This window comes from Schistocerca cancellata, chromosome 10 (genome assembly GCF_023864275.1).
Source record: "Schistocerca cancellata isolate TAMUIC-IGC-003103 chromosome 10, iqSchCanc2.1, whole genome shotgun sequence".
NCBI lineage: Eukaryota > Metazoa > Arthropoda > Insecta > Orthoptera > Acrididae > Schistocerca > Schistocerca cancellata.
In genome coordinates this window covers 90,960,709-91,249,066 of record NC_064635.1, presented here as the reverse complement: position 1 = coordinate 91,249,066, position 288,358 = coordinate 90,960,709, and the positions used below count along the sequence as shown (strand labels likewise).

The window sequence follows — 288,358 nt, the reverse complement described above, 5'->3', positions numbered from 1 at the left end:
CGTCAATGAACGAACGTACAGATGATAACTTTGTGAAAATAAATAAAGTGAAAGTTTCGCTCGAAGCAAGATTTGAACCTAGGACCTGGGACCACGGCGCTCCTGAAGTATAGTCCTTGAAGTTGCCTATCTTGTGGATACACTACTCAGATTGTATATTTTTGCTTATTTTTTTATAGTTCCTCACAACTTCTTCCTTTTTTCTCGATTGATCTGTGTTCAGTTTTTCAAGGCCTATCCACTGTGCGATGGGGAGGTTCCCTTGTAAGACGGAATAAGCGGAACCAGTCCGCATTGGTCGAGGCAGATGGAAAACCGCCTTAAAAACCATCCACAGGCTGTCCAGCACATCGGACCTCGACAGTAATCCCCTGGGAGGATTCGTGCCAGGGACCGGCACGCCTTCCCGCTCGGGAAGCAGCGAGGTAGACCGCACGCCTAGCCGGCCGGTTCAGTAATTACTTGAACTGCTTGGAACCGCGAGATCTTTTTATTCAAAGAAATTTTAAGTTTGAATATTGAAATAAATACTGAAAGTAAATTAATAACATTTCCCATAAAATGAATGCACAGAATTGTTGAACAATGTCTTGTGAATGTACCCAAAAATTCTTATGTTAAGATTGAGGTCTTTATACCAAAAATTGGTTTTCAAAAATTTCATTAAGACGCATTGTTCAGATCTGAAAAAGCCGTGAAAGTCTGGACTTCAAAGCTTGGGTGTTGCTACATCTTTACGCAATAGACATGATTTTAAAATTCGATTTAAATCGGAAAAGTTGATGAACAGTAAAATTTTAGGGTGGAATCTGCCCTTAAATGCACTCTTTCCACGCATTTCACGCTTACATAGAAATTGTGACAGCTAAACTCTTCCGTCCGTACGTCAGTTTGATTACTTCGTCCAAAACAGTGTTCTCGCCATGCAAAATAATCCTCTCTGAATACCAAAGTTCGCCGGCCGAAGTGGCCGTGCGGTTAAAGGCGCTGCAGTCTGGAACCGCAGGACCGCTACGGTCGCAGGTTCGAATCCTGCCTCGGGCATGGATGTTTGTGATGTCCTTAGGTTAGTTAGGTTTAACTAGTTCTAAGTTCTAGGGGACTAATGACCTCAGCAGTTGAGTCCCATAGTGCTCAGAGCCATTTGAACCATTTGAATACCAAAGTTCTACGAGGGTGAGACAAATGAAAACCTTAAATATTTTTTTAAATATTATTTATTGTGCAGAAGTGGTACAAAGCTGTATCACTTTTCAACGTAATGTCCGCCACGCTCAATGCAAGTTCTCCAGCGCTTACAAAGTGCATAAATTCCTTTAGAAAAAAATTATTTGGTAGTTCGCACAACCACTCATGCACCGAGTGGCGTACCTCTTCATCAGAACGGAACTTCTTTCCTCCCACTGCGTCAAACATATGGAAATCACTTGGGGCAAGTTCTGGTGAGTATGGTGGATGCGAAAGACACTCAAAATGCAGGTCTGTGATTGTTGCAACTGTTGTATGGGGAGTGTGGGGCCTTGCATTGTCATGCTGCAAAAGGACACCAGCTGACAGCAATCCACGTCGCTTTGATTTGATTGCAGGCAGCAGATGATTTTTTAGGAGTTCTGTGTATGATGCACTGGTGACAGTGGTCCCTCTAGGCATGTAATCCTCCAAAATGACGCCTTTTTCGTCCCTAAAGAGAGTCAGTGTAACCTTCCCTGCTGATGGTTCTGTTCGAAACTTCTTTGGTTTTGGTGATGAGGAATGGCGCCATTCCTTGCTTCCAGTTGGTGGAAGTGACCCCAGGTTTCGTCCCCAGTAACGATTCTTGTAAGGAAGCCATCACCTTCTCGTTCAAAGCGGTGAGAAAATTCTTCACAAGCATCAACACGTCGTTCTCTCATTTCAGGAGTCAGCTGCCGTGGTACCCACCTTGCAGACACTTTGTGAAACTGGAGCACATCATGTGGTGTGCTGACCCATGACTAATCTGTAAACATGCTGCAATGCAATTCAGTGTCACTCGGTGGTTTTCCTTCACTATGGCTTCAACTTCTGCAATGTTTTGTGGAATCACAACTCTTTGTGCCTGAGCTGGACGAGGAGCATCTTCCACTGAAGTCACACCATTTGCGAACTTCCTACTCCATTCGTAGACTTGCTGTTATGACAAACATACATCACCGTACTGAACCTCCATTCATCGAAGAAATTCAATAGGTTTCACACCTTCATTACGCAAAAACCGAATAACAGAACGCTGTTCTTCCCTGGTGCTAGTCGCAAGTGAGGCGGCCATCTTTATGCTGATACTCCGACGGTATGTGTGCATCTGCACTATGTTGCCACCTACAGGCCATTCTGCACGCTGTTTGTGGGGCACGCTTACCATCTTACAGGATAACGGCGCGAAATTTTGATTTGTTATTACAAATTTAAAGATTTCATTTGACTCTCCCTTGTACCTCATGGCTGTGTGGAAACGCGTGCGCCGATTACAAGCGCCAAAAAGCGACATAACGAAGCGTTCGTGGGCTACGTTCGATCCTTTCCCTTATGTCTAGTGTAAACGTTTGTTCACAGATGCAGAGGAATGATATTGAGCACTGCCGAGTTGTCTGTGAATGCAGATTCGCTTGCGTTCGCTTCGCTCCGGTGTGTTAAGTCACCTACTTGTATTTTTTTTTTTTTTTTGCCGCATGATAAAAACGTCGACGTAACGGATCATAAAAACTCATTTGAGTCTAGCGCACGCATGTTCCAGGCAGCAGTTCTTACTTCATGTGTAACAAAACAACTTCAGCGTCGCGACTTGAAATCTTGTAGGCGACAAAGTGACCAAGGAAACCTTTATGTATGTTGTCGGGAATGGTGAGAATAAGAAGCTTTTTCTCTCTTGCCAGGTAGTAAATAACGTAATTTCTTACTCGTTCCTGTCGTTAAAGTAGGCATCCCATGTCGCGTGTACGCCCTGTGCTCAGATAATAAAATAGAATATAGCTCCGTAAGGTTGCCTTGTGCTGATGACGATTTCCAGTTGTGTATTAAATCACTCGCGTCTAATTAATTCGAAACACGCTTGGAAACTTAATGACAGAAGCGCATGCGAAGATTTACATTTGAGAAATCTTGCCATTCGTATCGGTGTGGGTAGTTTCTATCTGTGAAAATGCGTCAGACGGATAAATTATACACCGGAACAAATCATGTGTCAACAGTTTAACTGTTAAGTCTAAAACGTGAAACAGTGTAGGGGTAATAACGAGTATGGTATAATGACTATGTATGAAACTCTATTACTTGTACCCGAGATTACAGTGTCCTTCACCTGCAAAGGGGGAAGAGAAAATTTCAGGGAAGATGCGAGATATAATGTGAACAAGTGCTTCCATACATCTTTGCAGAAATTCTTATTAATCGCATGGCAGTTACACATTACTCTATCAGTAGAAATAAGATTTGCACACAATTTACAAACACATTATTTATGTAACTGATCACATATGACGTAACGTCCGCGAACCGCGACGGGTTCCCGGGGTACGAAATTCCTAAGGGAGCTCTTCAACAATGTTTCCGACAACCTGTCTTGTAAGACCGCAGATGCACATCTTTCCCCGACTGTATACTAGCTTCCCGCATCTCCCACGGTTAGTCCGGATCTTGTTGAAGGTATTCCATGTCCTCCGGGGCAGATCAAATTCCCATTACTTGTAGGCTTGGAGAAAGTTCCAGATCTCTGGTGGAGGACTGTTATATCATTTCTACCTCCAAACATCGTGGAGATTAAATTTATGCTCCACCAGGTCGCTGATGTCTGGAGCGGAGTTTGTTGATTCCGTTAGCATGTACGTCCTCATGACTTGGCAACTGTAGGTTGTTGCAGATTTTCTTATGTTCTCTCCGCAGAATACAGTATTCTTTCTTCTACATCTACATCTATACTCTGCTGTGAAGTGCATGGCACCGCAGAATATTCTTTCTTCTACATCTACATCTATACTCTGCTGTGAAGTGCATGGCGGAGGGTACTTCCCATTGTACCAGTTATTCCGATTCCTTCCCGTCCCATTCACGTATGGAGCGAAACAAGAATGATTGTTCTAATGTCCCTGTGCGTGCAGTAATTATTCTAGTCTTATCCTCACGATCCCCGTGTGAGCGATACGTACGGGGTTGTAGTATATCTCTAGATAATCATTTAAAGCCGATCCTTGAAACTTTGTTAACAGACGTCTGTCTTCAATAGTCGACCAGTTCAGTTCCTTCAGTATGTCTGTGACACTCTCCCCTGGGTTAAACAAACCTGTGACCGAAACTTCCTGGCAGATTAAAACTGTGTGCCCGACCGAGAGTCGAACTCGGGACACTGGACCACAACTCGGTCCCGAGTTCGAGTCTCGGTCGGGCACACAGTTTTAATCTGCCAGGAAGTTTTATATCAGCGCACACTCCGCTGCAGAGTGAAAATCTCATTCTGGAAACCTGTGACCATTCGTGCTGCCCTTTTCTGTATACGTTCAGTATCCCCTGTTATTCCTACTTGGTACAGGTCCCTGTTTTTTAACATTTTAGATGCGCATCATGCTTTTACCGTCGTTTACACTGATGGCTCCAAACAGGAGAATTTCCTTGGCTGTTCTGTAGTGTTCCCTGATCATGTTACCCGGATTCGCCTCCCTGATGAATATACCGTTTTCGCAGCGGAGCTCCAAGCGATCCTGAATGCACCGGAGCGGATGAATCGTGTTCGGGGCAATCGATTTTTCGTCTGCTCCGATTCTCTTAGTGCCTTACAATCACTGCAGAATCTGTACCCAACAGGAGATAGTCCAGCTGATATATGACCAACTGTACTTGATCCAACGGCGGGGTAAGGATGTGTCCTGGGTGCCTGGTCATGTAGGAATATGGGGCAACCAACAGGCCCATCGGGCTGCCAAGGAAGCCTGCAGAGAGCAGGATGTGGTCCAGTGTCCTATTCCCTTGCAGTCTGTCATTTCTGCACTCCACAAGAAGTGTATGGAGTTGTGGGAGGAAGAATGGCTCGCGGTGACGGCCAATAAACTGCGGCTGGTGAAGTCAACAACTCGGCCGTAGCGTTCCTCCTGCCGGTTGCTCAGGCGGGAAGAGGTGGCCCTCACGCGTCTTCGGATTGGGCACTGTCCTCTCACACATAGCTTTCTATTACGGCGGGAGGATCCCCCGTTTTGTGATGCTTGTGGTGTGGACATCTCTGTCCGCCACATTTTAACAGACTGCATTTTATACCGTGCTGCAAGGGTAGAAGCACGTGTTGATGGGAATGTGCCCTGTGTTTTAGCTAATGATGAGACGTGTGTCTCTAAGGTTTTAAAGTTTTGTGATGTGTCTGGACTCTGGCATGAACTTTTAGGCTGGAGGTTTTAGTGTATTGCACAGTGGCTCGCTCCTCCCTTTTTCCTTGCGGTCAGTCAGCCACTTCCATCTGCTATATTGTTTTAGCTCCCTCTTCCACTTTCTTTCTGTGTTTTACTGCTGGCGGCACGCTTCGTCCCACGCTTCGGTGTGGGTAGGCACATATTTTTCTAAGATTGTTACCTGTGTTTTACGTTCTCTTTTATCTTATTGTTCTGAGTCTTTTCTTGACACCCGTCTCAATCTGTTACTGAGCGGGCGCTGAAGATCTTGCCGTCGCTCGCCCATACAACCCTCTCCGTCACACCATCAGAAGGTCCCACACACTTGAGCAATATTCTAGGATGGGTCGCATGAGTGGTTTGTAAGCAATCTCTTTAATAGACCGATTGCACTTCCCCAGAATCCTACCGATATATCGACGACTGAACCTGTGTGATCACCCCATTTCATAACCTTACAAAGTCTTACACCCACGGATTTGTGTGAGTTGGCCGAATCCAAAAGTCATAGGATACTACTTTTTTTTCGTTTTGTGAAGTGTACAATTTTACAGTTCTGAACATTTGGAGAAAGTGGCCAGTATTACACCATATTGAAATCTTATCAAGATCTGACTGAATTCTTATGCAGCTTCTCTCAGATAGTACTTCATTATAGATAACTACATCATCTGCAAAAAGCCTGATTTTGCTATTAATATTATCTGCAAAGTAATTAATATACAACATGAACAGCAAGTGTCCCAACGCACTACTCTGAGACACTCCTGAAGATTCTTCTACATCTGACGATGACTCTCCATCCAAGATAACATACTGTTGTAAGTAGGCTGTTTAGGTTTTCTTATTGGTAACGCCACGTAGCGCTCTGTATGAAAAATCACTGGCTGTGCTGTGTGCAGTCTGTGGCTAGTTTGCATTGTTGTCTGCCATTGTAGTGTTGGGCAGATGGATGTGAACAGCGCGTAGCGTTGAGTAATTGGAGGTGAGCCGCCAGCAGTGGTGGATGTGGGGAGAGAGATGGCGGAGTTTTGAAATTTGTAAGACTGGATGTCATGAACTGCTATATACATTATGACTTTTGAACACTATTGAGATAAATACATTGTTTGTTCTCTATAAAAATCTTTCATTTGCTAACTATGCCTATTAGTAGTTAGTGCCTTCAGTGGTTTAAATCTTTTATTTAGCTGGCAGTAGTGGTGCTCGCTGTATTGCAGTAGTTCGAGTAACGAAGATTTTTGGTGAGGTAAGTGATTTGTGAAAGGTATAGGTTAATGTTAGTCAGGACCATTCTTTTGTAGGGATTTTTGAAAGTCAGATTGCGTTGCGCTAAAAATATTGTGTGTCAGTTTAAGCACAGTCATGTATAATTGTTCTAAGGGGACGTTACACTGTGTCCTCCCTACCAAAAAGTCCTCAATCCATTCACAAATTTCACTTGATACCACATATGATCGCACTTTTGACAGTAAGCGTAGGTGCCTTAGTGAATCAAATGCTTTTCCGAAACCAAGAATAACTGTATCCACTCGATTGCCTCGATCCGAAGCTTTCCGTATGTCATGTGAGAAGAGTGCTAGTTGGGTTTCACTTCATCGATGTTCTAAACCATGCTGGTCAGCTTTGAGAAGGTCATTCTGTTACTATGTTTGAGCTCAGAATATATTTTCTACGATTCTACAACAAAATCTATGTCAGGGATATTGGACAGTACTTTCGTGGATCAGGCTACGTGGTGGAATGCGGCGCTGGGCAGGTAGACAGACTACTGAAATCGTCTTTATTGTACCAGTAACGATGTCCATTGTTTGATTTAGATGGGTAGCTATCAGCTTCGTGTGGCATCTGCTTATGCAGACAGGACTGTAATATTCTGCCACTGCGTATACAAGGCCAAGGGTAGACGATCGTAAGTTCGAAGCTGCAGAATCCCACGTTGTACCGCACAGGTTTTCCACCATTTATTTCTTGACCTCAATTTAGCTGCAGTCTTTGTCAGGTTCTGTTTACATGACAGCGTTCTGCCAGGTATGACTCCAACGTGTCGTGGATATTTCTTATAGGAGGGACTATTAACCCCCGAAAAATATGGCCAGTTCACTAAGATGTTACTCAGATGAGTGCAAGTGAATTTAGTGTTGTCAGTATTCTGTAGAAATCTCTGAGCCGTGGCTGGCTCGTGTTATGCCTTGCATTAAACCTTGGTTGCTATTCCTTGATTAGTCTCCCACGGTTATCGCGATTACGCTGTTATCCTCTCTCTCCGCGAGTGGCAGCAGCAGCGTGTATCGATATTCGCACCCTTGTACTATCTTTGTCCTCACACTTATACTTTCCGGCTGTGCCGTTTGCGGGCAGTTGGTCGGTTGGCGTGGAGCAGCGAGGAAGTCTCCACTGCGCGTGTCTCGCCGGGGCTACTGGCGGCGTCCATGCACGGTAGGAGTGTAAGGGGCTGTTCCCATTGGTACGCGGTCCGTGGCACACCGATCCCGGACACGAAAGTTGAGTCTTCTCTTAATCTAACAGCCAGCCCCAACTGTTCACATTATGTCGTTTGAATTTCGTTGTGGGCTGTTGGGACATTCCCGTGAGCAACAACATGTGTTTTTAAGTTGGCGAAATTCTAGCCGCCCTCCTGTGGAGTTTAACTTCAGTTAATTATTTTTGAATTGAAGTGCACCAGTGGAATCTTCTACCTTGTGGTCCTCAACATTCCGGTTACCTGCCCTGGCCATTGACGTAAATTCAGGCAGTGTGTTTTCCTCATTGTGTTGTGGCTGTCCAGCACGGAGTGTAGTTTTACAGCTGAATGTGTAGTTCGTTGTGGGCGCCGATACCTTCTGCGTTGTTCCATTGAACTCTGTTTTATGTGCTGGTCAGGTGGAGCAGAAGTTATCCTGTCGCCTGGTCCGTTGACTGCCTGTTGGTTGGGTTGCTGTCGGATTGAGAATTGTTGGGCCGACTGCCTGTCCTCACCTAAGTAAGCGTTAGTGTTTGAATTCCAGGCCGACCGTTGGAAACTTCTGAGCGCCGTTTGATGTGCTGCTTTTTCTTATTTGTCCTTGTTGTTTGTTTCTGTATGGCTTCTAGCCGATTTTAAATTAAAGTTGTTTTGCCTTTAAGGCGTGAGATTGTTTGGGCCTTCAGCCTGATTTAGAGAAATGTTTTAGGATAAGGCCTTCTGCCTTTTAAAATTCGAATTCCTGTTTTGAGCCTTAAGTTATTGTCCTTCAGCCGATTTTAAGTTAAAGTTGTTTTGACCTCAAGGCATGAGATTGTTTGGGCCTTCAGCCTAATTTAGAGAAATGTTTTAGGATAAGGCCTTCTGCCTTTTAAATTCAAATTCCTGTTTTTGAGTCTTAACTGATTTGCTTTCAGCCGGTTTTAACTTAAAGTTGTTTTGCCTTGAGGCGTGAGATTTAATGGCGCATTTAGCCGGGAATTAAGTTCTAAAATTAATGTTTGGCTTGCTCTGTTTTTAATGTTTTCTTTATTCTTGTAATATTCGTCAAATGAATAAAGTAGTATTTTCGAGTGTAACTGACAGCCACTCATTTTCGCCCCTATCCACAAGTTAAACGGCTGTCCTGTCCTGCGGGTATAGCAGGGATCTCAATATCAGTTTACGAAAGTATTTTCCCATCTTACTTAGGTCTTTTGTTAACATATCTTCAGTGAGCTCGATATATTTTTGCTGTGTTGTTATTACCCAGTCATCAGGATAACCAAACTTCCTGGGCTGAGTGACTGACATATCTACAACATACAAGACAGCAAGACAAATAGTAGCCAGACTAGAACTTAGCCCAGAGGTAAGCCATTGTTAAAAGTCTTTGCAGAAATGATTTATCACCTCTAAATGTTCATATGCAAATTATATGATCACACTGCGGAGCATCTTAACGACATTAAACTAAGCAGCCCTTAGATGACACAAGAGGCGCCTTCATAAAGCAAGTTACACGTTATTATGGCAGGCTTCAAAGTGACACATATTTATGACATCATTTTTCTACGTAGTCTCACTAAGATAGTGAACTGGCATCACTTAGTTCCAGGAATATAGATGTAGAGGAATTATAGACAAAGTTTAAGCAGATTATAAATTGTGGTCTGGTGAGTTATGTGCCTAGTAAGTGGATAAAGGATGGAAAAGACCCACCATGATTTCATAACTTAATTTGGAGGATGCTCAGGAAGCAGAGGCTGTTGCACTCTCGATTCAAAATGGAACGCATAAATAACGACAAGCAAAGGTTAGTAGAGAGATTCGTGCGTCTGTGAAAAGATCAATACCAAAACGTACAATAATTACCACCATCACACCGGAAATACGTAAGCGTCCGATCCCGCCCGTCTGCTTTGACCCATGACGTCACAAATATGGCGGAAACGACCATAACCCACAATTCCAATATGGCGCATATAAAGTCGGAACGTACACATTATGAGGACGAAAATACATCGAAAAACAAACACACACACTTTCCACAAAAAGCCTAATGACACTAACGGGACAAGCGCGGGAAATGGGGTATTTTTGGGTGGGGGCAAACTAAATATAAACAAATTTAGACACCCACCCGCATACAAAACCACAAAAAACGACCAAAAAAACAGACATCACAAAACTCCCCAAATACCACTAAACACAATCTGGAATCGTACACTTCCCTTGACCTATATAGCTCAACAGCAGCTCCCGATCCCATAAATTAGAATCAAACACTTCCCTTGGCCTATATAGTTCAAAAATATCTCCCGATACCAATATCAACATACACAGCCACACATTGGGATCGAACACTTCCCTTGACCTGCGCACTGTTAATTTTATCCGTCATATCCATTCCTGAACAAAAACAACAACCGATTAAGTTTACTGAAATTACCACACGATGTACAGCGAACAACACTAAATTAACCTTCACACAAAATCGTTAGCTCACTGAAACGAATTCCACTACAAACACAGCCGACACTGGAACAATTCTGGGTAATGAGCAAAACCAAACTGAGCCCATTACACCACACAAACGAAAACCCTGAACATACCACCAGAGAGCACAACAAGCCACAACACGACGACATCTACAAACACGCCACACTCACAAACCAAACTCCGCGCTGTGATGACGTCACACACAACACCCTTACATCACGGGTCAAAGCCGACGCCTGGGATAGGACGCTTCTGTCGACCCATCACACCTTACCAAAATATATCGCAGAAAACCAGAGAATATTCTGATCTTATGTAAAATCGCTAAGCGGAGGCTTCAGTCACTGGAGTGGCAGTTGAAGATAGCAAAACGAAAGACGAAGTTTTAGATTTTACATAAGCGAAATCGTTCACACAGGAGAACCGTACGAACACACCGTCATTTGACCATCGGACAGACTCCCATATGGACAAGATAGTAATAAACATCCCTGGCGTAGAGAAAAAATTGAGAGGCTTGAAAGTAAATAAATCACCAGGACCACCGGAATCTCAGTTCCATTTTACAAAGAGTACTGTACGGTATTAACCCTAACCTAACTGGAATTTGTTCTGGCGTTTTGACAAGCGCTGGCACGAATATGAAGAACACGAGAGCAGAGAAGGCTGTAAGACGACGTCAGCCAATAGTACACCGACTAGGACCTCACCACGACGGGAGTGGTCTCTATAAGAAGAAAATACAGGCGCCACTCCTGACAGCCTCGGCCGGTCCTATGCATACTAGGCAAAGTTCTTGAACGACTAATCCTGAAGTCACTCCAAGATTTCCTCACCATGTAAGTAGGCTGTTTATGTTTTCTTATTGGCAACGTTACATAGCGCTCCGTATGAATATCACTGGCTGTGCTGTGTGCAGTCTGTGGCTAGTTTGCATTGTTGTCTGCCATTGTAGTGTTGGGCAGTTGGCTGTTAACAGCGCGTAGCATTCCGCAGTTGGAGGTGAGCTGTCAGCAGTGGTGGATGTGGGGAGAGAGATGGCGGAGTTTTGAAATTTGTAATACTGGATGGCATGAACTGCTATATATATTATTATTATTAAGGTAAATACATTGTTTGTTCTCTATTAAAATCTTTCATTTGCTAACTATGCCTATCAGTAGTTAGTGCCTTCCGTAGTTTGAATCTTTTATTTAGCTGGCAGTAGTGGCGCTCGCTGTTTGCAGTAGTTCGAGTAATGAAGATTTTTGTGAGGTAAGTCATTTGTGAAAGGTATAGGTTAATGTTAGTCAGGGCCATTCTTTTGCAGGGATTTTTGAAAGTCAGATTGCGTTGCGCTAAAAATATTGTGTGTCACTTTAGTGAATGTTTGAGTACGTTCAGTTTTGCTCAGCTGTTTGAAAAGCAAATAATGTAGGAGGTTTATCAGCACAGTAATTCATAAATTTTTCAAAGGGGACGTTTCATAACCGAAAAGAAAATCACAATCCCAGAGTAGTTTGGCACCACCTCCCAGGCCACCCGAGTGGTGGAGCAGATCTGCAAGGCTAGGGTAAACAAGCACAGCATGAGGGCAGTCTTCTAAATATTGAGACCTTCGATCGTGTCTGGGACGACGGCCTACTATACAAGCTCCACCAGTATGACTATCCTCAGCACCTGCTGAAGATCCTCCATTCATCTTTAATTATCAGGAAATTCTTTGTGTACAAGGATAGATACAAGAGTAGCATTAAGTCAATCCAGGTAGGAGTCCCCCAGGGTTCTGTTCTGGGGCCCATCCTGTATAGTTTGTATACCGATGACATTCCAAAGCGGGACAGCACCCATCTAGCTCTATTCGCCGACGACACAGCTATTTACGCCAGCCACCCGAACCCCAGTTATATCGCCCTAAACATCCAAACTTCTGGAAAACTAAAATCAACCCAACAAAGTGCAATGCAATAATGTTCACAACCAGGAGAAGGCCACCCAACAGTCACCTCTCCATTGACGGAAGGGACCTCCCCTGGTGCGACACAGTCAGGTATCTTGGCCTGAAGATCCATAGCAAACTGTTGTGGAACTCACACATAGCTGACGCATGTAATCGGGATTCAGGTAGGTTGTATCAACTATATCCATTGCTAAAAGGCAATGGACCGACCATCGAAGCAAAATGAAGAATGTGGAAGATGGTGGTCCTTCCTGCCATACTTTACAGCTGTGAGGTCTGGGGCATGGCCGCAGACACTCACCTGAGAAAAGTGCAAATAGTACAAAACAAGGCCCTTAGGACACTAACAGATACCTGATTCGTACCAAATGCACTTATACTCAGAGACACAAACATGCCTACCATAACTACAGTCATCCAGCAAAGAACCCAGTCTTTCAACACCAATGCAGAAAGTTCACCATACCAGTTCATTTCTAGCTTGGAATCGGATCAATTTCATGTTAACTACAAGCATCCCAAGAATACACTAACCAGGTACTTTAGATACTAAGTCATACTAACACACAAACAAAATACACAAGAAAAATGCATGCAAAAAAAAACAATACTTCTGCAAACCCTAGCTGAGACAGAAGGCATTAAGGCAAAAGCCACAGGACCTTCAAGAACCACATGGGCCAGATGCCCAGACATGAACAACTGCGAGGCTCGGCCAGACAGTACTAGACCCAGCCTAACAGAGAACAGTTGTTAATGATCCATATGCATTGCTCACATGGGCATTGTACATAGTGAGGGACACTTATAACACTCCTGTCTTTCTGCTACTGCTATACCATAACCTCGAAGCTGGAGGCAGGTTGTGAAATAAAACTGTCTAGTTAGTACAATTATGGTATAAAGCAACAGAGGAGTGTTACCCTCTGAGAGGAATTTTGTTATGTTGACCGTGCTGTACCTAACGGGAATGGCTTATCGGAAATGAAAGTCAGAATTACGTAAATATTCGAACAGTAACAAACAAAATTTTGCCTATCTGCACTGTTCAACGGATAAAAAAAACGGTCGCCAGCCTAACTAGGCAAGAGAATGATTAACATTCTCGTTCAAGAAAATAGCTGTTAGTAACTTTAATGGATAAACACAACCTATACTTTGTCACACGCGGGTGCAGTGAACTCTGACACATACATATGTTTACGGTTAGATTGAAACTAACAGTTAGAGCAGCAGAAAATATTTGCAAAATTATAAGAGATACCGAAACACACTATTACTTTCAGGCTTTAAAGAAATTATGGTTTTTATAATTAGTGGTCTTTCCGTTACTTGTTACCGAGCATTAACACAATAGACAAACTGTGGATCATTTTATACTATTAATATGCACTTCTGATACACAAGAGAGACAAACAGCAAACATGAGTATATAACATTTCACAACTGCAGCTTTCTACTTTTACTACAGTGAGACACAAAATTAACATATATGTAAGATACTGACTCACCTTCTGCGATTTACAACAAGCAGTAATGTGATCATTTACTAAGCAAAACTTTATAAGCCTCAGTCTTAAGAACTTTTAATTTGAAGTTGGCAACAACACATTAATAAGCAGTTTTACTAGGAAAATTATTTTCAGCAAGCATCATTAACTTTAACTCACTCTCTTGCCACATTAACTTTAACTTTCTCTTTACTACGTTCAAGGGGCATTAATTAGAAAAAAAACTGGTCTTTAATGTTCTTTCAGTAGGGACACTCGGTAATCACTTTAGTTCAAACGGAGAGGAATCTGAGAGGTGTTATGATAAGGAAAAAATCAAGGTAGGTACTTAAATTCAGATATAAATTACCTTATATTTGAGCACACTAACTCATCCATTAAGCTGATGCTTCACTGTACATCATTGTAGTATTCCGATGTAATGATTGCGCAATGTGGTGGCAACTGCATGTTGTTAGGTGGAATTGCAGGTAGAATTGCTGGACTACGTCATTTCTTGGTGGCGATGATTGATACCAATCCCAGAATATTTCCAGCTATTTATCCATTCTTCAGAAGCATTGGAAAGCGTCAGGAAAAGACTCTCTCGGAACCAGCACAATATGCATCTTTTACACGGCAGTGCACAGTTTGGTGGCTCGTCCCCGACTCGTAGCTCATCCCCGACTCGTAGCTTGTCCCCGACTGACTATCAGTTCCACCTTTTCTACGTAGGCCAACCACAATTTGCGCGCGCTACAAAGTTCCGTTCCCGAGGGGAACTACTACACCTTTTACATACAAACTAACTAAGAAACCTAAGTGAGGATCAGCAGTTTACATAACAGTAACCAAATACATTAAATAAAACAGAACATTTGCACATATTGACATTTCTACAAAAAATTATTCACACAGAAATTACAGTTATATACAGTAAGTTTTGTTCCCTCCAAATGGGACAAAGAATTTAAATAACAGATACACTAGATTGCATACAATCAAATCACGACATCAAAGTTTTTACAAAGAAAGGAGTATACAATTTTGTGTTATCGATCCAAACACATTTACAGAAGCTCAACGAAGTAACATTAAATGAAACAAAATCAAAATAAATCTGTACAGCATTAGAGCCATGGTGTTACACACTGACTTATTTGCATGTCGCCCATCGCTTGCTACAGCTCATTGTAAATCCGAAATTATTGTCAGTCTTCTTTCTTGTAATAAAAACTATTAATGTGATTTGCTTGAATTGTTGCATACCTATCCGAGCAAGCAGCATGCTTTAGGCACCCTATAAGCAACGAGTGGGTAAGACCTCACAGCATTTATTGTGAATCTCTCTCTCAGCACCATGTCCCAAGAGACCGAAAAAAAAAAGCGCAGGTAAGTCCAATATATAAGGAGGGTAAAAGAACGGACCTGAAAAATAATAAACCAATATCCTGAACTACTGTTTGCTGGAGAGTCCTTGAGCATATTCTCAGTTGCAATACAATAAAGTTTCTTGAGACTGAGAGGCTTATGTCCACGAATCAGCATAGTTTTAGAAAGCATCACTCGTGCGAAACTCAGCTTGCCCATTTAGCACGTGACATACTGACGACCACGGATGTTCAAATGTGTGTGAAATCTTATGGGACTTAACTGCTAAGGACATCAGTCCCTCAGCTTACACACTACTTAACCTAAATTATCCTAAGGACAAACACACACACTCATTCCCGAGGGAGGACTCGAACCTCCGCCGGCAGATTCCATATTTCTAGATTTCCGGAAAGAATTTGACAAGGTGCCCCAGTGTAGGCTGTTAACGAGCGTACGAGCATATGGAATAAATTGACAGATAGGTGAGTGGCTCAAATACTTTTTAAGTAATAGAGCCCAGCATGTTGTCTCCGACGGCGATTGTACATCAAAGACAAGGGTAAAGTCAGGAGTGCTCCAAAGAAATGTGATAGGATCTTCTGAACAAATAAATGATTTGCCGGACGGGTGGGCAGTAATCTGCGGTTGTTTGCTGATGATGCAGTGGTGTACTGTAAGGGTCGAAGTTGAGTGACTGTAGATAGAAACGTCGTAGACAATATTTCCAGTTGGTGTGATGAATGGCAGCTAGCCTTTAATACGGAAAAATGTTAGTTAATGCGGATGAGTAGGAATACAAAACCTGTAATTTTCGGATTCAGTGTTACTTGTGTCCTGCTTGACGCAGTCAAGTAGTTTTAATATTTGGGCGAAATGTTACAGTACGATATGAAATGGAACGAGCATGTAAGAACTGTGGTAGGGAATGCCAATGGTGGACTTCGGTTTATTGGAAAATGTTAGGAAAGAGTGGTTCACCTGTAAAGGAGATCGCATCTAGGAAGCTGGTGTGACTTATTCTTGAGTACTGCTCGAGTGTTTGGGATACATACCAGGTCGAACCGAAGCAAGAGACCCAAGCGATTCAGAGGCGGGCTGCTAGATTCGTTACCGGCAGTTTCGAACACGTAAGTGTTATGGAGATGCTTCGGGAACTCAAATGGAAATCCCTGGAGGGAAGACGACGTCCTTTTCGAGAAGCAGTGTTAAGAAAATGTAGGGAACCGGAATTTGAAGCTGACTGCCGAGAGATTCTATTGCCGCCAACATACATTACGCGCAAGGACTATGAAAATAAGATACGAGAAATTAGGCATCATACGGAGGCCTACAGACTGTCTTTTTCCATCGCTCTATTTGCTAATGGAACAGGAAACATACTGACTAGGAGTGGTACAGGGTACCCTTCGCGGACTATGTAGATGTAGAACAACGGTCGACTAGCCATTCTCAATGCACTATCATTTTTGATCAATGCATGTAATGCCTGTTGGTCGAGCTTCATCCACAGCTCATTGAATACTAGTATTCTATAAGGTTTTAGAATTCTTAAAGCAGCTTATTGAAAATGGATGTAGCAGAATACCGCGCGCCTTTCTGTCTAAGATTCAAGGAGGCGCGTTCCAAATGCAGACTGGATTTCGGTTTAGTATTGTTTAAGTGAAAGCTGATATTGATTGCAACAAATGACATCAAAGAAAATATATGTTGAGGGCCAATATGAGGTTTCTCAGACTACTGGACATGGGTCGACAACACGTTTGCAGATTTACACCACATATTGCTCTTACCTCTCGTTTCTGAGCCAAAAATTTCAATCTGTAATCACAAATAGTAGCATATGTATGAAGAAAACGGTTCCTGGAGGTTTACTATGACCGGAAAATTGTAATGAGAAAATGTTTAAAGAAAAACTGCATGAAGTAAATTAATATTGTATAAACCCCAAGAGTTCGTTTTACTTCCGGGAACTTCGAAAGAAAACCTCTACATGAGAAGTTTCCCAATTCTGATAATAAAACCCATTGATAGGAAAAAGAGTAAAATAAGGACACAATGTACTGTAATTTTCTTACCAGCATCAGTTAAACCCAGATAAATTTGCATCTAAAGATGAATGAATGGAAATATGAATGGAAATGTTTAAAGAAAAACTGCATGAAGTAAATTAATATTGTATAAACCCCAAGAGTTCGTTTTACTTCCGGGAACTTCGAAAGAAAACCTCTATATGAGAAGTTTCCCAATTCTGATAATAAAACCCATTGATAGTAAAAACAGTAAAATAAGGACACAATGTACTGTAATTTTCTTATCAGCAACAGTTAAACCCAGATAAATTTGCATCTAAAGATGAATGAATGGAAATATGACGCTAAGTGGCATGTAAACAAAGATCGTTTCCTTTGACAGCTGTTAGACTCAAAGCTCCGTCTAATACGTTAACTTCAACCAATGGCGAGTAAGCTACTACTTTGTAATTGGTCGGTATAAATAACTTTAATCGCGGATGCCGCAATTTACACATCTGGTCACATTTCACAGTACAGCACGTAAATACTACTGCTCAAACGACTGCATATACACGTCGAAGCACACCCCTCCAAAAAACACACAGAACACATGCAACGACTAGTACAAATACACTGGAAAGCAAAACAAATCAATGATGGCAATAACTACTCTTAGTGGTGGGGTCAACAATCACTGAAGGCGAACACTTTACAATACACTACTTCTATTTATGGAGAGAAAATGGTCATAACTGTGAGTTTCTCTAAGGGAGGAATTATTTTGAGACTTATACGTTCTGGGTCGGCGTGATGTGGCGACGGAGCTGGTGGAGGGATGGACCGCCCTGCTCCAAGAAACCCTTGCCAGCCTTGATGACAAACATGCTGGCACATTTCGGAGCAGACGTTCCTATCCGTGGCGATGAAACACACTATTAAGAACCGTGTACCGCCTTTTGTAATGTCAGGGACCCATCACAAATAGCAGTGATTTCAACGCACTTACTGGCATTGAATAAAAATGTCGTTCCTGTTCGTCTCACTGCGTATTTCTCTCAGCTTCTGTACTAAACTGTAACGGCTCTTTCTTCGTGTGATCCAAATTTCATTGAGCTACGTTACTTGGCAGTGATACGTCATGCCATTACTTTCGCCTTTAAGTTTCCCACCCCAGTACACTCAGATACACTACTGGCCATTAAAATTGCTACACCATAAATCGTATCACTAGCAATCGAGATGACAGGCATCTTACCCTCATGGCTGTAACGGATCGTGCAGCCACGTCTCAATCCCTGAGTCAACAGATGGGGACGTTTGCAAGACAACAACCATCTGTACGAACAGTTCGACGACGTTTGCAGCAGCATGGACTATCAGCTCGGAGACCATGGCTGCGGTTACCCTTGACGCTGCATCACAGACAGGAGCGCCTGTGATGGTGTACTCAGCGACAAACCTGGGTGCACGAATGGCAAAACGTCGTTTTTTCGGATGAATCCAGGTTCTGTTTACAGCATCATGATGGTCGCGTCCGTGTTTGGCGGCATCACGGAGAACACACATTCATAGCGTGTATTCGTCATCGGCATACTGGCGTATCACCGGCGTATGGTATGGGGTGCCATTGGTTACACGTCTCGGTCACCTCTTGTTCGGATCGACGGCACTTTGAACAGTGCACGTTACATTTCAGATGTGTTACGACCCGTGGCTCCATCCTTCATTCGATCCCTAAATTTCAGCAGGATAATGCACGACCGCATGTTGCAGGTCCTCTACGGGCGTTTCTGGATTCAGAAAATGTTCGACTGCTCCCGTGGCCAGCACATTCTCCAGATATCTCACCAACTGAAAACGTCTGGTCAATGGTGGCCGAGCAACTGGCTCGTCACAATACGCCAGTCACTACTCTTGATGAACTGTGGTACCGTGTTAAAGCTGCATGAGCAGCTGTACCTGTACCATCCAAGCTCTGTTTGACTCAATGCCCAGGCGTATCAAGGCCGTTATTACGGCCAGAGGTGGTTGTTCTGGGTACTGATTTCTCAGGATCTATGCACCCAAACTGCGTGAAAATGTTCAATGAATACCTGTTTATCATCTGCATTTCTTCTTGGTGTAGCAATTTTAATGGCCAGTAGTGTATATAGCTTTACTTGGAAGTCGTGGAAGTCTGACTATTGTTCCCAGGTACGACATTGACTCATACTGCCCCATCCTTACAGGCACCGTCCAGTGGCTCTTGTAGAAGTTTCAAAGGCCGAAATGTTTATTCAGATTTATTAGTTCTGGCTGGTACACTTTACTGCCTGGGCGCTTGCCCACGTGTGCGATTACGTAGGACCCCGGTAGTATCGCGTTCGCGGAATGGTGGCCGGCGGCGGGAGGCGACATCCATCACGCGGCCCAGTCGCCGCCACAGCGGGTGGGGTGTGTCGCCGCCGCGCTGGCCGCGCCTCCGGCCCGCCGCTTGTCCAGTCGTGCTCCCCTCCAGCGCTCCACAACAGCTGGCGTCGGGGGCCGCGGTCAGCGCTGGAGCCCGGGCGGCCTTCGCGCCGAGCCACACCTCCAGCTCCCAGAGGCCTGGAGTCCCCTATATAAGATCACTGTCCGCTCGGACTCTCCAGCATTCGCCAGCAGTCTTCACCGCAGAAGAGGCACTCACCCTCCACAAACCTTCCACCATGATGAAGTACCTGGTAAGTGCAGGCGGCTCCAGACTGTACAAGTTTGTCTTGAACAGAAACAATTTGTCGCTTCTAGGTTCTCGTAGGCTTCAATAGTAATTCCTGGCTTACCTAGCGCTCTATGAATTAGTAAACACAAAAAATTCTAAATGCTGTATTTGTGTTCCTTGAGGGTCACATTAAACATATTCATAAAAAATGCATCAGATCATATACAGGGTTATTACAAATGATTGAAGCGATTTCACAGCTCTACAATAACTTTATTATTTGAGATATTTTCACAATGCTTTGCACACACATACAAAAACTCAAAAAGTTTTTTTAGGCATTCACAAATGTTCGATATGTGCCCCTTTAGTGATTCGGCAGACATCAAGCCGATAATCACGTTCCTCCCACACTCGGCGCAGCATGAATTCGAAAGCATCGTTGATGCGAGCTCGCAGTTCTGGCACGTTTCTTGGTAGAGGAGGTTTAAACACTGAATCTTTCACATAACCCTACAGAAAGAAATCGCATGGGGTTAAGTCGGGAGAGCGTGGAGACCATGACATGAATTGCTGATTATGATCTCCACCACGACCGATCCATCGGTTTTCGAATCTCCTATTTAAGAAATGCCGAACATCATAATGGAAGTGCGGTGGGGCACCATCCTGTTGAAAGATGAAGTCGGCGCTGTCGGTCTCCAGTTGTGGCATGAGCCAATTTTCCGCGGGCTACGCGTTCAACCGTTTCTTCGCTCACTGCAGGCCGACCCGTTGATTTCCCCTCACAGAGGCATCCAGAAGCTTTAAACTGCGCATACCATCGCCGAATGGAGTTAGCAGTTGGTGCATCTTTGTTGAACTTCGTCCTGAAGTGTCGTTGCACTGTTATGACTGACTGATGTGAGTGCATTTCAAGCACGACATACGCTTTCTCTGCTCCTGTCGCCATTTTGTCTCACTGCGCTCTCGAGCGCTCTGACGGCAGAAACCTGAAGTGCGGCTTCAGTCGAACAAAACATTATGAGTTTTTCTACGTATCTGTAGTGTGTCGTGACCCTATCTCAATGAATGGAGCTACAGTGAATTTATGAAATCGCTTCAATCATTTATAATAGCCCTGTATATAGGGTGGTCCATTGATAGTGACTGGGCCAAGTATTTCAAGAAATAAGCATCAAACGAAAAAAACTACAAAGGACGAAATCGTTTAGCTTGAAGGTTCAAATGGCTTTGAGCACTTTTTTTTTTTTTGGTCATCAGTCTACTGACTGGTTTGATGCGGCCCGCCACGAATTCCTTTCCTGTGCTAACCTCTTCATCTCAGAGTAGCACTTGCAACCTACGTCCTCAATTATTTGCTTGACGTATTCCAATCTCTGTCTTCGTCTACAGTTTTTTCCCTCTACAGCTCCTTCTACTACCATGGAAGTCATTCCCTCATGTCTTAGCAGATGTCCTATCATCCTGTCCCTTCTCCTTATCAGTGTTTTCCACATATTCCTTTCCTCTCCTATTCTGCGTAGAACCTCCTCACTCCTTACCTTATCAGTCCACCTAATTTTCAACATTCGTCTATAGTACCACATCTCAAATGCTTCGATTCTCTTCTGTTCCGATTTTCCCACAGTCCATGTTTCACTACCATACAATGCTGTACTCCAGACGTACATCCTCAGAAATTTCTTCCTAAAATTAAGGCCGGTATTTGATATTGGCCAGAAATGCCTCTTTTGCCATAGCGAGTCTGCTTTTGATGTCCCCCTTGCTCCGTCCGTCATTGGTTATTTTACTGCCTAGGTAGCAGAATTCCTTAACTTCATTGACTTCGTGACCATCAATCCTGATGTTAAGTTTCTCGCTGTTCTCATTTCTACTACTTCTCATTACCTTCATCTTTCTCCGATTTACTCTCAAACCATACTGTGTACTCATTAGACTGTTCATTCCGTTCAGCAGATCATTTAATTCTTCTTCACTTTCAATCAGGATAGCAATGTCATCAGCGAATCGTATCATTGATATCCTTTCACCTTGTATTTTAATCCCACTCCTGAACCTTTCTTTTATTTCCATCATTGCTTCCTCGATGTACAGATTGAAGAGTAGGGGCGAAAGGCTACAGCCTTGTCTTACACCCTTCTTAATACGAGCACTTCGTTCTTGATCGTCCACTCTTATTACTCCCTCTTGGTTGTTGTACATATTGTATATGACCCGTCTCTCCCTACAGCTTACCCCTACTTTTTTCAGAATCTCGAACAGCTTGCACCATTTTATACTCTCGAACGCTTTTTCCAGGTCGACAAATCCTATGAAAGTGTCTTGATTTTTCTTTAGCCTTGCTTCCATTATTAGCCGTAACGTCAGAATTGCCTCTCTCGTCCCTTTACTTTTCCTAAAGCCAAACTGATCGTCACCTAACGCATTCTCAATTTTCTTTTCCATTCTTCTGTATATTATTCTTGTAAGCAGCTTCGATGCATGAGCTGTTAATCTGATTGTGCGATAATTCTCGCACTTGTCAGCTCTTGCCGTCTTCGGAATTGTGTGGATGATGCTTTTCCGAAAGTCAGATGGTATATCGCCAGACTCATGAACACTGTGGGACTTAACATATTAGGTCATCAGTCCCCTAGAACTTAGAACTACTTAAACCTAACTAACCTAAGGACATCACACACATCCATGCCCGAGGCAGGATTCGAACCTGCGACCGTAGCGGTCGTGTGGTTCCAGACTGTAGCACCTAGAACCTCTCGGTCACAGCGGCCGGCTAGCTTGAAGGAGGAAACTTCATGCCAGGTTAAATCTGTGTCAGGGGAGCAGGAGTCGTAACGAGTCCCCTGTTCTCAGAACTTGTCCAACTAAATGAGCTATCCACACACGTCAGAGGCTTTCAGGGTGTTTGCAGCGAAGCTTCAGAAAAAAAAAAGCATTTTGTCGTAAAAGGCAGGGCGGGCTCTTCTCTGTACTCATCGTTCTTCAAAAACTCTTCGTTTGCTTTAATCGTCTCTTCATGTACATCAGCGCTGACCTGATGACTATGGTTAGTGTGATAGGCAGTACCGTGCGTTGTATCGTGTTTAAGTGTCCCTCGCGTCCCCTTTATGGAGCGTGGGAAGCATTGCGTCTCTATACGAGTTATTTGCCTGGTTCCGTCTGCTCGATCACTACCGGGTAAAAAAGTAGCGGGCTAAACAGCATTACTGGTTTTTACCCGGAAACGCGGTTCTTATCGCGAACATGTTTTTTGGAGATGCGTCGCGTTTTTCTTCGAGTATTCGCAGGTAAGACTTTTCAGTGTTTGTGCTACACGTAAATAAGCATGTAACCATTCGCATCTACTTTCTTTGCACATGCTTGCTCTTTACTATTAGATCGACCTGGCAGGACCCCGCTTACGTGCCAGTGTGGCCTCTACACATGTTTAGTATAACATATGTTCAGAATACAAAGGGTTTCCCATTCCCCTATCAACGATTCGAATTTCGCCATTTGCCTTACATACAGCTCTGCAAATGAGGTAGTTCTGCTTCATACGTGTATCCACTACTTTCAGGTATTGGTCTGACGTGATTGATGATTTGTGGCTCATTAATCGTGTACTTGCTAGCATAGGAAGCCTTAAAGTTTAGCGAAGTTCACAACCTAAATAATTCCTTACACAGAACGATATTCTACGAGGCTTAATGTTTATGTAGATGAAGTAGGACTTAGTAACAATTTTTGTGGGGAGAAACTTCTTTATACACTCCTGGAAATTGAAATAAGAACACCGAGAATTCATTGTCCCAGGAAGGGGAAACTTTATTGACACATTCCTGGGGTCAGATACATCACATGATCACACTGACAGAACCACAGGCACATAGACACAGGCAACAGAGCATGCACAATGTCGGCACTAGTACAGTGTATATCCACCTTTCGCAGCAATGCAGGCTGCTATTCTCCCATGGAGACGATCGTAGAGATGCTGGATGTAGTCCTGTGGAACGGCTTGCCATGCCATTTCCACCTGGCGCCTCAGTTGGACCAGCGTTCGTGCTGGACGTGCAGACCGCGTGAGACGACGCTTCATCCAGTCCCAAACATGCTCAATGGGGGACAGATCCGGAGATCTTGCTGGCCAGGGTAGTTGACTTACACCTTCTAGAGCACGTTGGGTGGCACGGGATACATGCGGACGTGCATTGTTCTGTTGGAACAGCAAGTTCCCTTGCCGGTCTAGGAATGGTAGAACGATGGGTTCGATGACAGTTTGGATGTAGCGTGCACTATTCAGTGTCCCCTCGACGATCACCAGTGGTGTACGGCCAGTGTAGGAGATCGCTCCCCACACCATGATGCCGGGTGTTGGCCCTGTGTGCCTCGGTCGTATGCAGTCCTGATTGTGGCGCTCACCTGCACGGCGCCAAACACGCATACGACCATCATTGGCACCAAGGCAGAAGCGACTCTCACCGCTGAAGACGACACGTCTCCATTCGTCCCTCCATTCACGCCTGTCGCGACACCACTGGAGGCGGGCTGCACGATGTTGGGGCGTGAGCGGAAGACGGCCTAACGGTGTGCGGGACCGTAGCCCAGCTTCATGGAGACGGTTGCGAATGGTCCTCGCCGATACCCCAGGAGCAACAGTGTCCCTAATTTGCTTGGAAGTGGCGGTGCGGTCCCCTACGGCACTGCGTAGGATCCTACGGTCTTGGCGTGCATCCGTGCGTCGCTGCGGTCCGGTCCCAGGTCGACGGGCACGTGCACCTTCCGCCGACCACTGGCGATAACATCGATGTACTGTGGAGACCTCACGTCCCACGTGTTGAGCAATTCGGCGGTACGTCCACCCGGCCTCCCGCATGCCCACTATACGCCCTCGCTCAAAGTCCGTCAACTGCACATACGGTTCACGTCCACGCTATCGCGGCATGCTACCAGTGTTAAAGACTGCGATGGAGCTCCGTATGCCACGGCAAACTGGCTGACACTGACGGCGGCGGTGCACAAATGCTGCGCAGCTAGCGCCATTCGACGGCCAACACCGCGGTTCCTGGTGTGTCCGCTGTGCCGTGCGTGTGATCATTGCTTGTACAGCCCTCTCGCAGTGTCCGGAGCAAGTATGGTGGGTCTGACACACCGGTGTCAATGTGTTCTTTTTTCCATTTCCAGGAGTGTATATAACAGCGTAGTCTGCAGAAAATCTGAAATTTCATCTAATACTGCCCATTACGTCATTGTCCCATAACAACGCACCTACTACACTTCAATGGGATGTACGAGAAATTCTTTTTTTTTCTGTTACTCTTCAGCATTATACCTGTTAATATATCTCCACTCTGGATTAATCCTGGCTCATTTTGTTGCTTTATTTTTGTAATTAATTTCTTTTAAAAGCTTGAAATGCACTTTCACACCTAGTGTTAAAAACTTACTAGAAGAGATTATGTTATTTGCATTGCCAGCAGGTGCTAGTAACAGTGCTCTTTCAGTTATGAGTTTTCAGAGCAGAAAATCTTAAATATACAGCATTAATAGTAGACAACCTACGGCAGAACCGTGTGGGGCACAAAGCCCATTTCTGTGCTGCTTGCAAACACTTCGCTACTTACTACAGCGTTTAACCTTACTGAAAACTCACCAAAGTTATGAGCATTGGGAATTCTGATTCACCTGTTGTACTGTCCTTATGCAACAGACAACGAGGGTTAATACAGTTTTATGTGTGCATCTCGGAACTTTCCGTGTATACGAAGGTCGTGAACAGTTTTATGTCTCTGTAAGTACAATAATATTTCCTAGGGCACACCAGAGATCACTGCAATGCTCGTGATTTGCAGTCTGCACACTGTCACAGTGGTAAAGTGCCAAACTACTGATCCGGATGTCTTGGGTTCGATCCCTGCTCTGTTACAAGACTTTATGTCTCACTTACCTCTTCTTAACCATCTGGCAAATATTGGTAAAGTGAAATCTGCCGAGTCCCAGTATCGTTTGGAATCCATTTAAACTGTAGGTCCTCCTATAATTCGCGACGTCAGTCGGTTCGATGATTCGAAGAACGCAAGGCCACATTACACCACGCCTAACAAAGCACTGTTGTGTTCAAACCAACCTTCAACTTGATGACTGCTTTACCTTGTTAACTGAGTTCGTGTAATTCCAGTTATCATGGAATGACAGTAATTCTGTTACGTCAGTTACAAGTGTTAGCACAGAATGTCGTTCATAGCTATTAGGAAACTAGACCCTTATCAGACATAATACATTCTTTCCACGCCCCTTTAGTATCTCCACCAACTTGTAAAAATGTGAGTGTGAATTTAATTATCAGAAAATGACAGTAACATTGCTTCTTCAGTTACAGTACGTCGTTTGAAAATAAGTGTCACACAGAAACCAAAATGAAACCCTATGGAACATATTACACACACTTGTAATATCTCATTGCCCTGTCTAAACTTCTTACACTATGGGAAGACGTTGTGATTCGAATGATCATAAAATGACAGTAATTCTGCTTCTTCAGTTACAGAATGGTGTTCGTAGATATCAGGATTTACCCAAAACCAAATATAGAACCCAGTGAAACACAATACATAATTTCCACGCACCTGTTATATCTTGTTGCACTTTCTTCACATTTCGAGCTTTGGAAATATGTGGGTTGATTTGAATTGTCATAAAATGACAGTAATTCTTTTTGTTCAGTCACAGAGTTTCGTTCGTAGATATCAGTATTTACACAGAACACTAAATAGAACCTATCAGAATACAATACATAATTTACACACAACTGTAATGTTTTATTCCATTTTCTTCACGTTTTAAGCTTCGAAAGACGTGGATGTGATCTCAATTATCATAAAATGACAGTAATTCTCCTTGCTCGGTTCATAGTGCTGTTCGTAGATGTCAGAATTTATGCAGAACCCTAAATGGAACGCTATCGAATGAAAAAGATAATGTCCATTCGCCTGTAATATCTTGTTACACTTTCCGCAGTTTTTAAGCTTTGGAAAGATGTGGTTGCGATTTGCATTATCATAAAATGACGGTAATTCTGCTTCTTCAGTTGCAGAATGTCATTTGCAGATATCAGGAATTACACAGGACCCAAAATAGAACCATGTGGAACATAGTAAATCATTTCCACTCACCTGTGAAATCTTACTCCCCATTCTCCAATTATTGTGATTCGCAAAATTGGGAATGTGTGTATATATAATTCAGCGTGATGCATACCCCTGACTACAGCGCTATTGTCCATTTTTCAGGTCCTGGCCCTGTGCCTGTTCGCCGCCGTCTTCGCCGCTGAGGAGTCCGCCCCCAAGGAGAAGCGCGGCCTGGCCTACGCCACCGGCCTCGGCTACTCCGCCCCCCTGGCCTACTCCTCTGGACTCTACGGTGGATACGGATACGGATATGGATACCCAGGATATGCTGGCTACTACGGCCTGGGCTACCGTGGTCTGGGATACAGTGGACTTGGCTACCACGGACTTGGTTACCATGGCTACCATTACTAAACCTTGCATACTGACATCCATCCTCATTTCTTATAATCCTTTTTCTATCCTTTCAGGATCAAACATCATCCACTGATCCTATGCAGCAAGTATTTTCCAATACCTATACTTGCCGTTCAACAACTACCCCAGACTGTTGTAAATGTTCAAAGGTCGCATAATAAAACTCCATTTTCATTTTTAAAAATGTGTTTATGATATTTCATTTGATTTCGCCCAGCTTCACCTAACCAATGAACCTACTAACACTGGAAACGTTGACACATTCCAACTTTACTCTCTATTAATGCTGGCACAAGTAATTTGTTGTCATGCTGATGTACAAAAAAATGAAAAATCCGTATCGCATACGTGAGAAAACGTTGTAACAGGTTCTTTCCAAGAAGGGACTTTGCTTTTTCCAGGAATTACTTTCGGTTCCAGAAAAACAAATAGATTGACTAGACACTTTTACACTTCAGAAAATTTTTATTTTGCTATTGAATCAAAATAGTTAATCCCATTTGGAAAGCAATGAAAAGTAGTTTAACCTTTGTTGCTTTTTTCATTCTTAAATTCCAGAACCTAAGAACAGCCACCTGCACATTACAATGATAATTGCGTCTACAAAAATCATATTAATAGATGTTCGCTTGGAAACAGTAAACCACTAATATTTACAGCAGAGAACTGGTTTAAATGAAGTGACAGCTGTTTTTAATTTTATTTTATTTCTTTAATAATGTTCCATCACTACCTATCTTTAATTTTGTGGCAAAACTGCATTCACAATGCACATACACTCCTGGAAATTGAAATAAGAACACCGTGAAGTCATTGTCCCAGGAAGGGGAAACTTTATTGACACATTCCTGGGGTCAGATACATCACATGATCACACTGACAGAACCACAGGCACATAGACACAGGCAACAGAGCATGCACAATGTCGGCACTAGTACAGTGTATATCCACCTTTCGCAGCAATGCAGGCTGCTATTCTCCCATGGAGACGATCGTAGAGATGCTGGATGTGGTCCTGTGGAACGGCTTGCCATGCCATTTCCACCTGGCGCCTCAGTTGGACCAGCGTTCGTGCTGGACGTGCAGACCGCGTGAGACGACGCTTCATCCAGTCCCAAACATGCTCAATGGGGGACAGATCCGGAGATCTTGCTGGCCAGGGTAGTTGACTTACACCTTCTAGAGCACGTTGGGTGGCACGGGATACATGCGGACGTGCATTGTCCTGTTGGAACAGCAAGTTCCCTTGCCGGTCTAGGAATGGTAGAACGATGGGTTCGATGACGGTTTGGATGTACCGTGCACTATTCAGTGTCCCCTCGACGATCACCAGTGGTGTACGGCCAGTGTAGGAGATCGCTCCCCACACCATGATGCCGGGTGTTGGCCCTGTGTGCCTCGGTCGTATGCAGTCCTGATTGTGGCGCTCACTTGCACGGCGCCAAACACGCATACAACCATCATTGGCACCAAGGCAGAAGCGACTCTCATCGCTGAAGACGACACGTCTCCATTCGTCCCTCCATTCACGCCTGTCGCGACACCACTGGAGGCGGGCTGCACGATGTTGGGGCGTGAGCGGAAGACGGCCTAACGGTGTGCGGGACCGTAGCCCAGCTTCATGGAAACGGTTGCGAATGGTCCTCGCCGATACCCCAGGAGCAACAGTGTCCCTAATTTGCTGGGAAGTGGCGGTGCGGTCCCCTACGGCACTGCGTAGGATCCTACGGTCTTGGCGTGCATCCGTGCGTCGCTGCGGTCCGGTCCCAGGTCGACGGGCACGTGCACCTTCCGCCGACCACTGGCGACAACATCGATGTACTGTGGAGACCTCACGCCCCACGTGTTGAGCAATTCGGCGGTACGTCCACCCGGCCTCCCGCATGCCCACTATACGCCCTCGCTCAAAGTCCGTCAACTGCACATACGGTTCACGTCCACGCTGTCGCGGCATGCTACCAGTGTTAAAGACTGCGATGGAGCTCCGTATGCCACGGCAAACTGGCTGACACTGACGGCGGTGGTGCACAAATGCTGCGCAGCTAGCGCCATTCGACGGCCAACACCGCGGTTCCTGGTGTGTCCGCTGTGCCGTGCGTGTGATCATTGCTTGTACAGCCCTCTCGCAGTGTCCGGAGCAAGTATGGTGGGTCTGACACACCGGTGTCAATGTGTTCTTTTTTCCATTTCCAGGAGTGTATATGACCCAATCAGAGACAACGATAGTTTCTGCAAACTAAAATTGTAATATTGCATGGTAATAATTAATTTATTACCGGTTCCAAAATGTTTTATTTTGTGACGCACTAGTAGCTGCAAGACGAGTTGCAACTTATTAGCTATGATCATTAGTTTGTAAACACATGTGCCTGTGGGCAGGAAAATAAATTCACTGCAAAAGAAATAGTTCAACTTTTTAGAGGCTTCCGGTTCACTCATGATTTACTGTCACAACAGAGTATACATAGTGTGTGAAATGATCGTATTTGCAGATTAAAAGCAAAAGTGGTTCTGAGGTAACGGTACCAGGTATCATGTTGAAATACCCACGTTAGTACATGATATACCCTCCACGGGCGGCAATGCGGGTGTTGACTCTTTCATCCAGTCGATGGTACAGGTGGCGAATACTGTCCTGGGATATCTTATTCCACGCCTGCTCAACCGGTTCATATAATTTTCTGAGAGTTGTCAGTTGCTGAGTCAGTCGAGTGACTTCTCGGCCCATCAACAGCTAGTCGTGCTGATTTTAGGACATGTCCGGAGGTCTTGCTGGCCAAGGAAGTTGCTGCTCATGTTGCAGAGCACATTGAGTTTCCTGGGTAGTGTGCGTGTGAGTATTATCCTATTGGAACACCACATCACCTCCCTGTAGCGAGAACGGCACAAGAACGGCTCAAACAACATTCTGCGGGTACCGAACGCTGGTTGATATCCCTTACAGAAACACCAAAGGTGAACATGAGTTATAGCTCATCGCACCCCAGAACATAAGACTGGAGTAGGACCAGTTTGTCTCGAACGAATGCAGTCTACAAGACAGCGCTGACAAGGTCTATGTAGTTCTCGCAAACTACCATCAATTCCGTGCAAGTTAAATCTGCTTTCATTCCATCGTCCAAGTCGGGTCTGTAAGGCACTGATTAATACACCATGAACATTCATTGTTCATGGTTAATAATCAACAGCCAAATTTAATTCTGAAACACTTCAGGTGACAGGGGACATCAAGAGTCTCATTCAAGATCTTGGGAAAATGTCAGTGCAGCTCAGCGTAGTTTCATTGAAACCTGGTTGGTAGATATTCAGAGAGAGCACAGGATAATGTTACGATTGTGGATGGGGCCGCAAATAGTTACTGTGAGTTGCACAATCAAACACACAACTCTAATTTTCTAAGAACCACTTTAAAAGATCACAATTAGGCAATACGGCTGGAGGCCTGGTTAAAGACAAGTTGAGATGCTTTCTCGGCTGAAGGCCAAAACCCCCATCAATAACAAGAACGGCTGAAGGTCTGGCTTATAAATCAAAAGCAATTAAAAATAGAAGGTAGAAAAATATTTTTTAAAGAAAAACATGCAATTGAAAACAATTAGCGGCTGAAAGCCTACACTACACGTCTGAAGGACAACTATAATTGAAACACATTAATAACAATTTTTTTCTAACCATGAAATTTCTTTTTAAACTTACAACACAACGGCCGAAAGCCTAATTATTGATATATTAACTTATTGCACGGCTGAAGACCACAAACAAATTATAAAAAAAAAAAAAAACAGCTGAAGGCCTGAACACCAAGTAGGACAAACAATTTAAAATAAACCCCTTCCTCCTTATAAAAATTCTCCTTTAAAGAATACACAGGGCTGAAGGCCTTATTAAAAGGGGTACCCGTAAATCCTCGGCTGAAAGCCACACATGAAAGATCGAACAACTAACGGCTTAGGGCCTGGATTACGAACAATTTCAGACAGAACAAATTTTAAGAAAAAATTTTAAAAATCAATCTTCAAAATTTTAATTTAACACGGCTGAAGGCCTTTGTGTAAAATTTAAAAAGAACTTAATTATTACACAGCGGAAGGCCCCGCACAATACTTCAAACTAAAATGAAAATCACAATCTAAAACAAACAAGTGGTGCTCAGAAGTGTTCCAAGGGTCGGCCTGAGAAGGTAGTTCAAACCTAAGGTGAGGTGACACAGGCAGCCAAGAGCTGAAGTTAAGTAATCGGATGGCAACCCAAACTAGAAACGACCCAAGGACCGACCAACAATTTAACCAATTCCATTCCGCCCGACCTACGGCACTATGATGGAAAATATCGGCCGAGGTAGAGTATACAGCCAGCACTACGTCTTCAGAAATTGGCGTCTAAAAACAGCCAAGGGAACAGTAACCACTCTAAGCAAAATATGAACCAACCCGGAAATACTAGCGGTCACACCAAAGATAGTACGACAGTACTAGTATCGATAAGCGCTGCTGCTGCCATTCAAGGAGGCAAACCAGCAACTTCGTTACGCCAGTCAATAAGGAAGAAACAAGACGCCACTGGACGCGAAAAAATGCCAAAAAACAAATGGCATGAACGCGAGCCCCAAATGGGTTCAGGAGGGTAATACGGAACGCCGTGCTGCATCCCAACGGCCTCGTATCACTAGCAGTCGAGATGACAGGCATCTTATCCGTATGGCTGCAACGGATCGTGCAGCCACGACTCGATCCCTGAGTCTACAGATGGGGACGTTTGCAAGGCAACAACCATCTGCACGAACAGTTCGACGACGTTTCCAGCAGCTTGGACTGTCAGCTCCGAGACCGTGGCTGCGGTTACCCTTGACGCCGCATCACAGGCAGGAGCGCCTGCGATGGTGTACTCAACGACGAACCTGGGTGCACGAATGGCAATACGTCATCTTTTCGGATGAATCCAGGTTCCGTTTACAGCATCATGATGGTCGCATCCGTGTTTGGCGACATCGCGGTGAACGCACATTGGAAGCGTGTATTCGTCATCGCCATACTGGCGTATCTCCTGGCGTGATGGTATGGGGTGCCATTGGTTACACGTCTCGGCCACCTCTTTTTCGCACTGACGGCACTTTGAATAGTGGACGTTACATTTCACATGCGTTACGACCCGCGGCTCTACCATTCATTCGATCCCTGCGAAACCCTACATTTCAGCAGGATAAAGCGCGATTGCATGTTGCAGGTCCTGTACGGGCCTTTCAGTATACAGAAAATGTTCGACTGCTACCCGGGGCAGCACATTCTCCAGATCTCTCACCAATCGAAAATGTCTGGTCCATGGTGACCGAGCAACTGGCTCGTCACGGTATGCCAGTCACTACTCTTGATGAACTGTGGTATCGTGTTGAAGCTGCATGGGCAGCTGTACCTGTATACGGCATCCAAGCTCTGTTTGACTCAATGCCCAGGCATGTCAAGGCCGTTATTACGGCCAGAGGTGGTTGTTCTGGGTACTGATTTCACAGAATCTATGCACCCAAATTGCATGAAAATGTATTCACATATCAGTTCTAGTATAATATATTTGGCCAATGAATACCCGATCGTCATCTGCATTTCTTCTTGTTGTAGCAGTTTTAATAGCCAGTAGTGTATATCCACAGTGACAGTGAACAAGAATTGTAGGATCTGATGAATAGAATGAACAGTCTAACAACTATAGAATAGGGGTTGAGGGTAATCCTGAAATAGATGAAAATGATGAGATGTAGCAGAAATGAGAATAGCGAGAAATTCAGCATCAGAGAAGTTGAGGAATTCTGCTACCTTCCCATGACGGACGAGGCGAGGAGGGCCTAGAAAGCAGACCAGCACTGGCGAAGAGGCCATTCCTGGCCAAGAGCAGTCTTCTAGGGTCAGACGAAAGTCTCAATTTTAGGAACAAGACTGTACGTCTGGAGCACGACAGTATGTCAGTGAGCAATGAGTTGTGGTCTGAGTGAAAGCCAGAGCACAAGAGAAACGAAGCGTTTCAGATGTGATGCTACAGAGAAGTGTTGAAAATCAGGTGTTCAGATGAAATAAGGAACAAGGAAATTTTCCACACAATCAGCAAATGAAGGAATATGGGGAAAACACTGACAACAAAAAGGGACAAGATGACTGGAAATGTGTTAAGGCACCAGGAAATTACAGGGAGCAGTAAAGGATAAAAATATGAGGTTGGGACAGGAAAGGAAAGTGGGCTGCATCATAATAGTAAGAAGACTGAATAATAGTAAGAAGCCTGATAAAAAAATAAACGCGTTTAAACATACAAGTTGAAACTAGGAAGAAGTGGCAGGGTCCCTCTGCAGCTGAGATTTAAATGTAAATAATGCACGTGCGGAAGCAGTCAGCGTAATGTGCGAAACTATATGAATATACTGAGATGCACACCAAAGGCACTCAGTGACTGCAAGACATAAGCACATTAGGTCAGCATTCAAAGAAATATGCAGCATATGGTCGCAGGGTGCACTGCTCTTCGACTTACCTTGTGACAGACCGGTGGTGGAAGAAATGAGCTACATAGCTGCTGGGGAGGAAAGTACAGTCATATGGGGCAATATGAATACACCGCACGTTGCAGGCTTGGGCCTCTGACACACGGGCGATTTTCAGCAGGGCTGCTGAGCAGCGTGCGTCGGTCGCTAACTCTGCTTACAAGGGAACCTCCCCATCGCATCCCCCTCAGATTTAGTTATAAGTTGGTACAGTGCATAGGCCTTGAAAAACTGAACACAGATCAATCGAGGAAACAGGAAGAAGTTGTGTGGAACTATGAAAAAATAAACAAAATATACAAACCGAGTAGTCCATGGGCAAGATAGGCAACATCAAGGTAAAAAATGAACTTCAGAGCGCCGTGGTCATGTGGTTAGCGTGTGTAGCTGCGGAGCGAGAGGTCCTTGGTTCAAGTCTTCCCTCGAGTAAAAAGTTTAATTTTTTGTTTTCAGACAATTATCAAAGTTCAGGCACTCACACATAATCAACTTTGATCTCCAAAATTCCAAGACATGTTCAGATTTGCTTGGACATACGCAGGATTTGACGGTCTACACACGAAAAATTTGAAAAAGTTAAAAACTTATGTTTTGACAGAGCACAGGGAAAACTGTGCTACTGTGAAACTGTTGCATTCATTTGTTGCAGTTTATGTGACAAACTCTTATGTTTTCATCACTTTTTGGGAGTGATTATCACATCCACAAGAAAACCTAAATCGGGCAAGGTAGAAGAATCTTTTTATCCATTCGCCAAGTGTACAAGTTAGGTGGGTCGACAACATATTCCGGTCATGTGTCGCATATGCCGTCACCAGTGTCGTATAGAATATATCAGACATGTTTTCCTGTGGAGGAATCGGTTGACCTATGACCTTGCGATCAAATGTTTTCGGTTCCCATTGGAGAGGCACGATCTTTGGGCTACTAATCGCACGGTTTTGCGGTGCGGTCGCAAAACACAGACATTAAACTTATTACAGTGAACAGAGACGTCAATGAACGAACGGACAGGTCATAACTTTTCAAAAACAGAGAAAGTAAACTTTTCACTTTTTTTTTTAATCTCATTTTGTTCGCTTTCGTTCGTTGAATCTGCTCGGGGCGGACGTCGTAAGACACCCATATAAGTTCGTTGTTGATCGATTAACTCACTTTTTTTTTACAGAGGGCTATTAACCCTCTGACCGAACACGCTGAGCTGCCGTGCCGGCTGACATGTTTCCAGTCATCAACAGTCCAACGTCGGTGGTTCAAATGGCTCTGAGCACTATGGGACTCAACTGCTGTGGTCATAAGTCCCCTAGAACTTAGAACTACTTAAACCTAACTAACCTAAGGACAGCACACAACACCCAGCCATCACGAGGCAGAGAAAATCCCTGACCCCGCCGGCAATCGAACGCGGGAACCCGGGCGTGGGAAGCGAGAACGCTACCGCACGACCACGAGATGTGGGCCGCCTTGCGCATGGACTACTAAGTTTGTATATTTTGCTTATTTTTTTCATAGTTCCACGCAACTTCTTCTTGTTTTCTCGATTGATCTGTGTTGAGTTTTTCAAGGCCTATCCACTGTGCCAACTTATAACTAAATCTGGGGGGTGCGATGGGGAGGTTCCCTTGTTAGCAGCGCCGCTGCTGCGCGTAATCGCCGCTGCTCACGTCGTGTACATCCCGCTCAGTCGATAACGTGGACTCAGACGAAGTAGTATTGGCTTTGGCTTTGCTGGTCAAAAGAAAATTGAGGCGCGAACGTTGTAAACGTAAATACTGACAACACCCAATGTGCATCACTCGTATAATATACGGACACTTCTAGACTGCATACCGTAAGTTACGTGAAGACAGTGCAAGTTCTTCAACTACTTCAGGATGTCAGTACCGACCTTGGAGGAACTACTACATTTGCTGAAAATATATGTTTCACGTCAGAACACTTGCATGAGAAACAGTATTTCTGCAGAGGAAAGGTTGGCCATCACATTAAGGTAAGTACATATGATTTTAATTTAGCAGTTTCTATTACATAAGAAAATTACAATATGTGTAGACATCCTAAAACAAATCTTCGTACACTGATGTGTCAGAAAACTGAGACGGCGATTCCAACGACGCCCTTTGTGATGACTTAGCCAGCTGTTCCATGTAAGTGGCCACGGAAGCAGATGAGCCATTTTCCACAAAGTGCGTTCCACTTAACATTTTCCTGTGATACAGCCACGTTTCCATGAGCAGTATCGTTTGTAATGTATTTTTGCAGCACACTCATAAGTTCGAATTTGGCATTAAATCGTTTTTCTTCAGGTATGGCCTTGAAATGAGGTAGCATAGACAAGAGAAATAATCTATCAGGATCTTCCTCCATCAATTTTGATTTCTTTTGAACACTTTCTGCAAGTATCCTAAACAATTCCTGCTCTTCTGAAAGTCTCTTTTTGGAAACGCTAGAGCCTGAGACATTAGGGGATGGTTCTTGATAAGTGCTTGACTCTTCATTTGTCATATTGTCTGTTTCTCTCTCAACAGGAGGTTTAGTTTCACATACAGGCGCTAAAAACGAAAGTTGCTTGAAGAAAACGTACTGCTTTCTGGCATCTGCTGCTGAACCACTCTTCACCTTTTTCTGTTTTGCAGCTCTCGAGGGTACGAATCTCTTACGTTTTTCCACCTCTTTTGCAACTATATTGCTGAAATAAAAATATTTCTTTTCTGATTTCAGGTATTTGGCATCAGTAAATACATTCATACATTTACATTACACGTATAAATGTAGAGTTTCTACCATCTCAAGCATAGTAGAGGACACTTGTCAAAATATTTGCAATGTTCTGAACGAATCTATATTTCCGATGCTTACTGAACAGGACTAGTTGAATATTGCAGAAGGTTTCAAGACAAATGCAGATTTTCCAAACTGTATAGGGGCAACAGATGGTAGACACATGCGTCTGATTACGCCCCGGCATAGTGGCTCACTTTACTTTAACTACAAACACTTTTTCTCAATTCTGTTATTAGCAAAAAAATGGTTCAAATGGCTCTGAGCACTATGGGACTCAACTGCTGAGGTCATTAGTCCCCTAGAACTTAGAACTAGTTAAACCGAACTAACCTAAGGACATCACAAACATCCATGCCCGAGGCAGGATTCGAACCTGCGACCGTAGCGGGCTTGCGGTTCCAGGCTGCAGCGCCTTTAATCGCACGGCCACTTCGGCCGGCTGTTATTAGCAGTTTCTGATGCAAATTATAATTTCGTTTACATAGATGCCGGGTCATATGGCAAAAGTCCAGATTCACAAATCTTCAAAAAACAGTACGCTACTAAATAAGATAAGAGACAACAAACTGAAAATTCCTAGACCGACACCAATATGTGCTGGAGGAGAGCAACTGCCATTTACATTCGTCGGCGATGAAGCATTTGCTTTTGACAGAATATATGCAAAGGCCCAATGGTGGAAATAATTTGTCGGTCATCAAAACGATATATAATTATCGTTTATAACGAGCGAGACGTTTCATAGAGAAAACATGTGGAATACTCAGCAGCAAATGGAGAATATTCCATCGTTCAATTGATTTGGCCTTGTTGTGTACATAGTTCCACGTAGTCAGAGCGTACACAACTTTCCCAATAGAGCGCGCCCCGCTAAGCACAACAGCGCAGGTGCAGCGCTCGTCCGTCTCCGCACTACGAGATCGCGCTGTCATAGACACGGACCAAATTCTGCTCTCCGCCGATCCGCGTATTAATATGTAACGCAGCCAATGAGATTGCTGCTAACGTAGAACCTTTTCTCCTCGCGGATCACACTCGCGCAGTGATACCTGAACGCTCGAGGTATTATAACGAGTGTACAGACCTCCGATTAGTCAGTCTGCATTAGTCTGTAGTCAAGTTTCAGTCTGCGCCTAATAAGATTATCATATTCCTGTACATAGCCATAAAGATAAATAAATAGACACTTTGTCAAGTATCAGAGATATGTGAGAATAAGATTAACGTACCAAGACCAAAGGAACTTCAGATTGTCAATTGTAAATAGCATCCAGAACCAAGTTAAGTTATTTTTATGCTTGTTACTATTTTAATAAATGTGTGTGAAAATTAATCAAGTTCTGTTTAAAGTTGGTCACCGTCAATTTGCTACTCTAAGCGTGCAAGTGGCATTTCTATCGTCTGACCTAACGGCAGAAGATAAACACGCCACGATAAGACCACGAGACATATTGCTCACACTCGCATACTTCGTTAGAGCGACAAGTCAAATAATCTGATGGTGTGTGTACCGAAGGTACGCACACCACAAGCCTCAAAAATAATGAAACCATGCTGCATATTACATAATTTCGTTCGTCGTAGAGGTGGGTATACATTCGAAGACAACAATGAACATCGCTGGCCTACACGGAGTCGAGGAAGCCCAAATGCCGAGAGCAAGGAACAAATCAGCCGCTGTTATCAGAGATAAATTTGCTAAATTCTTTGCAAGTGAAGAAGGTGCAGTGAAATGGCAATTGAACAAAATTCGATCTGGCGACTTCTAAGACTTGTACATAATAATATAACGTATTGTACAGATAATTCTAAATACATACCCTTTTGGTTTTTCGAATCTGTTGTTCCGTTTGCAAATCCTGGAATAAACAGTTCACACAATTCTTCCCATGCTCTGCGTTTCACAATCCTGCTGCCGTATTCGATACATTACGAAGGCCTGGGTCAGGTTCAAGGCGGACTGCTGCGCTACAGTGCCAGCGGGCGCACTGCAAGCCCGTAGCATTGCGCTGCACAGCCCGCCGCATTGGGTGGGCAGGGCCGCCTGCCAGATATACATCCCGCGCTACGTACCGAGCTCTAAAGCCCCCGTACACCGTCAAACACTTTGTCAAACTTAACTACGCTTGCCAAATATTTCACCGTGTGCGCTGCAGTTTGCCGTGTTTGTCAAGCACAGATCCTGTTTGACGTGTTTGAGAGAAATTTTGATTGACGGACACTTTCGCAAGACGGCGGACGTGGTTTGTGTCAACGTTTCGCGTATATATTTAGTAAAAAATTGTTTTCTACATCTACATCTACATACATACTCCGCAATCCACCATACGGTGCGTGGCGGAGGGTACCTCGTACCACAATTAGCATCTTCTCTCCCTGTTCCACTCCCAAACAGAACGAGCTCTAATCTCTCTTATCTTATCTTTGTGGTCTTTCCGCGAAATATAAGTTGGCGGCAGTAAAATTGTGCTAGTTCTCTAAATTTCCTCAGTAGCGATTCACGAAAAGAACGCCTCCTTTCCTCTAGAGACTCCCACCCGAGTTCCTGAAGCATTTCCGTAACACTCGCCTGATGATCAAACCTACCAGTAACAAATCTAGCAGCCCGCCTCTGAATTGCTTCTATGTCCTCCCTCAATCCGACCTGATAGGGATCCCAAACGCTCGAACAGTACTCAAGAATAGGTCGTATTAGTGTTTTATAAGCGGTCTCCTTTACATACGAACCACATCTACCCAAAATTCTACCAATGAACCGAAGACGACTATCCGCCTTCCCCACAACTGCCATTACATGCTTGTCCCACTTCATATCGCTCTGCAATGTTACGCCCAAATATTTAATCGACGTGACTGTGTCGAGCGCTACACTACTAATGGAGTATTCATACATTACGGGATTCTTTTTCCTATTCATCCGCATTAATTTACATTTATCTATATTTAGAGTTAGCTGTCATTCTTTACACCAACCACAAATCCTGTCCAAGTCATCTTGTATCCTCCTACAGTCACTCAACGACGACACCTTCCCGCACACCACAGCATCATCAGCAAACAGCCGCACATTGATATCCACCCTATCCAAAAGATCATTTATGTAGATAGAAAACAACAGCGGACCTACCACACTTCCCAGGGGCACTCCAGATGATACCCTCACCTCCGATGAACACTCACCATCGAGGACAACGTACTGGGTTCTATCACTTAAGAACTCTTCGAGCCACTCACATATTTGGGAACCAATCCCATATGCTCGTACCTTAGTTAGGAGTCTGCAGTGGGCACCGAGTCAGACGCTTTCCGGAAGTCTACGAATATGGCATCCGTCTGATACCCTTCATCCATGGTTCGCAAGATATCATGCAAAAAAAGGGCGCGTTGCGTTTCGCAGGAGCGATGCTTTCTAAAGACGTGCTGATGCATGGACAGCAACTTCTCTGTCTCAAGGAACTTGGCATAGACTCGACTAATGTCTGAATCAGTGCTGGAGGTAACTGACATCATGAATCCTGCAGGGCTGTCCATAAATCCGTAAGAATACGAGGGGATGGAGTCCTCATCTGCACAGCGCGTTGCAAGGCATCCTAGATTTGCTCAGTAATGTTCATTTCTGGAGAGTGTGATGGCCAGAGGAAGTGTTTAAACTGAGAAGAGTGTTCCTGTAGCAATTCTGGACGTGTGGTATGCCGCATTGTGCTGCTGGAATTACCACAGGTGCGTCGGACTGCACAATGGACTTGAATGGATGCAGCTGATCAGCCAGGACGCTTGCGTACACAGCTGACAGAGTCGTATCTAGGAGTATCAGGGGTCCCATATCACTCCAACTGCACACGCCCCACACCATTATAAATCCTCCGCCAGCTTGAACAGTCTCTGCTGACATGCAGGGTCCATGGATTCCGAGGTTATCTCCATACACGTAAACGTCCATGCGCTAGATACAATTTGAAAAGAGACTCGTCCGACCAGGTAACTTTCCAGTCATCAACAGTCCAGTGTCGGTGTTGACGGGCCCAGGCGAGCTGTACAGCTTTGTGTCGTGCAGTCATAAAGTGTACATGAGTGGCCCTTCAGCTCTGAAAGCTCGTATCGATGATGTTTCGTTGAATGGTTCGCACTCTGACATTCGTTCATGGCTCAGCACTGAAATCAGCAGCAATTTGCGGAAAGTTTGCACTTTCGTCACATTGAACGATTCTCTTCGGTCCTCGTTGATCTCGTTCTTGCAGGATCTTTTTCCGGCAGCAGGGATGTCAGAGATTTAATGTTTTACTGGATTTCTGATATTCAAGGTACACTCGTGAAATGGTCGTACAGGGAAGTCCCCACTTCATCACTAAATCGGAGATGCTGTGTCCCATCGCTCTTGTGCCAACTGTAACACCAGGTTCAGATTTACTTAAATCTTGATAACCAGCCATTGTAGCAGCAGTAACCCACTGTGATGACGTGTGGGCGCTATTCTGTCATTCTGCGCAACGGATTAATCTGAGATGTACTCTTTACCCTGTGACTCCTGCAAGATGCAGTTTCCACCCCCACACTACTACAGAAGTCAGACAGACGCTCCTAACGTTCTAAAGAGAAATGCCTGAAAAACTTTCAGCATTAAATATCTTGAGTCATCTGCTGTAAGGAAATGACACAAATATTCACAAAATTTCTTACGTAACTAGTGGGATACTTGGGTACTGGAGTAGTGCTAGTTAGTGTAAGAAAAACATGAAACTAACGAAAATTGTTATTTATTTTGCAAAAATTCTGAGAAGTCACAATAGCACTTTTAGTTATGAACTTAACACCTTATTTCCGGGTTCTTTTCGGAATGTGAAGTTACCTCTCAAGGATAGGATTCGCTAATGAAATTTCTATACAAAGTTTAAGATTGTTATTGATTTGGCAGGATGGCTGAGAGCCGCGCCTACTCAATTTGAATGATTATCCATTAAAATGTTGCTAGGTACAGTCGAGGCTGTCGTGTCGAAATGCAGTGAAGTGTACTGTTGTGGAGGAAATATGGGACTCGCAAGAGCTGTAGCGCACAATATCGTAAGCTGCGATGACTGCTGTCTGCGCCGCTCGCTGCTGACAAATAAGATAACTCTCGTTCTATCTGGATTGACCTTTGCCAATCAAACTCTCCCATACGCCTTGATGAAGTCAAGGACTCCTATTCGCCCCTAGTCTAACTATTGGCGTGGTACACCAGTCAGATAACCAGTCCACCGCGATGCCACTCAAAAATTCGCTCGCACGCGTTTAACTGTGTCCATTCACACCACACAATTAGTGTGGCGGCCAACACAGTGAACAACGCTTAATCGCAAAGACTCAATATAAAATCGCACTCTGATTCGCTCTCCACAGAGGTGCTCTCCCAGTGAAGTACTGAGGAGAGACTTGTTCCTTACTCTTTGAGTCCACATACGAGCGCGCACGCTCTCGTTACGTGTTCTCGCTCCAAGAGTGACAACGGAACGGCCCCTCTCCACGCCAGACGTGAAGGGGTATATCTTCCGGTGTCTTCCATTACTCCTTCAGCTCAAGGCGTTAGAAATATCGTGTGCCAATCAGCATTGCTCTTCTAAAACGCGAGAATGACGTTTCGTTTAAGGCGACCAATCTGGAAACCTGTGGCATCAGCGTTTGGCGTTTGCTGTCTCCCTGTGAAAATCTCTGAAACTGCGTGTTATGTGTAAAGAATGCGTAGGTTGGGCGCTCCCACACAATGTAGCGGAATTTGCTTTTAAGCCGAGCATGGGGTCGTCCCCCCTTTCACTGGGCTGTCCGCTCTACAGGCGGACACCGGCCGACGTATATAGGTTGGGACCGGCCTCCTGGCGTGCGGTTGCTCTCCTGAACTAAAAGCTCCTGTGACCGTCGTGTCTCAAATGTGTGTGTGTGTGTGTGTGTGTGTGTGTGTACGCCAGCCTCGAGTATTTCAACCATGGTGCGCTTACTTGTTATTTGCATATCGTTTACTTGAATTCATACAACACTGACTTTATCTTATCGAGTTTGGGTTCGAACGAAGCATCTTGATGTGCGGAATGTGATTGTGAGGCCGGAATATGTAAGCAATGAATGTCAGGAGACCACGACGTCTTACGTACCTCCCTCCTTCTGACAAAATTTTTGCCTGGGGTTTGTCAATGCTGGGGTTTGACAAAGTCTGGCCAAAATTGTTCTTTTAGATTTTCCAATAAACTTTTCTCAACCATTCTTAACAATTTTTTCTAATGATTTCCTTATAGCTATTGTTTCTATTTTTTAATTTTACAATTTATGTTTTGTTGTTAGGCAAATATAGACTTTACAAAGGTTGTTATTCTTTGTCATTGCCAGTACGTCTCTCTGTTTTTCTTTTTCATTTCCAAAATTTTGTTTTTACAATATTAATTTTTCTAAACTCGTTAGTGTACAGTGTATCATGTTTTAGTGTGGTTATATCTTTTCTTTAGTTTAGCTTCGCGTGAATTTTCACAAAATCTCTGTTGTGTGACTTTGTTTTATTTATTTAGGTATTATTTGTGTCACTGTTTTAAGAGGTGAAGAAGTGTTTTTTTCTTTTTGCTATCCTCTTTTAACCTATTATTAACCAAAACCCAAAACCTTTTTTATATAAAAAAACTAACTAGGCTTTACAGGGAATTTTGAGATTATCTACTTATACTAATTAATTTTCTTTACATATTATTTAAGGTCTCTATCACATTATGGTCTTTACATATATGATAAAAAATTACTATTACAAAAAAATATTTTTACAAAAATATCATTTTATTTACTCTGCATTTGTATTTTATTAGTTTTTTTCGTTTTGTGCTGCGTCAGTTTCTGTGCTCGACATGCTCCACTGAAATACTGGAAGGCGTCGACTCATTTGTATGGGTGTCACAAATCATGAGAGAAGCACTCTAGCATGCGATGCTGGGTCTTATTTGTTGACATTGTCATCATGGAGTGGTACTTTTAACCGATGATGATGACTGTGGTTTACTGCATAAACAGTGATGTCTTGGCACTCCTTTGCTGTCACACCTGGGGCGGTATGGCAGTTCGATGATTGTAGTTGACTACCGACGATCGTCACCCAATATTGTGCTGTGACATCTTGGTACTTCACACCTGGTTCGGTATGGCAATTTGATGATGTGGTAGGGAGAATACTGCTCATTTTGCTGACTTTATTTCTAGATAATGTTGGTTGGTACTACTTAATATTCCGTTTGCCGTTCACTTGTACTTGTTTGACGATTCAAGGTTTATTTTTTGGAGAGGAGGTTGTGGTAGTTGCCATGCCTCAAAGTTCATGGAAAGACGTTTGTAGCAATTTGCTTTGCAGGGTAGGAGAGAAAGGTATCTTGCTGTCTTCTGCCCTTCTTCATCTTGCATCTTCTGTTCTTCTCTTCTTTCTTGCATTCTTCTCTTCTTCTTGGGTTAGGAATATGTGAACTTTAGTGTAGGAGTGACATAGGATTTGTAGGACCTGACAGCCTTTCCAAATGTTACCTGATGAGTTTGTATATCTCAGTAATTTTTTGTACCTTCATTGTCATCTCGTCGTATCATGATTCTCCCCACGCTCTTCCGTTGTGTAGCAGTGTCGTGACTTATGAAATGTCCATGCTGCGTGTCGTCCTCCTGAAGTCCAACCTAGTTGCAACTTGCATTTTCAGTATGGCGTTGGCCTTCATGCAGTTGTTATTGCCATAATTGCTTTCTCAGCATGTCTGTACCCTCTCCGTCGCTATCTCGAAGCATCTGGTGTTAAGGGAGCTGGTGATTGGTGTTGGTGGCGATGTCCCTCTGACGCATAGAAATATTTACAATTTTTGTTTTAGATATATTTGTTATTTACAAAAAAAACTCTGATTTTATATAATGCAAAGATTTTCTGATAGTGGCAAAAATTATTGTATACGTTTGATTTCTTTTTTTATTCTAATTATGTCCTACCACTTTTCATTCTTTTAATTGTTGTGCATCATTTAATGTTTGTGTGCATGTTGTAGTGTACTTGATACTACAAGAGATTTTAGTGTGTATTGTGTCTCTTTTCCTTTTAATTAATGTGTTAATTTGTTGATTCTTAATTTAACTTTCATTTAATGGTTAGTATAAGATAGGGTGGACGTTAGTTTGCCTAATCTCTTCCGCATTTTTCAATTCAATCTTTACGTTTTGCAGTATTCGGTGGCCTAACTTGTACATCTGGTTTCTCTTTGCTGTGTTGTTCTTGTCTCTGTGGACCATAATTTCTTCTGTAATTATTCGCGCACTGCTCTCGCCAGTTGCTGTTTCTAACATCGTGACCTCTTTCAAAGAACCCTTGACCGTTGGCATTTCGATTCCTAAACCCATATCCGCCACTATATGAGTATCCATTACCGTTCCTATTTCGGTGCCAATTACTCTGGTTATCAAAAATGGCTCTGAACACTATGGAACTTAACTACTGAGGTCATCAGTCCCGGAACTTAACTGCTGAGGTCATCAGTCCGCTAGAACTTAGAACTACTTAAACCTAACTAACTTAAGGACATCACACACATCCATGCCCGAGGCAGGATTCGAACCTGCGATCGTAGCGGTCGCGCGGTTCCACACTGCAGCTCCTAGAACCGCACGGCCACTCCGGCCGGCACTCTGGTTATCGTTTCTATGCCAATTGTCTCCATTGTGCCACTGTCCTTGTCAGTTAAATTGCCTGAAATTATTGGTGTTAGGATTACGATTATTATTATTGGAACATTGGTTTCTAGTCCTCTCCTTTTACTGTTCCCTTTTCTTTCTTTTTTCTTTCACCTCGTCTTCTTTAAACATAAATTCAAGTTCCCTCAAAACCTCTTTGAATTCTTCGGTATTTTCATTTTTTCCTACCGTCGCCTGTTGATACTTTACCGGTAATTTCATTCTACACAGACGTATCAGCTCTCCGTTACTGTATGGTTTGTCTAGGCATTGATTCTTTTTGTTCATTGTATCAAAGAATTTTACCACGCTTTTCTCTCCTGAGTTTTTATATGGTGTCATCTGAAGTAACTCGTATTTAATGTTGTTTTGCGCCTCCTTAGACCAATATCCTTCGAGAAATGCTGTTCTGAACTGTAGGTAAGACGTACAGGTAGCCGCGATCTTTTGCATCATCTCTGCTACTGTCCCTGACATGTGTGCACAAACGAAGTCAAGTTTGTGAGCTGCGCTCCAGTGGTTTGGTAAGCCTACCTGAAACTGATCGATGAATGTGCGTGCATGCAAACTACAGCCTTCTTTCTTGAAATGTTGAAATTTTCTAACTGTAAGGAAGTGGTCTGTATCATATCTACTCATAAATCTGGTTTGTGACTGATTCATGGACTCAAATAATCTGCCACTTCTTGTGTCGACGTGTGTATTCTCTGGTAATCTACGGCCTGTCTTCCTATTCTCAATTTCCTGACTCATATCCGCGTCATATCGTATCATTGGTGAACAAAATTGTGGTGCTATTATGTTACAGCCGACTCCCCGATTTACTTCTCACTGAATGCTACACTGGCGAGCCTTTGTCCGAAAAATACCCAGTGTAGAGATATGAAGTATGACACATCGAATAAAAACAGAGCTCACCTCACTCTCATTGAATACCAAAAATGAAGTAGAAGTCTTAAACTCATTTGTACATCGTAGTTTATTGTTTTCTTGCATTTACCGAGAGCATGTTCTTCATTGTGTGAGTCTTTATTTTCAGTTTAAACTACAGAGTGTGAAGTTTCTCTTTATTGGTAACTAGCGAACCCGGCAATACTTCGCAACTGCTTTTTATGTGTGGTAATTGCATATATATCCTGAATTCCTTGCTTCCTCTCTCTGCCTACGTTCTTATCCCCTCTCTCTCTCCCCCCATACATCTCCTCCTCCCCCCATCTCTCTGTGCATAACCTCCTCCCCCCCCCCCCCCCTCTATCTGTCCACCGTCCATCTCCTCCTACTGCTCTCTATGTCCATTTCATCTGAATTTTCAGTCGAGTGTCCTGTAAAAATTGGAAGTAAATCCGTCAAGATCTTTCCGAAGTCTTTTGGTAACATTTCCCTGTATCACAATTAATGGCCTAAACTCATACAGTTGAAAATACACAATACTAGAAGAAAAATAGGTTTCAGTAAACATTGGTTCGAAAATGCATACCTTAAGAGCTACGAGCCATTTTTCGTCTTCGATACTGTGAAACAAGTCTCTTGTACTGCAGGTTCTTTGCTTTCCATATTTTGAGATGTGATAGTATGGACCAAAAGAAGAAAAATATATGCAGTAAACATGTGCTCTAATATGCATACCTTAAAAGTTATGAACATTTGTTCATTAGAAGTGTTCTGTTTGAAATTAGAGAAGATGAAAAAGTGCTCATATTACAAAAATATACAGCCTACGTCCGTCTGAATGTTCATTAGAGTATCATGTAAAAATTGGAAGTAAATCGGTCAACAACTTTTTGAGATATGTGGTAACAACGTTTCCCCCTGAATATGTTACCTATATTTGTATATATTACATGTACTACAAAAATATGAGGTCTATCTGCCTATGCCCATCCGAATATTAGGGTGTCGCAAAAGTCGCGATTTTTTGTTTTTTTGTTTTTTTTTTTCGGGAGACTCTCAAAGTCAGTGGAAATGTATCATTACATGCCCGATGTGGAGATTTTGTTTGTTTGTTATGGAAACATGTGACAGCACAACATTCAAACTGAAAGCAACTTTTTTATTTTCATTTTCATACCGAAAAATGCCATTATCATCTACAATTATGAGCACAACACAAAAAGTCAACCAAATCGGTCGAGCCGTGCTCAAGTTATGATCTTCCACAATTGATTTTAATTTCAGAATTTTCCAAACATTTTATTTCCTGCAAACCTTATCCTGACAATTACGAACACATAAAGACAAAAATCAACCACATTTGTCGAGCTGTTCTTATGTGATGATATTTCATACATGCGCTAACTGGTGTTAATTTACGACTTTTCCGTTGGATTTCCGTAAACTTTTCTTTCATATAGATCTTGACCTGGCAATATCGAACAAAACAAAAAAAAAAGGAGAACCAAGTCGGTCAATCCGTTCTCAGGTGATGATCTTTCGTACATGAGGCAATTGATTTTTATTTATGTAGACTGCCACATGAAACTAGGTCCCTGGCTTATTTTTAGATTTGTGTCGTAGGCTTTTTTTTTATGATCTCATTTCGCAGTCAAGCATACACTACTGGCCATTAAAATTGCTACACCAAAAAGAAAAGCAGATGATAAACGGATATTCATTGGACAAATATATTATACTAGAACTCACATGTGATTACATTTTCACGCAATTTTGGTGCATAGATCCTGAGAAATCAGTACACAGCACAACCACACCTGGGCATTGAGTCAAACAGAGCTTGGATAGCGTGTACAGGTACAGCTGCCCATGCAGTTTCAACACGATACCACAGTTCATCAAGAGATGTTTTCAATTGGTGACAGATCTGGAGAATGTGCTGGCCAGGGCAGCAGTCGAACATTTTCTGTGTCCAGAAAGGACCGTACAGGACTTGCAACATGCGATCGTGCATTATCCTGCTGAAATGTAGGGTTTCGCAGGGTTCGAATTAAGGGTAGAGCCACGGGTTGTAACACATCTGAAATGTAACGTCCACTATTCAAAGTGCCGTCAATGCGGACAAGCGGTGACCGAGACGTGTAACCAATGGCACCCCATACTATCACGCCGGGTGGTACGCCAGTATGGCGATGACGAATCGCGATGTCGCCAAACACGGATGCGACCGTCAGGATCCTGTAAAGAGAACGTGGATTCATCCGAAAAAATGACGTTTTGCCATTCGTGCACCCAGGTTCGTCCCTGAGTACACAATCGCAGGCGCTTCTGTCTGTGATGCAGCGCCAAGGGTAACCACAGCCATGGTCTCCGAGCTAATAGTCCATGCTGCTGAAAACGTCGTCGAACTGTTCATGCAGATGGTTGTTTTCTTTCAAACGTCCCCATCTGTTGACTCAGGGATCGAGACGTGGCTTCACTATCCGTTACAGCCATGCGGATAAAATACCTGTCGTCTCGACTGCTAGTGATACGAGGCCGTTGGGATCCAGCACGGCTTACCGCATTACCCTCTTGAACCCACCGATTCCATATTCTGCTAACAGGTCATTGGATCTCGACCAACGCGAGCAACAATGCCGCGATACGGTAAACTGCAATCGCGATAGGCTACAATCCGACCTTTATCAAAGTCGGAAACGTGATGGTACGCATTTCTCCTCCTTACACGAGGCATCACAACAACGTTTCACCAGGCAACGCCGGTCAACTGCTGTTTGTGTATGAGAAATCGGTTGGAAACTTTCCACATGTCAGCACGTTGTAGGTGTCGCCACCGGCGCCAACCTTGTGTGAATGCTCTGAAAAGCTAATCATTTGCATATCACAGCATCTTGTTCCTGTCGGTTAAATTTCGCGTCTGTAGCACGTCGTCTTCGTGGTGTAGAAATTTTAATGGTCAGTAGTGTATATCTGAGGGTCCCTGTCATTAGTTATTATTGTCGGGGGATTTTCAAGTTATGCCTCTATTTGTGCTGGTTCACCTGAGATAAGCGTCTACATTTGACGATAGGTCACGAACTGTGGGTTGAGAATCTTCCAGTTTGCCATTTAGTACATAGTAGAACTGCCTCAGTCTCGATTTCCTTTTCCATTTCTCGGGAGACTCCCAAACTCAGTGGAAATGTATGATTACGTATTCGATCTGGAGAAGAATGCTACATCATGCAAGACAATTATCTAGACAAAACTGTTTGTCCCTTTCCGTTTCCCGCTTACGGCGGAGTCAGTCCACCTTGAACTACCTGTTCAGCGTACGCGTTCACGTGTTGCGGCCACAAGGCGTGGTGCGTGGCGGGAGGAGCTGTTACGTGGCGTGGCGTGGCGCGGCACAGGCCGAAACCTGTCCTCGCTGACCATTCCTCCCAGCTGTTACCTCCCTCCCCCCCACGCCCGCTTCACTCTTCCAAATCGCTCGCCACTGGAGTCAGTCCAGTCGACCTTCATCCACCGCCACACCTTCCGCTCTGGAACCGCCTATATAAACTCGGCGTCTGGACAGAGTCTTCACCATTCGCACGCAGTCTTCATCTCAGAAGAGGCAGATCACCCCCAACAACCTTCAACCATGATGAAATACGTGGTAAGTGTCTGGCAAACCAACAAGTATGAGACTATAATCTTTGTACATCCAACGCGTTCTTGGCAGACTGATGCTGAACTCTCATAACGATTGAGCCAAAATCTTTTCAGATTTCAGGGTCTCCCCGGAAAGTCTCACATAGATACAACGGTTTTAACTTGTTTACTATTTATTGATCCAAACGTATGAGGTTAGATCTCTGCTCAGATTGCGACAAGGCATGGAAGGTAGCAGACACTGGGAACTAAATAACACTCAGTTTTAAAAAGGACTGTGGGGGCACACGGATGTTCATGTCACATTCTTACCCTTCGGTGGGACAATTGTCCCTAAAAGTCTGCCGGCCTGTGTGGCCGAGCGGTTCTAGGCGCTTCAGTCTGGAACTGCGCTGCTGCTACGGTCGCAGGTTCGAATCCTGTCTCAGGCATGGATGTGTGTGATGTCCTTAGGTTAGTTAAGTTTAAGTAGTTCTAAGTTATAGGAGACTGATGACCTCAGATGTTAATTAAGTGCCAGTGCTCAGAGCCAGTTGAACCATTTTGAACATAAAAGTCTTAGAGTAACTAATTTTCACTGAGATGGCGATGTTGGGACCAATAGGAAGGCTGAGAGGTTAGAGCTGACGTTCCTTTGAAATCGTTACAAGTGGAACACAAGCTTAGTTGTGACAGAAATGTCGAAGGAACTAGGTCATATAATTTTTGAGGGAATCATCTTAACACTTGTCTTAAAGGAGCCACCGCGTAAATCGAATTTGATCCTATATAGGAAAAATGGTGGATCAGATCCCCATCTGGATCTCCAGATAGAAAGCGTTCAGACTACGATTGCAAAGATGAGGATGAAATATAATGATTTCCGAGGAATCAGAGCGCAAAATCTTGGAAATTACTGTAGAGGAATGGAAAAATGGGTAGTAGAAATTACTGAATCTAACCGAAAAGATAATAGAGACTGCTGGTCATGCGAATATAGTATGACAGTAACATCGTCATCAGGAAATATCCCAGCAAATGTCAGCAGTGTTACAAATGGGAAGAGAGTAGTGGAACGAGTTGCTACAAGGACACAGCAGGTGTATTATTCATATCCGTGTTTATGAAATTAGACAAAGTTAAAGTCGAACAACGTGTGTTCTAATAGATCCAGAAAAAGTCAAACTGACGCTGGGAGGAACAGTGAAAGCGAAAAATTGAAGAGCAGTCAAGATACAGAATAAATAAAATAAATAATTCGTGTTCGTATATTTAAAGCAGAAAATTTTTTGGGCAGCACACTTACTGATTAAGAACATCAGTTTGTCTTAGAACTTGGCTACAAATTCAGTCTGCCAGTGCATGTATCCACATAAGCACTCCTAAATACTATTACACTAGCACTGACCGGAATAAAGGGTGTTATGGAGCATGCTACCATCAGCTTTATTGTACTTGGTCGCAGTGAAAGCACAAATGCATGAGTTTTCGAAGGACTTATTTTGAAAAATGTAGTGCCAAATTATTAATTCCATTACAACATTGTGGTTATAAAAGTTATTGGTTGCTGTTTAAGGAAACACTTGTATGTGGGATGTCGTAGAAAATTTCTTTAGACAGTTTCTTTTCCTTTTGTTTTCTGACAAACAGTATACAATAAATATTAGTATCGTTGATAATAGGTGTACATTATATTTCTTCAGTTACAGATTAATATGGCTTCTCATATAACTTAACATGCAGTGCACTAGTTTTGATTCAGATAGGTGACCCAGATGTGGATTTGATCTGTGTGGAAAATTAACGATTGCTACTCTGGCACAATATCCAGCTTGAGTGTGGTTTTAGGCGATGTTTCAAGATATTTTAGGCCAATATTAGATTGATTCCCAATGTGTATCTCAGAATATATGATATAGAAATATTAAAATATGATAATGCACGAGACGAAGTTTACACGATTCACAGATAGATGATGCAGATCAAATTCCTCCCCTAAGTTAATTGATAGCAATGGTGACAGCCTCAGTGTTAAAACAGACACACCTTCCCCAAATCAAGAAACACAGCAGACCCTAAGCAAATGGAGAACGTTAATTTTCCTCCTGTTGTAGTCAAACAGATAATATTAAATGTAGCAGCTGTACAGGGACAAACAAAATGTAATTAGAGGGTGATAGTTATGGAACTATACGAAATAAAATCGTCAGAACTTCTGAACGGTTTGCGTTAGAAACGCACGGTTGGTTGCGGGGCTTAATGGGAATTAGTAGGTGCCGTATGGTGCGGTTTAGCGACAAAGCCCACTTTCATTTGGACCGTTTTGTCAATAAGCAAAATTGGGGCATTTGGGTGACTGAGAATAGGCATTTCGCGATCGAGAAGCCTCTTCACTCTCAATAGGTGACTGTGTGGTGTGCAATGTCTAGTCACGGAATAATCTGTGCGATATTCCTTGATGTCACAGAGACTACCGAATGGTACATGAAGGTTTTGGAAGATTATTTCATCCCTATTATCGAAAGTGACACTGATTTCGACAAGATGTGGTTCATGCAACAAGGAGCTTGAACCTATCAAAGCAGGAAAGTGTTCGATATCGTGGAGGAGTACTTTGGGGACTGCATTCTGGTTCTGGGGTACCCAGAGGCCACTGGCATAGGTCTGGATTGACCGCCATATTCTCCGGACCTGAACACATGCGACTCCTTTTTGTGGAGCTATATTAAACACAAGGTTACATCAATAACCCCAAAAACACTGCTGAGCTGAAATCAGCCATTCAGGAGGTCATCGACAGCATCGATGTTCCGACACTTCAGCGGGTCATGCAGAAATTCGCTATTCGTTTGCTTCACATCATGGTCAATGATGGCAGGCATATCGAACATGTCATTACCCTTAGCCAAATATCTGCAGTGAGGTTTGCATGTTGAATAAAGTGTGTGCACGTTGTAGTTTGTAACTAATTTAACTTTTATCATATAGTTCAATATTTGTCACCCTGTATGTGTCATCTGTTATAATATATAATAACAGCAGCTCAGTAATGATTGATAATATGAGCCCAAGTATTAAACCCTGTGGGACATTATGCGATTTTCCATGTACAGATTAAAAAATATGCTCTCTTTCATGCATAGCCAGACCAATTAAAATCCTCGTCAGTGTCATAAGGGAATGTAATTTTTCCTGAGTCTGTAGTCCTAAAAATAATGCTTTTTAGGTCCTGGCCCTGTGCCTGTTCGCCGCCGTCTTCGCCGCTGAGGAGTCCGCCCCCAAGGAGAAGCGCGGCCTGGCCTACGCCACCGGCCTCGGCTACTCCGCCCCCCTGGCCTACTCTTCTGGAGTCTACGGCGGATACGGATACGGATACCCCGGATACGCTGCCGGCTACTACGGTCTCGGCTACCGCGGTCTGGGATACAGCGGCCTCGGCTACCACGGACTCGGCTACTATGGCGGTTACCACTACTAAACCCCACAGACTGATATCAATCCACTGTCCTGACAATCCATTCACTATCTTTGCCGATCCAAGTGGCATTCAGCGAACCTAGTCCGCAAAATCACTGCCAAGTCATGTGTGTGTACTTGGCAGTCAGTTCCTTCCCCTGACTGCTGTGACAGTTAAATAGCTCAAACAATAAAAACTCTTCTTTACTTTTTAAATGTGTGTGTTTATTTTTCTTTTTTATTTCTCCTTTTTTTCTTCTTCTTCCATTACTCTATTTTTTTTATTTCTTTTCTTTCACTTTTAAATATTTTTCTATGAGACCACTTTCCTGAACTACCAGCTTCTTAAGGCAAATCAGTAAGTGATTCTGTGTTATAAGAACCTATGGATCGCATTCATTTGTTCTTAATATAATTTCTCAATGATACATACATGGTAAATGACTTGAAACTTACACATCTTTCATTCTGAGAACCTTTCAAGATATTGGAACGAGATTTTAGGTATATGATTTATGATTTTAAACATGGCTGTGGCAGCAACTGTTAAAATTCTTCACAATAAAGGATGACAGCCAAAAACAGTTGCAGGATAAAATTTATTAAAATTCTTGACCGAGGTTTCGGTACATATAAATATACCTTCATCAGAAGTAAAACTACTAAAATTACATCATGTAATGGAGAATAATAAAAACAATTATTCCAAAGGCGTCGTCAGTAATTAAAACATCATCTCCATTTGTACAACATGTGTAATGAGCACAGGGTCAAAGCGAACAGTATTAGCAGCATTACTTCACTTATGAACTGTTCATAAGTGAAGTAATCTAAATGACAAGATTGGTGTTTACGGTGGGTGGAGACGTATGAGGAGAAATGCTGACGTAGTCGGCGCTCAGCGTTACCACCAGAAACTGCAACGTTCAGCTTCAACAGGTGATTTTGAGACTACAACTGTTAGAACGCTGGCGTTGGCAGAAATGAAAAATAGGGAAGTCGACACCGAGTGTTCCGGACAAATCGATATGTGACGGAACCGAACGACCGACCCATCGGGACACCTTTTACTGTGTCACTTACATACGGTTACCTTTGTTAGCAAAGTGGTTATCGCCAAGCGTGAACGTGCATTGTTTTCCTTTCAGTTCGTGCTCTAAGGGGGATAAGCGGGCTCGTAGCTTGTTGATGTACAGAATCTCTAATAATTATGTATCACTACATGAACATACAGCTCTAAAGCTGGCAGTATATTTACAATGTACAGCCGATATTTCTAAAAGCAGGTAGATCGATACTTTTCTGTTCGATATATAGATATATCGATACATTTTTCCTTTTATATCTACAGTCCATAATGATATTTTTTTAATCATCGGTATTTCGGATTCCAGATATTTTTAAAAATTTCAACAGTTCTACTTCCCAGCTGCGCTGTGGTTCGGTACGATCGCTCACTGTCGTTCATGAAAATGAAGTCTGGACCGAAAGAACCCGCGAATATAGGCACTAGAGGAAACAGTACAGTGTCACAGTGACCTGTGGATGTACCGGGTTCAACGATTTGGAACTCAGTACGTCCATGCAATACTATGCTTCCCCACACCATAACACCTGCCGGCCGGAGTGGCCGTGCGGTTCTAGGCGCTACAGTCTGGAGCCGAGCGACCGCTGCGGTCGCAGGTTCGAATCCTGCCTCGGGCGTGGATGTGTGTGATGTCCTTAGGTTAGTTAGGTTGAAGTAGTTCTAATTTCTAGGGGACTGATGACCTCAGAAGTTAAGTCGCATAGTGCTCAGAGCCAGAGCCAAAAGACCTGGAGCACCTAAACGATTACGTTCAACAGTGCTGCTGGGTACATAACGTGTTCCCGCTTCTCGACGTATGAGAGCAGGTTCAGAGCAGCCATTCTGACTAAATTTTCTGTCATCTGAGAAGAGCAGGCGCCTTCGCTGCTCATGGGTCAGTCCCTATGCAGCATATGGAGTCGCCGATGTGAGCAAAAACAAAAAAGGTGCTGGTCGTCGTGACACGGACCAGCCCCTAGCTGTGGAGATTGAGATTGCATGCCTTGCGGTGCTGTTAAATGTGGTTGTAACTGTACCTGCTGTTTCATGTCGCCCCTTCACGCCTGTGCATCACATGCTACTACCGTTGACCGCTGTCGACCACCTCCTATCCTTCGGGCAGCAGTGCCTGTGGTTGGGAACGCTCCCCTGGTACATGGAACAGTGCCGTGAGTGCCAATGCACTCCTAGGCTACACCTGTCACATTTCGTTCTTGGAGTTTCCCGAAGTTTCTTGCCTATATGACGTCTCTGGGCCGTGATGTAATGAACAATAACACCACAGTGCACCGTAACTGCTCTCTAATTAATACACACCACACCGTCTTTTCCCGTTCCTTCATCTGCCCCGTGTTGCGAGGCCAGCTGCATATGACGCTAGTCACCCTGACCTCATCCCATTTGACGCCCAGCCGTCTGTGCACGACTTGGAGATTTCTGTCAACATGCTCCGCCACACATTCATTTCCACCGAGTATTTGTTATGTTTCGTTACTTGACCTACACTCCTGGAAATGGAAAAAAGAACACATTGACACCGGTGTGTCAGACCCACCATACTTGCTCCGGACACTGCGAGAGGGCTGTACAAGCAATGATCACACGCACGGCACAGCGGACACACCAGGAACCGCGGTGTTGGCCGTCGAATGGCGTTAGCTGCGCAGCATTTGTGCACCGCCGCCGTCAGTGTCAGCCAGTTTGCCGTGGCATACGGAGCTCCATCGCAGTCTTTAACACTGGTAGCATGCCGCGACAGCGTGGACGTGAACCGTATGTGCAGTTGACGAACTTTGAGCGAGGGCGTATAGTGGGCATGCGGGAGGCCGGGTGGACGTACCGCCGAATTGCTCAACACGTGGGGCGTGAGGTCTCCACAGTACATCGATGTTGTCGCCAGTGGTCGGCGGAAGGTGCACGTGCCCGTCGACCTGGGACCGGACCGCAGCGACGCACGGATGCACGCCAAGACCGTAGGATCCTACGCAGTGCCGTAGGGGACCGCACCGCCACTTCCCAGCAAATTAGGGACACTGTTGCTCCTGGGGTATCGGCGAGGACCATTCGCAACCGTCTCCATGAAGCTGGGCTACGGTCCCGCACACCGTTAGGCCGTCTTCCGCTCACGCCACAACATCGTGCAGCCCGCCTCCAGTGGTGTCGCGACAGGCGTGAATGGAGGGACGAATGGAGACGTGTCGTCTTCAGCGATGAGAGTCGCTTCTGCCTTGGTGCCAATGATGGTCGTATGCGTGTTTGGCGCCGTGCAGGGGAGCGCCACAATCAGGACTGCATACGACCGAGGCACACAGGGCCAACACCCGACATCATGGTGTGGGGAGCGATCTCCTACACTGGCCGTACACCACTGGTGATCGTCGAGGGAACACTGAATAGTGCACGGTACATCCAAACCGTCATCGAACCCATCGTTCTACCATTCCTAGACCGGCAAGGGAACTTGCTGTTCCAACAGGACAATGCACGTCCGCATGTATCCCGTGCCACCCAACGTGCTCTAGATGGTGTAAGTCAACTACCCTGGCCAGCAAGGTCTCCGGATCTGTCCCCCATTGAGCATGTTTGGGACTGGATGAAGCGTCGTCTCACGCGGTCTGCACGTCCAGCACGAACGCTGGTCCAACTGAGGCGCCAGGTGGAAATGGCATGGCAAGCCGTTCCACAGGACTACATCCAGCATCTCTACGATCGTCTCCAGGGGAGAATAGCAGCCTGCATTGCTGCGAAAGGTGGATATACACTGTACTAGTGCCGACATTGTGCATGCTCTGTTGCCTGTGTCTATGTACCTGTGGTTCTGTCAGTGTGATCATGTGATGTATCTGACCCCAGGAATGTGTCAATAAAGTTTCCCCTTCCTGGGACAATGAATTCACGGTGTTCTTATTTCAATTTCCAGGAGTGTATTTTCAAACTGTTTACAAAACAACCTTATTCCCTTCAAAATACTGTCCATTACAACTAATCCACTTGTCCCATGGGTGATTCCCCTGCTCGAAACATTTCTTGCAGTCATCTTTAGAAATGGCTGCTCCGTTGTTTCTTTCTTGACTTATTCAACCTCGTCAAATCGGTCTCCTTTCGTGCCTCTTTTCATGCGTGGAAATAGGAAAAAGGCACCTGGAGCCACATCAGGCGGGTATTGTGTGTAGGGCAGTGGAACGGTGACATTTTTAGCCAAAAACTAACAGAGATTGTTGTGTGCTCAACTGCGTTGTTGTAGAGGAAGAACCAGTCTCCTGTCTGCCCCCAGATCCTTTTGACGAACTCTGTTGCACAGTCTTCTTAAAACTTGCAGATAAAAGATTTGATTGACGGTCTGACCTGAGGGAAAAGTCGTGAATGGCCAATGCCCTTGGCATCAGAAAAGCAAATCAGCATTGTTTTGATGTTTGATTTGTCTTGATGACATTTTTTTGGACGTCTTCCATTAGCTTGAATGTTGCTTTGTTTATGGCTCGTAACCACAGTACCATGACTCATCGCCAGTAATCACCTTTCACAGAAGACCTGGATCAGTTTAAAACTGTTGCTTCAAAGCACGACATTTTTCAACTCGACGTTCGTTTGATTGCCACTCAGAACTGGAGGAACAAACTTGGCAGAGAGTCTTTTCATTTTGAAATCTTCCATTAAAATTCGCTGAACCGAGCACCAAGATAACCCATTAATACCCGATAGCTGATCAATTGTCTGTCGATTTTCTGTCAGCACAGCTCTTCGTGTTTTTTTTTTTTTCAATATTTTTGTCGGTTCGGGCAGTTGACGAACATTGGAACGAGGTTTGTCATCAATAAACATGTCGCCATTTTCAAATCTTGCAAACCACTCGTACTCTTGACTTTCTCCCTTAGCGTCATCTTGGTAAACTGTTTCCAACATTAAAACAGTTTCAGCAGCATTTTTACCGAGTAGAAAACCACGTTTCATAGATGCACTTTGTTCACTTCAACTTGCCATCATAAAAAACGAAACAAGAACAGAACAGTGCTAGCAAAAACAATCACTGCAGATGAACGGAACTAGCCAGGTCGACAACACAGGCAGCACTGAACTGGCAATGAGTTGCGCTGTACACCCCTCGCGGCAGAAGTGCGTACTACACAAGCTCCGGCCATGGCAACCTTATTCCGTATTTTTTTTTTTTTCGTACGTTTTTATTCAGTTACCGGTTCCAGTAACTATGACATGTCTTAACTTCATGAAGACATATTACTCAGAACATGATCATACTAATTGAAACCGCTAACTGAATAAACAAATATTTGCAGTCAGTGATCGTTGTGCTATATGCAAAATTTCGCCGTTAAGATTTGAAGAGCAGTGCAGATACGGGGTCAGCTGCGGCTGTTATGGTTCGAACTATATGTGAACACCTAGCGTTATCAGAAGGGATTTATGAAAACTATTTAGAATGTGTATACATTCTAACGTTTAAATGAACAACAAACTCAGAATCTACTATGTAGGAATCAACATGGATTCCGGAAACAGCGATCGTGTGAGACCCAACTCGCTCTATTTGTTCATGAGACCCAGAAAATATTAGATACAGGCTCCCAGGTAGATGCTATTTTTCTTGACTTCCGGAAGGCGTTCGATACAGTTCCGCACTGTCGCCTGATAAACAAACTAAGAGCCTACGGAATATCAGACCAGCTGTGTGGCTGGATTGAAGAGTTTTTAGCAAACAGAACACAGCATGTTGTTATCAACGGAGAGACGTCTACAGACGTTAAAGTAACCTCTGGCGTGCCACAGGGGAGTGTTATGGGATCATTGCTTTTCACAATATATATAAATGACCTAGTAGATAGTGCCGGAAGTTCCATGCGGCTTTTCGCGGATGATGCTGTAGTATACAGAGAAGTTTCAGCATTAGAAAATTGTAGCGAAATGCAGGAAAATCTGCAGCGGATAGGCACTTGGTGCAGGGAGTGGCAACTGACCCTTAACATAGACAAATGTAATGTATTGCGAATACATAGAAAGAAGGATCCTTTATTGTATGATTATATGATAGCGGAACAAACACTGGTAGCAGTTACTTCTGTAAAATATCTGGGAGTATGCGTGCGGAACGATTTGAAGTGGAATGATCACATAAAATTAGTTGTTGGTAAGGCGGGTACCAGGTTGAGATTCATTGGGAGAGTCCTTAGAAAATGTAGTCCATCAACAAAGGAGGTGGCTTACAAAACACTCGTTCGACCTATACTTGAGTATTGCTCATCAGTGTGGGATCCGTACCAGATCGGGTTGACGGAGGAGATAGAGAAGATCCAAAGAAGAGCGGCGCGTTTCGTCACAGGGTTATTTGGTAACCGTGATAGCGTTACGGAGATGTTTAACAAACTCAAGTGGCACATTCTGCACGAGAGGCGCTCTGCATCGCGGTGTAGCTTGCTCGCCAGGTTTCGAGAGGGTGCGTTTCTGGATGAGGTATCGAATATATTGCTTCCCCCTACTTATACCTCCCGAGGAGATCACGAATGTAAAATTAGAGAGATTAGAGCGCGCACAGAGGCTTTCAGACAGTCGTTCTTCCCGCGAACCATACGCGACTGGAACAGGAAAGGGAGGTAATGACAGTGGCACGTAAAGTGCCCTCCACCACACACCGTTGGGTGGCTTGCAGAGTATAAATGTAGATGTAGATGTAGATGTAGAACAGATTTTGTGAAGTAAATAGTCGATAGGATTGACACAACGACTGGTCTCGACATCGAAGGCACGATCGTATGGGGCATTACGTGTGTTTTGTGGCTGGGTTGAGGACTATGATGGAAGGGGAAGAAAGGAATTAAAATTTGTGCCACAGCCAGGACACAAACCGAGGTCTTCTTGCTTAGTAGGCAGAAATGCCAACCATTACACCACCTCAACATACAGCTTTGTGTGGGGAAAGTACAGCCACCTTGACAATGGCCACCATTATGGACCACTACGCCGCTGGTTATACATGTATCACCAGCTGCGCATTTGGAACAAAATGGCGGCCACTGGCAAGTTGCCAGTACTTTCCCTATGTGCTATCGACAGCTACGATGCCTCAACGTAGGTGCGCTCTGCTAGGTTGGCACTACGACACCGACGACAGCGCCCTCTAGCCGGCGCTGTGCAGCTCTACGAGCTCCGCTCCAGATTCTACCCATTTGATGCCGAGCAGACGACCAAGCAACATCGTTTCTATTTCACAGTGGGCGAGCCACTACTTGTAACTTTGTAACATGATGTACGGCTTCGCACCTACGTCCTCATCTCAAAGTTAAGTACACAGTAAAACCATTTTCATTTGCAGTACCAAGTGTTCTACCTCACCTGGTGCTCCTAGCTTCCTACATTCGGCCTACTCTCAGTTTTCAGGAGCAGACCCACGCATCGCCTTCCAGGCGGCATACAAAACCCTATACAGATCTTTATCTCACCCCTATGGTCGACATTGCTGCACGAACTACCCAAGCCGAGTTCCCTCCCCAACTTCAAATCTTCAGCTTATTTTCCCCCTATTTTTATCGCAGATAAAGATGAGACTTAAATGTCTCATGGAAAACTTTAATTATAAGGACTGAGGATTCTTGGTGAATAGGACGCAGCAATCTTGGACGGATGGACATCTATGGATGTACTAGTGACTTCAGGTTTGCCTCAGGGAAGTGTGTTCGGTCACTTACTGTTCATGTTAAATATTAAAGGCCTTGCAGACTATATTAACAGTAACCTCAGACTTTTCGTAAAGGAAGCAGGGACCATAATTAGTTACTGTCTGAAAAAAGATGCCCAAGTATTCATTCAAATCTTGATAACATTCAAAAGTGGTGCAAAGACTGGCAACTCACTTTATATGTTCATAAACCTAACACTGTGCACTTAACAAAACGGAAAAAAACCTAGTATGTTACGATTACTATATCAGTGAGTTACAGCTGAAATCAGTCAACTCATACAAATGAGGGGGTCCAACCGTTTGTAAGTGTATGGAATGGGACGATCACATGCGCTCAGTCGTATTTCCAGCAGGTTCTAAACTGTGGTTCATCACTAGAATAGTAGCAAAACGCAGTCAGTCTACAAAGGAGATTGCACACAAAACCCTCGTGCGACTTATCCTACATTAACGCTCAAGTGTATGGGACGCATACCAAATAGGGCTAACAGGCCATGATAACCGCGTACGAAGAAGAGCAACAAGAATACTCACACGTTTGTTTCACTCATGGGTGAGTATAGCGAAGATCTTGAAAGAACTAAATTGCTAGACGCTTGTGAATACACGCATAAATTTTCCGTCAAAATTCGCTCAGAAACTTTCCAGTGCCAACCTGAAGTAACGACTCCAGGAATACACCACAAGCCCTACTTATCACTCCCTTAGGATTTGCGAAGACAATATTGGAGTACTTACAGCGCGTACAGACGCGTTTAAGCAAACATTCATCCTAGGCTCCATACCTGAATGGAACGCCAAGAAGACGTATACAGCGTGTCATGCAGTTCACAGTGGTTTTCAGAGTATAGCTGTACACGTAGAATAAAAATGAAATGGAAATACAAAAACAAAAAATTAAATTTTCGTTGTTGTTATTGAGGTCTTCAGTTCGAAGACTGGTTTGATGCAAATCTCCTTGCTACTCTATCCTGTGGCAGCTTCTTCATCTCCGAATAATTACTGCAACCTACATCTTTCTGAATCTGCTTACTGTATTCACCTCTCGGTCTCCCTCTACGATTTTTACCCCCCACACTTCCCTCCACTATTATATTGGTGATCCCTCGATGTCTCAGAGTGTGTCCTATAACTCATCCCTTCTTCTAATCAGGTTGTGCCACAAATTTCTTTTATCGCAAGTTCCATCCAGTACCTCCACATTAGTTACGTGAGCTACGCATCAAATGTTCTGCATTCTTTTGTAGAATCACATTTCAAAGGCTTCTACTCTGTTCTTGTCTAAACCGTTTATCGTCCGTGTTTCACATCGATACTTCGCTCGACTCCATATAAATACTTTCAAAAAAGACTTTCTAACAGTTAAATTTAAATTCTTTGTTAACAAACCTCTCTTCTTAATAAACGCCTTTCCTCCTATAACAAAAGAAAAATTTGGAATAGGAATTAAAGACACTGTCCATTCAGTTCAGCTGCTTTTCCAAATCCTTTGCTGTCTCTGACAGAATTACAATATCATCGGGAAACCTCAAAGTTTTTATTTCTTGTCCATGGATTTTAATTCCTATTCCAAACTTTTCTTTTGTTTTCCTTACTGCTCGCTCAATGTATAGATTGGATAACATCAGGGGTATGCAACAACCCTGTCTCACTCTTTTCAATCACTCCTTCCCTTTCGTGCCCCTCGACTCTTACAACTACCGTCTGGTTTCTGTACAAACTGTGTAGCTTTTCGCTCCCTGTATTTGACCACTGTCGCCTTCAGAATTGTCGAAGATTACTGTCGGCGCTTTCCGATACGTCGAATTCCTGATCATGAAGTGCTTAGGAAAGCTTTCAGCACACTACGTGAAACAGATAATATTCCAAGTTGCCACTTTTCTTTTGAACGTGAAGTTCTACAACAAATGCACGAAAAGCTACACAGTGTTGAAATGTCGCAGCGTAGTCCTACTACCAGCCCACGACGACTTTCTGCAAGTATCTGGGTCCCACGAGACCGTGTGCGGCGAGCAGTATATCTGGGAAGCTTGTACGCCTTTCACATACTACATGTCGACTATCTGCGCATTGGTAACAATGCCACACGACATGAATTTTGCCACTAGTTAAATGACCATCATCATTAAAGCTATGTACTGATGAAGCGATCTTAGCACGGAATGGAATCAACAAGGCACGTGATAATCATTGATGGTCGCAGAAAAACTCACATGCTACAGAGGAAACCTATTTCGAAATTCGTTTTTCGACCAATCTTTAGAGGGACTTGAGCGGTAACATGTTGAAACGTCAAGTGACTTTACAAAAGCGAATGAACAGACAGAAGCAGTCGACATAATTTATTTACATTTTTATTTTATTTTATTTTATTATTATTTTTTTAAAATTCATTTGCTGAAATCCTTGAGCACATTCCTTCACCACGCGGGCCGCAATATACACTACTGGCCATTAAAGTTGCTACATCACGAACATGACGTGCTACAGACGCGAAATTTAACTGACAGGAAGAGATGCTGTGATACGCAAATGATCAGCTTTTCAGACCATTCACACAGGGTTGGCGCCGGTGGCGCAGTCGTGATGACAGGCATCATATCCGCATGGCTGTACCGGATCGTGCAGCCACGTCTCGATCCCTGAGTCAACAGATGGGGACGTTTGCAAGACGACAACCATCTGCACGAACAGTTCGACGACGTATGCAGCAGAATGGACTATCAGCTCGGAGACCATGACTGCGGTTACCAAATGGTTCAAATGGCTCTGAGCACTATGGGACTTAACATCTGTGGTCATCAGTCCCCTAGAACTTAAGAACTACTTAAACCTAACTAACCTAAGGACATCACACACATCCATGCCCGAGGCAGGATTCGAACCTGCGACCGTAGCAGTAGCGCGGTTCCGGACTGAGCGCCTAGAACCGCTAGACCACCGCGGCCGGCTGCGGTTACCCTTGACGCTGCATCACAACAGGAGCGCCTGCGATGGTGTGCTCAACGACGAACCTGGTATGGGGTGCCATTGGTTACACGTCTCAGTCACCTCTTGTTCGCATTGACGGCCCTTTGAACAGTGAACGTTACATTTCAGTTGTGTTACGACCCGTGGCTCTACCCTTCATTCGATCCCTGCGAAACCCTACATTTCAGCAGGATAATGCACGACCGCATGTTGCAGGTCCTGTACAGGCCTTTCTGGATACAGAAAATGTTCGACTGCTGCCCTGGCCAGCAAATTCTCCAGATCTCTCACCAACTGAAAACGTCCGGTCAATAGTGACCGAGCAACTGGCTCGTCACAATACGCCAGTCACTGCTCTTGATGAACTGTGGTATCGTGTTGAAGCTGCAAGGGCAGCTGTACGTGTACACGCCATCCAAGCTCTGTTTGACTCAATGCCCAGGCGTATCAAGGCCGTTATTACGGCGAGAGATGGTTGTTCTGGATACTGACTTCTCAGGATCTATGCACCCAAATTGCGTGAAAATGAAATCACATGTTAGCTCTAGTATAATATATTTATCCAATGAATACCCGTTTATCACCTGCATTTCTTCTTGGCGTAGCAATTTTAATGGCCAGTAGTGTATTTTTTCTTTATCAGTTTCATGGTGATTTGCTCATCTTCTAAAGAAGGACGGAAGTATGGCTTTAAGTCATTTGCCTACGTTTCGGTTGCAAAGATTTTATATTCGGTGTCCGCCGATATAGTTTTTGGTTCTAAGAACGTCTCAAGGCGAATGCTGCGATTGTCCCCTAGAGAAGCTTTGGTCTTTGAGATGGTCTTATTATTCTTTATTAGGAAATATTTTACGGATTTCAAAAGATATTCGGACGAGTTTGAGTCGATTCCAGCGAACACCACGAGGAGGTCGTCTCTTTGCGTCCCTCATTAAATTTATTTACAATATTTACAAGACTGCCAACCACCACATTAAACTGCTTTCCGATATTTACAAATTTTTCAATGATTCTGATGTTTTCTTTGTCATTATAATTTCTGTGCGTTGGCTACACATGTTAGAAATGGTCTCAAGTTCCCATCAGTTTGGACTTTCTTTAAAGCCTTTGCAATCGTTTCTTCAGTCTTCATTGCCGACTTTTTTCTTCTTTTCCTATCAAAGCTTAAAATTAGTCGTTCAAACTGGCGACCATTGTACTCTGCATCTTATCGAAGATTTTTCACTGATGAGTGAACACGGATGAACTTTTGATTAGCCGAGCGGTCTGGGGTGCTGCAGTCATGGACTGTGCGGATGGTGCCAGCGGAGGTTCGAGTCCCCCTCGGGCATGGGTGTGTGTGTTTGTGCTTAGGATAGTTTACATAAAGTAGTGTGTAAGCTTAGGGACTGATGACCTTAGCAGTTAAGTCCCATAAGATTTCACACACATCTGAACATTTTTTGAACTTTTGACATTATTGTATTTATTCTCCGGTTCCATGCTTCTGAGACATTATTTGTGTGATGGCGCCTTACAGTGCAATTATGCATCTATCTCGGCATATGCTCGTTATCCAGCCACTGGTCAGCAAAGTCATGATAAAAGTCGTGAAACCGAGGGAGGTGGCACAGTGGTTAGCAAAAACATGGTTCAAATGGCTCTGAGCACTATGGGACTTAATATCTGAGGTCATCAGTCCCCTAGAACTTACAAGGGAACCTCCCCATCGCACCCCCCTCAAATTTAGTTATAAGTTGGCACAATTGATAGGCCTTGAAAAAATGAACACAGATCAATCGAGAAAACAGGAAGAAGTTGCGTGGAACTATGAAAAAAATAAGCAAAATATACAAACTGAGTAGTCATTCGCAAGATATGCAACATCAAGGACAACGTAAGCTCAGGAGCGCCGTGGTCCCGTGGTTAGCGTGAGCAGCTTCGGAACGAGCGCTCCTTCGTTCAAGTCTTCCCTTGTGTGAAAAGTTTAATTTTTGGGAGTGATTATCACATCCACAAGAAGACATAAATCGGGCAAGGTAGAAGAATCTTTTTAACCATTCGCCAAGTGTACAAGTTAGGTGGGTCGACATCATATTCCTGTGATGTGACGCACATGCCGTCACCAGTGTCGTATAGAATATATCAGACGTGTTTTCCTGTGGAGGAATCGGTTGACCTATGACCTTGCGATCAAATGTTTTCTGTTCCCATTGGAGAGGGTCCTTTCATCTACTAATCGCACGGTTTTGCGGTGCGGTCACAAAAAGACACTAAACTTATTACAGTGAACAGAGACGTCAATGCACAAAGGGGCAGATCATAAATTTGCGAAAATAAAGACAATAAACTTCTCACTCGGGGGAAGACTTGAACCAAGGACCTCTCGTGTCGCAGCTGCTCACGCTAACCACAGGACCACGGCACTCCTGAGCTCATATTGTCCTTTATGTTGCCTGTCTACTCAGTTTGTATATTTTGCTTATTTTTTCATAGTTCCACACAACTTCTTCCTGTTTTCTCGATTGATCTGTGTTCAGATTTTCAAGGCCAATCCACTGTGCCAGCCTATAACTAAATATGAGGGGGGTGCGATGGGGAGGTTCCCTTGTTAGAACTACTTAAACCTGTCTAACCTAAGGACATCACACACATCCATAACCGAGGCATGATTCGAACCTGCGACTGTAGAAGGCGCGCGGTTCCAGACTGAAGCGCCTAGAACCGCTTGGCCACACAGGCCGGCTAGTGGTTAGCACACTGGACTCTCATTCGGGAGGACGACGGTTCAAACCCTCGTCCGGCCATGCTGATTTAGATTTTCCATGATTTCCCTAAATGGCTTCAGGCAAATGCCGGGATGGTTCCTTTGAAAAGACGCGGCCGACTTCCTTCCCCACCCTTCCCTAATCCGATGGGACCGATGACATCGCTGTTTGGTCCCCTGCCCCAGAAACAAACAAACAACCAAGACTCTGTATAGCAAAGACTTTTGATATGTGTGAGCATTGACTGATAAGATCTATGGCAATGTTCACTGTGCTCGCGAGCGCTTTGCGCCAACAACATTGTAATGGCAAACGTGAAAACACTATGGAGGGTCGTATAAATGTCACTACAGGTGAGTGGATGTCATTTCTTGATCCGCGCGTCGCCTGCTGAGGGCAGTTGGCGAAAATGAAACTTTCAAGAAGCGGTCGCGGAGAACAGGTGGGGCGCGCGTTGGAGACTGACAGATGGTTGTCCGGCAAGCTGCCCAGGGTGTCCATCGTTCACAGCTGTTACCTCCGCCACCCCCCCCTCCCCCCTCCTCCAGTCATTTCGCAGAACGGGAGTATAACATGTTGCAGTCACCGCTAGAGTCCGGATGGCCTCCAGTCAGTGCCACGCCTCGAGGCCTGGAAGCCTATATATAAGACTGTCCCTCCCAACGCAGACGTCAGCATTCGCCCGCCACAGTTTTCAGCGCAGGAGAGGCAACCAACCAACGATCCCCAGCCATGATGAAGTACCTGGTAAGTGTGTCGGATAGCAGCACGTCTCAGGCTCTGTGTCTGTATACATATTCTATTTTGCTGACACGGACCTACATACGGAGAAACGAGCACCATGATAAAATAAGGGAAATCAGAGCCCGTACGGAAAGATATAGGTGTTCGTTCTTTCCGCGCTCTGTATGAGACTGGAATAATAGAGAACTGTGAAGGTAGTTTGATGAACCGTCTGCCAGGCAAAAATGTGATTTGCAAATTATCCATGTAGATGTAGATGTCGCTCATGAGGCCTGGCTGTGGACCTACTGTTTTGACTGCAGAAGCGGTAACTGTGCTTAAATAGTTGAAAGGATTTGCAGCAATCATTTTAGGATACAACCCTACTCCGCCACCACTGTTGAATAGCTTCCGCCATTTGAACGGAGTCGCATCGTAGGCCTGTCGCAAGCTACATGGACGTGGGGGCGAATTACTGCACTAGTTGGACACATTGTATTGGTGATGTGTCGCTGCTTTCAACAATCGCCTGTCAAACATCCCACACATGGAGACCAGGTCCGTGGCAGATACATATGGGGGGCGCGCAAGCCATTCGTTCGTTTCTTTCGTCAGTCGACTCTACTTAATCGAGTTATGGAGTAGTTGTACTTTTATCGTATTTTATACGTTTATGTCTGGCACATAACTACGATAAAAGTCGCGGCCATTCTAGTGATCTCTATAGTTCTTCTGTCTGGCATTTGTTCGAATATATTAAGACTGAAGAATGAATAAGTAGTAGTTGCAGCAAGTACGAGAGTGAAGATTAGTCAAGAGTAAGAGCGATCAGTCGATTGTGAATAGTAGTAATCTATATTAATTTCTCATTAAATATATTCGTAACACTGTATTGTAACGACTCTCGTAACAGACTCGTAACAATATTTTTACTAATAACGTAACAATAGTTTGCCATATTTAACTCGTATTACGGGTTAGGTATGGGAAAATATTGATGCATATATCTCCGTAATAGTGACTTTCGAGAAGATCCCTAAAAATGCATTGTTACTATATAGGACCTTTATCGAATGCACTAGAAAGGAACAGAAACGACAATAGAAGTTCCACACAGATAAATTTCTGGATGGCGTCATCATTGAAAACTCGCCGTTGTATTATAAGTAGTAAGGTACATATTGGCTCGTCGCTTTAACCTCCGTTTATTGGTATGGTAGAAAGAAATTTTTCAACACTGCGGCGTACAAAGACAGGGCTGAAGTCGGCAATGAAGGAGGATCGACTTTATGGCTTAGCTCTGTTGAACACTCACCCTAACATTGACTGTCCTATTGACGATGTAACTGGCCAATTTGGCAGGAAGAGTAGGCACATAGAATTCATCATTTAAGGGAAATGGCATTGTCTTGTGTATGTGTATAATCAGTTTAAATAAAACTTCCTTAAACTTTGTATGTGACTCGCTTATTTTTTATTATGGTAAAAGTAAAAAAAATGAATGGTATTGTTGGCTGGGAGGTCCCATTCGGGTTCGGCGCCAAGTGCAAGTCTTATTTGAGTCGGCGCCATATAAGGCGACTTGCGGCCGATGATGAGGATGAAGTGATAATGAGGACAACAGAACAACCAGTCCACGAGCGGGAATCGAACTAGGGGAAAGTGCATAGGAGGCAAGCATGTTACCACCCAGCCAAGCAGGAGAACAAGAATAAAGGAAAGGCAGCTCAAGACATCTATAGCGCCCCTCCCTGAGGTTTTTCTGTATCTGCCACTGGACCAGGTCGTGGATGTCTGCACAGCACAGAGCCAAGTCAACATCGACACAATGTGCGAGCAGTAATGGCCGACTGAACATCAACAAGGAACGAAATCCAGCCACATGTTGGACCTGCTGTGTCTTCAGGGTCCATTAGGAACCGTCTGCTTACGTGTGCCTTTGGCCTGGCTATCACAGACACCACGGCATAGCCCACCATGTCTGCTTTGGGTTAGTCATGGTGATAGAGTTAGCTGGAGAGTGGAATGGCGCTCAGTTGCCTTCGGTAATGAGAGTAGCTTCTGTCTTGTGAGTGATGTGGAGCTGGTAAAATGCCTATTCGAGAGTGCACTCGCCCACCGGTTCCATCCCTGGATTTATGGTGGGGGAGGCCATCAGTTGCAGCTCACGGTCAAATTCTGTGTTTCTGCAGGGCAAAGTAACCAGTACCTGCTACATTACACAGGTTGTTATCCCTATACTCCTGCCATTTCTTTCACAGGAAGGTGATGTGCGTTTTCAGCAGGACACTGCACGTCCATATACTACTGCAGCGACGTAACATGCTTTTTGTGTTGTTGAAGAACTGTTCTGGTCAGCAAGATCACCATATGTCTCGCCTGTTGACCACGTATGGGACATGATGAAGTGGGAACTTACTCATTTTCCAGGGTCTGTAGGGCCTGCCAAATTGCAACAGGAGACACAAGATACTTGGGACAATATATCGCAGAACGTCATTCGGCACCTTTATGTTCGTTTGCATGCGAGAATACAAGCCCGAGTTGCCTCCAGAGGGGGTTACACTGTGTTCTGATGTTGCTCTTTTGGCACCCTTTACTGCGACGTGAGTGTTACATTTGGTCTGAATTTGTTATCATATACTCCTACAATGATGAGCTAGCTATCACCTATCAATAAAATGTCCTTCTCCTTGAGGGTGATACACACTTTACCATAGTGTATATCAAATATAATGATAGAACCAAGACTGAGCCCTGTGGAGCACATTGGGTAATACCTTCACAGCTTCAAAAGTTGGTTTTTCTGACTAATCAGATAGCTTTCTGGTGTTTTGAGCTACTGAAGCGGTGCCTAGGTTAGTATTCCTATACGTGATACCATCCTCGACTTTGCAGGTCCTGGTCCTGTGCCTGCTGGTGGCAGTCTTCGCCGCTGAGGAGTCCGCCCCCAAGGAGAAGCGCGGCCTGGCCTACGCCACCGGCCTCGGCTACTCCGCCCCCCTGGCCTACTCTTCTGGACTCTACGGTGGATACGGATATGGATACCCCGGATATGCTGCTGGCTACTACGGCCTCGGCTACCGCGGTCTGGGATACGGCGCAATCGGCTACCACGGTCTCGGCTACTATGGTGGCTACCACTACTGAGATTCACGCATTCATGTCCCCCTCCAGTCCTGACAATCCTTTCCCCTCACATCCACTGAGCCCAGCCAGCAAGTAACTTCCAACATACATTTGAGTATATGAGATCTGATGTTCATTTGCAGCTGTTGCAGTAGCTCGTAATCGTCACAATAGAAAATAAATCATTTCCAAGTTATAAAACAATGTTTTGTTTTTCTTCTTAAGCTACTTGACCAACGTAAGAAGTAAAGTAAGAACTTTTGAACATATGGATATGATGAAAAATAAACATGTTGATAGATATATGGGGTCAAAATAACCTAATCAGTATATAGATCATGATGCGAACTGAACAACCAGAGAACAGGGATTAAGTTTAATATAAGCCAACTGGTAAGTAATTAACCATTTACATAAAAGGATCCACAAATGGAATTCCAAGAAAGGTGCAGTTACAAGGGAGCTGTGGTACATTATGCTAGGTATTCTGACACCACAATCAAGATGTATATCACTAAACCGCTGACAAAGAAAGATATTGAGAGAATGAAGAGGTACTGGGAGTAATAAATGTAACGTGTACAAATTCCTCTTGATCCTGTTGGATAGATGCAAATTAAGTAATCAATGTTTCTCTTTATAGCCGATATTTTTTTCCGACTTTGACCTATCCAGGAACCACTTACAGTTATCAAAATTCATTCAAAATACCTCTTTATGCCTAGTTCTTTCTGACTGATTTCTTACTTCCTTAATCCAGTGTTTGGTAGCATTTAGTTTGGCAATTAAGTTGAAGATTTTGTTTGTGAATCAGCATTCGCTCTTTCTGAAGAGGTGCCCATAAAACGTTAACCTTCTCTCACGTCTAGGGCCTGTGATCTTCTCCACCGGTTTATACAGATATTAATTCTTCCTCTTCATTTTTGCGGTCTGATAATCTTCTTAAGATTTTCCTTTACTTCTTCTTCTATATCTCGTTTCTTATTCAGTAGTAAACATTCTGAAATGTAAAGTGCTCTTGGCTTAACAAACATGGTGTAATGGCTAATCTCTGCATTGTAGTAGGCTGTCGTTTTCTTGTATCTATTCTCTATTAACCTGTATGCTAGTTCCGTCTTTCTGGTTACAACAGTAAATCTGTAAGGAAAGGGGGACCCACACTTCAACGTGTAATCTGAAACAAATGTCGTTCATGGTGAATCTTTTCATCATTGAGAGGTGAAGGGTAGGCTGCAAGCAGAGTGAAATAATTAGTAGTTCCAGAAGAATTCGATCTCGCGACCTTTCAGTTTCCACATACCCAACTTGTCACCTGACCATCAGGCCTAATGCAACAGACACTGAGCATAAATGTTTTTCTACTTAACAAACCCTGTGGTGCGAATGAAGTGTACAATCACTCGGTAGTAATGCCATATCATTTTAAATGCAAGATGTTGGTTTTCTGTTGGCTAAATGTAAGCTGTACATGCCTGATCACGGATTGATAAGAGATCTTTGTAAGTGCTGTGTTCAGCTTGTATGGATGAGTAGACAACTCAGAAGCTGTGTGTGCAGAAGCAATATAGAAAAAAGTTTGAAGTAATTGTTTAGCTACCAGATGGATGTTAACCCGCGTTACTGTCTTTCTTGCAACTCCGATTGTCGAAAAGGTAACCCTCTTTTAAACAGCTCACTGTATTTTTTATTTGATTCTCCACTTCTTCTCCTTCAGGATTGCTCAAAAACATATCACGCTACAAAAATGGTTCAAATGGCTCTGAGCACTATGGGACTCAACATCTGAGGTCATCAGTCCCCTAGAACTTAGAACTACTTAAACCTAACTAACCTAAGGACGACACACACATCCATGCCCGAGGCAGGATTCGAACCTGCGACCGTAGCGGTCGCGCGGCTCCAGACTGAAGCGCCTAGAACCGCTCGGCCACTCTGACCGGCCACCACGCTGCCCCATTCACAAAAATATGACGTTATTAAAAACCTAGCGAAATTTTACTTTGCCTCTGCTGTATTATCACACACTGCAGGTACCCATAGCAACGTAACTCGTCCAGTACTGGAGCTGTCAGTAAACAAATGGAAACACAAGAAAAATACACACACCAGCCATTTGGTCATGAGTAGCACTTTAAACCTATCTCCGTTGACGTACATTGTCCTCACACAGACCTTCAATTGTTGACCGTATAACACACCCGTTTCTTATAATCGCATGTTTTATTATATTCATGTCAAGCTGTTAATAACGTTATTTAACTATAATGGCAGTGCACCACTTTTTTGACCAACGAGTGTATTAGTCCTTAATTTAGCTGTAACAGTCTGGAGCAGTGATCACCAAACTGCGAGCCGAATCAATTTTTCGTGCTGCCCGCGGTTCCCAGCCGTATTTTGTAACAACAAACAACTAGCAAGTAGCAGCCGAATTTAAAAAAAGTCGACTATGTTAAGAAGTTCTTAAGAGTGTACTTTTCCTGCTTAGTTATAGATAAAAATACTTACAGAGAGCCGCGCGGAGTGGCCGCGCGGTTTGAGACTCCATGCACGGATTGCGCGGCCCCTCTCGCTGGAGGTTCGAGTCCTCCCTCGGGCAGGGGGTGTGTGTTGTTCTTAGCATAAGTTAGTTCAAGTAGTGTGTAAGCTTAGGGACGGATGACCTCACCAGTTTGGTCCCTTAGGAAGTCACACACACTTACAGAGATGTGAAATTTAAAATGTTCCTGGCGAATTAAATGTTCGAAGAGATTTCGGGATTGAGCCAGTCTTCGTAAAGTTCACTCCGTGATTCAACTGGACGCATGCCATTCGTCTTCAGGTTAGCCATCGAAGACTACGCGTTATATAGCGCGCTGGTAGATCCTTAGTAACATTCAGGTGAAAGTGATTTTCCGTCCACCATCTAAGATTTCTGACCTGCTGGGATCAGTGTAGGATAAATTGTTATTGCGGAAGGGGAGAATTTATAAAATACCTTTGTCAGTGTGGTATGGCCTATATAGGACTAACAACATGCACAGCAGAAGAACTTTGCACAGAACAGAACCGTTGCACTCGCCTTCTGCAACCCATCAAGTTTGCGATTCTGGAACATGGTATCTACAATGGACATTGTATTGGAGTACAACAAAACATTAATTTTGGGCACAGCAACATCTATTTGGGACCCTATTATAAAAGAATATGCATCTCGGAAAATCTAACGAACCGTGACAGCGACTACCATTGGATAGCACATCCCGTCATCTTCAAGATTTGCTCCAGACGAAGATGCCAGAATACTTGCAATGACAGCGGTGAGTGGCAACGCCGAAGACAGCTTATCCTAGCAGTTCCACGAGCGAGGGCACTGCCGCCAGGCGGTGTGGTTCTTCTGTCACTGTGACTCTGACGCATGCACGACAATATCACCAGTGCACTACATAAGGTGCTGGAGAACGTGTTTGTTGGTGTCTTCTATCCTCTCTACCTAAGTCCATTGCCACGCCTTTACCGTTGTGTCCCGCCCTCTCTCCATCCTCCACGTCCTCTCTCAACGCAGCTTCCAGCACCTGCCCATCCTGGATGATGAGCTTCACCCAGATCTCTATTGCTTCTACCAACTCTAACCCTACCTTCCTCCCTCCTCACGGCTCCCTCTCCCCTCCTCTTCCCTTTCCCTGAGCGGTTTGCCTCCCTCCTACATCCCCTCCCTTTCCCGATCCCCATTCTGTGTCTCTGCACTCCATCCTGACTGGCCTTCCCTCTTCATCTCCCACGCCGCCCATGTCCTGCCCCTTGGTGAGCCCCCATTTTCTTCTCATCCCACCCCGTCCACCCCCTTACAGTGCACCTGCCTGTCCCCTCTCAGGCCTCCTCTCCCTTGGCAGGTCCCTCAGAGAAATTTTTTTCTTCGCTTCTGCTCCATCGCTTACAGTGTCTCTCGCCCCAGAGTGTTTTTAACTCCAATGTATTTTATGTACTCCCCAGATGACCAACTGCGTTCTTTCAACTTTATGTCGACATTTTTAACTGTCCCACAATGAATATCCCCGTGTCAGTGTATATTTTAATCCCAATTTTCCCCATTTATTAGGTTTTTATGTCCCCCTTCATTTCACCTTTATTATGTCTAGTTCCCTCTTTTTATTTAACTGTAATGTCACTGGACTGAAGAGCGGCAGATTGTGCCGCTACCTTCAGTCCCCTGCTTATATAGTGCAGGGGAATGAAATCGCAATAAAGAAAAAAATAGTATTTGTCTCACCAACTGCGACATAGTCGCGTATACAAACAGTGATCCAATACTGTCAAATGTGTTTTATTCCAGTCTTTGATCACAGTCTCAATTCTGTAGACAATCGGTCATCGTCTAAAGAATTGAGATTGTCATCAAAGACTGGCATAAAAGAAACATTTGATAGTCTTTGTCCATCTCTGGCTGTTCACCTGAAGTTGACTGGCAGGTGTCCAGTTGAAATATCATGGAGAGAAGCTTATGACGACTGGATACAATGCGGATATCTCTTCAACCACTTACAGAGAAAGAAGTTATGATTAATTTTCATAGGCGTTGGCGAAGTCGGCAGAGAGCTAAGAAAAGTCCGTCGCTGACGTCCGAGGCAGAGTGATCTGTAGCATAGCCACCGCTGGGTTGGTAGAAGTGAGACATGGAATATTTTATTATTTGTCTTCCAGTGCTGACAACTCATGAACGTGAGCAACTAGCGTTGATCACCTGCTATGGTATAAATGTCAAACGGAAGTAACATGGATTCGTGAATGCACAATATTATAAAATGTGGTACACGTCTGTAGCAAGTAATGTTAAATCAAATAAAGGCTGCTGTAATACAAAGCAGTGAGTAAAAGCAAAATGACAGTCAAAAGAATTAGTAAACATTGTGATTCTTTCTCATAAAGCAACTACAGGTATTAATTAATATAACAGAATTTACGTAGACTATCAATTAATAGTGAGAACGGTGGGGGAGGGTGTGGTAAAGTCGTCAGGATGAGGAAATTGACCACTGCATATGTTCCGCCCTACTGCCCTACTGCCCGCCGAGAAGTGGTCATCCCTACTTCGAATATACATCGCCATTGGTGTCAGTGAGCCTGACACAGGAAGCTTGTTCCATTATGTTTTATTGGAAACTATTTTTGTTTATGAGTTGTCTGATGTAAGGTAAGTCATTTATGACACTCTTGTTACCGCACTTGCATGCAGAGTAATAATTTTTTACAATATCCATGGTTAGACAACGTATCTTGGCGTAGAATGTAGTTTCTCGTTATTGTCTGGTAGTTTCTTCTGTGCCTCACTAACACCCACATGAACTCCACTCACGAAAAGTGAACACACTACTCGTCGGGAAAAGCGGCCAATAACTTGCAGGAAAAACCTACAGTACAACGAACGAGATTGACCCTCTGTGGTAATTTTGAATTAATTAAGTTCTGTTACATCAATCTGGGATCCTCATCAAGTAGAAGTGGTATAAGAACAGAGAAGATCCAATGAAGTGAGGCGCGTTTGGTCACTGGCTCGTTTAGTCAGCGTGGGAGCGCCACGGGGGTGCTCAACGAACTCCAGAGGCAGACGCTACATGAGACGCGTTGTGCATCACTCAGAGGTTTACTGTCGAAATTTCGATAAGGCCCTTTCCGAGAAGAGTCGGACAACATATTACTTTCTCCTACATACTAAAATGCCTGAGCCAACAGGACAGAGTGGATTAAGTTGTGGAAAGGGGCCAAAATATGTTGCTGTGAGTTTCACTCAACATACAAACTTTATTCATCAACACGCAATATTACAAGGATGAAAAACACTCAAAACATTAACGACCTCCTTTGATTAACTTTAGATCAGCTGAAGGCCACACTCAAAATCCAAGACACAAGGCCTTATCAATTTAATTTTAATGGAACTTGGCTAGAGGCCGCATATTAGGCAATAAGACAGAAGGCCTTATCTTATAACAAAGCATAACAATCTTATGCCTTAAGGGCAAGACAAGGACATTAATTTAAGGGACATTAAAACCCGGCTGAAGGCCACACATCAACCAAATAACTAAAATCCAAACAGGGAAATTACTACATAACACACAAGGAACAGCGCTCAGAAGTTTCCAGCGGTCGTCTTGGGATTGTAACACTGACGCCCGTTTAGGTGAGACAGGCAGCCTGTCCAACGACTTCTTAATCTGGAGGCAACCCAACCGACAGACAGCCGACCGACCAGTCAACCAAATCAGTTCTGCTCCACGCAACCAGCAAAATGACCACAAGATTTCAATACATGACACACAGACTATTGGCGCCCACAACGACCAACAACACCTCACCTTTCGAACTACGCGCCGCACTGGACAGCAGCAACACGACGACGAAAACACACTGCCTAAAATTATGTCAACGACCAGGGCAGGTAGCCTGAACGGCAACGGCCACAAGGCAGAAGATACCGCTGGTAAACGTCCACAACAGGGAATAAATTATGTTAAATTTCACAGGAATACGGCTGGAATCTTAGCCAACTTAAATACACACACGTTGTTGCTCGCGGGAATGTCCCAAAAGCGACAACCAGGATCAAACGAAGAAATGTAAACAGTTGAGGCTCGATATTAAGTTAAGTGAAGACTCAACAATAGGTGGGCGACGAACTTCGCAGCACTCACAAACAGCACCTCACACTCCAACCGCGCTTGCACGCCGCCAGCGGCTCCAGCCCGACTGTGCGCGACGGGGGCTTGTTTGCTGCTCCACGCCAACCGACCGACTGGACTGCTGGTCGGTCCGTGACTGCTGCCCCGTCGCGACTGCATTGCTGGTGCGTCTCCAACTCACTGACTACCCGACACACGACGACCCGGAAATACTATCGGTCGCTCCGGAGATGGAGCGACAGTGCGCCTATCTATACGCGCTGCTGCTGCCACTCACGGGCAAGTAAGGCACGAAGTTAGTGACGCCAGTAAATAGAATAAGAAAACGGGATGGCACTACCGTAATAGAAGACGACAAACAATTAATGGGATGAACACGAGCCGTGCATGGCTCACATTTCGCGAAATGACCATGAAATTAGGGCTAATACAGAGACTTCAGACAACCATTCTTTCCACACCTCATTTGTGAGTGCAGTAGGGCAGGAGGGATGTGTCAGTGGTATCAGAAGTACCCTCCGCCGCACACCGTTAGATGCCTTGCAGAATGTTGATATAGGTTCATCTGGCCTGTCACGAAAGTCCGGTTGAGAATGGTCTGCTGCAGCCAGATGGTCTTCTTTCAGATACTAGGGCATCAAGATGCAACCAGAAAAACCATCATACAATCCTGTTGCCATACCACTGGTCACAATACCCCCTTAAACTACTTGTTGATCCTCGTAACAGCTGGTGTGCACAGCACTCCCGTTGAAGAACTTGAGCAAAGACTTGTATAGTCTCGTCGAGAATAAGGAGTTATTCCAGGGATGTTCGAAAGAATTCGTAACTCACTGCACATACAGATGCAGTATCGTACGCGGAATGCCTGCTTTAGTAGATACGACTCCACAGAAACATGTGACCTGCTCAAGTAGTATATATTTCTTCTTAAGATAACCCATGGGTAAAATCTGAGGCCTGTAAGTGAGGACTTAATCTGAAAATTTACATTTCAAATACATTTATTTTAAACTAGCTGAGTGTCTCGCATTGCCTGGATAGGAATTTATTTCAGTTCTAAAAGTCCATCTACTCCTTCTCCGTGTACTCTGTCCATCTGTGTTCATCTCCTTCTCCCCCCCCCCCCCCCCCTATTTCTGCTAATCTGCAGCTTCTCTTGCTGCCCATCTATTCGTTCCCCCTCTGTTCTCCTCGTCTTGCTCCTCTAATTCCACATCCTCCATCCTACTCCCCCTTTCTTTGTCAGTCTCGTTCTACTCCTCTCTCTGTCCATCTCCTCCTCCCCCTCTCTGTTTATCCCCTGCTCCCCTCCCTCCGTTCATATTCTCCCCTTTCCTATTTACACCCATCTCCTTCGCATCCCTCTCTTTGTCCACCTCATTCTCTTCCCTCTCTCAGTCCATTTTCTCCTTCCCCTCTGTCTCCTTCTCTCCACCTCTCTTCCTGTCTCTTCCTCCTCCAACCTCTGTCCATCTTCTTCTTTCTTTATCCTTCTATCTGCTCCTCCCCCCCCCCCCCCGCCCCCCCCTCTCTCTCTCTCTCTCTCTCTCAATTTCCCCACCTCTGTTCATCTCCTCCTCCTATCTGTTCCTGTCTCCTCCTTTCCCCTCACTGACTGTTCAATTCCCCCTTTTCTCTCCATGTTCTCACAATCACCTCAATTGGAGATTGGTGGTTCCTGCGCCTACAATATTTCTTTTCAGATTATAACTAATACGTGAACCACATTTGATTTAAATCGTTCCAGCCGTTTAGTACGAGCTTTTTACCCATACACGTATGTCACATATCTTTCACACGTATTTATCATATTTCACTCGTATTTGTACACATATTTCACTCGTATTTGTACACATATTTCACTTGAATGTCTAGCGAATTTCGTTCTGCAGCTTTATTTTTACATAGGGTAATGTTTATGACATCGTATTACATAGGGTAATGTTTATGACATCGTATTGTCACACAATGTAATTTTTCTGATAGATTTAGCCGTATATGTGAATACTCTCTGCAAAATGCATCAAGAATACATTTAGTAGTAAACTAGTAATAAATTATGACGTCATGCCTCATGTGGCAGTTTTACTGCATGAACAGCGAAATAGCAGTAAGCGACAAAGTTTCTCCTTTCGTCATTTTCTGGGGACCACCAGCGAGAAAAAGATTCGTAAACTTTAAAAATTGTGTATGAAGTTACTTGCTAAGAACAACACACACACCCATGCCCGAGGGAGGACTCGAACCTTCGGCGGGAGGAGTCGCGCAATCCGTGTCATGACTTCTTAAACCAAGCGGCCACTACGAGCGGCGTGATTCGTCACTCCACACTCCTCTCATTCTGAAATGCTGGATAACTAAAGTGTGGCTATTCTCACGTAGTAGACCTCACTGCGTTTTCAACCCCACCCCGACCGCTTTCATAGGTGACAGGTGGGACGTGAGAAAGGTGGATTTCATGATCGAGTGGCTACTCATAAGCCACACATCACGCCGGTAAATGCCAAACGACGCCTCGCTTGGTGTAAGGAACGTGAACATTGGACGATTGATTAATGGAAAAACGTTGTGTGGAGTGACGAATCACGCCGCGCGTAGTGGCCGCGTGGTTTAAGAAGTCATGTCACGGATTGCGCGACTCCTCCCGCCGAAGGTTCGAGTCCTCCCTCGGGCATGGGTGTGTGTGTTGTTCTTAGCATAAGTTAGTTTAATTTATTTTAAGTACAGTGTATACAGACCGATGACCTCAGCAGTTTGGTCCCTTAGGAATTCACACATATTTGAACATTTTGACGAATCACAGAACACAATGTGGCGATCCGATGGCCGGGTGTAGCTATGGCGGATGCCCGGTCAACGTCATCTGCCAGGGTGTGTAGTGCCAACAGTAAAATTCGGAGGCGATGCTGCTATGGTGAGGTCGTGTTTTTCATGGAGGGCGCATGCACCGCTTGTAGTTTTGCGTAACATACAGTGGCGGATACAGAAAAACCTCAAGGAGGGGGAGCTTTCAATATAGTAAAAAATAATCAAATCACAAACAAAGTTTAAGAAAGTTTTATTTAAACTTATTGTACACATATACAAGACATTGCCATCTTATAAAGTAAAAAAGTTACAATTGAGGTTCTCTTTCTTAACTGAGGACTCGCATTCGGGAGGACGACGGTTGAATCCCGCGTCCGGTCATCCTGCTTTAGGTTTTCCGTGATTTCCCTAAATCGCTCCAGGCAAATGCCGGGATGATTCCCTTCAAAGGGCATGGCCGACTTCCTTCCCCGTCCTTCCCTAACCCGATTAGACCGATGACCTCGCTGTCTGGTCTCCTTCCCCAAAACCAACCAACCAACCAACCTTAAAGGACGAATTCCATGCGCCTATTCTTCCTGGCAAATTGGTTAATCGCACCGTCAATAAGACAGTCAATGTCAGTGTGAGTGTTCAACACAGCTGAGCCATTAATCGATTCTCCTTCATTGTCGGTTTTTCTCGAACAAATGCCAGACAGAATAACATATCGAGATTACTAGAATGGACGCTTCTCGTACGTATGTGTTAGCTATTTACACTATATCATCAAAAGTATCCAGATACCCCTTTTTCATATTAGGTGCATTGTGCTGCCACCTACTGCCAGGTACTCCATATCGGCGACCTCAGTAGTCATTAGACATCGTGAGAGAGCAGAATGGGGCGCTCTTTGGAACTCACGGACTTCGAACGTGGTCAGGTGATTGGGTGTCACTTGTGTCATACGTCTATACGCGAGATTTCCACATTTCTAAACATCCCTAGGTCCACTGTTTCCGTTGTAATAGTGAAGTGAAAACATGAAGGGACAGACAGCTACAGGCCAAACGCGTACTGGCCGACCTCGTCTGTTGACTGACAGAGACCGCCGACAGTTGAAGACAGTCGTAATGTGTAATAAGCTGACATCTATCCAGACCATCACATAGGAACTGCAAACTGATCAGCATCCACTGCAAGTACTATGACAGTTAAGCGGGAGGTGAGAAAACTAGGATTTCATGATCGAGCGGTTGGTCATAAAGCACACATCACGCCAGTAAATGCCAAACGACGCCTCGCTTGATGTAAGAAGCGTAAACATTGGACGAGTGAACAGTGGAAAAACGTTGTGTGGAGTGACGAACCACGGTACACAACGTGGCCATCCGATGGCAGGGTGTGGGTATGGCAGATGCCCGGTGAACGTCACCTGCCACCGTGTGTAGTGCCAACAGTATGGTGTGGTAGTGTTGTTCATGGAGGGGCATGCACCCCATGTTATTTTGCGTGGCACTATCACAGCACAGATCTAAACTGATGTTTTAAATACTTCCTTGTTTGACTCTATTGAAGAGCAATTCGGAGATGGCGATTGCATGTTTCAACACGATCAAGCACCTGTTCATAACGCACGGCCTGTGGCGAAGTGGTTACATGACAGTACGATCCCTGTAACTGACAGGGGCGCCTGCGATGGTGTACTCAACGACGAACCTGGGTGCACTAATGGCAAAACGTCATTTTTTCGGATGAATCAGGTTCTGTTTACAGCATCATGATGGTCACATCCGTATTGGGAGACATCGCAGTGAACGCACATTGGAAGCGTGTATTCGTCATCGCCATACTGGCGTATCACCCGGCGTGATGGTATGGGGTGCCACTGGTTACACGTCTCGGTCACCTCTTGTTCGCACTGAGGGCACTTTGAACAGTGGACGTTACATTTCAGATGTGTTACGACCCCTAGCTCTACCCTTCATTCGATCCCTGCGAAACCCTACATTTCAGCAGGATAATGCACGACCACATTTTGCAGGTCCTGTACGGGCCTTTCTGGATACAGAAAATGTTCGACTGCTGCCCTGGCCAGCACATTCTCACCAATTGAAAACATCTGGTCAATGGTGGCCTAGCAACTGGCTCATCACAATACGCCAAACACTACTCTTGATGAACTGTGGTATCGTGTTGAAGCTGCATGGGCAGCTGTACCTGTACACGCCGTCCAAGCTCTGTTTGACTCAATGCCCAGGCGTATCAAGGCCGTTATTACGGCCAGAGTTGGTTGTTCTGGGTACTGATTTCTCAGGATCTATGCACCCAAATGGAGTGAAAATGTAATCACATGTCAGTTCTAGTATAATATATTTGTCCAATGAATACCCGTTTATCATCTCCATTTCTTCTTGGTGTAGCAATTTTAATGGCCAGTAGTGTACAAACAGACATCGCCCCAACAATGTGTGTAAGTTATATCGAATTTAACCAGACTTGGTGCACATGTGTCTACTGCCTGGAAAGAGCCACCGGAGGCGCCCAGCCTGTCAGTCCACACGATATTCATTCCTTTCTTTCGTCAGTCAACGCGACCGAATCGAGGTATACAGTAGTTGTAGTTTCCTATGTAGCGTGCGCGTCCGCTACATCATATTTTATACATTTCTGTCTGACAGATACACTATGCGATGAAAAATATCGGGACACATGGCTGAAAATGACTCACAAGTTCGTGGCGTCATCCATCGGTAAGCCTGGAATTCAATGGTGTTTGGTCCACCCTTAGCCTTGATCAGAGCTTCCACTCTCGCAGGAACACGTTCAATTAGGTACTGGATGGTTTCTTGGGGAATAGCAGCCCATTCTTCACAGACTGCTGCACTGAGGAGAGGTATCAAAGTCGGTTTGTGAGGCCTGGCACGAAGTCGGCGTTCGAAAACATCCCAAAGGTGTTATATAGGATTCAGGTCAGGACTCTGTGCAGGCTAGTTGATTACAGGCATGTTATTGTCATGTAAGCATTCCGCCATAGGCCATGCATTATGAGCAGGTGCTCGTTCGTGTTGATGGATGTAATCACCATCTCCGAATTGCTTTTCAACAATGGGAAGCAAGAAGGTGCTTAAAACATCAATGTATACCTGTGCTGTGAAAGTTCCACGCAAAACAACAGGAGGTGCACGCCCCCTCCACGAAAAACACGACCACCACCTCCGAATTTTCCTGTTGGCACTTCACACGCTGGCAGATAACGTTCACTGGGTATTCACCATACCCACACGCTGCCATGGGGCCGCCACATTTTGTACCGTGGTTCGTTACTCCACACAACGTTTTTCCACTGTTCAATCGTACAATGTTTACAATCCTTACACCAAGTGAGGCCATGTCTGGCATTTACTGGGGTGATGTGTGGCTTATGAGCAGCAGCTCGACCTGAAATCGAAGTTTTCCCACACCTGCCTCTCATGGTACTGGCAGTGGATCCTTATTTAGTTTGGAATTCCTATGTTATGTTCTGGATAGATGTCTGCTTGTTACACATGACGACCCTCTTCAACTGTCGGTTGTCCCTGTCAGTCAACAGACGAGGTCGGCTTGTACGCTTTTGTGCTAATATGAAAAGCGTATGTTTTTGGATGTGTCCGGATACTTTAGATCACATAGTGTATACTGAAGAGGCAAAGAAACTTGTACCCACCTAATATCCTGTAGGGCTCCCGCATGCACGCAGAAATCCCGCAACACGACGTGGAATGCATCTGACTAATCTCTCAAGTACTGCTGGTGGTAACTGGCACCATGAATCCTGCAGGGCTGTCCATAAATCCGTAAGAGTACGAGAGGGTGGGGATATCTTCGAGACAGCACGTTGCAAGGCGTCCCAGGTATGCTCAATAATGTTCATGTCTGAAGAGTTTGGTGACCAGCAGAAGGGTTTAAATTCAGAAGAGTTTTCCTGGACCCACTCTGTAGCAATTCTGGTTGTGTGGGGCGTCGCATTGTCCTGCTGGAATTGCCCAAGTCCGTCGGAATGTACAATGGACATGAATCCAAACAGGTCAATGGTTCAAATGGCTCTGAGCACTATGGGACTCTGGATTCGAACCTGTGACCGTAGCAGTCGCGCGGTTCCGGACGGAAGCGCCTACAACCGGCTCGAAACAGGTGATCAGACAGGATTCTTAAGTACGTGTCACCTGTCAGAGTCGTATGTAGACATATGAGGAGTCCCATATCACTAGAACTGCTCACGCCCCACATCATTACAGAGACTCCACCAACTTCAACAGTCCCCTGCTGACATGCAGGCTCCATGGATTCATGACCAACCACTTGTCCGATCAGTCAACATTTTTCCAGTCATCAACAGTCCAATCTCGGTGTTGACGGCTCCAGGCGAGGCGTGAAGCTTTGTATCGTGCAGTCATCAAGGGTACACGAGTGGGTCTTTGGCTCCGACAGCCCACATCGATGATGTTTCGTTGAATGGTTCGCACGCTGACACTTCTTGATGGGCCAGAATTGAAATATGCAGCAATTTGCGGAGGGGTTGCACTTCTGTCATGGTCCTGTTCTTCCAGGATCTTTTTCAGGTGGCAGTGATGTCGAAGATTTGATGTTTTACCGGTTTCCTGATATTCACGGTACACTCGTGAAATGTTCGTACGGGAAAATCCCCACTTCATCGCTATCTCGGAGATACTGTGTCCCATTGCTCGTGCGCCGACTATAAACACCATTCTCAAACTCACTTAAATCTTGATTAATTACCACGGTAGCATCAGTAACTTATCTAACAACTGCGCGTGACACTTGTCTTATATAGGCATTGCCGTCCACAGCGGCGTATTATCCCTGTTTACATATCTCTGTATTTGAATAAGCGTGCCTATACCAGTTTCTCTGGCGCATCAGTGTACATATATTCAAGAAAGAAGTGGGAACAATATGGCCAAGGATGAAATAGCATGATTTCATGTACACTTCAGTTATTGAGAGCCATGTCCTCGTCATGTGCACAAACAAGTTAAATCATATATTTTTTTATAAATTAAACAATATTGTCCAACAAAAAATTTAAATATCTGCAATAGTTTTCCGGAAAATGACGGAACTGGTAATCCCATTTCAAATATTCCCAATGGGGAAGACCACTGCCTGAGTCTGCAATGGCCCGTCGAACCCATTTGACCAGGGAATAAAGGGGAAATTTGGTAAGGAATGGGAAGCTCCCAGTCGAAGATTCGAGGATTAGAGTCGTTGAGCGTTGCTAGAAGTCGTAACAAGTTTTATGTCGTTGTAAAACCGGGAGGGGGGTGGGGGGTGGGGTGTTCAACAAGGTGGGTTGGTATGACGATGTGTGGGTATGTTCTTTAGCCGATTTCTTACGGAGTGGTCATCGAAAGTTATTTCTAAATATGACGTACTCCATTACACTTCAACTTTCGCTTCACAGAATGTTATCACATTTTTCCTTGTTTATACAGATAAACACTTGAGACACATCGGTGTCGAGTATATTAGCGTTTTATCTCATTGATTTGTGTAGCCATTATAAGTGCAATTCGTAACATCCGTTTGACATTGATGTCAATCATTTCTAGAGAATCTCTGGGAATTTCCGCAACTTGAAATTCACAAGGTGAACAGCTGCCTCTCTTCTCCACCTGATGTGAACAGTAACTGTCTAAAAGGGAATGGTGCACAGTCCGTGATACCTAACAGCACCCAAAATATTTGGAGTTGTAATTCCACAGCGCCATTCTTTCTACAGAAAAGGAGCATGTTCAGATTTTTTCAGGCTTTGCCTTCAGGTAAACAATCTAATGTGGACGTCACATTCCCTGGATTTTCGTGAAAATGGGAAGAAAAGAGCTCCTAACCGTATGGTGATGGAAAATAAATACCATTGAATATACCGTTCGAAAACAAACATACTTATGCCAAAGTTATTTGATAATGTGCCGATCCGGCGGTATCACAAAACAGTCTTCCTTGCACTAATGGGAACGAAATGCTTTCTACCAGACTTGTCGGTACAATGGAGAGTTCTTAATTTATTCCGTGAGGAGACTGAATGGATGCATAAACTATTAGTTCACTTTAATAAAACATAGATAAGAACACTAACGAACTTCCTACAGTTCACTTCCACAGGAATGTCATGAGTTGAGAACTGGTTACATGCATCACAAAAATCTTAAATTACGCATGAAAAATGCTTAAAAATGCATGAAAATTGTTGAAATATGCAAGATAAAATAATAGAGTATGGTAGTTACTGCGTGCATTACATCTCGAAGTCGAACCTGTGCACGCGAAAAAATCGGTACATTTAGGACTCTGATATTTTCTGAATACTTTCTGTAGAGGTTAGGAAGAGGGCTTATCTGGGATTATTTTCTAAAAATTTGCAAAATGAGGACGCATACCGTGTTTCAAGAATATATTGTTCCTTCTTTACAATTGTTGTCAGAAACAATCGGAACCAATGCGAGTGAGTCGCAGCGAAACAATCGATATGTACAGGACCAACTTCGATACATATCGCACGCAGAGGGGCACGCTACAAAACCACGTAATAGTTTATTTAAAAAACAAATCATGCAATTTTTTGAACAGCATTAACTTTTAATTAATACTATTGGACCAAAGCATCTTTTACAATTTATTTTACATTTTTCTGGTATTGTATCCATAAACGACCAAGTATTCTCCGAAATGTTCGGTAGTAAGATTGTGTCTTCAATCACTCAAAACATTTTTACAGGCAGAAAAGGACCGTTCTACATCAACTGAGGTAAGTGGGCAGTATTTGAATCTGGGTGCTATGTTAGCACTTATTGTTTCTGGTAAAAGTTCATCCGTCGCATTAATAAAACTATCAATTTGGCGAAGGGTTCAAAGCCTGGGTTATTGTTTAAAATGTTCTCAGACTTCTCTTAAGGTTTTCTTGGGAATACCTCTGGCAATGAGGAGTTCACTAGAATAATTTTTTTCATTAACTGAATAGATTCATTCAAGGCCAGACCTTGAGTTTCCATATTTTTAATACTTGCAGGTATATGGGGAAGACGAGCCCTAATCACAACAATGTGTTTTTTAATACCGGAATCATCAAAGGCTTCCTTGCACGATAAAACTGGCAAAGCCTCTGCACTATCTAAGTCGTTTACTACCCCTCTAATGCCCTCGAAATGTTCATGTAATATAACACAGATTCGACCCACATACCCCAGCGCGTTACCATTGGTTCAGCAGGTAAAGGTACAATACATTTGGTAGTTTTTCTTTGCACATCTTGATGCGAGCAGGAGCCTTTAGAAACACTTTCTTCCTGGATGGAATCGGTTTATTTACATTCGCAAACGTGGAACGTACTTCCTCAGCAAGGTGATGTACACCATGAGCAAAGCACGTCACATGAATCAAATTGAGATAAAACACTCGGAGGGCTTTTCCTGCTTTGATCATATAGAGAGCAGCATCTGAAATAAACACAAACACCCTTTCATCTGTAGAATATTCTGGAATATTTTTCTAATACCCTCATTCACAGATCTGGCGATCGTAGAATGATTTACTTTTTCAAGTTCTTTGCAGGCCGCTAAATAGGATGAAGAAGGCTCTTCTTTTAAAGCGCAAAGAATTAAATTTGCTATTTAACGGCCACAGGCGTCTCTAGTTTCGTCAACTGAAATTCAGATAATGCTGTCGTTGAATTCACTGTGCATTTCTTTCAGAACATGTACGTAAATTGTCGGTATGTATTTTTTAAGCAATGTAAGCATCTGGTATATTTTTATTTAAACAATATTTGCGCAGGAAGCCTTTCAGGATAGTGTTTCTAAGTCTATGAAGAAGAATATTGCTTGCAATGAATGCTTCACATAGATGCATGTTAAACCGACTTTTTTGGTTACCTTGGACAAATCGCTGTTACTGTAACTTGTTTTTGTCAGAAGTTGTCGTGGTCCTTTCTTTTGCATTCCTGCGATGTGAAGACTTTTCTTGACATGTCTGATCTACTTGAAACATTTTTTTTTGCACGAAACGTTTTTCTCGCAAACTCCAGAATAAAAAACAATTCAGTCAAATGTAAATGTTCCAGGATGGTCAGCTATCCACGAAACGACGTTTCTGTTTTCGGGAGGCAAGCACACAACACGTTACACGCTACACGTAGTATACACCTTCAGCTGTGTACAAGTAAATAGAAAGTTAAAGTGAAACAATAGACGTGCGACTAAAGGCTTGGTAGATTAATTTAATTTGTTGCCGACGCGTCCGGTATGACAGCGGAGGGGATTAACCGGGGCCGCGGGCGCAGAAGCATTGACTCTGTCTGCCTGTTACTGTTCCTTTTCTGTAAAGATTCCGGTAGGCAGTGGCCTCTGGGTTAGCGACTGCACGTAGTTCTAGGTTGCAGTCAATCTGTGAGACATCAAAACTTGATCTAGGTAGAGACCGCCCGTCTAAATTTTTAAAATATTTTAAACATAGAGCAAAAATATGCATCGTCACTAGTTTTTAGTTAAAATATGCAATAACCGGTGAAAAGGAACCAAATATGCAAATGCATATACAACATGCAAATGCATATAATCCGACCTCTGGTCATGAGTATGTACAACTGTCTCTGAACGTTAAGCTATCACTTGACGTACATAAATTACAAGTCTCTCGCTGAGTGTACATTTAATAATAACTTATTCGTAGTGTTGTGCCTACCACACTGACCTCATCTACTAGTAAACTACAAGACGTCGTCACGTACATATGTCAAACAACGTAATACACTACTGGCCATTAAAATTGCTACACCACGAAGGTGACGTGCTACAGACGCGAAATTTAACCGACAGGAACAAGATGCTGCGATATACAAATGATTAGCTTTTCAGAGCATTCACACAAGGTTGGCGCCGGTGGCGACACCTACGTCGTGCTGACATGAGGAAAGTTTCCAACCGATTTGTCATACACAAACAGCAGTCGACCGGCGTTGCCTGGTGAAACGTTGTTGTGATGCCTCATGTAAGGAGGAGAAACGCCTACCATCACGTTTCCGACTTTGATAAAGGTCGGATTGCAGCCTATCGCGATGGCGGTTTATCGTATCGCGACATTGTTGCTCGCGTTGATCGAGATCCGATGACTGTTGGCAGAATATTGAATCGGTGGGTTCAGGAGGGTAATACGGAACGCCGTACTGGATCCCAACAGCCTCGTATCACTAGCAGTCGAGATGACAGGCATCTTATCCGCATGGCTGTAACGGATCGTGCAGCCACGTCTCGATCCCTGAGTCAACAGATGGGGACGTTTGCAAGACAACAACCATCTGCACGAACAGTTCGACTACGTTTGCAGCAGCATGGACTATGTAGTGCTACAACGCTGAAAATTAATATTACGACGATGTCAAACCTTATTTTCATGATTTAAAGAAGTATTCATGATATTAAAAATGTAATTATAATTTCATTATTTTCATTTTTGTGCTCAGTGTATCAAAGACATTCAGGTGCACGGAATAATTAGCTTTGTTTGTACTACGAAACTATATATGATTTTTAAGGGTTAAGCTTGTAATAATTCGATGTAAGACATTTTTGTTGAGTCTGAATTTTGTTCTCGTACTGGTCGGTAGAGAAGGAAAAGTTCCTTAATCGATGTGAAGGTATAAAGGCTGTAAAAAGGAGAGAGAGAGAAGGTAAATACAATTTATTCAAAACAAATATCTCGAAGGTGTAACGCTTTGTGATTTCCTATAACTAAAAATTGCAAGGTCTAATCTGAGCATGTCCTGAATAACAGCGAAGAACATTTATGTTATCATCTATTTTCTTCGTTTGATCACGGTTGTGATTCGCATGTTTCTTTTTGTTACGCGACGTGTTATGAATATTTTCATTTTACGCGCAAAAGTGCACACAGCTTTAATCGAACCTGCGTCTTTCGGAAACGATATCTTTTAATCCGTAGAATTACGCGAATACCGTCTAAATCGCAACCGTGATCGGAAAAGTGTTTCCTGGACCAAATAATTGTTATAAAATGTGTATTCTCCAAAGCGAGCAACATTGCACTATCGCTGACTCGCAACAATCGAAAGAGTAAAATCAATGCTTAAATAAAGTTGCCACCTTTTAATAATTATTATTAACCCAATTAAATAAATAAATAGCAATTTAGTGGCTATACAATCAATGAACAGAGGGGGCAATTCAACTATCAGTTCGGAGACCGTGGCTGCGGTTACCCCTGACGCTGCATCACAGACGGGAGCGCCTGCGACGGTGTACTCAACGACGAACCTGGATGCACGAATGGCAAAACGTCATTTTTCCGGATGAATCCAGGTTCTCTTTACAGTATCATGATGGTCGCGTCCGTGTTTGGCGACATCGCGGTGAACGCACATTGGGAGCGTGTATTCGTCGCCGCCATACTGGCATATCACCCAGCGTGATGGTATGGGGTGCCATTGGTTACACGTCTCGGTCACCTCTTGTTCGCATCGACGGCACTTTGAACAGTGGACCCTACACATCAGATGTGATACGACCCCCTGGCTCTATCCTCCGCTCGATCCCTGCGAAACCCTACATTTCAGCAGGATAATGCACGACCGCATTTTGGAGGTCCTGTACGGGCCTTTCTGGATACAGAAAATGTTCGACTGCTGCCCTGGCCAGCACATTCTGCAGATCTCTCACCAACTGAAAACGTCTGGTTAATGGTGGCCGAGCAACTGGCTCGTCACAACACGCCAGTCACTACTCTTGATGAACTGTGGTATCGTGTTGAAGCTGCAAGGGCAGCTGTACCTGTACACGCCATCCGTTTGACTCAATGCCCAGGCGTATCAAGGCCGTTATTACGGCCAGAGGTGGTTGTTCTGGGTACTGATTTGTCAGTATCTATGCACCCAAATTGCGTGAAAATGTAACCATCAGTGAGTTCTAGTATAATATATTTGTCCAATGAATACCCGTTTATCATCTGCATTTCTTCTTGGTGTAGCAATTTTAATGGCCAGTAGTGTACTTAGGATCTTTCTAAACAGGAGGGTTCTTTTTGATACAACGTATACGTTGTCCAGTTATAATAACTTGACGATCTTTCAAAACCGAGAATACGCACTTTTCGCAGCTGCAAGACGTGCAGGAAGGTAGTCAGTGCGGTTCTGGAAGGTACCGACAGCGACCTGCAGCAGTGCAGACTTCAGTGTCGTGGTCCTCTGCGCTCGGTTTCTCGGTTGACATCTACATCTACATCTACATTTATACTCCGCAAGCCACCCAACGGTGTGTGGCGGAGGGCACTTTACGTGCCACTGTCATTACCTCCCTTTTCTGTTCCAGTCGCGTATGGTTCGCGTGAAGAACGACTGTCTGAAAGCCTCCGTGCGCGCTCTAATCTCTCTAATTTTACATTCGTGATCTCCTCGGGAGGTATAAGTAGGGGGCAGCAATATATTCGATACCTCATCCAGAAACGCACCCTCTCGAAACCTGGCGAGCAAGCTACACCGCGATGCAGAGCGCCTCACTTGCAGAGTCTGCCACTTGAGTTTGTTAAACATCTCCGTAACGCTATCACGGTTACCAAATAATCCTGTGACGAAACGCGCCGCTCTTCTTTGGATCTTCTCTATCTCCTCCGTCAACCCGATCTGGTACGGATCCCACACTGATGAGCAATACTCAAGTATAGGTCGAACGAGTGTTTTGTAAGCCACCTCCTTTGTTGATGGACTACATTTTCTAAGGACTCTCCCAATGAATCTCAACCTGGTACCCGCCTTACCAACAATTAATTTTATATGATCATTCCACTTCAAATCGTTCCGCACGCATACTCCCAGATATTTTACAGAAGTAACTGCTACCAGTGTTTGTTCCGCTGTCATATAATCATACAATAAAGGATCCTTCATTCTATGTATTCGCAATACATTACATTTGTCTATGTTAAGGGTCAGTTGCCACTCCCTGCACCAAGTGCCTATCCGCTGCACATCTTCCTGCATTTCGCTACAATTTTCTAATGCTGCAACTTCTCTGTATACTGCAGCATCATCCGCGAAAAGCCGCATGGAACTTCCGACACTATCTACTAGGTCATTTATATATATTGTGAAAAGCAATGGTCCCATAACACTCCCCTGTGGCACGCCAGAGGTTACTTTAACGTCTGTAGACGTCTCTCCATTGATAACAACATGCTGTGTTCTGTTTGCTAAAAACTCTTCAATCTAGCCACACAGCTGGTCTGATATTCCGTAGGCTCTTAGTTTATTTATCAGGCGACAGTGCGGAACTGTATCGAACGCCTTCCGGAAGCCAAGAAAAATAGCATCTACCTTGAAGCCTGTATCTAATATTTTCTGGGTCTCATGAACAAATAAAGCGAGTTGGGTCTCACACGATCGCTGTTTCCGAAATCCATGTTGATTCCTACATAGTAGATTCTGGGTTTCCAAAAACGACATGATACTCGAGCAAACACGCCTGCGAGAGTGGAAGCTGTCATCAAGGCTAAGGGTGGGCCAACATCGTTTTGAATTCCAGCATTGCCGATGGAGGTGCGAACAGCCCGATCGAGGTGGTGCCACAAATTCTGGATTGCGTTTAAATCCGGTGAGTTTAGTGGCCAGGGAGTACTGTAAACTCATCTTGGTGCTCTGCGAACCGCGCACGTACACTGTGAGATGTGGACACGTTGTAGTGTCCTGCTGGTAGATGCCACTGTACACAAGTAAAAAACAAACTGCATGTAGTGGTGGACGTGGTCTCCAAGGCAGGATGATTACACTATGTGATCGAAAGTATCCGGCCAACCCCAAAAACATACATTTTCCATAGTAGGTGCATTGTGCTGCCACCTACTGCCACGTACTGCATATCAGCTACCTCAGTTGTCACTAGACATGGTGAGAGAGCAGACTGGGGCGCTCCGCGGAACTCACGGACTTCGAACGTAGTCAGGTCATTGGGGGTCACTTGTATCATACGTCTCTAGCCGAGATTTCCACACTCCTAAACATCCCTAGGTCCACTGTTCCCGATGTGATAGTGAAGTGGAAACGTGAAGGGACACGTACAGCACAAAAACCTACAGGCCGACCTCGTCTGTTGACTAACAGCCTACAGCTGAAGATGGTCGTAATGTGTAAAAGGCAGACCTATCCAGACCATGACAAAGGAATTCCAAACTGCCTCAGGATCCACTGCAACTACTATGACAGTTAGGTGGAAGGTGAGAAAACTTGGATTTCGTTCAAATGGTTCAAATGTTTCAAATGGCTCTGAGCACTATGGGACTTAACATCTATGGTCATCAGTCCCCAGAACTACTTAAACCTAACTAACCTAAGGACAGCACACAACACCCAGCCATCACGAGGCAGAGAAAATCCCTGACCCCGCCGGGAATCGAACCCGGGAACCCGGGCGCGGGAAGCGAGAACGCTACCCCAGGACCACGAGATGCGGGCTTGGATTTCGTGATCGAGCGGCTGCTGATAAGCCAACACATCACACCGGTAAATGAAAAACGACGCCTCGCTTGGTGTAAGGAGCGTAGACATTGGACGATTGAACAGTGGAAAAACGTTGTATAGAGTGACGAATGCCGGCCGCGGTGGTCTAGCGGTTCTAGGCGCGCAGTCCGGAACCGCGCGACTGCTACGGTCGCAGGTTCGAATCCTGCCTCGCGCATGGATGTGTGTGATGTCCTTAGGTTAGTTAAGTTTACGTAGTTCTAAGTTCTAGGGGACTGATGACCACAGTAGTTAAGTCCCATAGTGCTCAGAGCCATTTGAACCATTTTTAGAGTGACGAATAACCGTACACAATGTGCCGATCCGATGGCAGAATGTGGGTATGGCGAATGACCGGTGAACGTCATCTGTCAGCGGGTGTAGTGCCGACAGTAAAATTCGGAGGCGGCGGTTTTATGGTGTGTTTTTGTTTTTCTTGGAGGGGCTTGCACTCCTTGTTGGTTTGCGTGGCACTATCACAGCACAGGTCTACATTGTGTTTTAAGCACCTTCATGCTTCCCACTGCTCAAGAGCAATTCGGGGATGGTGACTGTATTTTTCAACACGATCGACCACCTGTTCATAATGCACGGCCTGTGGCGGAGTGGTTACACGACAATAGCACCCCTGTAATGGACTGGCCTGCACAGAGCCCTGACCTGAATCCTATATAACACCTTTGGGATGATTTGCAACGCCGGCTTCATACCAGGCATCACAGACCGACATCGATACCTCTCATCAGTGCAGCACTCCGTTAAGAATGGGCTGCCATTCCCCAAAAACCTTCCAGTGGCTCTGAGCACTATGAGACTCAACTGCTGAGGTCATTAGTCCCCTAGAACTTAGAACTAGTTAAACCTAACTAACCTAAGGACATCACAAACATCCATGCCCGAGGCAGGATTCGAACCTGCGACCGTAGCGGTCTTGCGGTTCCAGACTGCAGCGCCTTTAAGCGCACGGCCACTTCGGCCGGCAAAACCTTCCAGTACCTGATTGAACGTATCCCTACGAGAGTGGAAGCTGTCATCAAGGCCAAGTGCGGGCCAACATCGTTTTGAATTCCAGCATTACCGATGGGTGAAGCCACGAACTTGTAAGTCATTTTCAGCCAGGTGTCCCGATGCTTTTGATCACATAGTGATCGATTGTGCCTTCTAGAAGGACCAGATCAAGCTGCGAATCTCCTCCGGTCTAAAATCTACCAACGCCATATTGCAGGGTGTTTGCTGTCGTCAGACGTTTCACGCTATACACGACATCTGTCCGATGGAGCATAAAACGTGATTTATCTCGAACAGCCACCTGTCGCCGCTCAGTCGACGTGCAGTTGGAATATTTGCGGGGAAATTCCATGCTTCGTCCCCGATGGAAAGCAGTCAGCATGGGATCACGAATCAAGTGCCTCATGCGGAGGTCCACACATAGCAATGTTCTCTCAACGGTCGTTGAATAGACATTGCCCCTAGCCTCATGTTTCATATGGGCGGTGAGCTGCTCAACAGTGGCACGTCTATTCGCCCCTCCGCATATCTGCAGCCGTCGTTGATCCCAGTCATCTGTGGCCTGCAGTGCACCACAGTTGCCTCACCGTCGGTTTTGGATAGCACCACTTTGCCATGCAATTTATACTTTAACCGCGGCAGCAGGCGAACAGTTTACAGACTTAGCCGTTTTCGGAATTGCTTCCGTCCTTGGTCCGAAACTGTATGATCACGTCCTATTGGACGTCAGATAAATCGCTTCGTTTCCGCTATACGACAATGGCTGCAATGTTTTCCACGTATCCCTGACAGCTAGTCGGTCGTCTGTGAGTGATTATTGTACATAGCTCTTTGTACTCATGAAGTAATGAGTGCTATCGACAAGGAATGTCAAATTGATTCCGTATTTTTAGATTTCCAGAAGGCTTTCGGCACCGTTCCTCACAAGCGTCTTCTAACCACACTGCGTGCCTATCAAATATCGTCTCAGTTGTACGACTGGATTAGTGATTTCCTGTCAGAAAGGTCACAGTTCGTCGTAATAGACGGAAAGTCATCGAGGAAAACAGAAATAATATCCGGCGTTCCCCAAGGAAGTGTTATAGGCCCTCTGTTGTTCGTGATCTATATTAACGACATAGGAGACAATCTGAGTAGCCGTCTTAGATTGTTTGCAGATGATCAGATGATGCTGTCATTCACCGTCTTGTAAAGTGATCAAATGATCAAAACGACTTGGAAAATGATTTAGATAAGATGTCTGTATGGTGCGAAAAGTGGCAATTGACCCTGAATAAGAAAAAGTGTGAAGTTATTCACGTGAGTGCTAAAAGAAATCAGCTAAATTTCGATTACGCGGTAAGTCACACAAATCTGTAGGCTGTAAATTCAAATAAATACTTAGGGATTACAATTACAAATAACTTAAATAGGAACCATCACGTAGATCGTATTGTGGGTAGAGCAAACCAAAGACTGTGATTCATTGGCAGAATACTTAGAAGGTGCAACATGCCTACTAAAGAGACTGCTTACACCACGCTTGTCCGCCCTATTCTGTAGTATTGCTGTGCGGTGTGGGATCCGCATCAGGTTGAGCTGTCGGATGACATCGAAAAAGTTCAAAGAAGGGCAGCTCGTTTTGTATTATCGCGAAATAGGGGAGATAGTGTCACAGACAAGATACGTGAATTGGAGTGGCAATCATTAAAACAAAGGCGTTTTTCGTTGTAACGGGATATTCTCATGAAATTTTAATCACCAGTTTTCTTCTCCGATTGCGAAAACTTTCTGTTGGCATCCTCCGCATAGGGACTATGATCATCGCTATAAAATAAGCTCGCACAGTAAAATTTAAGCGCTCGTTTTTCCCTCGCTCCATTCGAGAGTGGAACGGTAGAAAGACAACTTGAAGGAGGTTCATTGAACCCTCTGCCAGGCACTTTATGTAAATGTAGACGTAGACGTAGTAGTAGAAGATAGGCGGTTGTCACATTAATGTGACTGGATCATGTATAAGGAAACACGAATCTGCAGCGGATGAAATGCATTATGAAAGCTGGAGGTTTCGTAAAGAAACGCACGGATGATAAAACAGAAGTGACACTAGACGTTCTCACTATAGCACACGCAAACACACACACACGCCTACACACACTAACGAAAACATTATGGCCATTATCTAGCGACGATAGAAGCTGAGAGTGGGGAAGTCCATTGATATAAACGACTTTGATAAAGGGTACACTCTTATCGCTCGGCGCCAAGGAGCGATAATCTGAGAAGTGACGAAGCTAGTCGGCTGCTCGCGTAATACTCTCGTGATTATCTGTGAAACGTGGTTGAAGGACGATGAGACCAAGAGTGGGCAGCGAGGCGCTGGACGTCCATGCCTCATCACATAATGCGATGGCGTGACCACTGTGAGAATGGCACATGGCGATCTGTGGTAGATCTGTCGACAGAGTGCAGTACTGGTGCAGTGTTCCGGAATATATCGTTCAATTCATAATGTTTAGCATGGTGCTTCGCAGTAGACAACCCCTATGTATTCCTGTGTTGACCCAACATCGTCAACGAACCTCACATGATAAAAACTTAGTCACCCCAGTGCGCACGCACAGATGAATCACCAAGTCATTTCGGATGGCGCAGCGATCGCGTGAGCATAAGGCAGTAGCGATCAGTATTTATGATTCAAGTGGATGCAGTACGCAAACATCGGTAAAGGTAAGGCCGCGAAAGGGGGTAAAAAGGGTCAATCGTGTTTGGCAGTCCCCAGGGCCATTCGATGTGTGTGTTGCTGGATTTGCTATCCGTGTGTCTGAGTGGCTCTAGACGCTTCAGTCCGTAGCCAAGCGGCTGCTACGGTCGCAGGTTCGAATCCTGCCTCGGGCATGGATGTGTGTGATGTGCTTAGGTTAGTTAGGTTTAAGTAGTTCTAACTTCTAGGGGACTGATGACCTCAGATGTTAAATCCCATAGTACTTAGAGCCATTTGACCCATTTTTTTGTTGCTCGATTTGTTGGTGTTTCCCAGCGGACCGTACAACGTGTCTACAAGTCGTGGCGTAACACTCTTGGCCACTATCCACGACGTCGAAATTGGCTCTGAAAAACGTCCCGCATAAGAGGGACTGGTGACGCATTTCACAGCTCGTGAATCAATATCGCTTCCAAACGAGCCAGGAACTGCCGCAGCAGTCACCCGAGGTCCATCCCCAACTGTAAGCCACAGGACACTGAGACGGGAACTGCATTAAATGAACATTTGCTCACGTCACAAGAGACCATTGCTGACACAGTCACATAAACAGGACAGCAGCAAAGTTCACCGGTGTGAAGGACCATGTGACTCGTTTTCTGAAGTTCCCCACAATATTACATCTGTGCTTGCCTGCAAAATCACCTGACCTGCCTGCAAAATCACCTGACCTGAACTCCAAGGAACCCTGGAACACCCAGGATCCCCTCAATCTGGTGGAACTGCAAGATCAAATCCTCAGCGAGTGGCGTAACCAGGATGAACCTGCGCAACTCACTTCCTAACCGAACGCACAGCGATAGAAACTCCAGGAGCGGAATTACAAGATATTAAACGATGCTTGTAATGATTTCTCTAGGGCTGACTAAGCTTTTGTCCCGTGATCTTGGAGTGGGGACGGGATCATTAGGACTGGACAATAGATTAATGGTGACATGTCAACTGGGAGGTTGAATGACGTTTCTTGTTGCACCAGTCGGTGACCGTGTCCGAATACGCTGTTACGCAGGCAAACTGATGCCCGAAACAAGCTGCGCGCAATGGACGTAGGCCAGCGGGGCAGTGTTATGAAATCGGGGACACGTGTCTGCCCTACCGTGGAACCTGTACCGTGAAACCTGTAGTCACCATGACAACTGTGGACAACAGAAACCGTATTGTTGACCACCTGTATACCTACGTGCTTGTCTTCCCGGATGGGGATGGCTTCTTCCAGCTGGATAACACTCTGAGTCACAAGGAGAGGACAGTGCTGCTGTGGTTTGATGAGCATGATAGTGAACTCACGTTGTTGTCTCGACCACGTAATTCGCCCGATCTCAACAGCGAGGAAGCTATCTGGGACACTATAACACTGCAGATCCGCCCCAAAAAAACGACCGTCTTGAAACTCACAGGAATTGAGCCACCTGTGCGTAGACAGCTGGTGCGACATATGTCTGGAAACCTGCCAAGGGCTTGTTGTATGCCTGCGACGCAGAATCGATTCTGTACGGCATTCCACAGGCGGACTAACACGTAATACTGCAAGTCGCCATAATATTTTGGTCAGTCCGTATAAGCTCACTCCATTTCATGATGAACTGTGCTCTACTTCAGTATCAGCTACACTGAGGTGACAGAAGTCATGGAATACCCTCTAATATCGTATCGGACCTTCTTTTCCTCGGTGTAGTGCAGCAACTTCACGTGACATGAACTCAACAGGTTTTTGGAAGTCCCCTGCAGAAACATTCAGGAATGCTGACTCTGTAGATGTCCACAATTTGCGAAAGTGTTTCCGGTGCAGGATTTTGTGCACGAACTGACCTCTCGATTATGTCCCGCAAATGTTCGATGGGATTTTGTCGAGTGGTCTGTGTGGCCAAACCATTCGCTCGAACTGTGCAGAATGTTCCTGAAACCAATCACGAACAGTTGTGACCTACTGACACGGGACATTGTCATCTACAAAACTTTCATCGGTTTTTGGGAACATGAAGTCCATGAATGGCTGAAAATGGTCTTCAAGCAGCCAAGCATAACCATTTTCAGTCAATGGTCATTTCAGTTGGACCACAGAACCCAGTCCATTCCATCTAAATACAGTCCGCACCATTACGGATACACTGTCAGCATGCACAGTGCCTTGTTCACAACCAGGTCCATGGTTTCGTGGGTCTGCGCCACACTCGAACCGTACCATCAGCTCTTATCAAATGAAATGTAGATTCATCTGACCAGGCTGCGGTTTAGTTCCAGCCGATGTGGTCACGAACCCGTGGAAACAGCGGCAGGTAATGTGGAAATGTTAGCAAAGCCACTCGCGTCGGTTGTCTGCTGGCATAGCCAGTTGACGCCCAATTTCGCTGCACTGTGGTAAAGGATTAGTTCATCGTACGACCCTGAGCCGTGGTAAAAATTGCTGTTTTGAAGAGCGCGCCGCAGCTCGTAGTGTGAAGCTGTCGCCCTCCGTTTCTGGCGGTGGCGCCGCTGTGGCAATCGCAGCTTTGGTGTCTCCCTCTGGTGGGAAAGGTTGCCTGTTCACGTGTATTTAAGGGGCGCTATGAGCTCGCCAGTCGGTCAGTCTGGTTCAGACTCTCGTCCCCAGCTTGCTAGTCTGTCTCTCGTCCGCATTGGTTAGGCAGTTAGTGTCTGTCTGTCGTTCGGAGTGTTAGTATGTCTGTCGTTCGGATCAAAGCCGGCAAAATGAGAGTCTTTCCAGACTTGTCAGTCTTGAGCGTCGGCGCATGTGAGGTCGCCACGTGAGTCCAGTGGGCTGCGGCGTATAGCGAGGAGTAGTGACTTCGCGGTCGACACGAGAGCAACAGGAGTCAAGCCACGACATCGGTCTGGGCGGTGCGAGCTGCGACGCCGTGAGACGGGAGATCGGCGCGCCTTCCTGCGTCCGTTGAAGCGGCTGGCAGCGGACGGTTCGGGAGAGCGATTTCGGGGTGCTGCGCCAGGTCTTCTCGAGAAATCGCAGTTTATTAGAAGTTAAGTGATTGGTGATATGTTGTTTGATTTACTCTTGTTAAATTCTACTTGTTTTCTTGGCGAGGTCACCACCCGTTTTGCTTTGGGGTCGTCGCACCATTCTTCTTCGTTTGCCCACCTGCGGGAAGGTGGTTGTTTATAAATTGGGTGGTCCGTTTTTCTCTTGTGGACTAGGAGCGGGTTAGAGCAACCTGCGGTTCGGGTTCTTCGGTAATCTCCTTATCAATCTACCGCACGTTAGTAGCTGCCTCTGTCATGTTTCTCGGATTTAGTGTGTTAAGGAATTTATTGCTTGGAGTGTAACGGCCTAATACCTGAAATATGTTTTGATCTTTGGAAACTTTGATATTATTGCCTATGATCTTGAGAGGCGATATCTGTGTACTGTAGAGCATCTGAACTATTGTTTGGCCAACCTTGTAGAATTTTATATAAGATTGCATTTCATGGGCTTTTATTTGAATGATCATTTTAGTATTCTTAGAAGTTAAAATCGAGTTGCACCTTCGGTGGCAATGTTAATATTTTAATTGTTAGTGTTTTGTACCATTTCCCTCCCTCCTACGGGCGGGGGTTGATAGTTTGCGTGCTTGTGTAAATTGTTAAAAGTTATCTGGTGTGCTGCAGATTTGCTCCAGTGTAGTTTCAGAGGCTGTTGTGAACTGTCGTAACCAAACTACGGATGTGTCAAAAGGGAGCAGCAAGATTCTCTGCCCGAAAGCTCATACAGTCAAAACTTGTTTCTTTCTGCCTCTGAATAAATTGAAACTTTGATATTTAGAGGGTGCTTTTAGGCACTATTAAAGTGAATAAAATTCTCATTTGTTAAAGGGAATTTGGTTATGTTTTCATCAATTACTCCTGGCAACTACTTCCATGCTTACATAGTGTGATTAAATGTGTTAATGTTCTTGATGAATCGCTAGTAAATAAAATAAATTCTTAAGAATATTCTTTGAAAATAAATCACGGTTCATACCCACATTCGTTTCTGCTGTTATTTCAAGCAGTGTTGCTTGTCTGTAAGCACTGACAACGCTACGCAAACTCCGCTGCTCTCGGTCGTTAAGCGAAGGCCGTCGGCCACCGTGTTGTGATAATGCCCGAGATATTCTTGGCACAGTCTTGACACTGTGTATCTCCGAATACTGAATACCCTAACGACTTCCGAAATGAAATGTCCCATGCGCCTAGCTCCAAATACCACTGTCCTTTAAATCCGGTCGTCCGCCCCAAATCATGTTGAAAACATTTTCACGTGAATCACCTGAGTACAAATGACAGCTCCACCAATACACTGCCCTTTTATACCTTGTGTACACGATTCTATCGCCGTCTGTATATCTGCATATCGCTAACCCACGACTTTTCTAGCTTTGCCTGATTCCCACATGAGTTTGGACGTAGTGTGCATTCACACTGGAGGTATCATTATTCGAAATCAGCATTGAGGATAATGGACAGTGGGCTCTACATGTGTAGTGTGCAACTAGCTGAGAATTTGTGCTGGCTGTAAAGCGTGGTTGTACAGGCGAAGCCGGCCGCGGTGGTCTCGCGGTTCTAGGCGCTCAGTCCGGAGCCGCGCGACTGCTACGGTCGCAGGTTCGAATCCTGCCTTGGGCATGGATGTGTATGATGTCCTTAGGTTAGTTAGGTTTAAGTAGTTCTAAGTTCTAGGGGACTGATGACCATAGATGTTAAGTCCTATAGTGCTCAGAGCCATTTAAACCATTTGTACAGGCGAAGCATTTAAGACGACAGTTCACGTAAAGCTGGAAATCTGGATGCGAGTCCCAGTCTGGCGTAAATTTTCAGTATTTGCTGTAGGATTTTTATGAGTGCCTGATTGCGGCTGAGGTCAATCTTTCCCTTACGTCGTGTATACAGGGTGAATCCCCTAAGAGTGGCACTGCAAATATTTTGGAAATGGAAGACGCTATCGACATGCGAATTTCACAGAACTGAACTGTAGGGAAAGGCACGTGTCTGCAGTCATCAACGTTACCTTAATAATGATAATATGTCTGTTGTTTTCATTGAGTTTTGCTTACCGGTATTGTAAGCTATCTGTAAACTTTCAACATGGGAATTCGTGAACTTTGCTCAGAAATTATTCGACTGAGAGAATGTATTACAAAATGTGATTGCGAGGATGTAACTTGAAAGTGCCTATCTCGTTCCCTGTCTGTTTAAACATTCATAATGGCAAGAATGCTGTCTGAATTCAACACTGTGAATCATTAAAGTTTTAAACAGTTAAATTGACCCTGGAAAACCTCAGTGTTCCCTTTTTTATTATTTAATTTGGCTTACCTGTTGCACAATGCAAACACCATGACACTGTTCCTGTCTTGAAAGCGCGTCGCATTTGTTGCACTAAGTTAACTACTGACAATGAGATGTACCTGGTGCAACACGCTTTATTTTTTTAAAAAAAAGGCAAAGGGTACTTTGTTCAGATCAGGATAAGTAAAAATGATAACCCATATTCTGGCGTTGACTTTGGATGCGGACAATGACTTTGGATAAATTATAACATCAAATGTAATTTGTTTTCTGATTAGAAAAGTTCTATACTGAAAAACTATCTCTTTCTTTGCTTCACAGACGTTAATACACAAAAAATTATAGTTCTTGAGTGGACAAACGCAAGTCGTCTTTAACATCAAATAACATGTTTTCAAAAGTGCAACTCGCAAAAACGACATTAAATACTCAACAGTTATTCCTACCCCCAAGTTCAAATTGAAAATTGTGCTTGGCTGTTTATTTTTCCCTATACTCAAGTCTCTGGATGTCTGAACCAAGAATGCGTAACTACAAGCTGAAGCAATAAAGTACAAAATCTGAAATCAATTACCTTAAATTAAATCCTCTTTTATCACTCATCGAAGTAATCGTAACAGAATATTCTTCTCAAAATGCTTCAGTCTCTTTCCTCATATCAAATAACTAATGATCAAACCAGATGTCCCACTTCCTCAGAATACAACTGCAACCGTACCACTCGGCCTGTGGCGTACTCTCGACACACCACTGCCGACAACTGTTTCTCCTCATCTCACGATTAACAGTGCACATCATCTTCCGCACATCTTGCAAAGCAGACGTGGTCCAAGCAAGCCTCCAGGCGACACGGCATCTTTGATGACACTGCGCGCTTATAATTTCAAACAGTACAAAGGCGTTTACACTTTTACGACATCCAAATATTAGAGAAATGCCCTCTATCAGCCAATGAGACGTTCATGAAAGAGCAGTTATTTACTTCCGTTACAAAAAGGGGACAGTGTCTATTCACAGCAAAATTCTAGAAGTATCGTAAATGAGAATGTCAGTGGTTTTCGTTGCAGGAAGTAAATGTAATTGCACTGAAGAGCCTAAGAAACTGGTAAACCTGCCTAATATCGTGTGGGGCCCCTGCGAACACGCAGAAGTGCCGCGACACGACGTGGTATGAATTCGACTAATGTCTGAAGCAGGGTATTGACACCGTGAATCATGCACGGCTGTCCATAAATACGTAACAGTATGAGGGGATGGAGGTCTCTTCCGAACAGCACGTTGTAAGGCATACCAGATATGCTCAATAATGTTTAAGTCTTGGGAGCTTGGTGGCCAGCGGAAGTGTTTCAACTCAGAAGAGTGTTGCTGGAGCCACTCTGTAGAAATTCTGGACTGTGGGATATCGCATTGTCCTGCTGGAATTGTCTAAGTCCGTAGGAATGCACAATGGATATGAATGGATGCACGTCATCAGACAGGATACTTAGGTACGTGTCACCTGTTAGATTCGTATCTAGACGTATCAGGCGTCCCGAATCTCTCCAACTGCATACGCCCCACACCATTACACAGCCTCCACCAGCTTGAACATTCCCTTGCTGGCATACATGAGGTTGTATCCATACCCGTACACGTCCAACCGCTCCAGACAATCTGAAACGAGACCAGGCTACATGTTTCCAGTCAAATGTCGGTGTTTGTGGGCGTAGACGAGGCGTACAGCTTTGGTTTGTATATTCGCCAGGGGTACACGAGGGGGCCTTCGGTTGCGAAAGCCCATATCGACGATGTTTCGTTGAAAGGTTCGCACGCCGACACTTGCTGATGGCCCAGTATTGAAATCTGTAGCAGTTTGCGGAGGGGTTGCACTTCTCTCCCGTCGAACGATTCTCTTCAATCGTAGTTGATCCCGTTCTTGCAAGATCTTTTTCTGCCGCACCAATCTAGCAAATTTGATTTTTTACAGGAGTCCTTCTATTTACGGTACACTCGTTAAATAGTCGTACGGGAAAATTCCCACTTCATCCCTACCTCGGAGATACTGTGTCCCATCTCTCGTGCGCCGACTACGCATAACACCACCTTCAAGCTCACTTCAATCTGGGTAACATGCCAATGTAGCAGCAGTGTTATATTTGTCTTGCACAGGCGTTGCCGACCGCAGCACCGTATTCTGCCTGTTTACATATCTTTGTATTTAAATGTGCGTGCCTATCCCAATTTCTTTGGCACTTCAGTGTAGTATACGAGTCATCGTAATGTAAACATTGTAAACATCGACAGCTGTTTGTTCCATCCTATTGCTGAGACGCTAGGCGAAAACATTATGTTTGTTTACATTGTGTTGTACAGTATGCCGAAGTGGCCGTGCGGTTAAAGGCGCTGCAGTCTGGAACCGCAAGACCGCTACGGTCGCAGGTTCGAATCCTGCCTCGGGCATGGATGTCTGTGATGTCCTTAGGTTACTTAGGTTTAACTAGTTCTAAGTTCTAGCGGACTAATGACCTCAGCAGTTGAGTCCCATAGTGCTCAGAGCCATTTGAACCATCTGAATACGCACTTCAGAAGACAAATACTACTCGTCCAAGCTATTTTTACTGAAATAGAAAAACAGAGTTTAAATAGTATGTTCTTTAAATAATTGTCTCTTGCAGAAAGTACGAGTAGTATAACCCTAAATGGAATTGTAGCTAAATTACTTAACAATATTAGTCCAAATTCCTCAAAAGAGATCACTCAAATCATCCAAAAAATTTGTAAAGGAAACAAGAACAATTGGAATATAAAATTTCGACCTAATAGATCGTGCCCGTAACAGATATTTGATCTTAAAACTATTCTGAAAATTAAAGCAATCAGATCGAAATCAATAGTCTCAGTATTCATTGATTTAACAAAAGTATATGATTCTACACATAAACAATCACTATGCAATATTCTAAAAGAATGTGGACTAGATACTAAAACTCGAAAACTGATCTAACAAACACTGACAGAAACTAAATCAAAAATTAAATTCATAGGTGAGGTTTCGGAACCATTCTTAGTTAAAACACGAATAAGACAAGGAGATGAGATCTCGCCACTATTATTCAGTATAGTTTTAGACGAAGTAACAAAAAAATTGGAAATGGAACTAAGAAAACAAACATTTTGGAAGTCAGTCGAACCAGAAAGAGGTCAAGGAGAGCTGAACGTTCCACAGGTAGCGTTTGCAGATGACTTAGAGATTCTAACGGACAGTGAAGAAATAGCACCCCTCTCTGCCCCCCCCCCCCCCCCCTAGCCCAAGACAAATCGAAACCCTCAAAGAACGTGCGGAGAAGGTTGCCCTGCAAATCTCCTTTGAGAAGACTGAATTCATAAAGACAAATTATGGTGATATCAAGAGAGTCAAACACTTAAAACATCTCGGTGAAATTATAGAACCAACAGGACTTTGAAAAAGAGCACGAAAAAATAGCTTGCAGAAAATCAAGAAAGTGTCCGGACTTGTTCCAAATTTGTATAACAAAAAATGTCTGTCAAAGGGCACTAAAATAAGACACTACAACACATTAATCAATCCGACAAATGCAACCGAGACACTCTCACTAAACCAAAGGCTACATTTACAAGAAATTAAGAAAGTAGAGAGAAAGATTATTGGAAAAATTCTGGGACCACACTGCACACAAGTTCGATACAGACTGCAAACCATAGAGACAACAGAAAAAGTATCAAACATCGCCACTTACGTCAGAAAGAGACGAATGAAGTTGTATGGTCACTGGAAAGATTACCTGGAAACAGATTATCTAAACGTCTACTTGACTGTGTGACATCACTTAAAGCATAAATACCATGGAAAACTGACAAAAGTAAAAACTGACGTAACAAACGCATCAGACAGGGATGCATTCAGAAGCAAAATTTATAAGTGGAATTTTATCCAGAGATGAAACCAAAATCATACCGACCAAAGTGGACCGAAGAAAGAAAGATGACCTTTAGGGAGAAAAACGAGGAAATATTGGGAAAGTGAGAAGAATCTCAAGAAAGATTGACGATCACCTGCTTATCGCTCTCCAGTGGAGACATTCACTAATAACAATAGTAGTAATACTAATAATAATAATAATAAACCCCGTGGAGGCTCGGGAAAAGAATAGGCCTCCGGTATGTTCTGCCAGCCGTAAAAGGCGACGAAAAGAACAAACCACTACTAGGGCTAACCCCTCTTTTAGTGTGATTAGTTGGTTCAGGACAGAACTAAAGAAGCCTCGGACAAGCGCCGTCATGGTTGGGGACGACGTTTGAACACTATGTCCGCCCACAATAGTAACGACACTGCTAGCCAACTGGAAAATGATTTAAATCCAAATAGAGGTGTTTTGCAGGATATGTTTCCTGCAACCACCCTAGAAGAAAAACAAAGACAGAGGATGAGATGGTCAGATGAAGTTAATAGACACCTCATGTTCTGTTATTACCAAGCAACAAACCTAGGAACCAACACAACTGGATACAGATCACAAGTATACACAACATTTATCATCAGATACCCAGAATTAAAAATTTTAACAGAACAACGACTAGCTGATCAGATCCGTGTAATAATAAAAAATAGCAGGATACCCCAGTCAGAATTAGAAAACATCAAACAACAAGTACAACAAATACTGGAACAAAATAATGTGCAATCAGAAGAAGAAGAAAATACAGTAATGGACTCAAACATCCCAGAGCAAACAAACAAAGAACAACACGCATCAATTAAACAAACAGAGGAAAACGAAATCTTAAGACAGCCACCAGAACAAGCAGAAACAGAACTCGAAGTAACACACATGTTAGATATAGAAGAAAAATTTCAGCTGACATATATAGAATACAAAGGCACAAATACAGACATTAGACCATTCTTGCATAGACCGCCAAATAACCCACAAGTCGAAACAACAATAAAATCTATCAACACAATCATACACAACAAAATAAATGAAAACACAACTATGGAAGAGTTACAACTACTGGTTTATATAGGAGCACTCACTACACTAAATATACACAATAGGCAGAGATCAGAACCAACCAACATACAGAAGAAACCCACAAAACCAGCATGGCAACACAGGCTACAAATCAGAATAGAAAAACTGAGAAAAGGCATCGGACAGCTAACACAATTTATAGGAAATGAAATGTCAGAAAAAAAAACGAAAAATGTTAGGTAAAATCTCACAACAAGAAGCGATAGAGCAATTAGATGAAAAGAAGCAGAAATTACAAGCATTGGCCAAACGACTTAGAAGATACAAAAAAAGTGAAAATAGAAGGAAACAAAGCCAAACATTCGAACATAAACCAAAACAAATTTTACCGGACAATAGATAACACACACATTAAAATAGACAATCCACCAAACATAACAGACATGGAACACTTCTGGAGTAACATATGGTCAAACCCGGTAAAACATAACAGGCATGCACGGTGGATACAAGCAGAAACAGATACATATGAGATGATACCACAAATGCCTGAAGTGATAATTTTGCAACATGAAGTCACCCAACCAATTAATTCTACTCACAATTGCAAAGCCCCTGGAAAAGATAAAATAGCAAATTTCTGGCTAAAGAAGTTCACCTCAACACATTCACATTTAACTAAATTATTTAACAGTTACATTGCAGACCCATACACATTCCCTGATACACTTACACATGGAATAACTTATCTGAAACCTAAAGATCAAGCAGACACAGCAAACCCAGCTAAATATCGCCCCATAACATGCCTACCAACAATATACAAAATATTGACTTCAGTCATTACACAGAAATTAATGACACATACAACACAGAACAAAATTATAAATGAAGAACAAACAGGCTGTTCCAAAGGAGCACGAGAATGTAAAAAGCAACTGATAATAGATGCAGAGGTGATATATCAAACTAAAACTAAACAAAGGTCGCTACACTACGCATACATTGATTACCAAAAAGCTTTTGATAGTGTACCCCACTCATGGTAACTACAGATATTGGAAATATACAAAGTAGATCCTAAATTGAGACAGTTCCTAAACATAGTAATGAAAAATTGGAAAACCACACTTAATATCCAAACAAATTCAAATAACATCACATCACAGCCAATACAGATTAAGCGTGGAATATACCAAAGAGACTCGTTAAGCCCTTTCTGGCTCTGCCTTGCTCTCAACCCACTATCCAACATGCTAAATAATAGAAATTATGGATGTAATATTACTGGAACATACCCACACAAAATCACACATTTTCTATACATGGATGATCTAAAACTACTGGTAGCAATAAATCAACAACTCAACCAATTACTAAAGATAACAGACATATTCAGCAATGATATACACTCCTGGAAATGGAAAAAAGAACACATTGACACCGGTGTGTCAGACCCACCATACTTGCTCCGGACACTGCGAGAGGGCTGTACAAGCAATGATCACACGCACGGCACAGCGGACACACCAGGAACCGCGGTGTTGGCCGTCGAATGACGCTAGCTGCGCAGCATTTGTGCACCGCCGCCGTCAGTGTCAGCCAGTTTGCCGTGGCATACGGAGCTCCATCGCAGTCTTTAACAATGGTAGCATGCCGCGACAGCGTGGACGTGAACCGTATGTGCAGTTGACGGACTTTGAGCGAGGGCGTATAGTGGGCATGCGGGAGGCCGGGTGGACGTGGGGCGTGAGGTCTCCACAGTACATCGATGTTGTCGCCAGTGGTCGGCGGAAGGTGCACGTGCCCGTCGACCTGGGACCGGACCGCAGTGACGCACGGATGCACGCCAAGACCGTAGGATCCTACTCAGTGCCGTAGGGGACCGCACCGCCACTTCCCAGTAAATTAGGGACACTGTTGCTCCTGGGGTATCGGCGAGGACCATTCGCAACCGTCTCCATGAAGCTGGGCTATGGTCCCGCACACCGTTAGGCCGTCTTCCGCTCACGCCCCAACATCGTGCAGCCCGCCTCCTGTGGTGTCGCGACAGGCGTGAATGGAGGGACGAATGGAGACGTGTCGTCTTCAGCGATGAGAGTCGCTTCTGCCTTGGTGCCAATGATGGTCGTATGCGTGTTTGGCGCCGTGCAGGTGAGCGCCACAATCAGGACTGCATACGACTGAGGCACACAGGGCCAACACCCGGCATCATGGTGTGGGGAGCGATCTCCTACACTGGCCGTACACCACTGGTGATCGTCGAGGGGACACTGAATAGTGCACGGTACATCCAAACCGTCATCGAACCCATCGTTCTACCATTCCTAGACTGGCAAGGGAACTTGCTGTTCCAACAGGACAATGCACGTCCGCATGTATCCCGTGCCACCCAACGTGCTCTAGAAGGTGTAAGTCAACTACCCTGGCCAGCAAGATCTCTGGATCTGTCCCCCATTGAGCATGTTTGGGACTGGATGAATGGTCGTCTCACGCGGTCTGCACGTCCAGCACGAACGCTGGTCCAACTGAGGCGCCAGGTGGAAATGGCATGGCAAGCCGTTCCACAGGACTACATCCAGCATCTCTACGATCGTCTCCATGGGAGAATAGCAGCCTGCATTGCTGCGAAAGGTGGATATACACTGTACTAGTGCCGACATTGTGCATGCTCTGTTGCCTGTATCTATGTGCCTGTGGTTCTGTCAGTGTGATCATGTGATGTATCTGACCCCAGGAATGTGTCAATAAAGTTTCCCCTTCCTGGGACAATGAATCCACGGTGTTCTTATTTCAATTTCCAGGAGTGTGAATAAGGCTTTTGGAACAGACAAATGTAAGAAAAATAGCACAGTCAAGGGAAAACACACTAAACAGGAAGATTACATATTGGATAACCACAGCGACTGCATAGAAGCGATGGAAAAAACAGATGCCTATAAATAACTAGGATACAGACAAAAAATAGGAATAGACAATACAAATATTAAAGAAGAACTAAAAGAAAAATATAGACAAAGACTAACAAAAATACTGAAAACAGAACTGACAGCAAGAAACAAGACAAAAGCTATAAATACTTATGCTATACCAATACTGACCTACTCATTTCGGTTAGTGAAATGGAGTAACACAGACCTAGAAGCACTCAATACACTTACACGATCACAATGCCACAAATATAGAATACATCACATACATTCAGCAACTGAAAGATTCACATTAAGCAGAAAGGAAGGAGGAAGGGGATTTATCGACATAAAAAACCTACATTATGGACAGGTAGACAATTTAAGAAAATTCTTTCTAGAATGAGCAGAAACTAGCAAAATACACAAAGCAATCACTCATATAAATACATCGGCTACACTACTGCAATTTCATAACCACTTCTACAACCCTTTAGATCACATAACATCAACAGATTCAAAGAAAGTAAATTGGAAAAAGAAAACACCACATGGCAAGACCCGTATCATCTAACACAGCCACACATCGATCAAGACGCATCCAACACATGGATAAGAAAACGCAATATATACAGTGAGATGGATGGATTCATGATTGCAATACAGGATCAAACAATAAATACCAGATATTACAGTAAGCATATTATTAAAGATCCCAATACCACAACAGATAAATGCAGACTTTGCAAACAACAAATAGAAATAGTAGATGACTTCACAAGCGGGTGTACAATACTAGCAAATACAGAATACCCCAGAAGACATGACAATGTAGCAAAAATAATACATCAACAGCTTGCCTTACAACATAAACTTATAAAACAACACGTCCCCACATACAAGTATGCACCACAAAATGTACTGGAGAATGATGAATACAAATTATACTGGAACAGAACCATTATAACAGATAAAACAACACCACATAACAAACCTGACATCATACTCACCGATAAAAAGAAGAAACTGACACAACTAATCGAAATATCCATACCCAATACAACAAATATACAAAAGAAAACAGGAGAAAAAATTGAAAAATACATCCAACTGGCAGAGGAAGTCAAGGACATATGGCATCAGGATAAAGTTGACATTATACCGATTATACCATCAACTACAGGAGTCATACTACACAATATCCACCAGTACATCAACACAATACAGCTACATCCAAATGTATATATACAACTACAGAAATCTGTAATTATTGATACATGTGCAATTACCCGAAAGTTCCTTAACGCAAAGTAACATATACCGTACAGTTAAAAGGAAGTCACGCTTGATCAAGGTCCGCGTCACTTTCCATTTTTGACCAGATATAACGTCTGAGAAAGGAAAGAAATGATAATAATAATACTACTACTAATAGTAATAGTAATAACAGAATGAAACAGAACCATTATAACAGATAAAACAACACCACATAACAAACCTGATGTCATACTCACCAATAAAAAGAAGAAATTAACACAACTAATAGAAATATCCATACCCAATACAACAAATATACAGAATAAAACAGGAGAAAAAAAATTGTAAAATACATCGAACTGGCTGAGGAAGTCAAGGACATGTGGCATCAGGATATAGTTGACATTATACCAATTATACTATCAACCACAGGAGTCACACCACACAATATCCACCAGTACATCAACGCAATACAGCTACATCCAAATGTATAAATACAACTACAGAAATCTGTAATTATTGATACATGTTCAATTACCCGAAAGTTCCTAAATGCAATGTAACATATATTGTACAGTTAAAAGGAAGTCACGCTTGATCAAGGTCCGTGTCACTTTCCATTTTTAACCAGACATAACGCCTGAGAAAGGAAAGAAATAATAATAATAATAATAATAATAATAATAATAATAATCCTAATTGGGAGAATTATTACAAATTTAATGAGGCAAGAAGGGTGCTTTCCAAGCACATAGTTCGGTGTGCTGGTACGCAACAAGTGAATGTTCCGTTCACCGTCCACGCTGGGGACATATAAGCAGCCTCATTAGAGCATTCTGGGACACTGTGTCACAACTGTTCAGGTAGTAAGTACAGATTTGAGGCCACATATTTTCTTAAATTTGACAAGTTACCTAAAAACGGTCAGTGCAGTGTATTGGAATGACTTAAGTTTATTCTGGAATCACAGTTTCAAACAATCATGGCAGAAGAATATAATGAAAGCAACCATTATTTCAATTAACAATTAATTTTATTTTGGAAATTATTCACAATTTCTCACAAAACAAATGCTCCATACAAAAAGGGGTTACAATTTCATTTTGGTAATACAATTTTTGCAATTAAAAGTGAGCTTGATGATGTAAAACTACTTGCATACAGTACTGTAATCGTGCGAAATGTTGCAGGACAGTAAGCTACATGTTACGGGAGATATCTGTTCATAAGGCTGATAACTTTATCATAGACAAGCTCTTTGACGTGGATCGCCCACATGTAGTCGACGTGGTTGAAGGAGTCCTGACTCACGAGGAAGCGACCAATACAGTTCGGTAGTTCTTTGTACAGCCTGTCAACGTCCTGGAACAGAAGACAAAATCAAATTCCAGTGATGATCTTTTTGTTTATCCAATGTTAGGAAATAGTGTGCAGATGAGCATGTAACTGGTGGAATGACGGTAGCGGCTGATATGACATGTGATGGAAAACATTATTTTTCTCATCCATACTTCTCTCACGTTACTGCATTTACTCTTTGATTCTTTTTCTTTGTTCCTTTTTACTTATTTCAGTTTGTTTACTTCTTTTCATTTCTTTTTCCTTTTCTTTCTTTGCTGTCTTCTCTTTTATTTCTTTTATTTCATACCCACTCTTTGATTTTCCATTCAATCTTTCTGTGTTTCATTCCTGCATTCTTTTCCCTCATTTTCTTCGTACTTTTCCTTTCTTTTCTTCTTTCCCTTAAATTCCATTTATTTCTCTCCCAGTCGTTATTTCTCTCTCTTTCTTTCTTTCATTCTTTGTTTTTTTCTTTCTGTCTCTCTCCCTTTTCCTCTTCTGCTTCTTCCTTCGAATGGAGATTGTACACTTTAAGCAGCTTCAGTTGTGCATCTGTTAATTTTGTCTTCATTTTCTTCTCACTTTTAGTTTCTTTTCTTCTCTCCCTTAAATTCCATTTATTTCGCTCTCTGTCTTTATCTCTCTTTCTTTCCCCAATAAAGATGCAATATGTGTGCTAGTAGCGAATTCTAGCGGGGCGGAAAGTAAATGTTTATACCATGGCAGAGTGGTAGATGTCAGCCTAGTACTGTGAAAGAAACAGTTGGATAATAAACGCTACGTTTATCTTGTTCCTGAAATTATTTCAGAAGACAATGACTTTCAGTTGTATTTGTGGATTACTTGAATAAACTCAGTGATTGCTTTCTGATGTATTTTCCAGAAGAAGTTGATCAACACAAATGGAGCAAAGATCCTTTCAGTACACTCCATTCATCAATCCTACAGCACTGAAGAACAATAGCAATTTGTTGATATTTCTTCAGACTCAACAATGAAATCGAATTTCGTTTCCTTATCACTGCTACATGTAGTAGCATGTTTTGAACAAACTTCGTTGGATTGCCATACAGCCATTGCTTTCAGTTATCATTATTCAAGTTTATGAGAACCTCTAAGCCTTCTACATTAGGATTTCAGTTTAAGGGGGACGTTCATGAAATTTACCAAAATATGAATTTTCATTGGTATAAGAACTCTTGGACAATAATTTCCAAAGTTTCAATGATGAAATCGCGTCCGGATTGCCGCTGAAAAGTCAGTTGAAGATTTAGTTAGAGCAGGAAACAAGAAACCAGAAGAGTCTGAATACAAATCTGGGGGCTTCTGAAGAGATGATATAAGAAAAGAAGTTCGATTGAGTTTTGAACTGCATTTCCTATAATTTTTTTTAATTGTATGTATGTTCTTCTCAGAATGTAGGAGAAGAACCAGTGGCTGAGAAGGGATTGAAACACGGTTGTAGCCTACCGACAATGTTATTCAATCTGCACACTGCGTAAGCAGTGGAAAAAACCAAAGAAAAATTTCGAGTAGGAATTAGAGTTCAGGGAGAAGAAATAAAAACTTTTAGGCTTGCCTATGACATTGCAATTCTGTCAGAGACAGCAAAGGACTTGGAAGAGCAGTTGAACGTAATGGGCAGTATATTGAAAGCAGGATATAAGATGGACATCAAAAAGTAAAACAAAGATAATGGAATGTTGTAGAATTAAATCATATGATGCTGAGGGAACTAAATTAGAAAACGAGACCGTAGTAGGTGAGAGAGTAGTGGGTGAGTTTTGCCTTTTGGGTAGCAAAATACTGATGATGGCTGAAGCAGAGAGAGTATGAAATGTAGACTAGCAATGGCAAGGAAAGTGTTTCTGAAGAAGAAACATTTGTTAACATCCAATATACAATTAGGTGCTAGGAAGTCTTTTCTGAAAGTATTTGTATGGAGTGTAGCCATGTATGGAAGTGAAACATGGACGATAAACAGTTTAGACAAGAGGAGATAGAGGCTTTGGAAATGTGGTGCTACAGAAAAATGCTGAAGATTAGTTGGGTAGATCACATTATAGACGAGGAGATATTGAATAGAATTGAGAAGGAAAGAATTTGTGGCACAACAAGACTAGGAGTTTGGACTGGTTGATAGGACACATTCTGAGACATCAAGGATCACAAATTTAGTATTCGAGAGAAGCGTGGGGGTTACAAATCGTAGTGGGAGACCAATTGTTGAATAGAGGAAGTAAATTCAGAAGGATGTAAGTTGGAGCAGTTATTTGGATATGAAGAGGCTTGCACCAGATAGAGTAGCATGGAGAGCTGCATCAAACCTGCCTTTGGACTGAAGACCACAACAACAACATAAACTCTAGAATAATGAATTTTTTACTTTCATTTCTATAAATGCAATAAATGTTGTATCGAGGCTAAATTTTGGAAGTCTGAGTGCAAGCTGGGATGAGAGATTGGGCAAAGTGTTTGGAATTTTGGATGTGTTTTGTATTACGCTTACAGCATTACAAATAAGAAAATTATTAAAATTCTCCCATTCGATACATTCTACAAACTTTATGTGGCAAGCTTATTGTATGCAAATTCCATATTTTATATATATATATATATATATATATATATATATATATATATATATGTGTATGTATGTGTGTGTGTGTGTGTGTGTGTGTGTGTTAATATACATATATATATATATATATATATATATATATATATATATATATATATATAATCAAAGGACCTTAATTTCATATTTGATTAAATTATGGTACAAAATTTCATTGCTGTATCTTCAAAATTATGGATTTGGGTCATCTTTTAAGTAGTACATGTTTATCGTGAATGTTGTCTCTTAAATCTCTTCTAGTAGAGAGAACCCCGGCTATTTTTTTCCTCCTTCTATACAAGGAGATGCAACTTTCCCGCACACAGACACAGCGCTCCTGGCTGGCTGCTCCTGTCGCTTATACTGACCTGCAGTGCGGCGCACCAGTCGTTGTTGCTGTAGTGGAGCGCCACCTTGGCGGTGATCTTGGAGATGTCGTAGTCTGGTGGCCAGAAGCTGCCGTACTTCTCCAGGTTACCCAGCATGCCAAAGTCGTACTGCCGGAAGTGGCCTGTGGACAAACATACAGTCACACCCATACACCGCTACTATAGTCCAGTAACAAGCAAATGGAACAAGTTAAGTCCTAGATGAAAGAGAAAAATCTGTACTGTGTCTCCTATGCAGTGAAGATTACATCGATAATAAAAGTAACACAGATGGATAAAAAAGTGAACCACCCAGAAAACATGGTTGGACGTCATGTAACTTCGTGCATGGACACACCATTGGTGCAGATTTTGATGATTGTAGTTGTTAATGTCTGTGAGACGTATAACGGGCACTAGAGTGCATTAGTGTTGTTCGTTTTCAGTGTTATAACCATGCCTGTTAAGGTAAACTCTTAGGTGATATAAGTCATGGGATAGAGATATGCACATAGACAGATAACGGTAGTATCGTGGTACAAGGTATAAAACGACAGTGCATTGGCAGCGCTGTCATTAGTACTCAGTTGGTTAGTGTGAAAAAGTTTTCTACGTGATCATTTCGGAAATCGTTATGGAATTCAATATTCTGAGATTCACAGTCTCAAGAGCGTACTGAGAATATTGTATTTCAGGCATTACCTCTTATCACGGACAATGCAATGGCCGGTGACCTTCACTTAGACCGAGAGCAGTCTCATTTGCATAGAGCTGTTAGTGCTAACAGAGAAGCAACAGTGAGTGAAATAACCACAGAAATCAGTGTCGGACGTACGATGAACGTACTGTCAGGGACAGTTGGGCAAAATTTTGGCGTTAATGGGCTATGGCAACAGAGGACCAATGCGAGTGTCTTTGCTAACAGCACGACATCGCCTGCATTGCCTCTCCTGGGCTCGACTGTAAAACCGTGTAGTGGTCAGGTGATTCCGGATTTCAGTTGGTAAGAGCTGATGGTAGTGTTAGAGTGTGGCACAGCTCGCATGAAGCCATGGATCCAAGTTGTTAACAAGGTTCTGCGCAAGCTGATGGTGGCTCTATAATCGTCTGGGCAGTCTTTACAGGATACAGACTGGTCCTCTGGTCCAGCTGAAGCTATTATTGACTGGAAACGGCTATGTTCGATTACTTGGGGACCATTTTCAGCCGTTCATGGGCTTCACGTTCCCTAACAAAGAATTCTTATGGATGAGAATGCACCATGTCACCAGGCCGCAGTTTTTGCGACTGGTTTGAAGAGCTTTCTGCACAATTAGGGCGAATGATTTGACCACTGAGATCTCCCGACATGAACCCCACCGAACATTTGTGGGACATAATCGAGAGATTTTGTGCACAGGAACCTGCACCAGCAACACTTCCGCAATTATGGACGGCTATAGAGACAGCATGGTTCAGTGTTTCTGCAGGGGACTTCGAATGGCTTGTTGAGGCCACAGCACGTCGGGTTACCGTACTACGCCAGGCAAAAGCAGGTCTGACACGATCTTAGGAGGTGTCCAGTGACTTCTATCACCTCAGTGTATATCAGGCGGGAACAGCGTCGGATGTTGAATGAATACTATGAAGGACATATAGATGTAGTGTACACGTGTGAGACAGTGTTATCAGCACCTTGCATAGTTCGAAAGACTCTTCATTGTGGGTCTTCACTTGGCCAGCTGGACGAACCTGTCAGTTTCCAGGTTTGTGGGCAGTCGGATGTGAGAGTAGCCAATTGTTGGACTGAATGGGAATGTGTGGACAGTCCTACTGGTAGTCAGTGATGTAGTTGGCCACGTCTGATCACCACAAGGGACGATCGCCATATTGTGCACCAAGTACATCACAGCTCCTTCTGACCAACACTTGCCATCCGAAAAGCACTCCGTGGGACATTATGTGTCAGCATGCGCTATTGGTTGGAGATCATCAACATCTGGACTAGGGAATTACTGTCCCATGTGAAGGCTGCAGTGCCGTGACCAGAAATTGTGAACTGATTATGACTGGTGTCTGTGTTCAGCAGCGAATCAGGGTGGTGGCCAGTGACCATCGTGAGCGGTTATCTCGGCAGCCTGGGGAGACGTTCAATTGTTCCAAATATTTGAGTGGCACAGCTGTGTTGCTCCTGATTTCATTATGTGGAGAGCCATTGGCCATGACTTCACGTCTTGGGTGATAGTGACTGAGGAGACTCTGAATGCATAACGGTACGTCAGGGGCAACTTGAGTCTTCACGTGTTATCTCTAGAGCGACAGTATCATGGCGCCAAATTTCAGCAGGACAACATACGTTCTCACCTGGCACGTATCTGTAAACTGTATTCATGATGTTGAGGCACCCCTGTGGCCAGCAAGATTTTTAATTTTTATTTACACTTCAAGTCCGGTACGACCGAATTGAGGAGCAGATCTCCAAGGTCATGGGACGTGTCAGCATATGAAATTACAACATAAAAGTAATAACAGATAAAAATAAATGTTCATGAACCCGAAAAAAGTCAGTCTATAAATTTAAGTAAATGCAATCAGCAATACAATAAGAATCAGCTTAACTTTTCAAGGAACTCCTCGACAGAATACAAGGAGTGATCCATGAGGAAACCAGTTCCGATTTGAAAGCGCCTAATAGTTTGTAATTCGAGTGGTAGCTTATTGTAAATGGATGTAGCAGTGTACTGCACATCTTTTTACACAAGGGTTAAGGAATTCCGATTCAAATGCAGGTTTGATTTCTGCCGAGTATTAACCGAGTGAAAGCTGCTTATTCTTGGGAGTAAGCTAATATTGGCAACAAGAAACGACAGTAAGGAATATATATATTGAGACTCGTGAACAGGGGTCGAGAAGACGTTCGTGAACTTACACCACTTATTGCCCGAACCGCCAGTTTCTGAGCCAAAAATATCCTTTTAGAATCGATCATAGATCTGTCTCAGATAGATAGTGTGTGGGACCAGCTCAACCGCCACCATCATGGCAACCATATAGCATCCAGGACACGGAGGAAAAGAGACGACAAGTTTGAGATAGTTTGCCTCAGGAAAAGATACGACAGTTCTATGACACCCTTCCCAACCGAATTAGTGCTCACATCCAGGCCAGATGTGGTGCAACCTCGTGCATATAAATGGGCTCATACTGAAAAGTTATTTGGAAGTTTAACTCGCTTTTTAAATTACTGAAAGAGCATCACATGTCCTCTCAACCAGTTTCGTTTCCTCCTCTTCTGGGTACTTCATTTTCTTTGCAGGCAGTGTAGTTCATCGAGCCTTGCATTGCTGAAATTTTGCAGTTCCAGAAGTCAACTGAAAAAAGTATGTGGGCACTGCTGTGTTGAAACTTAGGACCACGGATATGCTAAAGGAAATGATTAACCATTATTGCGATGAAGTGTAGGCCCAAGTTTATCTTCAAGAATGTGGTTGAGTGTTGCCATGGTAAAAAAGTGCACTAGCCTCTCTCATCTGTAACTGGTGTTCATACTGTGGTATCCTGTACTGATACCACCTCACAGGCGTTGTTACACTGGTAACAGAATTGCAAGTATCCGTTCGACGCCGACAGCAGTCGCACAGGATCGGGGGAACCCAATGCTGCTTCCCCACTGAGCCACATCTCCAACAGCTCTGTACCAGGAGCGCCCTCTGCTGCTACGATACTGGACAGCCGGCGGCAGCTGTTCAGCCACTTGAGCCACTTGTGCTTGGAGCCACTGTGCTATGACACCTTTGTTTGAACTTCTTCCTAGTCACATCAATAGCTGGACTTTGTTTCTTGTTACATCATTTGTAATTTGCGTTATCGGTTGGGGATTTGTAGGACTCCCCTTGATACATCCAGGGTGCATTACACAAAGGAAGCAGCTACTCGGGTAGCAGAGTACTTGTGAAGCGCACATGAGGGTGTTTCGGGCTACATGATAGTTTCAGGTACTCTGACGAACACTCTCCAGTCAATGCCCAGCTAGGGAAGTCATATCGGGTTCAGAGTAAACACACTTCAACTGTCAAAATTTTATCAGTAAATTGTCGAAGTACTCTTAACAAGGTTCCCAAATTTACTGTCCTCCAAGATAGTTCTCTCTCTCAAATTATTCCCAGAACTGACTGAAACTCGAACTGGAAAGCTCTGAAATATTTAACGAATCATGGAACGTATATGGGAAAGACAGATTACCGGCCACAGGACGGGGAGTGTTCACTGCAGCTCATTACTACTGTCTAATTTGAGTGGACAGTGAAGTTATCCGGTCGCGTATAACAGGTGTAGGTAAAACCAAGTTAATTGTTCGATGTTTTTACTAGCCATTCGATTAAGGTGTGACAGTTCTATAGTCACTCAAAGAATGTCTATGGTGAGTAGCGCGTGCATTCATTGCGGGAGGCATGGACGGACAGTCATGTGGGGCACTTTTGGACACGTTTTTTGAAAACTGTCTAGAGCGGCTAGTTCGGGAGCCCACATGCAATGGCAATATCTTAGACCTTATGGCTACAAATAGGCCGGACCTCGTCTACAACGTCAGAATAGAAACGGGAATCAGGAACACTGATGTCATTGTAGCAACTATGGTTACGAAATGTAATAAATCGGTTAAGAACGCTAGGAGAGTGTTTCTGCTAGAAATAGCAAATAAACAATTGTTAGTGTCTCACTTAAACAGTGAATTGACATCACTCAGTTCAAGAAAGAAGGCCAGAGAGAAATTATGGGTGGAATTTAAGCAGAGTGTATATCGTGGTCTGGAGAATTACGTGCCTAGTAATTGGATTAAGGACGGAAAAGACCCACCATGGTTTAATAACGAGATTCGGAAAATTCTGAGGAAACGGAGGGTATTGCACTCTCGGTTCAAAAGAAAACGCGCAAATTGTGATAACGATAGCTATGAAGCCATAATGTAGGTGCGCTCTGCTAGGTTGACACTACGATACCAACACCAACGACAGCGCCCTCTAGCCGGCGCTGTGCAGCTCTACGAGCGCCGCTCCAGATTCAGCCCCATTTGATTCCGACTAGACATCCAAGCAAGATTGTTTCTACTTCATGGTGGGCGAGCCACTACAGACTTTGCCTGTGTAACTTCTGTGAGCTTGAGACATCTGGCTTTGCACCTACGTGCTTCTCAGTGCAAAGTTATGTATTCATCTTCTTGCTAAAGTAAAGATGATTTAAATTCACACTGCAGTACTGAGAGTTCTACCTCACTCCCCCACACAGATCCTCTATGACCTCATTTCTTTCCACCATGTGCTTCTATTCCTCGAACATATCTGCATACTCTACACTTCCCGCCGCCTTGATCCCCCTCACCCCCTGGTTGCTCCTCTCCTCTCCCATCCCCGCCCCCTGCCACGTCTCCACTGTTGTGTCCCCCCTACCCTCCATCTCTACACCCTTCATCTCCTTTCCCAATGTGGCTTCCATCAATCCCCCCTCCCAGATGATGCCCTCTCTCCCTCCATTTATCCCTCCTATCAACTCTGATCCTCACCCCCCCCTCCTTTCGTCTGTCCTTTCCCTGGGCTTCCTCTTCCCCCCTTCCATCCTGTTTTCTCCCTGCCTAACCTCTCCCTGCCTCCCTTCTCCCCCTCCTCCCGAGTTATTTTGTATTCCCCTTCTCTGCCTTTCCCCCCCCCCTCCCAGTCGCATCTGCCCAGCACTCCCCACCCCTCTTATGGGTCCTCATCCTCCATTGGCTCTTTTCCCCCCCTTCCCCTTCCTTTTTCCTCTCCTTCCCCCCTTTTCTTTCCCATCATCTGTCCAGTTCCCCCCCCCACACCCCCCCGCCTGCTCTCGGCTGTGGTATGTCATATTTGTGCCAGCTTTTTAGTCCAGTGTTCAAGTGAATGTTCAGTGTGGTTCGTCTTTCGAAAGTGTTGAGAACAGAAATCATGCTGTCGCTGGGTGTGAATTTTATGTCTCTTGCAAACAGAAACCAGACTGTCGCCGTGTTTTTTTTAATTGTCTGCCTATTATTTTACCTGTCTGATTCATATGTATTTTATTAGCATCATCAACCCTTTGTTCTACGTTTTAAGTTCCACGATTTTCCGCCATGTTACCATTTAAGTCTCCGAATTTATCGCCCGTTTTTATTATTTATTATCTTCATCTTTTGAAAACAAACTCTGTAGGCTAAAGAGCGGCATACTAAGCTGCTGCCAGCCCGCCCCCTTCGGGGGGAATCGAAACTCAATAAAGGAAAAAATAATTTCTACCTCACCTGCTCCTCCTAGCTTCCTACATTCGGCCTACCCTTCAGTTTACAGGAGCAGATCCACGCGCCGCCTACCAGGCGGGATACAAAAAAAAAATGACGACAAGCAAAGGTTAGTAGAGTTTTTTGCGTCAATGGAAAGATCTATGCGCGAATCGTACAACAGCTATCACCGTCATACCTTAGAAAGAGATATGGAAGAGAACCCGAGAAAACTCTGGTCCTAAGTAAAACCGCTGAGTGGGTCTAAGGCTTCCATCCAGTCACTTGAGCAGTGCGGTGTGGCAATTGAGGATAGCAGAACAAAAGGCGAAGTTGCATGTTCAGGAAATGGTTCACGCAGGAGAATCGTAGAAACGTACCTTCGTTTGACTATCGGGCACGCTCCCATTTGGACAACGTAGTAATAAGTATCCGTGGCGTAGAGAAACAACTGAAGGAGTTGAAAGCAAATAAGGTGTCAGGTCCGAATGGAATCAGAATTCCCTTATTGAAAGAATACTCTACGGCGTTGGCTCGTTACTTAGCATGCATTTATCGTAAATCTCTAGCCCAGCGCAAAGTCTCAAGTTATTACAAGGAAGCTCAAGTGGCTCCCGTATATAAGAAGGGCAAAAGAACGGACCCGCAAAACTGTAGACCAATATCCCTAGATTCCTGTAAAATTCTTGAACATATTCTCAGTTCGAATACAAAAAACTTTCTTGAGACTGACAATGACAAGCCTACGTTCACGAATCAGAAAGAATCGCTCATGCGAAACTCAGCTTGCCCTTTACTCACGTGATATATTGCTAACTAAGGGTGAAGGGCAACAGGCTGATTCTACAGGGTGCTACAAAAAGATACGGCCACACTTTCAGGAAACATTCCTCACACACAAAGAAAGAAAATATGTTATGTGGACATGTGTCCGGAAACGCTTACTTTCCATGTTAGAGCTCATTTTGTTACTTCTCTTCAAATCACATTAATCATGGAATGGAAACACACAGCAACAGAACGTACCAGCGTGACTTCGAACACTTTGTTGCAGGAAATGTTCAAAATGTCCTCCGTTAGCTAGGATACATGCATCCACCCTCCGTCGCATGGAATCCCTGATGCGCTGATGCAGCCCTGGAGAATGGCGTATTGTATCACAGCCGTCCACAATACGAGCACATTTGGTACCGGGGTTGCGTAGACACGAGCTTTCAAATGCCCCCATAAATGAAAGTCAAGAGGGTTGAGGTCAGGAGAGCGTGGAGGCCATGGAATTGGTCCGCCTCTACCAATCCATCGGCCACCGAATATGTTGTTGAGAAGCGTACGAACACTTCGACTGAAATGTGCAGGAGCTCCATCGTGCATGAACCACATGTTGTGTCGTACTTGTAAAGGCACATCTTCTAGCAGCACAGGTAGAGTATCCCGTATGAAATCATGATAACGTGCTCCATTGAGCGTAGGGGTGGAGAACTGTAGGGCCCCCCTAGACAGGTCAGGCGTGCACTACACACCGGAAGCAGCTACTAGGGTAGCAGAGTACGTGTGGCGTGCACACGGGGGTTTTTTAGGTTAGAGGGACCCCCCCTTGGGCGAAACGATAAAATCCCTGACGGCTTACCAGTGAAGTTATTAGCGAATGCGAATGTGAAATAATCTGGGTTAAGCTAAGTATCAAAGGTGGGTCAGATATGATAGTCGGATGCTTCTATAGACCACCTGCATCAGCAACCGTAGTAGTTGAGCGCCTCAGAGAGAACCTGCAGAACGTCGTGAAGAAGTTTCGTGATCATACTATTGTAATAGGGGGAGACTTCAATCTACCAGGTATAGAATGGGATAGTCACACAATCAGAACTGGAGCCAGGGACAGAGACTCTTGTGACATTATCCTGACTGCCTTGTCCGAGAATTACTTCGAGCAGATAGTTAGAGAACCAACTCGTGAAGCTAACGTTTTAGACCTCATAGCAACAAATAGACCGGAACTTTTCGACTCCGTGAATGTAGAAGAGGGTATCAGTGATCATAAGTCAGTGGTTGCATCAATGACCACAAGTGTAATAAGAAATGCCAAGAAAGGAAGGAAAATATATTTGCTTAACAAGAGTGATAGGGCACAAATCGCAGAATATCTGAGTGACCACCATCAAACGTTCATTTCTGAGGAAGAGGATGTGGAACAAAAATGGAAAAAATTCAGAAACATCGTCCAGTACGCCTTAGATAAGTTTGTACCGACTAAGGTCCAAAGCGAGGGGAAAGATCCACCGTGGTATAACAATCATGTACGAAAGGTACTACGGAAACAAAGAAAGCTTCATCATAGGTTTAAGAGTAGTCGAATCATAGCTGATAAGGAAAAGCTGAACGAAGCGAAAAAGAGCGTAAAGAGAGCAATGAGAGAAGCATTCAACGAATTCGAACATAAAACATTGGCAAACAATCTAAACAAGAACCCTAAAAAGTTTTGGTCATATGTAAAATCGGTAAGCGGATCTAAATCCCCTATTCAGTCACTCGTTGACCACGATGGCACCGAAACAGAGGACGACCGAAGAAAGGCAGAAATACTGAATTCAGTGTTCCGAAACTGTTTCACTGCGGAAAATCGTAACACGGTCCCTGACTTCAGCCGTCGCACGGACGCCAAAATGGAAAATATTGAAATAAACGATATCGGAATTGAAAAACAACTGCTATCACTTAGTAGCGGAAAAGCATCCGGACCAGACGAGATACCCTTAAGATTCTACAGTGATTATGCTAAAGAACTTGCCCCCTTTCTATCAGCAATTTATCGTAGATCGCTGGAAGAACGTAAAGTACCTAGCGACTGGAAGAAAGCGCAGGTCGTTCCCATTTTCAAGAAGGGTCATAAATCAGATGCGAATAATTATAGGCCTATTTCGCTTACGTCAATCTGTTGTAGAATAATGGAACATGTTTTGTGTTCTCGTATTATGACGTTCTTAGATAATACAAATCTCCTTCATCATAACCAACATGGATTCCGCAAACAGAGATCATGTGAAACTCAGCTCGCCCTATTTGCCCAAGAAATTCACAGTGCCGTAGACACTGGCGAGCAGATTGATGCCGTATTCCTGGACTTCAGGAAGGCATTTGATACGGTTCCGCACTTACGTTTAATGAAAAAAAATACGAGCTTACGGAATATCGGACCAGGTTTGTGATTGGATTCAGGATTTCCTAGAAGAAAGAACACAACATGTCATTCTTAACGGTTCAAAATCTGCAGATGTAGAGGTAATTTCGGGAGTACCGCAAGGAAGCGTGATAGGACCTTTATTGTTTACAATATACATAAATGACTTAGTTGACAACATCGGTAGCTCCGTGAGGCTATTTGCAGATGACACGGTTGTCTACAAGAAAGTAGCAACATCAGAAGACTCGTACGTACTCCAGGAAGACCTGCAGAGGATTAATGCATGGTGCGACAGCTGGCAGCTTTCCCTAAACGTAGATAAATGTAATATAATGCGCATACATAGGGGCAGAAATCCATTCCAGTACGATTATGCCATAGGTGGTAAATCATTGGAAGCGGTAACGACCGTAAAATACTTAGGAGTTACTATCCGGAGCGATCTGAAGTGGAATGATCACATAAAACAAATAGTGGGAAAAGCAGGCGCCAGGTTGAGATTCATAGGAAGAATTCTAAGAAAATGTGACTCATCGACGAAAGAAGTAGCTTACAAAACGCTTGTTCGTCCGATTCTTGAGTATTGCTCATCAGTATGGGACCCTTACCAGGTTGGATTAATAGAAGAGATAGACATGATCCAGCGAAAAGCAGCGCGATTCGTCATGGGGACATTTAGTCAGCGCGAGAGCGTTACGGAGATGCTGAACAAGCTCCAGTGGCGGACACTTCAAGAAAGGCGTTACGCAATACGGAGAGGTTTATTATCGAAATTACGAGAGAGCACATTCCGGGAAGAGATGGGCAACATATTACTACCGCCCACATATATCTCGCGTAATGATCACAACGAAAAGATCCGAGAAATTAGAGCAAATACGGAGACTTACAAGCAGTCGTTCTTCCCACGCACAATTCGTGAATGGAACAGGGAAGGGGGGATCAGATAGTGGTACAATAAGTACCCTCCGCCACACACCGTAAGGTGGCTCGCGGAGTATAGATGTAGATGTAGATGTAGATGTAGGTGGAAGAACATGGGGCCCAATCAAGGCAATGCCTGCCCAAACGTTCACAGAAAATCTGTGTTGATGACGTGATTGCACAACTGCGTGCGGATTCTCGTCAGCCCACACATGTTGATTCTGAAAATTTACAAATTGATCACGTTGGAATGAAGCCTCATCCGTAAAGAGAACATTTGCACTGAAATGAGGATTGACACATTGTTGGATGAACCATTCGCAGAAGTGTACCCGTGGAGGCCAATAGCTGCTGATAGTGCCTGCACACGCTGTACATGGTACGGAAACAACTGGTTCTCCCGTAGCACTCTTCATACAGTGACGTGGTCAACTTTACCTTGTACAGCAGCAACTTCTCTGACGCTGACATTAGGGTTATCGTCAACTGCACGAAGAATTGCCTCGTCCATTGCAGGTGTCCTCGTCGTTCTAGGTCTTCCCCAGTCGCGAGTCATAGGCTGGAATGTTCCGTGCTCCCTAAGACGCCGATCAATTGCTTCGAACGTCTTCCTGTCGGGACACCTTCGTTCTGGAAATCTGTCTCGATACAAACGTACCGCGCCACGGGTATTGGCCCGTGCTAATCCATACATCAAATGGGCATCTGCCAACTCCGCATTTGTAAATATTGTACTGACTGCAAAACCACGTTCGTGATGAACACTAACCTGTTGATGCTACGTACTGATGTGCTTGATGCTAGTACTATAGAGCAATGAGCCGCATGTCAACACAAGCACCGAAGTCAGCATTACCTTCCCTTAATTGGGCCTACTGGCGGTGAAACCATGAAGTACAGTACATACTGACGAAACTAAAATGAGCTCTAAATTAAGCGTTTCCGGATACATGTCCACATAACATCCTTTCTTTATTTGTGTGTGAGGAAAGTTTCCTGAATGTTTGGCCGTACCTTTTTGTAACACTCTGTATATGTCTAGACTTCTGGAAAGCGCTTGACACGGTGCCCCATTGTACGCTGTTAACGAAGGTACGACCATATGGAATATGTTCATGGATACGTGTTGTCCTCGACGCTGAGTGTTCATCAGAGACCAGGATATCGTCAGTAGGGCCCCAGGGAAGTGTGGTAAGACCGCTGTTATTCTTTGTATACATAAACGATTTGGCATACAGCAATCTGCGGTAGTTGTCTGATGATGCTAAAGTGTACGGTAAGGTGTCGTCTTCTAATGACTGTAGGAAGATACAAGATGACTTACACAAAATTTCCGGTGCCGAATGGCAGCTAGCTCTAAATGCCTAAATGCAGAGAAGTGAAAGTTAATGCAGATGAGTACGGAAAAGGAAACCGTAAGGTTCGGATACAGAATCAGTAACTACCTGGGCATAAGACTGCAATGCGATATGAAACGGAATGAGCATGTGAGGATTGTGGTAGGGAAGGAAATTGGTCAGCTTCGATTTATAGGGAGAATTCTAGGAAAGCGTGGTTCACCTGTAAAGGAGACCGCATATGGGACGCTAGTGCGATCTATTCTTGAGTACTCTTCGAGTGTTTTGGATCGGGCTCATATGGAGGCACATAGATACACGTCTTCCTCTCGCTCTGTTTGCGAGTGGAATAGGAAAGAAAATGACTCGTAGTGGTACGGCGTATACTCCGCCACTCCCCTTAAGGTGGTATCGATCTACACAGACCAAAAAACGTTTTGTGTCACTCCGGTTCCGGAACTCCTGTAGATAAATGTTGATTGTGGATGTTGTATCACAGAGACAGTTCCTTTGACTGTTCAGAGATGTCACTAAACCTGCCCAAAGATCTAAACAACCATGCATGAGCAGCGCCTAATAGATGGAGGGGTCCGACAACCAATCTGTTCCAGTCATTCCACCAGGAAGGAGATACAAGGCTCATGTTGTCTGTAGCTCAATATCGAGGTTCGATCGCTTATGCATTGTGACTTTGTGCCAGAAAGGACTCTCAACAAGGGAGTCCACGCGCCTCGGAGTGAACCAAAGCAATGTTGTTCGGAGATGGAGAAGATGCAGAGAGAGAGGAAAAGTCGATGACATGCCTCACAAAGGTCGCTCAAGGGCCACTACTGCAGTGGATGACCGCTACCTACAGATTATGGCTGGGAGGAACGCTAAAGGCAACGCCACCATGTTGAATAATGCTTTTCGTGCAGCCACGGGACGTCGTGTTACGACTCAAACTGTGCGCAGTAGGCTGCATGATGCGCAACCTCACTCTCGATATCCATGGCGAGGTCCATCTTTGTAATCACGACACCATGCAGAGCGGTACCATGGACCCTACAACATGCCGAATGGACCGCTCTGGATTGGCATCACGTTCTCTTCACCGATGAGTGTCGCCTTTGCCTTCAACCCGTCAGTCGTTGGAGACGGCTGAACGCCTTAGACACACTGTCCAGCGAGTGCAGCAGGTGGAGGTTCCCTGCTGTTTTGGGGTGATATTATGTGGGGCCGACGTACGCTGCTGGTAGTCTTGGAAGGCGTTGTAACGGCTATATGATACGTGAATGCCATCCTCCGATAGTGCAACCATATCTGCAGCATACTGGCGAGGCATTCGTCTTCGTGAACGACAATTTGCGCCCCCATCGTGCACATCTTGCGAATGACTTTCTTCAGGATAACAACATCGCTCGACTAGAGTGGCGAGCACGTTCTCCAGACATGAACCCTACCGACCATGCCTAGGATAGGTTAAAAAGAGCTGTTCTTGGATGACGTTACCCACCACCTATCTGAGGCATATTTGCCATATCACCGTTCAGGACTGGAACAATCTGGACCAACAGTGCCTTGATGAACTTGTGGACAGTATGCCACGACAAATACAGGCATGCATCAATGCTACTGGGTATTAGAGGTACCGGTGTGTACAGCAATCTGGACCACCACCTCTGAAGGTTTCGCTGTATGGTTTTCATGAGCAATAAAACGGACAAAAATGATGTTTGTGTTGATCTCTATTCCAATTTCCTGTACAGGTTCCGGAACTCCAGGTTCCGAAGTGATGTAAAACATTCTTTTGATGTCTGTAGATGTAGACATAGATGTAGAATGAGTCTTAATACGTTTGTAGAAGTAAAAGTTAAGTAAATCTTCACTCTTCTGTTTGCAGTGACACCTCGTTCACCTATCATTTTTATTCCTGTGCCGCTTTCGGTCAACGACAGTTGCCACATCATTCTGTAGACCATCTCTCCTTACTGTTGTGTTTGAAGTCGTACACAACACATACAGCTGGTAGCAAGACATCAAGGGTCACAATTGGGGGGATTAGTAACAAGTTACATGCCGGTCAATTTGACTTCGGGAGGGGTAAAAGCACCAAACCAATTGGATGTTGTGCTTCATGATGGAAGCAAGATTTAAGATAAATCAAGATATCTTCATAGGTTTGCCTACGTAGAAAAAGCGTTTGTCAACGTAAAATGGCGTGATTTGTTCAAAATTCTCTGAAAAATAGAGCTACAGAAGAAAAAAAGCAAACGCTGGTAATATACGATGTGTACAAGAATCAAGAGGTAACTAGAAGAATGGAAGAAAGTATGACGTCAGTGTTCTTCCTATACAACTCTACATAAGATATTTGGCAGTGCTTGATTTCTGGTGGTGTAACACAATCCACGAAGTTATAACGAATATATTTAATTTTATTACTTTCAACTTTGTCCTTGAGAGAATATTATAATAAGGAAACGTAAAACTATGTGTTTCAAGAGCTCGCAGATTGAAAAAATAACAAACGTATGTTTCATAATGTATCACATTGTCTTCCTAGCTAGAAAAGAGCGGCGGTGAAATTATCACGACGTATTGGAAACATCGGCACATGACGCATCTTATTAAAGACATAAAACATGGCTATTGTGCGTGTAAGAATGCGATACAAACCGCTCTGGATTTCCTGTCCATAGTGGATCAGCTGCTTCGTGGAGCACCCTGCCGGGTCATGGCCCATGATGACGGGAATCATCGTCTGCAACACATGATACGATCTCAATCAGCATAAATTTAAAATATTAAGTATGAGAATTAATACGAACAGTAGACCTGTGGAATACATTCTCCTGGCTGTTGACACAGTAAATGTACACTACTGGCCATTAAAACAGCTGCACCACAAAGACGACGTGCTACAAACGCGAAATTTAACGACAGGATGAAGATGCTGTGATATGCAAATGATTAGCTTTCCTGAGCATTCACACAAGGGTGGCGCCGGTGGCGACACCTACGACGTGCTGACATGGGGATAGTTTCCAACCGATTTCTCATACACAAACAGCAGTTGACCGGCTTTGCCCGGTGAAACGTTTTTGTGATGCCTCGTGTAAGGAGGAGAAATGCGTACCGTCACGTTTCTGACTTTGATAAAGGTCGGATTGTAGCCTATCGCGATTGCGGTTTGTCGTATCGCGACATTGCTGCTCGCGTTGGTCGAGATCCAGTGACTGTTAGCAGGATATGGAATCGGTGGGTTCAGGAGGATAATACGGAACGCCGTGCTGGATCCCAACGGCCTCGTATCACTAGTAGTCGAGATGACAGGCATCTTATCCGCACGGCTGTAACTGATCGTGCAGCCACGTCCCGATCCCTGAGTCAACAGATGGGGACGTTTGCAAGACAACAACCATCTGCACGAACAGTTCGACGACGTTTGCAGCAGCATGGACTATCAGCTCGGAGACCATGGCTGCGGTGACCCTTGACGCTGCATCGCAGACAGGAGCGCCTGCGATGGTGTACTGAACGACGAACCTGGGTGAACGAATGGCAAATCGTCATTTTTTCAGATGAATCCAGAATCTGTTTACAGCATCATGACGGTCGCATCCGTGTTTGGCGACATCGCGGTGAACGCACATTGGAAGCGTGTATTCGTCATCGCCCTACTGGCGTATCACCCGGCATGATGGTATGGGGTGCCATTAGTTAAACGTCTCGGTCACCTCCTGTTCGCATTGACGGCACTATGAATAGTGGACGTTACATTTCAGATGTGTTACGACCCGTGGCTCTACCCTTCATTCAATTCACGTTCCAGGTCCTGTACGGGCCTTTCTGGATACAGAAAATGTTCGATGTTGCCCTGGCCAGCACATTCTCCATATCTGTCACCAATTGAAAACGTCTGGTCAATGGTGGCCGAGCAACTGGCTCGTTACAATACGCCAGTCACTACTCTTGATGAACTGTGGTATCGTGTTGAAGCTGCATGGGCTCTGTTTGACTCAATTCCCAGGCTTATCAAGGCCAAAGGTGGTTGTTCTGGGTACTGACTTCTCAGGATCTATGCACCGAAATTGTGTGAAAATGTAATCACATGTCAGTTCTAGTATAATATATTTGTCCAATGAATACCCGTTTATCATGTACATTTCTTCTTGGTGTAGCAATTTTAATGGCCATTAGTGTAAAATACACTGCTGGGAAAAAAATTAGTACACCTAGAAAAACGTCATCAGTTTTGGTCCGATGATGGATATGCCACCTGAGGGATAGTAGATGTACCGATAATGGTTTCAACGTCGTCCTCCAACAGATAGCGTCATGGCGTAGCCACCAGAGAGCCATCTGTGTCTACTCTAAAGGGTAGGGAATGCTGACAAGCAGAAGGCTCAGTGTGGTGCAAACGTGTGAAGCGAGCAGGCAACGATGCTACAGACACGTACTTGTGCTTCCTACAACCAACTGAGCGAGTTTGAAAGGGGAAAATTGCCCGTTCTGAGTGGCAGGATGGTCATATAAGCTGTACGTGTTGCATCAGTTGTGCAGCGATGTTGATATCCGTGGTCACGTGAACAGTCTCACACCTGCAGACGAGGTTCTGGATGTCTATGTGGCACAGACGTCCACCGGGATAGTCTATTGTAAAGACAAGAGTGGCAGATCGTAGATCTGCCACAGCACAGGGTAGAGGGCTTGTGAGCCCAGACATGCCAACAGGAGCTGTTGTGAACCGATTATTAGCAGTGGGACTACTGGCACGCACACCTCTATTCCGTCTTCCAGTCATGCGGCACTCAAAGCTCGACCGGTGCCGTCAGAGGATCACTCGGAAGATGGAAGGGCGCACCGTGGTCTTCAGTGATAAAAGCAAATTCTGCCGGCACGCAAGTGAAGGTCGTTTGCATGTACAACATAGACCTGGTGAGCCCTGTCTTATAGAGTACATTCATCCAAGACACTGGCTCAATTGCAGGCATTATCGTCTCGGGTGCGACAAGCTACAACTCTGGTTCACCTTTGGTGTTTCTAGAGGGGTCACTAAACAGCTCTCGGTAGACGTGCAGAAACTTCCCTGGCCAGCACGACTCTAGACTTGGCTCCAATCTGGCAAGCATGGAATATGATGGGACGAGAAATAGTCGTGTGACTGATCAGCCAACTACTCTTACAGGACTACGTGTATGGGTCGAGCAGGACAGAATTCACCATCTGTACGATCGACTGGATGCCAGAGTCAGCGCCTGCATTGCCACCTGTGGAGGCTACACCACGCATTAATGTGGGTGTTCCGGCTTGGGTTGATACATGGTACCTCAGAAACGCTTGTGCTATTTGTAAATGTAATAATTTAATGTACGCCATATGCACTGTTGCAACAATAAATCTTGAATGAATTGGAAACCTCTAAAACGGTGCATTAATTTTTTTTGTGGCAGTTTACGAATTAAAGGATATCCTGGACTATCTCCTGCTTATAGTTTACTAGGCCTTCCAGCACGTTTTAGCTATTAAACACGAATAATATTGGACTAGAAAATCTTATCTCCATGATAGCCTGAGAATTTGTGGTATGGACTTAACTAGTATTAAAAAAAGCACTCCCTCTTCAGGCCGCAAGTGGCCCATCGGGACCATCCGACCGCCGTATCATCCTCAGTTGAAGATGCGGATAGGAGGGGCGTGTGGTCAGCACACTGCTCTCCCGGTCGCGATGATGGTTTTCTTTGACGGGAGCCGCTACTATTCGGTCGAGTAGCTCCTCAATTGGCATCACGAGGCTGAGTACACCCCGAAAAGTGCCAACAGTGCGTGGCGGCTGGATGGTCACCCATCCAAGTGCCGGCCACGCGCGACAGCGCTTAACTTCAGTGATCTCACGGGAACCAGTGTATTCACTGTCACAAGGCCGTTGCGTTAACTCGTATAGCGTGATATTAAATATCATTTGAGAAAGTTTATAATCTGAAAGCATAAAAATTATAATCATAACACTGAAGATGCTTTAAATAACAGATGAGTAACACAGTCAGTGTGAGCTCGAGAGCATTTTTCCTTCTGAACAGGTGACATGCCGTTTGGCGTGCACCCCCTCCTCCGTCCACTCCGCCCCCTCCACCATCCACATTAGTTTCCTTTGCATGGATTCTTGATAAGAGCTTTAAAAATAAATGTCCCTCTAGTAATAATAGAGATGGTGGTTCTTTTCTTTCAAAATAAATACCATGCAGCTGTTTCTCTGTAATAGAAACAAATTTCTGAATTGTATTGCAGTGCTAAACATTAAAGGATTCAATTCATTTCCATTTAAGGTCATTTCTGAGATCTTTGATAGATTTCAACTGAAAGAACAGAGAACCAGACCGATGGTATTTTCTGCCTTCAATAAAAGAGTGTGATATATTAAACTGTGTTGAAAGAATGAAGATACACAATGTATGACACTTTTTAGTGTCCTAATGGAATTTTTTGTTTGTATAGTTTACAATTTAAATCACTCCCCATAGGAAACCGTATGACATAAATGCAGGAAATATCAGCGACTTACACTGTGGTCAAAATTAAAGCAACAAACTAGTATTTCCCCGTCTTGTGTCTAGTTCACGATATAATCATACAAACTGTCAACAGATGTTGTTACGATCGTGTTCTGCACAGAAGATGGCATTCCGATAAACGGACAACCACGACAGCAATGACGTCTGTGCACCTGTCAAGCAGGGTAGCGTTTGCAGCGCAGTTTCACTTGCACAGTCGCTGTGTACACAGTCACAGACGGTGCAGTATGGCACGGAGAAGACGCCTACCAGACTCTCTGCTGTGGAGGGCCATAGGAAGAATGGAAGCAGGACAGTCGCAAACTGATGTGGTCCTATGCCTTAATGTGAATCATTCTGTTGTCTCTCGGATGAGGCGACAGTTTATAGAGACGGACACTGTATCGTGGAGATAAGGACAGGGCCGACCACATGTGACATCGGAAAGAGTAGACCGTCGTTTGGCAGTAAGAGTAAGATGGTACCGTCTTCGAACTGCACTGCAACTGGTATCTGACCTCGCAGCATCCACTGGACGTGTTGTATCGAGGCAGGTGGTGTACAGAAGGCTTCAGTAGAGTAGCCTTTATTGTTGGCGACCTGCAGTCTCTTTACCTCTGGCCGGTCTAGATTGGAGCCGTCAACGTGTTGCCTGGACGGTCGAACAGTGGGCCAATCATGTTTTTACAGATCAGCCCCGATCTGGTCTGGAAGTTGATTCTCGACAGATTCACATCTGCAGAGCGCGTGGCACACGATTTGGGGACCAAAGCATTGTGGAAAGAGACCGATATCGTGGAGGTTACCTACTGATGTGGGCAGGGATTATGTTGACCACTCCAACATCTATTCATGAAATTTTACGGCTCAATCAGCAAGATTTAACAGCTGTCAGGTACCGTGAGGAGATCTTGTGGTCTCATGCGCGGTAGTTGCGAAGTGCTGTTGGCCTAGACGTCGTACTGATGGACGATAATGCTGGACCTCATAGAGCAGGGATGGTTGATGCCTTGTTTTTGGAAACGGAAGATATTGCACGCATGGCTTGGCCTGCTCGCTCTTCGATTTGAATCCCATAGAGCATGTCTGGGATACGTTAGGAAGACGGGTTGCATCACGTCAACGCCAACCAACCATTCTCCAAGTCCTGTGAGCAGCTCTGCAGGAAGAATGGGCATTATTGCCTCAACGTGAGATTGATGACATCATTCACAGCATGACCCGTCATTGTATGTATTGGTACCAGAGGTGGTCACACTCCATACTGAACACATTAACCAGTTGTTAGAATGTTTGTGAAAATCCGTTAAGTTGGAACTAAACGAATAAAATTTTTGTTTACCGTTATCCATGTTGCAGTCTATAACGTTTTGTAATCTTTACATTATTTCTACTTTACTATCACCTGTTTATACTGATTTGTGGTAAAATAATAGAGACTTTTTAAAATTTCTGTTTGTTGCTTTAAATTTGGATACCAGTGTATAGTGCCACGTTAAACATAAAACACAGCTTAACTGCGTAAGTTGTATTTTAAATGTCAAGAAATCACTCGAGTTAGTAGTAAAATTTTAGAAAATTTGCCATGAAAGAAGTCGAAAATTGATAAACATGATTAAAACCAGTATTTATGGAACAGAAAAGAAATACACAAAATCATTGGTGATTCGAAAGAGAAAATACTCTGTGGGCTTGAGTTCAGTTGTATGTGACAGCACAAATTCAAACTGGCAACGCAAGTTTTTTTTTTTTTTTTTTCTCAGTCTACTGCCTGGTTTGATGCGGCCCGCCACGAATTCCTTTCCTGTGCTAACCTCTTCATCTCAGAGTAGCACTTGCAACCTACGTCCTCAATTATTTGCTTGACGTATTCCAATCTCTGTCTTCCTCTACAGTTTTTGCCCTCTACAGCTCCCTCTAGTACCATGGAAGTCATTCCCTCATGTCTTAGCAGATGTCCTATCATCCTGTCCCTTCTCCTTATCAGTGTTTTCCACATATTCCTTTCCTCTCCGTTTCTCCGTAGAACCACCTCATTCCTTACCTTATCAGTCCACCTAATTTTTAACATTTGTCTATAGTACCACATCTCAAATGCTTCGATTCTCTTCTGTTCCGGTTTTCCCACAGTCCATGTTTCACTACCATACAATGCTGTGCTCCAGACGTACATCCTCAGAAATTTCTTCCTCAAATTAAGGCCGGTATTTGATATTAGTAGACTTCTCTTGGCCAGAAATGCCTTTTTTGCCATAGCGAGTATGCTTTTGATGTCCTCCTTGCTCCGTCCGTCATTGGTTATTTTACTGCCTAGGTAGCAGAACTCCTTAACTTCATTGACTTCGTGACCATCAATCCTGATGTTAAGTTTCTCGCTGTTCTCATTTCTACTACTTCTCATTACCTTCGTCTTTCTCCGATTTACTCTCAAACCATACTGTGTACTCATTAGACTGTTCATTCCGTTCAGCAGATCATTTAATTCTTCTTCACTTTTACTCAGGATAGCAATGTCATCAGCGAATCGTATCATTGATATCCTTTCACCTTGTATTTTAATTCCACTCCTGAACCTTTCTTTTATTTCCATCATTGTTTCCTCGATGTACAGATTGAAGAGTAGGGGCGAAAGGCTACAGCCTTGCCTTACACCCTTATTAATACGAGCACTTCGTTCTTGATCGTCCACTCTTATTAATCCCTCTTGGTTGTTGTACATATTGTATATGACCCGTCCCTCCCTATAGCTTACCCCTACTTTTTTCAGAATCTCGAACAGCTTGCACCATTTTATACTGTCGAACGCTTTTTCCAGGTCGACAAATCCTATGAAAGTGTCTTGATTTTTCTTTAGCCTTGCTTCCATTATTAGCCGTAACATCAGGATTGCCTCTCTCGTCCCTTTACCTTTCCTAAAGCCAAACTGATCGTCACCTAGCGCATTCTCAATTTTCTTTTCCATTCTTCTGTATATTATTCTTATAAGCAGCTTCGGTGCATGAGATGTTAAGCTGATTGTGCGATAATTCTCGCACTTGTAAGCTCTTGCCGTCTTCGGAATTATGTGGATGATGCTTTTCCGAAAGTCAGATGGTATATCGCCAGACTCATATATTCTACACACCAACGTGAATAGTCGTTTTGTTGCCACTTCCCCCAATGATTTTAGAAATTCTGATGGAATGTTATCTATCCCTTCTGCCTTATTTGACCGTAAGTCCTCCAAAGCCCTTTTAAATTCCGATTCTAATACTGGATCCCCTATCTCTTCTAAATCGACTCCTGTTTCTTCTTCTATCACATCAAATCTTCACCCTCATAGAGGCTTTCAATGTATTCTTTCCACCTATCTGCTCTATCCTCTGCATTTAACAGTGGAATTCCCGTTGCACTCTTAATTTTACCACCGTTGCTTTTAATGTCACCAAAGGTTGTTTTGACTTTCCTGTATGCTGAGTCTGTCCTTCCGACAATCATATCTTTTTCGATGTCTTAACATTTTTCCTGCAGCCATTTCGTCTTAGCTTCCCTGTACTTCCTATTTATTTCATTCCTCAGCGACTTGTATTTCTGTATTGTTTGTACTTCCTCCTTTCCTCAAGCAACTGAAGTATTTCTTCTGTTACCCATGGTTTCTTCGCAGCTACCTTCTTTGTACCCATGTTTTCCTTCCCAACTTCTGTGATGGCCCTTTTTAGAGATATCCATTCCTCTTCAACTGTACTGCCTACTGCGCTATTCCTTATTGCTGTATCTACAGCGTTAGAGAACTTCAAACGTATCTCGTCATTCCTTAGTATTTCCGTATCCCACTTCTTTGCGTATTGATTCTTCCTCACTGATGTCTTGAACTTCAGCCTACTCTTCATCACTACTGTATTGTGATCTGAGTCTATATATGCTCCCGGGTACACCTTACAATCCAGTATCTGATTTCGGAATCTCTGTCTGACCATGATGTAATCTAATTGAAATCTTCCCATATCTCCCGGCCTTTTCCAAGTATACCTCCCTCCTCTTGTGATTCTTGAACAGGGTATTCACTATTACTAGCTGAAACTTGTTACAGAACTCAAATAGTCTTTCTCCTCTTTCATTCTTAGTCCCAAGCCCATATTCCCCTGTAACCTTTTCTTCTACTCCTTCCCCTACAACTGCATTCCAGTCGCCCATGACTATTAGATTTTCGTCCCCCTTTACATACTGCATTATCCTTCCAATATCCTCATACACTTTCTCTATCTGTTCATCTTCAGCTTGCGACGTCGGCATGAATACCTGAACTATCGTTGTCGTTGTTGGTCTGCTGTCGAGTCTGATTAGAACAACCCGGTCACTGAACTGTTCACAGTAACACACCCTCTGCCCTACCTTCCTATTCATAACGAATCCTACACCTATTATACCATTTTCTGCTGCTGTTGATATTACCCGATACTCATCTGACCAGAAATCCTTGTCTTCCTTCCACTTCACTTCACTGACCCCTACTATATCTAGATTGAGCCTTTGCATTTCCCTTTCCAGATTTTCTAGTTTCCCTACCACGTTCAAGCTTCTGACATTCCACGCCCCGACTCGTAGAACGTTATCCTTTCGTTGATTATTCAGTCTTTTTCTCATGGTAACCTCCCCCTTGGCAGTCCCCTCCCGGAGATCCGAATGGGGGACTATTCCGGAATCTTTTGCCAATAGAGAGATCATCATGACACTTCTTCAATTACAGGCCACATGACCTGTGGATACACGTTACGTGTCTTTAATGCAGTGGTTTCCATTGCCTTCTGCATCCTCATGTCGTTGATCATTGCTGATTCTTCCGCCTTTAGGCCCTGAACCTCTATCCGCTTCTCCGCCCTCCTTGACAAGGCCGTTGGCAGAATGAGGCTGACTTCTTACGCCGGAAGTCTTGGGCCGCCAATGCTAATTATTTATCAAAATGTAGGCAGTGGCGGGGATCGAACCCGGGACCGAAGGCGTTTTGATTATGAATGAACTGGCAACGTACATCACTGAAATGATGTCAGATGAAAATCTTTGCACGAACGTCTGAACAATTCAAGATTTATTATTTTTATGTCTGTTGATATAGCGATAAAATTTTGTTATTGCACATACAGGGTGGATCACATTTAACAACAAAGACTGACACATGTGAAAGTATACGGAAACTGAAGAAAAACCATTCCAGTGTACGAGGGTCCACAAACGAGCGTTTGCGAGAGAACTGCGAATGTGTGGTTTGAAATATGCTCAATATTTTTATATACTTGAATTTAGCATATTTCGTGACAGCACTCACTTTTCTGTTGATGTTTATAAGATGATATTTGGCTTTTTGTGTTGGCTTCAGTCGTCTAGTGGAAGTATGATTCCATAATGCTCTTTCGTCGGCTGCGGAAATGTCCTGGTTCAATGCGTTTGCCTCATTTTTGGTGCTTCAAATACCATTTTTCCGAATGTGCTTCCTTCTTGACGTTTATATAAAAAAGTAGTAGAATAACTCATTTTTGCTGGTCACTTGCAAATTATTATAACGAGGACCTGTGCATTATTCCACCGTTACACACCGAGTGTTCACTGCCGACTGACTACGGTCAAAAACGACTACAGCGTCAAAGACATCTCACACAACACACAAGCTTCAACTTGTAACCAGTCTCTTTGATTTTATTAGTCACGTCTACTAATATTAAAAAATATGCTGTCACTCTCGAACATATAAGCAAATTAGCATAAAATAAGGCAAATTACAATTCACAAAAAATATTCTGACAAAAATATAAGAAAACATTTACAACCTCCCTCATTAGATTTGGTATCGAAAAATCCGGTAGAAAATAACACATCGCCCAGATCCGTTACAGGTTACAAGCCGACACCGCTTTCAGAATGAAGTATCGTCCTAGTTATTACGAATGTACTTGATATGTAAATCTCCCGTCACAGAGGCACCGACCTTGTTCATTTCGGCCTCGTTGAAGCCGCCGATGAGGAACATGATGTTGGCGCAGATGTCCTGCGTGAAGGCGCCGTCGCTGCACATGATCTCGCCCGCCATCGTGATGAACTCGTTGCTGGGCAGGAACTCTCCCAAGCCAATCAGCTGCGTCAGTATCTGCCAGCACAACAGTCAAATGTGTCAGCATATACCCACAGAATTGTCAAATGACCCAGCAGTCGCTAACGAAACAGTTAAACGCGGCAACATGTGCCTGTAGAACAGTCAAATGTATGATCACCTGCCAACAGTAACAACAAAATTGCCAGCATCTGCTCGACAGAACAATTTAATGGATCGGCATCTGCCAACAGAACAATGGAATACGTCGGTATCTGCTAGTAAAACTGTCAAACACGTTAGAATTTGCTAAGATAGCAGCCAAACATGTCAGCCTTTGCCAACAGTCAAATGAATCAGCAACTGCCAACAGAACATACAGATGGATCGGCATCTGATACTGAGCAGTCAGATGCGTCAACATCTTTCAACAGACTATTTGAATGCGTCAGTATCTGCCAACTTTCAAAAGCCCAGCCAATTTCTACAAAAAAAGAAGAAAAGACGTGAGTAAGTCTCTCCATCAGTTTTGTGTCAAACTTCACCTCCACAAAACCTGCAGTAATCTTTTACATCAACGTATTTGGAACACCTGACTTCCATCTTAGATGGTCAGCTACACCACCTTTCCTATAACATTTGGATGATTTATACAGCAATGACTTGGAATAAGTGAGTGTACAGGCAACATATATACGATTTCTATGTACTGAATAGTTGCATACTGGCCATCTACAGTTTAACAGAACGACACTTTTGCTGCCTCGACCGTCACCCTTGATTTACTTTGATGCAATTCATCTTTTCCTGTTACTTGGTAGACAACCTCTTCATTTCGGCATAACTGCTGCATCAACCATCCTCCTTATATCGAGGACTACTCCAGCAATTAAGACCTTCTACCGTACCTTCGCCTACAGCTTTAAACAATGACACTGGCTGCAATACATGCCGAAACAATATTAACAATATTCTTTACTAGGATTTTTTTTCATTGGTTCGTTGCAAAATTTCTCCATTTCTTATTCTATCTACCTATACGATCTTCAGTGGCTTCTAATCCTTTCAGTTTTGTCTTCCTCGTTGTTGACTTTTCATACATATGCCGGTCTGTGCTCCAAATATAGCTTTCCAGAATTTTTTCTAGTCATTATTTTTATATTTTTTTATGTTATGAGTAGCAGTTTGTGTCTTGTTTACATAGAAATACTTTGTCCCTCTAAGCCTCTACAAGAAGTGCAGTGTCTTAAATTGAAAAAAATGACTGCATTAGCCTTTGAAAGCAGCAAGATTCTAGTGAAACAGATCTAAATTTAGCATCAAAAATATCTTACTCTCTTCAGCTACATACACTACTAGCTTTAAATAAAAGTTCTATGTGAAACAGAAGTAGTTGTCCTTAGAAATAATTTCAGTCTAGGTTTAAAATTTTCTTAACTACCGCCATCATATGTCATTGCCCAAATAATCAACTACTTTTGTGACTACATACTGGCAGAGAAAGTGGTATGGAAATTAATATGGAAAAACAGGTATTGACATTATTAGAAATAACATAATAAATGTATAATGTGGTCAGCGTTAAACATTTCAAACATCCCAGAAACCTCATAGTAAGTGAGAGTTATAATGCCAACATCTTTCAGTGTTGTACTGCTATAATCAATGACACATTCGAAAAGAAAGATTGTTATTGAACTGAAGGGAAAAAAACGATAATATTTACATATGGAGCATCATTTTCACTCCGAAGACTGGTTTGATGCACCTCTCCTTGTTACTCTATCCTGTCCAAGCTTCTTCATCTCCGAATAATTAGTGCAATCTACACACTTCAGAATCGCCTACTGTATTCATTCCTTGATCTCCCTCTACGACTGTTCCCATCCACCGACTCCCACACTTCCCTCCTAAACTGGTGATTCCTCGATGTTCCAGGATGTGTTCTATCAACTGATCGCTTCTTTTAGTCAATTTGCGCCACAAATTTCATGTCTCCCAGTTCTATTCAGCACCTCCTCATTAGCGACGTGAAATATGCAGCTAATCTTCAGCATTCTTCTGTGGCACCACATTTAAGAAGCCTCTATTCCGTTCTTGTCTAAACTTTTTCTCGTCCATGTCTCAATTCCACAGATTGCTATACTCCAAGAAAATGCCTTCAGTAAAGAATTAATAACACTTAAAACTAAATTAGACGTTGGCAAATTTTGACTTGCCATTGCCGTATACATTTTATACCCTTCCTACTTCGGCCATCACCAGTTATTTTGCTGCCCAAATAGCAAACCAATCTACTACTTTTAGTATCTCGTTTCCTAACCTAATCTCCTCAACATGACCTGACTTAATTCAGTTACATTCCGTTATCCTTGTTTTGCTTCTGTTGATGTTTATCTTATATCATTATTTCAAGACTAATTCCAATCAGTTCAACTCTTGTTCCAATCCGATAAACGGACAACCACGACAACGTGTCAGAAATTCGGGTCTTAATGAAAAACTGATAGAAACTATGTAGTGAGCATCGGGATGTGATATTGGAAACAGATAAAAAAGGTAAATGGAGTTACAAAGCAAAGAATTAAGATATTCTGAAACTAAAGAATATGAGAAATTTATTAATGCCCCCACAGGCAAAAACACGAATGTTTCTGACAATAATATCGAACAACTTTCAGAACATGTTACAGCTTCATTGATGAGTAACTAAAGTCAGTCTTCGCATGTTATAGCTGGAGATATTACTATTCTCTCCAAATTCCTATGCAAGGTGTCCGACTCAAACCTCCCTGATTTCAAAGACCCAGGAAAAAAAACACAGTAGATACGACAAAGATTGCACCAAATTGTAGAGCATCTCATAGAATTTATTTATTTATCATCAATACACCTCTACGTGTGAACCATTTGTAGCACGAAGAATATAGAGTTTACATTCAATTTCTTGTCATGTTCTTTGTTCCTCTGTTATTGTTGCAATCACATTAGTGATACAATGTCGCAATGTAGGAATATCGTTCCCTTTGGTCGCATACACGCGGTCCTTCACAAACTGCCACATCAAGCGGCGTAATGTCGGGTGAACGTGGTGGCCAGGCAATGGGTCTTCTGCGTCCGATCCAATGACTGGGAAATTTCCTACACAGGAGCTTGCGAACAGCTGATGACCAATGCCGAGGAGCTCCACCTCGTTGAAAAATGATGTTAGGTCTCAAGTCTTATATCTGAGGGTACACAAACTGCTCCAACATGTCCAGATACACTGACCCATTCACTGTTTGTTCCACAAAGAAGAATGGTACAACAATCCTGTCGTGCATTAGGCCACACCAGACGTTTAGTTTAGGGCTATCACGAACATGTTCAATGACAACGTGCGGATATTCCGAACCCCAAATCCGAACATTATGCCTATTAACCCTTCCTGACAGATGAAAGCTTGCCTCATCTGAGTATAAACGTCTTTCCAGGAAGCTGGCATCCACATCAATATGCTGTAGCACATCCGTGTGGTTTGTCGTTCAGTGTCAGATGTTGCAGAATTTGCACTTTGTAAGCACACATACGAAGACGCTGGTGAACTACACGAGACAATGTTGACTGAGGTACATTAAGTTTCGCAGATGCTTGACGAGTTGACTTAAGTGGGCTTCTGAGAAACGTTTGTCTGATGTCCTCCACTGTCTCTTCTGAAACTCCGTAACACGCACCGCCAGAATGTTTCAGGACAATTCCTGTTGCCAGAAACTTGCTGTGCCATTCCTTAATTGTTTTCACATCAGGTGGATCACATTCATACACACGACGATAATTTCTTTGCACTATAATCGGCGATTTTGTTACTGCTAACCACACTACTGCTTGCGCTTGCTACTGTGGAGTCGCCAGTTTCAGTTCATGCGACCATGCTTCACTCTGGTGACAATACTTGGCACTTCTGACGCGAGAATATAAATTCTTTCAGATCTCTACAATGTGGTGCATTTTTCACTTTCGTATCTACTGTAGTTTTTCTCTCCTGGGTCCTTGAAATCAGGGAGGTTTGAGTGGGACACCCTGTACATTATTTTTTGATAAATTTCATTGGCGAATATAAATCACAAAATGAATATGGAGTTGTGCAGCATTAACGAAAGTTGGCGGAGGTGCTTTTATATCTGAAAGATAATGTCTATTCAAGTTTCGCGCCAGTCACGCTAAAGCAGCACTGTGAGGATGGAGCTCAGGTTCGCTTTAAAAACAGGCCGTAACGGTCATGAGAGTTAATTACCTTTGTTTGGACGTGGTGAGATGATGTTGGAGAAGAATGCCTTAAAGGCGACAAAGACAACATTAGGAACATATCATGTTATAGGGCTACGAGAAGATGGATGTTCCTTCTGTGATATTACAGAAAGACTTGGCACAAATGTAGCCACTGTACATGATTGCTGACAGCGGTGGTCACGGAAATGTGCAGTCACAAGAAGACCGGGTTCCGTCAGCCACTCAGCACTACCGAGAGGGAAAACTGTCGTGTTCAGCGTATGGTTCTGGCTCATTGTACAGCATCTGCAGCAGCAACATGAGCAGCAGTTTCTGCACCACAGTGACACAACGAACTGTTACTAAGCGGTTACTTCAAGGACAGATGCAAGCCAGATGCCCCGTAGCGCGCATTCCACAGGGTGTGTTATGTTCACTCCACTGACCCCAAACTACCACCGTGTGCTACTTCAGTGGTGTCAAGCGAGAGCTCGTGGAGGACAGGCTGGAGGTCTCTTGTGTTTTCTGGTGAGAGCTGGTTGTGCCTCAGCGCCAGTAATAGCCGTGTGTTGGTTAGAAGAAACGCAGTTGAGGTCCTGCAACCAACCTGTTCGCGTGCTAGACACACTGGTCCCACACCTGGAGTTATGGTCTAGGGTGCGATTTCGTATGACAGCGGGAGCACACTCGTGGTTATCCCACGCACACAGACTACAAATTTGTACTTCAGCCTGCTGATTCGATCTGTTGTGCTGCCATTCATGAACAGCATTCGAGGGGATGTTTTCCAACAGGATAACGCTCGCCCACTTACCGCTGTTGTAACCCAATATGCTCTGCAGAGTGTGGACATGTTGTCTTGACCTGCTCGATCACCTGATCTATCTCCAATCGAGAATATATGAGACAAAAAAAATGGCTCTGAGCACTATGGGACTTAACAGCTGTGGTCATCAGTCCCATAGAACTTAGAACTACTTAAACCTAACTAACCTAAGGACATCACACACATCCATGCCCGAGGCAGGATTCGAACCTGCGACCGTAGCAGTCGCGCGGTTCCGGACTGAGCGCCTAGAACCGCTAGACCACCGCGGCCGGCAATATATGAGACATCATCAGAAGACAACTCCAACATCATCCACAACCAGCATTAACGGTCCCTTTATTGATCGATCCAGTGCCATAAGCATGGAACTCCATCTCTCAGACTGATAACCGGCACCTGTACAACACATTACACCGGTTGTTAATGTACCAGCATTTCACATTTGCAATTTCTTATCTCGCGCTTACATTAATTTACAGGGTGTTTCAAAAATGACCGGTATATTTGAAACGGCAATAAAAACTAAACGAGCAGCGATAGAACTACACCGTTTGTTGCAATATGCTTGGGACAACAGTACATTTTCAGGCGGACAAACTTTCGAAATTACAGTAGTTACAATTTTCAACAACAGATGGCGCTGCAAGTGATGTGAAAGATATAGAAGACAATGCAGTCTGTGGGTGCGCCATTCTGTACGTCGTCTTTCTGCTGTAAGCGTGTGCTGTTCACAACGTGCAAGTGTGCTGTAGACAACATGGTTTATTCCTTAGAACAGAGGATTTTTCTGGTGTTGTAATTCCACCGCCTAGAACACAGTGTTGTTGCAACAAGACGAAGTTTTCAACGGAGGTTTAATGTAACCAAAGGACCGAAAAGCGATACAATAAAGGATCTGTTTGAAAAATTTCAACGGACTGGGAACGTGACGGATGAACGTGCTGGAAAGGTAGGGCGACCGCGTACGGCAACCACAGAGGGCAACGCGCAGCTAGTGCAGCAGGTGATCCAACAGCGGCCTCGAGTTTCCGTTCGCCGTGTTGCAGCTGCGGTCCAAATGACGCCAACGTCCACGTATGGTCTCATGCGCCAGAGTTTACACCTCTATCTATACAAAATTCAAATGCGGCAACCCCTCAGCGCCGCTACCATTGCTGCACGAGAGACATTCGCTAACGATATAGTGCACAGGACTGATGACGGCGATATGCATGTGGGCAGCATTTGGTTTACTGACGAAGCTTATTTTTACCTCGACGGCTTCGTCAATAAACAGAACTGGCGCATATGGGGAACTGAAAAGCCCCATGTTGCAGTCCCATCGTCCCTGCATCCTCAAAAAGTACTGGTCTGGGCCGCCATTTCTTCCAAAGGAATCATTGGCCCATTTTTCAGATCCGAAACGATTACTGCATCACGCTATCTGGACATTCTTCGTGAATTTGTGGCGGTACAAACTGCCTTAGACGACACTGCGAACACCTCGTGGTTTATGCAAGATGGCGCCCGGCCACATCGCACGGCCGACGTCTTTAATTTCCTGAATGAATATTTCGATGATCGTGTGATTGCTTTGGGCTATCCGAAACATACAGGAGGCGGCGTGGATTGGCCTCCCTATTCGCCAGACATGAACCCCTGTGACTTCTTTCTGTGGGGACACTTGAAAGACCAGGTGTACCGCCAGAATCCAGAAACAATTGAACAGCTGAAGCAGTACATCTCATCTGCATGTGAAGCCATTCCGCCAGACACGTTGCCAAAGGTTTCGGGTAATTTCATTCAGAGACTACGCCATATTATTGCTACGCATGGTGGATACGTGGAAAATATCGTACTATAGAGTTTCCCAGACCGCAGCGCCATCTGTTGTTGAAAATTGTAACTACTGTAATTTCGAAAGTTTGTCTGCCTGAAAATGTACTGTTGTCCCAAGCATATTGCAACAAACGGTGTATTTCTATCGCTGCTCGTTTAGTTTTTATGGCCGTTTCAAATATACCGGTCATTTTTTAAACACCCCGTATGATCTTGCTATGTTAATGACGCAAATATGTTGCCTAGGCAAATGTATTCCCAAAATTACATTACTCTACATTAATTATTTTTGGAGCTGCGATTTCTTTTCCGCTAGTGTATGTATTGGAAGCTATGTTTAGAATGCCTAACTCCTTGAAGAGACGCCTACAAGGTTACAGCGAGTGAACACTATATACTACTCTGAATGTTCACTTTTATGCAGTTAGTTCGTCCTAAGTGATGAGTTCCGAAAAATACTTTTAGATGTCGATTTATTTGTTTATGAAACTATAAGACATAAAAAGGTAAAATTTCTCAACGTAGTCTTCGAGAATTTCGGTAATACGTTCCTTCCGTTTGATATTTGCATCACTGAATATAAGAAAAAATTGCATCATTCTGCCCACTATACTGGCGTCTCATCATACGCTTCAAATGGTTCAAATGGCTCTGAGCACTATGGACTCAACTTCTGAGGTCATCAGTCCCCTAGAGCTTAGAACTTCTTAAACCTCACTAACCTAAGGACATCACAAACATCCATGACCGAGGCAGGATTCGAACCTGCAACCGTAGCGGTCTCGCGGTTCCAGACTGTATCGCCTAGAATCGCACGGCCACTTCGGCCGGCTCGTACGCTTCAGTTGGGATCTGAAGCTGGTGTTATTTCTTTTGATGTACATAACTGAGTATATTTATTGTGTACTTTTTCGAAACTAAGAGATTCTCTGGAAAAATTATTGAGAAGGGTTAATTACAAGATGTGCACTCACTCCGTAAGTACCAGCGCTGGCTGTTTCATATGAGTGATGAATAGAAATTGTCCTAAACTTGGGTCCTGTCTGTTTCCCTTCGTGATTTCTGTACGTTTATGAATTTTCCTCTCTATGCAGTGTCTCAATTACTTTTTCCGATACATTCCAGTTGACCGTAATGCTATTTGCCCTAGTCTTTAAATGTGGCCTTAGATATTCTCTTCTGCTGATTACCTGCAATATACCTGGACACTTTATCAGATTACTCACTTTGTTGCATCCTCTTTTCATGAATATTCTACTATCTCTTCATTTCGCTTTTTATCCACTCGCTTTCTATCATTCTTCTTTAAGTACTATTTTCCAAATACTTTCATTTTGCCCTTCTCCTGATGTTTCATGGTCTACGTGTCATTTTCACATGCAACTGAACTTGTCACGTATTCCTTTTGTTGTTTCTCTATTCCTGGTCACTAAAGGGTTTCTTAAAGGATTAATGTATTCTTGCATTTCTTCCATTCTGCGCTCATTTCAGCTTAATTTCATCCCCATGTTCAATGCTTTCCACGGAATCTGTTGCACGCAGCAGATATTCTTAACTTACTTTTTTCCAAAAAATGCTATGTCATTGTATAAACATTAACGCTTATATTTGTTACCCTTGAGCGCTCATTTTGATTCTGAAATTGTTTTGTTTGATTGCTTCTTCAAGATAAGACATAGATTACAGCGGTAATAACATCCAAGCATATCTGATATACTTCTTATCATCACTTAATCTGTCTCAATCATCACTTTTGTTGTTTCAAGTATGTTTTCGTCATTATTTGAATTAGTCGTTCGTCTCATAACTTTATCCCCATGTGTTTCAAGGCACTGACACAGACGAATACTTTCCCTAGGTCTACGAATTCCACTAAAAACCTTGCATTTGCTTAATGTTTTGTTTCATTACTGGGTACAAAATCAAACATACGTCAGTGGTACCTTTGCCAAACTCTATTTGAACCATTCCAGTGCCTCTCCAGTCTTTATATCTGTGTTTCTACGTATTACTCTTATAAAAATTAAGTCTACATAAACGGTCTACAGTGTAAGGCGGGGGGGGGGGGGGGGTTCTCCACTTATGAACGGACCGCGATGAACGTGACTGACCACATGACCCTTCTACCACCCTAACTTATCTTATCTTGATCTTGTGTACCCTCCGCGTGAAATAGAGGTAACAAAACATTGTCACAGTCAGTCTCTGATATCGATTCTTTAAACATCACTAACGCTACAAGAAAACTGAGTCGTGTATCTTGCGAAGATTTGCTTTAAGATCCCCAAATATGTTCATAAAAGTACCGTACAGACTAAATATCTGAATTAGTTGTGCCTCCAAATTGTTCGTACAGGTAATACTGGAGAATTGGTCCAATAGGGAGTTTGCACCAAGTGCACTTTTCATATACGCTACACTTCCTTAGATACCTCCGTAGTAACATTTGGTGGCTGGCAGTTACAGTTTTTTAACGGACGTCATGATCACTTTTGACTGTAAAACAATTTATTCATAAACTCCACTATTGTAATATCGGCCATTTTGCTATTGTCAAGCGGATTAATCGAAATTTTTGTGTCTGAAACAGGAACCAATATGTCGTCATCATATTTGCTGCGTGTATTACGCTGATGTCATCTTTTACATAGATAACATCGGACCACTGCACACTATACTGTATTAATGGCAAATCAGGCGTCAGTGTACATGTGTACTGGTGTGATGTTACTTGTGTAAAAGATGACAACGGCGTTATGTGCCCAGCACATTCAAGTTCTGCAGTAACAGACCAGGACACACACTGTAACGAAGAGATCGCTAAATTAGCTGTGAAACTACACGATCTTCATTTTGCATTACTACGAAATACAAAAGTCTACTTTTTTGCCTGTTTGCATATTATGTTGTTTACCTATGAATATGTCGCAGTTCATTACAATTCAAATAATGTTTGATCGAAAAGGTAAGAACTGAAGTCGAATGTATTGAAAATATAGTTAAATTGTCTCTTTCAGTAGCAGTTTGTGACAATGTCTTTTGCACTGAACACATTGTCTTTTGCACTAAATATAACTGTATAATGATACATGTAACACAAATGTTAGTGAAATCAATGATTTATTAATTGCATCTGTAATTAGAAATACCAATTCAGTATTGTTATAATTATAAATCTATCGATTTTTCAGATGAAGACATCATGTATTTCATGACTCTGCATAATAAGTCTATGCATATTGATTATGCTGGTCACCAGAGTGTAATACTACGTACATCAAGTAAGAGTTTGTAATTGTGTTACATCAAAATTTGCGAGTCTAATAATACCTGTGAAGAAACGCCATTCTTAAAAGACATAAATTGCTGGGAAGTTTTAAGTTTGTCAGACTTGATATATTTGTGAAACGTTGTACTTTAGTATAGTGTGAAAACGTTCAAAAATAAGTCGGCATTTTTTGTTAGAGTGCATGCATAACATTCTACAAGCATGGAAACACAATTTTACTTCATCAGCAGCGAAGGAAATTTTAACAGTCACCCCAGCTACAAAACAAAAGGAAACAAAGTAACCATCCGTTATAATTTACATTAATATCTGTGTAAAGTTTCTCGAACTATTTCAAAACATTACATTTAGTACCGAATTATTACAACGTGGTGATAACATACATGCATGTTAGATATCTTTCCTCGTTTTGATATTTGCTGACGAACAATTTTGGCAGTATTTGACATCGGCCACACAGGTGAAACTACCACAGTGAATGTTACGACTAAATAGTTTCAAAATCAAAGGTGACCGTGACATGCTTTAAAAAAGAAATCTCCCTGTTGGGAGTAATCGATTCTCGAACATAAAAACCGATTTCATTCGTTCATTCACAAGCATGAGTGACAGGTACGAGTGGGCAAATGATGCTATTGGCTGGCGCATCTGCTGCTGCTGCTTATTCGCGTCTATACAGCTATATGCAATCCGCTCTAGAACCTTGCGATAAGAGTACAATTAATTTTGGTTATCCCACTCACTCACACATGCACAAATGCACGGTTACACACACAAACACGCATACAAACACAAAACTATTTTGGAGTCCTGTCTGTTTTAATGAGTGAAGTTAGTACACTGGCTGACAGAAAAGCCAAGCACCCGTAAAAGGGAGGAGGAAACGAAATGAATCTTGAAAGTATGTGACGTTATTTCAGTGATTACAAAATAGAATGAAATCTACAAAGAACTTGTCAGTCTGAGACCAGTTATCAATACGATGTTGCACCGTTCTGGTTTAGATGCAGTAACTGATTCTGATGGGAAGGGTTTCAGCAAGCCTTTGGATCCCCTCCTGAAGCAAGCTGACCATCATCTGTAACTGGTCGCTCAAATCCTAGACACGTACTGGCACAGGAGAGGAGCTAACTAACGTCTGAGCTGGTCGCTCGCACGTTCTGTCGAGGACAGGTCTCGGAGTACCTCAACATCGCGTAGACCGTCCATACAGATACGTGCCATGCGCGGACGAGCTTTGTCATGTTGAAAAATGACACCGTGATGTTACAAAGAACAGCAACACGCACAAGACGTGACACATGAGGACGCACGATGTCCCTGACGTACTGTTGTGTTTTCAGTGTTCCCTGAGTCACAGCCAGCCACGATCTGACGTCATTGTCCGATGCCTCTCCAAAGCATGACACTGGGAGTAAAACCACTGTGCCTCCCCAAAACGTTGGAAGAATGGAACCTCTGCCCAGATCCTCGTCATATACACCGATGGTGGTCACTGGTCATCCAGAGTAGTCCAGAACCGCAATCCATCACTGGACACGGAGCGACACCATTCATCAGCAGCCCACGCTTCGCAGTGAAGGCACCACCCCAAACGCAGCCATTTCTGTTGTGGTGTTAATGGCGCATGGGACAGTAATTCTCTTGTCCGGCTGCTGAACAATGGAAATGGAAATGAGCGTTTGGCGTCATTGGCCAGGAGGCCCCTTGTGGGGCAGGTCTAGCCGCCTTGGTGCAGGTCTTATTACACAATGGGTGACCTGCGATCCGGATGGGGATGAAATGATGAAGACAGCACAACACCCAGTCCCTGAGCGGGGAAAATCCCCTACCCACCTGGGAATCGAACCCGGGATGGCAATCCGTCACGCTGACCACTCAGCTATGTCCACCACGATAGCTGCTGGATAACACAGAATGTTGCAGTAAGGCAGAGATGTGAGGGGCTACGATGTGTGTGCTGTGCACAACGTTGTGGTGCTCGCTTGTGGTGATCAGATATGGTTGACCGGGACACTGACAGCGAGTAGGGGACAGCTGGGCAAAGTGGCCAGGCTAACCTATTCCTTTTTTTTAAAGCTAGCAATAGAAGGATATACATAGAAATCTACACCCACATCAATAAACCGCAACCCACTTGACGGTGCGTGGAGGAGGGTACTTCACTTACCACTAACTGATCCCCCAATCTCGTAAGCTGCGTTAAGGCGCGAATAAAACAGTGACCCGATTATAGTATAAATTTCCTTTGCTTTTTGTCTTTGGTCAGAAATTTTTTGTCATCAGGCTACCGATATCGTTAGTACATTAGGACATGTTTTAATGAAACAAATGTGAAGATGGTCATTATAGACCGAAATCGGTAGTCTGATGAAATACCTTGTGACCATAGACGTAAAGTAAAGGAAATTTAAAATGATCCTCCATTTCCCGTAGCAATCGCGAAAGGTGCGTGAGAAGGATGATTATTGGTAAGCCTCTGTATTACTTCTAACTTCTCGAATTTTTTCATCGTGGTCATTTCGCTAGATGTATCTGGGAGGGAGTAATATTTCGTCCGACTCTTTACGAAAAGTACTGTCTCAAAATTTCAATAGTAAACCTCTTCCTGATGCAGAGCGCCTCTCTTGTAGCGTCTGCCACCGGTACTTGTTGGGCATATCTGTAGCGCTCTCGCGTTGACCGAACTCTTCTGTCAGTCCTACCCAGTAAAGATCCCAGACTGATGAACAATACACAGGAATCGCTCGATCAAGCGCCATCCAAACCAATTCTTTAGTGGATGAGTAACATTCCCTTACGATTCTTCCTGTGAATCTCAGTCTGACATCTGTTTTTGCTACTATTTGTTTCATGTGGTCATTCCACTTATGCTCGCTCCGGATGTGATTATAATTTGTAACTTTTCAAGTATAATATCATACCTTAGGAGCAAATTAATTATGACAGACCTTGAATAAGTAAAGCAACACTTTTTTTGCTGGAAGTAAATTGGTTTTATTCAGGATTCCAAGAAACCATATTATTCTCTTATTTTTGGCTACAAAACCAAATTTTTCAACATTATCTGTGTTGTATGGGATACCTTGGACGGCCAGTATGCCCGCATGGTATCACTCTCCTGGTCGACGTCGGAGGCAACGTTTTGCTGCATCAGTAACCTCCCCGTCATCCATGAACGGGTTCCCGCGGCGTGCCAAACAAATAGAAGTGGGAAGGAGCGAGATTCGGGCTGTGGGGTGGAAGAGAAGAAACAGTCCAATGCAGTTTTGTGAGCTCCTCTCGAGTGCGCAGACTTATGTGAGGCCTTGTGTAGTCATGGCGAAGGAGAAGTTCGTTTGTATTTTTGTGGCGACGAATGCGCTAAAGTCGTTACTTCAGACTTCTGAGAGTAGCACAACACACTTCAACGTTGATCGCTGCACCGTGAGAGAGGCTATCAAACAGAATAGCCCCTTCAGAGTACCAGGAGACAGTCGCCATCACTTTACCAGCTGAGAGGGCGGCTTCGAACTTTTTCTTCGGAGGAGTGTTGGTGTGGCTTGACTTCATGGACTGCCGTTTCGTTTGCGTTTACAAGTGACGAACCCAAGTTTCATCGCCTGTGACGACGTTCGACAGCAAATAGTTCGATCAACCTTTCAACGCGCAAGCAATTCTGTTCAGATGGTCCTTCGTTACTCTTTATCGTCCAGCTGCCACACCCCCGTGGGTTCCCCAACCCATGGACGAGTGTCTCAGCACTGCCAACAGAGATGTCCAGTTTAGCAGCGAGGTCTTTCATTGTGATCTGTCGATCACGTCGAATGTGGGTGTCCGCATGTTTCAACAGTGCAGGAGCCAGAGCTGTGCGCAGTCGGCCTGCACACAGGAGATCGGACACGTTCGTGTGACCTTGTTGCGATAATGACAGACGCCTCGCCCAACGACTCACCGTGATTTTGTTCACTGCAAGATCTCCCCAGACATTCTGCAACCTCCTATGAATACCTGGTTGCACTGGTTTTCCACCAAAAGAAATATAATGACCGCACCACCGTTACAGATCCCATTTTGGAGGCTACGTATAGTGCCGCCATCTATCGAAACTTCGCGAAACTATAGGGACTGAATATTCCACGATGTCCGACAACAAACTCCTTATTTTTCAACCGAAAAACAACGAAAAAAATTTTTTCGTTACTTGTTGAGCGCCCTCGCGCACTCTGTGCAATTCAATTTTCACAAAGTGACCATTTTGAACTCAAAAATAAGGGAAAAATTACTGTCTTAACAAACAGCTACATATAATTTATTGTGAAACATGATTCGAATTAAATCATTTACAATTTACAAATAAAAACTGTGTTTTTCACCTCCTGTACAGAATTCGTGGGCCCACTGGTATTAAATCCACTGCTCTTCCGCACCTGAATCTGAAATATTTCTTCGCAGTACATAAACTGTGTGTCTTCCTCGTTGTCGTCAAAAGAAGCTCTTCCAAGGTTTGTTTTCCTGCTCTCCCCACTCCTCTTTCTTCTCTTCGGCTTATTTCCTTTTCCCATCTTTTTATTTTCTGTTCCTTCTCCTCCTTTATTTGCCCCTTCTAGGTCACTCTTACAAGGACTTACTGTAAGCATCGCCACGGAGCCCCCCTTTCGGCCGCTTTTTTTTTTACATTTTCCCCCACAAAAAGTGTCCAGAAAGCCATTGCCTTGATGGCCACTTTTGCCAGAACTGACGACATTATACGAAAGCTATATACCCACTAATAGCATCATCGAACTTTCAATAACTAAATTAGACTGTGGAGTCGAATATAACACTTTCAATACAATTTAATGTGAAAGTGACATGCTCTCTTCACAATAAATACACGAAGTGACCACTTACAGTACACCAGGATAACTAAAATCCACAAAAATTGTTATAATTCTGACGAGCGGCACAGTAAACAGGTCAGACTTGATGAGGTGACTGGGCCATCCATGGAAAATAAGTTAAACCATTGGTGGCGCCATGCTAGCACCTTATAGCCCCCTCGACCCCAATAGCCACTTTTCTCTCCATGCACACTTTGCCTGTCTCTCCACTTTCCATGCCTTCATTTTCCTTGCTGTCCAACTTTAGGCCACTATCATATCTGAATGCTCCACAAATCTGAATATTTCATGGTTCGACCACACAGCCATATGAAGACCCCTTTCAAATTTTGTCAGATGCTGATAACGTTGTCTCACACGAGTATGCTGCTTCTACTTCACTCAACAACTGACTGTTTGTACACCTTACGTGCCCTGCCAGACGCCATAACAACACTAACCTGTGCAACAGTAATGCACTCTGGTGGCAGTTCCACCTGTCACAGAGAACTGCAACTCTCACCATTTAAATACCTGCTAATGCTCTGTAAGTGTACAAAGTTACCGGAAGGCAACTTGCCGATCCTTTCCAATTGGGAGCCTTTTTCCACCACTACCAGTTTTACTGATACTTGGATGAAGAGAACCACGACTATCCCACCCGCTTTACTCCTTTGGGTAGAGAATCAAAAGTACAGGGCTATTACAAATGATTGAAGCGATTTCATAAATTCACTGTAGCTCCATTCATTGACATATGGTCACGACACACTACAGATACGTAGAAAAACTCATAAAGTTTTGTTCGGCTGAAGCCGCACTTCAGGTTTCTGCCGCCAGAGCGCTCGAGAGCGCAGTGAGACAAAATGGCGACAGGAGCCGAGAAAGCGTATGTCGTGCTTGAAATGCACTCACATCAGTCAGTCATAACAGTGCAACGACACTTCAGGACGAAGTTCAACAAAGATCCACCAACTGCTAACTCCATTCGGCGATGGTATGAGCAGTTTAAAGCTTCTGGATGCCTCTGTAAGGAGAAATCAACGGGTCGGCCTGCAGTGAGCGAAGAAACGGTTGAACGCGTGCGGGCAAGTTTCACGCGTATCCCGCGGAAGTCGACGAATAAAGCAAGCAGGGAGCTAAACGTACCACAGCCGATGGTTTGGAAAATCTTACGGAAAAGGCTAAAGCAGAAGCCTTACCGTTTACAATTGCTACAAGCCCTGACACCCGATGACAAAGTCAAACGCTTTGAATTTTCGGCGCGGTTGCAACAGCTCATGGAAGAGGATGCGTTCAGTGCGAAACTTGTTTTCAGTGATGAAGCAACATTTTTTCTTAATGGTGAAGTGAACAGACACAATGTGCGAATCTGGGCGGTAGAGAATCCTCACGCATTCGTGCAGCAAATTCGCAATTCACCAAAAGTTAACGTGTTTTGTGCAATCTCACGGTTTAAAGTTTACGGCCCCTTTTTCTTCTGCGAAAAAAACGTTACAGGACACGTGTATCTGGACATGCTGGAAAATTGGCTCATGCCACAACTGGAGACCGACAGCGTCGACTTCATCTTTCAACAGGATGGTGCTCCACCGCACTTCCATCATGATGTTCGGCATTTCTTAAACAGGAGATTGGAAAACCGATGGATCGGTCGTGGTGGAGATCATGATCAGCAATTCATATCATGGCCTCCACGCTCTCCCAACTTAACCCCATGCGATTTCTTTCTGTGTGGTTATGTGAAAGATTCAGTGTTTAAACCTCCTCTACCAAGAAACGTGGCAGAACTGCGAGCTCGCATCAACGATGCTTTCGAACTCATTGATGGGGACATGCTGCGCCGAGTGTGGGAGGAACTTGATTATCGGCTTGATGTCTGCCGAATCACTAAAGGGGCACATATCGAACATTTGTGAATGACTAAAAAAGCTTTTTTAGTTTTTGTATGTGTGTGCAAAGCATTGTGAAAATATCTCAAATAATAAAGTTATTGTAGAGCTGTGAAATCGCTTCAATCACTTGTAATAACACTGTATATATGGTATATTGAAAGTAACTGTCACAGTGTTAAGTTATTGGATATTCAAGTTCGATAGGCCGTTGCTTTCCGAGAGCTGGTCACTGAGGAGGAGGATAACTCAGTTGGGTGACGAAGGGCGAGAATCCTGGATCATTGGGCTGGTCGTGTGACTGATACAGCCAGAAGGAGCGGGGCTTGTGTTCACCAGGCTATATCTCAGAGAGAGCTGGTCGCTGAGACTTACCGACAGCTCGTCGATGAACAGTGAGAGCACCTGGAAGACGGGGCTGGTCATGTGGCTGACGTAGCCGATGGGGGCCAGGCTGGACATGAGGCGGATCTTGTCGTTGTAGTCGGTGCGCGTGGAGGCCATCACGTAGAAGACGGTGGTGCCCTGCGAGTGGCCGATGTAGAACAGGTCCGAGTGGCCGGTCTGCTCCAGAATGTAGTCGATCATGGCGGGCAGGTCGTAGTAGCCAATCTCGTGCCAGCTGCAGCACACAAACCATTACGCTACACTTGCTGGTGAGGTATATCTAATCCCCTAACTCGTACCTCAGGTGTCTTAATCCTTAACTCACGAGACCATTAACGATCAGACCACGCGAAAATTTTGTAACTCGCTCTCGAATGTCAGTCACCTCCCCCCCCCCCCCCCCGCACACACACACACACACACACACACACACACACACACACACACACACACACTCACACACCCACAATCTTCCTTACATCGCTACTTCTAGAACGTTCTGCTGCCTTCATTGTTTGTTGCTGACACGTCTTGCATCCGCCTAACTGCGCCCCATGAACTACGCACATGTTTTCTCCAGTGTTGTACAAAATGTGCTCGTAGGAACGAGTTAGTTCTAACGATCCTAAGTTTGATGAAATTGTTTGTTGGTGGATGGAGAAAGATATGATACATATGAAGAAAGAAACGAGAAAGCGATATTACTATTCAAATGGTTCAAATGGCTCTGAGCACTATGGGACAACATCTGAGGTCATCAGTCCCCTAGGACTTAGAACTAATTAAACCTAACTAACCTAAGGACATCACACACTCCATGCCCGAGGCAGGATTCGAACCTGCGACGGTAGCGGTCGCTCGGATCCAGACTGAAGCTCCTAGAACCGCTCGGCCACACCGGCCGGCCGATATTACAATTACTAGTGATCACATCCATTCAGAAGATGATGAATCTGGACAGTTGTGATGGGGGCCTCTCTGTTTCTCCAATGAAATAAGTAAAGTATTACTTAAACCCAAATATATTATGAATTGTGATATAGAAAAATGTAGAACAAAGCATTGAGTGTCAATTCTGCAGATTTCCTTCTTCAACCTATCAACGGCAATTTTTATGTGCAATTTTAAATCCTGGAATTTAGTTTTATGTGAAAATTCACTGTCTACAGAGATTCTACAATTTCTCAGAATGAAAAATTCAGTTCTCTAACAGTTCGTTTTTGTGTGTACTCTACCCCACATAACGTGCTATTTTGTGTGATTAAAAGTAGAAGACTGCAGGGATTTTATTTACTGTAATAAAATGAACAAGAAATATTTAAACAATATTTAAATAGATGTAAAAATTAATGTAATATAAATTAAAATTTCAACCGATTGGTGCCTTAAGTTTAGACTTAAACATAAGGGTTCCGGATACCCCAACTTGTAGTGTACGTTACACAAAAGTCATCTCATTAGTTAAGAGTTAAATGTGGTATAAAGTGGTTGATAGCAAATATTGTTACTCTTTGAATACTGAGCTGAAAACTAAATGTCACCAGGTGAATGTTATTGGGTAGAACACAATTTTGTAACCCTTTCATCTTTTTCGAGTATTCTGTTCAAGATTATAAGCAAGTTAAATAGGTGGATCATAAACTGTAGCGTGTGTCTTTTCTACGTTTGAGGTGACACACGTAAGCACATTGGGCGAAAAATTAGTCAGACCTTGCAAACATTATCTAATACCGTCTAACGCCCCCTCTAGCCTTTATAATGTTCTCAATTTGGCGAGGAAGATGGTCCTAAAGTTTTTTCCGGTGCACCACATCCAAATGAAGTCAATCACTGATGATTAAATCACTTAGTGCTACCAATTTTGTAGAGGACTGCTACATTTGATGTGCTGTCGCAAATAGTCCCAAAAGTTTTCTGTGGGATTGAGTTTGAGTGATTCAGAGGAAACAGCCGAAGTGTGACACCCTGCTGAGTAATAGACGTATGCAGCTCTGTGAACATGGCTGTTGTCATCTGGTAAAACGGGAGTGTTGGGTACCAATGAGGAGGTACACAACAGGTACAGCAAAAGGCCACCACCACACACTCGTCTGGCACCTCTCAGTTCTGGGCAGCAGCCTCCAGGTGACACGCACAAACACAGACCTCTTCCTGCTTCCGCACCATTTCCTCCAGCACGTCAACGCAGATAATATGGACAGGGAGCCAATAGGGAGTGCTCTCAACCACCGACTACATTGCCTCCTCCTTGTACTGGCAGGCACTGAAATCCTCCCAGCGACATACTCCTAAACACGATGCCCCACAGACAGAGCAACGATTCAGCTGTTAGGAGGTTCATTTCAGATCCAGCAGTCAACTCGGTGCAGTACTCTGAAGACCACCTACCAACTTAGAAATTACTATTTATGGAGAACAAGGACTATTGACAGAGTACCTACAGAATTACTATCAGTTACAGGCCAATATTACAGATTGCCAACAGACAGCAAAGATATATACAGGGTGAAAAGTATTTAAACCGACAAACTCTGGGAGCTTGTAGGGGACATCAAAACAAATATTTTTCCCTAATTTCATTTTTTCCTATGAGAAGTATTTAAATCGGTAGAGGAAGATTTCTCTGGCGACAAATTAATTAAACCAACAAACACTTTTCCATTTTTTATGACCAAGAGACAACACATTAACAAAACCCAATTACAGTATATTTTCAAAAATGCCACAATTGACACGTAAACAAATGTTACACTGTCGGATCATGTTCTGTCTGACAAGGGCAATTGTTCCTGCTGCTGCTGCTGCTACTACCTGGGCAACCAGATCCTCTTCTGATGCAACAGGAGTTGCGTAAACAAGGTTGCGCATCTCTCCTCACACAAAAAAGTCCAGAGGGGACATACCTGGGGATCGAGCAGGACATGGTACAGGACCACCTCTGCCAATCCACGTTTCTGGGAACTGTCGGTCCAGGAATCGATGCACACGACAACTGAAATGTGCCGGCGCCCCGCCATGTTGGAACCACACGCGTTGTCTTGTAGGGAGCGGGACGTCTTCCAGCAATTCTGGCAATGCTCTGGCGAGAAAATTGTAGTAGTGCCTGCCATTTAATGGTCTACGTATCAGATACGGCCCAATTAAACAGTCCCCAACAACACCGACCCACACATTAACGAAGAACCGCACTTGATGAGCGCCAGTAACTGTGGCATATGAGTTATCCTCACTCCAAAGATGCGAAATGTACGTGATGAAGACTCCATCATGCCCGAACGATGCTTCATCGGTAAACAACACAAAGGCTGGAAATGTATGATGCATTTCACACTGTTTCAGGTACCGCTGCAAAAACTGTGCTCTGGGTGGATAATCAACTGGTTCCAGGTTGTGGACACGCTCTAAGTGAAATGGACGTAACAATTACTCTCGAAGGACTGTTCTTACATTCATCTGATTCGTCTCCATGTTACGTGCAATTGCACGACTGCTGATTGAAGGATCCCGCTCCACTTGATGCAAGACAGCTTCCTAAAATTGCAGCGTTCTTACCGTGCGACGGCGTCCCTGTCGAGGTAATCTGCTAAATGACCCGGTCTCACGCAGACGTTGGTACACAGCAGCAAAGGTCGTATGGTGCGGGATACGGCGATTAGGATATTGTTGTTGATAAACCCGCTGTGCAGCTCCTCCGTTGTGGTGCGCTACGCAGTACGCACCAACCATATCAGTGTACTCACTCCAGGTGTGTCGCTTCATTAGTAAACAGAGAGAATGCACTACTACACTGGTGGACAGCAGTTGCCTACAACTGAGGAGTGTAATACTCCCTCTAACAACTGAAGATCGTCATATGGCCTCTAACGACTGAAGAGCGTAATACGGCCTCCACCGGTTTAAATAATCCTCATAGCAAAAAATGACATTAGGGAAAAATATTTGTTTTCATGTCCCCTACAACCTCCCACAGTTTGTCGGTTTAAATACTTTTCACCCTGTAGATTTAGCTGTATTAGATTTAGGACATTAAATGCAAGCACCAAGTTGTATCAAAGTTAAGCACCAATTTGTAACATACCCTTAATCAATGCTATTTATTTCGTACTGACCCATCAGATGAGTGTTTCACAATTGTATCATTTAATGGCTACCTTTGCGGAACTAATGCAGGGAAACATTTTTCTGATACCACAAACATTTGGGATGAATTACACTGTAAGACAAAAAACGACTCACAACAGAGAAATAATGTGAAGGGACGGAAATCGGTAGATGTGATGTGTATGTACAGACAAACAAATGATCACAATTTCTGAAAAATTTGATACTTTATTCAAGAGAAAGATCTTCCGAAATTCAGCAAGTCAATAATGCGTTGGTCCACTTTTGGCCCTTATGCAAGCAGTTATTCACCTTGGCATTGAGTTATAGAGTTTGTAGTAATATTGGCTATCAGATACTTTGCATATGAGATATTTGTCATTAAAGAAAAGGACAGCCAACGAGATCTAGTTCATAAAGATGCTAAGCATCACAGCGCGAGTGTAAAGAGACGAAATATCTTTTTTTTTAATGTGGGCCTATACCAAGACGCGCGTCCGGCGTTTAAATACTCTAAAGAAACACTGTGACCCGCTGGGCGCAATATTTAAAATCATTTCCGCAGCGCTTGATAGCAAGAAGCTGCGAAACAGAAGAAAGAACAATGTATCTTTTGTTAAGAAATATTCTAGGGACTTCATTAACCCTTGTACTTTTGGTCGCCGACATGTTAAGAGGTACTACATAGCATTGCAGCAAGTTGTATTTTTATTTTGTGTAAGAACTATGTGAAACGACGAACAAACATTTCGGTAACTCGGGTGAGGATACAATGTACTTACGTGCATGCAAGGACATTTAATTTTAAGAAGGAACGGACTGACAAAGCAGCGATTATTGGACTGCGCCATGTACAAAAGAAATATCAGATGTAAGTCATGCATTTACTGTGTATTTGTCAATGTCTAGAACTTCAATGCCAATTTGTTCAAAATATATTAATATTTTACGATGCAGTAATTTTCTTATTCCTTTCTTTCACTAACCAAAAATGATGTTCAAATTGTATATGAGCTTTGTTACAGGTTCGCTCTTTATCCCGGTGTCTCGGTTGTATTTAGGACAACACTAATGTGTTCAACTTCCGATCGGTTAATCTTTCTCTTACGAAATTCCACTAATTGGCTTTCATTTCCATTTTTATATTCAAATAGGTCCCTTAGGTATTTTCATTGAAGATTCTGGTTGCGTGAAGGCAATCCGGATCAAAAGATCAATTGAGAAAACCCTTTCGCGTAATCAATCCGTACGTCTCCTGAACACAATCGTGAACCGACGCATTGGTGATCAATTCATAATCTCTCTCTCTTTTTAAGTCGTACTAAAAAACGGCCACACAGGATGGCCCAAGTACGCACTCTAGCGTTAGCTTGCATTTTGTCAGTAAATATTACCAACCAACAGTTACAGTATCACTATTATTATTTACTACTAAATCTTACACAGGATAAGCAAGTTCCTAACCCCAGAAGTTGTTGGATGTCCTCCAGCAGAATATCGTGCGAAATTCTGTCCAACGCATTAGATCGTCAAAATCCCGAGTGGTTGGCTCCAAACGTTCTCAAATGTGAAGAGATCCGGCGACCTTGCCGACCGAGGTAGGGTTTGGCAAGTACGAAGACCAGCAGTAGAAACTCTCGCCATGTGCAAGCAGGCATTATCTTGCTGAAATGTAAGACCAGGAGGGTTTGCTATGGAGGGCAACAAAATGGGGCATAGAATATCGTCCACGTATCGCTGTGCTGAGAGGGGCCCATGGATGACAACCAAAGGGTTCCTGATATCAAAAGAAACGGTGCCACAGACCATCACTTCTCGTTGTCAGGCCTTATGGCAGGTGTCAGGCAGGTTGGTATCACACCACTGTCCAAGGTGTCTCCAGATACTTCTTTGCTGGTCATTGGGGCTCAGTTAGAATGTAGACTCACGACTGAAAACAATTCTACTCCAGTCATATTCCAGGCTGAAAATGTGTCTGAAGACGCTCTGGACAGCAGTGGGACACCAATCTCTTTGTCAGCTGCCATGTGCCCCAACAATCAGGAGTGACGATCTGCAGTGCCATTTCTTTTTATAGCAGGGCCCCTTGTTATCCATGGGACGCTTAGAGCACGACGATATTCTACGCTCAGGTTTGTTGCCCTCCATGGCAAGCCATCCAGGGCTTGCATTTCAGCAAGGTAATGCTCGCCCACATACAGAGAGAGTTTCAAGTATTCGTGCTTGCCAGACCCTGCTGTGGTCAGCAAGGTTGCCAGGTGTCTCCCCACTTGAGAACATTTGGACCATTGTGGACATGGCCCTCCAAGCAGTCCCGCATTTTTCTCGATCTAAAGCACCAATTGGACAGAACTTAGCACGACATCCTTCGAGAGGACATCCAGCAATTCTATCAATCAATTGCAAGCCAAATAAGTCCTTCTGTAAAGGCTATAGATGTACCAACACATTACTGACATGCTCAGTTTGTGAAGTTATTTCACTTAAATAAATGATGAAAATTTTATGAAATTTTAATCATTTGTTTGGCTATGTATGTACATCATATCCACTGATTTACGTCCCATTTGGATAATTTTTTTCTTACAGTGTAATACGTAATAGTGCACTTCACTTACTACATATACAACAGGGAGTGTCCACGACATAAAGAAGATGTAGAAGAATGGAGAACACTTGGTCGTCCAGTATGCTTGAGTCAACATCCTGGTTTGTGGTCATGGTAACTTGAATGAATGAGCCCAAGGTATGAAGGACACCCCCAAAACATTACAGAATCGCCTCCTGTCTGAACTATGCTGTACGCACGCTGTGGGTTAAATGCATTGCAGCACCGATACAGTAGACACCTCGTATCATTGGAAAAAAATGCCAAATCACGACTCGTCAGATGACGAGTATATGTCTCCAGTGAGCTACTGTTCTGTCTGTGTAATGTTCGACCCACTGAACACGTGCAGAATTGTTGGCCAAGGTGAGCAACGACATTTTTTGAGGAACCCACCCCAAATGTACGTCATGTGTCGTTCCTTTCACTATTTTCACTTGGAAACTGACAGCACCAGTCCCTGTCGACTTGAGAACCTATTGTCAGTGTCAAGATGCAGCCCTCGCCTCTAGTCGATGTCGATTACGATCTTTTTCGACCACTGTCGTTAGGCTATGGCCTCGAGTGGTAGACCGCTTCTTTTAGACATTTTGACAGTCCACTTTGCTACACCAACAAATTGGGCGACGTCTTTCACTATGTGGTGATGGGCTCATGCCATTTGTTACATCGGTTCATCTTACTGTACTGGACCCTTCACTGCTACGACTTATGCCAGAGGTTGAGGGTTACGTGACTGCATGGTACAAGACCTGCATCGTCACCATCGCTCCAACGTGTCATGTGTGCCCTCTTAGTGGGATGGCTAATATTTTGTACGATGAGCCTATCTGCACACTCGCAGGACAGATAACAATTTGATACAGTACACGCTAAAGCCACAGAGTCACACTATTTGCCCAATAATTAATAAGCCAGCTACACAAACTGTATTACAACACACACCGAGCGAGGTGGCGCAGTGGTTAGCACACTGGACTCGCATTCGGGAGGACGACGGTTCAATCCCGCGTCCAGCCATCCTGATGTAGGTTTTCCGTGATTTCCCTAAATCGCTCCAGGGAAATGCCGGGATGGTTCCTTTGAAAGGGCACGTCCGACTTCCTTCCCCGTCCTTCCCTAAACCGACGAGACCGATGACTTCGCAGTTTGGTCTCTTCCCCCAAAAAACAACAACAACTAATATTACAACACAGTGGTGTTTCTGTAACGTGAAGTACACTACACGGATGAAAAAAACTGCTCTTGCCTCACCTGAACTGCCAGAACTGGTTATCGTCCGGGTTGATGGACGTGTGGTTTCTGGAGTACGTCGTCCCTCGAGCGTTGCCCAACCAGACGTCGAAACCCGCGTCGGCCAGGATGTATGCTGCACAGAGCAATGGAGTCTCAGGGTTAGCTTTCTACTCAGTGTTATCTTCAACAATTTTTCTGTCTTAGCGCTGCATATTTGGTAATGGCTTCGTTCTCAGTCCTGTATAGTACCAATTAAACTACCTGTTTTTCATTTACAGTGATAACCCAAACCATTACGACCGCCTACACAATGGCGTGTTTGTCCACTTTTGAAAGGCAATACGGCAGCAGATCTGCGTGCCACTGATCCGACAGGTCCTTGGTAAATCAACTGGAAGCAGTATTTATCGCATAACTTTTTTAATGGTGACCGGTTTCGACCTTTTTACAAGATCATCTTCAGACCCTGAATGTCTGCCGGATGCGGTGGCGCATGGCAACCCTCGAGCTTGTGGCTGGTGGTGTACCGCATCCGGCAGACATTCATGGTCTGAAGATGATCTTGTAAAACGGTCGAAACCGGTCACCATTAGAAAATTTATGCGACCAAGACTGCGTCGAGTTTATTTATAATAATTACAGATCGCTGTTTTCCTATATAAGAATTATGTTGTTTGAAAGGTCCTTGGTAGTTTTCCAGAGTTACGTCGTACCTATTCCAGACGTGAGCCATCGGGTTTAGAGATGAGGCGCATTTGGAGGCCAAAATGCGAACATGACTTAACTATCGCGTTCCTCGTACCTCTGCAACACGATAACACGACTGCAACACGATAACACGACATGGACAGTTATCCTACATCTACATCAACACCTACATACCTACTCCGCAAGCCATCGTACATCGCGTGGTGGAGGGTTACGTTGTACCACTACTAGTAATTTCCCTTCCTGTTCCACACGCAAACACAGCGAGGAAAGAACGACTGTTTGCATGTCTCCTCATGAGCCCTAATTTCTCGTATCTTCGTGCTCCTTGCACGAAATGTATTTTGGTCGCAATTACAAAACATCTGCGGACCTATGTTTACATGAATTTTTTGTTTAGTTTTACTTGTAAAATAAGATATTAAAATATTTGTATATCTTCGTGAATCACCTTGTATATGTACATATCTCTATCCCATGACTTTTTGTCGCTTCACTGTATGTCTTATGGCTTTAAAAAAGCTGTCGTACATTCGTTTCAATTGCACCCCATAAATTATTTGATAGTGCATAAATTGTTGATTAGAAATGAAATAAAAAGGATCGTAACTGAGAAAATAATAAATTTCCTGTTCTTTTTCTTGCTTTGAACGAAACAAACACACCGATTACGTCATTTAAGTCAAGTTTAACAGCAGTGCCGTGTTGCAAAAAAATGGATAAGAACGCCCTTAATACTATTAAGCAGCTACAGTAAACTTACTCTTGAATTCTTTTTTATTTACACAGCAGATCGCAGGAAACGAAAAAGGTTCTGATTGGAGGAGTAATTACATGTCCCCCCCCCCCCCCCCCCCCCCCCCCACGTTTTACGGTTGCTTCCCTCCAGCCCTCAGTCGGCAGAAACCGTGAAGACTCAGAGGAGTTCAGCCAAGTAGTATATTTGTTTAATCATCCGGTCGCCGTTCTTTGAGATCTAACAATACTGTAGCTACGCAGTAGCAAAAGGAAATTTCCCTGACTGCAGGCGCCGTTTAAAAAGGCATTTTTTGAAATTCCGTCCCTAATGGATGAAACAGGAGATGAAAGAAATCTTTCAAAATATTTCGCTATTTTGGAGCTAGAACTGCGAAATTAGAATCTGGTTTGTTGGTAAGAAATTTTAAAAAAACATGTTTCAGTGTTTCTGAAAATTCAAGCTCTAAGGGAGTGGAATAGAGGACGAAAATTTTAATGGAAGTAGTTGATTATGAAAGCATTTTTAAAGTTGTGTCTATCAAAATTTGTAATCGATTTCTCCGTTAGAAATTAAAAAAACCACGTGTGTCATTGTTTTTGTAAATGCAACCCCTAACGTGATGACACAGACAGTCAAAAATTTTGTGAAAATATTTCATTACGAAAGCATTTTAAAGCTAAATATATCGATAATTACGTTTGGTTCTTTGGTTGGAAATAGAAAAAATTTAAAAAAAAACGTGTTTCAGTGTTTTTCGAAATTCAACCTCTAAAAAGGGGTGAAATAGGGGATGAAAAATTTTTATGGAAGTATTTCGCTCGATTCTTAAAGCTAAGTCTATGGAATTTGTTGTCTGAGTTCTTCGTTAGAAACAAAAAGAAGTATGTGTTAGAGGATGAAACTTTCTATGCAGATGCCATCTCAAGAACTCAAAAGGCAGGACTAAGAAAGATCTCCGACTCCAGGCACCAGAATCGCTTTTTGGTCAGAAGTACATTCGGTAAACATCGTGCTTCTGTGACCTTAATTAGCGTGAGAAGTTTACAAGATCATGCAACTTGGAACATAATCGAAGAAACCTGTTTAACAGTCACCAAGACAAATCGGCTTTATCAAAATTGTATAGAAAAAGAAACGCCTCTTTAATACATTAACTGTTCAGTAAGCCTAAAATATGTTTATAAAATTATTGTTCTTGTGACTCTTACGCAAACGCAAACGAAGTATCTCGTGCTAAGTCAGTTGTAAAATATGAGTGAATCATGTGGCATCTCTGTCAACAAAGCGCACTCATCTACGTAAACTATGACGACGATGTGGTAACCGCGCGTGTTCACAGTCGCGGGCTGATGGAAAGGCTTCTTCTCGTAGACAGAAGACAGGACCAGGAGGGGTAGCAGAGCTAACGTACCTCTCCTGGGCAGTTGTTAAATCGACTTCCTTTGTTGTTGTTTTTCGGTCAGTTTTCGCACCCTCTCAGTGTCCGCGACCTTGGTGGAGGCCTATCTCGCTACCCCGTCGGTACGGTCCTGGTTCTTAGTGTTTCCGAAAAAGTTATAGACCAGCTGGAGAAAGTTGCTAGTGGATCGAATTTATCTCGAGAATAAGGACATTCAAAGGACAGTGGCGCCATTATACACTGAGGTGGCAAAAGTCATGGGATAGGACATATGCAGGGTGTGGTAGTATCTCGTACACAAGGCATAAGAGTACCATTCACTGGCGGAGCTGTCTTTTGTACTCAGATGATTCATTTGAAAAGGTTTCTGACGTGATTACGGCCACACACGGGAATTAACAGACTTTGAACGCGGAATGGTAGTTGGAGGCAGACGCATGGAACATTCCATTTAGGAAATCGTTATGGAACTCAATATTCCAAGATCTAGGTGTCAAGATTGCGTCGAGGGTACCAGATTTCAGGCATTACCTCTCATCGCGGCCAACGCAGTACCTGACGGCCTTCCCTTAACGGCCGAGAGCAGCATCGTTTGCCTTGATTTGGCAGTGCTAATAGACAAGTAATACAGCGCGAAATAGCCGCAGAAATGAATGCGGAACGTACGACGAACGTATAAGTTAGAACAGTGCGGCGAAATCTGGCGGTAAGGGGCTATGGCAGAAGACAATCGAAGCAAGTGCCACTGCTAACAGCGCGACATCGCCTGCAGCGCTTCTCCTGGGCTCGTGACCGTATCGGTTGGACCATAGACGGCTGGAAAACCATTGCATGGTCACTCGAATCCTGATTCCAGTTGGCAAGAGATGGTCGTAGGGTTCCAGTGTGGTGCAGACCCCACGCAGAAGCCGGCCGAAGTGGCCGTGCGGTTAAAGGCGCTGCAGTCTGGAACCGCAAGACCGCTACGGTCGCAGGTTCGAATCCTGCCTCGGGCATGGATGTTTGTGATGTCCTTAGGTTAGTTAGGTTTAACTAGTTCTAAGTTCTAGGGGACTAATGACCTCAGCAGTTGAGTCCCATAGTGCTCAGAGCCATTTGAACCATTTGAACCCCACGAAGCCATGGGCCCAAGTTGCCAACAAGGCACTGACCAAGCTGGTGGTGGCTGCATACTGGTGTGGGCTGTGAGTACAGTTGGAGTGATCGTTGACTGGAAATGGTTTTGTTCGGCTACTCGGAGACCGTTTTTAGCCATTCATCGACTTCACGTTCCCAAACAACGATGGAATTTTTATGAATGATAATTCACCGTGTCGCCGGACCACAATTGTTCGCAATTTGTTTGAAGAATATTCTGGACAATTCGAGCGAGTGTTTTGGTCACCCAGATCGACCAACATGAATCCCATCGAACATTTATGGGACATAATCAGCTGATGCACAAAATCTTGCACCGGTCACACTTTCGCAATTACGGGCGGCTGTAGAGGGAACACGGCTCGGTATTTCTGCATGAAACTTTCAGTAACTTACTGAGTCCATGCTACATTGATTTGCTGCACTATGCTGGGAAGAACGGAATCCGACGCGATGTTGTGTTGTATCCCATGACTTTTGTGTTCTAAGTGTAAAACTTGCCGAGTTTACTTGACAACTGCAGAAAAACAAGATTTAGCTCCTGAAGTTTACACGTGATTAATGTAGGTGTGTAAGCAACGACAAGGAACAAACAGGCCGATGATTTGTGAGAAACCTCTTGAAAAAAGTTTTTTGAAGAAAAGCCGTCAAAGGCTTTGTGAAATGACGAGTCTAAAAATAAGAAATGAAACAGGTTAGGGAAACATTTAACATGCTTTTGAATGACGCTAGAAATCATATACAGGACATTGCCTGTACATGATTTCGAGGAACATTCAGAGGCATACTAAATGTATCGCTGACCTATTGTATTGCTTAGTTTTAGACAAACCATTCCACAAAAATTTAACATTCACTTTCTTTTAAAAAAAAATATTTCAAGTTTAGTTCAGAAATCAAGAAATTTAATAAATTAAAATATATTTGGTACACAATGTGCTAGCTTATGAAGTGTAAATGCAGATGTAGATGTCAGTGACCCACCTAGGCCCTTGTCGGGCCCCATGATGACCCAGTCGGCAGAGCTGGACATGAGTCCGTGCATGACGAGGACGGGGTGTCCACTGGCGGTGCCCCTGGCGCGAGCCTTGGGACTGGACGGGACCCGGAACATGCCCAGCACGTAGCCATCTCCTGTAGTGACGTAGTGACGCTCTGCCGGGTAGCCGTACTTCACCAGCAGTTCACCCTGCAAAGACACGGAAGTACAGAAACGGCTTAAAACCGTAAGAGTACAAACAAACTGTGCCAAATGCACAGAAGAAAGCGCAAGTAACAGCGAGCTACAGTAAGGATAGCAGAGGTGATCCACAAAAGTAGCGTTCAAAATCTGTTAATTCCCGTCGTGCGGCCACAGTCACACTAATTATCTGATTACGCGACACTACCGCCATCTGTATATGTGCATATCGCCATCCCAGAACTCTTGTCGCCTCAGCGTATTTCAATAATACAAAGACTGAAACGTTTGTAAAGCTGCCCATAGACAGTCAGTAGTATTGTGCAATAGCTACACAGAGCAGATCAATACTACCCAACCACAATATTATTGAAATTGGCCTCGCGTGGCCATTATCGGAAACGTGCGATAACAATACAGTAAATAACAATTTCATCAATTCTTTCTAGTCTCCTATGTACTGTGGATATCTTAATAGCTTCACGAGAAAGTTATCTGGTCGTTAAAACGGCAGAGTACATTCTGATGAGCTTCAGGTGCACAAGTAAACACACGAGCCGACCGAATCGCTCTCACATCCAGGTGTAGTAATATTATGGTCCACTAATAGTAATTCCTTTCCTGAGCGGGAAGGCGTGTCGGTCCCCGGCACGAATCCGCCCAGCGGATTAGTGTCGAGGTCCGGTGTGCCGGCCAGCCTGTGGATGGTTTTTAAGGCGATTTTCCATCTACCTCGGCGAATGCTGGCTGGTTCCCCATATTCCGCCTCAGTAACACCATGTCAGTGATTGTCGTGCAAACATTCACGTACGCTTACACCATAATTACACTACCACGCAAACATTTGAGGCCACAGTCGTCAGGTATGAGACGTTCCACGCCCCTGGCGGGGGCGGGGGGGGGGGGGGGGGGGCAGTCCACCGGGGGCCGAACCGCACAATAACCCTAGGTTCGGTGTGGGGCGGCGGAGAGGTGGGTGGACTGCTGTTGCCTGTTGTGGGGTTGTGAACCACTGGGGGCTAAGGCGGGACGAAGCCCCTCCGTCGTTTCTCAGTTCCCAGTTTAAATACACAAATAAACAATACAATAGTACTACATTATCACAGATGGCGCATACAGCACATATTGGGTTGGTGCGCAAGTGCACAGCGTTTTTCCATAAGTTTAATAATGCAACAGATAGACATAGCAGAGATTTCACTGATCAATAAATATATCCTCCTTCACTATTTACAACAATCTGACAGGGTTAGGATAACTTTTCGATTCTGCGACTGTTGAAATCACGTGATTCTGAAGCGAAGCATTTGACGAGGCACGTCCGGAACGCATTTTTATCCAGAAAGGAGGTCCCTTGAAGGTTGTTTGATAGAGAGCACAGGTGAAAATTATAGGATAGAAGAGCAGGTTAATAAGGTGGGTGCGCAACGATATCCCAACCTAACCCCTGTAGTCAGTCTAGCAAAATGCGGGAGGGCGTGACCGTGGAGTAGCGTTACTTCATGCAGTCTTTCTGGTCATTGTTCTTAGACTGAGTCTGAAAGACGTCTCAGTTGTTGACAAAAAATATCAGGAGTGACGGTTACCCCTCGGGGAAGTAGTTCGTAGTACACCACACTGACACTGTTCCACCAGATGGAGAACACTCTTTCCTGGATATGCGAATGTCTTTGTAATGGGCGGGGAGGGGGGGGGGGGTTGCTGCTTTGTTTGGCCTCAATCATTCCTTGCTTCTCCTTATGGTCGCATAAAACACCACTTGTGGTCATCAGTAACGATACAGGGTAGGAATGGTTGGTGTTGTTCGCAAGCCAATTGATGACGAGCAAGCCGAGATGCACATATGGCCATCCGCTGATTTTTGTGTCTTTGGCTTACAGCAAGTATCACAAATTTCCAATGTCACCTGTGAAATGGTCGTACGGGAAAATCCCTACCTCGGAGATGCTGTGTCCCATCGCTTGTGTGGCGACTCACTTAAATATTGATAGCCTGCCATTGTAGCAGCAATAAGCGATGTAACAGCTGCGCCAGATTCTCGCTGTCTTATATAAGCGTTGCCGACCGCAGCTCCGTATTCTGCCCGTTTACATATCTCCGTATTTGAATATGCATGCCTATAGCAGTTTCTTTGGCGCTTCAGTGTATATGTGTGTACGGTATTTTCAGCGATTGCAACCTCTTGTCCTTACATTCTATTCTTACATCGACTCTTAATTCTTACGATTATTCTTCAGAAAAATTTCGTGCATTCCCTTGGATGATACCGACAGTAGAAACGTTGGAAACATAGAAATTCCGAACACCATGAGCATCGCGCGAAGGCGGCTTTGCCACTGCGACAGTTCTTCATGTGGACTCTTACGAAAGAAAAGTCGTTAACGTTACTGAAGATTTCACGCCTCGGTAAAAATTCTCGGCAAAAGCACAGAACCGAACATTTTCAGAAAACTGGCGCTTGCAATTGATTATGTACCAAGATACTCTACAGGAATTTCACCGAAAACTTCAAACAACTTTCCTATTCATTTGTTGACTTTTTTTTAATTCTTTCACAAGACATGTAATTAGTTGACGAATAAGGAGAACATTATTCCAATACACACCGGAAAAAATTCGCGGAGTAATCTTCTACGTTCATGGGTAGATACACTATGTGATCAAAAGTATCCGGACACCTGGGTAAAAATGTAAAAGTTCGCGGCACCTTCCATCGCTAAAGCTGGAATTCAATATGGTGTCGGCTCCACTTTGCTTTGATGACAGCTTCCACTCTTGCAAGCATACGTTCAATCAGGTGCTAAGAGGTTTCTTTGGGAATGGCAGCCCATTCTTCACGGAGTGGTGTAGTGAGGAGATGCATCGATGTCGGTCGGTGAGGCCTGGCACGGTCGGCTTTCCAAAACATCTCAAAGGTGTTCTATAAGATTCAGGTCAGAACTCTGTGCAGGGCAGACCATTACAGGGATGTTATGGTCGTGCAACCACTCCAAAACAGGCCGTTTACTAGAGCAAGTGCTCGATCGTGTTGAAGGATTCAATCGCCATCCCCCAATTGCTCTTCGACAGTGGGAAGCAAGAAGGTGCTTAAAACATTGCCACATTGTGTACCGTGATTCGTCACTGCACGAAATCTTTTACACTGTTCAATCGTCCAATGTTTACGCTCCTTACAGCAAGCGAGGCTTCGTTTGGCATTTACCAGCGTGATGTGTGGCTTATGATCAGTCACTCGACAATGAAATCCAAGTTTTCTCACCTCCCGCCTGTCATGTTACTTACAGTGGATCCTGATGCAGTTTGGAATTCCTGTTCGATGGTCTGGATAGATGTCTGCCTGTTACACATTACGGCCCTCTTCAATTGTCGGCAGTCTCTGTCAGTCGACACACGAGGTCGGCCTGCACGTTTTTGTGGTGTACGTGCCCCTTCACGTTCCGACTTAACTATTACATCGGAAACAGTGGACCCAGGTGTGTTTAGTAGTGTGGAATTCTCGCGTACAGACCTATGGCACAAGTGACATCCAATCACCTGACCACGTTCGAAGTTCGTGAGTTCCGCAGAGTGCCCTATTCTGCTCTCTCACGATGTCTAACGACTACTGAGGTCGCTGATATGGAGTACCTATCGCTGGGTAGCACCACAATGGACGTAATATGAAAAACGTATGTTTTTGGGGGTGTCTGGATACTTTTGATCACACAGTGTAAATGGAAAACAAAAAGAATAATGTGGTCTCGAAGACTGGACACAAAAGTGTTAAGCCGCGACTCCAGGCACTGTGGCACCACCTTGGTTGGAGTGGTTACTCGCTAAAAGGCACATAAAGCACCTAGAAAACTTTGACTGTCGTTTTCCCAACGACGATCCAATATCTACAGATTAGTCGAGGCACGTGTTGGGTTATTTTGACCCCTCTTCGACTGAGCTAAGTTTCGGAGATCTGGCAGTTGCGTGTTCTCCTCGTGAGTAGAGAACCACGGCCCGCACAAAACGTGTTAGATGGAGGACCCTAGTAGTCTAGCATGATATCTATATCTACATGATTACTCTGCAATTCACACTCAAGTGCTTGACAGAGGGTTAATCGAACAACAATGATGCTATCTCTCTACCATTCCACTCCCGAACACCGCGCGGGAAAAACGAACACCTAAACCTTTCTGTTCGAGCTCTGATTTCTCTTATTTTATTTTGATGATCATTCCTACTTATGTAGGTTGGGCTCAACAAAATATTTTTGCATTCGGAAGAGAAAGTTGGTGACTGAAATTTCGTAAATAGACCTCGCCGCGACAAAAAACGTCTTTGCTTTAATGACTTCCATCTCAACTCGCGTATCATATCTGCCACACTCTCTCCCCTATTACGTGATAATACAAAACGAGCTGCCCTTTTCTGCACCCTTTCGATGTCCTCCGTCAATCCCACACGGTAAGGATCCCACACCGCGCAGCAATATTCTAACAGAGGACGAACGAGTGTAGTGTAAGCTGTCTCTTTAGTGGACTTGTTGCATCTTCTAACTGTCCTACCAATGAAACGCAACCTTAGGCTCGCCTTCCCCACAATATTATCTATGTGGTCTTTCCAACTGAAGTTGTTTGTAATTTTAACACCCAGGTACTTAGTTGAATTAACAGTCTTGACAATTGTACTATTTATCGAGTAATCGAATTCCAACGGATTTCTTTTGGAACTCATGTGAATCACCTCACACTTTTCGTTATTTTGCGTCAACTGCCACCTGCCACGCCATACAGCAATCTTTTCTAAATCGCTTTGCAACTGATACTGGTCTTCGGATGACATTACTAGACGGTAAATTACAGCATCATCTGCGAACAACCTAACAGAACTGCTCAGATTGTCACCCAGATCATTTATATAGATCAGGAACAGCAGAGGTCCCAGTGTGGTGTCACCGCCAGACACCACACTTGCTAGGTGGTAGTTTTAAATCGGCCGCGGTCCATTAGTACATGTCGGACCCGTGTGTCGCCACAGTCAGTAATTGCAGACCGAGCGCCACCACACGGCAGGTCTAGAGAGACGTACTAGCACTCGCCCAGTTGTACGGACGACTTTGCTAGCGACTACACTGACGAAGCCTTTCTCTCATTTGCCGAGAGATAGTTAGAATAGCCTTCAGCTAAGTCCATGGCTACGACCTAGCAAGGCGCCATTAACCATTTCTAGAGAGAGTCTCACTTGTATCATCAAGAACGCTGTATACAAATGATGGATTAAAGTTAAGTATTCCAGCAGCTACGTACTTTTCTTTATAGCATTCATTAAGTATCCTGTTTCAGACCTAACGCCAGCCTGCGTGAGTTGACGCGTGCATTTCGGCCTCCTCTCTCAATTAGTGTGCGTTGTGTTGGCTAATCTGCCGACACAACACCCAGGACGCTTCTCTAGGAAACACCTGATATCGCTTCAATTTTACTCGATGATTTGCCGTCTATTACTACGAACTGCGACCTTCCTGACAGGAAATCACGAATCCAGTCGCACAACTGAGACGATACCCCATAGGCCCGCAGCTTGATTAGAAGTCGCTTGTGAGGGACGGTGTCAAAAGCTTTCCGAAAATCTAGAAATACGCAATCAACTTGAGATCCCCTGTCGATAGCGGCCATTACTTCGTGCGAATAAAGAGCTAGCTGCGTTGCACAAGAACGATGTTTTCTGAAACCATGCTGATTACGTGTCAATAGATCGTTGCCATCGAGGTGATTCATAATGTTTGAATACAGTATATGCTTCAAAACCCTACTGCAAACCGACGTCAATGATATAGGTCTGTAGTTCGATGGATTACTCCTACTACCCTTCTTAAACACTGGTGCGACCAGTGCAATTTTCCAATCTTTAGGTACAGATCTATCGGAGAGCGAGCGGTTGTATATGATTGCTATGTATGGAGCTATTGTATCAGCGTAATATGAAAGGAACCTAATCGGTATACAATCTGGACCTGAAGACCTGACCGTATCAAGCGATTTGAGTTGCTTCGCAACCCCTAAGGTATCTACTTCTAAGAAACTCATGCTTGCAGCTGTTCGTGTTTCAAATTCTGGAATATTCCATTCGTCTTCCCTGGTGAAGGAATTTCGGAAAACTGCGTTCAATAACTCCGCTTTAGAGGCACAGTCGTCGGCAACAGTACCATCGGCACCACGCAGCGAAGGTATTGACTGCGTCTTGCCGCTTGTGACGAGAATATTGTTGCCCGCCTAGATATCTAGGTATCGAATTGTGGACTGCTCCTGAAGAACCCTGTCTTCGTTTGTATCTGTGGATACTGCATACAACAAATAAAGAAAACCCCTAACGATAAACATATGTGTAAAAAGGCAAGAGAGGAAAGACTCACGGTGTCGAGACGGATGTCCTCGTTGATGTCCAGCGGGGTGGCCGCCACGGTGGCCGCCAGAAGCGACAGCGCTAGTGTCGCGGTCGCCAGAACTGCAGCCATCGTCTGCCGCTCAAAGTCAGCCGACAGAAAATTACCGCGACGAGTGCGCAGTTGTCGTCGCCAACAGCCCGCTTTAAGTAGTGCGCTCTGCTTTATCTGGAACTAGCCCGTGATCGACCCCTCTCGAGATGAATAGCTGTTTGTTTTTCTCCTGGCGGAAGCTGGTCGATGTTATCTGTGGCGCCCACTAAGATAGCATCTCAACAGTTTGCTCCCTTCCCCCCTCCGCCCTCCCCATTCACGCCTCTCGAGCTCTTCACGCACTATCGGTGATAGCACGCACTTCAAACTATTTGTAAACTGCGTAAGGTAACCAAGTCTCGCTGCCACGTGATACAAGACTGCTCACGATAACCAAATAAAAAGAATACAAGAGCGTGGTTTTTTCCCATTCGGTGAAATTACAACCTATGGTGTCAACATTAAGAGTGCAATGGAAACCCACTGTCACGCGCAGAGAGCAGAGCGAGTAGATGGAAGGAGAGCGCTGATTATTTCTAGATTTCGGACATGTCCAGAAGAACAGACACCACGGGCAATCCGCAGCTGTGATGCACATTATGTAAACTGAGGGTGGAGGGGTTGATGATGATGATGTTTGTTTTGTGTGGCGCTCAACTGCGCGGTCATCAGCGCCCGAACCAAGTGCCAATTTTTGCACAGTCCAATTTCTTTTCACAATCCAATCTACTCACTCTCACAAATGATGATGATGAAATGATGACATCACAAATACCCAGTCCCCAGGCAGAGAAACCCGTCCGGAAATCGACCCGAGGACCTCGTGATGCAGACGCAGCAACGCTAGCCCCTAGACGAGCTGCGGACAAGGTGGAGGGGGGAGAAAGGAAAGAAAAAGAACTAATGATATCAGCTGCATCGGGACTTTATGCAGAATCAGCAGCGATGGGTGAAAATGTGTGCTGGATCATCACTCGAACCCGGGACCTCCTGCTTACTAAGCAGTTTTAACCACTGCGCCGTCCGTACATAGTGGCCGACCCACAATCCCAACCAGCGCCCCCTACCCACAGTGTCTGTCCATGTACTCCATGCTCGCTGAATTTAGATTTCCACTGGAGGTCGACCGTAAATGTGCATCCGCACTGAAGGTTGTCGATTCATTACCCATCGAGGCGAATCAGTTACTGACTGTACTTTCAGACACGACCCCCAGCCGAAATCTAGACTGAGCGAGCAATTTACGTGATAAAAAAAAATGGCTCTGAGCACTATGGGACTTAACATCTGTGATCATCAGTCCCCTAGAACTTAGAACTACTTAAACCTAACTAACCTAAGAACATCACACACATCCATGCTCGAGGCAGGATTCGAACCTGCGACCGTAACGGTCACTCGGTTCCAGACTGAAGCGCCTAGAACCGCACAGCCACACCGGCCAGCATTTACGTAATAGTTCGTAGTGAGTAAAGGAAAGTCTATCGTGTAAATAGTTATATCTGGCGATCTCCAAGAAAGTATTATATGCCCTGTTCTATACCTAATCTAAAAGGGGCGATCAAAAGTTTTCCATCCGAAGGCCGTACAGTCGAGAATCGCTATGCCAAACAGGCAAAATTTCCATGAGCTCTCAGGCAATCATTCTACCGACGCACCAGCTTGAAGATTCCCCTTTGATAAACCACCATGTCCTGATGTGAAATGCGAGCAGAAGTTCATAACTGCTTGCTGCCCATTCTCGTCCGACAGGAGTCATCGCCTCTTCAAGGACTTTTTTAAGGGAGCGAAGGAGTGATGATCGCATGGATACCGTTCTCCAGTGATGGGGACACAAGATTCCCAGAAGTCAATTAGCAAGTGGACCTGGTAATGAGATAACCTTTTCAGCTGGTCCTTAAACGTCTTGGGACGAGGCGACGTTCGATGACACCACTAACCCATACACATTCTCTAGTCTCCGACAGATGTGTACCGGTCTTTGTCCTTCTCCAGCCAACAAACGAACATCACGTGGTTCCTGTTTGGATGCATTTAGTAACAAAGTTGCCATAGTTCACGTTTGTAAATTTACCTCACGCACGTCGGAAAGACACGAATGCCACACTAATCCATTACCTACGTGTCGGTGCTTATAAACCTGCATCGGAGTCGCGCTACGTTGTATATACGCTGCACCAACGCCCTCTAATAGGAACTTTTAGATCGCCCTGTAGTAGAACACCCTTCTCTAGCATTACCTTTCTTTAACACCAGGAATATTTTCGAATCTATTATAGTTGAACATTATCTCAACTGAAACTTCCTGGTAGATTGAATCTGTGTGCCGGACCGAGACTCGAACTCGGGACCTCTCAGTTCGAGTACCGGTCCGGCACATAGTTTTAATCTGCCAGGAAGTTTCACTTCAGCGCACACTCCGCTGCAGAGTGAAAATCTCATTCTGATTATCTCAACTGTTTAACTCAAAAATTTCATATGATTTTCTATTCAATGCATTATATTTCAGACTAAAATGTATAAAGGGAAATTAATTTGTTACATTTGATATTTACTAGCTCTGTTTGTATAGCTAAAATTATTCTTCTTTTAGGAATATTTGAAATTACGAAATATACGGAATACTTAAAATTTATATTATTAATTCCACAATCTAACGCTAATTATTAAATCTATTTCTGAATTCATTTACCAAATAATGCTATGATTTGGTGATGATTCTTCTTTTGTCAAGAAAGTTTGTAAACTCTTTTGTTTTGAAAACTCTTTGGAATGTGCTATTACCGCAGAATGCGTTAGCAGTAGTGGGCATGCCTCATGGAAACGGAAGCGTTTTTGACTTTGGCAATAATAATGTAATGTTCGATTTTATGAAAATGGAGATTGTTAAGTCAGTATGATATAGAAGAATCGAATAAAATTTTAAAAAATGTCATAGAAACAGAAAGTACTTCATCAATTATTATGTCACCTGGAACCCATAAAATCAAAATTTGAGCCTAAAGGATCTACCCCTAGATGTACTGCAGCCAACAACGAGAAAATGAAGATATCGAAAAAAAAAATTCCTATCTTACTACTCTCGTAGCTATTGAAACTAATTAAGAGACTAAAATTTTACTGGTGATGTGTGGGAGGGTAAGATTACAGGCCGTTATACAGGATGTTTCAGGAGAATGAACATATTCTGGACGGTAATAATTACGAAACATTGGACGTGCCGTCAGGGGAATGTGTGTTGTTTGAATGAGCGTAACCTAGAGTTTCAGATAATGGTCTCTGAACGTCGGTCAATGCACCTTCTCAGTTTTAAGTCAGTAAGAAGTAAGATGGCGTCCGCTCAACAGAAGGTGTCTTCTGTGCTACAGTTTGCAAAGTGTGAGCCAGTGATTTCGGTCCAGCCTGCTTTCCGTCGGCATTTAGGCACTGATCCGCCAGCAACAGAGAAGTTCGTCATTGATATCACCAATCTGAAGAGACAGGATGCTTGTGCAAAGGTCGACCTCGCACTTTTGATGGCATGGTGGATAGAATTCGGTAAACGTCTGAGCGGTCTCCACGAAGGCGCCCTTTGGTGTATGAACCATACAGACTACAGTTAGCGCAAGCTCTTCGCGTTAGTGACGAAAGGAAACGGGTTGACTTCAGCAATGCTCTGCTACAGAACATGAAAGATGGTACATTTCTTACCAAGGTCAATTTTCAGTGATGAAGCAACATTACAAATAAAAAGGGCTCAAGTGGCTCTGAGCACTATGGGACTCAACTTCTGAGGTCATCAGCCCCCTATAACTTAGAAATACTTAAACCTAACTAACCTAAGGACATCACACACATCCATGCCCGAGGCAGGATTCGAACCTGCGACCGTAGCGGTCTCGCGGTTCCAGACTGTAGCGCCTAGAACCGCACGGCCACTCCGGCCGGCAAGGAACATTACATGTTAGCGGTTAAATTAAACAGAGATAACGTGCGCATATGGGGACTCCAGAGCCCTCATGACGTTATCGAGCACGAAAGAGACTCACATAAAGTGAACGTTTATTGTGCCATTTCTCGTGAAAAAGTGTACCTTCTTTTCCAAGTAAACATAGTGACTAGAATAAGCTGTCATCAAATGTTGCTCAACTGGCTTTTTCCACAACCTGAGGGGGACTCTGATGATTTCATTTTCCAACAGGATATAGCACGACCACAGTGTCACAACAATGTACATCAGATTCTCACTGAGACTCTGCCTCAACGCTGGATAGGACGCACGGGACGAGATAGTGTCCTGCTTTGTTTGCCTCCAAGATCGCCAGTCATCACCCCATGGGTGAAGGAAAGTGTGTTCATCTCAGTTTTACCTCGTGACATAGAAGAAGTGAAGAACAGAATAACAGCCGCCACTAACTTCTGTAAAAGGAGATAAATTGTGTAAAGTTCATGGCGAATTTAGCTATCGTCTAGATGTTGTTCGTGCTGTTGGTGGTGGACACAAAGAATATTTGTAATACTATAAGACTTTAAGAGTTTGAGAGTATTTTGCAACCGATCCCATGTTTGTAGTACGTTTTTATCAATAAATATGGAGTTTTGAAATCAGGTCATTCTTTCTGGAATATTCCGTCTATAAACGAATTAGGAGACCATCTGAGCAACCGCCTTAGGCTCTTTACAGATGATGATGTTGTTTAAAGGTAAAGTTCCGCGTCCAGGCCCCAAATCGAGTCAGTTCGGTCATCCTGTGCGAATGGCTTGTCTGGATGCGGTGTGGAGGGGCATGTGAGTCGTTGTCGGGTTTCTTGAGCTTGGAAACTCTGCTGATCGGTCGAACAGCTCCTCAATTGGCCCCACGAGGTTGGGCGCAGCTCGTTCCAGTCCTTCCACCAGGGAAAAATCCATGACTATACCGGGAATCGAACCTGGATCCTTCGCATGGTAGTAATGATCCCTCATCCACGGAGGCGGGATTGTTGCTGTCTAACCTCAGTAAAGTCATCACAAGATCGAGTCCAAATGTAAGATGATTTAGACAAGAAGTCTGTTGGTCCCAAAAGTGGCAACTGACTTTAAACAATTGGAGGGTCTCTGCGTGAGCCTCTTCATGTTGTTGATAATTCTTCCGGGTTATATTCCCGTGGTCCATGGAATTCTTCTATTCCTAACGTTTCGTCCTATACTACGTTGGACATCCTCAGAGGTATGGCTGTTCAAACTCATTTAAATCTTGATAACCTGCCATTATAGCAGTAGTAACCGACCTAACAACTGCGCCAGACACTTATATAGGCGTTGCCGACCGCAGCGTCGTATTCTGCCAGTTTACATACCTCTGTATTTGAATACGCATGCCTACACTGGTTTCTTTGGCGCTTCAGTGTATGTCCATCTTTCAACTCGGTCAGGAAAAACATTAATCAGACGAAAAATACTGCCGTTTTAGTACCATCTGATTTGCTTCTTCCGTACCCTGTTAAGAGATTTATCGAATTATCTATCTAGAGCCTACTGACTGCAACTACTGAAATTTCTGGTGGAAACCAATCTTAACCGACTTTTAGTCACAGCTGGCACATTCTCAAAGTAATGACACACGCGTCAGCATTTTCCCATTTTCCTATTATTAATCTACCCCTTTATACTCCTTTGTCATGGGTTTTCATGTAAGTTCGATTAGGAAAGATGGGAGTGCGTATCCAGATTATCATGTATCAACCATCAGATCTACACGATACAATGGCACACTTCTTTGCGATAGGATGGTTGTGTCTGCAAACATTTATCAAGTGCAAAAGGCAAAGAACTGTGTAGAATAGTACGAGGATATGAGAGGGATCCGACAGATCTCTCTGTTATAGTCCCTCTGCTGTTTATAATATATACATGTAAATGATTTAGGAAAAAGCCTGAGCCATCTTAAACCGTTTGTAGATGATGCTATCATTTACTGTCTAATAAAGTCATCAGAAATTAAAAACAAGTGTGGCAAAATGATTTAGACAAGGTATGTGCGTGTTGCGAAAACTGTCAATTACCTATAAATATTTTCTACTGTCGCGGAAGAGGGAAGAGAGCGTCACAGATATGATACGAGACTTGGGGTGGCAATAGTTAAAATAAAGGTGTTTTTCGTTGCGGGAAGATCTTTTCATAAAATTTTAATCTCCAAGCCACTACTCTGAATGCAAGAATATTTTGTTGACAGCCACCTACACAGGAAGAAATGATCGTTGTAATAAAATAAGAGAAATGAGAGTTCGTACAGGAAGTGTTCGTTTCTCCCTGGATGCTGTTGAAATATGGGTCGGTAGATAAGTAGAGTGAAAATGGTCCGATGAACGTTCTGCCAGGCACTTAAGTGTGCCTTGCAAAGTAGTCTTGTAGATGTAGACGCAGATGTAGCAAAGCCTTGAATTTTGCTTGCTCAGGTTCCACTTCACGCACTTCTTGGCATGATATAACAGTGTGTTAACAGCCAATCCTTTCCGTAGTCGTACTCGTACAAAGATAATGGGACACAACCTCTACGAGTTCACAAATAATAATAATATTTAGTTTACGTCTGTTTTATAGTCTGTTGCAATAATCTGACTTTTTGTAAACAAATTTTTACAAAATGAAATAATTATTGTGAAACATTTTATTCGTAATAAAAAACGCTAACTAAAAACGTCATATGCATAATCGTTATTTACACAATGTTAACTTAAAAAAGTCGAAATTGATTTGTCAGAATTTTGCGTACGAAAATCATAGATTGAATTTATCGATATCGCTCCGCGACGTGAAATGAAGAGACCGATACCCGTTTAGGCGAACTCGCGGACCTCAGGACAAGGCATTCAGCGGCTTCTTCCTTTTTCCTCGCTTGAATAAACCATTGCGTGGCGGAAATTCCAGAGTGAGAACGACTCGAGTTTCAAGGTGGAACGTTCCCTACACAGCCAAAATGCAGATTTCAACAACAAATCTCTCCCCTGTGTCATCCACCATTTCGAAAAATTTGTCCCATTGAAAGGCGACTATGTAGAGGAGGACCAACACCTTCACCATGTTGCTTGATTTTTTCGAAGTGTTAATAAAACATCATCAGTAATTGTCAAAAATGGTTCAAATGGCTCTGAGCACTATGGGACTTAACTTCTGAGGTCATCAGTCCCCTAGAACTTAGAACTACTTAAACCTAACTAACCTAAGGACATCACACACATCCATGCCCGATGCAGTATTCGGATCTACGACCGTAGCGGTCGCGCGGTTCCAGACTGTAGCGCCTAGAACCGCTCGTCTACCACGGCCGGCAAAATTGTCAAAAGTTTGTATAACTGAAGACCAAATTCAACAGTGGAAAATAAAGGGTGGAGTGTAACGATATTATGAAAACGATAGTTGCTTCTCATTACAAAGCGGTGATGCTGAGTCGCAGATAGGCAGAACAAAAACACTCTCATGAAGTCAGCTTTCGGCCAAAAAGGTCTTCGTCGGCGATAGACAACACACGCGCACGCACACACACACACACACACACACACACACACACACGCGCGCGCGCGCGCGCGCACACACACACACACTGATGCAAACGTAATTCACACACACATACACAGCCGGCCGGGGTGGCCAAGCGGTTAAAGGCGCTACAGTCTGGAACCGCGCGGCCGCTATGGTCGCAGGTTCGAATCCTGTCTCGGGCATGGATGTGTGTGATGTCCTTAGGTTAGTTAGGTTTAAGTAGTTCTAAGTTCTAGGGGACTGATGACCTTAGAAGTTAAGTCCCATAGTACTCAGAGCCATTTGAACCATTTCGAACACACACACAGACACACACACACACACACACACACACACACACACACACACACACTGACACACGCCAACGCAACTCACACACATATGACCACAGTCTCTGGCTGCTGAGGTCATAGTATGATAATGTGTGTGTGTGTGTGCGCGCGCGCGCGTGCGTGTGTGTGTGTGTGTGTGTGTGTGTGTGTGTGTGTGTGTTGTCTATTTTCGACGAAGGCCTTGTTCGCCAGAAGCTCACTTTCTGAGAGTCTGTTTGTTGTGCCTATCTGCAATTCAGTATCTCCGCTATATAGTGAGTAGCAACTACCCTTTTCATAATACCGAACACCAAATCGTTGGGAGAAGATAATTGATTAAAACTTCATCCATCTATTTCTATCGAATAGCCGCAGATGATAGTCATACTGTACACTAACTTGGTCATCATTCACACCAATTAAGTTATATGTTGACATTAGTTCAACTAACTTCATCCAGTATCCTAAAGAACAGCATAACACTTATCAAAATACTCTCTCTCTCTTCCTTTCTCAGCGCCGCATGATTCCTTTGAAAGGTGCACTAACTTTCGAATCGTGCATCATTCATCGTGGCTAAAGGGCAACAGAGATGTCCCTACTTTAAACTTAGTTTTGTTACCTAATTACTCCCAAACCTACAAAACAATGACTTTGTTCCTCTAAATGAAAACTGCTGTTGTGCTTCCAAAAAATGGTTCAAATGGCTCTGAGCACTATGGGACTTAACATCTGTGGTCATCAGTCCCATAGAACTTAGAACTACTTAAACCTAACTAACCTAAGGACATCACACACATCCATACCCGAGGCAGGATTCGAATCTGCGACCGTAGCAGTCGCGCGGTTCCGGACTGAGCGCCTAGAACCGCGAGACCACCGCGGCCGGCTGTGCTTCCAGATAACTGAACAGATGCATTTCAAAATGAAAAGAACTGTGTTGATGTCTTTACATCCGTGGTAAATAAGGCAATCAGATCACAGTGGCAGTTATTTTACGAGGCTCTTCTCACTAATCGATACCTTGAGATCAGATTACTGATACACTGCGAGTTGCAGAAGATACTTCACATGTTGTTTAGGGTGTGACGTGTGCCTGCTGTGTTTATTATTTATATAGTTCAACCACAGCTGTACAAAACATAAAGACATCTAAGATCTCAATTGCACTTTTCTGTTGTGTCGCCAGTATTCTGACTGGTTTGAGCGGCCCGCCACGAATTCCTTTCCTCTCCTGTGCCAATCTCTTAGAATGAAATGGTAATTAAGTCAAGAGACTAAGCTGCTGACAGGCGTTGATATACATTACCGGGACTTGAAAATTTGTGCTTCGACCGGGACTCGAACACGGGATCTCCTGCTTACATGGCAGACGCTCTATCCATCTGAGCCACCGAGGGCACAGGAGATAGTGCGACTGCAAGGATTTATCCGTTTCGACATGCCCGAAAGAACAGATACCATCTTCATATATCTTCTTCTCACTTACACACACCATCTTCAATCATTAGTTGAACATATTCGGAGCTCTCAAATCCCCTACATTTTTACTCTCTATGGCTCGTTCAAGTACCAAGGAAGTTATTCCCTGACGTCCTACCATCCTCTGCTTTCTTCTTGTCAGTATTTCACATATGTTCTTTTCTTGGCCATGTCTGTGGGGAATCTCCTCGTTCCTTATGTTAGCAATTAACCTAATTTCTACATCTACATCTACATAGATACTCCACGAGCCACCGTAGGCTGCGTGGCGGAGGGTACCCTGTACCGTTACTTGTCACTTGCCCTCCTGTTCCACTCGCCAATAGAGCGAGGGAAAAACGACTGTACGCCTCAGAATGAGCCCTAATTTCTCGTATCTTTGCGGTCCTCACGCGTAATGTATGTTGGCGGCATTTGAATCTTTCTGTATTCAGCTTAAAAAAGCCGGTTCTCTAACTTTTCTCAGTAGTGTTTCTCGAAAAGAACATCGCCTTCCCTCCAGGGATTCCCACATGAGTTCCCGAAGCATCTCCATAACACTTACGTACTGTTCGACCCACCGGTAACATGTCTAGCAGCCGCCTCTGAATTGCTTCGATGTCTTCCCTCAATCCGACCTGGCGTGTATCCCAAACACTCGGGCAGTACTCAAGAATAGGTCGCAATAGCGTCCTGTATGCGGTCTCCTTTACAGGTGAACTACTCGTTCCTAAAATTCTCCCAGTAAACCGAAGTCGACCATTCGCCTCCCCTGCCACAGTTTTCACATGCTCGTTCCACCTTATATCCTTTTGCAATGCTACGCCCAGATATTCAAACGACTTGACTGCGTCAAGCAGGACACTAATAATACTGTATCCGAACATTACAGATTTGATCTTCCTACTCACCCGCATTAACTTACATTTTTTTTCACATTTCCAGCTGCCATTCATTACACCAACTGGATATTTAGTCTAAGTCGTATTGTGTCTTCCTACAGTCACTCAACTTCATACCTTACCGTACACTACGGCATCGCCAGCAAACACTCGCACGTTGCTGCCCACCCAGTCCGCCGAATCATTTATCCATACAGAGAACAACAGCGGTCCCATCTCACTTCCCTGGGGCTCTCCTGACGATACTGCTGTCTCTGATGAATACTCACCGTCGAGGATAACATACTGGGTTCTATTATATAAGAAATTTTCGAGCCACTCACATATCTGTTAACTTTTTCGATATGCTCGTACCTTCGTTAATAGCGTGCGATGGGGCACCATTTCAAACGCTTTCCGGAAATTTAGAAAGATGGAATCTGCCTGTTGCCCTTCATTTTCGATACCATTCTAGAGCACCACATCTCACACTCTTCCACTCCCTTCTTGTCCGGTTTTCCCACAGTCTATGATTCACTATCATACAATACTGTTAAAAAATGGTTCAAATGGCTCTAAGCTCTGTGTGACTTAACATCTGAGGTCATCAGTCCCCTGGACTTAGAAGTACGTAAACCTAACTAACCTAAGGAAATCAAACACATTCATGCCCGAGGCAGGATTCGAACCTGCGACCGCAGCAGTAACGTGGTTCCGGACTGAAACGCCTAGAACAGCTCGGCCACAGCGGCCGGCTTACAATATTGTATAAGTGAGACTCCACTTTCAATGATTATATAAAGTAACATCACCCACAATGCGACAATCTTCTAAAGAGGAAGGACCACTAGCCTTCACCCATAAGTGAATACTACAATCGGAATTTATCTTACATCGTCTACGACAAGACAAAGACAAACTCCCATGCGGAAGAAGGTAAGAACCCTCATTAGCAATTATAATCTCAGAAACAGGAATAGTCCTGTAAGCTAAGATTTCTTGATTGTTCTTCAAATGTACAATCTCATAAATTTCTTCACCAAATTAAGGCTTGTGTTCAGGTAGTAGAGGAATGCCCTCTTTTCGTGTTTTAGTCTGCTTTTATGACCTCCTTGCATTGCGCGTCGTACGTTATTTTAGTTCCAAGGTAGAATAATTACTTTGTCTATTCAGTGATCACCAATTTAGATGTTAAGCGTTTAGTTAATCTTCTGTTACTTCTCATTACTGTCGTACTTCTTCAGCTTACTCTCATATCAGAATTTGAATTACCATCATCTGCTAGAGTCGGCAGATGACGGGTGAAGTGATCGCTATAGCCAAACTCTACAATACCAGTATTGCTGGCCCCTGATTTAATCACAACTGAGGTAGAATTTTCCAACATGTCAATCTGGGGCCTGAAGATGGAGTAGTAAAACGCTGAAACTGGTTGCCAACTAAAATAAGGTATGAAACTAAACGGCACAAAAGTGATTCATTTGGCTTGGTGCAGAAATTGGCAATTGATCCTCAACGTAAACAAATGTAACTTACTTCAGTGGTTAAACAACGTAGGTAGTCGTGTTCATTGATTAAGTCAAGTTAGTCTGTTGACATTATTCTGACTGGAGGAAAAAAAATCACATATGGCTCAATCCTAGGTCTGCTATTGTTCCTTAAGAAAACGAACCTCTTCTAATACACAACAAACAGAATTATTTCTTTTTGCAGACAGTACTAATATTGTAATCAGTCCAAGTATTCAGACAGTACCACAAGAAATAGGAAACAATGTTCTTAAAAGTATCATTGACAGTTTTTTGCGAATGGTTTCACCTAAAATTTTAAAAAGACACAACATATTTACTTCGGCTCATCTATGTCTAGTACACCATTCATAATCGTAACACATAGTGATAATATAATAAACAGGGTGAAAATTTCAGAATTCTTAGGTGCCCATATTACGAGAATTTAAAAAGGAAGAAGTGCACTTTGGAACTCCTAAAACAACTTAGTTCAGCCACATTTGCACTCAGTATCTTTGCAAATCTTAGGGAGAGAAGAATCGGTAAGCTGACATTTTTTAATATTTTCGTTCAGTAATGTCATATGGAATAATGTTCTGGGACAGCTAGTCTTTAACAAGGAAAGTCTTCATTGCTCAAAAACGTGCTGTAACGATAATATATGGTGCTTACCCAGGTTCATCTGGTAGATATCTGTTTAAAGAGTGGAATATTTTGACTTTTGCTTCACGGTATATTTATTCCCTCATGTAGTTTATTGTAAATAATCCACAGCAGTTAAAAAAGAACAATTTTGTACGTAATTACAGTACCAGAAAAAAACTGCCATGAAGGTTGTCTTTAGCTCAAAAAGGGGTGCACAGTGCTGCAGCCAAACGTTTTTGGTCCCTCCCCCAGCGATACGTCTGACAGACAACAAAGCAGAATTTGAAAATAAAAAGTTTCTCCTTGGCAACTCCTTCTATTCCGTAGAAAAATTTCCAGCATGCCGGTGTGTTTACAAAATAATTCGTGATGTGAAAAAAATGAGTCATTCCAATTCATTACGATTTATCTGGAAAATGTAACACGGAACATGAAGCTAACTAAGTTGCTTCATGCGTGAGCCCACACACTCGACGTGATTTCTGAATCTTAAAACAATTTCAGATGCCTACCTTAGGCTGTCTAATTTTTTATACAGATATAATTTATCGCATCATGATGCAATACATTACATCAATGGCCAGTTTTAGCCTGTGGAATTTTCAAATGAAGTTGCGTCAGTCAAGTGTGTGTACTAATTAAAAACATTTTAGTGCTGTGTGGAAACAGAGACCAGTACCCAGTCACACATGTTGCATGGGGGCTTAATTAAAATAAAATGCAAATATTTTTAGTAGCTGTATGTCCGATTACGCAAGTCTCGTAAACGGCTGGCCCTGACTAGTATTATTACGCAATCTGACTGCATGAAACAACAACAAAGAATAAAAAGAAAATTTCAGTTAATACAATTAATTAATTAAGTCCCCAGCAACTATAAAACCTACGAAACAACAAGCACAAGTGTAGCTGTTCTGTATGTGGTAGTATGACTCAACGCACATCTGGCACGGTTCTTCCTCAACAAGACAAGAATTTTTAAATATCATTTATACTGACGTGATAAAAGAAAATTAGAAATACTATAATTGTGCAAGAAACCCAGAATTACACTCTAATACAAGAACACACGCCAGATGCTTTGTTGACTGAACCTGTAATGAAGCATTATTCAGGACACACAAATAATAAGAAAATAAAGAACAGTAGTTAGTTACCTTAATTTATATTGACGAAAAGCACTCAGATCATTACAATATCTCCATTGGAACAACATCTGCTATCTCTCCCATCAAATAACTGCATAAACATGGAACAACACTCTCCACTACCGCATCTCACTCTGACTTCAGCTACAAGCAGTGTCCACCACAACTTCTCGGCAAGAACTGCCTGTCGCTGCGTCTCAATAATCACTGCCAGTGGAGGCGGCGGAACAATACTCTCTGGCGCGATTTCTGGCGCTGTGGCTCAGTGTAGCCACCTTTCATATGCCCCTCCTCCACGGGCTAGAATTTGATGGTATTTTTGCCAGCATTGGTGGTGAAAATACCACCAAATTCGTCAAAAAAAATACAGACAAAAATAAAAGATAATATTAATACGTAAGTATCATATAACTAGATAAAATTTTGGCTTTGCACTGACCTTACAATAGCCTAATATATAAAATACAGTAAGGAATACAAATTCTTTCATACAGATGACTTTACATAATAGTTTACACAAATATCATGTGGTTAAACAATTTAATCGATAGCGTCAGCAATGACGAATATGAGCAGGTAAGAGTCTTATAACTTTTCACAAACAGTAATACAAAAAAATCAGTTCATACAAATATTCACATAAAATGTTTTCATAACAAGTGGTTGACAGTTCCAGCAGTAGCACCCAGCAATGTTGAGTAGGTGCAGACACCATCAGGTGACATCATTTCAGTAGAAGCAGTCCATCAGTGGCACCCAGCATTGTGGAACAGGTGCAGACTCCAACAGGTGACATCATTTCAGTAGAAGCAGTCCATCAGTGGCACCCAGCATTGTGGAACAGGTGCAGACTCCAACAGGTGACATCATTTCAGTAGAAGCAGTCCATCAGTGGCACCCAGCAATGTTGAAGAGGTACAGACAGCAAGAAGTAACATCATTTCAGTAGAAGCAGTTCCATTTGTGGTACCCAGCAATGTTGAAGAGGTACACACAGCAACAAGTCACATTTCTCAGTAGAAGCAGTTCATCAATGGCACCCATCATTGTTGAAGAGGTACAGACAGCAAGAAGTAACCATTTCAGTAGAAGCAGTTCCATTTGTGGTGCCCAGCAATGTCGAGTAGGTGCAGACACCATCAAGTGACATCATTTCAGTAGAAGCAGTCCATCAGTGGCACCCAGCAATGTGGAGTAGGTGCAGACTCCAACAGGTGACATCATTTCAGTAGAAGCAGTCCATCAGTGGCACCCAGCAATGTTGAGTAGGTGCAGACAGCAGTCCATAATATTCACTGTCACTGATCACACAGTTCATTAGCAGAAATTAAACATGTCCTAGTGGCACCAATCATGTAGAAAAAGTACAAGTAACAGTCCATAATTTCACCATCACTAATCAGACAGTTCAAGCATGAACAATAGTTTGAATGCACATACAAATGCTTTTACAACGCTCTTACACTAAACATACAAATCATAACAAACACACAAATGATATCAGATAATTGTCATATTATTATTACAAATACACAAACATCAGTAAACCTATAATATTTATGGGTGTCAGTGCAAGCCACTACAAACAAATAAAATAATATTTAGGAGATAGGTGGGTAGGATTAGGAAAGGAAAACACACAAAACACACTCACTCATCTTTCATCCACATTAAGTACTACTGTGTAATTGAATAGTGTTAACTGTGTGAATCCACTTCTGTCAAAATTTCATGTTCATCATGTGTATCAAGTAGTAGTGACAGCAATGTATAACAGTCAATAATAGTTAAGTCAACGTCATAGTCATCATGTCAAGACCAATGTTTGCCAAGCCAGATCAAAATGTACGGTTGCTGAACAACTGTCAGTGTGCCAATATATGCAACTTCCTCTCTAAAAAAAAAAAAGTACATACTGCTTAGTGATTTAACAAAGTGTGTGTTGACAATCTTCCTTCCATTTTAGTGTTCTAGTCTGCTATCTTCATCCTCCTTGTTCCATAAAGACCAACAACAACAACAACAACAACAAAAAATATGCACCTCACTTATTTTACCTCTTATACACCATAACTCCAATCAACTTCATATAATCTCAATACCTCCATAATACCTCTTCAATAAGTAGATACATATAAACCTTATTGCCAGTATCATTTCACTTCCATAACAACTCTTTCCTCTAGTCAGTCTCCTCGATCGAGTACAGATAAAATCCTAATGCAAACCTCCTCATCCCATACAATCCGAAGACACACTGTCAACACACAACCTCTGTGTAATCCATCTGACCAAAATCTTCTACTCATTATGAATTATAAACAAAGAATGCATACATGACCTCTAACAGACTTAGTTCGAATAACTCTCAGTAATTAAGTACGATTACGGAGTGTGAATGATCCTAATATTTCACAGTGTGTACACCACTTCAAGAATTATGGCAAACAGAAGCAAACATGTGGAGTATTTCTTGTGTCAAGTGTCACTTCCTATTTCAATTGCTCACAAAAAAATGCAGTGTAATAACTGTGTTGGTATGTCATGTCGTTAGCTTCCTTCCTATTGGCATACATTTATACAGCTTTCATAAAACCTCCAGCTCATGTGACTTCTATGATGTTTCTTGTACTAAAGTCGCTCGTCGAATTACTGCAGTTCATTTTCTTATGTTAAAATATAAAGCACTGAGCGTAAGCAAAACAAGCAACAGGGAGTAAATATACCAGTAGTGAAGAGAATGTCAACAAGTGGATGCAGCACAATTTCTATAACGAGGCTTCGCCAAGCGAACAATCCGTAACCCATACCACAGCGTAACCCACACTCCATGTCCGTACACTGTACATCAGCATTGCTATATACCAAATTAAAGTATAGTTATGACAACAAGCAGAAATGTGTAAATGTGCAATCCATACGCATAGCAGTAAACATATATATTACGTACTAAACAGGTCATTAGCATCGTATCTTAATAAGTAAACATGAAGGCGCAAGCAGATAAATCACAAAGTATAACTTACATACCTAACCACATCAGCACAATTAATCAGGTGACAATTATAATTTAAATAAATAGGCACAGCAGGCACATAATTAAAAATATGACATCAGTGAAAAAGCAGTGCAGCTAAGCGATGCATAATATACACAAGTAACAATCCAGTTCATTAATAATCATTGTCAAAATCAGTTAACGTACGCAAGCACGTCGTTTCACAAGTAATTTCATTGAACATGTAATTAGCACAAAGTATGAATCACGTAATCGCGAGCAGCAAATTACGTCTAAAGTACGTACCTAAGTGGAAATATGTTACCTGAAAAATAAACTCAATTAATAATTACCTTTTTAGTTTATTACTTTCTTCTTCGAAATGACATTTTTCCTGAAATTTTCTCGATAGCAAGTCGTCTTAACGTCGGACACGCACAGAATTTACCTGAAGTTCTTAAATATTTTATAGAACCGTATCCTGAAAAATACTGAATGTTAATACATAATTCATCAAGTCATTATAGCTTTATACTGATTTTATTCAGAGAAAGACTGTGTATTTGTTTACGGCTGTCAGTGCATTCGCACTGAGCGCTCGATCAGCTGTAGGCGCGTGACGTAGGAAGTGAGTGATTGCGGTCAACGACTGCCTTGTGCGACGCGCAGACTTGACTGTTGCTTTGAGTATCTGCCGCCGCCGGAACATGGCGCGGTATCCTTGCATTCTCCGTGTGTTTACATACAACTGTTGGTTTCTCAAAAGTATGTCATTCTACAAAAAAATTTTCAAAAGTATATCATTCCACAAAAATTTTAACGTTAGATATATGATGTATTCCTTTAGAGCGTCGTGATTTAAGAGTTTCTACTTCGACAGTGTTATCATGAATAATTTTGCGAATTCTATATGGACCGTTATAAAGCAGAAAAAATTTCCGACACAAGCCTTTTCCTTTGTGAGACAAACGATGAGCCTTAATTAACACCTTCTGACCAACTAACAAGATTTTTAAACGACCAGGACGCTTAGCTGATTTCTCTCTTCTAGCAGCCGCAGATGTAATATTTAGTAGAGCCAGATTCACAACTTCAGAATGCCGCAGTTTCCGTTAAGGCGGAAAAGGAACGATTTCAGAAATGCGATTTGTTGGTGCTTTGTTTTTTAATATCAGTATAGGCGGTAAAGAAGTTGAATCATTAGGGAGTTCATTCAGAATTTTTTGAAAAATATGAAGATACTGATCCCAAGTTCTGTGATTCTGATGACAATAAAGACGACACAATTTATTGATTTCCTTCATCCATCTCTCTGAAGCGTTAGATTGAGGGTGAAAAAGTGAAATGAAAATTGGTTTAATTTTACGACGCCGTAGAGTACGAAGCCAAATTTTAGAACGAAACTGTGATCCATTATCTGATATAACCTTATCAACATGACCCACTTCTTTAAGAAAATGGTTAATGAAAGCATTAGATACTGAACGAGCTGTTGCTTTGCGTAACGGTGTAAAACACACATATTTTGATGTCAACTCCACTGCTACGAAAATGTACGCAAAACCATTAGTAGATCGAACCACTGGACCGAACAAATCAACTGCAGCCATGTCCTTTAATTTTGCTGGAATGATAGGAAACAACGGTGCTCTGTGAGAAACTGTCGGCGGCTTAGCCTTTTGACATAATTTGCATTTGGCAAGAACAAATCGAATACGTTTTTCCATATTATTGAAGTAGCAATTTTCTCGTAATTTATGAAAGCATTTTCTGGGACCAAAGTGTGCATAACTGAAATGCGTATACCAAATCAGCTTATTAACCCACTCATCAGGAATACAAACTAACCAAACAGAGTTGTCGACCGATTTTCGTTTAAAAAGAATGTCATTGCGAACTAAATAATGCTGTCTAATCGCTACGCTTTCCTTTCTCTTCCACTTCTCCTTAATGTCCTTCCAGATTGGATCCTTATTTTGCTCCTTAGCAATGTCCTGGAGCGAAGACGAAATAAAGTTCTCAAACGCAACACCTTGAATATACATCAAACAATAATTGTTTTCCTTGCAGTCCTCTTCAGCACTTTGTTTCAAACCCATAGGTGCACGTGATAAAGCATCAGCAACAATATTTGAAGAACCCTGTATGCAAACAATACTAAAATCAAATTCCTGTAGGTACAACGCCCATCGTGACAATCTGCCGTGAGTTAATTTTGTTGACATAAGAAATTCCAGAGCTCGATGATCGGTGTAAACCTTAGTATGTCTGCCAAACAAGAATGTCCGAAATTTTGTAAAGGCCCAAACAACAGCCAAAGCTTCAAGTTCCGTAATCGAATAATTCTTTTCTGATTTAGAGAGAGCACGACTTCCAAATGCAATAGTCTTTTGTACTACAACGCCGTCTTCTTCTATCTCTTGAAATAAATGTGCACCTAGGCCTTTGTATGATGAATCCGTCGCCAAACAAAAATCTTTACATAAATCCGGGTGTGAAAGAAGTGGAGCAGCAACTAAAGCATCACGAAGTTGTTCAAATTCTGACTGAGCTTCCTCATCCCAACACCAATTAGATTTCTTTCCGGATAGTTCACATAAACGAGGTGTGGCCAAATCGTCCAATCTAACAAAGCGTCTAAGAAAATTACAGACACCAAGAAAACTACGAACATCACGTTTTGTAGTAGGAACAGCATAATTACGAATAGCGTCTAATTTTTCTGGATCAGGAAGAATACCTTCTGTAGAAATAATGTGACCGAGAAATTTCACCTGAGAACGACCAAATTCAGATTTTTCTAAGTTCACCGTAATGCCAACTCTTGCAAAAATACGTAATAATGAATCCAAAATTTTGTTGTGCTCACTCCAAGAACGTTTAGCAATAAGAATATCGTCAACATATGAAGTAATATTGTCACGAAGATAAACAGGTAAAATTTCATTTAAGCTACGAATGAATGCTGCCGAAAATACAGTAAGTCCAAACGGTAATTTCCGAAACTGGTAACAGTTACCAAAGGCTAAAAAGGCAGTATATTTTCTACAATCAGGGTGGAGTTCTATTTGCCAAAAACTTGCGCGCATGTCAATCGTGGATGAAACTTTAATTCCATGGAAATGTTGAAGAAGTTCATCTAAATTTTGTGGGCGGTCAGTTTCAGGAATGATGATATTATTTATCTGTCTGGAATCCAGAACCAAACGAATTGACCCATCCTTTTTAAGAACAACGTGTAATGGGCTAGTATAAGGACTGACTGCAGGCTCAATAATGCCCTGATCTAACATGTACTGAAGTTCATTCTTAACCTTGTCTCTGTAAGCCAAAGGAATAGCGTACGTTTTCCCCCGAAATGGTGTGTGTTCTTTTACTTTAAATAAATATTGTAAGCCTTGTATAGTTCCCGTGTGATGACTAAACACTGTAGCATGTGAAGTCAAAATTTGGTGCAGCTCTTCTCTTGCAACGTCATCTGGCACTTCAGCTTTCTTAACCTTTTCATTAATCAGTTCTTCGCTATTAACTATATCATCCATCGCGTCTCTGTATCTATTGTCATTGTCATGAATAAACACATTGTCGTCATAATGCTCAACGAAAACATCAGAAGTAAGAAACCTTAAACATTTTGTATCTGACTCAGATCTTGTTAAACACTCGAAAAATTTCAAACATTTCGGCATTCCGGCAACAGTCAAATTCACACTTCCTTCTTTAAAGTTCAAAATTGCCTTATGTGCGTTAAGAAACTCCATACCTAATATAATTTGTGTACTGAGTAATGGAACAATAATAAAATTAGCAGAAAATTCGTATCCTTGACAATTGAAATTTAGGTTGGTCTGTTGTTTAACTTCTACACCTTTTCCAGAAATCGCTCTTCGAATTGTAGTTTTAGAAATAGGTAACACAGGACAGGCAATAGTCCTTTCACATATACGAAAAACTGATTCACTAATGACGTTCAATGGGCTCCCAGAATCTAAAACTGCAGTGAACTTATTCTTACCCACACATACTTCAATAACAGGATGTAAAAATGCGTCTATATTATTTTCCTTTTCGTCTAACAAAATGTCTCTCATGTCTTCCAGGCGTACGTAGTGTAAAGTCGTAGTGTCATTACTTTCTGAACCGTCTATATTGCTGCCAGAAGCCGAAGCTGCAAGTCATTGTCGATTGTTTGCGTCACGTCTTTGATTATTCGCGTCATTTCGCGGATCCATTTCTACGATTTGCACTTGTCTCTCTGAAGTTCTGTCACGTGGAGGATGCCAATTAGGTCCCTCCTGTCTGTTACATACAAATTCTTGGTTGTGTCTGTTATTAAAATTTCTGTTTTCCTGTCTGTCTGCATAGCTACTTCTTGTGTAATTTCGACTGTCACTTCTGAAATTATTGTTGTATCTACTACCCGGATTATTTCTGTAGTAAGAATTTCTATTACTGTTTGAATAATTTCTGTCTTGATAATACCGATTACTGTTTCCGTACGACTGATCATTCCGGTACGAATTACCGTTATTATAATTGTCTGTGTAATTTCTGTTAGAACGTCTGTTATTGTCATAAGGCTGGTATCTATTGTCCTGTCTGTTACGCCTGTCATTGTCAAAATTACCCATATAACGCCCGTTCCGATCACTATTCCTTTTCTCTGAAAATCTATTGTAATTACTGTTACTGAAAAAGTTACAAGAAGTCCCGTCGTCGTTGTCATACTCAAGTTCTTGCAACAAAGTCTTAAAAGTCTCGATGTCGTCTTTACATCTTCCAGCTAAAGCAATTTGTCTTATGGATTGTGGCAACTTAGTTAAACAAATGCGAATTAATTCAGTCGGGCTATAAGGGTTGGAAAGGAACTGATTCTTTCGAATCATGTCTTCAAAATATTCCGCTGGCGTGCGGAACTCAGACTGTTTGAAATTACGCTGCATAATAAGACTGTGTTTGACTCTGTCTTGCGTGTTTTCGGACCAATATGCCGATAGAAATGCATGATAAAAATCATTCAGATTATTACAATCTCTAATGAGTGCGCGCATCCGCGTCGCCGGTTCGTTTTCTAAATATCCACACATAAATTCCAGTTTGTGACTTAGTGGCCAATTTGGTGGGAGTGCGTACATAAATTGATCTAACCATGCACATGGATGTATGTCATTCTTAGAATTGCGGAAGATCTTAAATTTCCGAACAGTCAAAAAGTGTTTATAGTCAAAGTTTTCGCCTCGTGGCGACAAAGACCTACCGCGTCTGTCCCAGTCCCAATGTCGATTATTGTCAAGTTCGCGTGCCTGGCGCTCTCTTGTTGCATCCCGTAAATGAAAAAAATTATTTTCTTCAAATCCCTCTGGTATCTGTGATTCTAAATTTCTTTTGCCGTCTTTTCCTACGATTTCGCCTTCAATTTGTTTGACTTGCTTTTTTAATGCCTCAAATTCCCTTTTCACGCGTTCATTAAATTTTCCCTGATTTTCAACATGTTTACTTATGCTCTGTTACTCTTCGGTTTCTGAAAATGGCAATGGAGCTGTGTCATCTGAATCTCTGTCCCCATTTAAACTAAGATTTGTCAATTTATCTGAAATCTCCTCCACTCTTTCCGATAAGTCACCAATTTGTTCTTTCTGTTTATTTACGTCTTCCGTAAGTGTCGCGACTCGCGTTTCAGTATTAACGCATTTAGTAGTTAACTGTTCATACTGTTGTGTTAGGTTATTTAATCTGTCATTTGGTACGGATTCCTCGATTCTCTCAAATATTTCTTCCTTATCTTTTGCACGTTGTAAATTTAACTCTGAAAATTTCTCTACTATCACGCGATCTCTTTCTTCCTGTTCTCTATCCTGTTCCCTTTGTCTAATCTCTACTGCACTTAATCTATTATTGTGAGAATTCAAAATCGGTTGTACTTCTTCTCTGATTTCTTTCTTTAATTCATCTTTCGTATTTTTGAAACATGTCCCTATTCGTGAGTCTAACCGTGTTTCCATTGTTCCCATCTGTGTTTTTAATTCAGATCTAAACTGTGTTTCCATTGTTCCCATATCATTTTTTAATTCAGATCCCAAAGTTCCCATCTCAGTTTTAATTGTTCCTATCTCTGTTTTTAATTCAGATCGAAACTGCTCCATTGTTCCCCTATCTGTTTTTAATTCAGATCGAAACTGCTCCATTGTTCCCCTATCTGTTTTTAATTCAGATCGTAAATTTAATATTGCACTCATCAACTGCTCCAGATTAACTTGTTCCAAATTCTTTTCGCCCCTAACATTTCCCGTAAAACTAACTTCCTTCGTCATAGCAGTAAAGCTATCTGAGTTCGATACTATTCCAGAATCTTCTGTCGTTAATCTCGGATTCTGTGAATTTTCTGATTGAGAAAAATTTTGAAATGGTTCCGAACTATTTTCCCGACTTATTACATTGTTTTCCACTTCATTATCCATCATACTGTTTTCCTCTGTTGGCGAGTTCGCCATGTTAACAATTTCGTCATTCTCACTATTCATCATTTTTGCCTTTTTCATTGATCGCGTAATCATTTACTAAATGTACAAAACTCGTCACTATATGAAATTTATACACAATGACACTTTATCACCAACAATATCAATCACACGAAATGCTTCCTTCAAACACGATTAACGAACAATAGAAGAATGACAATCACCAAATCTACACATGCAATACAAACTACAATTACTAAACTACAAATTACTACAACAATACTACTGTCTACTATTTTTCCAATCAGAAGAATTCCAAGGGACGATCCGAAGCAGCAGTCGCCACGTGCATGGGGGCTTAATTAAAATAAAATGCAAATATTTTTAGTAGCTGTATGTCCGATTACGCAAGTCTCGTAAACGGCTGGCCCTGACTAGTATTATTACGCAATCTGACTGCATGAAACAACAACAAAGAATAAAAAGAAAATTTCAGTTAATACAATTAATTAATTAAGTCCCCAGCAACTATAAAACCTACGAAACAACAAGCACAAGTGTAGCTGTTCTGTATGTGGTAGTATGACTCAACGCACATCTGGCACGGTTCTTCCTCAACAAGACAAGAATTTTTAAATATCATTTATACTGACGTGATAAAAGAAAATTAGAAATACTATAATTGTGCAAGAAACCCAGAATTACACTCTAATACAAGAACACACGCCAGATGCTTTGTTGACTGAACCTGTAATGAAGCATTATTCAGGACACACAAATAATAAGAAAATAAAGAACAGTAGTTAGCTACCTTAATTTATATTGACGAAAAGCACTCAGATCATTACAATATCTCCATTGGAACAACATCTGCTATCTCTCCCATCAAATAACTGCATAAAAATGGAACAACACTCTCCACTACCGCATCTCACTCTGACTTCAGCTACAAGCAGTGTCCACCACAACTTCTCGGCAAGAACTGCCTGTCGCTGCGTCTCAATAATCACTGCCAGTGGAGGCGGCGGAACAATACTCTCTGGCGCGATTTCTGGCGCTGTGGCTCAGTGTAGCCACCTTTCAATGTCGAAAATCTCCATATACAGGGTTTAAAAAAAAGTATTTCATATTTTGAGAGGTGGTGGAATGGACCAAACCAAAAAAGTCAAGTAAACAGGGGCTAAAAAATCCATACATTAAGAGTTATTAGCGCGTAGTCATCTTCGCTAGCGTAAAACACATCTTTTGTAGTGCAAGCTCCGTCCTTTTAGAATTTTGTGAAGTCGTAATATAGCCCAGAAAAGTAAAAAAAGAGTTCAGTAAACGTGGGCCCTAAATGTATACCGTAAGATCTATTAGCACTTCATCTTCACTACTGCAAACACAACTTTTTTACTGAGAATGTGGTCATAGTTATTAAGATACGCGCTTTAGATCTCATGTGTACTAGACATCGTTTTCCTTATTTTGGTCCATACTGCTGCCTCTCAAAATATGGAATAGTTTTTAACATTCTTTTATGCAGATTTTCCACATGTGTGTGTGTGTGTGTGTGTGTGTGTGTGTGTGTGTGTGTGTGTGTGAACAAATCTCTGCTCCAGTACACCACTAAATTGTTTTTAAACAAGAGACACACTTCATCGACCCAACTTGAAAATGGAAACAACCTGAAACTGCTAGTCAATGTAATGTGATACATTGTGTATTATGTATTGAAGCGGGGACCTAGAAACGATGGAGAGGCTTCGTCCCGCCGTAGCCCTCAGTGGTACACAACCCCACAACAGGCCACAGCAGTCCACCCACCCCACTGCCGCCCCACACCAAACCCAGGGTTACTGTGCGGTTCGCCCGCCCTCACACCCCACCCCCACCCCGGGAATGTCTCATACCAGACAAGCGGAATAACGGGAACAAGCCCGCATTCGCCGAGGCAGATGGAAAACTGCCTTAAAAACAATCCGACTCACGGGACCTCGACACTGATCCGCCTTCCCGCTGGGGAATGTGATACATGATGCAATAAATTTCTTCTTTGTGAGGAATCTTAGAGCCTACGGTGGACATTTGAAACTGTTATAACATTCAGAGACAATTCATTACCCAAAAATGCACAGAGGACCCATCATTGTAAGATTGTACGATTTCGGAAAATCAATACAAATAGTCGCATCCATCAAATATCTGGGAGTGAGCGTACGGAGCGACCCGAAGTGGAACGACCGCAAAATACTGATGGCAGGCGAGGTGGATGCCAGACTGGGACTCACTGGTAGAGTCCTCAGTAAGTTTAGTCCGTCCAAAGCAGGAATCTTACAAATCCCTCTACTATTCCCGGGACTATTATCAGATACCATTCGTAGAGGAAGTAGTGAAGATCCGAAGAAGAGGAGCGCATTCCGATACGGGATCGTTTACAAAGCGCAAAATCGTCAGTGGGGTACTCATCCAGTGAAATGAAATGTCGTGTGGCTAGGGCCTCCCGTCTTCTGAGTTGACGCAACTTCGGCGACTTCCGTGTCGATACTCATCCAGTTCCAGTGGTAGAAATAGTTCAAACGGCTCTGAGTACTATGGGACTCAACATCTTAGGTCATAAGTCCCCTAGAACTTAGAACTACTTAAACCTAACTAACCTAAGGACATCACTCACACCCATGCCCGAAGCAGGATTCGAACCTGCGACCGTAGCAGTCCCGCGGTTCCGGACTGCAGCGCCAGAACCGCTAGACCACCGCGGCCGGCTCCAGTGGTAGACCCTACATCGGAGGTGTTGTGCATAACACTGCAATTTTCTGTTAAAATTCCGAGAACATAGTTTATTAGAATCGCCAATGAATATTTTGCCTCTTCCAACGTGTCTCTCACTTAAACTCACTATGTGATCAAAAGTATTGGGACACCTGGCTGAAAATGACTTACAAGTTCGTGGCGCCCTCCATCGGTAGTATGGTGTTGGCACACCCTTAGTCTTGATGACAGCTTCTACTCTCGCAGGCACACGTTCAATCAAGTGCAGGAAGGTTTCTTGAAGAATGGCAGCCCAATCTTCAAGGAGTGCTGCACGAGATGTATAGATGTCGGTCGGCAGGCCTGGCATGAAGGCGGCATTCCAAAACATCCCAAAGGTGTTCGATAGGATTCAAGTCAGGACTCTGTGCAGGTCAGTCCATTACAGGGATGTGATTGTCGTGTAACCACTGCGCCACTGCATTATGAACAGGTACTCGATCGTGTTGAAAGATGCAATCGCCATCCCCGAATTGAAAAGTGGGAACCATGAAGGTGCTTAAAACATCAATGTAGGCCTGTGCTGTGATAATGCCACGCAAAGCAACAAGTGGTGTAAGCACCCTCCATGAAAAACACGACCACACCGTAACACCACTGCCTCCGAATTTTACTATTGGCACTACAGACATTGCCAGATGACGTTCACCGGACATTCGCCATACCCACACGCTGCCATCGGATCGCCACATTCTGTACCGTGATTCGTCACTCCACACAACGTTTTTCCACTGTTCAATCGTCCAATGTTTTCCTTACACCAATCGAGGCGTCGTTTGGCATTTACCGGCATGATGTATGGCTTCTGAGCAGCAGCTCGACCATGAAATCCAAGTTTTCTCACCTCCCGCCTAACCGTCAGAGTACTTGCAGAGGATCCTGATGCAGTTTTGAATTCCTGTGTAATGGTCTGGATAGATGTCTGCCAATTACACATTACGACCCTCTTCAACTGTCGGCGGTCTCTGTCAGTCAACAGACGAGGTCGGCCTGTGCGGTTTTGTGCTGTACGTGCCCCTTCACGTTTCCACTTCACCATCACATCGGAAACAGTGGACGTAGGGATGTTCAGCAGTGTGGAAATCTCACGTGCAGACGTATGACACAAATGACACCCAATCACCTGACCACATTCGAAGTCTGTGTGTTCCGTGGAGCGCCTCATCATGTCTAATGACTACTACTGAGGTCGCTGATATGGAGTATCTCGCAGTAGGTGGCAGCACAATGCGCCTAATACGAAAAACGCATGTTTTGGGGGTGTCTGGATACTGTTGACACATAGTGTACCATGAATGTGACCTTAGCGAGATTCGAGCTCACATGCAGGCAGCCCAGCAGTTTTTCCAGCAGAAAATTGGCGACTAGAATCGAAAGGGTGGGGGGATGGGGGGGGCGCAATGGTACATGAAGTAGCCTCCGCCACACACAGTAAGATGTGCAAGTGGGCGTAGACTGACGTGTAGATGTGGATGTAGATTTAGATGCAGATTCTGTGTTTGAAATACTGGTGAAGTCTGAGATGAGCATTGAAAATTGACATATCGGCATCGCATCTAGAGGTACTCCAGGTAAAATGTATTAAACATCAACATATTTCTGTTTAAGTACTGACTTGATAGGGCCATAGGAATTACTGTATGTTCAGAATTCTGGAATTTAAATGGGGCTATATTTTCCTTGACAAGAATCACATTGATATTACTGCAAGGTGATAAAGTACCTGAAAGCGGATTTTTGTTTCCAGATAACATTCGCTAAGTGAGCGAACGTTCAAGGACTTCACGGCACTGGCGTTTATCAATCATATTCAACTCATTTACTCAAGTTGTTTTATTATTGTACGCTAATCCGCCGAGAGGACAATTAAATACTGTACACTGAGGTGACAGAAGTCATGGGAGACCATCTAGTATCGTGTCAGACATCCTTTTGTCGGGCGTAGTGCAGCAACTCGACGTTGCATGGACTCAACAAATCGTTGGAAGTCCTCTGCTGAAATATTGAGCCGTGCTGCCACCATAGCCATACACAATTGCGAAAGTGTTGCCGGTGCATGATTTTGTGCACGAACTGACCTTTCGATTACGTCCCATAAACGTTAGATGGGATTCATGTCGGGCGATATGGGTGACCGAACTATTCGCTCGAATTGTCCACAACGTTTTTCAAACCAATCGCGGACAACTGAGGTCTGCTGACTTGGTACATTATCAGCCATAAAAATTCCATTGCTCTTAGACAACATGAAGAGCATGAATGGTTGCAAATGGTCGCCATGAAGCCGAACATGACAATTTCGAATCAATGATTGATACAGTTGGACCAGATGACCCACTCCATTCCATGAAAACACGTCCACATCATTGTGGAGCCACCGCCAGTTTGCACAGTTGCCTGCTTGGGGCCACGACTTCGTGGAGTCTGCGCCACACTCGAACCATACCATCAGTTCATACTAACTGAAATCGGGACTCATCTGAGCAGGCCTCGCATTTCCAGTCGCTGCGGTCCAAACGGTATGGTCACGAGCCGAGGAGAGACGCTGCAGGCGATGTCGCGCTGTTAGCAAAGGCACTCGCGTCGGTCGTCTGCTGCCATAACCCATTAACACCAAAGTTCGCTGCACTGTCCTAACAGATGAGGTCATCGTACGTCCCACATCGATTTCTGCGCTTATTTCACGCAGTGTTGCTTGTTTGTTAGTACTAACAACTCTACGCAAACACCGCTGTTCGCGATCTACATCTACATCTACATCCATACTCCGCAAGCCACCTGACGGTGTGTGGCGGAGGGTACCTTCAGTACCTCTATCGGTTCTCCCTTCTATTCCAGTCTCGTATTGTTCGTGGAAAGAAGGATTGTCGGTATGCCTCTGTGTGGGCTCTAATCTCTCTGATTTTATCCTCATGGTTTCTTCGCGAGATATACGTGAAGGTATGTTCTCGAAACTTTGACAAAAGCCCGTACCGAGGTACTGAGCGTCTCTCCTGCAGAGTCTTCCACTGGAGTTTATCTATCATCTCCGTAACGCTTTCGCGATTACTAAATGATCCTGTAACGAAGCGCGCAGCTCTCCGTTGGATCTTCTCTATGTCTTGTATCAACCCTATCTGGTACGGATCCCACACTGCTGAGCAGTATTCAAGCAGTGGGCGAACAAGCGTACTATAACCTACTTCCTTTGTTTTCGGATTGCATTTCCTTAGTATTCTTCCAATGAATCTCAGTCTGGCATCTGCTTTACCGACGATCAACATTATATGATCATTCCATTTTAAATCACTCCTAATGCGTACTCCCAGATAATTTATGGTATTAACTGCTTCCAGTTGCTGACCTGCTATTTTGTAGCTAAATGATAAAGGATCTATCTTTCTGTGTATTCGCAGCACATTACACTTGTCTACATTGAGATTCAATTGCCATTCCCTGCACCATGCGTCAATTCGCTGCAGATCCTCCTGCGTTTCAGTACAATTTTCCATTGTTACAACCTCTCGATACACCACAATGAGTGACGGCCGTTGGCCACTGCGTGGTGAGAGGTAATGCCTGAAAATTTGCATCCTCCGCATACTATTGACGCTGTCGATCTCGGAATATTGAATTCCCTGCCGATTTCCGAAACAAATGTCCCATGCGTCTAGCTCCAACTACCATTCCGCCTTCAAAGCCTGTTAATTCCCTTGGCGCGGCCATAATCACGTCAGAAACCTTTCCACATGAATCACCTGAGTACAAATGACGGCTCCACCAAATGGTTGAAATGGCTCTGAGCACTATGGGACTTAACATCTAAGGTCATCAGTCCCCTAGACTTAGAACTGCTTAAACCTAACTAACCTAAGGACATCACACACATCCATACCCGAGGCAGGATTCGAACCTGCGACCGTAGCAGCAGCGTGGTTCCGGACTGGAGCGCCTAGAACCGCTCGGCCACAGCGGCCGGCACGGCTCCACAATGCACTGTCCTTTCATACGTTGTGTACACGATACTACCACCTTCTGTATGTGCGTATGTAGCTATTCCATGAGTTTTGTCACCTCAGTGTATATAGGGTGTAACAAAACTGCACGCTACAGATTGCAGGACACATTCTTCACACGTAGACGAAGAAATTGTGTGATATGAATATGGGTATGGAAACGTGTTGTTGCCATGTTATAACTCATTTTCTGCAACGAGTTTCAACGAGATCAGATTGTAAATTTTCACAGTCAGCATATAAGTCATCAACAAAGATTGTCTGTCGTTTTCACTGACGTTGTGACTAGTAGGGCCTCACTTTCTTCCACAGAGGCTCAACGGACAAAGTTATCATGACCCGATCTGTTAGTAGCTGTACCTTTAAATGTGAGAACAACCATGTACTTCATACACGATGGAGCACCTCCTCATTTTAATGCAAATTTCCGTTGGCTTCTAAATAATAGATTCGATGACAGATGGATAGGTAGAGAAGAAAAAATTGCCTGGTCTCCACGCTCTCCCGAGCTAAACCCACTGGAATTTTATTTGTGGGGACATTTGATAGCTCTTGTGCATGGAACCCCAGTACAACATAGTCTCCATGTTCGTGTTATGGAAAGCTGTGAAACCACACACAATACTCCAGGTACACCTCAGCGCATCTGAGATACAATACGACGGTGGTTGATGCAACTGTGAGAAAGAGTCGTATGTGGTATGCTGGTTTTTCCGTATGTGTGTGTTTCCGACTATTAATGAAGTGGAGAAAATGGGTTGTAACATGAAAACAAAGCATTTCCAGACCCATGTTCATATAACATACGAGAGTTGCCCAGAGCGTAATACACTGCATTTTTTCTCAGCAGAAAAGAAGGCTACGAGTGCGAAAGGTCACGTATGCATTATTTGAAGTCTCCTGAGTGAGCACGCCAGCTTTCCGTCGCTTCCGGCAGATACGTACCTGCAGAAAGTCTCAAAATGGTGTCTGTAGCTGATGTACGTTATAAGCAACATCCCGTCATTAAATTTCTCACTGCAGAGAAAGAAAATGTGAGGAATATTCACAAAAGCTTGTGTAAAGTCTATGGAGCATATGCTGTCGACAGATGTACAGTTACTCGCTGGGTACGGAGGGTGAAATCATCAGAAGGCGGTTCGGTGGAGGCCCACGATTTCCAGCGGTCAGGGAGACCATCAACGACTGTCACACCTGACATGCTGCAGCGAGCTGATGTCATTCGCAAGGACAGTAGATTGTTATGGACCACTACACCAATCTTATAAAAAATAAAAAGTTACTCGGTAACACTTTTTTATTTTCCATAATATTGGTCTAATGATCAAATGGTTCAAATGGCTCTGAGCACTATGGGACTCAACATCTTAGGTCATAAGTCCCATAGAACTTAGAACTACTTAAACCTAACTAACCTAAGGACATCACACACACCCATGCCCGAGGCAGGATTCGAACCTGCGACCGTAGCAGTCCCGCGGTTCCGGTCTAATGATCCAAAACATACAAAAACCATCTGCTATCACTTTTACCTAATAATAATACAATATAATAAAATAATATAATAATAGCTATAATAAAAAATCATTTATTTTATATACATTTCCCATAGGTGAATGTAATTTAATTAAATAAATTAGGGAATTAACTATTATTTAAAAAAACAATTTTTTAAAAAAAGCATTTTTACAACTTTTTCTTAGCTCCAAAAAGGTCCTATTTTTTAGTTTTGTGAAAAACGCGGTTTTTAAAATAATTTTTGAATCAAATTTTTATAAAAGCATTTTTATAACTTTTCTTTAGCCCAAAAAATTATCCAATTTTTGACTTCTGTGAAAAACGAGTTTTTAAAATTATTTTAAAAAATAGGTATATAAAATTATTTACTTTCTGCTTTAGCAGCCATAAGATTATTATGATCTGTTGCTTGTTAATGTTTTTCGAGATAATGCTTATTTACAGTTCTTCCACATTCACAAGTAACTATAATTTTACTATGTCCTTTCCAGCATTCTTTACATACATAACAATGTCCACCTGTTCGATATTTATCTTTATAAATTCTTCAATACATTTTTTTATCATATATTGACTACGCTGTCTTAATTGTGACTTGGCACAGCCTAAAGACTGCTTTAACTGTCGCTTAGTGTTTTCCATTTAAATAAAAAAAATTAATTAGAAAAATTATTTTTTTTTAAATTTCACATCACAAATTGTAAATAAATTAATTCAAATGTATTAGTTAACAAAAGTCAATTACATTAAAATATTCAGTTTTTATTTTTTCTATTTCTCTGAAAATCTTTCAGAAATGTTTATAAGTATGAAGTTAACACTTTTATAAATTTTTTAAGTTTTTCATTCATTTATATAGAAGCCAATGTTACCAATTATAAATTTTCAATAAGCAATCTATGTTGTGCATCATATGTAAGATTCTTTTTACCATACATAATTACATAAGTAAGTGTATCATTCGGAATTTTATTATTAAAAGTTGCAAAAAGTTTCATAGTAGTTTTCTGTGCAGTTAAAACATTATTTCTGCACATCATATTGATTACATAAATTGGATAATTGGTTATAAAAGAAAATGGATTAATATCAGTATCTGATTTTAGTAAAGTAATTCTTTTAAAACCAACAAATGCATCATATGCTTTCAGAAAATTATTTGCCAGATTAATTCCACATTTCTTGAAGAAGAGCTTCATTTCTGTAATTTTTTAAATATATATTCTGTGGTTTAACATGATCAAATAATGACGAACCAACTAATAGATTATTTTTACGAATTGTCTGAAATACAACAAAAACAAACTATGGCCTATATAATTCTGTAGAGTTATAGTAGTTTGTAATAACTATTTCAAAATTATTTTCACCAGATAATCATGCAACTACTTCTGTTTGATTGTCATAAAAAGAAATACAAATTTTAGGATTTTTCAGAATATTTTCATGTTGTTTAAGGTCGTAATTTGGTTCATATTTAAAAACAGGTACATGAATTTCCATAGATTTTATAATAATTTTTCCTTCTTTAGGAAGTGTATCTTTTATTTCAATTCCAGCATCATTTTTATCAGCCCAATGTAGAAGTACATCACCAGAAGATGAACTACATGTAAAAATTACAGTTAAATCTCCTTCCAACATAATTTCTTTACAATCTTTAAAAAATGATAATGGATAAAAAGCTTCACTTCTTTTACTATTTTTTTCCTTTGTTAATTATATGTCCCCCTAAACTTATTTTGTCAGTAACACATGAAGATACATACTGTAAAACAGATGAAGAAATAAAAGGATGTTCAATTCTAGATAAAATATTATTTCCCTTTTTTAATGTTACAAAGTCAAACAATTTAATTACATTATTATCAATTAATTTTTTATTTGATTTGCCATCATAATTTGGATAATCTGTTCCATCATTTCCCATAATACTAAAATTCGTATACAATTTGCATGATTTGGATGAAGCCAACCATCACCAATATTTATTTCAATTTCTGTATCTTTGTTAGGATCATTTAAATTATTTTTAGTTTTCTCATTCACAGGAAAAGAGTAAAACTGATAACTTTCAATTTTATTCATGATGCCATCCAAAATTTTCTTTAGCTATCCCTGATTTATTAAGGAAAAAATTTATTAAGATTAAAACAACTGTTACAGTAACACCATTAAAGTCAATTAAATTATCATTTTCATCAGTTATAGTAACTTCTAAATCTTGAATTCTATCAATAATAGGATTATTTACAGGATATTTTGATTCAGAGATTATTGGTCCACCAAATTCTGCATTATGTTTATGTGAAGCAATAATATTAGTTTCCTTATGAAAATGATCATTATGTTTTACATACATTCCAACAGCAAGATTAAAATTCATATTTATTAATTCAAAAGGAATTATTTTAGGAACATCTTTAGCTACAGCTTTTTTATCAGGTAAAACAACCTGTTTATTAAAACCAAGTAAACTTCCAATATGATCTTCTATATCCATATACAATTTTACATCACTTTCAATAGTTACTCTGCCTAAAATTTCATCTACTTTAACGTGTATATTAGGTTCTTTACAATGAAAAAGTTTTTTAAATTTTTAAAACTATATTGACCCACAGGAATTTTTATTGTTTCACCATCACAATAAAGTTTTTTATTTTTTGTTGGTGTTAGAAATGTTGAATAAAAACCACTTGTGAAACATTAGTATTACTATCACGTATTGCAAGAGTTAAACTTTTTCTAAGTATCCTAGATTTACCACTAAGTTGAAAAAGGCGGCTCATTTATTACTGAAAAAAATATTAAATAAATGAATAAAACAGATTGGCAACCTAAAGTAAAAATTCCAAAAAATAAGTTAAGAAACAAACATGGTAATCTTTTACCAAATTCTATAAGCTATGCTATAACTGGACCAAGTGTTTGTGGTAAAACAACAGTAATGATTGATAATTATGTTTTAACTCCAGGATGGTTAAATTGGAATCAAATTAAACATTTATATATTAATTCAAAAAGTTTACATCAACCAAAATATCAAGAATTTATAAAACAATGTAACAAAATTGAAGATAAAATTAATAAAGAAATTGTTAGTTTTATTGAAAATAGGGAAGAAATTATTCCTTTAGATGAATGTGAAGATAATGCAGTTGTTGTATTTGATGATTTCATTTTAGAAAATCAAAATATTGTAAGAGAATATTTTACTAGAGGAAGACACAAAGCTATAGATTGTTTTTACTTAGCTCAAACTTATTCAAAAATACCAAAACAGTTAGTGAGATGTAATTTACTTCTTTAAATATATTTAGACAGGATGATAGAAATTTAAATCATATTTACCACCAATATGTTGGTGGAGATTTAAAGTTTGATAATTTTAAAGAAATGTGTAGTAAATGGAAGATGAATTTGGATTTTTCACAATAGACATGACTATAAAACCAAATGAACGTAAGTTTAGAAATAAAACACAACGTTTCTTAACAACATAAACATAAACTTTAACATTACCATAAACATACATGTTAAACATAAACATAGAAGTTAAACATAACTTTTTTTTTCTTCCTCAATAAATGTTTGCAAAGTATGATGAAGAATATGTTAAAAAAGCCAATCAATAGAAAGAAAGCTGAAGAATTGAAAGAACAATTTAAGCTTTGGAAAAAGCAACCAAGAACAGAATATGAGAAATATAAAAAGGAAGATCAACATGTTATCTATGCTATTGAAAAAGTAAAAGAAGGTATTGAAAGTTTAGGTGATAATGTTTTAAAAGCAATTGAAGAAAACCGAGAAGTTGAAAAACAAATGATTCCATATCGTCATCACATAGAAGATTTTGGAGATTTATCACCAATTAAACCATTAGTAGATTGGTCTGATGATACTCCTGGAGAATATGATTATCAAATAGTGAATGAGAAATTTATGATATATTTAATAAATAAGAAGGAGAGAAAAAATTAAGGAAAATAACAGAAGATAAACAACCTGATAATGCTACAAAACGTAAAGAGGTAGAATATGATAATGATAATGTTGATGAAGCACAAGCAAATGTTGGTAAGAAAATGTTAATAGATGCAAGCAAAAGAATGTTTAAGTATATTACGCATAGTGAATATCCAACTTTTTGATTACCTGTAATATTTAATGGTCTTAGACTAAAAGTTGGTTCAAAAGAATATAAAGGTACAGATGGATTAATGAATCTGTTAAATTAAAAACAAATTACTGTAGATGAGTTAAACAAAAAGTTTAATTCTGTTGATTTATCAAATTATGCAGATATATTGTATTGTTCAGGAGCACTATATACTGAAAGTAATCCAAATAAAATCAAATCAAGTAGAGGTAAAAAATATAAGAAACTGATAAAAGAAATCGTTAATGTATATTTGCCAAAAGGATATCAACTACCATCATGAGATTCTTCATCAAGTGAAGCTATTGGATATGCTTTAGTTAAAAAATATACAGAAAAACCAATTGAGTATGTTTTGTTAAATGGTGTTAGACAATTAATTGATGGATTATCAGTTATTCATGGTGAAGAATTGGCTGGAAATAACAATTATCATAATGAAAAAGTTATTATAGTACAAATGTTAACAAATAAATATATTTATTTTGTAATTGTTAATCGAAAAAAAGATTTATTAATTAATTAGAATTTTATATACACTCCCAAAAACATTTTGCAAAAGTGATGAATATGGAAAAGCATTAGTAAACACATTAATTAACAAATTACCATCTGAAATGCATCTTCCAGGTTCTAATTATTGTGGTCCAGGTACAAAATTAGAAGAAAGATTAGCTAAAGGTGATAAAGGTATAAATCCATTAGATGAAGCTTGTCAAAAACATGATATCTGTTATAAAGATAATAAAGATTTAGAAAAAACATATAGGTGATAAAAAATTTCAATTAGCTGCAAAAGAAAGAATGTATGCAGATGATACTTCATTTGATGAAAAATTTGCAGCAACAGCAATTAGAGGAATAATGTATGGAAAACGAAAATTATGCGAATTAATGTTAATGAAAATTGTTGGGGATTATAAATTTAAAAATCTTTATTAAATTTTTAACTATATAGATGGATAATTTTACAATTGATTATACTTTGTTGCCTAGTGGCAAAACTAAACCAAAATCAATGAAATTAAAGTTAAATAATAAAAAATTATTGAAACATTTTAACAGATGTTCAAAAAAGAAAGAAATAGAAGGAAGTTGGTGGAAACTTACTTATTACATAAGGTATTCCTGATGTTAAAAAAAGTATAGAATATTTAACAAAAAAGAAAGATGGTAAAAGACTAACACAATATGAAGACGGTTTTGTACCATTATTATTTTCTGCATTACCTTATTTAGCAACAATTGGTTCTTTGGCTGGTGGATCTGCAGCAGTTGTATATGCAGTTATAAATAAGGCGAAAACTGATAAATAATTAGAAGAACAAAAAATAATTTAGAAATGGAAAACAAAGCTGGAACTGGAATAAAAAAACAAAAAAAATTGAAAAAGTAAATTATAAATATCATAATGCATTACGCAATTTTGAAATAGAAGAACTTACTAAACAATTAATAATTAAAAACTTTTTGGTGTATATGTGACTGATGAATTACCAAATTAACCATTTAAAATTGAATGTGGAATTATAAATTTAGATAGATCAGATAATCCTGGTACACACTGGATTTGTTATTTTAAAAATAAAAATAAAAAATTTGTTTTTGATTCATTTGGTGGTAATATTCCAAAACAAATAGTTAATTATTTAGTAAAAGATGAATTATATAACAATACAGAAAGAATACAGCATTTTGGTGAACTAATATTTGGCCATTTATGTCTGTTTGTTTTATAACTGCAATGTGAGAACTATAATTTTAATGATATGTTAGATTTAATAAATGGACATTTTTGGAAATAAGATACATTTATTTAAACAAAATGAACAAGTAGTTAATACATCTACATTAACTTTAGATAATTTTGAAAATAGTGTTAAACAACTACAATCATCAATAGATCTGAAGATAACTAAAGTAATTAAACAATTCCAAAAAGAGGTTAATACTATTTTAAGTTAAGTAACGGTTATATTAGTTTTAAAAATAGAAGACTTGTTAATGTAAATGATCCAATTGATGCGAGAGATGTAGTTAACAGACATTATTTTATTAATGCACTACTAAATTTTGTTACAAATCAGAATATACAAGTATTTTAACACAATTTAATAACTATGTTAATAAAGAAGATTATAACAAGATTCGAGCAAATTTGAACAATAATCTTTTAGATTTAAAGCAAAGTAATGTTATTATCGATGGAATTATGGCATATAATAATAAAGAAATAAACGATATGAAAAGAAATCTTATTATTGCATTAAAGAAAATTCATTCAGTAGAAAGTTATGTTAAATCATTAGAATCAGAAATTAAGACATTAGAATCTGTGACATTACAGCCTTTATCACTGCGATTTTTAACATGTAAAAGTTTTTTTTCTGTATTCGCGTCAGTATGTGCAAACTTTTAACATATACCAATGAATGTTGTAACCAGATATCTTTGCCGCGCTCCTGAAAAGCGCAGAATATTACGATAGCTATAAACTGTTATACGCTGCTATCGATCAGTAAAAAAAACGATGCACCTATGTTTCAAAATAACAATTGCCAATTTTTACTTCTGCAGGGAGCCGCGCCGCTCTCTAGTTGTTCTTCTGTGAATGTGTTGCGAGTCGGATGCAAAAGTATTGTGCTCCATACTGATATAATCATTTTATTGTAACTTTAAGAGTTTAAGTGATTAAAAATATATGTAGCCACAAACAAGCGAGAATGTGTATCATGAAAATTCGCTCCACCGCCACAATGGGTGGCCATGTTAATGTAAGTTTCCATTTCATAATATAATACTTGAACCCTTGAAGTTTATTTAATTTCAAAGAAAATCTCTCAACCTTATTTTCATTAATTATACTTGTGATAATCTTTTCTGTTTAAAAGATTTATGCAGCTTATGATCCAGTGTGTGTTCTGTCAGAACAGGAGGCTGTCGTGACGACATCGTTATAGTATTTATTCCAAGTTCTTTCAGTTCCATTTATATGTTCGTACAAATCCAATTAGTTGGTCCCTTAGGTTTCTTTCATGTAACTTCTGTCTGTTTTCTCCACGCGATCCTCCTCCGAAAAAAAATTTCTTTTCATTTTTTAGTAATTTTCGATATCACGAATGAGAAAAGACGGCCGCCTCCTGCTCCGAACGGAACACCACGACTTTTCTAACGTCGGAGAGTACCGCACGAATTTTCCGCTAAAAGGTAATAGAATTTCTTAAAGCTGGATCAATTACACATGTTGCTGCTGTTCTCCGACAAATCTGGTGTGATTAATAGTAATTTATTCTGTCACGACAAAAAGAACCAATTTTATTTTTACCAAAGCAACAAAGCTTTCAATTAAATTACTAAAAAAAAAAAATCATACCAGATCTGGCGCCCGAACAGGGACTTGACTAAAATATTGAAAGTGTCACGGTACTAATATATGATTGTCTTATTTCATATATCGCTCTTTGGAACCCAATGCTGCATAACATTACGGATGAGTAATAAATATACGCAATATTGAAGGACGCGGTATTTACACAAATATCTTGGGATTTAATAAGACGCAGATTTGCAGTTTTGAAGACAATGCTGAGTGAGTACCAAATTTTCGTTTGCCGTAGTTCTGTCTAAAGAGTAGCTCATTTGACCTTCAAATTCGACCTCACTCTATCCTTTCTGTAGCTTAACGTAAAAAACCACTGTTTTTCTACGTAAATATTTGAACATTTTCTGTAACCTTTTGCTTGGACTATTTGTTTTATACTGTAGTTAGTATTCTCATGTAAGTTCAAGATGGATGCCATTTCAGTCTTTTCTGTGTAACAGCGTTGGCAATCAATTGTTTCAACGGCGTTGACTCCATCTTGTCTTTTTGCTACAGACGTGTGTCAGTTATTACCCACGTAACATTAGACATTTGACGAACGCGCCGCGACTTTAACATGCGCGGCAAGAATAATTGACAATCAGAATTTCAGTTGGAAGTACCCATTTTAAGTTGGCAATAGTTGAATTTCATTATGGCGGACGGACAATCGAGCGCGAACTCTGCAGACGAAAGCGACGGCACTGTTAACAAACATTACCGACTCCGCTCACGCGGAACGACAGTCAGGACAGACGACAGACGAGAGGTAGCTAACGTGGACGACACTCAGCAGGAAACACCCACCTCCCCGGTAACGGTATCAATTGACATTGTCAAAATGTTACAGGAATTGATACTAGACAGACAGGAGAGGGAACAGCGCGAACGTGATCGCGAACAACGTGAGAAAGACAGAGACAAGTTTTTATCAGAGTTGAAAACGGATATGACAACACAGATTGACTCAGTTAGGAAAGACGTAAATACCACCATTGATGCGAAAGTAGGTACCCTCACTACACAAGTAGGCTCTCTCACAGCACAGATAGATTCGGTTAAGGGTGACGTCACGGCGCAAGTAACCACTTTGACAACACAGATAAGCACTCTGAATTACAAAATTGGTAACATTGGTCAGAATCTCACAACTCAAATCGAAGCGTGTCGCAAAGAAACCGATTCGGTAAAACTTGCGTATAAAACAGTTGCACGACAGGTAGACGAGTTAGCGACAGCGGTAGCCACTGTAGAATCAAAAGTAAGTGCAAAGGTGAATGACATTTCGGACCGAACTATTGAGGAAAGAGTTAACAGTAGTGTTGCTTCGCACACTAAAGCACTTACCGAACATTACAAAGAATGGATTGATGTACAAGAGAGCTTGTTGAGGGGAAGGTTACACGTGACTTGAAAGATGTTGTTAAATCCGCAACCTTAGACATATTATCTGCACCCGCCAGTTCAGGAGACACTGTTTGTACTGAACTAGGCCAAATTAGACGAGTGTTTACCCGGGATTTGCCGGAATGGCAGAAGCAAGTAACAGATGAGATATCCGACCTGAAACAGCAAATTCAAACACTACAGTATGATAACCAGAGTGACGGGAAACACTCACTACCTTCTGAGCCAGATGAACATCAATACCAGACGCCCGCATCTCGTGGTCGTGTGGTAGCGTTCTCGCTTCCCACGCCCGGGTTCCTGGGTTCGATTCCCGGCGGGGTCAGGGATTTTCTCTGCCTCGTGATGGCTGGATGTTGTGTGCTGTCCTTAGGTTAGTTAGGTTTAAGTAGTTCTAAGTTCTAGGGGACTGATGACCATAGATGTTAAGTCCCATAGTGCTCAGAGCCAGCCATTTCAATACCAGACAACACAACAACACAACACATCACAGTAGATTCCGCGACCGAAAAATGAATTTAACGATTCACACAACAACACTGAACAATTGACACTCACAACCCTCATGAAAGAGGAGAGTGTATTGAAACAGAGTTTTTCAACCATTCCAACCGGAAAAGCGAAATATTCATCCAGTCGTTTTCCTAAAGAACTTTTCAGGAGTCTTTCCAGCTGCCTGGAATGACAAACAGAGAATACAATTCATTACCGGATACATACAAGGAGAAAGTGCTATATGGGGAACCGAGATGGTTGATAAGTGCAAAACATTTAGCGAGTTTGAGAAGAACTTTTTAACCAAATTTTGGAGCGCAGGTGTTCAGCAACGCCTACGCAAAGAGGTCTACAACGCCGAACCTTTCCATTCGAACAGTGGCGGACTTCGCCGGTACTTTGAAAAGTACTTGAGAAAGATACAATATTGGGACACTCCCATAACAACAAAAGATGTTATTATGATTCTTAAGTCAAAACTACCCATTTCCATACAAGAAAAATTAGTGAACGTGTCAGAGGAAGATCAGGACGCATTTTTATCCGTCCTTGATTCGCTCGATCTTATACACGAAGACGCGCGTGCGAATGCTAACCGTAAGAACAACAACGCAGGCACGTATTCGAATGGAAACGGTAGTAATGGAAATGGTTCACACGAAACACAATACGGAAACAAACAGTACAATAACCGCAATAGAGGCCGAAACAATGGTTACCGTAATGGTAAACACAAAAACAAGCATTACGGCAACCAACGGTACAATCCAATTGACAACACGCAACAACAGTATTTCGGGAATGCCCCATACCAATCAAACAATAACGGTAGTAACTTCTACCAGAATGGGAACAAATACAAGGGTAAACGTTGCAACAATCAAAATTGCGGGGGTCAGCTACCTCCACCACAACCCTATGGGCAGCCACAACACTAGCAACAACAGCAATACACGCCTCAGCAACAACCATTCATGCAACAACAACAGTACACGCCACCACGACAGGACTTTAGATACAATAACAATAAACCAAGAAAACAATACAATCCACCGGTATATTTTACGCAGGCAAGTAATGTACCGATCTGCAGCCTGGTAGCCAAGTGCAGTACCAACAAGGGTTTGATACAAATCAACACACACAATGGGTAAAAAACCAGCGAGAATGGTCAAGTGATGTGACAGAAGAATCAAATCAGTCGCATCACAAGAAAGCGGAAAACTAAAGGCAGCACCTTTTCGCCTCCTTGGGGATGCTGCGGGACATAATGGGGGCAAACTCGACCTTGAACGACTTAACGTAATACGTTATGATCGCGACACTGACTTGAGAGACGATTTGTTGCAGGAAAATATTGAGACAGACTTGAATGACGTATGGGAAGACGAAGTACAAGCAATGACTAAAATGTACATAGCCAATACACCAATAGATGCTATTATTGATACTGGTGCAAACGTAAATCCTTTATCACTATGTATGTTTAAGAAAGTTTCTGCAGGGATGAAAATTTTAACGTTACCAGTACAAGGTTGTTCAGTAACAGGAGCGGTAGGATCTTTATCACAGCGAGTCAATTTGCAAGCTCAGGTACCGATAAGGATTAATTCTGCTTCTTTCATGTGTGTATTTCTAGTAGTTAAGAATTTGTCAGTGTCATGCTTATTAGGAATGGAGTTCCTGAGGAAGAATAAGGCAGTGATTGATATAGAAAAGGGTATCTGTACAATCCGAGTAGGTGAACAGAAGGTAATGCTACAATTGTTGCGCGGCAAGGTAAAAAGAGTCAACACTGAGCACAAAGTTAAGGTACGCAGACTGGTACAGCGAATATTTTTGAACCAAGCACACATGACAAGACAGGGTAACAGTTGGACGGATTTTGATACTGATGACGGACTTCCGACTAGAGAAGAGATTTTGAATAAAGTAAGCGAATCAAGTGAACTTGATTACATACAAAGGCAAGATTTACTGCACTTACTTATGAGGTATCTTCATGTCTTTTCTTCGAAACCTGGAGTAATACGTGACTACGAATATGACATGAAGGTCGCTCCCCATTCTACTTTTTGCAAGAAAACGTACTCTGTCCCGTATGCAAGGCGCGAGGCTGTGAAAAATGAAATAAGTAAAATGCTTACGTGGGAGATCATTGAACCGTCAGACTCACCTTACAGTAGTCCGTTATTGCCAGTTTTGAAGCCGGATGGTAGTGTACGTATAGTTTTGGATGCAAGAAACATAAATAAAATAATTATTCCAGTAAGAACTCGACCTGAGGCTATGGATGAACAATTACAAAGGTTTCATTGAGTAAAATTCCTCATATCGGTAGACTTGAGATCGAGCTACTGGCAGGTCAAGATGACATCACAGTCTCGAAAATATACAGCGTTTACATTTGCAGCTAGATCATACCAATTCAAAGTAGTTCCATTTGGTTTGAATGTGAGTTCAGGTGTATTCATAGCTGCACTTGATCATGTATTAGGACCTGAACTGTTGGATCGAGTAACAGTGTATGTTGATGACTTACTGATTGCTACGAAATCTTGGGAAGAACATTTAGACATAATAAGCAAAGTTTTCCAGACGTTTGTTGACTATGGAGTCACAGCTAATCTACATAAGTCTAAATTTGGTAAAAGCGAGATTAAATTTTTAGGACATCTTGTATCATCACAGGGAATTACCCCAGATCCAGACAAACTAGCAGCTATTAAAAACTTTCCTGTGCCCTCTTCTAAACGCCAGTTGAAAGGCTTCCTCGGAATGACTTCCTTTTTCAGAAAGTTTATTTCGGACCAGTCGATGAACAGTCAAGCATTGCATGATCTTCTAAAGAAAAATACTCACTGGCATTGGACGCCAGAGTGTCAGGCAGATTTTGATCGCATTAAACAAACACTTCTTAACAGCAATATTTTGTTCCATCCAGACATGGATAAAGAATTCTATATTTCGTCAGATGCTTCATTTCAGGGGCTTGGTTCTTGTTTGTTTCAAATAGAAGTAATTGATGGAAAAGAAGAGATAAGAGTTATCAGCTTTGCAAGTAGGGTTCTCACAGAATGTGAGAGGTCATACTTGGTGACAGAGTTGGAGGCTCTGGCCGTTGTATGGTCCTTTAAAAGCTTCAATTACTACATCCATGGTCGGAAAATTAAGGTCTTTTCTGATCACCAAGCTCTTAGTTTCTTGCTCTCGTGTAAACTTCTTCATCCTCGTCTTACACGATGGAGTCTCTTCTTGCAAGAGTATGATTTAGAAATAGCATACATCAAGGGTAAAAACAACATTATCGCGGATGCATTGTCACGCATGCCGCAAGGACTTCCCGAGTCCAGTGAACTTATCGAGCAGATGTCTAACTACCGAATTCTTCTAATGAAAGACCCACTACATAGAAAGTATTTCCTTCAGCTCTGGAAGCAGATGCGTATACTCCAAGAAACAGATCCCAAATGGCGTAAGGTCAAACAACTTCTTCTAACAAAACCCGATCACCACTTGCCCAAATTTTATAAACTACACAACGATGTTTTATTCCATCGAACTTCACTCCTCTCTGGTAGATGGTGTGTGTGTATACCACACGCATACGTTGAACACCTTATCTGGTACACACATCTTTCCTGGGGTCATTATGGACCTGAAAAATGCAAACGAAAGATTTCTGCGCATTGCTATGTACCAAACTTGCACCATCGAATCCACAAGTTGTTAAATACATGTCTTATCTGCCAGAAGGCAAAACACTTCAACCATTCGAATCTAATTCCTCTGAATCCAATTATTACTGAGAGACCAAATCAAGTTCTGGCCCTTGATCTCGCCGGCCCCCTGCCGCAAGGCAGGGGAGGGGTGAAGTACCTAGTCGCATTGTTGGATCTTTTCACAAAACATGTGAGACTTTATGCAGTGAAATCATCCAGTGCACTTCCGATCATCTGTCGAATCGAACAAGACTATTTTCCTCGATTTGGCAAGCCGGAGGCCATTCCATCAGATAATGCATCGAATTTCACTGGCAGACAATGGCGTAATTTTCTTGCCAGACATGGCATCAAACAAATACTTATATCTCGTTTCAGACCGCAATCTAATCCCACCAAACGTATCTTCAAAGAGTTCAATAGATACATTCGAACCTACATACCTAATCGACAAACACATTGGATTGACTTTGTATCTTCATTCAAGCAGATTGTCAACAATCTTCCACATTTCTCAACTGGATTTACACCTGCGGAATTAATGACGAGTCATCGGGAAAGAAATGAATGGTTAGATCCCATACCTAAAATTGTAGAACCAGAATTAGATTTAGATGCAAAACTTAGGCAAGCATTGGTATCCTTAGCTGAACAGGCGAATCTACGCAAGAATTCTTATGACAAGAAGGTATCTAAGGCTCTTACATATGATATTAATGAAAAGGTGCTTTTACGGACACATTTTAAGCCATCGAGGTTGTTGAAAAGAAATCGGAAATGGAGGCTATTGTACGACGGACCATTTGTAGTAATTAGAAAGCCACATACAGGATATTATCTAATAGCGGATCCAGCATCTGGCAGAATTAAAGGATTGTATCACCACCAGGATCTCAAGAAGTATAACGAGGCAAAGTAACAAGCAAAGGAACATTAGCCTAAGGTTTAACCTGTGAAACACTTCAGTATTCAAACACACCAATACGAGTACTCACACTTTGGCGAAAAACTATGGAGATAATTGAAGATTTGATTTGTTATGGCATACGAAAAGGAAAGCACATTCCATTTGAGAGGACAGATTCTCAGTTAGTTTTAAGTTAGTCATAGGTGTAAGCAGTCCAAGTTGGCTGTTGGCATTGAGGAATGCCGTTATTGGTGAAAGGAGATACGGAAGGAAGTAGGAGATTGCCACCTTCCAACTCCAATGAATATATATGTATGTGAAATATTAGGTTAAGCAATTTCTTTTTCAGCCCTCAAGATGGAATGTTAGTCTTTAAGTGTACAGAGTACATCCTATTGCGTGTAAACTGTGCGTTATTGTAACACCGCCATGAACTATACCTTTTGTTAGCGCGATCTTTAGAATTAAACAGATTTGTGTAGCCAAGTGTTTGAACTGTCAAAAGCAGTAAATAACAGAGAGAGAGAGTATCACGTAGTATTTGATAGTTTTCAGGAGATTCAATCTAAGATTCAAAGTATCATCTACGAACAGTAAGCCTCATAAAGATTTAATAGCTAAGCAACAAAGCATTTCCTTTATTCTGTTTTACAACAGCTGTTAGGTCATGTAGTCGAGTGTGCCACTACATGGAAACATATACGTCGTACTGACAAGTCTGAAGTATTCCTGATGGTAAACGTTTCTTCTTTAAACATGTAAGATGCACTAAAGTAATTAGCTATTTCACAGCCAAGCCCGACAATCGCCCAGAAGGAAGCGTGAGAAACTAGAAAGCTGTCACCAGATATGACTCACATTATAATAATAAAACTAAGATCTGATATTAGATTAAAGAATAGCCACTTGAAGGCACTCGTGACGCATGTCATGCATCTAAGGTCACAAAAAAATATCCTAGTGTAGTTGTGCTAGAATTTGTATATGTATATAGTGTACTTATGTTCATATTTGATCCTCTCCTCTTCCACTTCCCCATCCTATCCCATTAAAAAAAAGTGAGGATTAGAATTTGACAGGCTCAGCTGAGTGCTCTTTAGACGGTTGAAGTGGAAACGAAATTTGTGGGAGAGATCCGTTAGCAAAAGTTTTGTTCTAATCGCGTATCACGAGTAGCAATGTTGAGAGATTATAATACATTTTGCGAGTAGTACTTGCAGCCAGTAACTTTATGAAGCATGAATCTTCCGGAGAGAAATGCATGAGTATGCTCGACCAGTAGAGACAGAATTTGTTCAATCTGTGCTCTACATAAACAGTGACACTAAATTTTGAAGAGAAACGAAATAACAAGCTGCTTAAAAGATTTGTTTTAAGAAAAATTTTACCTTTGTAAAAGGGAGAGAGAATAACCGAAATAATCGTACCTTGATGCACAAGTAGTGGTATTCAATACGCTAATCCGGCGTGGCGTGACTGAAAAGGTTAACAGAATTTTGTGACTGTAAGCAAACTTAAGAAATGTATGTATGTATGTATGTAATTTATGGACATTGTTTAATCTTGTAATGTATTTACCTGTGAGTAACTTGAACTGTGAACTTTGAAATCGCAATGTGAGATTGGAGATGTGAATTTGCAGACACCCTAAGACGTTCTAAACAAAATGCGAGTGATAAAGTGTACAAAATACGTGTGCAGTGACGTGTGTACACGCAAGTGCAGGTAGTGACAGCGATCACAGCAAAACATTTTGCAAACTATATGTAAAACGTTGGCTTCACTTACCTGTGTGTAAGCAGCAGGGCAGGTCGCAGGGACTGTCGTGTGAAATCCTCGAAACAGACGGTGGTATTTTCTACCCAAGTTTTCGATACGCCGATCGACGATGGAGAAAGGACACTAGACGTGTGTTTTCCGCGTGTTCTCATTTTAGCAGAGCGCGAGTGACACACGTTAAACTTCATACGAGCATACACGAGCGCGTGTTGCACTGGACTAGTAACCGGCAACAGCGCGGAGCTGCTTGCAGTTGGACTCAACAATTAACATTTGAAACACAACCGACGCGCGCGCTGTGGAGGCGTGTCATTGACCTTAGAATGTTTTCCGTCTCACAACTATGCAAGAGACATTGCTAAAGCTATCACAGTGAAACTTAATTATGACCTTTATTTATTCTGTAAAAAAAGAAGTCTTAGCTTCAAATTAATTTCCATTTAATCAGTCACGCCGGATATTTTGCGATAGATAGTTAAATAAAGACAAGGCATTACTGAGCACTGAAACGTTAACTGGAAGGGAAGGTTATCAATCCTATCCAGAATCCTATAAAACCTTTACCTGTAAGTCTATATTATAGCACGAACCTAACACAGGTTTCTTTCTGTTTATTTGCATGTAAACGACATGACGCTTGATGCGAGACACTAGAGAGGCAACACGAGCGAACACAAAAAAGACGCTACCCAGGGTCGTGACCTCTCGGACGACGCCGCTCACCGAACGAGAATAGACGTTGCAGACTCCGGTTAAGTGAGCGCGTGACAAATAAAAGTGTACAGTGTAGTGTCAAGTGAAACGTCCTGATTAACAACGACATTCTAAAAGAATCTAATGAAACGGATAAAAAACATTACGAGACCAAACAGGTCACAGACAATTTTAGAGGACTGTTTAAGCAATTATTTCAATGTATCTGTGTATGTTCGTCTACTGACATGTTTTGTTTTCTATATAGAGTATTATTCATTTATCTTTGTGTGTGTTAGACTTAAGATTGTTTTTTGTCATATTTTGTTTCACAGTAACAGCAATTAAGATAATAGTGCAAGGACACCATACAATGAACTGAGAGAAGTGCCAAAGTGCACAAAAGACACTGAAACACTTTATTTGTTTTCATAACTGTACTGGTAGCATAAAATAACTAGATGACAAACTCATTCCAATTTTATGTTAGAACGAAAGTAAACAGATGATAAAACACAGTAATGTCTTGAAACTACATGTGAGTCCTGATGATCCTTCCGGAATCATCATGCCTCACATGCGAGGCATTGTGACATTACAGCCATTATCACTGCGATTTTTAACATGTAAAAGTTTTTTTTTCTGTATTCACGTCAGTATGTGCGAACTTTTAACATATACCAATGAATGTTGTAACCAGATATCTTTGCCGCGCTCCTGAAAAGCGCAGAATATCACGATAGCTATAAACTGTTATACGCTGCTATCGATCAGTAAAAAAACGATGCACCTATGTTTCAAAATAACAATTGCCAATTTTTACTTCTGCAGGGAGCCGCGCCGCTCTCTAGTTGTTCTTCTGTGAATGTGTTGCGAGTCGGATGCAAAAGTATTGTGCTCCATACTGATATAATCATTTTATTGTAACTTTAAGAGTTTAAGTGATTAAAAATATATGTAGCCACAAACAAGCGAGAATGTGTATCATGAAAATTCGCTCCACCGCCACAATGGGTGGCCATGTTAATGTAAGTTTCCATTTCATAATATAATACTTGAACCCTTGAAGTTTATTTAATTTCAAAGAAAATCTCTCAACCTATTTTCATTAATTATACTTGTGATAATCTTTTCTGTTTAAAAGATTTATGCAGCTTATGATCCAGCGTGTGTTCTGTCAGAACAGGAGGCTGTCGTGACGACATCGTTATAGTATTTATTCCAAGTTCTTTCAGTTCCATTTATATGTTCGTACAAATCCAATTAGTTGGTCCCTTAGGTTTCTTTCATGTAACTTCTGTCTGTTTTCTCCACGCGATCCTCCTCCGAAAAAAAATTTCTTTTCATTTTTTAGTAATTTTCGATATCACGAATGAGAAAAGACGGCCGCCTCCTGCTCCGAACGGAACACCACGACTTTTCTAACGTCGGAGAGTACCGCACGAATTTTCCGCTAAAAGGTAATAGAATTTCTTAAAGCTGGATCAATTACACATGTTGCTGCTGTTCTCCGACAAATCTGGTGTGATTACTAGTAATTTATTCTGTCACGACAAAAAGAACCAATTTTATTTTTACCAAAGCAACAAAGCTTTCAATTAAATTACTAAAAAAAATCATACCAGAAATCACAATTTAATAAAGGCTTAAACTAGAAGGAAGGTGAAGATTTAGAAGAAATAGAAGATATTACATTGTTAGATAAATACTAATTTTAACTTTAATAAATTTTTAAAATTTAATAAATTTTTTATCTATGATAAAACACAGTAATGTCTTGAAACTACATGTGAGTCCTGATGATCCTTCCGGAATCATCATGCCTCACATGCGAGGCATTGTGACATTACAGCCATTATCACTGCGATTTTTAACATGTAAAATTTTTTTTTTCTGTATTCGCGTCAGTATGTGCGAACTTTTAACATATACCAATGAATGTTGTAACCAGATATCTTTGCCGCGCTCACGACAAGTACAAGTACAAGTTTTTTAAAGTACTTGACTGATACACATCATTCACATAGAATAACAACTGAAAGTAAAAGACAAAGAATCGAAAGGCTTTGTACAATACGTAAAAGTAAAAAGAGTAAATTTTGTAAAAAAAAATTGTAAGTGCTGGTGAAGGTTTAGATAATAATAATGTTCACGAAAATATAATTAATGAATTACATAAACCAATGCGAAAGAATTTTAAAAGAAGAAATGTTGTTTCTTTTGGTATAGATGATTTATGGCATGATGATTTAGTTGAAATGGATTCTGGTAATTTAAAAGGAATTTCTAAAATAAACAATGGCTATAAATATTTATTAACAGTAACTACGGTTTTTCAAAATATGCATTTGTTGTTCCTATTACAGATAAGACATCTAAAAACTTAATTGATGCTTTTCAAAAAAGCCAAATAATGTACAAACATATAATGGTAAAGAATTGTGTAACAAAGAATTTAAAGAATTAATGAAATATATAACATTATCATTAATCAACTCTTTCAGAATTAAAAGCAACTGTTGTTGAATGTTTCAACAGAACACTTAAAGAAAAATTGTGGGACAAATTTGTTTTACAAGGAAATTATAAATGGATTGATCTAGTTAAAGATCTAATTGATGAATATAATAAAACAAAACATTCTACAATAAAAATGAATCCAATATAAGTTAATGAAAAAAAATTAAAAATAATTACATTGTATCTAGTGAGTAGCTAAATTTAAAAATGGTGATAAAATTAGAATTAGTAAACTAAAAGGTCTTTTGGAAAACGATATACAGCTAATTGGTCAACAGAATTATTTGAAATTGAAGATGTTATTCAGTCTAATCCAATTCCATATGAAATAAAAGATATAAAAGGAAATTTTTATGAACAAGAACTATAGGAAAAGAAATATCCAGATGTATACCTAGTTGAAAAACTGAAAAAGTTTTAAAAAAGAAAGTAATAAAGATGATGTCAAAGGTTTGGTTTTGATAATTCACACAATACTTGGGTAAATAAAGATAAAATTACTTTATAGTAGTTCAGTTTGATAAAGCATTTTAATATCATTAATCAATTGTTCTTGTGTTTAGTCATCCAAAATATTGAAATAGTTCATATGGCAGACAATCTTCAAATTTTCTTTCATTCTTTAATATAGATTTATTGAATTATTATTATAATTCAATCTTAACATTTCTTCCGAATTTGGATGTCTATCTTCGATTTTTTATAGTTAATTCCGTAAATTTTTTCGTTGTGTTTTAACGACATAATAGTTATATTCACATTCATCATAAAATAATTTTAAAAGAATTAATGTTGATCTTACACTGTCATCAATTGTTTTAGGAACTACATTTGGTAATAAACTATTTATTTCTTCATTTCTTTTACGTATTATTTCTGAAGCAGTATTAACTGTTTCTCTCAAATTTTTAATAAGAACATCTTTCTTTTTTATTCCAATATCTTTCATTTTTATTCTATCATCTTTTAATTGAAATATTTCTGTGTTTAATTTATTCAAGTCTTGAGGTTGTTGTATACAATTATCTTTGTGTTTTATTTGATATTTATAAGTGGGAATCATCTCTTTTCTAATCTTATATTCTCCATGTTTTCTAATTGTTGGTTAAACATCATGAGTAACCCATCCTTTAAATTGTTTAGCTTCTTCCATTTTAGAAGGCAAAATTAGTGAATATATTCCAGATTCATTAATAAATATAGTTTATTTTAATGTGTGCTATTCGATAGTGGGCTTTGTTCTAATAAATTTTCTAATTTAATTTGATCATCAACATCAACATTTACTCTAATAGCTTGTTGTGGAATAATGTATGCCAAAATCTTAGCAACACCTTTTTCTTTAAACTATGGATTATTTTCTTCATCAATAATCATGAAAACATGCTTATTGATATAAGTAAGCTTGTTGTTGAACATATCTACAATCGATTCCATTTAAGTGAAATATTTTTATTAGTTTTGCAAAAAATAAATAGTGCCTGAAATTTGTAATTTGTATTTATGATTAAATTAAAATAAAGAATTAAATTTTTTATAAATTTAATAAAAATTATTTCTTATAAATGGAGAATCAAAACGAAATGAGATCTAAACGAAAAGAAATTTATGCACTAATTGATATATGTGAAAAAGATATTGATTGTCCTCTTTGTTTAAGCGATGAAAATAATAATCAATTTGTTGAACAATTTGCAAATATATTTTTCGTAAAGAATGTATTGATGAATGGTTAAAGGAAAAAGAAAATTGTTCACTTTCTAGAACTATTACTAAAAATAAAATACCTGAAAAAATTAAAAGGCTCATATTAATGCTATGTTTGATGCTCAAGATGGAGCAGAATATTATGGCGATTCTGATGGTTATTGGTGATTATTATTTTTCAAATAATTTATATGAATAATATAAAATAAAAAAATTTACTTTTTTACAATTCTAATAAATTTTGTCTATATAAATGGAACAAGTGCCAGCTCAAGCAGGCTTAAGACTGTCAAGTTCAACAAGATTGTTCTGTGAAAACTAAACTTCGTAAATATTGTAATACAGACAAATCAATAGATAATTTTACTTTAGAACAATACACAAAAGATGGTTATATAACTATATGTAGACCATGTTTAAATAAATAGCATGTAGAAAATTATAATAAAAATCGAATTCATTGTGTATGTGGGAAAAGTGATGCTAAATATTATTTCAAGCAATATGTAAACCGAATTCCAGGTGAAGAACATACGAAAATGGAAAATAAATCTACAATGAATAATAAAGTTATAAGTGAAGAAAAAAAGAAATGTAAAATTTGTCAAGAAATTAAAGATTTGAACTGTTTTTGTATAAATCCATCACATAAAGATAAACATAGTAATAAATGTAAGAAGTGTACCTTAGAATATATTAAGAATAAGAAAGCTTTAACTTTAAATAATAATCCTTTATGATTAATTATCCATTATATAATAATTCTTATCCATCTATTTAATAATTAACATTTTATTAATAATTATAATTTTTACAAACCTAATGAATTTTTTGTAATAAGTAGATGAACAAACTGATTGATTGTTAAACTAAATATTAGACTAATTCTTTTGAAAACTAATTGATAGTTACACTGAATCTCTGTTTGATTAATTATTTATTAGATATTAATCCTTATCCATCTATTAAAGAATTATCATTTTACTAATAAAAATAATTTTTACAAATCTGTTAACATTTTTGCAATAAATAGAATAGCAAAATACAAAGGTATACTGCTGTTCAACTATACCAAGTTGCTAATCAATTACAACAATGTACTGTTGTAAGACTTCGTGAATTTTGTAGAATAAATAATTTACGAGGATATTCAATTTTACATAAAGCTTATTTAATTAGATTTATTATTAGTAACCGTTCAATTATTATTAGTAATCATCCAAATATTGTTATAAATAATACACCTGTAGTAAATGAAAATATTACAAATATTGTTAAAAATAATAAAACATCCAAAGTAAGTGAAAATCACAAAAATTATACAACTGAAGAATGTAAAAATCATAAAAATATTGTTAATATTTAAATACCAGATGAAGTGAAAATCAAACAAATATTGTTAAAAATAATAAAGCTGTTTTAGTGAAAATCTTTGGAAAAAGTTACCATTTTATGCTATTTATGATGTTTCTCTAATTATAGAACATAAACCATTAAAAAGAATATTTCCATTTTCTACAAATATATTTGAGAAACCAAGAGATATAAAAACAATTAAAGATTACTTTGTAGAAAAAGCATTTGCAGGCACATTAGAAACTATAAATATAGAAAATAATATGGATATACTTGATCCTAAACATGTCTTAAATGCAAAATATTTGAAAGTACATTATGATGTAAAGATAAATTTTAATTTATATTGTGAATATAAACTACAAACAAATGAAATAAATGAAAAAGTTCAAGAATTTGGACAACAAACACCAAACTATACAATTTTAACAGAAAAAGATTTAAATAAATAATTCAAATACAGTTAAAGACATATTGTAGAAAAAATATCTAAAGGATCAGGATGGTCATTAAACAGAATATTTAGTTTACAACTAGCAAATAACAAATATGTCCCACTAAGAGGATAATCTTATATTGATTTACCTGAAGTAATAAAAAACAAAAAAAGACTGTATTAATGTGAAAAATTATAATCAAAAGTCTTTTCTGTAGTCTATAAAATCAGCTTTGTTTCCTGTACATGATCATTCTGATAGAATAACAAAATATAAAAATGTTGGTCTTGATCTTGATAAAAAAACTTAAAAACATTGAATTTCCTGTATTAGTTGATCATACTCCAAAAATAGAAAATATAAATAATGTATCTATTTATGTTTATTCATTTGATAATGAAGATGATGAATGTCAAGTGTATCCATTAAAAATAAAAAAAAATTAAAAAGGAAAAACATGTAAACCTATTTTATTTCAAGAAAAATAATAATTCACTTTATTGTTATATAAAAAATTTTCTACACTTGTATCACAACAAATGACTAAACACAATGAAGTAAAATTTATTTGTGATCTATGTTTACTACATTTTAATAGTAAATAAAAATTAGATGAGCACACAAACATTGTTTAACTAATAAATCATTGTTTAACTAATAAATCATTAAATGTTGAAATGTCAGGTGAAGGAGAATTTATATATTTTCAAAATTATCCATTTATACAAAAGGTTTCATTTGTTATTTATGCTGATTTTGAAAGTTTACTTTTAAAAATAGATAATTGTGAATCAAATCCCGAAACACCATATACAATGAAATATCAAAAACATGAACCAAGTGGATTTTGTTGTTATATATATATATGGAAATTATAAGGATCCTGTTGTTTATAGAGGACCAATTTGGCATAAAATATTTATAGAATGTATAAAACAAAGAGTTGAAGAAATTGGAACAAAACATTCCGAAATTGAAGAAATGCAACCCCTTGATCTTGATGAATACAAAATGCATCTTAAATCTACAGTTTGTACACTATGTAAATTTCCTTATACAAAAAAGGACAAAAAAGTACATCATCATGACCATTTAATTAGAAAATATATTGCTCCATTATGTAATATGTGTAATTTAAAACTACAACAACCTGATACTGTACCTATTTATTTACATAATGTACCTGGTTATGATTCACATCTTCTTGTAAAAGAACTTGGTTATGATAATAAAGAAATAGAATTAATACCAAACAATAAAGGTAAATATATTACTTTTAGTAAACGTTGATACATTTAGATTTATGGCTTCTTCGCTTGATAAAATTTCATCAAATTTAAAGAAAATGCAATTAAAAATTATTAAAAAGTATGTTTCTCCAGAATTATTTAACTTAGTAATTCTAAAAGGTGTTTATCCATATGATTACATCGATTCTTGGGAAAAAAATTGAAGAAACACAATTACAAACAAAAGATAAATTTTATAGCGAATTAAATGATTGTGACATAAGTGATGAAGATTGTGAACACGCAAAATTAGTTTGGGAAAAATTCAATATAAAAAATCTTGGTGAATATCATGATTTATATCTTAAAACTGATGTATTATTGTTTTTAATTTTTTATGATTGGACTAGTGGTCCAGAACATACAAAAATATCTACTGAGGACAGACACATTACGGCTCGGCAGTCGACACTGCATCTGTCAATCAGCGAAGGAAGTATGGATGCAATTATCTGCAGTCTTGGATATTCAAAAATGTGTGCAAGATGGGTCCCATGGTGTCTAACAGTTGATCACAAATTACACAGAAAAAGATTTGTCTTCATTTGTTGCAACAGTTTGAGGCCCTCTTTCGACATGTTCTCGGACTGTGAAGGTGTGATTCTCATTGATGTGATGCCAAGGGGCAGTGCCAGTAATTCAGTAGCATATGTCAATACATCAACAAAACTCAAGGCATGCTTCTGGCGACTTCGGCGCCACAGCAACCCAGAAGATGTTTTGCTGAAACATGGTAATGCTTGGCTCCACAGAAGTCCCAGGACTGCTGAACACCATGCAAGATAGGGTTCGACAGTATTGCACCATCCACCCTACAGCCCTGGTCTAGCCCCCTTGGACTTGCCCTTGTTCAGCCATTAAATGATGCCATTCGTGGAAGACATTCTGATGATGATGAGGAGGTGATTCACACAGTGAAGCACTGGCTCCGCCACCAGAACAACGATTGGTACAGACAGGACATACACGCCCTTGTTTCACACTGGAGGAAGGCCATAGAATGGGATGGAGATTATGTGGAAAAATAGGGTGTGTAGATAAAACACCATTCTTTCATGTGCATAATTCTCATTATGTTCAATACAAAATTGTTGAAGAAAAAGAATGCGAAGTATTACTGTGGTGTCACCACCAGACACCACACTTGCTAGGTGGTAGACTTTAAATCGGCCGCGGTCCGTTAGTATACGTCGGACCCGCGTGTCGCCACTATCAGTGATTGCAGACCGAGCGCCTCCACGCGGCAGATCTAGAGACACTTCCTAGCACTCGCCCCAGTTAGACAGCCGACTTTGCTAGCGATGGTTCACTGACAAATTACGCTCTCATTTGCCGAGATGATAGTTAGCATAGCCTTCAGCTACGTCATTTGCTACGACCTAGCAAGGCGCCATTACCAGTTACTATTGATGCTGTAAAACATGTACCGTCAAGAGCGATGTTCACCAATTATGGATTAAAGTTACGTATTCCAGCAGCTACGTACTATTTTTGCTAGTCTCATTTCCCTGACCTGTTCCAGACCTCACACCAGCCTGCTTCCTCATAGTGGATTGGCTGTCTTGCCAATCCACAACAATTACTATCTTGGCAAACCACATAATTTCTCCATCTACGTGTGAGGAAAGTGTACGGCAATTTGTGTCATACATTTTTGTTTCACCCTGTATAATACGTATGTACACTGTAGGGTATAAAGCGATTTTCGCCAGCCATTGTGAACCAACGTCTCTGGACGCTTCAGTCCGGAACTGTGCGGCTGCTATGGTCGCAGTTTCGAATCCAGCTTCGGGCAGGGATGTATGTGATGTGCTTAGGTTAGTTAGGTTTAAGTAGTTCTTGAGGACTGATGACCTCAGATGTTAAGTCCCATAGTGCTCAGCGCCATTTGAACCACTTTTTTAAGCGACTTTCGTCAGAGATATTGTTGTCTACATACGTAAGTGATATCACGGACAATGTAATAATCAGTCTGCAACTGTTTGTTGGCGATGCTGTGCTGTATGGGAAGGTGTCGTCGTTGAGTGACTCCATGATGATACAGGATGACTTAGTCAAAATTTCTAGTTGCTGTGATTGAGACCTGGTACCAAGGAATGCAGGACTAGGTTGCGATTGTGGTTGGGACCGTAATCAATTACTGATGGTTATTTTTCAGTCACGTACACTTTCAAAAAATGGTTCAAATGGCTCTAAACATTATGGGACTTATCTGAGGTCATCAGTCCCCTAGACTTAGAACAACTTAAACCTAACTAACCTAAGGACGTCATACATATCCATACCCGAGGCAGGATTCGAACCTGTGACCATAGCAGCGGTGCTGTTCCGGACTGAAGCGCCCAGAACTGCTCGATCGCAACAGCCAGCGAAAATCGCTTTATACCCTATAGTGTACATACGTATTATACAGGGTGCAACAAAAAGTGTTCCACAGCTGATGACCTTAATGACAACAAATTCAAACTATTTCTCAGCTGAAGGCTCTAATAGTAATAATTTAAAAACTGTCTCACGGCTGAAGGCCTGAATAGCAATCTTTTAAGAACCAGTTAACTTCTTCAAATTGCAGTTACAGTTATTAAAATATTTTTAAAGAACAATCATCAAAATCTCACTGCTAGAATACAATTGTCAAATCAAAATTTTAAGACAGGTAACACCCATGGCTGAAAGCCTTAATGAGAACAATTCAACTCTTTCTCGGCTGATGACCCCAATAGTAATAATTAAAAAACTGTTTGACGGCTGAAGGCGTAAAAAGCAATCTTTTAAGAACCAGTTAAACATCTTCAGACTTGAAATTATAGTCATTACAATATTTCTACAAAAAATAATCATCAAATCTGACCAAACCAAGGGGAAGGGGAGGTGGCGCAGTCGTTTCTCCAAGGATCAACCTATGAAAGTCCCTCAAAACTTGCCGAATCTACGTGACGTGCAGTGACCAATGCAATGATGGAATAACACACCCAAGCCGGAACCGGCGGTCAGCACTACGTCTTCAGACTCGGTCTTCAGAGCATCCGGAAGCAGAAAGGAACCGCTACTGCCAGAATAGGGTGGAAAAAAACACCACCCGACCCACAAATCAAGGAAGCTGTCGATCTACACACCTTACCAGACAGCAGAGGCAAGGCGAGGAAAAGTACACTGCCGTAACATACACTAAGCTCCAGGTTAGGTAACCAGGGCGTTAGCAGCCACTAAGCAGGAAAAATACCACTGGTAGAACTTCACCAATAATAACATATAGAATGAAACAATTAATAATAAGAAGTGGTGGAAGGCTAATTAGGTTCACCTTCCCCAAACACTCCACTTGCTGCTCTTCATCTCGGCGACACTGCAGGCAGCAACACGCAAGCAAATGGCGAGATCTCACAATGATGCATGACTCACTACTTGAATTAAGGTCCACTCAAACTTCCTGGGTCCAGTTGACAATGTGGTTGTGCCCCTCGCGACTACAGCCCTTCCATCCGACAGTGCATGCGTGCCGCCAGTGTTCCTGGCATGTTCGTACGATGTGCGGACCTGGCTACTCGTCCGTCCCCAAGAGAACTATCGACTCGCACGACACGGAAACACCACCACCACAACGTCGCCCCAAAGATACTACCACCATTAGGCCGGTATTACACTATCAAATTTCCTTGTCCAATATCTTTGTCCAATATCTTTGTCAAAGATATTTGATAGTGTAATAGGGAACTTTGACAAATGTCCAATATTTGATCAAATCTAGGGCGAGGCCGTAGATTTGATCAAAGAAATCACTTGTCTCCTGTTCACTGCAATGCGATATGTTACCACGCGGAGCGCCAGCATCGCTGTAGCGTTCTGTCATCTTTTGTGTTTGTAAACATGGCTGCAAAATACAATTGGTGTGTGGCGTCTACCTCAAAATTAATTGAAATGTATGAAGCGGATGAGGCGCTTTGCAATGTGAGGCACCCTGATTATAAAAATAGATTAAGAAGATTGGAGGGTTATAAAAATATAGCAGAGATTATTAGCCGTGACATACGGCCTGGATGTACGGCAGAGGATATCAAGAGGAAGATAAATGGCCTCCGCACTAGCTACTCGTACAAGAAAGCAAAAGTACGTATTGACATATTCATTTATATTTATTTATGCAAGTAAAGTTTACATGTCATACAAATGATTAGCATTAATTTGTTCACTGCAGCGACTTGAAGCATACAACAATGTTTACGTAACCTACAAGTAGTTTAAATTATTTTCATTACTAATATTGCAGATGCATAAAAGCAAAAGTGGAGCCAGTGCACAGGCGGCGTATACACCACAAGTGTACTGGTTCCAAATGCTCAAATTTCTCTACCAGGCAACAGAGGCGGACGAGAGTGTGTGCAATATGGAGAGCACGGAAAGTGAAACTGGAAGTGAACGTGCCACACCGACGTTTGAGGAAATGTTTGAGGTATGTACATTTGTTTACGTTTTACGTTACTAAATGTGATTATATTGCCAGGGCACTTTCCCAGCGCAACTGTAAAATGTCTTAAACTATTCCCTAACTGCTCTCCCGTGTACTGAACATTCAGAAGCAGCTTGGCAAGCTATTGGTTCCATTCGTTGTAGTTCCTCAGTGCTTTGTGTCTCAAGATAAGTGCAGTCTCCTACTACGGCAGACACTGCTTCCTGACGAGTGTACAAGTGTTTTCTTCTCTCAGTTAACAAGTTGTACAATGTGCAGGCAGCCAGTCTTATTGTGGTAACTTTTTCAGGAGGCAGATTAATGGTAGTAAGAAAAATCCTGAAACGACTTGCAAGAATGCCAAAGCTGCTCTCCACTAATCTTCTCCCTCGTGACAGTCGGTAATTGAAAACCTTTTCTTCTTTTGTGATTCCTTTTAAGGGGTATGGCTTCATAATGTTATAACTCAGAGGAAAAGCGTCATCTGCCAGTACTACCATTGGAGTTGTAATGTTTGTGTTCCCAAGCTTCCTGCCTTCAGGAATGTTGAGCATACATCAGTCAATGAGACACTCACGTAGTTTGCTTTTTGAAAACACTCCAGCATCACCAACACGCCCATTAGTTCCTACATCTACATACAAAAATTTGTAGGAAGCATCTACCATGGCAAATAAGATGATACTGTTGAAGGATTTATAATCGAAAAAGTGAGATCCACTAGCTTGTGGACATTTAATACGAATGTGCTTTCCGTCCATTGCTCCTATAGTGTTATAACAGTTCCACTTCTTCTCGAAATCCTCTGCAATTTGCTCCCACTCTCCTCTGCTTGTGGGTACCTGTAAATAAATAAGATTTATGTATGTGCAAGGAAGTACGTAACTAATGGCTTACATCTTTTATTTTATAGCATGAGATGCAAGAGCCTGTCGCATGTAGCGAGGCACAGCCACAGCCCCAGCCCCTGCGTCAAGAGCGGCCTCCCACTAAAAGGAGGAAACTCACGCCAGACGTGACAACAGACGTCATGGTGGAGGCCAACAGGACACTTAAGGGTATGGCTGATGCTGCCAGAACCATGCCTGTCCATGAAGACCGCTACAGTACCCTTGGCGCCCACATCGCAGCAGAACTGCGTGAAATGGAAAAAGTGTGCAGCAGGGAATACACCACCGCCACTATGCACAGTCTGGAGCGGACATTAATGGACAGGTGGGATTTGCTGCATGCGACAGCCCGTGCACAACCGTCCACCTCTGGATATATCCAGGCTGCCTTGCAGCAGGCTGGAATAGAGGAAAAGGATTCAATTCTATAAATATATATGCATATAATTTTTGTATCTCTCCAATCTTCGTAATCTATTTTTATAATCAGGGTGCCTCACATTGTAAAGCGTCTCATCCGCTTCATACATCTCTATTAATTTTGTGGTATCACACATCAATTGAAATTTGCTATGTAAATAAAATTAAATAAATAAAATAATAACAATTTATCTTCATGAACATTAAGTGTATCGAACATTTATTTACCTTCAGACAATGGTCCTTTAGTGCTTTATAAATTGCTTCACACGTTTCAAGTATTATTTTACTTAATGTGCATTGTGGAATTCGAGTGCTGTACTGTCAGCTAGAGTAACTTTCTCCTGTAGCAAGGAATCGTAGTGTTACAGTGAGCCTGTCTTCTGCAGATATAGCAGCTCTTAGGTGAGTATTGTGTTTTGAGATATGAGGAATCACTTCACTGAGAACATACTGAAAAGTATGCTCATCCATTCGCAAGAAATTGATGTATGACTTGACGTCTTCCACTATTAGCTCACGTAACAAGTTTTGCTGAATGCTTTTTTCGTCTCGTCGTGAAACCCACGGCTTCACCCAGGTACGTTTCCTTTTTTCCCCCGTTCTGTATCACATGTGCACACACAGCAATTGTGGCACAAGCAGCAGCTGCTGCGGTTAATAACAATTTGTTTTTGTCAGCCATCTTGAACTTTGACGAAAACTTTGATGGCTGTGTAATACCCCGTCTAGCGCTACGTCAAAGATCGTTGTCAAATATATTTGACGGAATATTGGAACACATCTATGATCAAATCTTTGACAAAGAAATTTGATAGTGTAATACCGGCCTTACCGCTGCTGCCACTAGCACACAGACAACGCTTGCAAACGGAGTAGCGCCAATGAACACAAGAAGAATATAACAACCGTAACTATACCAACCAAACGATGCCAACCTAGCAACGGCACCAACGCGAGCCGCAGGACGGCTCAGTGATAAATGCCATCTAGGTTTAGATGGAGAAAAATGTAAGTTATGGCAGATTAATACCAAAAACAATTCCGTGTTTGAATACAGCATTAGTAGTGTGCTACTTGACTCAGTGACGGCGATTAAATAACTAGATATAACGTTTGCAATGCGAAATGAAATGGAGTGAGCATATGGATTGTAGCGTGGAAGGTGAATGGTCGACTTTGGTTTGTTGGCAGAGTTTTATGAAGTGGCGCATCTGTTGAGGATACCGCATAGAGGACGCTAGAGCGACATATTCTTAGGTGCTGCTCGAGTGTTTGGAATCCGTGCCTTAGGAAGATATCGAAGCAGTTCAGAGGAAGACTGCTACATTTTCTACCTGTGGGTGCGAACAAGATGTAAGCGCTACGGAGATGCTTCGAGAATTAAAATGGGAATCCCTGCAGGGAAGGCGACATTCTTTTCGAGAATATTGAGGAAATTTAGAGAACCGGGATCTGTAGCTAACTGTAGAACTTTCTTATTGCCGCCAACGTACACTTCGCTTAAGGACCACGAAGATAAGAGATATTAGGGCTCGTACGGAAGCATATAGACTAGCTTTTCCCTCGATCAATTTGCGAATGAAACAGGAAGGGAAATGACGCAATGGTACAACGTGCCGTTTCTTACGGAGTATGTACGTAGGTGTAGGTGTAAAAAGGTGCTAACTCGAAGCCTGTTATTCAACGACTTCGTCCTCGACGAGAGTGTGACGATAAGTCATATACTACCGTCCTTGACACATTCAGTACTGATGACCTAAACCGAAGCATTACTAAATCCATAATTTAATTTTTTGTAAATAATACATCTCTTTTTCGGGTAAACAGCTCAGTTCCTGGAGTCAATACTACACCGCCTGCCAAAAAATAGTGTATCGCGCAGAAGGCTTGGAGGAGACTAAATGAAACTTTACGTGTTGAGTGGGTATCAGTTCAAAGGAACTAGGGAGTATGAACCTGAGCCGGCCGCGGTGGTCTAGCGGTTCTGGCGCTGCAGTCCGGAACCGCGGGACTGCTACGGTCGCAGGTTCGAATCCTGCCTCGGGCATGGGTGTGTGTGATGTCCTTAGGTTAGTTAGGTTTAAGTAGTTCTAAGTTCTAGGGGACTTATGACCTAAGATGTTGAGTCCCATAGTGCTTAGAGCCATTTGAACCATTTTTTTGGAGTATGAACCTACTTATCAGTATGACGTTGTTCCCCTCTGGCCTGGATGCATACAGTGATTCGGTTGGGAAATGTGACGTAAAGCCCTTGTATCCCCTCCGGAAGCCAGGTGGCCTACGGCTGTTGCAAATGGCGGATGAAATCCTGGACAATGGCGTTGAGAGGAAATGACTTGCGAGCTGTCCCACACATGTTCTGTCGGGGATAGATGGGATATTTCTGGCCACGGAAACACCTCAACATCACGTAGACAGTTCATAGAGACACGCGATATTTGTGGATGAGCATTATCCTGTTGAAAAATGCACCACTCTTGTTCTCGGGTGTCAGGCGCAGATGTGATGGAGTTAAGCCGTCGTCACACGGACCATGCATCCGGACGTTGAGTGTGCGGAGTTTCTGACGTCATGGCGTGGAACAGCATGTTGGGGAGTGTGGAACAGCACGTTAGGGGAAACTCTGCGAAAGTGCAGAGAAATATCTGGCAGGTCTGAACGTGCGTTTGAAATTTGACTAATGAGATGGCAGACTACCATCTACGTCACTTGCACGCCATCTCCCTTGAATGCATAGTTTGAGACGCCATACTGGTTTTCAGCTGAAGCCCCAACCCAACAGGAACTACCCCGTATTGTACAAGACTACTACAATATATTTCAAAATATAATGACCGAGCGTCACCATTTTCAAATCTCTAAAGTATTCTTCCATATATATTGCTCAAATCATAAATAATAATCATGGATCACCGATGTTTCCTTTTTTTATTTTTTAGTCATCACTCTTCTGTCTGGTTTTATGGAGTCCGCCACGAATTCCTCTCCTGCACAAACGTCTTCGTCTCAGAGTAGCACTTGCAACCTCCGTCCTCAACTATTTGCCAGATGTACCACTGAAGAGCCAAAGAAACTGGTATGCCTGCCTAGCACAGTGTAGCTCCCCCCCACTGAGCACGCAAAAGCGCTGCAACACGGGGCGGCATGAACTCGACTAATGTATGACGTAGTATTGGAGGGATTTGAAACCATGACTCCTGCAGGGCTGTCCGTAAAACCCTAAGAGTACGAGGGGCTCGAGATTTCTTCTGATCAGCACATTGCAAGGCATCCCAGATATGCTCAATAATGTTCATGTCTGGGGAGTTTGGTGGCCAGCGGAAATGGGGGGTCACATTGTCATCCTGCCATTGCCCAAGTCCGTCGGAATGTAAAACGGACATGAATGGACGCAGGTGATCAGATAGGATGCTTACGTCGGGCGCTGATAACCACGCAGTTGAGCGCCCCACAAACCAAACATCATCATCATCATCAGGATGCTTACGTGCATGTCACCTGTCAGAGCTGTATCAGGAGTCCCATATCACTCCACCTGCACATGCCCCACACCATTCCTGAGCCTCCACCAGCTTGAACAGCCCCTGCTGACATGTAGGCTCCATGGATTCATGAGGTTGTCTCCATCCCCTTACTCGTTCATCCACTCGATACAATTTGAAACGAGACTCGTCCGATCAGGTAACATGTTTCCAGTCATCAACAGTTCAATGTCGGTGATGACGGGTCCCGGCGCATTAACAGTCCAATGTCGGTGATGACGGGTCCCGGCGAGGCATAGAGCTTTGAGTCGTGCAGTCATCAAGGGTACACGACAGGGCCTTCGGCTCCAAAAGTCCTTTCGGATGATGTTTCGTTGAATGGTTCGCACTCTGACACTTGTGGATGGCCCAGCATTAAAATCTGCAACAATTTGCGGAAGGAATGCATTTCTCTCACGCTGAACGATTCTCTTCAGTCATCGTTGGTCCCGTTTTTGCAGGATCTTTTTCCGACCGCAGCGATGTCGGAGATTTGATGTTTTACCGGATTCCTGATATCCACGGTGTACTCGTGAAGTGATCATACGGAAAAATCCCTACTTCATTGGTACGTCGGAGATTCTGTATCACATCGCTCGTTCGCCAACTATAACACCACTTTCAAACTCACGTAAATCTTGATAACCTGCCATTGTAGCAGCAGTAACCAATCTAACAACTATACCGAACACTTGTTGGCTTATATAGGCAATGCCGACCCCAGCGCCACGTTGTGACTGTTTACATATCTCTGTATTTGAATACGTATGCTTATACCAGTTTCTTTCGCGCTGCAGTGTATATTCCTCGCTAATTCTGCGGACAACCTTCTCATTTCTTACCCTATAAGTACACCTAATTTTCCATATTCTCCTGTAGCACTGCAACTCAAATGCTTAAATTCTGTTCCGTTCCACATACTGCTGTGCTCCAAAGGTACAGTCTCAGAAATTTCTTCCTCAAATTATGATTTATGTCTGATACTAGTAGAGTTCTCTTGGGATGGAATGGCCTTTTTGCCAGTGCTAGTCTGTTTTTTATATCCTCCTTGCTCAGTCCATCACGGGTTTTTTGCTGCCTAAGTAGAAAACTTCCTTAACTTCATCTACATCTACTTCATGACCACCTATTCTTATGTTTTCTTGCTCGTCTGGATTCTGCTACTTCTCGTTACTTTCGTCGTTCTTCGATTTACTTTCAATCCATGCTCTGCATTCATTAGGTTGTCCATTCCATTCAACGGATCTTGTAATTCTACTTCACTTTCACTGAGGATAGCAATCCCCTCAGCGATTCTTATCACTGATATCGTTTCACCCTGAATTTTAATCCCACTCTTGAACCTCGCTTTTATTTTCATCATTGCTTTCTCGGTGTGTATATTGACCAGCAGGGATATAGACTACATACCTGTCTTACACCCTTTTTAATCCGAGCATTTCGTTCTTGGAATGCCCCTTAAGAAGATACGCCGGACCTGTCTCTGAGGTTATATATGTGAAACCCTCTACTTTGGATTGTCTGTGCAATCTAGATATTGAGCTTTAAATATATGAATGAGCTTCTAGTCAGGATTGCCAAGCTTTTAACGTGTAGTTATTTTGTCTTGAGAGTTTGTACTTTAATCTTTAGTGCTATTGACTTGTCTTTTACACATGTACTATTTACACATTGTTTTGTTTTATACATTTCGTTTACATATTGTTGTACATATATAAAATATTTTCGCTGTATTGCCAAACGCAAAATAAAATAAATAATATATTTCGTTCTTGGTCTTCCATTCTTATTGTTCCCTCTTGGCTCTTGTACATATTGTTTATTACTTGTCAGTCCCTGTAGCTTACCACTATTTTTCTCAGAATTTCGAACATCTTCCACCATACTACATGCTTTTCCGTGTCAACACATCCTATGAACGTGTCTTGACTGTCCTTCAGTCTTGCTTTCATTACCGACCGCAGCTTCAGAACTGCCTCCCTGGTACCTTTACCTTTCCTAAAGCCAAAATAGTCGTCATCTGACTGAACTTTCTTTTCCATTCTCCTCTAAATTATTCTTCTCAGCAACTTGCATACATGACCTATTAAACTGATTGTGTAATAATTCTCGCACTTGTCAGCTCTTGCAATCTTCAGAATTGTGTGGATGATATTTTTTCGAAAGTTTGATGGTACGTCGCCAGTCTCATACATTCTATACGCCAATGTGAATATGCGTTCAGTTGACGCTTCCTTCAATGACTTTAGAAGTTCCGATGGAATTTTGTTTGTCCTTCCTGTCTTCCAAGCTCTTTCAAATTCTGCCTCTAATACTGTATTCCCTATCCTTTCCCTACGGACTCCAGTTTCTTCTTCTATCACGTCATCAGACAGATCCTTCCCTCATGTTGTTGTTGTTGTGGTCTTCAGTCCAGAGACTGGTTTGATGCAGCTCTCCGTGCTACTCTATCCTGTGCAAGCTTCTTCAACTCTCAGTACCTACTGCAACCTACATCCTTCTTAATCTGCTTAGTGTATTGATCTCTTGGTCTCCCTTTACGATTCTTAACCTTCAAGCTGCCCCCCAATGGTAAATTGGTGATCCCTCGATGCCTCAGAACATGTCCTATCAACCGATCCCTTTTTCTGGTCAAGTTGTCCCACAAATTTCTCTTCTCCCCAGTTCTATTCAATGTCTCCTCATTAGTTATGTGATATACCCATCTAATCTTCAGCACTCGTCTGTAGCACCAAACTTCCAAAGCTTCTATTCTCTTCGTGTCTAAACTATTTATCGTCCACGTTTCACTTCCATACATGGTTACACTCCATACAAATACTTTCAGAAACGACTTCCTGACACTTAAATCTATATTCGATGTTAACAAATTTCTCTTCTCCAGTAACGCTTTCCTTGCCATTGCCAGTCTACATTTTATATCCTCTGTACTTCGACCATCATCAGTTATTTTGCTCCCCAAATACCAAAACTCATTTACGACTTTAATTGTCTCATTTCCCAATCTAATTCTCTCAGCATAGCCAGATTTAATTCTACATTCTATTATCCTCGTTTTACTTTTGTTGATGTTCATCTTATATCCTCCTTTCAAGACACTGTCCATTCCGTTCAACTGCTCTTCCAGGTCCTTTGCTGTCTCTGACAGAAATACAATGTGATTGGCAAACCTCAAAGTTTTTATTTCGTCTCCATGGATTTTAATTCCTACTCCGAATTTTTCTTTTGTTTCCGTTACTGCTTGCTCAATATACAGACTGAATAACATCGGGGATAGGCTACAACCCTGTCTCACTCCCTTCCCAACCACTGCTTTCCTTTCATGCCCCTCGACTCTTATAACTGCAATCTGGTTTCTGTACAAATTGTAAATAGCCTTTCGTTCCCTGTATTTTACCCCTGCCACCTTCAGAATTTGAAAGAGAGTATTCCAGTCGACATTGTCAAAAGTTGTCTCTAAGCCTACAAATGCTAGAAACGTAGGTTTGCCTTTCCTTAATCTATTTTCTAAGATAAGTCATAGGGTCAGTATTGCCTCAAGTGTTCCAGCATTTCTACAGAATCCAAACTTATCTTCCCCAAGGTCGGCTTCTACCAGTTTTTCCATTCGTCTGTAAAGAATTCGTGTTAGTACTTCGCAGCCGTGACTTATTAAACTGATAGTTCGGTAATTTTCACATCTATCAACACCTGCTTTCTTTGGAATTGGAATTATTATATTCTTCCCTCATATAGTGCTTCAATGCACTCTTTCCACCTATCTACTCTCTCCTCTGCATTAAAACACCGGAATTCCCATTGAACTCTTAACGTTACGCCCTTGGTTTTAATTTCACGTAAGACTGTTTTGAGTTTCATACATGCTGAGACAGTCTTTTCGACAATCATTATTCAGAAGAGAAACTCCCCATCAAACCCCCTCGGATTTAGTGGTAATAGGGCCCAAAAACTGAATACAGATCAAGCATGATAACAGGAACTGTGAAAAAAAAGTAAAACGCAAACAGTGAACGGTCGAAGAACAGGAAGTGCAATATAGAGGAGTTAAGTGGTTGGGTGCGGGACTACCCAACGGGTGAGCCGTATTGAAACCTCCCTACGGCCAATTTTGTTTCTCGCTTTAAATTTGTGTCTGTTTCGTTGTGCAACGTCCGTTTCCAACGGCGAGGTGTAAGGTCGGGGCCTATATTGACAGTTGATTCTGCACAACTGCTCTGTTAGCAGGCGAAAGGAAGAGACTTTCAAATGGGAACCGCAAACCTTTGATGACAAGGCGACAAATGAATCGATTCCTCCACCAGAAAATACGTCTGGTGTGTCATACACGGTATTAGTAACAGTGCGTGTGCCATGTGACAGCAATCCCTTATTGACGCACCTAATTTGTACGACTAGTAAGTGAGTGCTCGATATAGGTGTTCGTATAAATGTGAATGCGATCACTTCCAAAGAAACGATGAAAACATAACAACTTGTCACGTAAGCTGCAACAAATGAAAGCAACAGTTTCACAATCACCCAGTTCCTCTGTGCTCTGTCAAAACGTATGTAAATAACGTTTTTGAAGTTGCGTTTTGTTTTGGAAGTGTTAACTCTTGAATAACTTTGTTGTAACATGGTTCACACCCGTTTGTTTGTTGTTCTCATTTCTGTGAGACGTTTGTGTAGCATCTCGCCTGCTCTCACTATTCATCACATTTACTTGCGACGGTAACGCGTTCTTACCACGTGACTCATATTCTGCAATCATTGTCTAGTATGACAACTGCTACGACCACAGAAAAACAGTCCGCAGCTCGAGGTCGTGCGGCAGCGTTCTCGCTTCCCACGCTCGGGTTCCCGGGTTCGATTCCCGGCGGGGTCAGGGATTTTCTCTGCCTCGTGATGACTGGGTATTGTGTGATGTCCTTAGGTTAGTTAGGTTTAAGTAGTTCTATGTTCTAGAGCCATATGAACCATTTTTTGAACAGAAAAACAACAAACATTTCAATGACCGGACGTGTTAAAAAAAATTGCATGAGGGAGTTTTGAACACGGTTCGTCCACTTGCCGTTGCTTTTTGTTCTTGCACCATTTGCTGTTTCTCTTTTGACAGTTCAGTAGACCTTCCTGTTTTCATGCTCGATCTGTGTTTAGTTTTTGACGGGCTAGTCACTGTGCCCTCTGGCCACTAAATCCGAGGGGGTGCAATGGGGAGCTTCCCTTGTCAGTATCGCGCATTAAATGTAGAGAGTATGAGGGCCCCTTAACGAATAAAATTATATCACAGGAGTTGTTGCTATTTGGCAGCTGTATTCACACTAGCTGTATCGCTTGCTGAATTACGACCGCTCGATGCTGGCCACTCCGTCACCTTGATTGCTGCAGAGACCACCTGTTGGCAGCGAACGGAAGGCCGGTGGGTTGGCGATCTGATTTCTGATAGGCCTTCCGCGCCGGCGCGTCGCATATGGCGTGGCAGCGCGACATATGGGCAACGTCCGGTCGCGACGTCAGCTGCTAACACGCGTCAAACCTGCACCCTGCAAACCCCACCCACTTCAAGTCGTCCAGCAGCTGAGCCGTTGCAACACGGTTTACTGAAACCGAGCAGTATATAAACGCAGCCAACTGCAGGTTGGCCAGTATCAGATAGCAGCTGTCGTCTGAAGCAACCAAGAAACATGATGAAGATCGTGGTAAGCTCCTCACCTGTACATAGTCAGCTAGTGCAGACAACAACACCATCATCACCACCATCATCATCAGTCATTCGATATCCTCTGCTGGATAGCGGCCTCCACCACACCTTTATTACAATCTCCAGCAACATTTGTCCATGCTCCTCCTGCAGGTTTTATAACACCATCTACGCAACTCCCATTAGATGGTGCATTTGTCTTTTCACGTCTCTTGCTTACCTTACTTTACATTCGGTAAGGACCTTAGCTGCCATGCCTTGCGTCTCCATTACATAGGCCAGAACCCAGGAAAGGGGGCTGGAAGGGGGCAGGGAAAGGGGGTATCTGCCTCGGGCAGCAATTTGAGGGGGTGCCAGATTCATACTTTTGAACAAAGAAACCTTGTTTCACAAGGCCCCCAGTATCAAGCGCACGTTGATATATCGATTATTCACATGATTTTGAAACTCATCCCAGCTGTTTTTGAAATTTTTAACACATTCTATGCTGATTTCGGAACGAATCATGATTTTTGGTTGCGTGCATAATGTACGTGATGTCTCTCCCACTGCTTTGCGTTGACCTAGAATCATGAAATGTAGCTAGGAGCAGCTTTTCACACTGAAAGTAAAGGAAAGAATCCGAAAATTGTTAATTTGTTATTATGTCATACGAAAAAGCAATCTGTCATTTGTTATGCGACTGTCGCCTGTTCCTCCGCCTGTTTAGACCTGTTTTTCTCAGGAACGGGTTTATCTATCAATTTGAAATTTATGTCATATGGTTCCTTGATAGCCGGCCGCGGTGGCCGTGCGGTCTAGGCGCTCCAGTCCGGAGCCGCGCTGCTGCTACGGTCGCAGGTTCGAATCCTGCCTCGGGCATGGGTGTGTGTGATGTCCTTAGGTTAGTTAGGTTTAAGTAGTTCTAAGTTCTAGGGGACTGATGACCACAGCAGTTGAGTCCCATAGTGCTCAGAGCCATTTGGTTCCTTGATAGTGTAATAAATGTGGGTCCTGAAGCCTTATAGCTTCATAACTGTATATGAGCAGTCAGGTTCAGTTTCTAAGGCACCAGCAGGCTTTCATCCTGCGAGGGCTGTTCGGAAAGTAAGGTGCGATGGGTTGCGAAATGAAAACCACAGTGAAAATCAAAAAAAAATTATTCGAAACAGTTAGCCACAACTTCCAGCTACCTCTCTAAATAGTCGCCGCTCCGACTTAGACATTTGCCTGGCGTTGTACAAATTTTCCAGTCCACGTAGCCAACAGTTCATGTGAGAAGAGATGAACAACGATGGGAGCCAATGAAGGGCTGTATTGTGGGTTATCGAACGCTTCTCATCGAAAAAGCTGCAGGGGCCTCTTCATTGCTCCTGCAGAGTGCGGCTAAAAAGTGTGTTGAAGAAAGAAACGCATGACATTGATGTTATGTGGGCAGGATAACTTCAGGCGAAATCTCTCTAAAGATCCACGTACTTGGCAGGATAGGCTGTTGTTTTAGGCATTTCTATGTGACCACTTTGCCCTCCAAACTGAAAAGAGCGGCGTGAAGCGATGGATAGGCCACTAAACACACTGCCCAACACATCTGTGCAAAGCTCCGTCGAATTTTCACTGTGGTTTCCATTCCGCACCTAATCGGACCTTATTTCCAAATACGCCTCCTGGTATATCAGACTTAACGACAGGCCCAAGACAGAATCCTGTGGGATTATATATATATATATATATATATATATATATATATATATATATATATATATACAGTTGGCCTCACTCCACATGTATGTGCTCAAAGTGATAGGTTTTGTCGTCATAGGCAACTGCAGTGTGCAGTGTTGCTTGAGTTGGCACTCCCTTGTGTGACACCACGCTCTACTTTTCAGGTCCTGGCCCTGTGCCTGTTCGCTGCCGTCTTCGCCGCTGAGGAGTCCGCCCCCAAGGAGAAGCGCGGCCTGGCCTACGCCACCGGCCTCGGCTACTCCGCCCCCCTGGCCTACTCTTCTGGACTCTACGGTGGATACGGATACGGATACCCCGGATATGCTGCCGGCTACTACGGCTATGGCGGCCTGGGATATGCTGCTGCTCCTCTCGGCTACGGATACCATGGATACTACTGAGTCACGAATTCGAGACATCTCATCATCTCTCAGTTGTCCGTTTCCTGATTCGCACTAAACGTCAATATGTGATTGAAACTACTGTCAGCGCCTATGTAATCATTAACTGTCATTAAATAAATTCACTAATCAAAAAGTGGTTGCTTTTCCCTGTGTGCAAACTGGAAATACGATATGGCATGAAGTACATTAAGGATCGATTGTGTATGGAGGTTATAATTAAACTTTCACTATTTGAGAGGGCCCCCATGAGAATTAAGTGATCGTAAGACAATGAATATTTGTGGAATATTCGTAAGGGCATACAGAAGAGAAACAACGAATAAACAATTGAAAGAAAGGCATTTCAATTCCATATGAGAGGGTAACATTTGTTAAAGGCGCTATAGTCTGGAACCGTACGACCGCTACGGTCGCAGGTTCGAATCCTGCCTCGGGCATGGATGTGTGTGATGTCCTTAGGTTAGTTAGGTTTAAGTAGTTCTAAGTTCTAGGGGACTTATGACCACAGCAGTTGAGTCCCATAGTGCTCAGAGCCATTTGGTAACATTTGTTACTTGGTTGTTGTTGTTGTTGTTGTTGTTGTTTTGGTGTTATTGTGGTCTTCAGTCCAGAGACTGGTTTGATTCAGCTCTCCATGCTACTCTATCCTGTGCAAGCTTCTTCATCTCCCAGTATCTACTGCAATCTACATCCTTCTGAATCTGCTTAGTGTATTCATCTCTTGGTCACCCTCTACGATTTTTACCCTCCACGGTGCCCTCCAATGCTAAGTTTGTGATCCCTTGATGCCTCAGAACACGTCCTACCAACCGGTCCTTTCTTCTTGTCAAGTTGTGCCACAAACTCCTCTTCTCCCCAATTCTATCAATACCTCCTCATTGGTTATGTGATCTATCCATCTAATCTTCAGCATTCTTCTGTTTACTTGGTTACCATGCTTATATTCCAGGTTGCAAACGTTGCGATCGTCTGCATCTGAAGTTTGCACAAATACCATTTCACAATCCCTTGCAGCACTTTTACTACGGTGGACCATGGAATGTTCAGAGGTCGCACGTTAAGTCCAGTATTCTCAGCTGTGGCAACTGGCCGTCAGCCTCTCCCAAATCGCCAGTCAATTCCAAATTCCGAATCGTATTCTTCAACCCCGATGCGGAGAGAGGATCTCTGGGTATTCCTTTGATGGGTCGATATTGGTGAAGAGCAGCAGCGCTGTTGTTGTTGTTTCGAATAAACAGCTTCGAATAAACAGCCTTCTCGCCTTGTCCAGAACCATTTTCGCTTTCTGAAACTGCAATGCGCACTGATGTTTGTGTTTCAACTCTACGTCGCCGTGACAGTGCCGGCGCCTAGTGGCAAGTATTGACACTGGCACTGCTAACAACGCAAACCCTGTAGCGCAGATTTTAACATTATTCCTTTGGAATTAGGTACCAATACGATGAATACTTTTCCGTCTAAACTGGCTCAAGTAGCGGAAGTTTAATGATAACCGCCCCCTATTTTCATCGCTGGCTGGAGAACAATTTTGACCTGTTTACAAAACGAGACTTCACGAGGCCGGCCCGAGTGGCCGTGCGGTTCTTGGCGCTACAGTCTGGAGCCGAGCGACCGCTACGGTCGCAGGTTCGAATCCTCCCTCGGGCAAGGATGTGTGTGCTGTCCTTAGTTTAGTTAGCTTTAATTAGTTCTAAGTTCTAGGCGACTGATGACCTTAGAAGTTAAGTCCCATAGTGCTCAGAGCCATTTTTGAACCACTTCACGAACTAGGTACGTTGTTGAACAGTAAACTTGCATCAACAGAGCGAGTTTAGTGTCGACGTTGACACTGCAACGAACGGAAGCGGACAAAACTGAACGATCATACACAGACAATTCACCAGTGTTGACTACTACAGAGGACGCCTCTGCACTATGTCAAATGGTTCAAATGGCTCTGAGCACCGTGGGACTTAACATCTGAGGTCGTCAGTCCCCTAGAACTTAGAACTACTTAAACCTAACTAACCTAAGGACATCACACACATCCATGCCCGAGGCAGGATTCTAACCTGCGACCGTAGCGGTCACGCGGTTCCAGACTGAAGCGCCTAGAACCGCTCGGCCACACCGGCCGGCGCACGATGTCAGGAATCGTCTGGAAGCGCTCGTGGCGCTAAGAAAACATCATTCAGTGAGTCGTTTGTTGTGACAACTTTACAAAAAATGGTTGAAATGGCTCTGAGCTGTATGGGACTTGACTTCTGAGGTCATCAGTCCCCTAGAACTTAGAACTACTTAAACCTAACTAACCTAAGGACATCACACACATCCATGCCCGAGGCAGTATTCGAACCTGTGACCGTAGCGGTCGCGCGGTTCCAGACTGTAGCGCCTAGAACCGCTCGGCCACCACGGCCGGCGGCAATTTTACAGGTTCGAATCCCGCCTCGGGCGTGGATGTGTGTGATGTCCTTAGGTTAGTTAGGTTTAAGTAGTTCTAAGTTCTATGGGACTGACGACCTCACAAGTTAAATCCCATACTGCTCAGAGCCATTTGAACAACTTTAGAAAGGGTGGTGTACTGTTGGCCGTAGTTGCCTCCTGCCCTGGTCACGGACAGACTCTCGGTGTTCCGCGCCAGTCCTTGCGTCTGCGTCCCAGCGAGAAGACGTTCTTCTTGCGTTGATACGGATGCTTAGTCCAGCCTGGTACAGCATAGATAGCTGCTACCGGCTGAGGGACTGTACTCGACGCCACTCCGTGCCTCTTCTTCGCTGGACCACCTCATCCGCGGTGTGGTGTAGGTGGCAGGCGTTGAACCCAGAACTGCCGGCCTGGTGCGCCCCGCACACGGAGGCGCTTAGGTGTACCGGACGGTGGTCCGCCAGGAACCCTGGTCGTCGTCTTCCGTCCCACACTCAGAGAGTTCAGCACCTGGCACTGCACTGCTGCTGGTAGTCCGTCAGCTCTCCCATCAGTAGTGGTTGGTGTGACACAGCAGGGAGTTCGTCAGTGGAGTTCAGTTCTGCAACACTCCACAGCTGGCTGGTAATGCGCTGACTGAACGGAGACAAGACTTACTACAACAACATTGACGTGGAACGGAATGTCGTCGACACGGACTCCATCGTTCCCATTGGCCTGAACCGTTCTCTCCGACTTAGAACTGAGACTCCGGCATTTACAGAGCTCTCCATAGTTTAGGTGCGGTTTACTGGCGATGACAGCATGTGGCCTCGCTATTCTGCTACCCTTGCTTTACTTCTCTCTCAGCAGGTAGTTAAATAGATCTATGAGTGTTTTCCCTAGCCGTCTCTATTGATTCTTGCGGTATCCCGCCGCGCGAAAGAGCGCTGTCCTTCTCTGTTTTCCCCAGCTATGAGTGCTCTCTTTCACTCAGCTACTGCAGATTTGCAGACTGTGGTGTCCATCTGTCTTGCATCACCGTACTTCTTGGTCCGCCACTTATCGTGGCGTAACCCGCCTATCTTACGTCAAAGTGGCTGAACTTCGTTAAAAACATGGAACCCGCATTACTCGGTGCCTTAAAATTACCACGGTCGCAGGTTCGAATCCTGCCTCGGGCATGGATGTGTGTGATGTCCTTAGGTTAGTTAGGTTTAAGTAGTTCTAAGTTCTAGGGGACTGATGACCTCAGATGTTAAGTCCCATAGTGCTCAGAGCCATTTGAACCATTTTTGAAAATTACCATTCGATTGCCTCTTACATAGACGTTTTCAGTGGAGGGGACGGAATGGGACGTAAGATATTGCGTTATTGGTTTTAGCCCTAATAAACGATACTCAGGATACGGCACACTCTAGTTAGAAATAAGATGCAAAACCTTATGTTCATAGAAGATTGTTTTGCATTGCGGATGCACCGCTTTTGATGAAGTAAGTGAAATATTGCAGGAAAAGTGTGTGAACTGTACGTTAACTGTGAAACGAGTGCAGATAGTGTACTCAATAATGAACTGCAGCTCCAGTTTTCCTTAGCAGTATTCCAAAAGTTTCGACATACACGTGTTGCACAAAGCTGTGGGAGCATCCTGAGAAACATACTTGAAGATAAATGCAGATGCTAGCCTATCCTGCACGTGGCGCTGTTGTATTTGACCACTAGCGGCAGCTTTGAAATGTCTTCAGTACGTTGCAAATGATAAAATAATGAAACGGCACCTATCGTTCAGTAATATGCTTTTACCAATACAGTTTTCTGACGTGTGGGATATAATTGAAGATCACGTATATAAAGAGCTAATTTTAGGTAAGACGAGACACGAGAAGAAAATTATTAATTTATATTCCAGCAGTTCGAGACAGCAAAAAAGTAAAGTACAACAGCCGGCCGCGGTGGTCGTGCGGTTCTAGGCGCTCCAGTCCGGAGCCGCGCTGCTGCTACGGTCGCAGGTTCGAATCCTGCCTCGGGCATGGATGTGTGTGATGTCCTTAGTTAGGTTTAATTAGTTCTAAGTTCTAGGGGACTGATGGCCACAGCAGTTGAGTCTCATAGTGCTCAGAGCCATTTTTTAAAGTACAACAAGTTCAAAAATTTTTAAACCGTGTTGAAAATTTGTCTACTCTGATTCTGAACAATGGTGAAGAACAGCTTTTAAACAGGGGATTACAATATAATACAAGAAAGAAACAAGACGTAGCTACAATTAAAAATGCGGTAGCTGAGATTAAAATGGCAGGTGAGATAGGAAAATTAAGCAGAGGTGAACATTTTATTATTGCAGCCAAAAGTGAAAAGTTCTTTAAAAAGATCCCAAAATCTTTGACGAAATGAAACCACCGAGGATAAACTTATTACAAAACTCAATAATAAAGTTCAAAACGTTCTCGTGACTAGAGCAGATAAAGGCAACACAGCCGTTTTGATCCATGACACTGATTACATAAAAAAGACAGACGATTTCTTTATGGAAAATAACATTGCAGAAGTTGAAAAGGACCCGACAAAGAGCATCCAGAAAGAAATAAACAAAAGGACGGATAATTTGAATTTCTTGTTTTCAGATAAAGAAAAAAGGTACCTAAAGGTAATGAACGCACGTACACCAAACCTAAGAGTGCAAATAAAGCTTCATAAACAAGAAAATCCCTTTAGGCCACTGATTAATAATATAGATTGTCCTACATATAAGATAAATAGGGAACTCAACAAAATTTTGAAACCTAATTTTGTTTACGAAGAATCATACAATGTTAAAAGTAGAGCGGCCTTTGCGCAGAAAGTAAAAGATAAGGATGCCACATTCGCATCAATGGATATCGGGAACTTATATACAAATATTTCCATCGACGAAACCTTGGAGATAATAAAAGCTAATCTATTACGTAACGGGCGTCTAGGCCAAGCTGAGAACTGATTGAAATATTGCAGTTTGTTCTGTCGTATAACTACTTTCTATTTAACATTAAATGTTACAGATAAGGCGATGGACTCGCTATGGGAAACTGCCTAGCAGGAACAATAGCAGACATTTTTATTAACCAGCTAGAAAAGACTTTCTTCGAGACGAACCCAGAGATTCTGACGAATATAGTATATTACAGAAGATATGTCGATGACTCAATTATTCTTTATAGAGGTAGCAAAACTAAAATAGAAGATGTGGCACAGAAGTTAAAGAGTATGCATTCCAAGATAAAATTCAAGACAGAATTGAAGTAGACAAAAAGATAATTTTTCTAGATCTGACGATTCATAACAAAAATGGTACACATACGTTCCAAATATTTAGGAAACCAACATGTAGGGACGTGATTATTAATGCCCTCTCCAATCACCCACTGCATCAGAAACATGGATATTTTTATTCAATGTTGCACAGAATAGTAAAACTTCCATTATGTCAAATGGAAGTGATAAAAGAACTTGACATATTAAGACAGGCCGCCCTTGCAAATGATTATGACCCAGATATCAATGATTCAAATGGCTCTGAGCACTATGGGACTTACCATCTGTGGCCATCAGTCCCCTAGAACTTAGAACTACTTAAACCTAACTAACCTAAGGACATCACACACATCCATGCCCGAGGCAGGATTCCAACCTGCGACCGTAGCAGTCGCGCAGTTCCGGGCTGCGCGCCTAGAACCGCTAGACCACCGCGGCCGGCTGACCCAGATATAGTTAACTCCATATATAGCAAAATTAAAAAGAAGATAAAAAGGAACGATAAACGGCAGGTAAAACCGACATCCGAAAAGTACGCCACTACGAAATATATAGGCAAAACATCAGATAAAATCGAACATATATTCCGAAGAAACGGGGTTATAATTGCATTTAGGACTTCCGACAATTTAGAAAGACTAGTGCGTCATAACTTGCCATGCAAAAGCAATAAATATGGTAAATCTGGGGTCTATAAATCGGGGGTCTACAAAATATCATTTCATGAATGTGAAAAAAGCTACAGGGTGTTTCAAAAATGACCGGTATATTTGAAACGGCAATAAAAACTAAACGACCAGCGATAGAAATACACCGTTTGTTGCAATATGCTTGGGACAACAGTACATTTTCATGCGGACAAACTTTCGAAATTACAGTAGTTACAATTTTCAACAACAGATGGCGCTGCGGTCTGGGAAACTCTATAGTACGATATTTTCCACATATCCACCATACGTAGCAATAATATGGCGTAGTCTCTGAATGAAATTACCCGAAACCTTTGACAACGTGTCTGGCGGAATGGCTTCACATGCAGATGAGATGTACTGCTTCAGCTGTTCAATTGTTTCTGGATTCTGGCGATACACCTGGTCTTTCAAGTGTCCCCACAGAAAGAAGTCACAGGGGTTCATGTCTGGCGAATAGGGAGGCCAATCCACGCCGCCTCCTGTATGTTTCGGATTGCCCAAAGCAATCACACGATCATCGAAATATTCATTCAGGAAATTAAAGACGTCGGCCGTGCGATGTGGCCGGGCGCCATCTTGCATAAACCACGAGGTGTTCGCAGTGTCGTCTAAGGCAGTTTGTACCGCCACAAATTCACGAAGAATGTTCAGATAGCGTGATGCAGTAATCGTTTCGGATCTGAAAAATGGGCCAATGATTCCTTTGGAAGAAATGGCGGCCCAGACCAGTACTTTTTGAGGATGCAGGGACGATGGGACTGCAACATGGGGCTTTTCGGTTCCCCATATGCGCCAGTTCTGTTTATTGACGAAGCTGTCCAGGTAAAAATAAGCTTCGTCAGTAAACCAAATGCTGCCCACATCCATATCGCCGTCATCAATCCTGTGCACTATATCGTTAGCGAATGTCTCTCATGTAGCAATGGTAGCGGCGCTGAGGGGTTGCCGCGTTTGAATTTTGTATGGATAGAGGTGTAAACTCTGGCGCATGAGACGATACGTGGACGTTGGCGTCATTTGGACCGCAGCTGCAACACGGCGAACGGAAACCCGAGGCCGCTGTTGGATCACCTGCTGCACTAGCTGCGCGTTGCCCTCTGTGGTTGCCATACGTGGTCGCCCTACCTTTCCAGCACGTTCATCCGTCACGTTCCCAGTCCGTTGAAATTTTTCAAACAGATCCTTTATTGTACCGCTTTTCGGTCCTTTGGTTACATTAAACCTCCGTTGAAAACTTCGTCTTGTTGCAACAACACTGTGTTCTAGGCGGTGGAATTCCAACACCAGAAAAATCCTCTGTTCTAAGGAATAAACCATGTTGTCTTCAGCACACTTGCACGTTGTGAACAGCACACGCTTACAGCAGAAAGACGATGTACAGAATGGCGCACCCACAGACTGCGTTGTCTTCTATATCTTTCACATCACTTGCAGCGCCATCTGTTGTTGAAAATTGTAACTACTGTAATTTCGAAAGTTTGTCCGCCTGAAAATGTACTGTTGCCCCAAGCATATTGCAACAAACGGTGTATTTCTATCGCTGCTCGTTTAGTTTTTATTGCCGTTTCAAATATACCGGTCATTTTTGAAACACCCTGTATATCGGACATACAGGCAGATCCTTTGATGTAAGGTTTAAAGAACACACGTATCCCAGTAATAAGACAGCGCTAGGCTTACATATGCAAGAGGAGGGTCATAATATTGGTAACATCGACTAACAGCTTCAAATTCTACATAAAGTAAACGATTAGACATTTTAGAATAACTGGATATTTATGTTGCGAGACGCAGAGAACCTGACAAACTCGTCAATGAACAGAATGAATTTCCAACAGACACATACTTCAACATTTACGACGGTCTGTTCATCTGGGCGAATCGTTTTCACTACATACGTGCTTCATCTGAGGATGGAGCCTTCCGGCGGTCGAGTATTGCACTGGCCAGTGCGGGCCGCAGCAGACGTCAACAACCTTTAAGGCTGAGGAGCGCGCCATCCACCTGCAGCAGAGCACTACACTCGTCCTGCCCGTGTCGTCACTGCCGTACTGATGGACAACGGCCTAAACAGGCAATAGCCGCAAATGCTGCACCATGGGGTCAGAAATACACTCTTCAAGTGCTACTACTATTTTCATATATAGCAATGTTTTCTCCTTGTACTGGTATGCTATTTTACTGATTTAAGGATCTGTTCCGTAATCTTAAATTTTATGTACATTTGACCTAAATATTATTAGTAAATTTGTATATTTTAGGCTTTTCAAAAATTATAACCATCTTATAGAGGACGCGCGCATCTAGCGCAAAGACGGTGAACAAAATCTAACAAATTTTTATATCTATATAAAACCGGTGTTTTACATTTTATAGCTAGTTTGGCAACGCATGAATCTGTGTTCAGTGTATGCCGCCTTTAGGTATGAACTATATGTATATCGCATAAATTACTAATAAGCGTGGTTAAATATTGCACTTATTTTTAGGTTTTAGATACATTTTCCTTTGTATTGTAGCATCTGAAGATGGTCATTGTATGGTCGAAACCGGTTATGGCTATGTCATAAACATGTGATTGTGTCTATAAATAAACAAAAAATTTTTACGTTGCAAGTGTCAGTCATTGTCAGAAGTGTAGTTGTGAGTACATTATGTTGGAGAGAATATGGACGAATTGTTGATACTTGTCTCGTGAGCGCTTCCAAAACCGAGGGCGCCAAAGCGTTTGGTGTCTCAAGAGCCAGCACGTCTAGACCTGATACGATGTACAAGGAAAGCTGAAAACTCTTTTGTGTCCTCTTCGACACTGTAGAGTCTAGTGCCATAGGAAACAAGGGAGAGGATGTTGTTTGGTGGCTGGTGTCCTCTTTCTACAACACAACTGCACACATGTATTAACAGGGTCCTTTATTTACTTAAACAGATAGCTGCTACTTAACTTTACAGCGTCCATGTGTTGTGGTATGTTAGCCGCTCTGCTGGTGAAGTAAAATTGCTGCTATGCGATGAACTACAGACGCAAACTAGGATAGTGACAGAGCTAGTGACTGCGATAGTGAGCTAGTAACTGAGACTGAGGCTGACTGACACTCAGACTCCGCTAGTGTCCGAGACTGAGTAAGACTGCGCCCTCCGGCCAGCGGCGGCGATCTGAACACTTGCGGTCGAGAGGGCGTTGGCGGCACATTGCTTGCGAGTCTGCCTTTGGTCACTCTCCTGATAGGTGCACTTGGTCCAGCGCCTACTATCGATCTTCTTACTACATATTTGCTCTCCGGTGTGCTCGCTACAGCTTACACCAGCTCACTATCGTTTGTTAAGTCATAATGAGCACGAAAATGTTTTTTTGACATAATGAGAAATGCTCGTTGCACAGATTATGGCAAAAAATAAGAGGACAGCAACTACAAAAGTCACTCCAGAACTCAAATGCACTTCGTACTTGCCAAATAAATTAACAAACAACGGAGCTGATCCTCCTTGGTACGCAAAACGGGTTAGAACACTGTTGCAGAAACAACTAAACAAACATGCCAAATTTAAACAGACGCAAAAACCCTAAGATTGGCTATCTTTTACAGAAGTTCGAAATTTAGGACGGACGTCAATGCGACATGCTTATAACAGTTTCCACAACGAAACTTTGTCTCGAAACCTGTCACAACCTCCAAAGAGATTCTGGTCCTATGTGACGTATGTTAGCGGCAATAAACAATCAATGCCTTCTCTGCGCGATAGCAGGGGAGATACTATCGAAGACAGTGCTGCGAAAGCAGAGCTACTAAACACAGCCTTCCGAAATGCCTTCCCAAAAGAAGACGAAGTAACTATTCCAGAATTCGAATAGAGAACTACTGCCAGCATGAGTAACTTAGAAGTAAATCTCCTCAGAGTAGTGAAGCAACTTAAATCACTTAATAAAAGCATGTCTTCTGGTCCAGGCTGTATACCAATTAGGTTCCTTTCGGAGTATGCTGATGCATTAGCTTCATACTTAACAACCATATACAACTGTTCGCTCGACGAAAGATCCGTACCGAAAGACTGGAAAGTTGTACAGGTCACACCAATATTCAAGAAAGGCAGTAGGAGTAATCCACTAAATTACAGGCCCATATCGTTAACGTCGATATGCAGCAGGATTTTGGAACATATATTGTGTTCAAATATTATGACTTAAATCGAAGAACATTGTCTATTGACACACAGTCAACATGGATTTAGAAAACATCGTTCCTGTGAAAGACAAGTAGTTCTTCATTTACGTGAAGTGTTGAGTGCTATTGACAGGGATTTCAAATCGATTCCGTACTTCTGGATTTCCGGAAGGCTTTTGTACCACACAAGCGGCTCGTAGTGAAATTGCGTGCTTATGGAATATCGTCTCAGTTATGTGACTGGATTTGTGATTTTCTGTCAGAGAGGTCACAGTTCGTAGTAACTGACGGAAAGTCATCGAGTAAAACAGAAGTGATTTCTGGCGTTCCCCTAGGTAGTGTTTAGGCCCTTTGCTCTTCCTTATCTATATAAACGATTTGGGAGACACTCTGAGCAACCGTCTTCTATTGTTTGCGGATGACGCTGTCGTTTATCGACTAATAAAGTCATCAGAAGATCAAAACAAATTGCAAAACGACTTAGAAAAGATATCTGTATGGTGCGAAAATTGGCAGTTGACCCTAAATAACGAAAAGTGTGAGGTCACCCACATGAGTGCTAAAAGGAATTCGTTAATCTTCGGTTAAACGATAAATCAGTCTAATCTAAAAGGCGTAAATTCAACTAAATACCTAGGTATTACAATTACGAACAACTTAAATTGGAAGGAACACTTAGAAAATGTTGTGGGGAAGGCTAACCAAAGACTGCGTTTTATTGGCAGGACATTTAGGAAATGTAACAGATCTAGTAATGAGACTGCCTACACTACGCTTGTCCGTCCTCTTTTTAGAATACTGCCGTGCGGTATGGGATCCCTATCAGATAGGTACATCGAAAAAGTTCAAAGAAGGGCAGCACGTTCTGCATTATCGCGGAATATGGGAGAGAGTGTCAAGAAGTGATACAGGATTTGGGCTGGACATCATTAAAAGAAAAGCGTTTTTCGTTGCGACGGAATCTTCTTACGAAATTCCAATCACCAATTTTCTCCTCCGAATGCGAAAATAATTTGTTGAGACCAACCTACATAGGGAGAAACGATTACCACGATAAAACAAGGGAAATCAGAGCTCGTACGGAAAGATGTAGGTGTTCGTTGTTTCCGCGCGCTATACGAGATTGGAAAAATAGAGAATTGTGAAGGTGCTTGGACGAACCCTCTGCCAGGCACTTAAATGTGATTTGCAGAGTATCCATGTAGACGTAGATGTAGATGTAGAACACTATCACCACCAATACAATACAAAGGGAGTGCCATAAGCAGCAAACTGCAGGTCGATATGGGATTCCAAAACAGCTCTTCCGTGATGCACATGCCCGTCATGAAACCATAAAATCTGGACGGAAGAATGCCGCCGGCCGGAGTGGCCGTGCGGTTCTAGGCGCTACAGTCTGGAGCCGAGAGACCGCTCAAAAAAATGGTTCAAATGGCTCTGAGCACTATGGGACTTAACATCTATGGTCATCAGTCCCCTAGAACTTAGAACTACTTAAACCTAACTAACCTAAGGACAGCACACAACACCAGCCATCACGAGGCAGAGAAAATCCCTGACCCCGCCGGGAATCGAACCCGGGAACCCGGGCGTGGGAAGCGAGAACGCTACCGCACGACCACGAGATGCGGGCTAGACCGCTCCGGTCGCAGGTTCGAATCCTGCCTCGGGCATGGATGTGTGTGATGTCCTTAGGTTAGTTAGGTTTAATTAGTTCTAAGTTCTAGGCGACTGATGACCTCAGAAGTTAAGTCGCATAGTTCTCAGAGCCATTTGAATCATTTGAACGGAAGAATGCCATTTCGTCGGGTGAGTATTGTTGCACATTTTTGTTGCACATTTTTATCAACTTCTGCCCGAGTTTAGGTCCCAAGAAAGAAACGTGGCGTGCGTTTGCTGATGATTCGGCAGCCATAGTGCGGTATTCCATGGGCTCAATCGTTACTCTGCGGGGGTTCATTACTGCCAACAATAATGTGACCATTTTGACCGATATAATGTTTGCTCCACAGTGCCAGACCAGCCTGTAGGTTGCGCTGTTTATTCGTCCGCGAACAGCACCTATGCAGTGACCTCAATACGTGACCAATGTAAGTCGTGGCCATAGCAGTGGTGAGGCTGTATTCCAACACGAAAACGCCATTTTTCACACAGCTTGTATCGTTCAGGAATGGTTTTGCGAACACGAGGATGAATTGTCGCACCTCTCCCAGCTACTCCAGTCACCACATCTCAATACTGTTGAGCATTTGTGGTCTGTTGTTAAGAGAATGGTGCGCGATTCTATCCACATCTACCATCTTTGCATGAAACAACAACTATTTTGCAGGAATAATGGTGTAAGATTCCCCTGAGAATCATCCAGGACCTGTGTTTGTCCATTCCTGAACGAATGGAAGTTGTTTTAAACGCCAACGGCTTTCCTACACCGTATTAGGCATGCTAATGTACTGCGTTTCTGGTGTTTCCGTATTTTCGTCAACCCCTTTATATCGGATGACGCATTTCGCTGACCTCTCATTACAGTTGAGGAGGATATTCAAAAGGAAAGCATTAATTACCGATGACCGACATAACCTGAGGAAAGGCTAGCATTCACACTCGGGCTATTTGCAGCTGGAGACATTACGTCAATTATTGTTTACATTTCAGTATCTGCTTCATGTCACATACTTTTTGAAGTCTGCAGTGATGTATGTGAAACACTTCAAGGACTTTATTAAAGTGCGTAGAGGAAAGACGAAATAGCCACTGAGTGTACCAATCGAGGGAAAAAACAACGATATCGAAATAGACGAATCGCATATAGCGACAAGGAAATTGAAGTTAGCATATTTGGGTATTTGACGGCTTTGAAAGAGAGTCTCGCAAGTGCTTCATAGTTCGACTTTACTCAAGGGGGAGGTAACCTTTAGTGTCTCTGATAAAGCACATTATATTGCCAGGCACGAAAGTTATAACAAACGGCTTAAATTATACATCACCTTTAAAGAGAAGGATTTCTACATGAATTTTTGAATCATTCTGTTGAATTTGTGCCATCGGAAGATCCATCTGTCAACACACAGAACATCGGTCGCTTTTGGAAATCCGTGAAATCGTCCTTAAAAAGAGACGGGCGTCCAGGAGACAGGGATGAATCCTGCCTCTTCCAGTACCTGTTGTAGAATTTTAGAACATGTTTTTTGCTCGAGAATCATGTCGTTTTTGGAAACTCAGAATCTACTATGTAGGAATCAACATGGATTCCGGAAACAGCGATCGTGTGAGACCCAACTCGCTCTATTTGTTCATGAGACCCAGAAAATATTAGATACAGGCTCCCAGGTAGATGCTATTTTTCTTGACTTCCGGAAGGCGTTCGATACAGTTCCGCACTGTCGCCTGATAAACAAAGTAAGAGCCTACGGAATATCAGACCAGCTGTGTGGCTGGATTGAAGAGTTTTTAGCAAACAGAACACAGCATGTTGTTATCAACGGAGAGACGTCTACAGACGTTAAAGTAACCTCTGGCGTGCCACAGGGGAGTGTTATGGGACCATTGCTTTTCACAATATATATAAATGACCTAGTAGATAGTATCGGAAGTTCCATGCGGCTTTTCGCGGATGATGCTGTAGTATACAGAGAAGTTGCAGCATTAGAAAATTGTAGCGAAATGCAGGAAGATCTGCAGCGGATAGGCACTTGGTGCAGGGAGTGGCAACAGACCCTTAACATAGACAAATGTAATGTATTGAGAATACATAGAAAGAAGGATCCTTTATTGTATGATTATATGATAGCGGAACAAACACTGGTAGCAGTTACTTCTGTAAAATATCTGGGAGTATGCGTGCGGAACGATTTGAAGTGGAATGATCATATAAAATTAATTGTTGGTAAGGCGAGTACCAGGTCGAGATTCATTGGGAGAGTCCTTAGAAAATGTAGTCCATCAACAAAGGAGGTGGCTTACAAAACACTCGTTCGACCTATACTTGAGTATTGCTCATCAGTGTGGAATCCGTACCGGATCGGGTTGACGGAGGAGATAGAGAAGATCCAAAGAAGAGCGGCGCGTTTCGTCACAGGGATATTTGGTAACCGTGATAGCGTTACGGAGATGTTTAACAAACTCAAGTGGCAGACTCTGCAAGAGAGGCGCTCTGCATCGCGGTGTAGCTTGCTCGCCAGGTTTCGAGAGGGTGCGTTTCTGGATGAGGTATCGAATATATTGCTTCCCCCTACTTATACCTCCCGAGGAGATCACGAATGTAAAATTAGAGAGATTAGAGCGCGCACAGAGGCTTTCAGACAGTCGTTCTTCCCGCGAACCATACGCGACTGGAACAGGAAAGGGAGGTAATGACAGTAGCACGTAAAGTGCCCTCCGCCACACCGTTGTAGATGTACCTATATTTCCACAACTTGAGGGCAAAATTGACCCTCCTGATACCATCTATATATTTCTGAATGACAGCGAGATTGTACCCAGGTTATGGGAAAAAAGGATTGCTGCAGGAAGGTTATACAACACGAGGAATAGTTCACTCAGGAAACGTGGCTTACGAGTAAGGTAAGAAGCTATTACTTGTAACTTAGTAAACGTTCATCTTTTGTCGTTGCTCTAGTGAACGGTGTAAACCGTTCGCTCGACGAAATATCCGTACCCAAAGACCGGAAAGTTGCACCGGTCACACCAATATTCAATAAAGGTGGTTGGAGTAATCCACTAAATTACAGGCCCATATCGCTAACGACGATATGCAGTAGCATTTTGGAACATATATTGTGTTCGACCCCTCCCATGAACCATGGACCTTGCCGTTGGTGGGGAGGCTTGCGTGCCTCAGCGATACAGATAGCCGTACCGTAGGTACAACCACAATGGAGGGGTATCTGTTGAGAGGCCAGACAAACGTGTGGTTCCTGAAGAGCGGCAGCAGCCTTTTCAGTAGTTGCAGGGGCAACAGTCTGGATGATTTGACTGGTCTGGCCTTGTAACAATAACCAAAACGGCCTTGCTGTGCTGGTACTGCGAACGGCTGAGAGCAAAGGGAAACTACAGCCGTAATTTTTCCCGAGGGCATGCAGCTTTACTGTATGATTAAATGATGATGGCGTCCTCTTGGGTAAAATATTCCGGATGTAAAATAGTCCCCGATTCGGATCTCCGGGCGGAGACTACTCAAGAGGACGTCGTTATCAGGAGAAAGAAAACTGGCGTTCTACGGATCGGAGCGTGGAATGCCAGATCCCTTAATCGGGCAGGTAGGTTAGAAAATTTGAAAAGGGAAATGGATAGGTTAAAGTTAGATATAGTGAAGTTCGGTGGCAGGAGGAACAATACATCTGGTCAGGTGACTACAGGGTTATAAACACAAAGTCAAATAGGGGTAATGCAGGAGTAGGTTTAATAATGAATAGGAAAATAGGAATGCGGGTAAGCTACTACAAACAGCATAGTGAACGCATTATTGTGGCCAAGATAGATACGAAGCCCACACCTACTACAGTAGTACAAGTTTATATGCCAACTAGCTCTGCAGATGATGAAGAAATTGATGAAATGTATGATGAGATAAAAGAAATTATTCAGGTAGTGAAGGGAGACGAAAATTTAATAGTGATGGGTGAGTGGAATTCGAGAGTAGTAAAAGGGTGAGAAGGAAACGTAGTAGGTGAATATGGATTGGGGCTAAGAAATGAAAGAGGAAGCCGTCTGGTAGAATTTTGCACAGAGCATAACTTAATTATAGCTAACACTTGGTTCAAGAATCATAAAAGAAGGTTGTACACATGGAAGAATCCTGGTGATACTAAAAGGTATCAAATAGATTATATAATGGTAAGATAGAGATTTAGGAACCAGGTTTTAAATTGTAAGACATTTCCAGGGGCAGATGTGGACTCTGACCACAATCTATTGGTTATGACCTGTAGATTAAAACGAAAGAAACTGCAAAAAGGTGGGAATTTAAGGAGATGGGACCTGGATAAACAGAAAGAACCAGAGGTTGTACAGAGTTTCAGGGAGAGCATAAGGGAACAATTGACAGGAATGGGGGAAAGAAATACAGTAGAAGAAGAATGGGTAGCTCTGAGGGATGAAGTAGTGAAGGCAGCAGAGGATCAAGCAGGTAAAAAGACGAGGGCTAGTAGAAATCCTTGGGTAACAGAAGAAATATTCAATTTAATTGATGAAAGGAGAAAATATAAAAACGCAGTAAATGAAGCAGGCAGAAGGGAATACAAACTTCTCAAAAATGAGATCGACAGGAAGAGCAAAATGGCTAAGCAGGGATGGCTAGAGGACAAATGCAAGTATGTAGAGGCTTATCTCATGAGGGGTAAGATAATTATTGCCTACAGGAAAATTAAAGAGACCTTTGGAGAAAAGAGAGCCACTTGTATGAATATCAAGAGCTCAGATGGAAACCCAGTTCTAAGCAAAGAAGGGAAAGCAGAAAGGTGGAAGGAGTATATAGAAGGTCTATACAGGGGCGATGTCCTTGAGGACAATATTATGGAAATGGAAGAGGATGTAGAAGAAGATGAAATGGGAGATACGATACTGCGTGAAGAGTTTGACAGAGCACTGAAAGACCTGAGTCGAAACAAGGCCCCGGGAGTAGACAACATTCCATTGGAAGTACTGACGGCCTTGGAAAAGCCAGTTCTGACAAAACTCTACCATCTGGTGAGCAAGATGTATGAGACAGGCGAAATACCCTCAGACTTCAAGAAGAATATAACAATTCCAATCCCAAAGAAAGCAGGTGTTGACAGATGTGAAAATTACCGAACTATCAGTTTAATAAGCCACGGCTGCAAAATAGTAATGCATATTCTTTACAGACGAATGGAAAAACTGGTAGAAGCCGACCTCGGCGAAGATCAGTTTGGATTCCGAAATAATGTTGGAACACGTGAGGCAATACTGACCCTACGACTTATCTTAGAAAATAGATTAAGGAAAGGCAAACCTACATTTCTAGCATTTGTAGACTTAGAGAAAGCTTTTGACAATGTTGACTGGAATACTCTCTTTCGAATTCTAAAGGTGGCAGGGTAAAATACAGGGAGCGAAAGGCTATTTACAATTTGTACAGAAACCAGATGGCAGTTATACGAGTCGAGGGGCATGAAAGGGAAGCAGCGGTTGGGAAGGGAGTGAGACAGGGTTGTAGCCTGTCCCCGATGTTATTCAATCTGTATATTGAGCAAGCAGTGAAGGAAACAAAAGAAAAATTCGGAGTAGGTATTAAAGTCCATGGAGAAGAAATAAAAACATTGAGGTTCGCCGATGACACTGTAATTCTGTCAGAGACAGCAAAGGACTTGGAAGAGCAGTTGAACGGACGGACAGTGTCTTGAAAGGAGGATATAACATGAACATCAACAAAAGCAAAACGAGGATAATGGAATGTAGTCGAGTTAAGTCGGATGATGCTGAGGGAATTAGATTAGGAAATGAGACACTTAAAGTAGTAAAGGAGTTTTGCTATTTGGGGAGCAAAATAACTGATGATGGTCGAAGTAGAGAGAATATAAAATGTAGACTGGCAATGGCAAGGAAAGTGTTTCTGAAAAAGAGAAATTTGTTAACATCGAGTATAGATTTAAGTGTCACGAAGTCGTTTCTGAAAGTATTTGTATGGAGTGTAACCATGTATGGAAGTGAAACATGGACGATAACTAGTTTGGACAAGAAGAGAATAGACGCTTTCGAAATGTGGTGCTTCAGAAGAATGCTGAAGATTAGATGGGTAGATCACATAACTAATGAGGAGGTATTGAACAGAATTGGGGAGAAGAGGAGTTTGTGGCACAACTTGAGAAGAAGAAGGGATCGGTTGGTAGGACATGTTCTGAGGCATCAAGGGATCACAAATTTAGCATTGGAGGGCAGCGTGGAGGGTAAAAATCGTAGAGGGAGACCAAGAGATGAATACACTAAGTAGATTCAGAAGGATGTAGGTTGCAGTAAGTACTGGGAGATGAAGAAGCTTGCACAGGATGGAGTAGCATGGAGAGCTGCATCAAACCAGTCTCAGGACAGAAAACAACTACAACAACAACACCATCGCAGTACGAGCATAAGTAGTTCGTGCAGGAATATTGACCATGAAGCTGCGATGGTCTAATGGTTACAAGACCCTGGTTCGAGTGCCTTCCCAAACACAAACATCAATTCGTTTTTCCCTCACATATTGTCACTACTGCCAGGGCTTTCCGATATTGGCAAGCACCCCAGCATTGGAGATAGTGGGACGTCCTTGTACCATTGGTGTTCTTATAGATAATTAAACTTTTCCCTGAGACATTTAAGTCTATTTTTTTTATCTACGTTAGTGATCGAAGCAGACAAAATGAATTGAAACTTGTGCTGCGGCCGGGGCTCGAACCCGGGTCTTCTTGCTTGGTAGGCATAAATGCTGACCATTTTTTTTTATAATCTCATTTTGTTCGTTTTAGTTCTTTGTATCTATTCGGTGCGGACGTCGCAAGACACCCGTTTCAGTTCGTCGTTGATCCATTAACTCAGCTTTTTTTATTACAGAGGGCAGTTAACCCTCTGACCGAACACGCTGAGTTACCGTGCCGGCGAAAATGTGGAACACTTCACGATTTTGCGTGTCATCCTTGCGCAGGGGCCATGCTAATCTCTGTATCGTTCCAATTTTAGTATATGTACCGCCGAAGCGAGTACAACCATTACATCACCACAGCACGATGGTCAACATTGCTACACGAACTACCTAAGCTGATTGCCCTCCCCAACACAAACTTCAGTTCATTTCTCCCCTACATATTGTCATCACTGCCATGGCTCTCCGATATTGGTAAGAAGACCCGGGTTCGAGTGCCGACTGCAGCAGAATTTTTAATTCATTTCGTCTGCTTCGATCATTATCGTTGGAGCAGAAGTGATTAGCGATCACACAAGATACAGTAAACAGAAGTTTTACTTAGCTTAGAGACATCTCCAAGCGTTGCGGAAGAAACATTAGAAAAGAACAATCAGCAGCAAGAACCAAATGGTTCAAATGGCTCTGAGCACTATGGGACTTAACTTATGTGGTCATCAGTCCCCTAGAACTTACAACTACTTAAACCTAACTAACTTAAGGACATCACACACATCTATGCCCGAGGCAGGATTCGAACCTGCGACCGTAGCAGTCCCGCGGTTCCGGACTGCGCGCCTAGAACCACTAGACCACCGCGGCCGGCCAAGATCCAACTATTACACGAAGAGCATCGTGCAGTGTGAGGCTCCTGCTATTGATGCACCAGCGAACTGTCGAAGGCTGACCGAGACTGAAGACTGTCGAAGACTGCTGCGGTTACTGGGCCATATGGCTGCTGCAGGTGGTCCTATATCGCGGAAGCAGAGGGCTCGTAGGTGGAGCCATTGAAGGCGGCACCCATCTGGTGTGATTCATTGGATCGGCCTGGTCCCTGCACGACCGCTACCGGCGTCTGTCGGAAATGTGAGTTTCCGTTGCTAACTGTGAGACGCCAGCGGGGTCGGTATCGATCTATGATACCACACAAACTGAACAATAAAACTCAAATTGCAGACTCAGGGAAACCATCATGCAATTCTGAACGAGATCTGGGCGAATTTTTAGCCATTCCAGAGAGCATTTATAAAAATGGAACAGTCCATCTCGTCCGTAATGAGCGTTGGATACTGTCAAGCACACATTAAATAGTCGGGTCACCCACCAACATGATCATGTGTAAAGATACAGTCCATGTTAAACGCGAGTGCCCTAGACGGAAATTTTGAACATGTGATTCACTCTAGACGTAGTCAAGTGGAATATACGAATTCCGTCCCAGGGGAGAGGTGGCTTCAGGCAGGAAGGACATCCGGCCATTCAGAGTCACCACCATTGCTTCAGTACACATAACGTCGCTGAACCTGAGGCAAGGAAAGGACGAAATAAGAAGAAGAAGAAGAAGAATGGGTCCAGAATGCCTTCTTTCCGAGGTATGACTTTGGTTTCACTAGATGACTGCCTGACATTTACTGCAAATGATCCACTATCATACACTCCTGGAAATTGAAATAAGAACACCGTGAATTCATTGTCCCAGGAAGGGGAAACTTTATTGACACATTCCTGGAGTCAGATACATCACATGATCACACTGACAGAACCACAGGCACATAGACACAGGCAACAGAGCATGCACAATGTCGCCACTAGTACAGTGTATATCCACCTTTCGCAGCAATGCAGGCTGCTATTCTCCCATGGAGACGATCGTAGAGATGCTGGATGTAGTCCTGTGGAACGGCTTGCCATGCCATTTCCACCTGGCGCCTCAGTTGGACCAGCGTTCGTGCTGGACGTGCAGACCGCGTGAGACGACGCTTCATCCAGTCCCAAACATGCTCAATGGGGGACAGATCCGGAGATCTTGCTGGCCAGGGTAGTTGACTTACACCTTCTAGAGCACGTTGGGTGGCACGGGAATGGTAGAACGATGGGTTAGATGACGGTTTGGATGTACCGTGCACTATTCAGTGTCCCCTCGACGATCACCAGTGGTGTACGGCCAGTGTAGGAGATCGCTCCCCACACCATGATGCCGGGTGTTGGCCCTGTGTGCCTCGGTCGTATGCAGTCCTGATTGTGGCGCTCACCTGCACGGCGCCAAACACGCATACGACCATCATTGGCACCAAGGCAGAAGCGACTCTCATCGCTGAAGACGACACGTCTCCATTCGTCCCTCCATTCACGCCTGTCGCGACACCACTGGAGGCGGGCTGCACGATGTTGGGGCGTGAGCGGAAGACGGCCTAACGGTGTGCGGGACCGTAGCCCAGCTTCATGGAGACGGTTGCGAATGGTCCTCGCCGATACCCCAGGAGTAACAGTGTCCCTAATTTGCTGGGAAGTGGCGGTGCGGTCCCCTACGGCACTGCGTAGGATCCTACGGTCTTGGCGTGCATCCGTGCGTCGCTGCGGTCCGGTACCAGGTCGACGGGCACGTGCACCTTCCGCCGACCACTGGCGACAACATCGATGTACTGTGGAGACCTCACGCCCCACGTGTTGAGCAATTCGGCGGTACGTCCACCCGGCCTCCCGCATGCCCACTATACGCCCTCGCTCAAAGTCCGTCAACTGCACATACGGTTCACGTCCACGCTGTCGCGGCATGCTACCAGTGTTAAAGACTGCGATGGAGCTCCGTATGCCACGGCAAACTGGCTGACACTGACGGCGGCGGTGCACAAATGCTGCGCAGCTAGCGCCATTCGACGGCCAACACCGCGGTTCCTGGTGTGTCCGCTGTGCCGTGCGTGTGATCATTGCTTGTACAGCCCTCTCGCAGTGTCCGGAGCAAGTATGGTGGGTCTGACACACCGGTGTCAATGTGTTCTTTTTTCCATTTCCAGGAGTGTAGTTTAGCTGATATTCCACAGACACACAATCTCATCAGAAGATGCTTCCAAGGGGTGGTGTCACAGGCCTTGTGGAAATGTAGAAATAAGGAACCTGCCACACATCCCCTGCCGACAGCACTGATTACTTCGTGCGAATAAAAAACAAGTTGTGTTTCAAAAGCTCGATATTTTCTGAATCCGTGGTGGTTGGGTGACAAAACATCGTGTTGCTCCAGCATGATTTCCGATGTTATCTCGCCATCTCCTATTACCTCGTCTTCCCACTCTCGCCTTCACCTGTAATCCAGTGAAGGTGTAAATTGCCTATCTCTCCCACCCTACTGGATTTCGTTTTCCTTGAAGTTTTCTCCTTCTTCCTATTTCTCTTCTTCTTCTTTTTCTTCTTCTTCTTGTATTCCTTTGTCGTCATCGTCAAGGCCTCTGAAGGAGCACAGGGATCATATCTACTCTTCATTAGAGATTTTATTCTTTTCTTGTTCTAGGGTCCCAGCTTTCTCTCTTCCACCCCCTTGGTCCCTGTGGTCTACTTATTGGCGAGGGACTTGGGAAATCTCCCTGCAGGACAGCTTGCCAGAGCAGTGGCATATCCAATCGTTCCTGATATGACTTCAACAAAGTGATCAACTTGTTCTTGGTGGCTTTCCTTCGTCATGTCGCTACGAAGATCCTGTTGATGAGTTGGAATTCATGTGGTTCATGTGCCCATGGAAGGACAGTCACATTTTCATTAACACGCGTCGATGTCCTCTTCTTCTTTATAGAGCTCGCTTTCCTCTTCTCGTACAGGACCTAGCGTCCTTCTCAGGATGTCCATCTCCAGTTTCCTGAGAGGGCCCTTCCTGGCCATTGCGAGGCACTCAGAGGCACACAGAACAGACGGTTTTACTACCTAATTGTAGAGTCGTAATTCGAAGTTCTTGGAGAGGATTTTGGACAGAGAGATACTTCTGTCCTTTCGGATCTGCCTTGGTTTGCAAAATTCACTCTCCTAAGTAATTAGCAGCAGGAACTATTCTTATGACAGTTTCTTCCTGCGGGACTGTAAAGAGGGCTTCCTCGATGTTAGTCATGAATTCACGCTTCTGGACGTTGATCTCCAAGCCAGTCTCAACTGATACACTGCAAATTCTCTGCAAAGAAGCCTCTTGCACACCGTTCGTTAGTAAGGTTGAGGTCATCAGTAAAAACTATGCACAGCACCATGACGTTACTTTTCTTGTACCCAAGCTTCAGTCCAGCTGCTGGTGGTACCATAGCTGTCCACTCTCAGAAACTTCCCTCTAGGACGCAGTTGAAGAGACTGCAGGAGAGATCATCGCCCTGCCCAACACCTGTTGTGATGGGGAAACTCTCGGATAGCTCAACTCCGAACTTGACATCGGACATCTTGTCCTTCAGGGTGACCTGGGTAGGTTTGAGGGCGTTCTAACCAGGTCAATTTCCCACAGTCATAATTCTGTCATTTTTTGCTTGTTTCCTGGCCTATTTCTTTTATTCCTGTCACCCCAAGTAATTCCCAATGTGTGTGTCTCCATTGCTGGTAGAGCAAACCACAGTTTTTACGTTGGAAGTCCATGTCCCAGTGCTGAACTTCAAAACTACTCAAGTACAATGAGTCTGATTTTCCTTTTGCAGACAGATTGGAACTTTAGTTTTCAAACTCGATTTAGTTTACCAAAAGCAGTCCAGGGGGATTTGTGCTGTTCTGTTAATCCTTGTAAAAATGGTTAAGTCTTCTTTTGTGGACTGGTTTGACGTCGCTCCCCAAGAATTTCTTTCCTGTGGCCACTTCTTCATATCAGACTAGTGCTTGCACTCTACGTCTTCATTTATTTGTTTCATATATTCCAATTTCTTTATTTTCCCATACTTTTTGCCCTCTGCACCTCACTCTAGTACCATGGACGTTATTCCTTCATGTCTTAAAACATATCCTATTATCCCGAGTGTCTTGTCTCTTCTTCTTCTTCTTCTTCTTCTTCTTGTGTTTTTTAAATGTTCCTTTCTTCGCCGATTCTGCGGAGAACCTTATTTCTTATCAGTCCACGTGCCACGTCTCAGTCGCTTCGAATCTGTTCTTTTCCTGTTTTCCCATTCTGTATCCCAAGTGTAAATCTTTAAAAATATCTTCCTCAAATTAATGCAGATGTTTGAGTCTAGTACAGTACTTTTGCCAAAAATGCCATCTTCGTCCTCGCTTGTCTTCTTTATAGGCCCTCTTTGCTTCATCATATGTTGCTTTCCTTCCAAGGTAGCAAAATTTCAGTACTTTGCTTACTTCGTGATCCCCAATTTTGTTTAAATTTCTTGCTAATCTCATTTCTACTACTCCTCATTGCGTTCATCTTTCTTCTTTCTTGATTCACAGTGAGTGCTCAGATTGTTCTTTCCATTCAACACGTCGTGTAATGATTCTTCGCTTTTATTGAAGACAGCATTGTCGTCAGCGAAGCTTAACACTGATATCATCTAATCTGGAGTTTTAAGCACGCTTCTGAATCTTTGTTTATTCAGTGAATTTTATCGATAATGAATGTGGTTGAACTCCATGACTCTTCATTTATAGGGTAGAATAGTAACAGAGATCGCTGTTAAAATAAAACACAAATAACGAGCTGATGACCAAATATACTCTACTGATACAATTGGAAGTTGCTAAGCGACATGTGTTGTATAAAATAAGTTAGATGTTGCGAGTACATGTTTTTCTAAAGTTAGTAACATGTACCGTATCAAAGTTATAACGTGGACGTACCAGTAGTTGTCACGGTGAATAACATACAGTTAATGTGTAAAAACTCGAGATTTTTGTAAGAAAAATGTGATGAATGTAGTCTCGGAACGACATGGATACCCCAGTGGTATGTAAGTACTATAATATTTTACAACACATGTCGCTTACCAACTTCCAATTGTTTCAGTTAAGTGATCATCACATTATTTGTCTTTTATTTAGATGGTGATCTCCATCACTGCGCATGGAAACATTTAATTGAATGTAAAGCACCTGAAGTGAAACAGGTCGTGCGAAAATAAAATCACCTTCGACTGGTAGCGGTTATTATTCTACACGCTACTTTGCTTGACACTGAAGAGCCAAAGACAATGGCACATCTGCCTAATGTCGTGTAGGGCCCCCACGAGCACGCAGAAGTGCTAGAACACGACGTGGAATGGACTCGACTAATGCCTGAAGGTGGAGGAAACTGACACCACGAATCCTGCAGGGCTGTCCATAAATCCGTAAGAATATGATGGAGTGTAGATCTCTCCTGAACATCACGTTGCACGGCGTCCCAGATACGCTCAATAATGTTCATGTCTGAGAAGTTTGGTGGCCAGCGGAAGTGTTTAAACTCATAAGAGTGTTCCTGGAGCTTCTCTCTAGCAATTCTGGACGTGTGAGGTGTCGCATTGTCCTGCTGGAATTGGCCAAGTCCGTCGGAATGGACAATGGATACCTGTCAGACGTATCAGGGGTCCCATATCACACCAATTCCTCACGCCCCACACCATTACAGAGCTCTCACCACCTTGAACAGTCCCTTGCTGACATGCAGGGTCCACCGATTCATGAGGTTGTTTCCATACCCATACACGCTAATTCGCTCGGTACAATTTGTAACGACACTCGTCCGACCAAGCAACATATTTCCAGTCATCTACAGTCCAATGTCGGTGTTGACGTGCCCAGTTGAGTCGTAAGGCTTTGTGTAGTGCAGTCATCAAGGGTACACGAGTGGGCCTTCGGCTCCGAAAGTCCATGTCTATGATGTTACATTGATTGTTTAGCACACGGACACTTGTTGATGGCCTATCACTGAAATCTGCAGCAATTTGCGGAAGGGTTGCACTTATTTCACGTGCAACGATTCTCTTCAGTCGTCGTTGGTCCCGTTCTTGTAGGACCTTTTTCCGGCTGCAGCGATGTCAGAGATTTGATGCTTTACCGGATTCCTGATATTCACGGTACACTCGTGAAATTTTCGTACTGTAAAATCCCCACTTATCGCTACCTCGGAGATGCTGTGTCCCATCGCTCGTGCGCCGACTACAACACCACGTTCAAACTCACTTAAATCTTGGTAACCTCCCATTGTAGCAGGAGGAACCGATCTAAGAACTGTGCCAGACACTTGTTTATATAGGCGTTGCCGACCGCAGCGCCGTATTCTACAGGTTTACATATCTCTGTATTTGAATACGCATGCCTATACGTTTCTTCGGCGTTTCAGTTTATTTCCAGTCAGTGCTTCTCCGATCTCTCAGATAATCCCACAGCCAGAGGTCACACGGCTTAAGATGAGGTGATCTAGACGGCCTGGCTGTAGGGAAATGACGGCTGATAATTCTAGCAGTTCCGAAATGCCTCTGCAGCAGCCGCTTCACTGGATGTGCAATGTGCGCATGAGTGCCATCTCGTATAAAAATGATCCCACCCACACATCCACGCCGTTGAAGGGTTGAAATGACTTTGGTACGCGAAAGACTCTCGTAGCGTTTACCAGTGACGGCACAGCTAACAGGATCTGAAAAAATACGGTCCTGCTATAAACGGTACTGTGAACTCGCAACGCACAGTCACATTCGCAGAATGAAGTGGTACCGTTTGATGTGAGCGCGTGTTTTCTGTAATTCTGGGTTTGTACGTGTCCCTGGAGATGGAAATGGGCTTCGTCTGTCCAAAAATGTTCCTGGACTACTCACTGTTCACTTCCATGTGAGCAAGAAATTCTAGAACGAACGTTTGTCTAGCTTGCAGGTCAGCAGGAAGCAACTCTTGAAGATGGGTAATTTTGTATGGATAGCAGTTCTTTAGGATTTCATGCATCGTACTCCCAGGCATGTCCAACATCCGGGCAGCTCCCCGTCCACTGCATGTCTGCACACCACCGCTGGGCCCCTCCTGCAGTACTCCCGCCACATCTCCCACAGGTTAAACTGCTTTCCTCCCTCTGCCACACTACACTTCAAAAGAACCTGTGTTGTTTAATTCTCTAATCATTTCGTCCAGACCCTTACCAAATATCGGAAAATGCCTTGGTTCAAATGGCTCTGAGCACTATGGGACTTAACTTCTGAGGTCATCAGTCCCCTAGAACTTAGAACTGCTTAAACCTAACTAACCTAAGGACATCACACACATCCATGCCCGAGGCAGGATTCGAACCTGCGACCGTAGCGGTCGCGCGGTTCCAGACGGTAGCTCCTAGATCCGGAGAATGCCTTGTTTCGTGCGCTTTAGTGTCCAGAATTACTGGTGCACAATCACCGCTCTTCTAAAGGAGATGTACCAATAGCGCGTGGTTCTTCACGGAACGAGTCATTTTGGAAGTCTCAGATGCGAACAGGGGAACAGCCGTGTGCCACACGATTATTGGTTTGCATATTCTGACGTTTGAAGCGCCATTTATTGGTCGAATTTTCGTATTTTTTTGTTTATTTTTTTCTTGCTTTTTGTTCCATGCCGTTTCCCCCTGCGTCAATAGTATGCCGTTCAAAGTTGGCGTCATTCTGAACAGTAAAATTACCAAATATGCAGTAACCAGTCGCAAAATCATGTTTTATTTATTCACTTTTGCAAATAGATTTCAACTGATTAAGAGCCATCATCGGTGCTACAATTACAAGAATAAAAATAATTAACAACAGTGACCAAATGAATAAATGTACATAAAACAACGTAAACCAATTAAATGTATACAGACACATTAAACCATTTAAAATGAACATACAAATTTACCTTGCAACTAATATGTGCCCTGAGTAGTAATACTGTCTTAAGCAGAGGTCAAACATAAAGTGATACATCGAGAATTGACTATGACAACGAGAAACCATAAGGGGGCGCTGCCAAGCAAACCCGCCCTCTATGCGGAAAGATACAGCAGAAATAAAAATGGGAACAAGAAGAAAGAGGTATGACATACAAAGTGAGGTAAAATATAGTGATATAATACTAAAATATTTACATGAAATGGATATATTGACAAAGATTTTGTCAACCGCATAGTACAATTATATAGGCCAAAAAGCGATTGTACAAATTAGTAAAAAGGAACAAATATAGAGGAGAAACACTTTTTTAAAAATTTTTAAAATTATTTATCATATTTTTATCCAAGAGCAAAAGTTACTCATAATGCCAAAACGTAAAACGGTGTTGGCATCCATCTAGAGTACAGTTAATGACATTCAGGAAGATCGTACTTTTTTCCGGCTGATGGCGCCTCATTGCTGAATGCACATGTAATGTAAACTAAGTTGAGATAAGAAAATTACGGACACGAACGAAACGAACTTACTAACGAAACAAAGCCAAATTCAAAAATAAAGTGCTAGCACACTTCATACATGGAAAAATTAACACTGGGTCGATAGTATGAATTGAGAACTTGTAGGGGCTCTTACGGTGTGCCCGTATATCATGAGACATAAATCTACACCATATGTTAATCAGTTGAAATCGATTTGCAAAAGTGAATAAATAAAACATGATTTTGCGACTGGTTGCTGCATATTTGGTAATTTTATGGTTTATGGTCGCTGCACGACTTGGGTACCACATAGAGCCCACAATTCATTCTGAACGGTGTTTCTGTTCTCTACAGAGTATTGAAACTGAAACATTAATTATGGACACCTTGTACATTCCCATCTTTCTCTCTAGGGTACACCTGTTTACCCGCACCGTTTTATATTACCGTAGGTGCGACAAATCTTATGAAGCTCTCTTGCTTTTTATTACGTCTATCATCCACTACCAAGCGCAACGCCAGATCTGCCTCTCTGGTGCCTTTACCTTTACTGAAGCCGAACTGATCGTCATCTAACAAATCATCAATTTTCTTTTCCGTTATGCTGTATATCATTCTTCTAGTTAATTTAATTAGAGAGATTTCCTGAAAATTCTAATATTTCTTCTTTAAAAAAACGAAATGGCTTGCAAAACCTAATATTAGTTCTGGAGTTTTCATATTAACACGACTAGAAATCACTAACAACATTTATGGATAGCCTTGTCCAATACGAAAAGTATACAGGACAAAAAAATAAAAAACGGTTAGCTCCACTGCTCAACAGAGACAGTTACAAGATGTGCGCTTTTGACAAAGGAAATACCACCGCAGAACACCTCGTAACGTGACAAAGGCTATTTTTCCTTTCCGAGTTCCGACTAAATCGTAAACATGCAAGTGTTTAACGTCACACCAGGCACTAACTGCGAACATCTTACCGCTCCTGTGAATATCATCGTAACAAAATGCACGAATTTATGGTCCTGTTTTTATCGCTACGTAGTGTAAGAGCTGATGATGTCTACGCGAGTCGCAAAGTGAAAACTACCTTCGGCAGTCGTGAATGCGAATCGCATTCCACGCAAATGAGATCACCGCGCCATATAAAATATAATCCTCTGTTAAAGGTGACCGTTCTAGGTGTGAGGCACTTCTACGTACGTGATATGCCAGGTGGACCGGCCGGTGGAATCTCTCTACGTGGCTTCCGAAGTCACGTCATCAATGGCGCCGACTAGTAAACAAAAATATGTTCACCGAATGTGAGATCAGGAGGGTACCTCAAGAAAATAGGACAGCGCAAAATGTGAGAACACTAGCAAAAATTGTTTTTGGAAAGAAATGTTTTATGAAATGATTTGTCTAAAAGTAAGAAATAAAATGGGTTAGAGTAGCATTTCAATGATACTCGAAATCATGTACAAAGGATGACGGACCGATTGACAATTTCATGTTAAACGTTTAACTTTTTTAAAGACTGCTAGAGATTCTCAGTTTGCCCTTCATTTGTTGTACGTGATTTCGAGCATCATTCAAAGGTGCGGCAAACGTTTCTCTAATCTTTGTTACTCCTTACTTTTAAACGAATCATTACACGAACAGAAAAAGTTTTGAAAAGTTTAGAAGTTACCTTCCCTCGAGACATATACACTATTTCTAAAGCCGGCCGGGGTGGCGAGCGGTTCTAGGTGCTACAGTCTGGAACCGCGCGACCGCTACGGTCGCAGGTTCATATCCTACCTCGGGCATGGATGTGTGTGATGTCCTTCTGTTAGTTAGGTTTAATTAGTTCTAAGTTCTAGGGGACTGATGACCTTAGAAGTTAAGTCCCATAGGGCTCAGAGACATTTGAACCATTTTGAACTATTTCTAACTCGACTTATTGTATTAAACATTTAACGTAGGATTACACCTCTTCATGAGTAGATTTTTCTTTCAGTAAACCTGTCCTCAGACAGGTTTCAACTGAACGTCCACCATATCTTTCTGTCCTGAGCATCTGCCTTCATTTGATTCCAACTTTTTCCTCTCTTCACGTCAGTTGACACTCCAAACCTTCTTCATCCTGTTCCTCTCTGTCCTTCTACTTTCCCCTCCACGATATTTCTGTAGCAGACAATTCCTTCATAATACGTGTCTCATCTTAGATGCTTTCTTCTTCAGTATCATCCTCATCAAGTTCCTCTCCTAAACTGCTCAGCACCTCCTCATTTCTTATTCTGTTGAACCACAGAAATCTGCATGTTCAGAAAATTACAGCAGCAGATCGATAATACTTTTATTGGACTTTCCAAAAATACAAAAGACGGGAAATGCGCGCTCTTTCGTTCAGTTGCGCTTAAGAGTACTCAAAACACGCCCTTAGAGTACCAAATGTCACAAATGACCGGAATATCACCCTCAAATTGGGAGCACTGTTCGTATCACTGGATCCAGTCCCCTGGAAACTCCAAAATCTCTCTACTCACAGCTTTCAGTCTTTTCCTTAAAGCAGACTCGTTCGTACCAAATGCAGCGGCAACTTTTGTTTGCTTCCTCCATTTTCAGTCGTTGTCTGGCCTCATTGAGCACCTCTTCAGTTTCGATGAGCTTCCTACCTAATTTGAAGTCATTCAGAAACTAAACCTATTCTTCGCACTCCACAGCGCGCTCAAGAGGTACAAAATTACAATTATGCCCTAAAGAGAGACCGAGTGAGGTAGCGCAGTGGTTAGCACACTAACCTCGCATTCGGGAGGGCGACGGTTGAAACCCGCGTCCGGCCATCCTGATTGAGGTTTTCCTTGATGGCCATGATCGTGTGCGGAGATCCGTTGTGAGCGGTACCTGACAAATGCTGTCCAGGGAATCGACATTCCAAGGCTCTGTGATGCTGTGAAGAGGCTTCTTTGTTGATAGCCATACGGATCTTGTCGTTGTCCACGGTCTCCCTGACACAATACATCGAACAGATCTTGATGGAACATGTGGTGAACGCTGCCTACTGTCGTATACCTATCTCCCTTCTAATATCAGGACCGGCGTTCTACATCTACATGTACATCATACTCTGAAAGCATGGTGTGTGGCGGAGGGTACTTTCGGTACCATTATCTGATCCCTCCAACCCTGTTCCACTAACGAATAGTGTGTGGGAAGAATGATTGTCGGTAAGCCTCTGTATTGTCTCTAATTTTTCGAATTTTCTCTTCGTGGTCAATACGCGAGATGTATGTGGGGAGAAGTAACATTCTATCCGACTCCTCCTGAAAAGTGCTGTCCAGAAATTTCAGTAGTAAATCTCTCCGTGATGCACAACGCCTCTCTTGTAACGTCTGCCAGTGAAGTTCGTTTAGAATCTCCGTACGCTCTCTTTCCAGCTAAACGATCCCGTGACGAAACGCGCCGCTCTTCGTTGGATCTTCTCTATCAGTCCTACCTGATAGGGATCCCAGACAGATGAACAGTACTCAAGAATCGGTCGAATAAGCACCTTGTAAGCCACTTCCTTCGTGGATGAGTTACATTTTCTTAAGATTCTTGCGATGAATCTGTCTTGTGTCTGCTTTTCCCACACTCTGTTTTATATGGTCATTCCACTTAAGGTCGCTCTGGCTAGTTACGCCTAGATACACTCCTGGAAATTGAAATAAGAACACCGTGAATTCATTGTCCCAGGAAGGGGAAACTTTATTGACACATTCCTGGGGTCAGATACATCACATGATCACACTGACAGAACCACAGGCACATAGACACAGGCAACAGAGCATGCACAATGTCGGCACTAGTACAGTGTATATCCACCTTTCGCAGCAATGCAGGCTGCTATTCTCCCATGGAGACGATCGTAGAGATGCTGGATGTAGTCCTGTGGAACGGCTTGCCATGCCATTTCCACCTGGCGCCTCAGTTGGACCAGCGTTCGTGCTGGACGTGCAGACCGCGTGAGACGACGCTTCATCCAGTCCCAAACATGCTCAATGGGGGACAGATCCGGAGATCTTGCTGGCCAGGGTAGTTGAATTACACCTTCTAGAGCACGTTGGGTGGCACGGGATACATGCGGACGTGCATTGTCCTGTTGGAACAGCAAGTTCCCTTGCCGGTCTAGGAATGGTAGAACGATGGGTTCGATGACGGTTTGGATGTACCGTGCACTATTCAGTGTCCCCTCGACGATCACCAGTGGTGTACGGCCAGTGTAGGCGATCGCTCCCCACACCATGATGCCGGGTGTTGGCCCTGTGTGCCTCGGGCGTATGCAGTCCTGATTGTGGCGCTCACCTGCACGGCGCCAAACACGCATACGACCATCATTGGCACCAAGGCAGAAGCGACTCTCATCGGTGAAGACGACACGTCTCCATTTGTCCCTCCATTCACGCCTGTCACGACACCACTGGAGGCGGGCTGCACGATGTTGGGGCGTGAGCGGAAGACGGCCTAACGGTGTGCAGGACCGTAGCCCAGCTTCATGGAGACGGTTGCGAATGATCCTCGCCGATACCCCAGGAGCAACAGTGTCCCTAATTTGCTGGGAAGTGGCAGTGCGGTCCCCTACGGCACTGCGTAGGATCCTACGGTCTTGGCGTGCATCCGTGCGTCGCTGCGGTCCGGTCCCAGGTCGACGGGCACGTGCACCTTCCGCCGACCACTGGCGACAACATCGATGTACTGTGGAGACCTCACGCCCCACGTGTTGAGCAATTCGGCGGTACGTCCATCCGGCCTCCCGCATGCCCACTATACGCCCTCGCTCAAAGTCCGTCAACTGCACATACGGTTCACGTCCACGCTGTCGCGGCATGCTACCAGTGTTAAAGACTGCGATGGAGCTCCGTATGCTACGGCAAACTGGCTGACACTGACGGCGGCGGTGCACAAATGCTGCGCAGCTAGCGCTATTCGACAGCCAACACCGCGGTTCCTGGTGTGTCCGCTGTGCCGTGCGTGTGATCATTGCTTGTACAGCCCTCTCGCAGTGTCCGGAGCAAGTATGGTGGGTCTGACACACTGGTGTCAATGTGTTCTTTTTTCCATTTCCAGGAGTGTATTTTACGGCAGACGCTGTCTCCAGCTGTTTGTCACCAATAGTGTAGCTGTACAGTAGTGGATTTCTTTTCCTATATATATGCGATATATGACACATTTACGTTCAGGGTCAACTGCCAGCGTCTGCACCATTCATCGAGTCTCTGCAGGTCGTTCTGCAAATTCTTACCATCATTTAGCGTCGCTACTTTGGTATAGACAACTGCATCATCTGGGAATAACCTTAAAGAGCATCCGACACTTTCTACTATATCGTTTATACAGTATATATTGTAAACAGCAACGGTCTTTATCACACTTCCCTGTGGTACTCCGGATATGACCTTTACATCTGTCAGTTTAGTTCCGTAAAGAGCGATGTGTTGAGTTCTATCTGCAAGAAAGTCTTTGCTTCGATACTCGGTAAGCTCGTATTTTTTTCATTAAACGGCAATGCAGGACGGTGTCAAATGCCTTACTGACATCAAGGCTGGCCCAGCAGGTATGTCTTGTGAATCTGACCTAAACCCCATCGTGCCTGTATGGGGCACGCTTGACAGATACGTTAGTGGTCGTCCTGTTCCACCACAACTGTCTAAGAACTCTTATTGAAAAACGGAAACGGATACCACAGGGTGGCCTCGGTAGGCGTCAGACAATGATAGACGCTCACGGATGGCATATCCTTAGTGAAAGTGTCAAAGTTCAGTGAAATGCACCCAGGATAACTGGATGAATTATTGTTACCACTTTGTTTTCGACGCGCGTCGAACATTTCCGTTGTAAACTAACGAGGATGTAACGATGTTTTGTTGTGAAACGAATTTTTGAAAGATAAAGGTCTAAATAGGTAACATAACCAGTCCACAATTACTGCTCAGTGGAGTACGGCAGACGTTCAAAGTCGCATATAGCCTTAATTCCTTTGAACAGTTTATAAGTACAATCAGTGTCATTAATCAATTAATCGTCCGCTCACAAAGATAACATAACAGCACTTTGTGGGGCAATTACAACTTTGAGGTTGCTGAGGATGGCAGCAATTTAAGACACGGGACAGTTGTCACGAAGTGTTCCGAATGGTGTCGACTTTTAACGATCAGTACTTATGGACCGGCGGCCAACTTACCGCGCATTTGTTACAGCTACTCTACTGGGGGCTCATAACACACTAATTTATATGCCGCGCGGTGTAGCCGCGTGGTCCGAGGCGCTGTGCCACGGTTCGCGCAGTTCACCCCGTCGGATGTTCGAGTCCTCCCTCGGGCATGGGTGTGTTTGTTGTCCGTAGTGTAAGTTAGTTTAATTTAGATTAAGTAGTGTATAAGCCTTGGGACTGATGACCTCTCTGTTTGCTCCAGTAGGTACCCACAACCACCACGACCACTGCTTTATGCATGTTACCAATTAATAGTAACGTCGGTAGATGTACTGCCCGAGGTCTCGCCCCACAATATCAGTTTCCGTTCCTGAGCAAAAAATTTTAATGATCACTGCTCCAACACAGCCTCCAAGTCTCGCGGTCGTCGATTTTTTCAATTTTTATTTTTTTCCTTCTTGTTCTTCTTCTTCTTCCCAGCAAGGCTTAGGTCTTAGTGATCAATTCCAACTTCATAGAATTTATTACCCTCTTTCTTTTGTGTTTTCTCACCGCTCTACTTCCAGCTGGCTTTTACCTATTCGCTGCGTTTGGTTGTATTCTTCCACTCTTACGTTCCAAATGGCCTGTCCGCTTCTTAATGTAGTCGTATTTTATTCTGTAGATTATATAAGGTGTACAACTTTGCTTCCGCCGTTTTTACCTCAACATTTGAGGCTTTAATGAAACAAAGTGGTTACACATGTATCATTCAAAGTATTTTCCATCGCTGGACACTACTTTCTCCCATCCGTCGGGCAGTGTACGAATCCCGCGTCGAAAAAATTGTTCATCTTTTGAAGCGATCCACGAATCGACCCAATTTGTGACTTCTTCATGAGATCGGAAGTGTTGGTCAGCCCGGCCATTGATCTAAACAGGTGATACTCAGATGGGACAATGTCTGGAGAATACGGCGGGTGGGATAGGATTTCCCATTTTAACGTTTCCAAGTACGTTTTGACCTCTTCTGCAACGTGGGGTCCAGCGTTGTCGTGTTACAAAATCACTTTATCGTGCCTCTCGCTGTATTGCGGCCGTTTGACTTTTAATGCGCTGCTCAAACGCATTAATTGCGCTCGATAACGAGCACCTGTGATTGTTTCGCTTGGTTTTAACACCTCATAGTACACGACGCCGAGCTGGTCCCACCAGATGCAGAGCATGAACTCGGAGCCGCGAATATTCGGTTTGGCCGTCGACGTGGAAGCATGGCCGGCATATCCCCATGATTTTTTGCGTTCAGGGTTATCGTAATGAACCCATTTTTCGTCCCCGGTCACAATGCAATGCAGAAATCGCTTCCTTTTTTGCCTCTGAAGCAACTGTTCACAAACACACAAACGTCGTTCAACGTCTCTTGGTTTCAGCTCACACGGGACTCAAGTTCCTTCTTTCTGAATCATGCCAATGGCCTTGAGGCGTTTTGAAATGGCTTCCCGTGTCACTCCCACTAATAGTGCCGATTCTTCTTGAGTTTGACGCGAGTCTTCACTCAGCAATGTCTTGTAACGGAACATATTAAAGGCTTTACTGTACCGAAGTATGCGATACCCTCCAAATTCAACCAGTTTAACGAGTATTTATGATTATAGCAAAGGTATTGTGTATGTTAACAATGATTGCATAACATGTCTCCATAAACAGTCAACCCATTAAATTATACTGAGTAACTGACCCACACAAAAGTTTATATCACTTGATCACTGGTACAGCAAATGTCATCATGTAAAAACACTAAGTTCATCTTAAATAATTAATATGAAGTACGAAAAATAGTGGCCAACTTTGGTATTTTAGATCTCCTTAAATAAAAATCACCCAGTGAAACCTATTTGTTCACTAGGAGCGTTTTCACTCAGTATTCACGTAAGCAATCCTATTTTAGACGAAAACCAATGTAATTCTTAATAATTCATGTTATTTACTTATTTATGCAAATTAGAGAAGTCAATTGACAAACTTCTAAAAAACGGCCTTTCTGTAACAGAGAATTATTCTGTCAATTCAACAAATCTGTCTGTCATTTTAATAACATGTTAAATTATGTCACTCGATGCAAATTAATAACTTTTCTGCACAAAATTATGATAACAGATGTACATGTGACTCATAAACTATATCTCTTTTTAGTAGTTCTTTGACAATGTTATAAATACAAGCAGCAAGGAGGGTCGGGAGGCAGTCGGAATGTCACTTTGGTAAAGTGTGTTTGTGTGTTATTGTTTGAGGTGGATAAACAATGCAAAGAACATGTAAAGGAAATACTACTTTGTGTTGTGTCATGGTCTTTGGTGGACAGTGGAATTAAGATGGCCACCAAAGTAATAAATATTTGAAGTTTACATATTTGTTGGTTTCGCTCGTTCTTTATCATCAAAAGCACATAAAAAACACGGGACCTCATGTTTTTAACCCTAGGCAACCAGATGTAGAGCCAGCATCAGCATCGAGAGACAGCAGTGATCCAGCAAGTAGCAGCGATTACCACAACACAATGCATTTTAATGGCGCCAACCTAACATCAAGTGCTAACAAGCTCCGTAAATGGGAGTGAAATAGTGCGATTATAGCAATTAGCAATATCTACGACCAGGCGACCATTGCAAAAGTGGGGGCTCAGCCGGGATCTTTAAGTGCATCGATGATAATAGTGCAGCGATAAATTTCGTAAGTGCTTAGCATTCCAAAAAAGTTTATTTGTGCAGTGTGGCAACAGTGAAAATATGTCAAAAATAAATAAATAAATAAAGTGTGTTAGTGCGACTACGAAAAACTATCGTCACACCGCTCGGAAGATTAACGTCTGGATTATGTCAATGGAATTCATCAATCAAAACTTCAGCATCGATAAAAACCGAATAGAAGTGAAGAAAGCCAACAGGAACACCGACCACGACATCATAGCATAGCTACATAAAGCAAGGTATTTTGTTGTTGTTGTCATTTAAAATAATTAATTGTTAACATGTCTCTACCTGAGAGGGATGAGATGGTAGGAAATGTAAAAATTGAACCAGGGGATGGTGAACAATTAAACTTAACAGAGTGGCTAGCAGACTTTGCAACTCAAATAAGCTCGCAACTTAAACAATCGAGTGAACAAGTAAGTTTGAATTTTGATCTATTAAGTACTCATCTCAATGAGAAGTGTGAGGAAATTAAAACTACCCTCAGTAAGGACACTAGAGAACAGTTGATACACTTCAGAAAAGAATTTCAAGTTAAAGTTGAAAGTTTAAATGAAAACATACAAGCGAACACAGACAGCATTGCTGTCATCTACAACAGAGTAGATACTGAAGTTAAAAGATTAGATCAGAGAATAGACAAAACATCAGAAAACCTTAAATATGAATACAACCTGTATACCACTAATGTAGATACAAAAGTAGAAAATATACACACTAAATATACACAATTGGAAGATGCATTGATGTCAAAACAAATGTTTTACAATCAAAATACAACGTATGGGCACATCCAAGTGAAATGCTTTCCTGGTGAAAATCTGCACCCTGTTGACTTTATTCACCAATGTAAGGATATGTTTGTTGTAGGAATGTCAGATAACATAAAAATTAAGTTAGTAAAACGGCTTCTAGGTTGGGAGGCCCTATCCTGGGCAAATGAGAATAATGATTCTTGGAATACTTTTGAAGAGTTTGAAGCTAAATTTATTTGCAAATTTTGGTCACAATCCATACAAGTCAGATTAAAGTCAGAATTTCTAAATGGACCGGTGTATAGAGGGAAAGTATGGGGAATGCAAAAATTTTGCAGAGATCAATTGAAAAAGCTTGTTCACTTGAATAACTCTTTTGATATTATGACACAAATTGATGTTTTAAAAAGAAGGTTACCAGAGAGACTGCAGTGGGAATTGGTCCATGGACCAGACGATTCAATGGAAGAGTTCCTGAAATTTGTAGATAGATTAGATAGGGCCTTGGAAAGAGAAAATAACCAAAGTTTTGGCTCTGGCAACAACCAGTAAGTATGGGGGGTGGAACAGGAATGTAAATAGAGATTATTATGGGAGGAGAGACTTTGAAAATTCTGGAAATAATGCTCCAAATAGGGGAGATAGGAGATATGAAAATGATTTCAGAAACAATACACAGGAAGGAGGATGGAGGAGAGATAACAGGAATGATAGAAATAGGTATTGGGGAAGAGAACAAGATAGAAGGGGGTTTGTTGAAACTAGTGAGCAAAACGACAACTACAAACGGACAGACCGAGGGAACCAGCCAGGAAACGGTGGACAGTCCCACTAGATGTCCGTAGTTTTGGGGCTAGACAATATTATGACAGGACAACACATAACCAAAACTGGAAAAGGAGAAGATACAATGTAGAGAGTAAGTACCCTGAAAATACTGATGTTGTTAGAATGAATAAATTAGAATTATAAAAAGGTTTTGGGATACTATGAGTAAAAGTGATACAGTTAATAAAAACAGTGTTCAAGCACAGGTAGTTAGTGAAAGTGCAGAAGTTGAAGGTATTGCAGAGTTCCATAGTTGGGCTGAAAAAGATACTGGTGTTAATAACAAGTCAGACACACCACAA

At 42.6% G+C, this 288,358-nt stretch overlaps 4 protein-coding genes and 1 non-coding gene across 7 annotated transcripts; 3 read left to right on the top strand and 2 right to left on the bottom strand.

The window, feature by feature from the left end:
- The first annotated feature begins 12,665 nt into the window (after positions 1-12,665).
- LOC126106153 (uncharacterized) lies at positions 12,666-27,540 on the top strand. The gene is made up of 3 exons (XM_049912394.1): positions 12,666-12,808; positions 19,492-19,849; positions 27,102-27,540. The coding sequence occupies exons 1-3, from the start codon at positions 12,666-12,668 to the stop codon at positions 27,351-27,353; spliced, it is 753 nt and encodes a 250-aa protein (XP_049768351.1). The 3' UTR covers positions 27,354-27,540.
- A 22,206-nt stretch (positions 27,541-49,746) lies between these two features.
- LOC126106376 (cuticle protein 6.4-like) lies at positions 49,747-53,550 on the top strand. The gene is made up of 2 exons (XM_049912641.1): positions 49,747-49,903; positions 53,105-53,550. Exons 1-2 carry the CDS (start codon positions 49,889-49,891, stop codon positions 53,354-53,356), a joined length of 267 nt encoding a protein of 88 aa, XP_049768598.1. The 5' UTR covers positions 49,747-49,888; the 3' UTR covers positions 53,357-53,550.
- A 13,866-nt stretch (positions 53,551-67,416) lies between these two features.
- On the top strand, positions 67,417-249,523 carry LOC126106377 (cuticle protein 6.4-like). Of its 3 annotated transcripts, none has more exons than XM_049912642.1 (2): positions 67,417-67,552; positions 70,427-70,861. In XM_049912642.1, the coding sequence occupies exons 1-2, from the start codon at positions 67,538-67,540 to the stop codon at positions 70,676-70,678; spliced, it is 267 nt and encodes an 88-aa protein (XP_049768599.1). In that variant the 5' UTR covers positions 67,417-67,537; the 3' UTR covers positions 70,679-70,861. The 3 variants fall into 3 exon arrangements, with proteins under 3 accessions (XP_049768599.1, XP_049768601.1, XP_049768600.1); XM_049912644.1 differs by lacking the exon at positions 70,427-70,861 and adding an exon at positions 249,151-249,523 and having other exon boundaries at positions 67,459-67,552; XM_049912643.1 differs by lacking the exons at positions 67,417-67,552; positions 70,427-70,861 and adding exons at positions 247,150-247,283; positions 249,151-249,523.
- Positions 112,870-177,369, bottom strand: LOC126106375 (lipase 3-like). Its single transcript, XM_049912640.1, has 8 exons — positions 177,214-177,369; positions 170,636-170,840; positions 165,687-165,801; positions 157,712-157,958; positions 140,318-140,476; positions 130,484-130,568; positions 116,140-116,282; positions 112,870-113,175 (listed from the first exon to the last, which is right to left on the bottom strand). Exons 1-8 carry the CDS (start codon positions 177,313-177,315, stop codon positions 113,020-113,022), a joined length of 1,212 nt encoding a protein of 403 aa, XP_049768597.1. The 5' UTR covers positions 177,316-177,369; the 3' UTR covers positions 112,870-113,019.
- Positions 249,524-268,508: 18,985 nt separating the features above from the next.
- LOC126107080 (U6 spliceosomal RNA) lies at positions 268,509-268,612 on the bottom strand. Its single transcript, XR_007523494.1, has one exon. It is a non-coding gene; the product is annotated as a U6 spliceosomal RNA (small nuclear RNA).
- Between the last annotated feature and the right edge of the window lie 19,746 nt (positions 268,613-288,358).

Coding starts and splice junctions, on each gene's coding strand:
- LOC126106375 (XM_049912640.1), bottom strand. CDS start 177,315: ATGGCTGCAGTTCTGGCGACCGCGACACTAGCGCTGTCGCTTCTGGCG. Junction 130,569..140,317: donor ACGAGGCCGAAATGAACAAG/GTCGGTGCCTCT, acceptor CATGTGTTGCAG/ACGATGATTCCCGTCATCAT. Junction 116,283..130,483: donor TGGACAGGAAATCCAGAGCG/GTTTGTATCGCA, acceptor GTTTGTCCACAG/GCCACTTCCGGCAGTACGAC.
- LOC126106153 (XM_049912394.1), top strand. CDS start 12,666: ATGCCTACCATAACTACAGTCATCCAGCAAAGAACCCAGTCTTTCAAC. Junction 12,809..19,491: donor CCCAAGAATACACTAACCAG/GTACTTTAGATA, acceptor GCGATTACGTAG/GACCCCGGTAGTATCGCGTT. Junction 19,850..27,101: donor CCACCATGATGAAGTACCTG/GTAAGTGCAGGC, acceptor TCCATTTTTCAG/GTCCTGGCCCTGTGCCTGTT.